Source organism: Panthera onca, chromosome D3 (assembly GCF_046562875.1).
Source record: "Panthera onca isolate mPanOnc1 chromosome D3, mPanOnc1 haplotype 2, whole genome shotgun sequence".
NCBI lineage: Eukaryota > Metazoa > Chordata > Mammalia > Carnivora > Felidae > Panthera > Panthera onca.
In genome coordinates this window covers 75,396,565-75,684,922 of record NC_138350.1, presented here as the reverse complement: position 1 = coordinate 75,684,922, position 288,358 = coordinate 75,396,565, and the positions used below count along the sequence as shown (strand labels likewise).

The following is a 288,358-nucleotide window of genomic DNA, read 5'->3' as shown; positions in this document are numbered from 1 at the left end:
GGGCACCTGGGTGACTCAGTCGGTTAAGCATCTGACCTCAGCTCAAGTCACGATCTCACAGTTTGTCCCACATTGGGTGAGCTCGTGCCCTGCTTTGGGTGAGCCCTGGTTCTCTCCCCGCTCCCCACGACTGCCCTCGCTCACTTGCGCCCTCTCTCTCTGTCAGAAAAGAAAAAACAGTTGCTCAGTCTTTGATTCTGTACTGCCCCATTGATGAGTATGTTGGCCATTTTCGTTGTTTTCATGGTTACAAACTGCCCTGTAATTCACATTCTTGTACATACATCTTCGCACATTTGCGCAAATGTTTCTGTACAATAAGTCCCTGAAGGAGGTTTGCTGGATCAAAAGGAATGCGTTCCTAAAGTTTTAAAATCAGGTTTGCTGAGATATAATTTACATACAATAAGCTGACCCGTTTAAAATGTTCAATTTAATGAGTTTTAACAAATTATACACACACACACACACACACACACACACACACACACACACACCTGTGAAGATCTGTATCTGTGAAACCACTAGCATAATGAATATACAGAATATTTCCTTCACCCCAAATTTTCCTCTTTCCTGTTTGCAATCTGTGACTCCATCCGCTGTCTGCTCCAGGCAAGCACTGATCTGCTTTCTGTCACTATAGATTGGCCTACATTTTCCACATTTTTTAAAAAGTGGAATTATACAGTGTTTGACTTTCTTTGAGATTTATCCGTGTTGTTGTACATATTAGTAACTCCTTTTTACCGATAAGTAGTATTCCAGTGGATGGAAAGAGTGGTATGGGCATGCCACAGTATTTTTATATTTCTATCTGTTGGTAGATGTTTGGGTTGTTTCCAGTTTTAAGCTATAATGAGTAAAGCTGCTACAAATATTTTTGTACATGATATTGTGTGGACACATGTTTTCATGTTTCTTGGAGTGTAACGTGGGGTCATATGGTAGATGGATGGTGTTTCTTTTGTGTTTTTGGTTTTTTTTTGTTTTGTTTGTTTATTTGTTTCAAAGAGAGAAAGAGAGTGGGGAGGGAGGCAGAGGGAAGAGAGGGAATCTTAAGCAGGCTTCTTGCTCAGTGCGCAGCCCGACCCCGGTCTTGATCTCACAACCCTGGGATCATGACCGGAGCCGGAATCAAGAGTTGAATGCTCAACTGACAGAGCCACCCAGGCACCTGATGTACGTTTAATCGCATAAGAAAGTAGCCACTTACCAAGGTGGTTGTACCATTTTCTCATTCCTACCAGCAGTGTATCGTTAAATTTCTGATAGTTATTACCAAGTTCTTCTCCAAGGTAACTTTACTAACACTCTCCAACAGTAAATAAGAGGGCCTATTTTCTACGCTCTCACCAACATTGTTGATCATCAATCTTTTTCATCTTTGGCAATCTGCTAATTAAACATGATGATTCATGCATTTATATAATTAGATGAGAATTCCAGCATCTCTCCGTACCTGTATTTGCCATGGCACCTTGCCCTTGTTGAATTATTTTCATATCCTTTGTCCATATTTCAAATGTGTCATTCATGCTTTTCTGGAGGTTTTTTGTCTTGTTTTGTTTTTTACATTAGGGCTATTACTAATATTATTTATATTTAGATCTTTGGTCTGGCTGGAAGATGTTCTGAAATAAGGAGCAAGGTGGGAATCTATAGGAAGACTCGTTAGACAGGCCTGAGGTCTGGTCCTGCCAGAGAATAATCACATCTCTAAAGCCTGGGAAATTGATCTTTAATTTACCTTGTCTTGCCGTGAACAATCAGGAAAATCCAAGAGCCATTTTGAACAAGTTACTTAGACTTGGTGAACACTAGGCACAGACTCAGAATTTCCAGAACAGTCAGCAAAATTCGGGGGCGGGGGGCATAAAGACTCCCCAAGAGCAAGAGGGTGTGTGCTTTTGGGACCAGGACAGTGGTATCATAGGCATCTGTATCTTCTCACGGGTAGCATGTGGGCCTGGAAGGCCTCCATCTGGGACCATGCTGCCCTGAATTCCACATGGTGTGGCCCTGCTTTTTTCAGACACATTTCAGTATTACTCACCTTTAGAGAACATTCATACCTTTGGTTACGTTTGTTGGCATCTTTCCATCAAGTACATCAGGCTCTTACATTGGAGCCTGCTGAATTTTCTTCCCAAATGGCTGGCTGATCGTCCACCGATATATACCACTTACGGCATCATGCATTTTTCCCTCCTGATGCTGGCTCTCATTTTGCAAGCTGTATGCCATTGGCCTGTTTATTACTGATACCCCTATTTTTCACATTAGTTTGCTTTCTTAGCTATTACGATTGCCGATAGAGCAAGTCCCTTCTTTCAGAAAATTCCCAAACATCCCACTCTTGCACATTTGTTCTTCCAGATATACCCTGTCATAGAACCAATTCTTGGAGAACCTTTTCTGGTAGAACACTGATGAAGCATCTATAATCAGTTGGTAATAAACTCATAAGTGCTTGGCCACAGAGGATTCTTTGGTTTTTGCTGCCATACCAGGCTTGGGCAAAAGCAGGTTGGTGCCATCAGGAAGGTCAAGCCTGGCTTGAAGGTGGGGCATACTTAGTAGAAGGGGATTAAATTCGGAGAAATCCTCAATGGCTAGAAAGAAAAGAATGTGTATGGTCAAAGTGCTGGGAGCCAGCAACAGAATTAGGAAGCTAAGTTTTTAGAAGTACAGAGGCCAGGGTTCTTGGTGAAGGATGTGGGCACAGATGTGTCACAAAGCTTAAGACATAGATTAGATTTTTCTCTTCTAAAGGCTAAATCTCAAAATGCGATCTGTGTAAAAGTTATTAAAGCAGGAGTAACAAACGACATTTTGTACTTATAAAAGGCATTGAAGCCCAAACTTCCAGCTCACAAATAGGCTGTGTTTATGCTGGATTATGATCCTTCACAAGGGGCTGTGGGGCCCATTTTATTTCCCCATAAAACAGATTTAACAGGAAATGGAGGGAGTCCTAATCAATGCCCGATGCTTGATTATAATTTTTTTAAATGTTTACGTGTTTTTGAGAGAGAGAGGGACAGAGACAGAGCATGAGTGGGGGAAGGGCAGACAGACAGACAGACACACACACACACACACACACACACACACACACAGAATCTGAAACAGGCTCCAGACTCTGAGCTGTCAGCACAGAGCCCAATGCAGGGCTGGAACCCATGAACTGCGAGATCATGACCTGAGCCGAAGTTGGATGCTTAATGACTGAGCCGCCCAGGTGCCCCTAACCGATGCTTGATTTTCCAAAGGAATTATTGTAAACACCGTTATTGGCAAGTGTGACCGTCTGAGTTCCTTGATGACAGCAGACGGAAGTCGACTCTGGAAAACTTAAGTGGGAAAAGCAGCGCACTGAAAGGATCGCAGGTAGTGTGTGGAATTCATGGGAATCCAGGGGGATAAGCTTGGGAAGTGGGTTGGAACTAAAAGCCCCAGCAGCTGGGAACACTGCCAACATCTGAGAGGGACTGTCTGCTTCGGACACTGCCGCTGCCATATGGGCCCCCGCGTCTGGACATTCACCACAGGCTGCTGGATCCCTTACTGCCCTGGCCGGTGGTCATCTCTCACTGTAGTTTTGCTTCACTCCTTACGGGTCAGAGGCCCAGCTCCCAGAGCACGATTGGCGAAGCGTGGACTAAACACCCACGCTCTTGTCACTGGCAGGAGCAATTAGAGGCCGTCTCTGTCGTTCTCTGTCTCCCTAAACAGGGAGCGGGAGCTTCTGGCCTCATATTGTAGCACTGCTGCTGGCCAGGATGGGTATTCAGATACAACACGCCAAGAAACAATCGAAGGAACAATGGAAATTTCACTGCAACTGAAAAAAAAAATCTGTCCATTACTGGATAGGATCATGCTTCTAAAGTTTTCCTAAGCCGATTAAAGAAGGCAAAACGGTACTCACTGACATTGTACTTGGCATCGGCATTTTCAAACTGCGCTGAGCAAATCATATTACGCACATCAACCCAGTCACGTCTCCTGCAGGTTTCCTTAAAAGTGAGGGTAAGCAGAACATCCTGCTTCCTTCCTCTTCTTCTTTTTTTTTTTTTAATTTATTTTTTGGATGCTGGAGACAAACATCTTTATTAAAGATACTACCAAAATTTTGGCAAACATTTCAAAACAGATTTGTAAACATAATGCTTCCCTTTTCAACTGGCAGCACTTTGAAAAGACAATACGAGAAGACAACACAACTTGCATCAACATTAGTTCAAAATCCTTATGTTTTTGACCACATAACTTACGTTCCCACATGATAAAACAAATGATAGTTTAAATCAACGTCAACAGATAAACTCCATGAAATGAAAGTTTGTGCTGTTTGATGAATCACAGTATGTTATGGTTAAATATATCTGTTCTTTCTTATATTCCTGGCTCCCAGGATGAAAAAAATCTTTAAATACACATTGCATGTAGGTAATAGCTTCTTTGCATATCTCTCTTCAAAAAAATACTTTATAGCAGTATATAAATAGCTCACCTACATGTTTAATTTTATAATTTTGCCCCCAAGCTATAGATGTTTCTTTTTCATAACATACTGATTTTGCCCAACATTAATAAAGCTGACAAACTTTTGAAATGGAAATGCTTTTGTCTTCCATGATAGAAGTAGCAATTTGACAGGAAAAAACAAACAAACCCCTACAGTAACACTTACCTGTTGTTTAATCTGAGCGTTTGTCCTACTTCCTGCTTTCTTCTTGTACCGAGCATCTTAGATTATGAACTGCAGATGTGGTGGTAGAGTGCTAAGACAGGTTTTTAAAAATACGTATATCAGGGGGCGCCTGGGTGGCTCAGTCGGTTAAGCATCCGACTTCGGCCCAGGTCGTGATCTCATGGTTCGTGAGTTTGAGCCCCACGTCGGGCTCTGTACTGATGGCTCAGAACCTGGAACCTGCTTCGGATTCTGTGTTTCCCTCTCTCTGCCCCTCCCCCACTCATGCTCTGTCTCTCTCTCCTTCAAAAATAAACGTTAAAAAAAAAAAAATACACGTATCAGACTTGCTACATTCAAATGTCTGTGGTTTCCGTTTCAGACAGCCATCTTTGTGGAGCTCTTATTCCAACAATTCAGGGTATTATTCAACACTCTGCTCCTACACATGTGTTGAAAGAATCACCTATGACATTGACCACAATTTTAAAAAAATGTTTAATACCAGTGTTGACAAAGTGAAGATAAGCTCCTGGCCGGTATCACACAGCCACGAACAAGAATGCCCCACAGCAACACATTGTGGCATGAATGGACCACAAAAATGTCATGTTGACATAGTAAGCAAGCTACAAAAGAACACAAAAAATATAATGCCAGTCACAAAGAGGACAAAATCATGTACATCCAGATGATACAGAGTTTAGTCAGATATGCATACATGGTAAAATTATGGAGAAGACTAGAGGAATATTCACAGTAATGGTTTTCCTGAGGGGTGGGAGTGGGGGGAGGAATGTGAGCAGAGAGAGGCCCAAAGAGGCTTTCTAAATAATATAAATGCTATTCTATCACTGATGTAAGATTTAAGCTGAGAGGTGACAGTATGGGCGTTCGTTTTAGGACGGTCCCTTGAGCCCACATATGTGTTTATATACTCTTTTGCATGTGGGTCAGCAAAAAGATAAATAGATATATCTAAAGATACCCATCCCCTGCTAAGAAGAAAGAAAAAGATAAGGTCAGAAACTGTTTTATATTGAGGTGATGGTGAAAGAATCCTCACCACAATATTATTGATAAATTGGAAAAAAAAAATCAGAAAACAAAATCTGTTAAATTACTGTCCACATGTTGGATAATGACAGCTGCTGTTCAGAAGTCTTCCAGAAACCTTTACTAACGTGGGAAAATAGTAATTTAATATTATTGTTACGTGAAGCAAGCTGTATGTCATCTCAGTTTTGACAGAGGGACATGTATAAGGCAAATAAAAGACTAAAAAGAAACAACATAATATTTACAGAGCGTTGCTACATAGCGGCGAATTTTATTTTCTTTGCTCTACAAATATTTTGCAAAATGCAAATGAACGTGAGTTAGTTTTACAATGAGGGCAAACATCATTTACAGGGAAAATCAGTAATCAGTTAAACACTCTTAAAGATATGTTTATGGTCCCAGGACACTTTCTCTTTCCTCCCGGCTGCCTTCCTTTGTTTTGTCGGGCATGGCTCTACCCCTCTCCTCCTGGTGCGACCGTCAGAGCAGGCCCCGCTGCCAGCTGAGGAAGCGGGTCTGTGACCAGACGGGCACGGTGTGGACACGGGGCTCAGGCTGAAGCAGCACTGGAACATTCTGGGAGCTTGGTGCTGACAGCATGGTTCCCATGGAACCTCCTCCCTCCACTTCTTGGGAGAAGGGAAAGCACCCCCGTGGGAGAGGAAAGACAAGCCCCTAGCCCTGGTGGGAACCCCGCATGCCCCAGGAGCCTGCCTGTCATGGGGTCGTGGCCTCTCCTCCCCTAGCCCCACAGATGGGGGGTGGGGGGCGGCTGGGTACTGGGGTCAGGGAGGTGATGGTGCCCACTGCACAACATCCTCCTAAGCTTGGTGAGCACATATCTGGCGGAATGCTGGCTTTCTTCTTTTGAATGTGAGTGTGTAATTTTCCTGTGGCTGCTGTACTAAATCACCACAAACTCAATGGCTTAAAATAACAGGACTGTATTCCCTTATAGAGCAGGGCTGGGTTCTCTTCTGGAGGCTCTGAAAGAGTCTATTTCCTTGTCTTTTCCAGCTTCATGAGGCCACCCATATTCCTTGGCTCGTGAACCCCCTTCCCCTACCTTCAATGCCAATGATGTTGGAGCTCTTTGATGGTCTTCCGTAGTCACATGACCTCAACAAGGAAAGCCTCTCTTAACCTTGATAACCTCTTAACTCTCGATTACCAACTGGGTAATCAACTAAAATCTCCCCATCTCAAGGTCTTTATCCTTAATCATACCTGCAAAGTCCCTTTTCCATGGTAGGTAAACATTCACACATTCTGGAGATTAGGATGCGAACACCTTTGGAGGACCATTATTCTGCCTATCGTAGTGGGTTTACTTGTACCTTCTTTTTTTTTTTTTTTTCTGTAGGTTTCAACCTTAGTCATGACTCTAGAGCCACAGAAAAAGTCCCACTCAGCATCATACATTCTTCCTGCAGTACAAGAAATTTTCTAATCGATGATATCTCTTCCGTGGGGTTGGCATGCGGGATACAGGGGATGATGCACGTTGCCTGGCACACAGTAAGGGCTCAGCAAGTGGTGTCATCATCGCCAGTTACCATCCTTACATAGAAAGATCGTCAGGGCCGGCTTCATGGGTGTGCAGCCTGTCACACAGGCTACTCTCGGAAGAGCTCTGTCCTTGGCTTAATGCTCTGCTGTCACCATTTTGAAGTTCTTAGTACTTTTTCAGCACAGCACCTCACATCTTCATGTTGCGCTGGGCTCCATAAATTACAAAGCTGGTCCTGAAGATTATTCATCATTGGAAATCCACTTACAGGCTATTTCCTGAATCCCCAGCTCTTGCGGAGCTTCTCATAAAGCTCTTTTCTTGTTAAGCATGGTCTTCATTTGAGTTCCTCAAAAAGAAAATCCAGAAATAAGGATTTGAGGACAAATAGTTTACTTGGGAGATAATCTCAGAAAGCACAATGAAGGGGGGAGTAGGGCAGGGAGAAAGGGTAGGAGGAAAGCAAATAAAGGGCATATTAATAAGAGGGTCACTGTAGGCGGGGGGGGGGGGGGGGGGAGACGCGTGGGTGCACCTAGGACGCAGTCCTGCTGAGGGACCTCGGAGCCCCAGGCAACAGGTATCTCAGAATTGTTCTTTCAAGGAAGTGGTGAGGAACCAGGGCTATTCATCCACCCATTCCCATCCCTGGGTGGTTAAGTGTTGTTCCTGAGGAATTAATCCCCCAGCTCTCCTAGTCTGCCCCAGGCACGGGTCTAAAGCCCTCCAGCAAAGAAATAGGACTTGAGATAGGAAGCCATTGATGTATGTGGGAAGTGAGCCCCATGCCTGTTTGGTCCTGGGTGTAGCCTTTCACTTCAGAATACACTGATTGTTGAAATGTCATGGTCTGAGTAGCTCTGAACGAAAAGGTAGGATCCTCGAATCTTAGTTCTGATTCTGCTGCGTGGGCAAGCCAACTCCCCCATTTCCCTAGGCCTTTTGCGCCATCTGTGACAAGAGTTGGATGGCATCTAAATTCCTTCTATTCCCAATGTCCTATTCTAAGTTGTCTCTGTAACCAAGAATGTTGGGCTTGGGGGAGGAAAAATGCCAATCCACTAAACAAGTAACTCATTAAAATAGAAGAGTCTCATTAATTTTTTTTTTTTTTCTGGAGAACTGAATTCTTAAAAATAGGGAGGCATATTGAATAAGAGAGCAGGAGCAGCTGTTCTGTTTTTCTCTGAGGATAGAATGAGAGGGACTGGACTTAAATGTTGCCAAAAGGGATTTATTTAAATTAGACATTTAACAAGTTGTGAGACAATGCCACGTGTTACCCGAGGAGATTTTGGAAGCTGCTATCTAGAGAAATGTTTAAAAGCATGCGTTTTATTTTTATTCTTTGAAGCGTACATATATGTTTCCATCTAGGCTTTTGTATGCATACTACACCTCCTCATAAAATGAGAAAGGATAGCGAGGTCTTTCTAGGAGAAAATGGCAAACAGGAGGCACTTATCCTCACACACACCCCACTGTGGCCATGGCAGACATTACTAATCAAGCATTGCTCTTTTCCTATCCAAGCCCAGGCAAGTCCTCATAATTTATCTCAGCACTGTGATCTAGGCAGCCACTACTAATCAATCACAGTTGATGAGTGAGTAGAAACCTATCTGCCCTCTCAGGTCTTCCATGATTCTGGGGTCTCGTCCCATGGTGATGGTTACAACGATTTCACTTGCCTTCATGGGTGACTCAGAACACTTTGTGCAACATCCTATGAAAATATAGTGTTCCTGAGCTTCCTCAAATATGCCATCCATGATGCTCCTGCCGGAGAACTTCAACACTTAAGAATGATCTCTTTTGGGGTGCCTGGGTGGCTCAGTATGTTAAGCATCAGACTCCAGCTCAGGTCATGATCGCATGGTCTGTGGGTTCAAGCCCTGGGTCAGGCTCTCTGCTGTCAGCATGGAGCCCACATCGGATCATCTGTCTCCTTCTCTCTGCCCATTACCCACTAGTTCTCTCTCTCTCTCAAAAAAAAGACAAAAAACATTAAAAATTATCTCTTTTTATTAAAATACAAATTCTAGGACCCCTTCCTCAGAAATGTTTACTATTAAGGGAAGAGGTCAAGATCCTGCATTTTACCAGGTGATTCTGATGCAGCAAATCACATGATTACTCTCTGGGAGCCATTGCCCCAGAAGGTGGGAGGCAAGTCATAGGCTCACAGCACTGGTTCAGGAAGCTTTGTGGGAAATAAATGCTCTATATTTGCATGCTCAGTTCTGGGTTGTTCCTCTTTGGTCCCATCTAGAGTTCTACTTCCAGGCCTGGGCTGGGCTCTGCCTTCTCTTTCTTGCACAGAAACAAGCTCTTTCTGGTGGCTTCCCTAGGCTGTTTCTCTATTTGGAATTCAGATCAAACTGAAACTCCAAAAAAGCCTTTTATCAAGTTGATTGATACCTGCTCAGTGAAACTTGCTGTTTACTTTCCTGTGGCTTTCCTCTTAATTGTCCCTAATATTTCAGACTTGTATCATTGATCTATCCCTGGAATTTCCTTGTATGTGGTTTTCCTTGACTCGCACTTGATTTTCTTACAGGTGAGCATCAGTTTCACACATTTTTGAGCTCACTCGCTGTCAGTTTCAGCCTCCTACGAACTCAGTTTTGCTGATCACCTTAACAAAGAAGGTTGAAAACAGGGGCGATATTCAGAATATTTGACAACTGGTCAGCATCAAAGTACAGTCCGAATGTAAACGACTGGCAGAGACCCCGCCAGTCAGAGGAGACTCTAGCTCTAATCAGCCAGAGGAGCCATACGTGTCACACCTCTTATGGTAGGCTGAATAGCAGCGACCCAGAGAAGTCCCTGTCCTAATACCCAGAACCTGTGAATGTTACCTTACAATAAAATGGGATTGTACAGATGTGGTTAAGCTGAGGATCTTGAGATAGATTGTATTGGACTGTCTGGGTGGGCCCTAAATGTAATCACAAGGGGTATTAAGAGGGAGCACGGGCAGATTTGGCCCTAGAAGCGAGAAGGTGGTGTTATCACTGGGGCTAAAAGGGCACAGGAGGCGACGGATGTAGGCCACACTAGAAGCAGAAAAGGCAAGGAGACAGATTTTCCCCAGGAGGAACCAGCCCTACCAACCCTTTAATTTTAGTCCAGTGAAACCAGCTTTGGATTTCTGACCTCTAGAACCGTAAGGAAATAACTTTGCATTGTTTTCAACCACTAAGTTGGTGCTAATTTATTACAGCGGCAACAAGAAGCAAAATATACCTAAAAATATCGGTTCGAAAATGGCCCAAGCTGTGAGAAGAGCCATATTCTGGCCGGGCTGGACTGTGGACTACAGTGTAATATGGCTTCAGGGAGGGGCTGGACCTGAGAGCCTAAGACCCGCTGGAAAAAGAGGAGGGAGAACGTGTGAGGAGTGGCACGAATCCAGATAGGTCTTTGGTGGCCAAAGTCAAAGCAGCACTTCGTCCACCCCTACACGCATCCTGTATGCAACTGGAATACCCCTCCATACTGTTTAGGGTGCAGCCAATGTACCCAAGCTGGGCGCAAATGCTTGCTTGCCTCCTTTTTTTTTGGGGGGGGGGGTAAGGGGAACACAAAACAAAGTCAATCCATTCCCCTCCAAGTCTCCAATCCCTTTCCCATAATGCACCCAGAAATCTTCTTCTAATAGTTGCTAGAGTCTAGAAATGCTATAAAAGAAAGCTGGTTTCATGCTCTCTGAGACTCTCCCTGTGGGGTTCTTGGTGGATTCCCGTTGCTAACAACCTTTCTGCTGATGCCCTCTTGCCTCTTGCCTCTGTTTGCACTCTTCACAGTTGGTAATGGCATAGACATTTAGATCAGTGGACCAGAAGTGAGAGGCTAGAAGTAATACCCTTACATTGATAGTTCACTTGTTTTTGATCAGGTTGCAAAGACGATTCAGCGGAGGAAAAAAACAGCCTTTTCAACAAATGGCCCTGGCAGAACTAGATAGTCATAAGTCAAAGAATGAATTTTGACCCCAGTCTCACACCATTTACAAAAAATTAACTAAAAAATGGACCATAGGCCTGAGTGTGAAAGATAAAACCGTTACACTCTTAGAAGAAATCATGGTATCTTTGTGACCTTAGATGAGGCAGTCGTTTCTTAGATAGGACACCTAAAGCACAAGCAATCAAAGAAAAAATTAATACATTAGAATGTATCAAAATTAAAAGTGTGTGTTTCGAAGGATACTATCAAGAAAGCGAAAAGATAACCCGGAAAATGGGAGTAAGTATTTGCAAGTCATGTATCTGAGAAGGGACTTGTATCAAGAATATATATAGAAACCTCTCAACAATAAAAAAATGATAACCCAACTTAAATATGGGCAACGAATTTGAACAGACGCGTCTCTAAAAAAAGGTATACAAATGGCCAATAAGCACGTGAAAAGGTACCCATTAGTCATTAGGGAGCTGCAAACAAGACCGACAAGTTCACCCTCGTTAGGATGGATAAAATAAAAAGAAAACCTGTTAGCGAGGAAGTGGAGCTGTCAGAGCTCTTATCCATTGCTAGTGGGAAAGTAAAATAGTGCGGCCACTATGGAAACGGTTTGGCAGGTTCTCTGCTAAATACACAGTTACCATGTGATTCTGCAATTGCACTTCTAGGTATATACATTGAAAATGTATATCCACACAAAGATTTGCGCATTTGTACTCCTAGAACCGTAATTTATAATAGCAAAAAAGTGAAAATAACCGGAATGCCCATCGATGGATGGATGGATAAACAGATTGTGATATTTCCATACAACAGAAAGCATTTGGTCATCAAGTATGAATCTGTGTTATCACATGATGAACCTTGAAAACACCGCGCTAACTGAAAGAAGCCAGACGCAAAAGGCCACATAATGTACGATTCTATTTATGTGAAATGTCCAGAATAGGTAAATTCATGGAGACGGAAAGCAGATTAGGGGTTGTCAAGGGCTGTGGGGAGGGGGAGATGGGGAGTAACCGCTCATGGGTATGAAGTGTGCGGGGGAGATGATTAAAATTGTCTCCAACTGGATAGTTTTGATGAGTGCACAACTCTGAAAGTACTCTCAAGACCACCAAATTGTATTGCTTAAAAGAATGAATGTTATGGTATGTAAAGTTCATCTCAATATAGCTATTTTACTTTTTTTTTAATGCTTATTTACTTATTTATTTGAGAGAGAGATAGACTGAGAGAGACAGAGCGTGAGCGGGGGGAGGGGCAGAGAGAGAGGGAGACACAGAATCCGAAGCGGGCTCCAGGCTCCGAGCTGTCAGCGCAGAGCCCGACGCGGGGCTCGAACCCACGGACCGTGAGATCATGACCTGAGCCGAAGTCGGACGCTTAACCGACTGAGCCACCCAGGTGCCCCTCAATGTAGCTATTTGTAAGGACAGAGAAATTGGATGGTTCATGGAATTATGGAAGGGCTGGAGAGCGATGCTCAGGGTGAAATAGCTAGGAACGCGCCCTAGAATCTGCTGCAGAATTGGTCTGCCAAGCCCATTCTGTCTTGGTCACTGCATCCTAGAGGCCACACGAGCCGTGCCTTGAGCACACTGTTGGCCCAGGAAGTCAAACTTGCTGCCGCTCCAAGAGTGTTCCCCATTCAGTCTTGGGTGGAGTATCCAATTGGAAGATTCTAGGTCACGTGCTTATGCCCAGTGGCAAAGCAGACTGGAAAAGTGAATATCTGTAACTTCCATGACGGATATTAGACCACCAAACACGTAAGTGAAGAACCCCAAACACAAAAAGATGCGTCAGCTGCTAAGCCACCAGAAAAGAATGGCAGATGACTCTTACAGCATCACATTTATTTTTTAGCTTCTCCTGAACTTCTGCAGACTAGAACAAAACAACCTTAATCATAGTTTCTCTCCTTTTTCCTGATTATGACTTCCTTGCCCCTCAGCTGTCTCCTGATAATTGTCTATCCCCAATCTCCATTTGCTGCCAGCCTGTATTTCAGCTGGCATAGCCAAGACATTAGCTCTTAGGGTTTCATACTGTTCCAGAGTATTTAATTTTAATAGAAAACGATTGAGAACTAAAAAGCTTTTATGATGGCCAAATCTCAACAGCACAGTGGGAAAAGAACAGGCTTTGGAATAGGTCTTGAATAAGAATTTCAACTCTGATCTCCAGTGAGTTTTTTGCTTCCTGGGTCTTAGTTTCTCCATCTGAAAATGGGAATACTGTTTCCCTTCTGGGGTCAGCATGAGTACTAAAGGCGGTCATGTTCGTAAAGTCCCCAGTACTCTGGCCAGCACCTAGTAGATGCTCAGTAAATAGCTGCTGACATAGTAGCCCATCGGTGATACTAAGGTACCTTGAGAACAGATGCATGCTTGAATCTGCTTGATCACTGCCTGAAGCAGGCACCTTAGGAATGGTTAGGTCCAGCCGTCCCTACCAGAGCATGGAGACCAGGAGAGAGGAAAGGACATCCCGTGTGTTCCTGAGGTCGTTTCTGACGATGGTTATGCTGAGTGTGAAGGCTCTTGCCCAATCTGTCTTTTTAGGCTCAGAATCAAGCCAGTGCCTCTGAACTGTCCAGTTTTCAAGACCCTATTCGGTTATTCCAATTCGGTTAACTTTGTTAGAAAATAGTGTGGGATTCTGTGAAGGCAGTCAAAGCATGTGCGTTTCACAGTGGCCCAGAGGGAGGGAGGAGTCAATAGATTCTATCTCAAGAAACAGAGGACTTGGGATATTGTAAAAATAAAGCTATAAAGATGGTCTTTCAGAGAATGAAAGCCTACTACTAAATGCTCTTAAATCATGTGTTTATCCATTCCAATTCATATTGAATGGGGTTGAAACTACCTTCCCCCTTGCTTCATGTTTCCACGCGGGCAGATGCTGGGGCTCAGGCCACAGTATCCCAATATGGCACCTTGGCATATTGAATATCTCAAGCTGAAGGAATTTGAGAAATGGGAGGGGCAGGAAAGACTCTCTGACCTTCCTCTGAGGCAGGTCATAGACCTCATGTGAGGGGCTCCCTCCCGGGATATACCTGGAGGAAAGGTGCACCCTTATTTCCCAAGACAGAGCAACACCCAAAAGAAGCTGAACACGTCTTCCTGGGTTTCCCCCCTTTCCCTACACTGGCCTGACACTCCTTGTCTTTTCATGTTCCACCAGTTTTCACGTCCAATCTTCATCAAAGCTAGCATAAAAACAGTCGGTTTAACCATTTCTTCGAGTCTTTGTCTCCTTATGAAGGCTCCCATGTCACATGGAAGCCATACCCAATAAGTTTGTACGCGTTTCTCCTATCAACCTATCTTCATCATTTATTTTATTTTTTTTTTTTTAATTTTTTTTAACATTTTATTTTATTTTTGAGACAGAGAGAGACAGAGCATGAACGGGGGAGGAGCAGAGAGAGAGGGAAACACAGAATCTGAAACAGGCTCCAGGCTCTGAGCTGTCAGCACAGAGCCCGACGCGGGGCTCGAACTCACAGACCGTGAGATCATGACCTGAGCTGAAGTCGGAAGCTTAACCGACCAAGCCACCCAGGCGCCCCTCTTCATCATTTAAATGTGCAGACCCAGTCCAGGCTCTGAGAGGGTCAGGGAAAACTCTTCTCCTCCCCAGAGACAACCATGGGTGTAACACTCGGACTCCTTGCATCTTTCTGGTCACGTTTCCTTAGGAGATACAGATGCATGCACACACGCATGCATAGAAATACATGCATACGTACATATACATGTGCTCACACAGACACGTATACACATACATACATATACATGCACACATACATACGTAACCGAGACAGAGAGGAACTTGAGCTCGGGATGGAAGTTTTTCTCCCTGTGTACCAGGGGGCTTACCTCTCCAGCTGTGGGAATGAACTTGGCCTAAGCAGGAGTAGTAGATTTTTTAATTTATTAAAAAAAAAATTAAGTTCCTGTATTTAGAGAGAGAGAAACAGAGCACATGAGAGAAAGGGAGAGGGAGAGAGAGAGAGAGAGAGAGAGAGAGAGAGAGAGAGAGAGAGAGAATCCCAAGCATGCTCCGTGCTATCAGTGTGGAGCCCGATGTGGGGCTTGAACCCACAAACTGTGAGATGGTGACCTGAGCCGAAGTCAAGAACTGGACACTGAACCAACTGAGCCACCCAGGAACCCCTGTAATCTTTTTTTAAGCAGGCTCCATGTCCAACATGGGGCTTGAACGCACTATCCTGAGCTCAAGACTAGCAGGCTCTACTGACTGAGCCAGCCAGGCGCCCCTGAGGAGAAGAGGAATTATAATGGAAGACTGAAAGGGGAAAATACAGAAGGCTTCCTAATGGCTGCCTCCCTAGGCCTACTTTCTGACCAGGCACCCGCTTTCCACCCACAGGCCTCCCTGGGTTGGGACCGAATGCTGTTCTTTCTGGAATGACCGAGGACTTCCTCTCAGAAGCAGAGACGCTTCCTGTCTCCTTGGCCACATTTCTGCTCTGAGAGCAGGGTGCTCCTGTCTGTGCCTTCTCACCACCACCACGTCAGCTTTCAGGCCTGCGGACCCTTCTTCTGTCCCGTCCTCTGGCCCCAGCATCTCAGAGCCCACCTTCCCCACTGGATCCCAGCCCCTGCTTCCCACTAATGCCTTTGAGCCTGCCGGCTGTGGGTCCTCCCTGCTTACTGCTTCCTGCGAGGTTCTGCCTTGGCAGCCTTGGTCCTGGTTTCTCCCCATCCCCCTCCTCTCTAAAGTCCTGGCAGACGAAACTAGAACAAAGGGACCAAAGGGAAGGGGTAAGAACTCTGGAAGAGGCACCTGCTGTCATCTGCCTTCTCCTCTGGGCTCTGGCCTCTTTGAAGAGCTGTAACCATACACTGCACTGTTAACATTCACCCGCTGATCCGTAGCACACGGCCTTCCCTTCCCCACCATCTGTGCGCCAACATAACTGCCTGGCTATGCACACTGCAGACTGTAAATAAACCAGTAGTCTCAACTTCGGAGGGAAAACCAAAGCACAGAAATTATGTTAATTCCGTTCCTAACCCATTTACATGCATACATTAATATGAATCATGTTCTGCTCCAGCTGTTTCATTGTTACAAATCATCTTTGGTGATAAAACCATTAAGTATAAAAAACCAAACATCTCCCCTTCCAGCCGCACCCTTCTACAACTGCCAACACAATCTTGCTCAACTACAGTAAAAATTCTGGTAGAGCGATCGGGAATTTAGAGCACACTCCCCCCACCCCATGATGCAATTGCCCTAAAATGGATGTTAACCATGATGTTCCAAAGAAAACGTCAGGAATGACGGGCTATGGTGTGTGGACCGAGCTGGGGGTTATTTTAGAAGAGCCTGAATCCCAAGCATTCAAGTTCCTACGCTCATTAAGATCAACACACATCACATGCTATTGAGTGTTGGATTTTACATAATTGTTGAGCAGATGGGCTGTAGCCATGATTTCATGCAAATGTAAATTATCTTCGAGATGAAATGTGCTTGAGAAAGATACACCAAGCTCAAATTTCCAAACAGAGGGGAAACAACGGCTCACCAAAGTCCCATTATTTACTCAGCTGCTTTTGAATGCAATTCTCCTAGCCAATGTTTTGAAAAACCTATCCCACAGTCTCAGGAACAGGGAGAGGTAAAGTATGCGGCCTGGGCTCCTCTCCCTTTCCCAGGCCTCGACAGCCAGCCAGCTGCAGAGACAGGAACTGTGCTTTTCCTTGGGCCTAATCCAGGGACGTGAATATTCTAATTCTTTCTTTTTCTTTAACATATTTTATATTGAGGTATAACTACATACAATGAAATGCATGGCTCTCAGGCGTTCAGATGGATGAATTTTGACAATTGTTTATGCACGTGTAATGAACACCCAAAACAAGATACAGAACGTTTCCATCACACCAGAGAATTTCCATCCCTATCCTCAACCGGGCAACCGTTGACTAGTCTTTTGTCACTGTAGCATTAGTTCTGTCTGTTCTAGAAGGTCATATAAGTAAACTCCTACAGTAATAACCTTCTTTGCATGTAGCTTCTTTCACTCAACACAACATCTTTGAATAATTCATTCAGGTCATTGCATGTAGTCATACCTCTTTTTTTTATTGCCAACTTAATGGGGAAAGGAAAATATTTTTAATAATATTGCTAGGGCGGCCGGATGTATGTGTGGAAAACAAATTGAATGTTGATCCCGATCTCACTCCATATACAAATGCTAATTCAAAATCAAGCATAGGCACAAAACTGCTAGAATGAAGCATAACAACTTAATGACCTTGGGATGGGCAAAGAGTCCTTGAACAGAATACAAAAAGCACTAACCATTAAAAATAAGTTAGACTTCACCAAAATTAAAAATTTCAGCTCAGGAAAAGATACCATTAAAAAAAATGAATAGACAAATTAGACTGGGAAAAATATTCTCTGACAAAGTTCTCATTTCCAGAATATATAAACAATGCTTACAAAGACAACCTAACTAAAAATGGTCAAAGACTTGGACAGATACTTCACAAACGATGCATGAATGGCCAATAAAGCCACAAGAAAAGTGCTCAAAATCTTTAATCATTCAATTTTTGAAATTCTTGCATGAAATTCATCTGGTCAGTCATTCAAGGCTTTTTTTTCATTCCCTCTTTTACACGGGAAGGACCAGACAGAAAATGCTAAATGGAAGCAGATTTTGCAGTTGAAGACTTAGTCTTCCAGCCCTCTCAGTCTACATGCTTTCTGCTTGCCAATTACAAGGCATTTTCTAGAACTGCTGAGGTGAACATGCCTGAAGCTGTCAGAGCACTCTGCACAAGGGACAAATTCAGAGAGCTCGCAGCCTTGGCCCCACCTGGGAAAAGAGGCAGGTGGCAGGTGGGCTGCAGGGAAAGCAGGTCTGCGTAGGAGGGAAAGTGGTGACAAGTGCGTGGGCACTTTAGCACAGGGCTAAATTCTGCCCTGTGCGAAGTTCAAGTTTGGTGCAGCTTTTTTTTTTTTTTTTAATTTTTTTTTCTAATGTTTATTTATTTTTGAGACAGAGAGAGACAGAGCATGAGCGGAGGAGGGGCAGAGAGAGAGGGAGACACAGAATCCGAAGCAGGCCCCAGGCTCTGAGCTGTCAGCACAGAGCCCGATGTGGGGCTGGAACTTGTCAACTGCAAGATCATGACATGAGCCGAAGTCAGATGCTCAACCGACTGAACCCACTCAGGCGCCCCTGGTGCAGCTTTTAAAAGCAGAATGAAATCAAGATCTCCAAAGGGCTACCTTTTCATTACTAACCATTTAAAAGTGAAAACACTGGGGTGCCTGGGTGGCTCAGTCAGTTTAGCGTCGGACTCCTAGGCTCAGGTCATGATCTCTCAGCTTCATGAGTTTGAGCCCCACATTGGGCTCTGTGTGGACCCTTCAGAGCCTGCTTGGGATTCTCTCTCACTTTCTCTCTCTCTCTCCCTCCCCTGCTCATGCACTCTCTGTCTCTCTCAGATACAATAAACTTAAAAAACATTGAAAGCGAAAACATTATAGCCTCAGTGTTTCTTTCATGTGAGTGGACTTTAGCTTTTTGAAAGAGTAACATTCGTAATTTATCAATGCAACGACTAACTGAGCACCTACTAAGTGTCGGGCACTGTTATAAGCATGGTAAAAGAACAACTGCCTGGCACACATCATCGGGAAGGTTGAAAGATGCGCAATAGGCTGTTTTCACGGAGAAGGAGTTCCCACTGTATGAGGAAACTGAATAGTGAAGGAAGCTGTCCCTGGCTCCACGGCATTTAAAACAGATAGAAATCTGCTGTTCAGTATGTGTTTTGTGTAGCGCTTTGAGTTTGGGGAAATGCTGAGATAAAGGACATTTTACATGGATCTTAACTGGAATCAAAATTAGATTAAATTCAGGTGAAAATAGTCTCTGCCTTTTAGCTCCATTTTAAGGAACGTGGCAAAGTGGAAGAGGAAGAGATACACTAAGAAGGAGGGGGGGCTGGGGGGCCCGGTGGTTGCACTGATAGGGCTGACAGGGCAGAGCCTGCTTGGGATTTTCTCTCTGCCCCTCCCCTGCTCACACTCTCTCAAAAAAAAAAGGAGGAGGAGGAGCCGGGGGGGGGGGGGGGGGGGGCTCCTGAGAACGGTGTTCATTGGACAGCATGGAATTTAAAGGGGCACAATGACATCTAATTCCACATCATTCTGGTGCGTGGGTTCCCACATAGATAAAGCGATCAGAGAACTGATTAAAAGCCAGTGAAAATGGTTAATAATGTATTTTTGTGTGTAACCCAATATACCCAGGATATTCAACATGGTATCAGTATGAAACTCATTAAGGAGGTATTTTACATGCCTTTTTTTTTTTTTTTTTTTGGACCAAGCGCTTTAAATTAGGTGTGTACCTGTCCTTTGCTGCCAAGACCATGGAGAGCTCACTGCTATTAACACACCTCTGCCCTCTGCTGGTGGCCCCTGATTCTAGCGCCTCCCTGGCCACTTTTGCTGCTCCATTTCACAGCGGGACCCTCCTTCCCTATTCTCCCCCAAAGCACTGCAGGAGCCCAATGGTCATTTGCAACCAGACTTCCCTGAAGTGTTGAGGAGACAGAAAAAAGAAAATGCAACCAAAGAGCAGCCGATAACTTCACGCAGTTGTGGCTTTAGGCGGAGCTTCCAGCCCAGACCCACCCTTGGAGTTGCTAAGCATGCTTGGTTCTCAACCTACTTCCCAGTGTAAGTGTCACCGCCCCCATTGCTGTGCATGAAGGTCAGAGAAACTGATGTGAAATTGCAGAGAAAAAAAAAGGGGCATTTCTTCCTCCTCCCTCTGTCTAAAGTTCACCTCTCCAGGGTCTCATTTCCTGATCTAGTGTCCCATTGCTAGGATTGACAGCAGGACCGGCCGCAGAGCTCTTCCTCCACAAGAGCTTGTATTATGGCCTTGAGTGGGACAAATGAAATTATACCAGACAGTGGTCACCCAACATCTCTGTGTTCTGAAGTATTCAGACTTCAATGACCCTGCATCCACGATATGCCCACTTCCTTTGCATAGTCTTTCCTTTCATGCGAGGTCAAGTTCAAGTCTGCAAAAACCCTCCTGTTCCCATGGAAACTCAGACTTAGATCTCCTGCTTGTTCAAGAACGCATAACCCTCAAGAATAGGCAATATCTTACAGACACAGAGCAATAGAACTCCCTGCTGAGAAAAATAAAATCGCCTCTAAGAAAATCACAAATCTCTGCTGAAAAAAAGAGAGGAGGAGGAGGAGGAGGAAGAAGGATAAGGAAGAAGAAGGAGAAGGAGGAGGAGAAGGAGAAGGAGAAAAAGAAAGAAGAAAGAAAGCGTCAGTTTAGGAAACAAGAAAAAAGCTTGACTTCTCAGTCTGAGAAATCTGTTTTTGGACCGCGTTACCCAGCCCAGGTTTTCTCCCCAAAGAGGTCCGTGGCTAGCTCCACGTTTGCTTTATGCTCAGCAAGGGGCTTTTTCTGAGAGAGGGACAGCCTGCCCCAGTGGGAAATTTAACGTCCACCTCTTAGGAAGCAGAAACCACTTCTAACTTGAAAGGGATGCTTTTACCAGCTACCAAACCCATCAACGCTTCAAACACCGGAACGTGGTTCTAGTCGGCGCAGCCTGTTTTGTTGGGGTGTGACTCAAACCCAGTGGTGTGCCCTGAATTATTGTGCCCCCTCCGTGGGATGACTCAGCCATCGTTATGAACAGGAATTACTGTGCTGTTCTAATACGACGCCTTCAGGGAAACGAGGCCGGGCGGGTCACTTTGCCCTGCTATGACATGGCCCCAGACAATTTTCCCCGGGGTTCTGTCTCCTGCTCTGTAGGGTTTACATTTCTTCCTTTGGCTTTTCAGTCGTATTTTTTCTTCTCGCCGCTCTTGGTCCATCTGCTCCCAAGAGCATGCATTTCCCCTCCTCATCCTCGTTGTGGGCTGAGAATCCCGACAGCAGAGCTTAGGAAAGCTATTTCTAAATTAAGAGGGTGTCTATTCTGAGTAAGGAGCTCAGGGTCTCCCGTCTGAGTAGAAAACACGTTTAGCCTCTTAATTTGTTTCTCTTTTTCTCACTCCTGTTGTTGTTATTCACCCATCTATTTATTCAACGCATATGGATGAAGTGGTTGGGGGTTAGGCACTAACACAATGGTTCCTATCCTTGGCTGCGCATCGGAATCACCTAGAGAACTTCCGAAGCTCCCAATGCCAGGCTTCCACTGCCAGAACATTCTGAGGTAACTGGTCCCGGGTATGGTTTGGGCGTCAGCTTGCCAAGTGATTCTAGTGTGCAGCTGGGCTAAAGGACCCCTGCTCCAAAGGCTAAGTGACTTTTTTCAGTGGTCTTCTGTGTCAACACCCTGTGTGAACCCATCATCGTCCTCTCTCCATGGAACCTGACAGCCGTGCCCGCCTCCAGGATTGAATAGTGTATAGAACACATGATGAGAAAGACGAAGCCCTTGGACCCGAAAAATCCGATATCATTGTGGACAAGAAACTGTAATTGGCCATTGACTTGTAATCAGATCTTAATGTTTAAGAAATCTGAGTTTCTTCATAGCGCAGAATTTCATCCTGAGCTACGGAAGGCGCACTTGTTCTGACCACCATTTTCTCCTTCCTCTTCAGCACAGAGGTCTGATCTAAAAGTCCAAAAACGAGACTTGTAGTTCTAGTGTGCCATTGCTTACTGTGCGACCTCGAGTAAGTCACTTAGCCATTCTGGGCTCTAGATGCCTCATTTTTAAGCTTTCCCAATACATGCCATACACTTCATTTTATAATCACAGGGTTGTTGTGGCTACTAATTAAGAAGGATGGTCAATGCATGTTTTTTCTGAAAAAAAATTCAACAGCATTATCACGAGGGAACATATCTACCGGGAGTTGGTGTCAGCCCTTTGCCGCTGTTCTCTTTGCCACGAGTTTAACTTTAGTTTCGGTCTTTAAAATCAGATACAGAGATTATTAAGACTTATCTTGGAGTCTCTCATTAGGCACAAATGGTATGATATGGGGTAGATTTCTTTTGCATGAAATCTATTTTGGATTAAGATTGGGAAAGTGGGAAAAGACACTGAAAAAAAATTTTTTTTTAAGGGAAGCAAAGCCCAGGCTTCTGAATGGAAGATAAAGGTTTCCAGGAGCCGCTGAGGGTCTAGACAGTCCACCCCATGGCACCTGCTACATCTAAGGGAGACACACCCAGCAGTGAGCACAGCACTCCCCCAGACTGCATTGCCAGAACACAGCTTTGTAATGCGACTCAGGTTGGGGATGATACAGTCTATCAGAAACATGCTGTCCCGAAGTTCCACCTGTAGGAGGACATAGCTCTCACGGGCCTGGGGAGGCTAGTGGCAGATTAACATGCACAGTGCCAGAGGACCAGTCCATTTTTTGATATCTAAAACAAGACAAAACATAACAAACATCAGGAAGAGCCCTGTTGCCTCAAGAGCATCCCATTTTCCTTCCTCCACTCTTCGATCCTCAGGCCCCAGGCTTCTCTCCCCGGTCCACACAGCAGCCGGGACTTCTGCCCCAGGGTGGAGCCTGGTTTCCATGACACAAATGGGGACTGGAGTGGGGCGAGCGACATGGCTGGGGAGAGGCTTCCTGGGATGTGAAAGAGAGGCGATATCGAAGGACCCACACAGGGTGGGGTGGGGGGCTGAACGCAATGGGAGGAAAGAAGTGGACCCGTGAGGGGACCCCATGGCGGCCACCCGTGGACGCTGCTCCCATCTCCCTGTATCTTCTGACCTACCGCAGCCCTCCCGCTGGGCCCCCTCCCACCCCTCCCACCACCCTCCCCCTGCGGCTGCCAGCCAGTGAACACTACCAGGGAGTCAAGCCCGACACCAGGCTCCTCATCTGCCTGGCTGTGACCCGTCCTCCCTGATCCTCCTCCCTTCCCCCTCTCCTTTCACAGGCGCCAGATCAGAATCCTTCTCTAAAGGCTCTCCCTGCCTCCTCCCGCTCCTTGTCCCCGTTAGCATTCACACACATGTCCCTGGTAAATCTCTTGCACGTCTTGGCATCTGCTTCCTGAAGGGCCCAAAGTGACACAGATCCTCAGGGATGGCCAAGCAACTGTCTATGGAAGGCTATCCCCTGTGCGTAGGACGAGGGGTCCTTTCCCGTCTGCCCACTCATCATCACCCCTTTCCAGTTGCACAAAATAAAGAGATACCTCTCACCCACACGGAATCTTACTACAAACACTGCCCCGGGGTATTAAAAAGGCCCCAGCCATCAAATGAGGGACGAATTTGAAATAACAGCGTTGGCTTCCTTCACTCAAGATACTCCTGGAGGGGAGGCCAAGGTTTTCCTTGACTCCTTCAGGGTCCCTGGCTGATCTAAAAATTAAACTGATGAAGCCAAATGAACAGGAGAAGAGCGTACATGTGTATTTAATGCAAGTTTGAGGTGACTTGGGAGCTTTCATAAGGATACAGAGACCCGAAGAAATGGTTAAACCTGAGAGTTTTTATGCTGGGTTTGAAAAAAAGCGCACAGTCGTGGAAAGATAGGACAGGACAGAGCATGACACAGTGTAAGAAGCTGGGGAAGGTTAGTGAGGCCTGTTTGTTCTGATTCCTCTGCTCGCTCCCTCTTGAAGATAAGGACGCTCCTTTCCTCCGGGTATGTACAGAGAGGGCATCTCTCACATGAGGGTCCATGGCCTGCTTCGGGGGGAAAGTCAGAGAATCTTTCCTGCTCCTGCCACTTGTCAAACTCCTCCAGCTTAAAATATCCACTGTGTCAAGGTGCCTTGTCCTGAACCCCATCACTATGAACGCGCGATCGGTCCAGTCTTAGGTATATTGCTGTTAGGGGCCAAACCATAGAATAAGAAATGGAATGTTCTGGCCCATGCCATCATGTTCTTGTTTCATATTTATTAAAGACTGGGGCAGCAGAAGTAATAACAATTTTTATTTAAGTCTTTCCCGGAGTGGCCATGAGTAGGCACCTCACAGACCTGCAACTCCAGATTGCTCAGTTGATTAAGGGTTCTGGGAGGTTACCGCTCCAAAGCCATTGCCACACTGCCCATGGGCTGCCCTCCACCACCCACTGGGTATGGCCAGGGTACCGAGGCAAACCTGGTCCCGGAAGACCCAGCTTTGGCTCCAGAACTCTCTGATGTCCTTGCTGATCTCTTATTAAGAGTGCCTGGCCACCTAGAACATTTCCACCCTCTCTCTCCTTCATGTGGCCTCACACTTACGTTGCGGTCTGAAAGGTCTCTCTGCTTTCTCCAGAGCACCCCCGGCCTCCACTTGCAGTCATCCTGGTTTCCTCTAATAAAGTTTTCGCATCTTTGAGCCCATCTTGCCACCTGCGTCTTGGAGAAACCATATGACGCACCTCGCTTCTTCCACCATAACCCACCCTGACCCTGTTTGCCAAAGATGTACTCCTCCATAGATGGAAGCCCAGGATGGAACCCTTGGTTTCACCCAGGCACCCTGTTCTTGGGCTCCGTGCCTGAACTCCCCATCTCTCTCACATCTAGGAATCAGAAACGCAAGGTTGCCCTCATGGAGGACACAAGTTAACAGGATGATGTGAATTAAAAAATAAAGTCGGGGGGCACCTGGGTGGCTCAGTTGGTTAAGCGTCTGACTTTGGCTCAGGTCATGAGCTCGCGGTTCATGAGTTCGAGCCCTGCATCGGGCTCTGGGCTGACAGCTCGGAGCCTGGAGCCTGCTTCGGATTCTGTGTCTCCCTCTCTCCGCTCATGCTCTGTCTCTCTCCCCTTCAAAAATAAATAAACTTCAAAAAAAATAAAATAAAAAATAAAACATACACACTAGCACACAGCACAATATAAGCACCTAATAAAAAAAAATTATGTATTTTACTTACACTGATAAGCGAGAATTGAAAGTAACGGTATTCCTGGTTTTCCAACATTTTCTGAGCATATTAGGAATGAAAATATGCTTCCAAAGTGAGAGTAATTGGCGTCAGAGCAACTTGGTAAATCCTGGTTAACCTTTTTTGGTATACTTCCCAGAGAGCGAGAAAAATGAATGACTCTGAGGACCGGGTAACAAATCTTTCTGCAAGTCAAAAGGCTTTCAATTCTCTGCCTTGAGCGAAATTGGAGTACTTGACTGTCAACTGATAGATGAAGAATATGATTTTAGGCATCTATGCCTTAGAAGGTGCTCAAGGAATTGGGTGCTACCATTCTACGAGAAATCCTGTGCTCCTACCTACTTATTTGTGTAAGCCAGCATTTGCCAGCACTGGAAAATCCATACAGTGAAAGATAAGAACACAGTTTTTGCTAAACCCCGCGCGAATGAGTCCGTTGGAAAACAAACACACACACGCCTTCACCTGTCTCGCTGAGAGAGACATTTCAAGTACAGGTTTCCTTTTCCTGTTTCATTCCAATCCCTGCCTCCCTCTTCGTATCGTCTTCTCCTTTGCGTGTGTCCAGTCTAGTCTCCCTCTGCCTCCCTTTATCAGAATCACTGCGAATGCCTATAGGGCACAGATAATCCAGGATAATCTTCCCATCTCAAGATCCCTGACACAATCACATCCGCAAGGACATCTTTTCCAAAGAGTGTCACATTTACAGGTTTTGGAGATCAGGACCTCCTGTCTTTGGAAGCCATTATGCAGTGAGGTGACGTTAACCTGGCTGCAATAAGCTGTCCGTTAGTGACTGCGGCTTATCCACTGTGTGGCCCCTTGTGCTCGGTCTCTGGGTTCCTAAATGTGTTGTGCTACCTCCAACTACCAACAGCACTCCACTTGATGGCTCCTCAAACTCCAGGTGTCTGCCCAAGATAGGAATCTGGAGGAAAACGTTCCAGCTACTTGTTATTAGAGGGAGGTGTGGATGGAAATAGGATGATGTTTTCCAGAACTTGGTCTGCGAAGGGATGCTGTGGGTCCATAAGGGGAGAAAGGGGAGGACTCCTCCATCAAATACTCTCTATGCCAGGTGTGGCATTTTCTAATAGCAACGAGGGGTTCTTGGGAGCCCAGAGGGTGTCTATGTAGAGGTGCAACAATTTTCTGGGCCATGGGACAGCTCTTAAAGGGGCCCAGTTGGGCAAGACAATCTGGCGAAAAAAGAGGGAAGAAGGGGACAGAGAGAAGCAGAGGGGAACATGAGCTCCTGCTTGTTTTTTGAATGCTGTTGGAGAAGAAAGCCAAATAATGAGATAGGTTGCAAAATCTTGGCGGAGAACAGATGCTCCCTGAAGGAGCATCTGTGTGGTGCTTCTGACCAGCAGATCCGAGGTGCAGTTATTTGATGCAATGGTGTAGTTATTTATTCAGTGTCTACACAGGGCAGCCACAAAAATGGGCTGCTATTTTTGGAAACTTCTCTGTGAGTACCCTGCGCGTGGTAAGCCCCCATTAAATATTTGTTAACGCGTTGGTGTTTCCATTCGGGAAAGAAGGACTTCAGCCACATAAGGCATTTTTAACTTTGGGTAGTTGGTTGATTCCAGATTTTACTCTGTCCTGGCATTGGCTATGCTAAGAACTCTGTGGCTCTAATTCGGGCAACTTCCCATCGTAGTTAGATTAGCACTGACCTCTTTTGAACCAACGCCGATGGTGGATAAAGGGTTTTCTTTGGGTTTAAGAGCATCATCTGCATCTATTTGGGGTGTCTAGTCCATTCTGAGGCAGTCGATTCAAACAAATGACTCTGTCCTTTTCTTCCTTGTTCATCTTTTTTACTTATTTTCTCAACCCTTCTAAGCCATTTCGGCTTTTCCTGTTATCCATTCTTCACCCCCACGTCCCCTCCCCATATCCATATATACACACAAGCACAGAGGGTGCTGTCCTCATAAATTGGTGCCGGCTGCAAAATGGCTAATAGGCAATTATAGTTTCTTCTTGAGAGTCAACGGAATATTAAATATTAAGAGTCGGATTGGGGACATGTGTCTGGGTAATGATTTTGATCATGTCAGACCTGGAAAAACAGCGACCTACTGTAATGTCAGGAATGTCACGTCTTTCCTGCCCCTGAGTGGAGTGTGTAGATGTCCCTGCTACATCCCCCAGGCCCTTATCATTTATATCCACCAGCCCGCTCATTTATTCATTTATCTGAGTACCTAATGTGGAAGGCAGTGTGCCGCTGCTGGGAGTGTGGTGCGGAAAGAAGGACGCAGACCCTCGTGGAGTCGGGAGTGGATCAAGGAACAGACACACAACAATGCCACCCTCCGTAGAGTTCAACCATGACAAGCGTACTGGAGGAAAGGAGTGGGGCATAATGAAAAATTCCCTGCGGCCATAACAGTCTGACCCCAGACCTTGGGTCCCACCTGAAGGAGTGGGATCCCTGTAACCATACTTGCCCAGGTGCCACGGCTTTTGCTCTAACCCTTTTAATTTTTTAATTTAAATTTTAGTTAGTTAGCATACAGTGCAATATTGGTTTCGGGAGTAGACATCAGTGATTCATCGCTTACAATGCAACACCCAGTGCTCATCCCAGCAAGTGCCCTCCTCAATGCCCATCACCCATCTAGCCCATCCCCCCACCCCCACCCCCCCCATCAGTCCTCATTTTGTTGTCTATCTTTAGGAGTCTTTTGTGGTTTATTTCCCTCTCACCTCTTTTTTTCCCCTTCCCATATATTCATCTCTTTTGTTTCTTAAATTCCACATATGAATGAAATCACATGGTATTTGTCTTTCTCTGATTGACATATTTCACTTAGTATAATGCATTCCAGCTCTATCCATGCTCTGACCCTTTTATGAAACACTAGGTATGAGACCTACTGGGTGCCAGCACGTGATGCGTCTCTTCTCCTGACCCTGAGCCTCGCCAATCCTAGATGTGTCTAGCCTGTGCCGGGCATGGCCTTTGCGTTGGGATCTGGCCCTTCTGGGAGTTCAGGAGATTTCTCGACAGGGTTTAGCGGGCATAATGAGGTCAGTTACTGCGAGCAGGCTGTGGTGGGTAATTAAGGACTGCACTTTGAAGCAAGAACAGGAAGCCAGCTATCGAGAAGGGCCTAGTGTGAACGTAAATTTTGCTGGGTTCTTAGTTTCTTTCAATGAATACTGCAAAGATGGCGGCCAGTGGCCCTGCCTGTGCTCTGCACCTCGACCCTTGACCACAGCTAATAGAACTGCAGCTGAGAGACAAAGTAAACACCTGAAAGACCAAGGTGGGCCAGGGGAAATCAGTGTTCCGGCCACTGGGTTGGGCCAGAAGGGGTACCCATCCTGAGGTGGACCAATCAAAATGTTTCTCCGCGGTTTTCCAAATTGGAGCTAAGGAGACGATCCAGCAGTCAGGCCCCGGCCCTACGGAGGAAACTGATCTGCAGGAGGAGAAAGTAAGAGAGAAGAACTTGTGAAGAATCACAGATAAAGTGGGGGGGCGGGGGGGAGAGAGAGAGAGAGAGAGAGAGCGCAATTATTCCCAGTGTTATTTAAATCCCTAGTTCTAGGTGTTTCTGAGGCCCATGGGAGCCCCTACTCTTTTTAAAAAAAAATTTAAAAAAAAAAAAATTTTTTTTTTTTTAACGTTTTATTTATTTTTGAGACAGAGAGAGACAGAGCATGAACGGGGGAGGGGCAGAGAGAGAGGGAGACACAGAATCAGAAGCAGGCTCCAGGCTCTGAGCCATCAGGCCAGAGCCCGACGCGGGGCTCGAACTCACGGACCGCGAGATCGTGACCCGAGCTGAAGTCGGCCGCTCAACCGACTGAGCCACCCAGGCGCCCCCCAAAATTTTTTTTTTTAATGTTTATTTATTTTTGAGACAGAGAGAGACAGCATGAACAGGGGAGGGTCAGAGAGAGAGAGAGGGAGACACAGAATCCGAAACAGGCTCCAGGCTCTGAGCTGTCAGCACAGAGCCCGACGCGGGGCTTGAACTCACGGACCGTGAGATCGTGACCTGAGCCGAAGTCAGACGCTTAACCGACTGAGCCACCCAGGCGCCCCGGGAGCCCCTACTCTTAATATGACTTCTTCAATTCCTTAAAAAAAAAAAGTTTCTTTTTCACTAAATTGAATTGAGTGAGTTTTTTGTCACTTAACATCCCAAACAGCCCAGCCGGGCATGGGTTATCTACTGCAGGGCTAGAGGTAAGGCCAGGACCCCCACATAGCTCCAGGCAGCTACACCAAAAGACTTGGGGACACAATTCAGCAGTCTCCCCATGTCAGTAATTAGTAGTTCAGAGAAACAATGAGAAGGTATTATTTTGAACAAATGAACAGCTCACAAATATCCCAAGTTGACCTTCACATTTTTATTGTAATGCTAATGCAACACAATTTAGCAAATATTTCTTTTGCAAATTTTTATTTGTTTTTGAGAGACAGAGTGTGAGCAGGGGAGGGGTAGAGGAAAGAGGGAGACACAGAATCCGAAGCAGGCTCTAGGTTCTGAGCTGACAGCACAGAGTCCGACACAGGGCTCGAACTCACGGACCACGAGATCGTGACCTGAGCTGAAGTCGGATGCTTCACCAACGGCGCCACCCAGGCGCCCCTCGCAAATATTTCTTAAGCATCTGTTAAGCATCTAGAACATAATCCTGTTCTAGGATCCCTAGAGAAGGCAATGGCAAAAAAAAGAAAAAAAAGACAAAAATCTCTATCCCTCATTCTGGTTGGGGATAAATGAACTTGAACATGTATAAGCACATATCTAATCTAATTTAATTTAGATGAAATAAATTATATTCCTTTTAGCTCTTATATAAACTGTATGTAACCTATAAAGCCAAAATGCATTTACAAATTTTTTTATAAATATTTTTAATGTTTATTTATTTTTGAGAGAGAGACAGAGTGCGAGTGGGGGAGGGCAGAGAGAGAGACACACACACACACAGATTTCGAAGCAGGCTCCAGGCTCTGAGCAGTCAGCACAGAGTCCGACGTGGGGCTCGAACTCATGAACTGTGAGATCATGACCTGAGCCGAAGTCGGACGCCCAACTGACTGAGCCACCCAGGCGCCCCTGCATTTACAAATTTTTTAAAAAGCTATAAAACTGATCAAATTCAAATGAACAACACAACTCCATGTGGCAAGTTACATTATTGTGCTAAAATTAAATGGACTTCACTGGGTTTAAATACGGAAAGATATAGTCTGGAGTCTGGTTCTTTATTTAATCTTTTCCTGTGTTTTAACCTCAGTAATGCTGATGATTAAATGTATTATGAAGAATTGCGTATCTATATTCAAAAGTTTGCTGGTTTAAGATTTAAGACTTCACACTTCCACAAGTATCTTGCAAGCCGACTTCAAACGCCAGTTTTAGTCAGGGCTCGCCTGTAAGAGTGAGAGAGAGAGAGAGAGTACGCATATGCACGTGTGGGAGGGGCCGAGCGAGAAAGAGAGAGAAACTCAAGCAGGCTCCACACTCAGCGTGGAGCCAGATGCAGGGCTCGATCCCAGAACCCTGAGATCATGACCTGAGCCAAAATCAGGAGCCAGATGCTCAACGGACTGAGCCACCCAGGCGCCCCACTCTGTAAAACTAGCTTATCCATCCGAAGATAAAACTAGCCAGCTTGAGTTATTTTTTTTTTTTTTCAACGTTTTTTTAAATTTATTTTTGGGACAGAGAGAGACAGAGCATGAACGGGGGAGGGGCAGAGAGAGAGGGAGACACAGAATCGGAAACAGGCTCCAGGCTCCGAGCCATCAGCCCAGAGCCTGACGCGGGGCTCGAACTCACGGACCGCGAGATCGTGACCTGGCTGAAGTCGGACGCTTAACCGACTGCGCCACCCAGGCGCCCCCAGCTTGAGTTATTAAACTCAGCATTGAATGGGTAGCTGGTCCGTATATTGCTGGTACTAAGAATAGTTACTATCACAGTTATTCCTAATGAACTCTTTTGACAATAAATATGCATAAAAAAGTACAATAAGCGTCTTAGGCTGTGATTGACAGTTGTTAATACGTAGTAAGTACCAGGAGCTGTTCTGAATGAGCTCATCGACTCAGCCAAGCCTCCAATAACCCTTCAAAACAGGTACAGTCTCATTTTACAGATGGAGGGAAAATGAGACACAGGAAGTTCAGGTAACTTGCCCAGGATCGGACATTAGAGTACGTGACACAGAGCTGGGGGTTTGAACCCGGACAAGTCTGGCTCCAGAGGCTACAGTCTAAATCCCTCCATGACACTGCCATTAACCGTGGTGCCATTAACTGCCACAAGGTAGGTTCTTCATAATCTGGTCTGATGATTATACTCGGCGCCCCGTCATGACTCCATTCCCTCACCGATTTTCTCTCTCGGAGCAACTGAGAAGTGTCCATTTACCCATCAAAACTTTTGGCCGTTTGGCTTTCACTGGGCTAGAGTAGATAAATAATGCAATTGCACATTTTGCACTGAAATCACATAGATCAGGGACCAGCAAAGGATGACCCGTTGGCCAAACCTGGCCTGTTGCCTGCTTTTGTATCAAAAGCTTGATTGGAATACAGCTCTATCCATTCATTTAGGTCATTAGTATACTGTCACTGGCTGCCTTTGCACTACAGGCTGGGGTATGTACTTGCAGAGAAACCACATGGCCTCCAAAGCCTGAAATATTTACTATCTGGCCCTTTACATAAAAAGCTCGATGGCTTTTAATTTAGATGAAATAAATTATATTCGGGTTATTTTTATCAGCTGTCCTCAAAATGAGAGTGTATAATTTCTCATGGAAAATGCAGAGGACTTGGATGCCAGTTTGAGAGACATCTTTAATGTTATTTATAGGAAATGTAGGCTTTGAGTATTGTAGTGGCTCTGAAAGGCCAAGCAAAGGGAAGCATTTCTTTCTCTTTGGAGGAATTTGTAAACTGAATGCACTCACCAGCTTGGAGGGTGAGTAGCTCTCCACACAGAGTGGCCACATATCCCCATTTGGACAAGGACCTGTGCACTCTTGTAATACCACCTCCCAACACATGTAGGACAACATTTCCTACTCCCTCCTCAACATTGTGGTTGAAGGGGGCCACGTGACTCCTTCTGACCAGAGAGTGGTGAGCCTGAGTGGTGGGTGCCGTTCTGAGCCAGAACATTTAGTTGCCAAAACCCTCCTGAGCTCTCTTCCTACCACAACAATGTCACAACGATATCTCTTGTGACATTCCAGATGGTGGATACCCCATCAGCCCTGGTTCCTGAGCGACCATATCCCCAGTGGATACTTATCAGCGTGAGCAGATAATAAGCCACCTAGGTGCCCCTGAAGCCTTTATTCTTTCAAGGTATGGAGATCTGCAGGCTGTCTGTTACCACAGCATAACTCAGACTATCTTGACTGATACAAAGAAACAATCACATGGTGACTAAAAATGAGAATTATCTATGCATACTTATGGCCCTCTTAAAAACCACACCACAGGGCGCCTGGGTGGCTCAGTCGGTTGAGCGACCGACTTTGGCTCAGGTCATGGTTTCGCTGTCCGTGGGTTCGAGCCCCGTGTCCGGCTCTGTGCTGATAGCTAGGAGCCTGGAGCCTGCTTCAGATTCTGTGTCTCCCTCTCTCTCTGCCCCTTCGCCCACGCTCACTCTCTCTCTGAAATAAACAAACATTAAAAAAATAAAATAAAAAATAGGGGCATCTGGGTGGCTCAGATGGTTAAGTGTCTGACTCTTGGTTTTGGCTCAGGTCATGATCTCAGTTGCATGGGTTTGAGCCCCACATCAGGTTCTGCACTGACAGTGCAGAGCCTGTGTGGGATTCTCTCTCTCCTTCTCTCTCTCTGCCCCTTCCCCACATGTGCTGCCTCTGTCTCTGTCCCTCTGGAAATAAATAAATAAACTTAACATATATATATTTTAAAAAAAAGCTTACATGTATGGCAGCCATGGACAGAATAGCCCACAGCAGTTTTCTGAGAGCTGGAACATCATTATTTTTTTCCCACTTCAGAAAGCTGAAGACCAGAGAAGATAAATGCCTTTTTCCGGCCAACAGGAAAGTCCCAGATCCAGGATGACTCCCAGTCACGTGCACATTCCAGCCAGCCTGGCCACCTTCCTGCCTCCCTGGGATCCAAGATAGCAGCACCAGTCACCCTGGCAACTTTTCTTCCCCTCAGGCCAGACCTGTCAGTGACTCCCCAGAGCCTGTCAGGCCTTAATGATTATGAACTTGGGATGCCTCTCGCTCACCTAGATGTTATCACCTGACTGGTGACAGATTAATTCCCCAATCATCTGTGTGAGTTTTTTCACTTAATAGTAAACCTCTCACCCTAGTTCCTCATGGCGGTGAGACTGTCAGAGAGCTGAGAGGTGGTTTATTTCCTCTCCAGGGCAGATCCTTCAGACTCTGAGAGGAGTTCCTTGGGGAGGGAACATGCCCTCTGTAGTAATGTCCTTGGCTGCTATCACAAACTGTCACACACTTGGTGACTTAACACGAAAGAAATGTATTTCCTCATAGTTCTGGAGGCCACGGGTCAGTAAATCGAAGCGTCAGCAGGGCCTCTGGGAGTTCTCTGGGAGTTCTGGGGGCGAATCCTTCCTTGCCTCTTCCCGTCCTGGTGGCTCTCGGCATTCCCTGGCTACCTTGGCTCTGCCTTGTCTTCACATGGCCTTCTCTGGAGTCTCAAATCTCCCTGATGCTTGTCATTGGATTTGGGGTCCATCTAGACAATGCAGGATGATCTCATCCCAGGATCCTCAGCGTTTTTACATCTGCAAAGACCCTTTTTCCGAATAAGGTCATACCCACAACTTGCAGGGATTCAGAGGGGGCCAGCGTTCAGTTCCCTCCACTCATTCCATGGAGTGTCGTGAAAACTTCTTCCCAAGACGAGCGTGGAACGTAAATGAAGTTTGTTTTCTGCCCGTTTGCCCCTTTCTTCCCGGTTTGTCTCCTCCTGCTTCTGCCTACTCTCCACACCCAAGGACACTCGTGCTCACTGACTAATTCGGTGTAAGGTTTTAGGGGATTAGTATGTGCTTCCTCCACAGAGATTTGCAGTTTAAATTTGAATAATAGAGGGGACAATGCCGGCACCAGTGTGAAATTTTTCCCCTTGTAAAATGTTGGATGTTGGTGAGGGGTATATTTCTGGATGGGAAGAGGGAAACGGGGTGGCCAAGTTCCTTCCAATGGTTGCAATGGTTGCACTCTGCAGATTCTATCAGATTCCATCGTGACGTTAATTTCTGAGGTAGACTCAGTACACAGGTCAAATGTGGGCTTGGGTTGAAGTTGGGAGGTTGTGTGTGTGTGTGTGTGTGTGTGGATAGGACAGAATTACTACCCAACCTCAACAAGCCAAAATGCTGAAATCAGGAAAACTAAACCTAACAGGGATAATACCAATATTGCTAATAAAATACCATCACTTAGTTAGTGTTTACAACTGTGCACGGTAATAGTTTCTTATTCATTTTCCCCATTTGATTTCCAAAATCAGGTATACGTGTTCAGGATGGGGACAACTTGTATAAAAGTGGTTTTCACGGGGCACCAGCCTGACTCAGTTGGTAGAACACATGACTCCCTATATATATATATATATATATATATATATATATATATATATATAATTTATTGTCAAGTTAGCTAAAATCCAGTGTAGTCTTGGCTTCAGGAGTAGATTCCCGTGACTCCTCACTTACATACAACACCCAGTGCTCATCCCAACAAGTGCCCATCCCCCATTTTCCCCACCCCCCCAACTCCCCACCCCCATCAATTCTCAGTTTGTTCTCTGTATTTAAGAGCCTCTTATGGTTTGCCTCCCTCTCTGTTTGTAACTATTCTTTTTCTTTCCCTTCCCCATGGTCTTCTGTTAAGTTTCTCAAATTCCACACATGAGTGAAAACATACGATATCTGTCTTTCTCTGATTGACTTATTTCACTTAGCGTAATACCCTCCAGTTCCATCTACATTGTTGTAAATGGAAAGATTTCATTCTTTTTCATTGCTAAGTATCATGTATATATATACACACACCACATCTTTTTTATCCATTCATCAGTTGATGGACATTTGGGCTTTTTCCCTAATTTGACTATTGTTGATAGTGCTGCTATAAACATTGGGGTACATGTGCCCCTATGAGTCAGCATTCCTGTATCCTTTGGATAAATTCCTAGTAGTGCTATTGCTGGGTTGTAGGGTAATTCTATTTTGAATTTTGTGAGGACCCTCCATACTGGTTTCCAGAGTGGCCGCACCCGTTTGCATTCCCACCAACAGCGCAAGACAGTTCCCATAGAACATGTGACTCTTTTTTTTTTTTTTTAATTTTTTTTTCAACGTTTTTTATTTATTTTTGGGACAGAGAGAGACAGAGCATGAACGGGGGAGGGGCAGAGAGAGAGGGAGACACAGAATCGGAAACAGGCTCCAGGCTCTGAGCCATCAGCCCAGAGCCTGACGCGGGGCTCGAACTCACGGACCGCGAGATCGTGACCTGGCTGAAGTCGGACGCTTAACCGACTGCGCCACCCAGGCGCCCCTAGAACATGTGACTCTTGATTTTAGGGTTGTGAGTTCGAGCCCCACGTTGGGTGTAGAGATTACTTAAAAATAAAATCTTAAAAAAATAAAAGTGGTTCTCATGAAAAAATGTAAAGGTTTCAGTCGCCCACAAGCTTAGTCAATGAGTCACTATGTGTGGCTGCAAAAGGGAGACACTAAATTAAGGTTGTTTTCATGACATTGTAGTGACCATATTGAGGGTGCTAAATAGCAGTTTAGCAAGAATCTCTCTCTTATACCCCATTAACTGAGTTCAGGGTCTTCAGGGACACAAGATGAAGGAAGTAGCTTCCAATGTTACAGTCACGTATTTGTGGACAGAATGTCTTCACTGAATCCTGGAAGAGGCTTAAACATTCTGCAAGCGAAGCTCGAATCTCTCTCCCTTTAGCTCTCTCTCCCTCCATACACCACGACCCTGGAGTGGCCACCTCTGCCTTGACCCCTAACCTTGACTTCCTCCTGGGCACCCGGAAGGCCTCCTGCCACCAGTATGGCCTAGCCCCCGAAGTTATAATTCTTGTACTCCTACTCCAGAGCAGCTGTCTCCTTCTTGCTTGCATCTGTCTTTATCCTCCAGGATGAGAACCAATGGAGAATGGGCAAATGGAGGAAGAAATAAAGCCTGTAGGTCAGCGTTTGAAGAGAGGAAACCAGAATGGGGGCAGGAGCTGACCCCTCGGCCAGGTGGAAACAGCTGGTGGAGATGGAGATATTTAACTTAGAGAAGACTTTGGGGGTCCCGAGAGCAGAACCCAAACAATGATAACCATACCATCTACTGGATAAACTACTCGGTTCCAGACTCTATTCTCCATGCTTTATCGACATGGTGCTTACTTACTTTAACCTTCACAGGAACCTTCTGAAAACTCAGTGCCCCTCTTTAAAGATGAAGCAAATCAAGGCAATGAGAGTTTAAGTAACTTACGTGAGGTCCAATAACTAAGTTAATGTCAAGGCCAGCATTCCACCCGGGGAGGTCTAACTCCACTGCAGCACCATCAAGAGAGAGAAGAAAGCAAAGAGATCTATTATGTTTCACACCAGAAGATAAATGCAGGGACGAAGGGCCAACATTCCAGGGAGGCAGATTTTTGGCTCAGTCTAGGGAAGGATTCTGTGTAACAGTTCAGGCTGCCCGGGGAATGAGTGGGAGGCCCTGCGGCTCCCTGCGGCTCCCACCAAGGAGCATCCAGGCAGGAGCTGGGCGACCATCTGCCGTGGATATAATAAGGAATTCCGCTCTGGAGTGAAGGTTGGGCTGGGGGAATTTGATAAGAGGATATATGTGCACTAACTGATTCAAGACAGCTTTAAAAAAGCCTGACATTCTGTGCTTCCCCAAACCTGACAAACTTTTTTGCAATAGCAAATCCACAGCAGTCCACCTCTTCTGCATCTTGCCATCCAAACCAGAGAAGAACAGTATTTGCCCGGGTTCATTTCCTGAGCTGCTTCTCATCTTCTCTCTCTCAATTAGGATTAATTTTATACTCGTTGTATTTTCTTTTCCTTTACCATACACTGAAGAAAAATAGAATGCTTAAACTCCCATTAGAGCATTCCTGAGACATGAATACATCCCGAATTCTCCATCCCGGGATGAATTATTTCATGTGTGCCAAATATCAATTCATACAACTGTATTCTACAATAAGCTTTTGGTTTCTCAGGCTGTGTGTTCAGAAATCTGGTAGAGGAACTTCTGGCATCCTCTGCTTCATTATGATTCCCCATTTTTCGTCATTTTAATATCCTCGTTCTGAAGGCCTACGAACGCTGACACGGGGAAAAATGCAATCTGAATCCAACGGTAACGATACGACAACTTCTAACGCTTCCCTAGTACTTACTGTGTGCCAGGCCCCCGGCTGGGGCATTTGCAATATACTAACTGATTTCAGATTCCTAACTGCCCTGTGAGGTAGGTACTATTCTAACTACCCCCCCCCCCCCCCATCTTAAAGATGAGGGAGTAGAGGCATGGGGAAGTTAAGTGATTTGCAAGGAGTGGGGCTAGGATTCAAATCAGGGCAGTTGGGTCCTATTACCCCCACCCTTAATCCACACTATCCTGCCTCCAGGTGTGGACCCGTGGACACCTGAAGGACCCCGGGTGAGTTGTCCACTCCCTGAGCTGTGGCTTCCTTGTCTGTGGGACACAGCAGTGTTCAGGTGCTTGGCAGTCTCCAGCTCTGAGGTCCTAGGAAGCTGCATTTCTAGGTTGCAACACTGTCCTCATGAGGCTCTATATCTACCCTTGAGCCAGCCAAGAACCCTCAATTCGCCTTATAGGGGAGACTCTATAGTCTGTTTTCAGAGTGCTCCAGGCATAAAAATGACCTTATTTGACTCGGGAATCTATTCCATGGTGTGGCGGTCTTTTTCTGTGTACCAGCTATAATTCATTTCTCTCATTCTTATATTCCCTCATTCGGCATGTATCAAAATACCCCCTATATCCTTCTGGAAAACAGTGTGGAGGGTCGTCAAAAAATTCTAAATAGAATTACCCTACAACCCAGCAATAGCACTACTAGGAATTTATCCAAAGGGTACAGGAGTGCTGATGCATAGGGGCACATGTACCCCAATGTTTATAGCAGCACTATCAGCAATAGTCAAATTATGGGAACAGCTCAAATGTCCATCAATTGATAGAGGGATAAAGAAGATGTGATACACACACACACACACACACACACACGCACAATGAATACTACTCAGCGGTGAAGAAGAATGAAATCTTGCCATTTGCAACAATGTGGATGAAACTGGAGGGTATTATGCTCAGAGAAACAAGGCAGAGAAAGACAGATATCATATGTTTTCACTCATGTGGAATTTGGGAAACTTAACAAAACATGGAGGAAGGGAAGGAAAAAAAGAGTTACAGAGAGGGAGGCAAAATGTAAGAGGCTCTTAAATACAGAGAACAAACTGAGGGTTGATGGAGGTAGGGGGTTGGCGGGTGCAGGGAAAATGGGTGATGGGCACTGAGGAGGGCACTTGTTGGGATAAGCACTGGGTGTTGTATGTAAGCGATGAATCATGGGAATCTACTCCCGAAGCCAAGAGCACACTGTATACGCCATATGTTGGCTAACCTGACAGTAAATCATATTTAAAAAAACAAAAAACAAAACACTCTCCACATCCTAAAAGCTGTTTATTAGCATTTGCTAACTTCCATTCAACAAAGTATGCCGTTAATCGGACACCTTAGATTCATTTATTCATCTACCCAATACACACGTACGTAGTGCCTACAGTGTGCCCATCAGTGTGATGGGCTCTGTGTTTACATATATAGAAACCGGATTTTGTCAGCTATCTTAGGGTTGTGCTAGCTGCTGAAACAGATGACACCTCTCTCTGTTTTAGCAGCTTAACCGATACAAGTTGATTTCTGGTTCAGATAAAATGTAGAACCGGTTCTGACCCAGGTTCTTTCCCTCTTGTGGATCCACCTTCCCCTGGGGCACGAGAGTCATTGACCCTCAGCTGCCTGATAGGAAATGAGCCAGAGTAGGGAAGGCACTCCTTTCTCCTAGTCACCTTTGCCCAGAAGGTGACTTATCTCCTCTATCTACACTGGTGAAGAGGTAGCCGTGAGGTTGGGGTGGGTAGACAGGGGTGGGGACTGAGAAATGTCACCGTCGTCTGGCAGCCTCTTCCCAGAGGGCGGCTGTTCTGATGGGTGGCAGCCAGCATGGCCAGTCGGGGGCAAGAACCACAGGATGCGGCCAGCAGGGACGGCGAGGCTCGGCCGTGGAATTTCCCCAGGCAGGTATGCCCTGTGTCAGTGATGCTGACATTGATCTACCGGTCTTTGGCAACACTTCTTTGGGAATTACTTTGAAAGCAATTTGGGAACAAAAGATCTCTCTTTGTAAATCCTTAGGTGGTGGTGGCAACGTGCGTTCTTTGTGGGCTGATTTAATTCTTGCAAATTAGCCATGAGTCATTCAGAGTCAAGTCTGGAGCATAAAGCAGAGGCTTCGTAATGCTGTTTTGAATCAAAGTCAAAATGTATCGATAAAGTGAAGAGATTGATTCTCCTGAGGGCTGGCTGAGTTGGCCCTGAAAGCAATTCCCTGAGAGGAGCTGAGCTCCCAGAGCATCTCCAGCGAAGGTAGGGCCGTTCGATCAGGGCACGAAGAGCAAGACAGCCTTTCTTCTTCACGTCAGAGGATCTGAATAGTAAATGCGTAACTCGGGATGAGACTCGGGACTCTGAGTTTCCTCATCTATGAACTGAGAAATGGGGGGAGTGAATTAGATCACCCCTCACCTTCTTTGAGGGGCCGACATTTGAGATTCTAAGGATAAAGCTTTCAAATAGTGCCTTTCATCTGCATAGGTCAGTGTCAGAGAGGTTGTTTTAAATACTGCCTCATTATTGCTAAAACTTGGCCTGTGTTTCTGGTTATTGACACATTGTATGTTCTAGAATCAGAGAAACCCAGCCGGGAAGACCAGCCATCAAGGTGCCTGTGGGTTACATGTGACACTGGACAGGCCTTGGAACCTCCGTTTCCTCCAATATGCACTGGAAAGATAATAGCCCCCTCCCTGTGGGAATAGTGTGAGCTTGAAAATAAGGGAATGCAGAAGCTTACTTAGCACAATGTACTTTCTGGCACCAGAAAGTGCCGGTCAATGCTCCTGCTGGGACAGGGTCATTTTGACGGTAACTGTCAGCCTTTCCACTTGCAGAACCTCTCTGTGACATCCCTGCCAGTAATCTGCTGGAGGGACCTGTCAGCATATCCCTCAAAAGAGCACTCACTGCTTCCCTGGGCAGCACCCCTCTTTGGACTGGGCTGGTTTTAAACATTTATTTCATAAAAAGTAGTAATAATAGTGCTACTTTTTGTAATGTTTATTTATTTTTGAGAGAGAGAGAGACAGAGCGTGAGACAGGCAGAGAGAGAGGGAGATAACAGAATCCAAAGCAGCCTTCAGGCTCCGAGGGGCTTGAACTCGAGAACCGCAAGATCATGCCCTGAGCCAGAGTCAGGCGCTTAACCAACTGAGCCACCCAGGTGTCCCAGTAGCTGCTACTTCTAGTCCTTGTTCCCAGTTCTCCTTCCCAGGGCCTGCGATACAAAGAAGTCTCTGGGTACCTGGGTGGCTCAGTCGGTTAAACATCCGACTTCGGCTCAGGTCATGATCTTGAGCTCTGGGGGTTTGAGCCCCGGGTCCGGCCTTGTGCTAACAGCTAGAAGCCTGGAGCCTGGAGTTCTGCATCTCCCTCTCTCTCTGCCCCTCCCCGCTTGCCCTTTCTCTCTCTCTCTCTCTCAAATGTAAATAAACATTGAAACTTTTTTTTTAAATAAAAAATAAAATTGACTTTTAGCTTCAAAAAAAAAAAAAAAAAAGAAAAATAAAAAAAGAAAAAACCAAAGAAGTCTCTTCCATGAGAAAGCTCTCAGATGCTGAAAGCCAGCTCTAAACTCTGCCCCTCCCCTCTCTCCAGTGTCCTCCTGTTTGCACTTTCTCAGTTGTTCCTCTTATAAAAATGAATTGTTCCTTCACAATTCTGACCCCCCCTTGAATAGGAACTGGCTTGTCTTTGTTTCCCTTAAGTGGGACACACGGATGTAACAGTAGGTGTGTTTGGGCCTGAGCCCAGCAGCACAGGAATGTCTCAGGGGCTCAGCCTGGCCTGCACGCTGGAATTGGCTGAGAGCTTTTAAGAAATCACATCCCAGACCATTTACGTTAGCTTCCTCGAGAATTGGACATCAATATGTTTTAAAGCTTCTAAGTGATTCTAATACGTAGCCAAGACTTAGAAGCAACGTTCTAGATGCTTGTTCCTGTTAATGTTACAATATACAGGAACAATTATTACAATCTATTTTGTAGATTACAAACATTACAATATTTGTAATCTTGTATATTACAAGATTACAATCTATTGTACATTACAATATTACAATCTGTTTTTGCTAGGCTCATTCATCACAATGTTGAGTCATGTAGGCTACTGTTAAGAATTGCCACATCTTTTTCAACTAAGTCAAGGATTCCCCAGTTCTTTACCGCGTACTCGATTTTTTTTATTACTCAAGTGCAAATACTTTATACAGATGAAACCTTTTCCGGTTACATTTGTCTCTTTTGCATAACCCAGAAGTTAGCGAATTTTATGTTATGTTTTACCACAATTAAAAAAAAAAACACAAAAAAAACTAAAGTCTGGCTCTAAAGACCTTCCTCCAGTTATCATCAAATGCCTGAGTCAGGACGCTTCCGATATGAACTATTCAGGCCGCAGCATAGAGAAGGTGGTGGAAAATTGTGAATAAAAATAAGTAAATGAACCTGATGCCAATCTCCCATGTGCATCATCATTTTCCTCTGATCGACCAGATCATAAGAGATCTCATCAGTGCCTTAGTCTGCTAGGATATTAGTATATCTATTAATCTATCAGCTTAGTTGCCTATCTAGGAAGGAACTGAGGTTGGCTTTTCATTTTGAAAAAACACAGCAGGAGGAAGGCGTCAGGACCGGGCTGCCCGCCGCCGGGTGTGTTCAAGAGCTCCGCCTGGGGTCGGCAGCAGCCTCCAGACGGGAACAGACACCTGGAAGGGTGTGCCGGGTCCCTCATGACAGGTGTACAAATGGAACGAGGCATTCTTCGCTTATTTCCGTGCAGTTGATGTAAAACACCCAAAGAGAGCCGGACCATTACAGTAGGCGATTCTGACAGTTGAAGGAAGCCGGCTCTGCGGTGTGGAGCTCCCTCTAGTGTTTGCTGGGGTTCCCTTCTCGGGTCAGAGAAACAGGCTGTGAAAACTGTAGTTTGCATCTCTGTAACACAATTACGTTTGTCATGCAATTTCCAGCAGCTGAACCTGTAACATTCTACTGAAACCGTCCACGTGTTAATATGAAAACATCTAGGATTACTTAGATGAACCATCTACCAAAAAAAAAAAAAAAAAAAAAAAAAAAGGAAAAGAAAAGAAAAAAAGAAAAAGAAAAGAAAGAAAGAAAATAGAAACTACGATGCTTTTTTTTGTTTGTTTTTAGTTTTCAGCTTCCCAAGCCAGTGTTCGGTGGAGATAAAAAGGCTCTTATGGGACGCCTGGGTGGCTCAGTCAGTTAAGCTTCCAACTCTTGATTTTGGCTCAAGTCAGGATCTCTCTGTTCCTGAGATCGAGGTCCCTGTCAGGCTCAGCACTGACAGCAAGGAGCCTGCTTGGGATTCTCTGTCTCCCTCTCTCTCTGCCTCTCCTCTGCTTGTGCGTGCTCTCTCTCTCTCTCAAAATAAATAAATAAACTTTTTAAAAAGCCTCTTATAAATCCTCTTATGACATAGGATTTATGAAGGCGAAAAATCGGTTCCCTTCGTTCCATAAACCATCCCTCTCTCATTACCATTCCGTAGAATCCATAATATTCCCTATATCACCACAGAGCTAGACAGAGAGGTCTTCCTTACCTAAAGGTGGAGAAGTATAGCAACACATCTGCTCGGATGGCAAAGTTTTCACAGGCCAGATATTTACTCTCTAAAATCTGGTTAGAATACTTTTGAAAAGAAGTGGCTTACTCTTGATATATATATGTTTTTTTTTAATTGATTAATTAATTTTTTTTTGAAGTCACTAACTCTTGAGAAATAGTGCAAACTATGGGCCCAACTCCCTTCTCTGCCCTTCAAATGCTCACTCACACAAAGTACACAAACAACTCCAGGAGATTCAGTCTCCCTAAAGGCCATTCACGGACCCTGAATTCCAGGTTAAGAATCCAAAAGGGGCCCAACATGGCGCCCCTGTAGGTGGGGCGGCGCCCACGTAGGTCGCAGCTTGCTGCTCTCCTCAGGTGTGTGTCGCCAAAGTGAGGTTGAGCACTGTGCGTATTAGAGCAGCTTACTGTTTTCACAGTAGCTCCAGAGCGTTTTCTCCTGACTCCTGCCAACCCTCTTGTAAGATCGGTAGCACCACTCAATGTAGGGCGACAGCCACTGAGGGAAATATGGGTACAATGCAGATAGATTATCATAGTCAAATCTTTATAAAATATTTGCCCCTCTTCTCCTTACCCACGAAGCTATTTGCTCGTGGCCACAGTGAAGGGACACAAGGGTGGGGATTGTCTTATAATGCCACGGGAAGGCGACATCCATGGAGGCTGTGCTCATTCAGTGGAGGAGCTGAGCTACACTTACCCAGGCATTTGTGGGGAACCCTAAGAGGCTGGCAACTGAACACCAGGCGTGTCACTAAGCCAATGGCGGCATTTTCAGCTGGTGGGATATCCACCCTACCAAAAGTGCCATCCTCCCCTCCACCTCGAAGGATGCCCAAGTCAACTCCAGGGTGGCCGGGACTGCCCTGGTGCTGTCCTGCAATGATCAGCTATGAATCTTCATCTCTCACTGATCTCACATAATAAGTTCAAACTCAACTCAGGAACCATCACCTTCTGTGTTGGTCTAGGTCCTCCAAGAAGCAGATGCCAAAATGGGATTAAACGTGAAAGGATTTTAACAGGGGAAGTGCCTGTGTGAGGAAAAAATCGGGAGTTGGACAAGGCTGTAGGACGTGATACAAATCTAAGACGAGTGAAGAAGAACAGGAGAGAAGGTTGGGTGGAAAGTTCTTGGATCGTCATGCCATCTAAGGAAGGTTCATCAAAGCTGAGGTGGGGAGATCCTCTAGCTGAAGTCAGCCTTCTAAGGAGTGTGTGCCCCCTGAATGGTCCAGCCTTAGTATCCTTGCCACACTCATCTGGTGGTGAGAACATCCCATGGTAAGTGTGGTCTGGGGGCAAACACAAGGCCATTGGTCACTTACACTCCCTGTAGTTGAAGGTCTATGAGTATGGTCTCATGGCCACCACACCTTCTATCCCACCAGCTCATTTCAATTCTCCAGCCTCCTTGGCTCTTAAGTTTGCTAACTTCACTTTCCCACTATCCATCATTCCTCTGTGTCCTCATTTCCCTTCTCAAGCAATTTAGATTTCAGGGCCCATCCTTGGAATCACTCTCTTATAAATACTCCTAAGCCTCCTAACCTGGTCTCACTCTGAGAAGCTCGTCTGGTCCAGTAGACACTAGTAGATCTCTATTCCCCACAGCCTTCTTCCTAGCAGAACCCCCATCTTATTCATGGAGTTCACCACACTATCCTAAGCCAGTGGTTCTCAAACTTTGCTGTGCCTCAGAGTCACCTGAAAGGCTTGTTAAAGCACAGATTGCTGGGGTGCCTGGATGGCTCAGTTGGTTAGGCATCCGACTCTTGATTTTGGCTCAGGTCCCGACCTCAGGGTCACGGGATCAAGCCCCGGATAGGGCCCTGCACTCAGCGCAGAGCCTGCTTGGGATTCCCTCTCTCCCTCTGTCTCTTTCCCCTGCTCGTGTGCTCTAATAAAAAATAATTTTTTTAAAAAGGGAAGATTGCTGGGCTTCCATACCTATTCTGCTTTAACAGGCCTTCAAAGAGGCTCAAGAATTTACTTTATAAATAAGTTCTCAGGAGATGCTAATGCTGCTGGTCCAAAAATCCCACTTTGAGAACCACAGATTTAAATCCGTCCTAGTAATCCCATGCCCCCCCCCCCTCACTGTAATTGTCAGAATTTGAAGAAAACGCCCTGTGCTCTTTGGCTGGTGAAAGCTATTCCTTCTCTCCTGCTCTACATGAACAAGGAAGCAAGTGGACCCTAACTGCCAGCAGCTGTCATGTCACAACTGCAAGGCACGAGCCATAAGAAGGGACCGATATGTGAACAGCAGAGAAGAGAAAAAAGAACCTGGATCCCTGAAGAAATCAATGGGGCACGGAATCAACCATCCCTGGAGCTTGACCTACCTTTGAACCTTCCTTTTAGTTAAATAATTCATTTTCTTATTGTTTAAGCTGCCTTGAGAAAGGTTTTCTGTTACTGGCAAACAAAAACATCCTAGCTGGTACACCCAGGAAAAACCAAACCCTGAGCTCACCCAACTGAGTTTTGAGTGTATACCCACACCTACACAGCTGAATACTTAAAAAATTTTTTTGTCTCAAACCAAGTTGAATTGATTTATTTGAAAACAACTGTCGTGTGGCACCTAGGAACGCCCACCAATCTCCCTGGAACATTCCCTTCTTTACTTTCTGTAGCAGTTGTTTCATACTTTCTTCTGTCTTTTCAAATCACCCTCCCTCGCCCAACTCCTCAGTCAACGGTGTTTGCCCAGTAAGGGTGGAGGCAGTTAGAAAAGACCTACTCTGTCTCTACCACCCAGTCTATCAACGGACCTGCGTTTGTTCCTTCATATTCCACCTGCCCTCCTGTTAGAGATGAGGAAGGTCCCTGCTTTCACTGGAGGCCAACCGCTCTACTCGTGCTTTGGATTTCAATGCCTTCCTGTTTCCAAGGACTCTGGTCCTGCAATCATCCCCTTCTCTCCTACCATGTTGATTTGTCCCATTGACAAACAAATATGGTGGGATCACACGTCTTTCAAAAAATGTTCTCTCCTGACTACTCTGAGTCCCACTCCAGCTACTCCCTCTTTTGCCTGCTCCCTTTCCCACCTCTCATTAGGTCTCAAACCTGCTCCATTTGGGCTTTTTCAATGTCTTCCATTCTAATAAAATGGCACTCCCCAAGATCATTCTCCTGTCTCGCGGTGACCTGTATCAAAGGCAATAGTCTGTTCTCAATCTTCACCTACCTAGATCTTTTAGCAACGATTGACACAAGTAACTTCTCCTTCATTTTCAAACATGCCATGACTCTCCTCCACTGCACTGGCCTTTCGTCCTTAACTGGTGTCTCCTCAGCTGCCCAACTTCTAAGTATTGATGATCTTAAGAACATCTGTCTTCATCTCCCTTTCTCTATACCTACAATCCCTAAGGGTTCTCTTCTGGTCCCAGGGCTGTATATATAAATAAATTAATTTGATTGCTGTCAACCTCATACCCCCTGTCCCACAAGCACCAGACTCACACCCAACTGTCTACCTGATATCACCACTTGGATGTCTCCCGGACTCCTCAAACCTGGAGGTATACACATGAAGGAATTAAAAGACCCAAACAAGCCAACAATCATTGCAAATAATATGTAATAGTGACGCACATTGCCTGTAAAAATATATGGTTATCAGGCTATTAGGCCAGCTCTACATACTGTGTGGCTGTTGAGCAGAACTTTACTTACCTTAGTGTGTTTTCTTATGTACGTACACGTTAGGCATAATGCTTACATATTTGCAGGAAGCAAAAGGTCCTCCTTTGGCTTTGGTCTGATGATACGCTGTATATCTCACTTCTCACCGGCAGCAGGGGCACCTGCTTTTCACACTGTTGAGTGAGTGTCGAGTGTCGAGCTGTTGAGTGTCGAGCTCAGCCCTGTGGCCTAACTGGCCGCCATTACCACATTGATAAAATATACACAACATGAAATTCACCATTGTAACCATTTTTAAGTGGACAGTTCAGCGGCATCAAGTTCATTCACAGCTTGTATTAGTCTGCTCAAGGAGCCATGACAAAATACCACAGACTGAGCGGCTTCAACAGTAGACATTGATTTCTCACAGTTCTGGAAGCTGGAAGTCCAAGATCAAGATCTGGCAGGGATCCATTTCTGATGAGGGCCCTCTTCCTGGCTTACAGATGGCTGCTTTCTCCCTGTGTCCTCACATGGCCTTTTGTTCTACGTCTGCCCAGAGGGTTGGGGGGGGGGGGGGTTGATGAGGGAGTTGGGGAGAGAGAGACGTTGAATGATACAGCATAGGATTTAGACCCAGGGCTCTTTCCTCGTCCTCCCCCAGGGGTAGATTTCTTCTTCTTCTTCCCTTTCCCCCAGAAGCTATAGGCCCTTATCTAGGTCTTGGAGGTAGAGGTTTGTTGCCCTTTCCCCAGCAGCTTAAAACTTTTGCTCGGTACACAAAGAGTCCAGGCAGGGAAGTTTCATGCCGTAGGATCGTAGTGGCCAAACCCCTCCCATAGGCCCACACCAGTGAGGTTACCTCTCTCTAGTCTCCCACCCTGCCTCCAAAGTTCTTGTGAGCACCCAGTGGAAACCTCTGGAAAAGAGCTGCAAATGAGTGCCTACTTCCCTCGTGTTTGGGTTTCTCAGAGGTCCTATACTGTCATGCTAGGACACCCTCTACCCTTAGCGATCTGCTACAATTTTAGCTGATTTCTTCTTTTTTTTTCAAAGATTTTAAGCAACCTCTATGTCCAGTGCAGAGCTCAAAGTCACAGCCCTGAGATCAAGAGTGGCCCGTTCCACCGACTGAGCCAGCCAGGTGCCCCCTTAGCGATTTCTTCCGACCTGCTTCTAGGGTGACTAGTGCCCCTTCCTCCTGTGCTCTGCCACGCGTGGGACAGCCCATGCATCCATCCTTCCTCGGGGGTCCTTTCCCTCCTTGGGGTTCCCGCGACTTAGTTGCCTTGCAACATTTGCTGTGTGAAGCACTCAAAGAACGTTCTCGTGTCGATTACTCGGCTTTCTCCTAGCATCAGGGCAAGAATGACGTCCTTACCAGCGCTCAGCATCCTCAGTGAGAGAAGAGCCGTCACACAGAGGTGTGTTGAGGTCCAAACGAAGGCATGTAAGTGTGGCCACTTGATAGCGTCTATCATCTTCATAAAAATTACAGTTATTAGACTTACACGAGGGCAGCAGGCAAGATCTATAGGCATGCACCACGATCCGTAATAGCAAACAAGCAAGCAATGGGAACGATCCTCGTTTCTATTGTCGGTAGAGTCGATGGACAGAGAGATACCCATAACGGAATGCTACGTGGCGATCAACACACTACTGTGTTCGACCACGCTAAAATAATCGAAGCAACACGTCGAGCTAGGGAAGCCAGACGCAAAAGAGCACGTACGCTGTGATTCCACTTGTAGAAAGTTCAAAAACATGCAAAAAACTAAAACATATATGCTCAGGTATATCATCGAAGATAAAGCTACGAGGAAAAGCAAAAGAATGATTAGCATAAGCTTCAGAATAGCGGCTACCATTTTTTGAAGTAATGAGTTGGTAAAAGGCCAGTACAATTTAGGATTTCCATTTCCCCACGACAATTGTTCTCATTGCCTTAAAGGACTTTCAGGAAGGTCAGATGTAATAACCGCTGACGTATCGGTCTGATTAAACATTAATTTTCTAGTTCCAGAGGTGGAGCCCGAATTAGGTTCTTTTCCCCGTGGATGTGAGGACTTTACTCAGCAACACTGACTCGCAGAATATGTGAGCTTCATTGCCACATATTCTTGTCATGTTGGCACCCGGGGCATTAGATATGGAGCCTCTCCAGTAAAGGAGGGCATTAAGGACTCAAATTTCTCCTGAATTGAGCACCAGTTAGTACGAGCTGAGTGCAGAAAAGGGGGTGTGTGATCTCATATGACAGCTTAAGTGTCCTCCAAGAAAGCTGGATCCCATCCTGTCTCATGAGAAGAAGACCAGCCCCTGGGTCAGGAGGTCTTAATGGGTAGAAAAGCAGTGGACCGTCCAGGGACCCAATAAAGAAAGTCATGTTTCAAAACAGCGTGTGTTTTGACAGGGTCTAATCCACCATTCCTCTAAGAGATACCAGGAACCCCTCATCAAGACAGGTGGAAAGTACTTTGAAAAGAATCTAGTAAATCACTTACCCAGCATCTACTGAGTGCTTACTAAATGTCAGTCGCTCACTGCTCTAGGCTCTTTATAAATATTAGCCCATTTAATCCTCCTAATAATGGTAGGAGGTAGGTAATGTTATTACCCCGTTTTACAGAGAAGAAAACTTGCCCAAGGGAGTACTGAGTAAACAGGGGCTGGAATATGGGCTCCGGGGTCCAGTTCCAAAGCCCAGGCTCTTAACCACCACCCGGGGCTGCCTCAGGGTCTCCAGCAGCCCTCACAGTGCCTTCTGACTGTTCTATGGCTCAGGAGTTCTAAGGTCACCTGTTTCACTGGGCAGAGGAAGGGTCTTGCTCAACTTTCTCAGACAGTAGATGTTGGCTTGTTTTCATAGAATTTAACTACTGGCCTGGAGTCAGCAGCTGAATTTGCACAGTCCAGTGACCAGCCCCAAGCAAATGCCACTTGTGGCCCTCAGAGCTAGGAGGATTGTCCCTCCACCCTGGTACAGACTTTCTTACAACAGCCCCAGGGACAGAATCACAAGAAAGTACCAGAGACGGGATTAAAATCTGCATTAAAACGATCAGTCGAATCCAGCAGAGGACCAAAGGTCAGCAAGAAACGGTTCTCAGCCTTGAGTATTTGTGGACAACTCCTTCCAGGCCCCCACCTGTGAAATGAAAAGTGATGCCTCCGTATCCCTTAGAGAGCTTTGGAAACAATAGAGTCTTCTCCTCCCAACCCCCCCAAATTCCGATTCAGTACAGAAAGCTAGGGACAAATCGGTCTTGAATGATTCAAGATTATCGGGTTTTAGCATATACCAGCCTCAGAGGAAAGACAGAGTTCCGCACTACTGTGAGATTTGCATTAATGACACAATTAAAAAAAAAAATCCTACCAAATGTCCACATTTTTATAGAAGTTGTTGTAACCGTTGGTTAGGGGCAAACAGAAGGTTAGATCCCCTTCTCTTATAAAAAGATATGGTTTTAAGTTGTGGATGGCCAGGAAAAGGAGTTCTTTTTTCTCTCTCGCGTCATGGCTCACGTGTCAGATAAACGCCAGGCACCAAGTCCTCTTAAGGGGAACTCCTCCGATGACGGATGTTCTGTCATCCCCACTTTACAGGTGAAAAGTGAGATTGGGGGAATAAATGAATATTTTGCCAATGATCACAAAGCTCTGAAGGTCTGTCAGACACTAGATAAATACATTTCCATAGACACTTCCCAAATTTTTCCACTTATTCATTCACGCGTCTGCAGGTGCAGACTACGTACATCCATCCACTCATTCAACAAATATTGACTGAGCCATTTGTTTTTCCAACTACTGAGAACATAAATAAGTGTCAAGTATCCTCACGCACAAGGTTTTTTCCTGCTTGATTTGAAGCCCATTTTAAAATATCCCCCGTTTTTTCTTTTTAAAAATTTTTTACTTATTTTTGAAAGAGACACAGAGCATGAGTGGGGGAGGGGCAGAGGGAGAGAGAGAGAGAGGGAGACACAGAATCCGAAGCAGGTTCCAGGCTCTGAGCTGTCAGCGCAGAGCCCGAGATGGGGCTCGAACCCACGAACTGTGAGATCATGACGTGAGTCAAAGTCGGACACTTAACTGACTGAGCCACCCAGTTTTTTCAAAATTAGGGACCTTGGGGAGAATGGAAGGATGCAAACTCTTTGCAAATGAACTTGGGCAAATCCTGACTCGTAACTAATAAAAAAACAATTCTGCGCTTCTGAGCATCTGTCTTCATTCTACAATCAATACAATTTTTCCTTGACAATTTTTAAAGAATATTAATAGGAATATTAATATTAAAAGAAATCTTGAGAAAGGAACATTGTTACAAGCAAAATTCAGCTTTAAAGAAAGACAGAGAGGGGTGCCTGGGTGGCTCAGTCGGTTAAGCGTCCGACTTTGGCTCTGGTCATGATGTGGCAGTCTGTGAGTTCGAGCCCCGTGTCAGGCTCTGCACTGACAGCTCAGAGCCTGGAGCCTGCTTCGGGTTCTGTGTCTCCCCCTCTCTCTACCCCTCCCCTGCTCTCTCTCTCTCTCTCTCTAAGAAATAAACATTAAATTTTTTTTTCTTTTAAAAACAGAGAGGGATGCCTGGGTGGCTCAGTCAGTGAAGTGTCTAACTCTTGATCTCGACTCAGGTCATGATTGCGGGGTCGTGGGATTGGGCGCCGAGTGAGGCTCTGCACTGAGTGTAGAGCCTGCTTGGTATTCTCTCTCTATCCCATTCTGACCCTCCCTGCCCCATCCCATGCTCGCGTGCACATGCGTGCACCCTCTCTCAGGTTTAAAAAAAAAACAAGATTGAAAAAGAGAAGAATTAGAATAGATATCCATGTTTCAAAACCCTTTTTCTCAAACAGTATTGATGAGAGTGGGCTCCAGTCGTAGTTAATGAGTAACAGAAATGTACATCACTCAGTCCCTCCCCTCCCCTTACATATCCAGAAAAAACTGGTGTAACGTTGTCCATCTAAACCGCTATCATTTTAATTGGTTTAAACATTTATTATTAAAACAACTTTCAGAACAAGTTACATAATTCAGATTGTCTTCACCCGCCCTTTATTGCCCGATGCAAAAACTTTTCATAGCTGCGTGTACCTTTAGCATTTCGAATGGGAATACGTAAGTTTCTATGACTGTCCTCAGTCTATGTGCAGTTCGGTGATACTTCAAATTTCACATATTTTTCCCAAGTCCCTTTCAAAGGTGTGGCTGAATATACAAGGGCTTTGTTTTGGATAGCTGCACAATATTACCAGACGCCATCATTTAAAAACAAAAATGAAAACAAAAAAACACTGACCCGTGGAGTTTAGCTCTCGAAGTTTCCTTGGAAGGCATTTGGGCCAAATGTCCTATTGTACACCTGGTAAAGCTTAAGTCCAGAACCGGCTCACTCCTTTGCCCATGGCTCCCTCCCAGCATGCTGCTTTCAGAGCTCTCCTTGAGAACCGTGTCCCTCTGGCTTCCCCGGCCAGGGACTGAAGCCAGGAGAGGGAGGAGGGGAGCGGTAATGAGCAAGCCATCTGAGATCATCCATGCTGGGCCTCTGCAGCATGGTGGTATAGATTGGGGTAGGAGTTGGGGAAAAGAGGCCACACACACACACACACACACACGAACGCATGCCTGTATGCACCCACTCTTGCCACAGGATCCCAGTTTACTTAGACAAGAAAACAAGGGGTTAGACAAAGTGAGGCACGTATATACACAGGGGCAGGCTCTATGCAGAGGCAGCATACCCCTGGGCAGCTTTTCCTGGGTTCCCTTCAGGGCGTGTAGCCGTTGTTAGCTGAAAAGAAAAGTCGAGAACTTCATTCTCTCAGACTCTCAGGTATATGTGACAGACCCATAACGTCATGGAATTATAGTTGGGAGCATGCTGGAATCATGGCTGGAGAGGCATAGAGCTGCATGGCTGCCAAGAAACAGTGTACAGAATAAGAAGGCAGGTCATGGGTAGAGTCCCAGAATCTGGAGTCTAACTTTGAAAAGCCCTTTAAATGGTTCTGACGGGCATGCTGATTTGGGAAACACCGATGTGGCTCGCCTCCTTCCAGGGGTGGGACTCACTTCTTATGCACCCAGGAGCTTGACTTGAATGGCAGGGAGGTAGGGAATTAATTCTTATCTTCAATTTTGTTCAAGTTTATGTAATAAACATGGCTGGGGTAACAGGAATTATATAATAAACGGTTTGTTAAACTTTCCATTGGCTCAGTGTGGCCTTCTAGACATACCTTGTTGGGAAGGATCCAAGCTCTGTCAACAACTAGCTTCCTCCTGAAACTCACATCTTACTCTTCAAACTAGCTGACACACTACCTTTCCTGCTTTCCTCTGGGTTTCTGAGGGGAGTGCCCTCAACCACCCCCATTTCCTTTCTGTATTTCCCGCTATTCTTTCAAGACTAAGTTCTGGTGCCATTGTTTCCGGAAAACCTCCCCTTACCCCTGTGGCCTGGGTTAGGGGCCACTCCGTGGCTCCACAACAGCCTATGCTCACCTCTAATGCTGGAGGAGGAATAGATTTGGGGAAGTAGAATCAAGACCTCAGTTTTGTACACGTTACATTGGAGCCTTGGAGCACTCCAGCATTTGGAGGTCTAGAAGAAGGCAAAGACCAGTAAAGGATGTTGGGGAAGAATGACCCAACGCTGTCCATAACTGTTTCCGTCTCAAGCTTGTACATCTCATTCACGCCACGTCCACAGCAGTCTTCCTGACTGGCATCAGAGGGACCCCACTGCACACGGTGATTCAGGAACCCAGCTGACAGAGGCTTTGTCACCTGCCACGGTGACTTTCAAAGTCCCCCTGGGCATCCATCCATCCAGAGCCAGATGGAGAATGGCAAGGTAAAGAAGGACCTCCGTAACACTCTTAGCCTGGGACAGACACTTGTCACTTCTGTTCATATTCAATTGCAGGAACTAGTTTGTGCCCTGACCTCGGTGACAAAAGGGTCTGGAAAATGTAGTGCCTCGCTGAGCAACTGCCTCCCAGAAACATGCTTCTTTATGGGAAAGGAAGCATGAGTCATGGGTGGACATCCATCCGACTGTGAAACGGGCATCACAAGAGCTAACAGAAGCCAGCAGCTCAGGAAGCAGTGAATACTCCCGTCACTTAGATGAGGGCTGAAGGTTTCCTGATGGTTGATGGAGCGCTCTGGGGGGAGTGATGGAGTCAGGCATGGGAAGGGAGTAAATGTGTATACCCCCTCACAAATCAAAGTGCAAAAAGCATGATTTTTATGTATTTCCCCCCTGGAAGATTGGTGGATTTTGTTAAATTTATCCAGGATTTTGGGTTGCAGTGATGTATCTGATTCTGGTCTCTCTATACCATTAAAACGAGCAACAAGCAATCAGAGCCTTCCCAAGCTAATGCCGAGAGGGCCAGACAATTTTCTGATCTCAACTATTTCCACAGTTCAGATCTTGCCACAGACCCAAGGATTTAATTCTCCTAGCTACCAGCTCCCTCTTCATGAAAGCCATTATCTTCAGTTGCCTTCTCTGATCCCTTTGTAGGAAAATCCCCACTTGTCGGTATGGTGGCCATTAGCAATTTGAAAATTTACCCCTGAGAGTGTTGCTTCTACAGAGAGGAGCCATTCGCAGCCCATTTATGTACCCTTTGTTATTAAAAAAAAAAAAAAATTAGGTCATTGGCCCCTGTCTTTACTGCTGAAAGTGGATTGACCATTAGCAGGAAAATATTAGGGGCTAAGTGGAATCAGTTGTAGACCATTCTCAAAGACCATTAGCTTTGCATTGGGTGGGGGAGGGGCAGTTGGTGTTGACTATTTATTGTGTAGTTCAATTGCCTGCATCTTTCCCCTAGAGGTTGTAAAACCTTTGAAAGCAATGAGGGTAAGTTTTAGAAGACGCATGAAAATATACAAGCAAGATGGAGATAAGGTTAGCTAATAGGAGGAAGAGTTGATAGCAAGGGCTTTATTTTACTCCTGATCAGGCTGATTTAACTGCCTTCTGACTCCGTATGTTATTTCCCTTCCTCTGAGCTTTAGAGTTAATCATAAATAATGTGCATCCATTCATTTCGCCCTAAACGCAAATATCAGTCCTGGAACAAATATTTAAATAGCACCAATCAGAACCTTTTATGTTCTTTTATCAAACCCCAAAGTAAATACAGCTTCAGAAAATACTTTCTTTTCTGCAAATGTCATTCTGAAATCTAGCTCACAGGCTATACGGGGTTTTAACTTAGCCTCTGGCTTTCCCACGGAGGAAACAGAGGCTAGGGCAGTTGGGATGGGTTCAGTTGGGATGGAGGTACCATTGGAAATAAAACCCAGGTCCCTCAACTGCTGGCCTTGTGCTCCGCTCCCCTCCCTCCCTAAGTGCACCCATTCATTTCTTGCGGCGGGGGGGGGGGGGGGGGGGGGGGGGGGGAAGTTTACAGTAAAAGCCGAATCCACAAGACTGGCTCCTGTCCCTCTCCTGGTTTGACAGGGAGAGGGGACATTAAAGGAAAACAGCCATCTCCTCTCATTGCCACAGAGGGGAAGATAGCAACCTGTCCATTCCTGGCTTGGAAGGAAGGGACAAAATCCATTGCTTCCTAAGAATTGGGCAGAGTGGGAGTCCCTTTTCGCTTGAATGCTATGAGGAAGGATGGGGTGGGGAAGAAGAGGGAGAGGAGGAAGAGGAAAAATCCCTTCTTACAGGAGAATGGATAGGGACACTCATTCTCTACTAGAACCTGAATTTATCTGTCCCCCAAACCCCGATCTGTCCCCTTCTCTGCAGCACCGCTAGCCCTAGTCCAGACCACCATCACTTGGCATCTGGCCTGGGGCAACAGACTTTCAAATTGACTTCCCTCTTGGCTTGCCTCCCCCAATCCAGCAACCACACCGCAGCCCCGCTGAACTTTGCAAAATGGGGGTCTGATGACTCCCTGTGGGAAATCTCCACCGGAGCAGGAAGAAGCCCACACTTTACCACATGACTCCCGAGGTGGTTGGTGATCTTACTTGGGCGCTCCTTCAGCCTTATCTCTTGTCACCCCTCAATGGAACTTCCCAACAGGCACTCTCTGGCCCCTAGACCTCGGCCTTGGCTGGTCCTGCAGACTGGAGCATTCTCTCTCCCACCTACTCTCGGCATACTTGTTTCACGTTTGTCTCCCCCGATACCTCGTAAGCACCACGAGGGCAGAGTCACATCTTTCTCTGCCGTTGTTGTACTCCTAGCTTTAGCATAATGCCTTGGACTTCGAAGGTCCTCTGTAAACGTACAAAAATTAAATGAACAAGCAAGTGACGCTCTACCTGTCTTGCAAAGCTCACAACGGAAGTTTCTTCCACCAGGGAGCTTTCTCGTGATTCCCAAAGTATAGAAGGTGCCAACCCATGTGCCCCCACATACCTTACGCCACCACGGCACCTCTCACACTAAGGTGTCATCGCCCAGCTTCTCTGTCTCTCCCTCCCGCCCCCCACCGGGCCAGGTGCTGAGCTCTGGGGGCACAGAGAACATGTCCGTCTCGCCCACTGGGCTATGGCACCACCTACCTGAGGGCCTGGCAACGCATTCATACCCAACGTTTGTCAAGTGGGTGGTTATACGCCTAACTCTTCTGATTCCCAAGTTGGAGCCAATGTGTCTGCTTTCAAGAAGAGTGGGAAACATAGTGTCCCCATCACTGTCCTCCACTTACTGTTCATTTCAGGTTGGGCTCTGTGAGAAGCACTCCACACACGTCATCAGGTAGGTCCATGTCCTGCCAGCTTGTGAACACGGCTGAGGATGCTTGTCTCCTTATTTCCCAAATCATCATGATTTTTTTTTAACGTCTATTCGTTTTTGAGACAGAGAGACAGAGCATGAACGGGGGAGGGGCAGAGAGAGAGGGAGACACAGAATCGGAAGCAGGCTCCAGGCTCCGAGCCGTCAGCCCAGAGCCCGACGCGGGGCTCGAACTCACGGACCGCGAGATCGTGACCTGAGTCGAAGTCGGACGCTTAACCGACTGCGCCACCCAGGCGCCCCCAAAGTATCGTGATTTTGATAATCACTTCCTCCAAGTACCAATGTCTGTCCAACTGTCTTCCTCTGTTTGCAGGAGCTCTTGCCCTTTCTGGTGTGTGAATCTTTACCTCTCTCTCTCTCTCATATGTTCTCTGCTTCTTTATGTAAAGCTAACATAAATTATTATTTGGCTTTGGGTCAATTATTCAACTCTCTTTTCCTTCCGTCACTATACATTGGAGGGAATACTACTACCTCAGAGGATTATTGTGAGAATTAAAGAACCTCATACATATACAACACAGAGAACCACGTATTAAGTTCTGATGCTGGTGCTGCTGGTGCTGTTGCTGTGCGGACCAGCCTTCCTTGCCCCAGCTCAGTCTCACGGGAAGCTTCCTCCCCCGGAAGCAGTCAGCAAAGAGAGCCAGCATCTCTGCCTGCGTCCAAACTCCCAGGAGATCCAGCGCAGGGCAGGCGTTCAATTGGCTACGGTAGGGGTCTGGGGCAGGGGGTAGAGATAAAGTGCAGGACTATATTACCTGTTATGAGCTAAATTGTGTCCTCACTTACCCCCAATTCACAGGTTCAAGCCCCAGCCCCCAAGGTGATTGAAAAGGGCCTTTGTGGGGGCGCCTGGGTGGCGCAGTCGGTTAAGCGTCCGACTTCAGCCAGGTCACGATCTCGCGGTCCGTGAGTTCGAGCCCCGCATCAGGCTCTGGGCTGATGGCTCGGAGCCTGGAGCCTGTTTCTGATTCTGTGCGTCCCTCTCTCTCTGCCCCTCCCCCGTTCATGCTCTGTCTCTCTCTGTCCCAAAAATAAATAAAAAAAAAAAAAAAAAAAAAAGAAAAGGGCCTTTGTGGAGGTAACTAAGGTTAAATGAGGTTGTCTGGGTGGGGCTCTCACCCAACAGGACTGGGGTCCTTACACGAAGAGGAAAAGACACCATGGTCGAGCACCCACAAGAAAGACCGTGTGAGGACACGGGCAGAAGGAGGCCCTCTGAGAGCCGAAGAGAGGTGTCAGGAGAAAACAAACCTGAAGACACCTCGATAGCAGACTTCCGGCCTCAAACGGGGAGAAATCAACTTCTGGTATGTAAGCCCCCGCTGCGGGCAGTATTCCGCCGGGCGGTTCTAGCAAAGTCCTACACGACCCCAGGACAGTTGTTGGCTCTCATCTGTTTTGTGGGTTTCGGAGTGTGATTCTCACGATCTTAGACCGACAGAAAGAAGTTTCCTTCTAAAAATAGCGCCTGGGAGGAGGTAAGTGAACTGCAAATGACAGCTGTCATTTTGCCGCTGCTGTTGTTTCTGTTGCTGGCGGTGGTCACGTCGTCACAGTTAGGCTCCTGGCGGAGATGAAGGGGTTGCTCAGACGGCTCTATAGCATAGAAGGTCAGACACCCTCAAAAGAAAGCCAGAACTATGTGTCCTCCACACACAAAATTTGTGTTTGAGGTATAATTGGTATATGACATTGTATTAGTTTCAGATGCGCAACCTAATGATTTGATATTTGTGGCTACTGCAAAATGGTCACCATAATAAGTCTTGTAACACCCGTCATTATGCACGGTTGCAGAAATTTTCTTTTGAGAACTTTTAAGATCTACTCTCTTTGCAACTTCAAATATATAATATTGTTAACTATACTCGCCATGCTATATGCTACATCCCCAGGATTTCTTTTATAACTGGAAGTTTATGCCTTTGACCCTCTCCACCCATTCTCCTGCCCCCCACCACCTCTGGCAACCATCAATCTATTCTCTGTTTCTATGGGCTCTTTTTTTGTTATTGTTTTTCTTTCCATTAAAAAAAATTTTTTTTTAACATTTTATTTATTTTTGAGACAGAGAGAGACAGCATGAACGGGGCAGGGGCAGAGAGAGAGGGAGACACAGAATCAGAAGCAGGCTCCAGGCTCTGAGCCATCAGCCCAGAGCCCGACGCAGGGCTCGAACTCACAGACCGTGAGATCGTGACCTGAGCCGAAGTCGGACGCCCAACCGACTGAGCCACCCAGGCGCCCCTCTTTCCATTTTTATATTCTATTTTTGAGAGACAGAGACAGAGAACAGGCAGGGGAGAGGCAGAGAGAGAGGGAGACACAGAATCTGAAGCAGGCTCCAGGCTCTGAGCTGCCAGCACAGAGCCCAACTCAGGGCTCAAACTCATGAACTGCAAGATCATGACCTGAGCCGAAGTCAGGCACTCAACCGACTGAGCCACCCAGGCACCCCCTCATTTTTATATTCTACATAGGGGTGAAATCATATGGTATTTGTCTTTCTCCGGCTTATTTCTCTTAGTATAATGCCCTCAAGGTTCATCCATGTTGTTACAAGTTGCAGGATTTCCATATTTTTTATGGCTAAATAATATTCTATTCTATATCTGTATCTGTATCTATATATCTATATCTATAATAGATATATTATATCTAGATATATATCTCAGTGGACTCTTCCATTGTTTCCATCTTTTGGCTCTTATAAACAATGCTTCCATGGACGTGGAGGCGCATATGCTTTTTTGAATTAGCGTTTAATTTTATTCAGATAAATACCAGCAGTGGAATTGCTAAATCACATGGTAGTTCTTTTCAATTTCTGGAGGCGCCTCCATGCGGCTTTCCATAATTGCACCAATTTACATTCCCACCCACAGTGTCAAAGCTTCTCTTTTTCTTCGTATCCCCGTCAACACTTATTTTTCGTCTTTTGGAGAATAGCCATTCATTCTAACAGGTGTGAGGAGTTATCTCCTTGTGGGCTTTTTTAATTGAAGTGTAATTCACATAAAATGTTATGTTAGTTTCAGGTGTGCAACATGGCGATTCAACAACTGTATACATTACTTAGTGCTTGCCACAGTAAGTGTTCTCACCGTCTGTCACTATATAGCAATAGCACAATATTATTGACTGTATTCCCTATGCTGTACTTGTCATCTCCGTGACCTATTTATTTTATAACTGGAAGTCTGTACTTAATCCCTCACCTGTTTCACCTTTCCCCATCACCTCCCTTCCTCCCTCCCCCACCCGCAACCATCAATTTGTTCTCCGTATCTAAAAGTCTGTTCGATGTGGTTTTGATCTGTATTTTCCGGGTGATCGGTGATATCGAGCACCTTTTCAGGTTCCTGTTGGCCATCTGGATGTCTTCTTTGGGAAAATGTCTATTCAGATCCTCTGCCCAGTTTTTAACCGATTGTTTGTTGTTTTGCTAATGAGTTGTCTGAATTCTTCATGTCTTTTGGATAATAGCCCCTTATCAGATGTAGGATTTGCAAATGGTTTCTCCCATGCAGTAGGTTCTCTTTGCATTTTGTCGGTGACTTCCTTTGCTGCGCAGAGCTTCTCAGTTTGATGTGGTCCCACACAAGAATTTTTCGATCTTGAAATTCCATGGGAAATTGAAAATGATTTGTTTGAATTCAAAGTTAGGGCTGATGAGAATGAAGACAGTAAAAATGGGGAAAGCGTTTAGAAATGAAAGCCCGATAGTAATGGTGAGCAAGGGTGAGAGGAAAAGACTTAAAGGTGAAAGTTTTGGAGCAAATAAGAAGGAATAAAATCACCTTAGGTAAATAATTGATAGAAGTTTATTCACTGATAGAAACATCCTGTATATTTCTCATATCAGTGTAACAAAATACTTTCTGTATAAATTTTTTTTTTTTTTAGGCAAACAAAAGGTCTACTCTCTTCCCTTTTTCATTGTAACAAAGCACTGCTGGCCTTGTGAGTCACTGTGAATTATGTCGACCTTCTGTTTGCCTCAGAATCTTGCCATCATTTCTATGTTGTTCTATGAGAAAAGTATGCTTGCATTCCAAATGCGTTTGGGATCATAGCATGTCTATAAATTGGGACAGCTGATTTCCAGTTTTAATAAGAGGCCGTGGTTCCTGCCAACACTCAGAGGCTGGTGTATCATGTCCCGTAATTAGGAAAAAATAAACTATCCGGTCACAGCTGAGTTGAAATTCATTCTCTGCCTCGTAAATGTGTTCTACATGCGGAAGGCTAACTTCACCCCTGTTAAACTCTGTTAAACTCTGATTAGTGAGCTTTCCTCTTTAGTTTTTGCGTATTCCAAAGTTCCTACAACAATCTCTATCTCATTCTTGCGATCAGAAAAGCAATATAACAAATACTTTTTAAAAAGAGGGACTCTGGAGTTTTCTTTCATGTGATTGAAACGTAAATAAATCCATCTGGCACTGAGAAGATTTCATTTATTCCTACCTCTCTGGAGCAATGCCACAAACTTCATTTGTAATGTACCAAGTTTATCTTTGGATGGAGAATTGCGGAACAATGGGGAGGGCAGGTGTCCTTTATTTGCGCATAATCTCATAAACTTCAACTTATTCTGTGCCCTGTTATCACCAACACCTGCATGACGGGCTGGGGCAAACAAAAGAGGCTTTCAGGGGCAGAAAACTATCCTTATAAAACTCCAAAGTCAAAGTTGCGTCTTTGTTGAGTGCACTCAGCTAGCTGTGGATTTCTTTTCTCAATCATAAATAATTCACACAGTTCATGAACTTAAGAATGTGAAACACTTTGCAGTGAAAACTTTTTGGGTCCTTCATCTGTACGCTTTTCATCTCGGAGCCCTCACCGGTCGCTAATTGCTTTTTTCAGTTTCAGGGACATTCTTCCAGAATTTCTTTAGGCATGTATGAGCATATAAGATCTCGTGTATATTTTAAGCTGTGGATAATCTAAGGAACACTAGTAGAAATGATCTTCTTCCAGGAGTTTTTCCTTTTGCGTGTAGGAAAAGTTATTATAGTGAACCTTATATGGTTTTAATTTTCTAGCAATAGTAGAGACAGCCGTGCCTACTAATTAGTGCTTAGCTAGGCATCAATAGATCTGCGTTTAGTTTAAAATATGACTCTGGGGCACCTGGGTGGCTCAGTCGGTTAAGCATCCGACTCTTGGTTTCAGCTGAGGTTATGATCGCGTGGTTCACGAGACCAGGCTCCACATTGACTCTGAATCAGGCTCCACTCGACCCCTTCCCTTCTCTCTTTCTTTCTCTCTCTCTCAAAAATAAATAAACTTAAAGGGGCGCCTGGGTGACTCAGTTAGTTAAGCATCCGACTTCAGCTCAGGTCATGATCTCAATGGTTCGTGAGTTCGAGCCCCGCTTCGGGCTCTGTGCTAACAGCTCAGAGCCTGGAGCCTGCTTCAGATTCTGTGTCTCCCTCTCTCTCTGCCCCTCCATGCTCGTGCTCTGTCTTAAAACTAAATAAAACATTAAAAAGGGGGGGGTGCCTTGGTGGCTCAGTCGGTTAAGCGTCCGACTTTAGCTCAGGTCATGATCTCGTGGCTTGTGAGGTAAAGCCCTGAGTTGGGCTCTGGGCTGACAGCTCAGAGCCTGGAGCCTGTTTCAGATTCTGTGTCTCCCTCTCTCTGTCTCTCCCCTGCTTGCACTCTGTCTCCTTCTCTCTCAAAAATAAACATTTCAAAAAGTTTTTAATAAATAAACTTTAAAAAGTAAAAAACAAATAAAATATGACTCTGAGCTATAGTTCTTTGGGCTTCAGCTGAGAAAAAGAATGTGCATCTATTACTATGAAATGGGGGTAGATGTGCCCGTGCCCTGAGAAGTACAAGCTCCCAGACAAAGAGAAGGAATCGGTGATTACCTTTGCGTGGACTATGGTGTCTTCTAATCTTCTTTAATAATAAATGAACAGCCTTAAATTGTGGCTCAAGACTATTAAACTAAGTTTGCAAAGCAGGACACAGCTATCAGGTATAATCTGTATAATGAACTCATTAACCAACCTTCTTTTATTGCTTGCAAATGTCACTACCATTAGCCAAAGTTTATTGAACCTCCGTAATGTGCTTTCTACCATCCAAAGTGAGATGACTGACTTGGGAGAGATCTCTGGACATCTAGGATGTCTGAAAAGGCCATTGGTAACCAGCCATAGAAGAGATAAATGGGAATTTGCTACAGAGGCAATGGTGGCGTGCCCTCTTTCTCTCAATATATCTGAGGATGCTCATTTAATTCAATAGAATTTCACAGCCTTGTTTTGCATAAATCAATATTAATTTATAGGTTATATTTTAAAAGCCTTGTCCAGTATCTTTGATCAATGTAGTCTGTCGAAAGCATTTGCCTCATTTGCTTTATTATGTATTTGTCTAACTTTATCATATATAATATACATTCCATGATATATAAATATTATAAATGTATTTACATTTATAAATGTATAAGCATATGGTAACTTTATAGATACATATTTCTAAACATTTAAAACTAAGTTGCAGAATCAGGCTCTAATCCTTAAAGATTAAGTATGATTATTTCCTAAGAACAAGGACATTCATTTAAGTAATCATAATATAATTACTAAAATCAAAACTATAATCTTGAAATAATTCCATTATCTTGTTTGTGGATCTTATTCAGATTTCACCAATGGTCTCAAAAATGTCCTCCTGTAGAGTAATTTTTATTTTTCTAGGATGGAATCTAATCCAGGGTCACTCAAAGCATGTGGCTTTCATGTCCCCTTAGTTTTCTTTTCTTTTGGTTTTTAACTAATTTTATTTTATTTTAAGTAATTTCTTTACCCAACGTGGGGCTCAAACTTACAACCCTGAGATCAAGAGTTGCTCTCTCTACCCACTGACCCAGTGAGGCCCCCCTCCCCTTTCTTTTCGTTAAAATGGAACCATTCCTCAGCTATTGTCTTTCATGATATTGGCATTGTTGAAAAATGTACTTATTCTGTAGAACGTCCCCCAGTTGGTGTTTGTCTAGTGTTTCTTTACGATTAGGTTCAGGTTATAAAAACCGAGAAGAATATGATACAACTGATGCTATTATCCTCTTAGTCCTTTTAATTTCAGTCTTTCTGGTGCGTGTAGTGTCATTTTACATCGCAGTTGTTGTTGTTGTTGTTGTTTTCCTTGGAGACTCTATTTTCAAATAATCTCTACACCCGACATGTGGCTCGAACCCACAACCCTGAGATCAAAAGTCTTGTGCTCTTCCAACTGAGACAGCCAGGCACCTCTACGTTGTAGTTTTATTTTATTTTATTTTATTTTATTTTATTATGTTTATTTATTTGTTTTGAGAGAGACAGACAGAGGCACGTGAACAAGTAGGGCAGGGGTAGAGGGAGAGAGACAGAATCCCAGCAGGCTCTGTACTGTCAGCACAGAGCCCGATGTGTGGCTCGATCCTACAAACTGTGAAATCATGACCCGAGACGAAATCAAGAGTCAGATGCTTAACCAACTGAGCCACCCAGGTGCCCCTACATTGTGGTTTTAGTTGGCATGTCCCTCATGACTAGTGAGGTTGTACATATTTTCATGCTTCTTAGCTATTTGGATATCCCTTCCTTTGCCCAATTTCCCCCTTATTGTCTCTTTCTTGTTGAATTGTATGGGTGTTCGGCATATATTCCCAATATACGTTCTTCTTGGTCTGTGTGTCACAAATATTTTCTCCCACTTTGTGGCTTGCTTTTCACGCTCAAGGAAATTTATTAAACCTTTTATGTTTAAAACATTGTGTTCTGCTGTAAAAATCCTTCCCTATTGTTAATATTATCTTCTACAAACACTGTTGTTTAGCCTTGCACGATCTATGATCCACCTGTTATTAACTTTTGCATATGGTGTAAGGTAAGATCAAGTTTCATTTTCTTTATATGAAGGTCCAATTGCCCAGCACTGTTTATTGAAAAGGCCATCCTCTATTGCTCTGAAGTGCTGTCCTTGGCCTAAATCCATTGTCCATGTTGCATGGTCTTTCCTGGAGTCTCGGTCTCTTCCATTAGTCTCTATCCATTGTTACCCCAACACCATCCTACCTCATTGCTATAGTTTCCTAAGTCTTGATATTTAGTGAAGTATGGCCTCCATCTAATTTTTCAATAATACCTTGTCTATTCTTAGTCCTTTGCATTTTGATAAAATATTTAGAATTGGTTTGTTAAATTCTGTGATGAAAGAAAGAAAAACACTGGGAGTTTTGATCAGAATTGCATCACTGGAGAGAATTGACATTTTTACGATATTGATTTACCAATATATGAGTATGGTTTATCTCTCCGTATACTTAGTGGTGTGTGTGTGTGTGTGTGTGTGTGTGTGTGTGTGTGTGTTTCTCTCAATAATGTATTACAGTTCACTGTGTAAAAACATCATTTGTTCATTTGCACATCTTTTGTAATTGTATTCCTACATATTTGATTCTTAGGTTATTAGGATGTGGGAATGCAATTAACTTTTCTTTTTTTTTATTTTTTTAAAAGTTTCTTTATTTATTTTGAGAGAGAGAGAGCGTGCACGTACACAGGAGGGGCAGAGAGAGACAGAGAGAGAGAAACCCAAGCAGGCTCTGCACTGTCAGCATGGAGCCCAGTACAGGGCTCAAACCCACAAACTGTGAGATTATGACCTTAACTGATGCCAAGAGTCAGACGCTCAACTGACTGAGCCACCCAGGTGCCCCTGCAGTTCAGTTTTATTTTATTTTTTTTTATTTTTTTTTTTCAACGTTTTTTATTTATTTTTGGGACAGAGAGAGACAGAGCATGAACGGGGGAGGGGCAGAGAGAGAGGGAGACACAGAATCGGAAACAGGCTCCAGGCTCCGAGCCATCAGCCCAGAGCCTGACGCGGGGCTCGAACTCACGGACCGCGAGATCGTGACCTGGCTGAAGTCGGACGCTTACCGACTGCGCCACCCAGGCGCCCCTGCAGTTCAGTTTTAAAATAGACATTGTACATGGGTCACCTTGGTGGCTCAGTTGGTTAAATGTCTGGCTCTTGATTTCAGCTCAAGTCGTGATGTCACAGTTCCTGGGATCAAGCCCTGCATCGGGCTCAGGGCTCACAGCATGGAGCCTGCTTGAGATTCTCTGTCTCCTTTTCTCTCTGCCCCTCCCCTGCATGCATTCTGTCTCTCCCTCAAAATAAATAAATAAGCATTGAAAAATAAAATAAAATAGACATTGTATGTAGCACACTTGCTGAACTCAATTAGTCTAAATATTTACTTGTATATTCCTTTGGCATTTGCAATTGATAGAATCTTCGAATAATGTCAGTGTTATTTCTTCTTTCCTAAAATTTTTTTCCTATTTCCCTATTCTTTATGGCCTGCCTGGGGCCTCTAGCACAGTGTTGAACAGACTTGGTCACACTGGAAATCCTTGTGGCACCATGGAGCTATGCCTCTGAGATCCCCCTTCAGAAATGAGCCTGATGTTGGGAGTGTGGTTAGCTCACAGCCTCCGACTGCAGACGGCTTCAGGATCTCCTCCAGCTTCTGAGCTGGGGCCAAGCAGTTCCAGAGTGGCTTCCAGCCAACAAGTGAGCATGGCAGTGGTGGAAGGGGTCACTTATTTGGGCAGCCTGGGGTTCCCCTATGGGAAATCTTTGAGACACAGCTCCCCATTGGGTTGGTGAAGATATCCCCAGAGCTGCACTGCGATCGATTGGAGGCTGCTCCCGTCTCTTGTTCGTCCCTCCCCTCTCCTACCACATGCGTCAGAGCCACACTGAAGCCTGCGGCTTTCTCTGCCCAATCCTGCTCCCTCTCGATCTTTCACACGCGTCACCTCCAACAAGTACTTTGCACTTCGAGATCCATCTTGGCGTCTGCTTCTCAGAGATTAGTCAACACACTTTGCCTTATTCTCAAAACCAAAAGAAAAAAAGTTTTAACATTTAATGATTAATTATGGTGTTTAGTATAAGCTTTTTGTGAATGCTTATGATCAGATTAAGGAAGTTCACTTCCTGGATTGCTAGAAGCTTTCTTTTTAACCATAAGTGGGTGAACTTAAGCAAAACCCTCTCTACGCCTGTTGAGGTGATTACGCAAATAGTTTTTCTCCTCTGTTCAGTGAATATAGAGAATTACAGCGGTTGATTTTTGACTGTGAAGCACATCTTGCTTTCCTGGGGGGAAAAGTAAGTTGATCATTATGTATATTGGCCTTTTGCGTATGGCTGCAATCTGTAAATATTTTGTATAGGATTTTTACATCTAATGTTCCTGAGTGAAATTAGCCTGGAATTATCCTTTCTCATAATGTCTTGTCCAATGTTAATATCAAATTTATACCAGGCTCATAAAATGAGGTGGGGAGTGTCCTCTCCCCCAGCATAAATAGTTTATTGTGAACATTCTAATGTCGCACTAGGGGACTCGAGTGTTCACTCAGGAGTACTCTGCATGGGGGGGCCAGGAGTGTACTGAAAATATAGCGTGTGAAAATATGGGTTGCTGAGGAGCAGACTTCATGCCATAGCCTTGGTCAGCTAAGCTACGTTGGGCAGGAACAAACTAGGCCAGGCCAAGAACGCTTAGTTCTCCTTTGGCCAGCCCACACCTGGTTTCTTGTCCTTCCTCATGCTTCCTCATTCATGATCTTGTTGGGGAGAGGGAGGTACGAGGAGGCAAGAAGCTCTTTAGCTGCCAGCCAGATGCTACCAGCTGAACATTGGGTTCCCAGTCTGGTCTTTGGCTGGGAAGGCGTCCAAGGACTTGGACCTTCATTGTAGTATCTTCAGACTGGTTGGCAAGACAGACATGGCCCTGCCCTGGGGCTGCCCTCCCTCTGCGGCGTCCAAGAGTTGCTGCGTGTAGCAGAAGGTGCAAGCAGCATGTGGCCTATGGCCTGCATGCCACAGAGGGGCCAGTAAAGAGCTTCCTTCATGATGCACTTGACCCCGTAGAAGTGCATATCATAGGAAATGGAGTACGTCCCATCATGAGTTGCCTTCACTCTCAAACAACCAACGAAGTCCTGTGGGTTAATTTTGTACCGGTCAAAGGTTTTGCAGGCCACTTTGATCTTCTTGGCAGTCTTATGGGAGGGGGAAATTAGTACCCAGTCCCTTGCATCAAGACAAGCATGGGGTTGGCACCTCTCAAGGGTTTCTCCCAGGCTTTCAGTGTTCTCCCCCCTGCACGTGGGACCTCAGCTGCTCTGATGGGGACTGCTATTTCTGTCCCTTCTGGAGGACCACGGACGCTGTCTTGTCTGTCAGGGTTTGGAACTACTCTTCTGTCTTTACTCTGCCGTCTTCCTCCAGCACCAAGAAGAGGGTTTGTCTGCCAGCATCAGGGTGTCCCTGACCTGGAAGGAGATCTTCAAGGTGTCACAAAGCCCTTCTGCCTGCTCTGGTCGGCACTGCCGACTCTGCAGGGCCCCAGACTGGGCTCCAGCAGCAGCTACAGGGTCACCACCCATGTGTCACTGCCACACATCTGCTGAGGGACTCGAAGTAGAAAAAGTTGAGGAACTTCGTGGCATATTCCAACCTCATCAGCCAGACTGGGTTGGGCCACCCCCCACAGCCTCGTCACCTCCCCACCATAATGCCTTTGGGAAGTGTTTCCTCTTATTAAAGTCTGGAAGAGATTGTGTAAGCCCAGAGGAGGAGGAAAAGGAGAAAAAGAAGAACACATGAAGTAGGGTTCCATTTATTAGCATTTTTAAAACAGGCAAAAGTAACCTATCCTGCCCAGTAATGCATACGTTGCTGAGAAAGCTGTAAAGAGAAGCAAGATGTCCATCGCAAGTGTCAGAACGGTGGTCGTGTCTTTAAGGAAGTGAGGAATTATTATCTAGGATGGGCAGACAGAAACTTCTCCAGTGTTAGCTGTATTATTGACCTGGGTGGTAGTTATGCAGAACTTTGCTTTAAAATTCTTTGGACCAGGGATAATAAGTCTTCTTTAAGCCATAGTCTTTCAACGATGACCTACGGGCCAAATGCAGCCTGCTGCCTGTTTTTATAATAAAATTTACTGGAACACGACCACATTCATTATGTGCTTTAGTGCTGCAAACAGACCAGAGAAGTTCTGGCAAAGACTGTATGCCCTGCAAAGTGAAAAATATTTACTACCTGGCCCAGAGGAATTCATAAAACACGAGCATAGTTTCAACCAGAGGTGGTTTTAACCTTATATAGAAATTGTATGCACTCTTCTGTACAGATGGCCTATTTCACAGTTTTTTAAAGGAGCAGAAAAAGAGAAGAAAAGAAAGAATGGGATTGGTGCCTAATATGGTTAATATTTATTCATTAGTTTATATAATCTTTATTTTGAAGACCCACTCGGAGAATATGATTCAAGGATTATTTAGTGTCATTAACTAAAACCCATTTATGCTAGTTCACGTAAAGGGAGATTTATTATATAGAAACAGGACCCCCAGGAACCCAACTGAGCTTCGAGATTGAGAATAGCAACTCCAGGCAGTTTCTCTCCCTCTCTCTCTCTCTCTCTCTCTCTCTCTCTCTCTCTCTCTCCTGGTCACCACCACCTCCCTGGCCTCTCATCTTTGCTACTGTCCCCAAGTGGTGATTTCACCCTACGATTTGTTGGCATTCTAGTTGGTCCTTTGCAGACCATTCTCTCAATCCCTATATCCAAATTCAGAAGAGACAAGCTTCCTGCCCAACTCCAAATTCTTGGAGCAAGTGGAATGTCTTCCAATTTAGCAAGTGGAATGTGAACTGGACCCTGGTCACATGGGTCCAGTTCACAGTGATGGGCAGGTAGGGGTAGCTTGTCTGGCCTGTGGAAACAGAAGCATTTCTAAGAAGGGATGGGTGGGGAGCAATCATTCACACATGTAACAAAATAAGACAGGAACAAGGATGGGCATTGCATGGGGGGGGGGGGCAATAAACAGTAGGGGGTGAGTGATAGATGCTGAAAGGTATTGCAGGATCCTTTTAAAGTGTGTACAAGGATTCGTTTGCACTTGGTATTGAGAGTCTTTATAAATACTTTTAAGCCCTTGAAATAGAAGGCCAAATTTGGGGGCAGGGTGGAAGAGAATAGTGGATTTGTTAGCAAAAAAAAACAAAAACAAAAAACAGTTGAAAAGGAAAGGCAAAAGCTAACCCTGGAAGAAAAGCCTTTGAATAAGACTGATTTGCAAAGGAGCACAGGGGAGTATACGCACTTAAATGGTTCTTACTTCAGAATAGTAGTCCTAGGAGCTGTGCGTTTGCGATCAACATAGTGGAAATCAGAACTGTGGAACTCTTAACTGCAGTACTCGTGCTGGGCTCTTTACACATGCAAAGGAGAAGTCGGCTAACCCACCTTGTACTTAGAGATGCAAATGAAACTAACTGGAACCCTAGCCCTTCACAGTGGGGTGGCTGTGGTGCCAGTTTCCCAACCTCCTCTAGCCCACGATCTGCAGCAGGGTTTAATGGTTTCCTCGGATGGCTCTGCCACGACTCCCCAGGTGAGAACAGAAGTCACCTGATAGTCAATTGGAGGGTGGAATATATTTCATAGGCAATGGACTAGGTATCCATTAGATATCTATGGCATCGGGCCTCACTTTGAGTACACTTTAAAATATAAGATTGTGAGAAGTGAGGAAGAAGATTCATCTTCAGAAATACCAGAATGAAAGTTGTAGTGTCTCTAGTTAACAAGAGGTTTATAACCTATCGGAAATATACACGACCCCCCCCTTCCCCCCACCCACCAACAATGGAGTCACAAACCCTTAGACACTTCACTACCTGGTTCTTCTTCCCTTTTGTCTTGCAGGCTTATTTTCACCAGCTTTGCGATGAGCATGTGCCAAAGAACAAAGGGAGGAGGGACTGAAAGTCTGCATCACCTCAGGGAATGTACATTTGTTCTAATCAGATTACTTAATGCTTTACGTGGGTACAAATGATGTCTGGTAAGGCTGTACCCCCTCTGTGGCACTCAGCCAATGGGGAACCAGGGGAGGGGCTTGCACGCTAGGAAATAAATTGTCAGCTGTAACTGCCCCGAGTATGCCTGTCAGACACCTGCTCTTGCAAGAACATTGATTCAAGCCTCGCTTCACTGTGGCTCCGCATGCTTCCTTCCTTTGACTGGGTCAGTGGGCTTATTTCTTACAGGATACATGCCCAGGAAAGGAATGCCTCCTTAAAATGTTTGAACATTTCTAAATGGCTTGGACACGTATATTGCCGAATTGCTTTCCAAAGGTTTGTAGTGAGTCATACTGTCCCTGGCAGTGCAGAGGGTTGCTGTTCCTCAGTATTCTTGCTGGTACTGGGATTGAATGTCTATAAGCCGGCAAGTAAAAATAACGACCTTGTTTTAATTTGTGCTGAATTCCTTTTGATGAGAGATCTAGGTAGGTAGGTAGATAAATAAGGTTCTAAACTTTAGAAGGTGAAAATTTTCCACAACTGAGTGCAGTCAAAAGAATATGCTGCAAAGTGTCCCCACCCGCCCCCCCCCCCCCAAAAAAAAACCCAGAGGAGAGTTTCAACAGTGCTGTGAGCAAGAATAGTATTGCTGGAATAACAATGTTCATGGACTATTTATTCAGGCAAGTAACTTCTCATGTTTCTGTTTTAAGAAAGGAAGAAAGTGTATTTTTAATTGCATTAATAGGAGTCCTAAATGAGATAATATATGCAAAAAAGTGGCACCTAATAGATCAGAATGGTATTGTGTGCTTTTAAAAAGTCAGGTAATTTTGGGGCGCCTGGGTGGCTCAGTCAGTTAAGCGTCTGACTTCAGCTCAGGTCATGATCTCGCAGTTTGAGTTGGAGCCCCCTGTCGGGCTCTGTGCTGACAGCTCGGAGCCTGGAGCCTGCTTCAGGTTCTGTGTCACCGCCTCTCTCTGCCCCTCCCATGCGCATGCTCTGTCTCTCTCCGTCTCTCAATAATAAATAAACGTTAAAAAAAATGTTTTAAAAAGTCAGGTGATTTTGGGGTGCCTGAGTGGCTCAGTCGGTTAAGCATCCGAATTTGATTCAGGTCATGATCTCATGGTTTGTGGGTTTGAGCCCTGCATCGGGCTCTGTGCTGATGGCTCAGAGCCTAGAGCCTGCTTTGGATTCTGTGTCTTCCTCTCTCTCTGCCCCTCCCCCACTGGCTCTTGTGTGCATGTGCACGACGTGCTCTCTCTCGCTCTCTCTCTCTCTCTTAAAAATAAGCATTAAAAAAATAAATTAAATAAAAAGTCAGGTAATATTAAAGACATACTTCAAGTATATCGTGTAGTAGCAAATATGGAAAGTGTAATAAAGGTCAAGTTCAGGAAGTGATAGTTATGAAAAATACCCATAACCCTCCAACCCCCCAAGACTGAGCAGGTTTACTGCCATCGTGGGGAAACACAGAATCTGTATGTGCTCTAACAGGATCTGCCATGAGATGTTTACAAAAGTAACCACGTTCATTCAAACAAGTTGATCCACTTACTGCCCACATATCATTTCTAGATACCGCTCGCAAAAATCTAGAAAGTCCTAGAACAGTCCATACTGTCCTACCAAAAATGCTCTTTAACACTATGTTTAGCAGAACAGAACAGGGTGCCGAATAGCAGGACAGATTTACAAGTAGATGCACTTACCAAAGCAAATTAGCATTAGGTGCAAAATAAGAGTTCTTAAAACGTATATATCCCGAGGTAATTCCAAACTAAAAAATTGTTTTATGCCCAAGGGTAGTTTTTTAAGAAATATTTTTTTTTTTTATTTTGAAATAGTGATAGATTCACAAGAGGTTGCAGAAAAAAAAAAAAAAAAACCAACCCACAACACTGGAAAGTCCAGTGAACTTTGTCCAGCCTCTTCCAGTTGGTAACATCTAAAGTACCATATCAAAACCAGGAAACGGACACTGATACAATCCACGGGATCCACAGCACTTATTCAGATGTTACCAGTTTTATAAGGGCTCCTGTGTGTGTGTCTGTCGATGCAATTTTATCACAAGTCTAGCTCCATGTACAATTAAGATACAGACCTGTTCCACCACCACACGGCTGCCTCATGTTTCCCTTTTATATCCTCCCAACTCCCATCCCTGAACCCCTGGCAATCACTAGTATGTTCTTATCTATAATTTTGTTCTTTCAAGAATGCTCTATACATGAAATCATACAGTACATAACCTTTGAGATTGGCTTTTATCGTTCGGACTAATTCCCATGCTCTGAGTTGCAGGGTGTTATCAACAGTTCATTCCTCGTTATTGCTGGGTAGTGTTCCATGATATGGATGCCCCACAGTTTGTGCAAGCCACTGAAGGGCATCTGGGCTATTTCCAGTTTGGGGTTCTCATGAATAAAGCCGCTACACGCCCTCGGGTACTGGTTTTGCATGAACTTAAGTTTTTATCTCTTGGGATGAATGTCAAAGAGTGCAATTGCTGGCCCATGCAGCAAGTGCATGTTTTGTTTTGTTTTGTTTTGTTTTTTTTCAGAAACTGACCAAGTATTTTCAAGCATGGCTGATCCATTTTACATTCCTATTCGATGATTCTATATCCTTGCCAGCATTTCGTGTTATCACTATTTTTTATTTTAGCGATTCTGAGAAGTTTGACATGGTCTCTCATTGTGGTTTTAACTTGCATTTCCATCGCAGCTAATAATGTCGAACAGCTTTGTCATGTGTGTATGCTTTCCAGTGAAATGCCTGCTCATTTTCTAATCGGATTGTTTGGATGTTTAAACAATTTGTCATTTTGTATATGCTTTCCAGCGAAATCTCTGTTTATTTTCTAACTGGGTTATTTGGGCTTTTAAACAATTTGTCGTTTGTATAAGCTTTCCAGTGAAACATCTGTTTATTTTTTAACTGGATTGTTTGGATTTTTTTTGAGAACTTCTTAGATATCCTGGATATAAGTCCTTTGTCAGAGACATATGTGGTTTGCAAACATTTTCTCCCAATCCATACTTTGCTTTCTTACCTCTTTCACAAAGCAAAAATTCTTAATTTGGTAAGGTCCAAGTCATCCGTATTTCCTTTTATGGATTGGCTCTCAATGTCAACTCTGAAAACTCTTCACCTAGTCTTAGATTCAACAGACCTCCTATGGGTTTTTTCCCTAATACTTTTTAGATTCACACTGTACATTTAAGCTCAGACTCCTTAGCACCATATATATATATATATATACATATACAAAGCCCACCACTGTCCAGCCGGCCACCTCTCCAGCCACACACCCCTCATCCCTGGTATTGAAACGCTGCCATTTGTGAAACAGAGGAAGAGGCAGATGTGCTGAGGGCTGCTGGCTCCTGGGGTGGATAACTGACTATGTGCTTAAGGCTCCAAAAGTAGCTTGAAATAAATAGTCACTGTTTCAAAGTTCTAAACATGAGGGTCTGCCCAGGGTTCACTGGTAGAATTTTTGCTTTTGAACTTGCTCCTCTTGCAATAGGAAGCAAGAACATCTTGCAGTTGGAGATCTTGCAAAACAAGAGAATGTTAGAGGATGGGGTATATACACCTCCTCCCTAATCAACCAAAATAAACCAAATTTCAACTCCGAAAGGAAAGCATGAGTGCCCTTGCCAGTGTGACTCAGGAACCCATCTATTTTTATTGCCATTTTTTTTAAGTTTATTTATTTATTTTGAGAGAGAGAGGGTGCATGTGTGCATGCACGTGAGGGGAAGAAGCAGAGGGGGAGAGAAAGAGAGAGAGCGAGAGAGAGAGAGCGAGAGAGAGAGCATTCCAAGCAGGCTCTGTGCTGCCAGTGCAGATTCCCACACGGAGCTTGATCCCATGAACCACGAGATCATGACCTGAGCCGAAATCAAGAGTCAGTCGCTTAACCAACTGAGCCATCAAGGTTCCCCAGGAACCCCATCTATTTTGAAAACACTGGAATTCTGAGAGAGCAGCAGAATTGATATTCTTGCCAACAGTTGCATCAAAAACTAGCATAAAAATTTAGTATGACTTGAGGACAGGCAAAGGGAAAATTGTTATTATTATTTTATTTGAGAGAGAGAAAGGGAAAGAGTGAGAGAGAGAAGAGGGGCAGAGAGAGAGGAGAGAAAGAGAGAACTCCCAAGCAGGATCCACACTCTTGAGGAGCCCGATGTGGGGTTCAATCCCAAACCCCAGGATCATGACCTGAGCTGAAATCAAGAGTCGGACACTCAACTGACTGAGCTACCCAGGTGCCCTGGAAATTATTATTTTTGACTGAAATATTCTTTTTTTAAATTATTTTTTATTTTTTATTTATTTTTATGTTTTTAATATGAAATTTATTGTCAGATTGGTTTCCATACAACACCCAGTGCTCATCCCAACAGGTGCCCTCCTCCATACCCATCACCCACTTTTCCCTCCCTCCCATCCCCCCCCCATCAACCCTCAGTTTATTCTCCATTTTTAAGAGTCTCTTATGGTTTGCCTCCTTCCCTTTTTCAACTGAAATACTCTTTTTTTTTTTTTTAACGTTTATTTATTTATTTATTTTGAGACAGAGACAGAGCATGAACGGGGGAGGGTCAGAGAGAGGCAGACACAGGATCTGAAGCAGGTCCCAGGCTCCCAGCCGTCAGCACAGAGCCCGACGCGGGGCTCGAACCCACAGACCGTGAGATAATGACCTGAGCCGAAGTTGGACGCCCAACCGACTGAGCCACCCAGGCGCCCCTCGACCGAAATATTCTTGAGAACAAACGTGATGCCAGGCTCCAGCAGATGGTCCTCTGACACGTTAGTGGCTGGAAGCAGACCTCACCGGTTCCTCATCTACCTCAGCACACACCTCAGTGTCACCACAGGGCAACAGGCCGGAGCACAAGCACAAACACGGCTGCACCCGGCCTCTGTGGCGGGGGACCTTGCCCAGAGCAAGGGCCAACCTCCACCCACCCGGGTAGGGGGAGGGTCTTGTGGTCCCTGGTCCGCCTAGGAGTCAGCTGACGAAAACACACACGTGGAGGTTTCTAAAAGAATTTCATTGGGACAACTTGTGTAGCCTTTGTGAGAGTGAAGGGTTAAACAGGCCGAATTATAAAAGCGCCCAATCATTCATGTGGTCACTCGCGGGTTCATTCATTTATTCAGCAGGTGCACCCCCTGTGCACCTCCTGGTACCTTTGCCGTTCTAGACATTGGGTTTCCGGTGATGAATAAGGCAGACGAGGCCCCAGTCCGCAAAAAGCTTTGTCTAGAGGAGGGCTGACCAGGAGAAACATAATGTGAGCCAGAAATGTGACACACGTGTTTTTATTTTATTTTATTTTATTTTATTTTATTTTATTTTTATGGTTAGTTTTACTTTTTTTTAGAGAGAGAGAGAGTGCGTGCGCGTGTGGGGGGGAGCAGAGGGAGAGAAAGAATCTTCAGCAGCCTGGGTGCTCAGTGCAGAGCCCGACGCAGGGCTCAGTCCCACGACCCCGGGATCATGACCTGAGCTGAACTCAAGAGTCGGGCCCTCAACCAACTGAGCCACCCAGGTGCCCCTGTAATTTGAAATTTTCTAGTAGCCACATTAAAAATATTTATTTATTTACTTTTGAAAGAGAGAGAGCACACAGGCAGGGGAGGGGCAGAGAGAGGGGAACAGAGGATCTGAAGCGGGCTCCGTGCTGACAGCAGTAAGCCCAATGTGGGGCTCGAATTCATGAATGGCAAGATCGTGACCTGAGCCCGAGCTGGACGCTCAACCGACCGAGCCACGCAGGTGCCCCTCTAGGAGCCACATTTTAAAGTAAAAAGAGGGGCGCCTGAATGGCTCAGTCGCTTAAGTGTCCAAACTCTGGATTTTGGCTCAGGTCGTGATCTCACAGTTTGTGGCTTCAAGGCCTGCATCAGGCTCTAAGCTGACCGCGTGGATTCTCTCTTTCCCTCTCTCTGCCCCTCCCCCACTTGTTCTCTCTCTCTCTCTCTCAAAATAAATAAACTTAACAAAATAAAAATAGGAGAAATTGATTATAATATTATATTTTATTTGGTCCACTATATCCAAGAGTTTATCAATATAAAAACTATTGATAAGATATTTTACTTGCCTTTTCGTATATATCTTTTCTTCACTGTCTGGTGTCTATTTCACAGCCACATCCTATCTCGGTTTAGACTCGGTAGATTTCAAGTGTTCAGTAACTACATGTGGCTTGTGTGGCTGCTACTGTCTACAACAGTGCAGCTCGAGAAGAAACAGTTCCAGTTCCACAACTTACACTGTGTACGAAGAAGCTTACTTTTATTTTATTTACTTATCTATTTATTTAAAGTTGATTTATTTATTTTGGGAGAGACGGAGACAGCGCGAGTGGGGCAGGGGCAGAGCGAGAGGGAGACACAGAATCCCAAGCAGGCTCTGCACTCTCAGCATGGAGCCCGATGTGGGGCTCAAACTCACAAAACCGTGAGATCATCATGCCCTGAGCCGAAACCAAGAGTCAGACACTTGACTGACTGAGCCACCGAGGCGCCCCCAGAAACTTATTTTTAAAAGACATGTTTATATGCATACCCACAGGAGAATGGGTATACATTTTTTTAAGTGTTTTTTTTTTTAATTTTTTTTAACGTTTATTTATTTTTGAGACAGAGAGAGACAGAGCATGAATGGGGGAGGGTCAGAGAGAGAGGGAGACACAGAATCTGAAACAGGCTCCAGGCTCTGAGCCATCAGCACAGAGCCTGACGCGGGGCTCGAACTCATAGACCGCGAGATCATGACCTGAGCCGGAGTCGGACGCTTAACCGACTGAGCCACCCAGGCGCCCCTGGGTATACATTTTTAAATAGCAGTGAAACTTAATGAACTAGAGGTACATGTATCAATTGATAGACCTCTCCATGTTGAACAGACAGAGCAGTTGCAGTAGAATATATATTCTATTCTATTTATATTCAAAAAATACAAAATTAAATAACATATTGTTTAGAAATATATACAGATCTATTAAAAACATAATATAAAGAAGTGCCTGGGCATGATACATTCCAAATTAAGAGTAAACTAAAGAAATAGAAATGGCAACAATATTTTATTATGTCAGCTGAGTGGAGGCAGCGTGCTTATTTGCTATAGCTCCCTTCACGTCTTTACCAATGTCTTAAATGTTCCACGGCAAATTTCTTAGGAATGTGAAAAAACACCCTATGTTGATGCTACTGTTACGATTGTTATTTTGACAATTGCTTATAAAGCCAATTGAGCTAAGGACTATAGGAGGAAAGCTGCAAGAAATAAAAGAAGGGTGGAGATAGGAGGCTTATACATAAAAAAAAAGTCAAAGTGTGTGTCCTCAAAGTGTTTAAGATCCAGACTTGAACCTACAGCTCCTTCTACCCACCCGTTAAGAAAGGACTGACACTTTGTAGAATCCTTCCCTTCTGAGAGCTTAGAATAGAGCGGGGAGGAAGGCAGTAGCTGCCATTTCCCTACTTCCGGACAGCAGACCAAGGGGAGATGGGAGGATACAGGCTGTGCTCTAAGATGAAAGGCGGGTCTTTAAACCACCTTGTCAAAAATCACGTCTGATTACTCAACCTGCACTGTGGCCTGTCGTGCCACGTGGAATGCAAACTGCAATCAGATAAGGTCTTGGTCCTTCGCCTTCAACTCAGCCACGATGTGAAACTGAAGGGTCACGGGTGGAAAAGCTTGCCCTACCCACAAGGCTTACCTGCTTCGTAAGATGGTCAGACTGCAGACTTAGGGAATTCATTCGGAGATGAGAATTCGGTAACTGTAGCCGTTGAGCCTGTGAAACCACTGGCCATGTGTCTACCCTTCGGTAGAGACCACGGGACAAGATGGCCGAAGGTTAACCCGAGAGCTGAGGTCACCGACTTGAGTTGGATATCAGTATGTGGATCTGAATCTTTACCGATCCGCAAGGGAAGAAATGAAAGCAAAGGTATTTGCCACTTGAGGAATTTTATTTCTCTGTATGAATTATAGTTAGCTATTACGTTCTCCCATATATTCAAAATTATTTTTGAGCCAACCTGTGAAGTGAGTAAACTGACTTTGGTTCCTCCATCCTTCATTCCCTCCCACTCCTCATCCTATTATTTTCTTCTGATGGTGAAATTAGTTAGGAGACCAGGTCCACTGCTATAATAGAAAGGGCCCCCGTAATACTGGCTTCAGTAAGAAAGAGGTTTATTTCTCTGACGCATAAAAGTCCAAGCTAGTAAGGCAACCCCCGCCATACAAGCGATCACTTTCTTGCCTAGATTACTCTGGAATCTTTGACATGTGGTGGTTAATCTTCTCATGATCCAACCTCGCTGCTCCTGACCCTGCTGACTCATCTGTATTCGGTTCTGGAGAAAGAATCAAGGAGCAAGGTGTATTCCCTGAACGTCGTGTCTATCTGTGGTGGGTGGAATACTGGCCCTCAAGGATATTCATGGTCCGATCCCCACAACTGTGAAATAGCAGAAGGGACTCTGCAGATGTGATTAAGTTAAGGATCTTGGTGTGGGAGAACGATTCCTTAACTCGAATTTATCGATGGTAAGATAAGCTCACTGGACTATTTTTGTCAAAAGGAAGGACACGCTTTTCCCCATAGTGGCAGTGGTAAGAAACCAAATGATGAAAACAAGTTATTTCAAAGAAAGGAAGCCTGAAATAATAATACTAATTTTGCTCAGATACGTTGGTATATTGATTTTGATTTTGTAGGCATCATTGGTGGCAAAACGCTGAAATTATAGGCCATGATCTCACGGTTCGTAAGTTCATGCTCTGAGTCGGGCTCTGTGCCTCGAGTACAGTGCCTGCTTGGGATTCTCTCCGTCCCTCTCTCTCTGCCCCTCCCCCACTTGCATGCACGCACACACCCGTGTGCTCTCTCTCTGTCTCCCTTAAAAGAAATAAATAAACGTAAAAAAAAAAAAAAGAAGATTCTCTACATTCTCCAAGTGTGCCTATTCACACCCTTTCAAGGAGCAATTGTAATCCTTTTCCTTATGCTACATTCTGATTTTATTTATGAAAATATTTTCTGTTTGACCCTAATAAGATATTTGAGCTTGTGCTTTAAATGTCTTTGGTTTTCCCACTTTTAATTTTTCTAGGAATTGATCTTTATTGCACTTTTTATTTTTATTTTTATTTTTTTTTTTTATTTATTTTTTTTTTTTTTTTTTTTTTTAATTTATTTTTGGGACAGAGAGAGACAGAGCATGAACGGGGGAGGGTCGGAGAGAGAGGGAGACACAGAATCGGAAACAGGCTCCAGGCTCCGAGCCATCAGCCCAGAGCCCGACGCGGGGCTCGAACTCACGGACCGCGAGATCGTGACCTGGCTGAAGTCGGACGCTTAACCGACTGCGCCACCCAGGCGCCCCTGCACTTTTTATTTTATTAAAAAATTTTTTCGATGTTTTTATTTATTTTTGAGACAGAAAGAAGGCACAACAATTTTCTATTAATCAGTATCGTTTACACAGCTCTGTGTTAGCATTTGCCCTGATTTTCAGAGCCTTAGGAATGCTAATAGTGAAAAACCACAACCCGGAAATGTTGAAAGAGACCTGCACAGAGCCACAAATAAGTAAATAAGCGAAAATAATTGAATCAGGGAAACATGCGTTCATTTAGAAATACTTACATACAAAGATTTAAACTCTTTAAAAAAAAAATTGTCACAAAGGGGTAAGTTTCGGTTGTCCAGAGCACCGAACAATATAAAATCTGTCCTGCCCTACTGGTAAGTCCAATGAGACGAGAGGTCACAAGGTGTCTCTGCCATATGAATTTAGATCGTGAAAAAACCCAGATGCTGAGAGTCTTCAAACAGAACTTCACAGTCTTCTGATCAGAAATGATGTCCCAGAGCTGAGGTGAGAAAATCACCACCATGCTGACCTGCCAAGTCTTGGGAGATAGCCTGGATGCAAAATAGAATTCCCAGGCGAGCAGTGGCAAATCCTGATATCTGGCCACAGTCCACAATGAAATCAGGAGTTTTACGCTCCCCAGGTGACTCCAGCGTGCCGTCTAGCCTGAGTGTTACAACAGCACTTCTCAAAAACCCACAGATCTCGTGAAATGCAAATTCCAGTGCAGTAGGTCTGGGGGGGAGCCTAGCTCCCAGCAAAGGTGATGGGGCTGGTCCCAGGACTGCACTTCGAGAGACAAGGCTCAAGGCGGTGGGTGGCATGCAATTAATGAACAATGAAGGACAGCAGGCAAGACTTTAAAGAATTTTTTTCAGCCACCTTGTTTTTGCAGTAAAATATACAGAACATGAAATTTATCATTTTTAAGAGTTTATTTATTTTGAGAGAAAGAGAGAGAGCACGCACATGTGTGCACATAAGGCAGGGGAGGGGCAGAGAAAGAGAGGGGGAGAGAGAGAGAGAGAGAGAGAGAGAGAGAGAGAGAGAGACAGGAGAGAGAATCCCAAGCAGGCTTTGCGCTGTCAGCGTAGAGCCCAACGTGGGGCTCAAACTCATGAACCGAGAGATCATGAGTTGAGCCGAAATCAAGAATCAGATGCTCAACCAACTGAGCCACCCAGATGCCCCTCATTTTTATCATTTTTAAGTGCACAGTTGAATGACATTAAGTACATTCACATTGTTGTGCAACCATCACACCATCCATCACTAGAACTTCATCTTCCTAAACTGAAAATCTGTACCCGTTAAACACCGACTTCCCATTTCCCCTCCTCCCCTTAGTCTCAGGCAACTACCATTCTATTTTCTGTTTCTGTGAATTGGACAACTCTGGGAACCTCTATAAGTGGAACTATAGAATATTTGCTCCTTTTTTTTTATTTGGAGTAAACTCTACCCCCAACCTGGGGCTCGAACTCACAACCCTGAGGTCAAGAGTCTCACACTACACTGAACCGGCCAGGCGCCCCCAGTAGTTGTACTTGTGTGACCAGTGTATTTCACTGATCATGTCCTCGAGGTACACCCATGTTGTAGCATGCGTCAGAATTTCCTTCCTTTTTAAGGCTGAATGATATTTTTTAGTAAATTTGTCTCTGTTGGAAACAGACAGCAGTTTCGATTGCAGAAGAACATACCCAGAACATGCCTCAGAGCAAAAGGAATCTATTACACCGGGCAAAAGTCACTCCCTTAATCGGGCTGTCCCTTGTAATCTGAAGATGGCCCACTGCCAGGGGCCCTGACTTACCATCCTCTTCCCGTTTAACATTAATTGGGAAATTCCTGGCCTGAAAGAATTATTAAGGACATAACTATGTTAGCAAGAAGTCAGCCACTCGCCTTGTGATGACATAGTTTGTAGCTGCTGGGCCAGGTCCAGAGGGGTGAGGTCACTGATGAGCCTTGGCTCACGTGCTCTGAAGCACCCTCAAAATGACAGAGAACCTTTACCCGGTGATGCCTCCCTGACGGCCGTGCAAAGGCAGCCGACCTCCTCCGGGGCTGGCTGCGGTAACCAGTTCTTCTGGTGAAGGTAATACGCTTCCCTAGAAAAAGAAAGAAAGAAAAAAATCCCCCGAAGGAAATGAACAGTTCAGTTCTTTGCAGGACTAAAATGAGAACGGTTGACACCCAAAAATAAAACAATGTAAGAAAATTCCAAAGGAAATACTCTGTCTCCATTTAGAAATGTGAGAACAGACTTCCAGCAAGCCAATGAGAACAAAACTGGCAGCGGTAGGGAGGTTCTTTTTACGAGTCTCAAGAATCAGGAAGCTTTCCCCCTGAAGGCCCGGAGATAATCTCGGCTGTGATCTCAGCAGCCTTTGGTTGATGCTTTCCTTGCAGGATACATTTTGCCCTGTTGCTCTCATTTGGTGTTTCACTGGCATTTGTGAACCGGGGCTTATCTAATGATTCTTGAACGGAAGGGATTTGTAGTCTTGATTCCAGAAACAGCCTGGTATTAGTGCAAAGATCTTAGAACTGAAAATTCCTCAGGCCCAGGAGAGGATCGTCCCTGCCACTTACCAGCTTTTAGAGGAGCCGTTGGATACAGGTTATTTATTTATACTGTCTTAGTTTCACTGATCTCATTGGTAAAACAAAGCTAACGATACCTTCCACATAATCCTAATCCTAATCCTTAGGATTAGTGTAAGGATACATAACATGGAGTTGGTAAAAGTGTCTGTTTATAGGGGGCGCTCTGTAAATATTGGTACCTACATCCTTTCCTGTTGATAATCCAGCCGCTGTTAGGTAACAGGGATTCAGGGTGAGCAAAACGAGACAATGACCCACCCTCAAAGAACTTAAAGGCGAGAGGGGAGGCAGGTCATAACCAATCGCAAATGTCCAGTTGAACAATGGGTTAAGCTCTGTGACAAAGGAAAGATACAGAACGCTAGCAGAATGAATTATGAGGGTGTGCATGTGACTTCTCTTGGAAGGGATGAGTGGCCTGGGAACTGAAGAATGAGCAGGCATTGGGCAGGAGAAGCCTGTTCCAGGGAGAGGCCTCCAGATGGAGGGTCCCTGGCAAATAAGAGGGTTTGAGGGAAGATAGGACAGCTGGAACCCACAGGAAGAAGCTGAAATAGCAGTGGGGGAGCCCGGGGCGGGGGGGAGGTGGTTCTGGGTCACACACAGGAGACTGGCCTGTATTCTGAGACCAGGGGAAGTCATTGAGGGCGAAGAGGCCACTGTTGAAGGCTAACCTTTCACTCTGGGGAAGTCCCCTGGTCCAGGAGGCACATGGTGGTAGACTGGGACGGTGGTGATGAAGATGGCAACAAGGAGAGGGATTGGAAACCTTCTGGGGACATAAAAGCCTAGGCGTCACAGGGCATTTTCTCTGTGTGTGTCTGTAGAACAAACCAATGAGTCAGTGGCATTTTTTGCATACGACTGATGACTGGCCCCGATGCCGGTCTGAGGCACCTGAAACCCGATGCGTGTGTATGATTTGGCTGTAAAAGGAGTGAGGTGCCACAGCACAGGTGAACCTTGAAAAGTCTGCTGAGGGCAAAGTGCACAAGCCGGTCACAAGAGACCACATACTGCGTGTTTCCATTGACATGGAACGTTTCAGACATCAAGCACGGCAAAAGCTGGGGCACCTGGCCGGCTCAGCCACAGACCTTGCGACTCCTGACCCAAGGGTCATGAGTTTGAGCCCCACGTTGGGTGTAGAGATTACTTAAGTGAATACATAAGTAGAAACCTTAAAAAAATGAAAAGGCTTTGGGGACCCACCTGGCTGGAGCTCTTTGTCTTTATCGCCAGCCACAACAGCTCCTCTAAAAAAAAAAGAAAAGAAAAAGAAAGAAAAAGAAAAGAAAAAGACAGGATAGCAAAAACTATAGAGACGAAGTTGTCAGTGGCTGCCCGGGGCTGAGAGAGATGGGGGGCGGGGGGGGACCGAGGGGTAACAGCTAAAGGTTCAGGGTTTCTTGCTGAGGTGTTGAAATGTTCTACAATTACGGAGGTGGTTGAACACTCTGAGTGCACCAGAACCCATGAAACCATACGCTTTTAAGTGGTTTGTAAATTATATCTCAATAAAGCTGTTACATATACATACACAGACACATATATATGTGAATATATATTATATTACGTTTTATATTTATTTTATTTATATCATATTTATATATGAATATATATGTTACATACACACACATATATTTATGTGGATATTTATACATGAATATATATTCACACAAATATATTTATATTTACATATAATCTATATTCATGTAAATATACATTTATATATTCACACATATGTAAACTATATACACACACACATATATATAGTTATACACACACACACACACACACACACACACACATACGTGGGAGTGAGAGGGGGCAGAAGAAGGTCCAAGTCATAAACACTGCTGCCCATTGCCAGAATAGTCCAATGGGCATGATCTCCAAGGTGCTAAGGGTGGTGCTTCCTGACCCAGTGTTCTCAGGGGAGGAAAGCATCCCTGGTCCTTAGCTCCACTCTTGCCCTGGCTTCTGGCTCCTTCCAGAGCAAATGAAACGGTATTGTTTGCAGACCTCAAGGAAAGAAAGAGAGAGGGCATTTTATTTTTCTAGCCACCTCCCTGCTACCTACTCTGCTCTATAGATCTGGAGTGAAGGACTGTCACATGACAGCAGGTGTCACTGAACAGTGATTAAGGGGAGGACAGAAACTCCTACTCATCCTCTGCGTCTCTATTTAGGTGTCACCTTCTCCAAGAAGCCTTCTGCGACTTCCAAGAATGAATCAGGGCCACTCCTGCCTCCCTCCCACCCTTCCCTTGAGGGCATTTACCTTCAGGCTTATGAGTGCTTGCTTCTTTACCTATGTTCCCATTGAGCAGTCACCTGACGGCTTATCCGCTAGATAAGCAGGCAAGGGGCTTATCCGCTAGATGTACCCCCAGCTCAGCTATAGGGGCTTGTGCGTAGGATGTGCTCAGTGAGTCCTCAGGGCATAAATGCAACAGACGCAGCCCTGAGCCCATTCACAAAGAAGATGAAAACCCAGCTTTCTAAGATGGTTCAACGAAGTCTTAGTGCAGGAAGATTTTGCAGCCACGGCAGCTGAAACAGATTTGTCTGCGGGAAGGTGCTGGGGAGCCAGAATCCTCGGGAGCAAGAGAATACGAATCAGAGAGAATATGAATCAGCGCGTGCAGATGATCTCATGCTTCCCCAGGGCAGCGATCCCTTTCGCATTGCTCAAGCTTTGGGAATCTCTCTTCCTTCCCAAACAATCCCAGGTTGTACGTAACAGGTGACACTTGACTGGACTGACCAACTTCTCATCTTCCACCCTGGGGGGGAGGACCAATAACCCACTGATACTGATACAAAGGTGTTTCCACTTTTTTTTTCTTTTACTTTCAATACATAGTCTGCAGTTCTGGGATTCAAGGTTTAAATTCATGTCTCCTTGAGTGAGTCCCCATGAGACATTACCCAGGAAAATGGATATATACTAACCTATTTTTGTTTCTTTAAAGCTACAAATGTTCAAGATGCCCACCATCTTTTTTTTTTTAATTTTTTTAAGTTTATTTATTTATTTTGAGAGAGTGCAAGCAGGGGAGGGACAGAGAGAAAGGGAGAGAGAGAGAGAATACTGTATCAGCACAGAGCCCGATGCAGGGCTTGAACCCATGAACCCTGAGATCATGACCTGAGCTGAAATCAAGAGTCGGCAGCTTAACCGACTGAGCCACCATGTCGCCCCAAAATGCCCACCATCTTCAACAAAGTATCAGTTGGCTTTAGAGTAGCTAAAAAGCAGTTACATTTAATTGGGACGAGTTGCACCTACCTCTGCTTTAAAAGGTCAGTCAAGCTGTTCTGGGGCCATTGAAAGTTAATTTGGCTTGGCTCTGCCCTGCCCTCTCCTTGGGGCCTCAGTTTCCCACTGCATAAAATGGCTGGTTGGTTGAAAGTTTTAAGGTTGTTTCTATTTCCCATAGAACACGTTCTATCTTAGCTTTTGCTGACTTCTTTCTTAAACACTTGGAAATTTTTGACTTCCCATTTAGTCTTGCCTCACCACAGAGAGGAATTGTATTCATCTATGAGTGACAGAGAACTGAAAAACAATGGCTTAAACACACAAAGTTTTGTTTTCTCGCATAAAAAATACTCCAGAGGAAGGCAGTTTGGGCTGGTGGAGTGGTACCGAGATGTCATCAGAGACCCAGGCTCCTTGTATCTTTCTCTCAGCAAATGGCTTTCATCTTCAAATTCCTCTTGGATACAAGACGGCAACTGGCTCAGTGATGATCATGATCATGACCAGCCTGCAGATAAGAAAACTAAGAAAAATGAAGGGTTTGCTTTTAGAGCCTTCCCGGAAATCCCATCCAACATCCTGCCTGCCCCTCATTGGCAGGAGCTTAGTCGCACGGCCACATCTAGCTGAAAGGAGCCTGGGATATGTGGTCCTTTTGCCAAACACATTGCTGCACCAAATAATGTCAGGGTTTGTGACTAAGGAGAAGGTGGAGAGTGGATGCTGGGCTCAGCAAGTGAAGTCTCTCCCACATTACCGTTCAACCCAACAATTCTGTTAGCGTGAATGACATTCTAAGAGAGAGAAATCGATCCTTGTATTCATGTCGACAGGACTCTTGTGTCTTCAACCTGGGTTGGTCTCTTGCTTCCAGAACAATGGGCAGTGGCCCCTGTGACTTGACAGGTTCTGAAGGAATGCCTGCTCCAAGAGCTCACGAAGAATCTCTTCTCCTCAGACTTGGATGTGGCTGCACCTAAAATTTCACCACTAAAGAGTTATGTCATTGAGACAAAACATTAATTTCTATTTAAAATGAAGAAACCCTTGCAAGGGTTAGTACACATGGCTATAAGCTGTCCTTTATCTCTTTCAACTGACATCTAGCAGGAGAAGCTATAGTGAATCGTAGGGAGAAGAGCCGTCCCATCAGGATCACTGACGACCTTGCTTGCAGAAAGTGGGCCTGGGCAGGGCCTGGGCAGGGCCTGGGCAGAGCCTGGGCAGAGTCCAGGATGTTAGAGGTTTGGGATGAGGTTTCCCAGCTCCTCAAGGAAGGACAAGCCTGGAAATGAAAGCCTGTGGGAGACAATATATGGGGATTTGGGATCAAAAAACTTTTAGTTTGGGGGCGCCTGGGTGGCCCAGTCAGTTGAGTGGCCAACTCTTGATTTCGGCTCAGGTCATGATCTCACACTGCGTGGGTTCAAGCCCCAGGTTGGGCTCTGTGCTGCTGACAAAGCAGAGCCTGCTTGGGATCGTCTCTCTCCTTCTATCTGTCCCTCCCCTGCTTGCACGCGCGCTCTCTCTGTCAAAATAAATAAATAAACTTTTAAAAAGTATGAAAAAAACCCTTAGTTTTGAAAGGGACCTTGATGATCATCTGGTCACACATACCCATTTAACCTTTTCTCACACCAGTCTGAGAAAGGTCAGGTGACCTGAATGAGGCATACAAATGGCCTGTGGCAGGCACAGACCCCTGACCCTCTCTCCTGATGTGTAGTCCAGAATTGTACCACCTTACAAGTTTTTTTTTATTTTATTTTTTAAAAATATTTTTATGTTTATTTCAATTTTGAGAGAAAGACAGAGCGTGAGTGGGGGAGAGGCAGAGAGTGAGGGAGACACGGAATCCGAAGCAGGCTCCAGGCTCTGAGCTGTCAGTGCAGAGCCCGACATGGGGCTCGAACCCACGAACCATGAGATCATAACCTGAGCCGAAGTTAGTGCTCAACTGACTGAGCCACCCAGGCACCCCCAAGTTGTTTTTTATTTTGTTCTCCAGAGGTTTGGGGTTCCATGGGGGGGGGGGCTGAAGAGGAGAGGGAAAGGGACGAGGGTCTAGGGCTTGCCCAAGAGTGGGATCAGGTTTTTGTGGGGCTGAAGTTTACACAGTGGGCGGAGGGGTGGGCTCTATTAAAAATAAAAACATAGGGGCACCTGGGTGGCTCAGTCGGCTAAGCATCCGGCTTCGGCTCAGGTCACGATCTCATGGTCTGTGAGTTCGAGCCCCGCGTCGGCTCTGGGCTGACGGCTCAGAGCCTGGAGCCTGCTTTGGATTCTGTGTCTCCCTCTCTCTGACCCTCCCCCGTTCATGCTCTGTCTCTCTCTGTCTCAAAAATAAATAAATGTTAAAAAAAAAAATTAAAATAAAATAAAATAAAATAAAATAAAACAATAAAAACATAAACTACAAAATTAGGCACAAGGCCTTTGAGGGTCCCTGAAGTGTAAGTGCCCTTGGCTTCATGGTAGATCTGCCACATTGATTCCAAAGGGTCAGCTCCTCCCACGACATTCCTGCTTTAAGCTATTACGGTGTAAGAAAAAGAAAACTTTGCAAAGACAAGTTTGAAAATCACTGCTCTGTACTTGCTGTCCCTGGGCATTGCTTAAGACCAGCCGGCGTCGCAGGCCTAATCACCTGCCAACATTTAATTTTTGAGAAATTCAGTGATTTTAAGTGAGTCATAAGACACACACTTACATAGGACTTAAGTGCTGCGACGCAAAGGAGCACTGTAACGTTTGACTCACGAGATGGAATCTGAGTAATGTTTTTACCACGTGCCCTACCACTCAAATGTCATAGATTATTTCGATTTTAATACACAGAGGTTGAAAAATTACTTTGAAGTGAAGCATCCCTTAAAAAGCCATATATACGTATCGTAGCGTGTGTTCTAAATACTGGCATTGATTTTCATTAGTGCCTGGGGGAAGGGAAGTCAGCCAGAGTTCTCAGAACATGAGAATGCGAGGAGCATCTTGGGAAGGTCGTCATCCCAAGGAAAGAGGTTGGAACAGGCTTCGTGTACTATCAAGTCCCTAATGATGTAGAGGATGAAGTTGTCCTGAGGGCAGTAAGGGTTTTATTATTTAACTCTATCCCTTGTCCTAATGGATTGTTCTGGGGTTCTAAAAACGCTGTTAGCGGGGCGCCCGGGTGGCTCGGTCAGTTAAGTGCCCGACTTCGGCCCAGGTCATGATCTCAGGGCTCATGGGTTCAAGCCCGGCGTCAGGCTCTGTGCTGACAGCTCAGAGCCTGGAGCCCACTTTAGATTCTATGTCTCTGTCTCTCTCTGCCCCTCCCCCACTCTCATTCTCAAAAACAAACATTAAAAACAATTCAAAATGCTATTAGAAAAATAATAATAATTTGGGGCGCCTGGGTGGCGCAGTCGGTTAAGCGTCCGACTTCAGCCAGGTCACGATCTCGCGGTCCGTGAGTTCGAGCCCCGCGTCAGGCTCTGGGCTGATGGCTTGGAGCCTGGAGCCTGCTTCCGATTCTGTGTCTCCCTCTCTCTCTGCCCCTCCCCCGTTCATGCTCTGTCTCTCTCTGTCCCAAAAATAAATAAATAAATAAATAAATAAATAAATAAATAAAAAGAAAATAATAATAATTTAAAAATAATAAAAATGCCGTTAGATATCGGAGTCCACAAGTCAGTGCTCCAACAGGGATGACGTTTCTCCTTCGCTTTCTAGAGACGCAGGGACAGGTTTCTTTGCTGTGAAACTCCAGGGTGTTGGGGGTGACAGTGCCTCTGACAGAAGACCGTGGTTCTTGGCAGATACCATATTATTTCCAGCCCATGGTGACAGCAGGAAAGAAATGGGGGGGGTGGTGTTCTTGGTACTTCGCTTGATCTATGAGGTCTCATGAGCTGACCTCTGGTTCTAGGAGGAATCTGTGGAATTCTGCACTCACAGGTGAGGGTCACACTGGGGAAACACAGGCTTGATGATTTTTCTGTCACCTCAGGTGCCATTTCCACGGCACTAGTCAAATCCTGTTCCGCCAGGAAACATGAAATGCCACCACAAAACCAAAGCTCTAGTCCTGTGCTAATCAGGAGACAGAGCTCTGCGGAGTGATTTCGGTGAGCAGTTCCTGGTACCCCCAGTAAGTTTGGGTGTTAAAGCTGCAGGGTGTATTGGGGGCATCAGAGTATAAGTAAATGTGAAGAGTACGACAAACTCTGGCCGCTGTTGGTACAGTGAGAAAAAGAATGTGTTTTGTGTCACCCCCGTGTGTAGTGTCTTTGAATAAAGGTGTGTAACGTATTTCAACCCAATCTTGGTACCCAACTTAAAAAATAAAAATAAAAAAGAGGGGAAATATGTGTTAGTTGACCTCATGGTGGTAAACAATTCCAACACGTATGTGTATCGAATCATCACGTTGTACACCTGAAATTTATGCAATGTTATATGTCAGTTGTATCTTCAAAAGGCTTGGGTGGGGGGGAAGTAAAGCAGAGCTCTGAGACAGGACAGGCTCCAACAGATATGAGATAACACTAGAAAGGCTTTCTAATTCCCACAGTGTGGTGCTGGTACACGGAGGCCAACAGGGCAACAGAAGAGAGACAGATGCAACTGTCTGATTAGTATTTGCTAAAAGTGTCATTTCAAATCATTGAGGCAAATGTTGGCTTTTAAATTTTTTTTTAACGTTTTATTTATTTTTGAGACAGAGAGAGACAGAGCATGAACGGGGGAGGGGCAGAGAGAGAGGGAGACACAGAATTGGAAGCAGGCTCCAGGCTCTGAGCCGTCAGCCCAGAGCCCGACGCGGGGCTCGAACTCACGGACCGCGAGATCGTGACCTGAGCTGAAGTCGGATGTTTAACCAACTGAGCCACCCAGGCGCCCCAAATGTTGGCTTTTAAATAAATGATGCTGGGCTGTCTGGTTAGCCATTTGAAAAAATAAGATTGGAGTAATACTTTATGTCATACACGAGACATAAATTCCAAATGCATCAGGGATCTAAATGTGAAAGAAAGAAAGAAAGAAAGAAAGAAAGAAAGAGGAAAGAAGGAAGGAAGAAAGAAAAAGAAAGGAAGAAAAGAAAAGAAAAAGAAAGAAAGGAAGGAAGGAAGGAAGAAGTTGATTAGGAAACATGATTTGATGAATAAAAAAATGAACTCTTTTTAAAGTTTATTTATCTTGAGAGAGAGAGTACAAACACACAAGCATGCATGTGAGTGGGGGAGGGGCAGAGAGAATCCCAAGCAGGCTATGAACTGTCAGCACAGAGCCCAACGATGTGCTTTACCTCATGAACTGTGAAGCCATGACCCAGATCAAGAGTCGGATGCTTAACTGGCTGAGCCACCCAGACACCCCCCAAAATATGAACATCATAATCATCAATTATTATTCTGAAATGCCCACCTTTTACCCATTCGTTTGGGATGAAAATACTGAAAACCATGAAGGCCTATATGTTTGGTATAAGGAAAGCTCATTACAGTGTTTCAAGTTCCTGACACCTCTCTGTGAATTCATTTATAACGTTACCCACTCTGGTTGTAAAAGGTGAGCATTGGTTCTAGGTCAGTTTTGCATATGAATAACAGGCAATGGGGACAGGCTGGGGTGAGGTACTGGAGGCTGAGAGACTGAGTTTGGGGTTCCATACTAACACACCTTCCAGTGAAAGTTTGGAACCACAGAAAAAACTTTCCCAAATGTAGAAAGCTGATCACCTGCAAAGAAGTGGGACTCAGAATAACATCAAACATCCAAAGTGCAACCGTGGAATCTATACTCTAATGAAACATCATCTTCAACATCCTAAGAAAAAATGCTTTCCAACCTCGAATTCTATACCCAGTTAAACTATGAAAGTAGAATAAAGACATTTCCAGCTGTGGAAATGTATGGTCCCTGTGGGTTGCCTGTGCATTGGCTACCCCCGCAAGCCTCCATCCCTACTGACAGAGACCAGTTCCCACAACAGGTGCTGAGAATGCCATATATTCATTCTCCCAGCCTTCAGCAGAGTTAGGATCGGCCATGTGACCACTTGCGGGCAAATGAAGAGAGCCAGCTGCTGTAGACACCACTACGATGAAAGCAGAGCAGAAGAGGGGCACCTGAGTGGCTCAGTCGGTTAAGCATCTGACTTTGGCTCAGGTCATGATCTCGTGGTTTGTGAGTTCCAGCCCCGCATCGGGGTCTGTGCTGATGGCTCAGAGCCTGGAGCCTGATTCGGATTCTGTGTCCCCCTCTCTCTCTGCCCCTCCCCAGCTCATGTTCTGTCTCTCTTAAAAATAAATAAACTTAAAAAAAAAAAAAAAAGAAGAAAGCAGAGCAGAAGAATGAGAAGTACCTGGGCTCTGATGGAATCACTGAGCCACTAATCAAACCTCTACTTCCAGAGACTTAGATGTTTGACGATGCTGATAATGATAAAACAACGCATTTGTATTCCAGAACATTGAGGCCATCCTGACATGGTAAGCCTCAAAACATTCCTCTCTCGTGTTTCCTTTTTTCAGATACGTTCCAGCAGAAATGGCGAGTTCAACAAAGAAGAAAATGTGAAGGAGCAGGAAGTGTCTGGAGGACAATCTATTCACACTGGAACAGGGGACAGAAGGCTCCAGCAGGGGGTGTCCCAAGGAGGAAGAATGTAAACTGGTAAGTCATGTGTTGGTCTATTCTGAGAGGAGCTTTGTGGTTATGTGAGCAATTTGGGGACTGTATTAATGGTAGGAAAAAGGTGCAGGGTAGAAAAGCTGGGAGGGGGGGGGGGAAGGGAGGCAATAATTAACCCAGGTCAAAACCAAAAACGTTATGAGAAAGGAAATGAAATCATAGAATTGGATCTAACCATGTGGCTTAGCTGCAAACAATTTTTCCATAGTCAATAATGTATCCACTGAACGTGATTCAATTATAAATGGCGATCTAATTATTTATGGTGGGAGAGAGGGTGAGCGGATGTGTGGGCGTGTAGTTGTGCTGAGAATAGGGTGGATGACAGTTAATTCTTCCTCCCCTATAGCAGGAAGTCCGTAGATGATGTCTAAGACAGAAATGGCAGTATAAGCATGTTATTGGTATGATGAAAGTAAATGCAAGAACCAACAAAAAGTTTACAATGATTATCTTTGGAGAACAGCATTTGAGCATTAGAAATGGTGGGATAGGGGCATTATTGCCTTTCATTTGTAGTACTGCTTCTGTTTTTAAACTATAGATATTTATTGGGCGCCTGGGTGGCTCAGTCCGTTAGGCATCCGACTTTGGCTCAGGTCATGATCTCACAGTTTGTGGGATCGAGCCCCACGTCGGACTCTGTGCTGACAGCTCAGAGCCTGGAGACTGCTTTGGATTCTGTCTCCCTCTCTCTCTGCCCCTCCTCCACTTGCACTCTGTCTCTCTCTCAGGAATGAATAAACATTAAAAAAAAATTTAAACTGTAGGTATTTATTATTATACAGGACCATAGTAAAAAAAAATCAACTGTACAAAGACATTTGTGAAAACTTAGTCTCCTCCATTGAGATGAGCACTGTTAACCATTTCTTATGCATCCTTCAAGGTTACCTCTCTATGTCCATGTATCTATCACACATATATAGAATACACATGAGTACTTTTACTCTGTTGCACAAATGGAGACAACCTATAAACATCACACTATATATTTTATTTATACACACATACTCTTCTGTACCTTGCGTCTTCCTGTAACAATATATTTTGGAGATATTCCAAACAGCAACACCAGTAGTTCTCCCTAATTAAAAAAATTTTTTTAAATGTTTATTTATTTTTGAGAGAGAGAGAGAGAGAGAGAGAGAGAGAAAGCACGCATGAGCACACACGGGGAAGGGGCAGAGAGAGAGAGGCAGACAGAGGATCCGAAGCAGGCTCTGCACTGACAGCAGAGAGTCTGATGCAGGGCTCAGACTCACAAACTGAGATCATGACCTGAGCTGAAGTCAAATGCTTAGTCGACGGAGCCACCCAGGTGCCCCTAGATCTCCCTGATTTGTTAAAAAGAAGTCTGATTACTATCCCGTTGTATGGATATAATCTCTCTTAACGGACATTGAGGCCACCTCTGGTCTTCTGCAGTGAAAAACATGCTGCAATGAATATTTATGTATGCTTACCTTTGTGTAAATGCTCAACTATATCTCTGGGATAAACTCCTAGACGTGAGTTCTTAGGGCGCAAGGCACGTATGTTTTGTTATGTGTTTCTGAATTTCCTCCCAAACAAGTTGCACCTTGTGCACAACCACCGACAGCTTTCGAATGCCTGTTTCCCCATAAACACTGTCAGCGCAGTGCAATTCCAGACTTTTTTTTTTTTGTCTTTGCCAGTGTGATCCGTGAAAAATTGTTCCTTACCGTTTTCTTTTTGCATTTAATTAACTTTTCTTTCATTGGAAGGGGCAATCATTCATGCTGGCTGGAAATTTAGGGTAGTGCAAAACGCAGTACTGATACACAGCATAGGCTGCTATAACTTTATGGAAGAATTGGAACACCCTTCTTTTTATTGCTCCAGTGGTGGCCACAAAGGCTTAATCATGTCCTAGTTCTAGTAAAAGACAAACTTTTCTTGTACTGGAGGCACACCATTTCTGGATGTAAGTAAAGGAGAGCAAATCACAACCCGCTAAGTAGTAAGAACCAGAGAGAAGTAAGTTGTTTAGAAGACTTTAAAATAGTGGTGGGTTGTAGTTGGTCAGATTTTTCTGGAAGCCAATCTCCAGATAATAAATATCCAACAGGAGCAATGATTAAATAAATCAGCAGCAGAAGAAAATACAACTGTTGGGAATGATGACTATGCAGACCATCCCACAAGAACTAATAGGCACATAGGGTGCCAGGGCAATGTTCTATGCCAAGGGAGACCACAAAGAGTAGGGCCCATTCTTGGGTATCAAAGGGCTCACAGTGCTGCTGGGAATGATTACAGGTAAATGGTTAACATACAAGGGCTAAAGGCTTCCTTATGCTATGGAAACTATTGTCTGGGGATGTGTGGGGCAAGGTCTACCCAGAGGAAGTTACTCTGGGGATGGAGACAAGATAGATGAATGAGGAAGACTTTTTTTTTTTTTTTTTTAAGGTGGTCTCCATACCCAGCGCAGGGCTTGAACTCACAACCCTGAGATCAAGACCTGAGTTGAGATCAAGAGTTGGACGCTCAACCGACGGAGTCAACCAGGCTCCCTGAGGAGGACATTTCAAGCAGAGGCAACATGAAGTGCTAACTAGAATTCAGTGAACTGCAAGCAACTCGCAGTAGAGGGAGTTTAGGTCACAAGGGATGAGGGTTGAATTTGGGAATGTGAACTGCTTTCGCGACACCACGGTAAATGACGAACACAGCATAAGACAATACATACAAACTTCTTACGATCACATAAAACCATGGCTACCTATACTAACAATGGCCCCAAGGCAATTTGGGAAATGGTTGGTTCATCATATGAATTCAGTTTAACTGGTGTTATCAACTCAGTTCAATGGGATGTTCATTAATCACATTTTCATATAGAGAGATCGTAGGTAATTGAACTCTTTGTAGAAAAAAATAACTGTGGACTAATGCTTTATATTTATATACTCATGAATATGAAAGAAAGAGAAATGAACTTTAATAACGTGCTGAGGAATAATACGTCCCCTAACACCTCTTGCACGCTGAGCATGGGTAGTAAGAAAATAACTGAGAGACACTTAGTTACCTTGATGGTCAAGATTTCTTTTGCAATCATATTTTTTTATTTAAAGTGTTGGTCCGAAGAAAGAAGGCAATAAGTAGTAAAGGGGGTGGAAAGCCTATAAATCAGAAGGAATTTGGAAAATTATTTGTGCAGAAACTACAGATTATATCATCTCTATCTGTTGTTTTAAATACCCGTTAAAAGAAAGTGGGGCAGATTATTTGAAGCTTCTAATTTGGCATGTTGCAAAGAGAGATTCACCTAATAGATACCTTCTTATCATGTTTAAAATTCTGGAGCTCATCTGGAAGATGGCTGGGAAGAATTTATCTTCCAAATGCATTAAACTGGACTGTCCAGCATGGGTTACAATAGCATCTAGTGCAGCATGAATACCTTTCCACTGGCATTAAATGCTTTAGCTTAAATGACCACCGAGCTTAGTAAAGAACTGAATACAGGCAGCATCACCTGTTTTTATTCTTTAGCTCATATCTTGTAGAACAAAAAATTCTAGGACATGAATTTTCAGTAAAATTGAGCTAGATCTTTTGGTAACCTCCCCAGCCTTCCTACCCACATCATGGAAATGCATAGGAGTGTTGCCAAGAAAGGAAAAAAGAGAAAAGAAAAAAAAAAAGAAACAAAAAGAAATAAAGGAGATTGCGAACTACAAAATCTGAAAAGCAACGTCATCTTTATTTAGAAATGACTGTTTCGGTTCATTACTTTCCCAAGTGTGGTATTATTTCCCCCTTGCAAGGTAAAGGTGTTGGTTGCTGAATGGGAGTGGCTTCTAAATAAAACCAGAATGCAGGGCGCCTTGGTGGCTCAGTCGGTCCAGCATCTGACTTCAACTCAGGTCATGATCCTGTGGTTTGTGGGTCTGAGCCCCACATCAGGCTCTGTGCTGACAGCTCAGAGCCTGGAGCCTGCTTCAGATTCTGTGTCTCTCTCTCTGCCTGTCCCCTGCTCGCACTCTATCTCTCTCTTAAAAATAAATAAACATTAAAACAGTAAAAAATAAACCAGGATACTATTCAATCCCATTGGGGTTCACTGAGAAACAATCACAGAGGCTGGTGAAGTCAGGGCTGCCGCTAAGACAAAGAGGTGACTCATGTAAGACACATTTCAAAATCAATCCTTGTTGCATGCATGAAACACTTCCAGGGATTGACCTGACAAGGCACCCTGAAATTTGGCATGGATCTTTCAGAGATCCAGAGAGGACAAAAGTCAGGACTTTGAGTTGAGCTACTTCCTTTATCAGCAACAGCAGCAGACATGCTCTGAGAGTCGCCTTTTCAATGACCCGGAAGGCATTATGGGAGGGAAACTCAGTAGGACGAGGTTTGAACATGCCTTTGTCTGGTGGGTTCCAGGTGAAATGAGTTTCCAAAGAATTTCTCTCACCTGGGATGAAACTCTTTCGCCTTCTTACAAGTCTTCTTCAAATCCAAATCTCTTCATGAAGCCTACCCTGGTCATTTGTTTAAATCTGCAATTTGTTTAAAATTGCAATTCATTCTCCCACTCCTAATCTCTTCGCCCTGCTCTATTTGTATTATTTTTTAAGGTACAAATCTTTTTTTTCCTATTTTTTTTTTAAATCTTTATTTTTGAGAGAGAGAGAGAGACAGACAGAGTGTGGGGGGCGGGTACATACAGAAAGAGGGAGACACAGAATCAGAAGCAGCCTCCAGGCTCTGAGCTGTCAGCACAGAGCCCGACACGGGGCTTGAACTCACAAACCATGAGATCACGAAGGTACAAATCTTAAGAATGAACGAATCTTTGAAACATTCCCCGTGATGTCCCTTTATCCACACCTCTCTCCACTCTCCACTCCACTGAGAAACAAACTAGCTTCAAATCTTCAGTGTCTACACAGGAATATTAAATGCAGCCATAGCAGTGTTATTTATCTGATCTGAGAGCAGGGGTGGATTGGATGTGTCTTAGGGTAGTCTCTCTTCTGCGCCACGTTTTCTTAGACTGAGCACCTTCTTGTAGACCTTCAAGAAGGAAAGGATCCTTCCTTTAACCTAGAGTCGTGTCCGGATTCTTGGGTTTATTGGCATTTCTCCCAGTAGGGCAGAGCCCTCCTCCTGACTCCGTTGCCCCTACTGATGCCAGCCGCTGGTCTGGAGAACTTGGCTCACCTTCGTGCCTCTGTCTGCCACTCAGTTGCAGATTCTGGCCACTCTGTACCCTGTCACTTCTCCTGCTGCCGTCCCTGAGAGTTCCTCCTTCTTTCCTTCCACGGGCAACTCCTTCGGGCCCGCCTTTTGTTGCTTTACTAGCTTCCTAAGTGGTGCCCCCATTTGAGTCGTCTTCCAAGCTAGTCCCATTGCTTTCCCTAAGACACAACCTGGATGTCACAGCTGTGATCACCAACTTTCAATGCTTTGCAGGTGCTGGCAAAAGGAAGCCGAAACTCCTTAACCTGCCTTCAAAGGCTTCTAGGCCCTGATTCCGTCTCCTGCCTTATGTATTACTACCACACCGTCAGCCAACTGGTCTTCCCCATCGAAACTAACTGGGCCCTATGTTTTCTAGCTTCTTCTTCTTCTTTTTTTTATTTTTATTTATTTTTTAATTTTTTTTAATGTTTATTTACTTTTGAGAGACAGGGAAGAGCACGAGCAGGGGAGGGGCAGAGAGAGAGAGACACAGAATCCACAGCAGGCTCCAGGCTCTGAGCTGTCGGCGCAGGGCTCTACGTGGGGCTCGAACTCACCAACCGTGAGATCATGACCTGAGCCGAAGCCGGACGCTCAACTGACTGAGCCACCCAGGCGCCCCTTCTTCTTTTTTTTTAATGTTTATTTATTTTTGCGAAAGAGAGAGAGAGGGAGACAGACGATCCAAAGCAGGCTCTGCACTGACAGCAGAGAGCTGGATGTGGGGCTCCAGTTCACAAACCGTGAGATCATGACCTGAGCTAAAGTCAGATGTTTAATTGAGCCATCCAGGCACGCCTGTGTTTCCTGGCTTCTGTACCTTTGCTCTGGTGTTGGGCTCAGAAACTGGAAGGAACCATTTGAGATAATCTGGTCCGGTCTCACTTATAGATGAGAAAACTGAGGCCCAGAGAGAGAGTGAATGACTGACCAGCCAACCCAGGCAAAAGTCAAGTGTGTAGGGGCACTGGGCTGGCTCACCTGGTAGAGGGAGAGACCCTTGGTCTGGGGGTTCTGAGTTGGAGCTTCACATTAGGTGTAGAGATTTTTTTTTTTTTTAATCAAGTGTGACTAATGAAAAAGAAATACAGGGTAGTTTATGGTTTAACAATATCAGTTGACTCATGCACCTGGAGATCAAATTGAGTGGACTACTCTTTGTGTCTCCGTGTAAGTCTGATCCCTAAAAGTGTGGACCTCCGAGGCCCATCTTAAGCATAGGCTCCTCAGAGAAGACACCCAACTGGGAGCCTCCTTAAGCCCCTAGTTGAGTGTCTGAACGCTCAGGCTCATGACCTGAACCTCTCTGATCTGCAGGTAACTAGATATTCACTTAGGAGTTCTATCTCCCCCACTACATGTTAAGCAAACCTTTTCATTCATCTTTGACTTTCCTCCATTCTCCTAGTGGGTGAGCAGTAAAATTCCGCGGAGTGGAGTTTCCGACGTGGAGTGTGATATATATACTGTCAAGGAGGCATGAATGCAAGCCCAGACCCCAGCTAGCAACCACGCACGCGAGCCAAATTTTCCAGCTACTCCGTGCCATTCACCTGCTGCACCTTGGCTGCTTTTGACCCCAAACCCCTAAAGGCAGAGGAGCTAGGTCTCCGCACAAAGCCTGCTTGCTGCGACTACAGGTAAGTTTCTCCAAGTCTTTTGGCGCCGGCCCCTTCCCCACCCTCTGCGCAGCGAACCGCGACGCGCGTTCGGTGACCAGTCCTGGAACGTGACTTGGCGGCGTCGAGAGGGTACAGCTGCCCTTACCGAGGGGGGGGGGGGGCAGGTCCCAGGCGAGCCGCGGCCCGGCCAGCTTTCCGGGCTGGGGAGATCACCGACCCCGGGCGGCGGCCAGGCCAGCCGAGGGCGGCGGGAAAGTGACGCGAAGCTGGTGGGGCGGGGTGGCGAGCGCGGCCCCCCGGGAGGCGGGAGCGCCAAAGGAGCCGACAGCGATCGCAGCTGCCAAGTGGCAGGTCGGGCGAGGCAGGGGACGAGCTCGGGTCACCGCCTGGGTGCCCACCTGCCGCCAGGGCGCACGGAGGGCGCGGGGCTGGACCTGGGCCGCGTGTGCCCGCCCTGGGGCTCGCCGTCCAGCCCCTCTCCGCCCCCGGGAGGGACAAAGGGAGGGCAGACGGCCGGGCCCGCCCCTAGCCCCAGCCGCGGCTGCCAGTGAGAGACTGGAGGCACCACCCCGGAGCGGAGAAACCAGTTTGGCCGGTCCCGGGGAGCGGAGGGAAAAGGGCGGCCGCCGAGGACTGGCGCTCGGACGCGGGGCGGGGGAAGGCGGGGAGCCATTGGCGAGAGGCGAGAGCCGGAGGAGCCGCCGCCAACTGGACACGCTTCCCGGGGCCCCGGGCCAGCCCCGTGCGCCATGAAGCGCTAGCGCGGCGGCCAGGGCTGGGGCCGGGCGGTGGCGGCGACTACGGCCAGGTGCGCAGCGAGCGCGCGGAGGGGCGCGCACCCGACGGATGTCCCAGCAGGGGCCAGCGAGCGCCAGGTAAGGAGGGGCGCGGCGCCGGGCCCCCAACTTTCCCCACCCAACCGGCCCCCCAGTGTCCCACAGGTCCCCTGGCCGCCCCGGAGCGGGCGGACTCCCAGGATCGGGGATGCGGTGGCAGCAGCTGTCCGCGCCCTCGGGCTCCGGAGCCCGCACCGGTGGGACTTAGGCGGGGGTCCCGGGAGCCTTCTCGGCCTCGGGGATGGGTAGGCAGCGCTGTGGAGACGTCCGTGCGGGTTTCACCTGCTGGGAGGCGAGGGAACTCGCAGGTGGCGTTTGGATCGTTTGGGTTTGCCACGCACATGTCCGGGGTTAAGCTTTGAGGGGCGAGCCTGGCAGGACTTGCGGGTCCTTGGGGAGTGCCGCTGGCTTCCCTGCGGTGTCTGCCGCCCCTCTGGAAGTCTCCCTGGCCGGGTTGTGCTGGGGCCCCCTTTGGGAGCCGATGCCAACGAGTCTGAAAAAGACCTTAGGACCTCGGGTACCCTGGCGCACCTGCGGGGAGGGATGGAGGGCGAGACCGCCTCCGCCGCGGCGCCTGCAGGACCAGGCGCCCTCCTGACATCTACCGCGAGCTTTAACTCAGGTTGGGAGGTGATGCGGAAGAGGGACGTTTTCCCCGGTGACCGTAGGGTCGTATCCGCCAGCTCCCGCGGCGCGGCCCCAGGCCATCTCCTTCCCTCCCCGGTGTGATACCCAGCGCTGCGGCTTCGCTGGTGTGCGTGCAGAGGGGCAACGTGTTGGGGCGGGGAGGGTGGCAGAGAGTGGCAAGTGTTGTAAACCACCCCCCCCCCCCCCACGTCCTCACACCTCCCCAAGCGAAAGAAAAGCCTTCCGTTGTCAGCCCGACTTCTCCGAGGGGGGTGTGCGCGCCTGGTCCTGGAACACGGCTTCGAACTCGCATTGGCGACGGCTGTGGGGGATGCGGAACGGGGGAGGGGAGTTGACACCAAAAGTAAGGGGCGGGTGGGCCCCATTTCCGCCCGGTGAGTCCCGCTCAACCCCACCTGACCCCTTCGGCCTGCCCGCGGCGCCCCCGGCGGGCTCCAAGTCCTTCTTGGGTAGCTCCGGACGCTGCCGAGTTCCCCTCCCGGAAACTGCCCGCCCTGTCGGCCTGAGAAAAGATTCTCTCCCATCTTCCTGGTTGCATTGTCTGCAGATTTCTGTCTCTGCTCCTTGAGAATTAAATGAGACAACACAGGCCGAGTGCTTGAAGATCACCGCGCGCACAGTAGGTTATGGAGGAAGGCTGACTGCTTTTAGGAACAAAAACTATAAAACATGTGTGATAAAATCTCCAGCGATAGTACATGCAAGCGCATATGAAAAAGAGGAAACACAGACTGTGCAGTAAAAGTTCTAATTCTCATTGTCTCACGGGTACTTTTGTGTTTGATCTAAAATGCCATTCATTAATCCTGGGCCTATCGGTGAAGGCCTCATCTGAGCCTATTATAAATGGTTATGCAAAAGATATTCAATGTTTATTAGCCGATTACTTTCTTGGGGGTGGGGGAGTCTGCCTGCAATTACTCTCTGAATGAAAATTCAGACTTAATGACTTTCATTACGTCCTTGTGCTCATTTTAGGTAAGAACGCTTAACCATTTTCTTCATTCCTTATGTCCTGGTGGCTGCGCTTTGGTAATCCTTGGTGATTCTCTGTGTCTGTTACCCAGGGCCAAACGAGACTCGTGTGGCTTAATACTGGTGAACACAAACGCCGTCTGAGCCAGGACAGCTCTGGCTACCTTCAAACTTCCCTTCTGGTTTTTATTTTAAGGAAAATGCATGCCGATGTGCACTTGATCTTGACCGTGACAGAGCTAGGAGATTTTTTTTTTTAATTTTGTTTTTATTTAGTTAAAACATTTTTTAATAGGTATTTATTTTTGAGAGAGAGAGAGAGAGACACACACACACACAGAACCCGAAGCAGGCTTCAGGCTTTGAGCCGCCCAGGCATTCCCCCCATTTATTTAGTTTTTTAAAGTTTATTTATTTATTTTGAGAGATGGGGGGGGGGGGAGAGACAGAGACAATCCCAAGTAGGCCCCATGCTGTCAGCACAGAGCCTGATGCAGGGCTTAAACCCACAAACCATGAAATCGTGACCTGAGCCGAAATCAAGAGTCAGTCACTTAACCAACTGGGCCACCCAGGAGCCCCTAATTTTCAGTTTTTAAATTGAGGCTTTAAAATAATAATTTGGTAAAGCAAATGGCTTAACAAAAAGAAGTCTGTGCGATAAGGCAGGCTTAGTACTGGTCCCATGTTTCATTTGGATTTCAGTCTCTGAGACGTTAGCATTCATGGCATTGACCAGATCTGGCTATTGGTTTCTTTCCCCCCTGTCTGCCTGCCTTCCTTTCTTCTTTCCTTTCTTTTTCTTCCTTCTAAAGCAAGGAGTAGTGGATTTAGATTCCCACAAGTTTCTGTTATTTTACTTATTTTAAATTGTATTTGATTTTTAGAATTTATTTTTGTTATATTTACTTTTTTTTTTTTAAAGTTTTGAGAGAGCAAATGCACATAGGAGCTGGAGGAGGGGCAGAGAGAGAGGGAGAGAGGGAGAGGGAGAGGGAGAGAGAGAGAGAGAGAGAGAGAGAGAGAGAGAGAGAGAATATCCCAAGTAGGTTCCTCACTATCACTGCAGAGCCCAGACCCGGACATAGGGCTCAAGAACCGTGAGATCGTGACCTGAGCTGAGATCTAGAGTTGGATGCTTAACTGACTGCACCACCCAGATACCCAATATGTACTTACTTTTTCAATTGTCTAACTTTAGATGAATTCCTGAATTTTCTGAACCTCAATTTATTTAAAAAAAAAAAAGATGTTATCAACTTCCTTTGGTTGTTGAGAGAATTAAATGGCAGAACAGGTGACTGTCCCTCATACACAGTAGGTGTTCTTATGTTGTTTTATTTTCTTCATTAAACTGATATTTTAAAAATAGTATAATGCCCAGATGTTTAGTGTGTTTTTAATATTGCCTTGCTAGTTTGAATTCCTTTTTAGTTTTTCATAAACGACATTCATGAAATCCAGGTGATCCTTATAACTCTAGAGAGATTTGAATCTCCTACTTACCTTTGCTCTTTAGTTTCATCATTGTAAAGGAAGTCTGTGCTCTTATGAATGCAGAGGAACTTGCTTTCTAGTTACCAGAACAAGTTTTGTGGGGTCCCTTCGTGTCACATATGTCTAAAGAAAACTGCTTTTAAAGTCTCTTAAGCACTGAATTTTAGATCTGTTTCTATATTTGCTCCTCGATTTGTCTCCTGGCAAGTTTCTTTGTGTGTGTGTGTGTGTGTGTGTGTGTGTGTGTGTGTGTGTGTGTGTGTGGTGGAGGGTGGGGGAGAGGAGACCCCCCCCCCCCCCCCGGGTTGTGAGTTTTCAGGTTTTTGTTAGCATCATCAATTAGATTAATTGTATTCATAACATCTGTAAGTGCTTTGTTACTTATTGAGATCAGTAAAAATTAATTTGCTGCCATAGAGTTTTAATAACACAAAAAGAAGGTGGTTTATCCTTTATTTTGTTAACCAAGTTACTCCTGAATCCCCATCCCTATGCCTGGTTAAAGAGAACTCCCAGTCTAAGATCTTTTAAGGTCCTGGGTTATTGAACACCTGGCAGGATGGAGGAAGAGTCTAGAAAGCATGGGTATATAAAACAGTCTTGTTTCTGGTACTTATTCATAGAAAACAGAGGAATTATCATCTGATCAGCTAGGAATACATTAGTACTTTTCCTAATACTTTGAAATGTATCGTACTTTTAAATAAATTGTTTCCAGGGACACCTGGGTGGTTCAGTCAGTTAAGTATCCAACTTCAGCTCAGGTCATGGTCTTGCGGTTCATGGTTTCAAGCCCCACGTCAGGCTCTGTGCTGACAGCCCAGAGCCTGGAGGCTGCTTTGGATTCTGTGTCTCCTTCTCTCTCTCTCTTTCTCTCTCCCCGTTCCTTGCTCACGCTCCATCTGTCTCTCTCTCTCTCTCTCTGAAAAATACACATTAAAAAGAATTTTTTTTAAATAAATTGTTTCCAAAACATGCCCCATGGGAAGTATGTTTGATAACTGGTTCCCGGGGAGTACGGAGCCCAGAGGCAGCAGTAAAATAGAGGTTGGTGACACATGCTTTGGAGTCCTTTGACCTAGCTTGGAATCCAGGCCTTACTGCTTTCTTAGCTGTGTAACCTAGGGCAAGTTACTTAATCCTTTTAGCTTACAGGTTTTTTTTTTATCTGGAATATGGAATAATAATAACAGTACCTCACAGGGTTGTGTGATGAGTTCCAAATGAGAGAACTGAACGAACTTTAGCTTGGCCCAGCCTTCGGTGAAAAGTAGTCGTTAATATTCCTGTTGTCATTGATACAGCTCAGTAAATATTTATTGTTCATCCAGCAATTGCCTTTCTCTTAGACGGTGTAGGGAGCAGGACTCACTCTGCGTGTTTGTATTTATTTAGCAAACATAGGTCCCCGTTTGCACTGGGCACTGGTGAGAAAGTGTTTGCTAAGATAGGGGAGAGATTCTAAACCTCCCCATGCAGGGCTTGAGTTCCGGACCACAGGTGTCCAGGGACAGACAGCGTGGTGTTTGAGGGTCCTCTGTGACCCGGGGACATGCCTGCGCAGTCACAGCCACAAGTTGCTGGGTGTTCCTTCTGCACAGCGGAGGCCCTTGGAACGTCAGAGCACTTCTGTGTCGACTTTACCCCCCACTTCCTATCTCTTTCCTCTCCCTTAGCCTCTAGATTTCCCCCAATATAAATAAATAAAAAATCAATTACTTTTCCCTGTTCAGCACTCAACACTCACGAGCCGAAGCCTGAATCTTCCTTAAAGGATCGGTGCTCTCCACAAATGGTTCTCATTTGGGGTGTCTAGTAAGCGTCACTAATCACAGAGACCCTTGGGACAGTCCTGTGCATTCCTTCATTGTAAAAATGCCTGTCTTCCCCCGGTGCTGTCCTGGGGATTACCTCCTGGCTTCATTGAAGCCCGTTAGGTTGCAGAGGGCCCGAGTTGGGGGTTTTAGTTTTTCTTTCCTTCCTTGGTAAGAAAGCAGACCCGGTGTTTTCTTTCTCTCTGCTCTGGACACTGCCCCTCCTTGCAAGGAGGGACGGTTGCCTAAGACCCTGGAGGATGGCCCGGCTCACTTCCTGCTTGAAAGCTCTGTGTCCATGATTGGTCTCCAAGCTAGTGAATTTGCAGAGCGGGGCCTGGAAGCTGGCTCTCCGTCTGGGAAAGGGCACTGACTCCTTGGGCGGCTGAGGTCACCCTTGTCCTGGGACAGCCTTTCAGTGTCAATGGCCACCTCCCCTTAGTGTGACTGAGAATCCTGTCGCTTCTGCATTGAGTACGTGTGTAGCCTGACCTTTGGCTAGTAGCTTTGGTCTTTATTTACAGGGCCTTCGTCGATGGCTTTGTCTCTTTGCTGAGTGGCTTTTGTTCCACCAGACTTGAGGTTTGTTTGATTTAGAACAGGCAGTGTTTGAAATCAGTTTGCTCACCTTTTCTCAAGTTGAGCCGGAATATCTTCCTTGGAGCTCCTCAGGCACCAAATATTGTTCCTACATAGCCTCCAACTGTCCGTTCTTGCTGTTAAGGAATTTCCCATGCATTGGATGCATTTTTTTATTTTACAAAGTGTGATGTGACTTGTACACAGGTTCTTACTCTGTCTTCTTGGGATGCAAGAGAGTATGGAGACTACTCTCTGAGATGTGTGTATATGATCTCTGGATCCAAAAGAAACATTGAATGTTCTCTATAAGAAAATAGATAACCGGGGTGCCTGGGTGGCTCAGTCGGTTAAGCGTCCAACTTCGGCTCAGGTCATGATCTCACGGTCTGTGAGTTCGAGCCCCGCGTCGGGCTCTCTGCTGACAGCTCAGAGCCTGGAGCCTGCTTCGGGTTCTGTGTCTCCCTCTCTCTCTCTGTGTCTCTCCTGCTCACGCTCTGTCTCTCTACTTCAAAACTAAATAAACATTAAAAAGAAAAGAAAAGAAAATAGACAACCATTTGTCTTGGATGGTTTGAATATTCACGTTCGTGAGATGATGGGTTGGATTTTGTACGTTTCATGCCGGAAAATATTGGCCTTACTGCCATATTGGGAATAAATTTGTGGGCTTCTAAGCCAAGCACTAGCAAATGCTATATCAGAAATTCTGGAGGCTTATGACACAAGCAAAGTGACTGTGTGGGGTTCATCAGACAGAAGAGATTGTAAGGATTATGTGAAAATCTGTATTCTGTTATGTGCACCAGAACTACACGATCTCACCTTCGTGCAGAAGTTTACTTCATGGGCGTTTTGCTTTAACTGTGGCACAATATTCATAAAATTTACCAGTTTTAAAAGTGAATTCAGTGGCATTAAGCACATTTGTGCTGTCAGGCTACTATCACCACTGTCCATCTCCAGAATTTTTCCATCATCCCATTTTGAAATATTATACCTGTTAAACAGTATATATCCCCATTTCTTCCTCCCCCCAGCCCCCAATAATCTCTCTACCTATTTGTCTCCGTGAATTTGGCCAAGTTCCTCATGTAAGTGCAATCATGCAATATTTGTCCTTTTCTTACTGGCTTATTTCACACAGCATAATATCCTCATGGTTCATCCGTGTGGTAGCAGATGTCAGAATTTCCTTCTACTTCCTTTTCATTGCATCTTTTCATTGCATCTTATCCTATTGTGAATAATGTCACTGTGAATATGGGCAAGTGGCTGTCTGTCTGTTCATAGGAGTTTTTGAGATCTTGTTTGGTTTTGGGAGATTTATCTTTCACAGAAAGTGGCTTAAGGGGTGCCTGGGCGGCTCAGTCGGTTAAGTGTCTGACTTCCGCTCGGGTCACGATCTCATAGTTTCTAAGTTTGAGCCTCTCATCAGGCTCTGTTGTGATGGCTCAGAGCCTGGAGCCTGCTTTGGATTTTGTATCTCCCTCTGTCTTTGCCCCATCCCCACTCACCCTCTGTCTCTCTCAAAAAGAAATATACATTAAAAAAAGAAAAAAGAAAAAAAGAAAGTGGCTTAAGATGGGCAGGCATGATTTCTTCCAAATCACCTTTCTCTTCAACAGCCTGTCGATGAGAGCACGTGGGACTGCTGGAGGCTGGATGCATGGAGGGCATGTGAAGGGCATGACACATTTCTCCTTTTCACCTGCAGCTGCCCTTACCAAGCTGGTCCATGATGTGGCTGACACTCTGCCCTGTGCCCAGGAGACCCGGCTTCACAATCTGGAGACTTCTGCAGAGCACAGATGTCTTCCGGGGAGGACGTTGTGTAGTAGACAGGAAAAATCCTTAACTTTCCTTCAGAATTGACTTGGATTAAAATAAATGTATTTTTTGGTGGAAGGAGGGTTAGAATGTGATATTTACATGCTTGAAAAATTGAATACCTGAGAGACTGATTTCTACCTTGGGATAGAATCCATGGTTTTCAATAGAAGCTTCAAGGCCAAAGGTCAATTATAGACTGTAGAATGGAGGAATGATCTCATGTTGCTTATACATGTAGCGGGATAAAAACCAGAAGGCTTTCTCAAATGATTAGATGTCCGTCTATTAGGTTAAAGATATCTTTTTTTTTTTTTTTAAGTTTATTTATTAGAGAGAGGGAGAGAGGGAGAGGCAGAAAGAGGGACAGAGAGAGAATCCCAAGCAAGGCTCCACACCGTCAGCGAGGAGCCCGATGCAGGACTCGAGTTCACGAGTCCTGAGATCATGACCTGCGCCAAAATCTAGAGTCAGATGTTCACCTGACTGAGCCACCCAGGTGCCCCTAGGTTAAAGATATCTTCATCTATATTTTCTAAAGAACAGCGGACTCTCATGAGTTTATGTTCATACTGGGCCCTAAAAATTAGCCAAAATAAGCATTTGCATATTTTATTTTATTTTTTATTATTTAAAAAAAAATTTTTTTTTAACGTTTATTTATTTTTGAGACAGAGAGAGACACAGCATGAACAGGGGAGGGGCAGAGAGAGGGAGACACAGAATCGGAAGCAGGCTCCAGGCTCCGAGCCATCAGCCCAGAGCCCGACGCGGGGCTCGAACTCGCGGACCGCAAGATCGTGACCTGAGCCGAAGTCAGAGGCTTAACCGACTGAGCCACCCAGGCGCCCCGCATTTGCATATTTTAAAAACAGAGGTTTTTTTATAAGCAGAGTTAAAAAAATCTTCAAACTAAGCCCAAATGCCACATCCTTGGGTGTATTCCATCTTCCTATCCTATCACAGCCACTAAAAGGAGATTGGGGCTGCCATGGCTCATCCCTCAGAGGTTTGAGACTTCATCTAGTTCCACTTCATGGAAGATGGCTTAGAATTCTTTTTTATCAGTCTTTAGCATGGAGAAACATGGCGACAGTTGTCAAAGGTCATTCGGAGAACCTCCGACTGTGTGGGGGGTGAATAAATGGCATCCTGGCTCTTTGAGATCACTTGGACCGACACTCTTTTTAAAGCCGCACCTTGGTTAGCTCTTGGTCTCCCTTCCCGAGTTCCAGGGTCAAACAAATACGCTCTGGGTGTCTCCTAGGGAACTTCCTATCGCCCCAGTCATTCCACAGACTGGACCCCCCTCCTCCTTAGCCCTACGGTCTGAAACAGAGGCCTCCTTTATCCATGCTGCCGGCCACCCAACGGGTGTTAAGCACATCCTGTGTGCTGGGCACTTGACATCTGCCAGTGAACCAAGTAGATGAAGAGCCCTGCTCTCATGGAGCTCACGTTCTAGAGGAGGGGGGAGACCGTAGATAATAAAGGTAGCAAAGGGGTAAATGATACGGTATGGCTGGAATAAGTAAAAGGGGGGATAAAAAGAGAAAGCCGAACAGGGGAGGGGGGAGAGGGTCAAGGGAACAGGTTGTATTTGTAGCGTGGAGAAGGTGACATTTGAGAGAGGATGTCTCCCTCAATGTTCTCTCTCTCAGCAGAGAGAAGGGGAACCTTGAAGACCTGGGAGCGGAGTGGCCTAGGCAGAGGGGACTGAAGGCTCGGTGCAGAGGCCCTCATGGGCAGGTGCTCGGCTCCCGATTCTTCTGATGAAGTCAACAAACAGGTGGTTGGCTCTTTCTCAACCCTGTGAGCATGGAGGGGGCTGGGAGAAGATGAGCGGGTAGGGGAGCCCCACCATGAAGGGCTTCCTAGGTGTATAAGGATCTTGGGTTTGACTTTGTGTGCAGGATGCGGGGGGCAGCCGGTGCAGGATGTTCCCCATTGGAGTAGCGTCATCTGTGGTCTGGTTGCATTTTAAAAGGGTCATTCTGGTCATGGTGGTCCTAGGCAGGAAGACCAGGTAGGAGGCTGACCCAGGTGAGCCATGATGGAGGCTTGGACCTGGGTAAGCTGAGAAAGTTGTGAAGAGGCTCTTCAGAAATGTGCATATTTGTGTCAAGTTTTGGTCCAGAGAACTTTACCTTTGTTTATCTTCAGGGCCTGTCTTCCTGCTTTTGGAACGGGGGTGGGGGAGAGGGCCGGTGTTAGAAAAAGAAAATGATTTGCATAAAGCGGAGGCCTTTACTGTACTGGAAGGAAGATGGTCTGTAATCCACAGGGTTTGTGGGGCAAGGAGGCCTTCGGTGCCGGAGAAAGCCGGCTGCCCCTCCAGGGCTGCTGCCCCGGATGCCGCCTCCTTGCCGGGCATTGCCTACTTGGGAAGGCAAGGTTTTCCCAGCCCTCAGGTGCAGGCAGGCCACCTACATCTCCATCCACATATGCTCTCTTTTTTGAAACTGCTTTATGGAGCTATAATTCACGTGCCATACCGTTTATCCTTTCAAAGTGTCCAATCCAGTGGTTGTTAGGAGTTTACAGAATTGTGCAACCATCACCCTACTCCATTTTAGAACCTTTTCATCGCCCAAGAAAAGAGACCCTGTACCTGTTAGCGGTCCCTCCTATTCTTTCCTCCCCTCAGCTCCTGCTGACCTCCAACCTGCTTCCCGGCTCTATGTATTTGCCTATCTGGACGTTTTGCATAAATGGAATCATACAACATCTGTTCTTTTGTGACTGACTCCTTTTACTTAGCAGAATGTTTTACCTAGGATTCTCATCCCTGCGGTAGTGTTGATCAGTACTTAGTTCCTTTTCCTTGCTGAACACACAAGTTACTTTTGCACATGATGCATTCTTGAAAAAAAAAAAAAAACACAGGAAATGTGTGTTAATCACAAACAACATTAACTTTCATGTTACAAAGGGAATTGTTTGTGCCCGGAGAGCCGTGTGTGTGTGTGTGTGTGTGTGTGTGTGTGTGTGTGCATGCATATGCATGCTTGCATGAATTTGTTCCCTTTCACAGTTGAATACAAAGTGCATGAAATCTGTGAGCGCATCTGAAGACCACTGGCTTTCTGGTGTCTTAATGATTTTCTTTCATTCAGTGATTCAACAATTACCTATCAAATCCCCACTACCCTCCAGGGCCTGAGCCAGGTAATGGTGGTTAATAGAAGGATGAACAAAACAATGTCCTCCTCTTCATGGAGCTTACAAGGGTCATTTGGGGTGGGGAGGCAGGAGTAGATAATTAAGATATTGAACAAAGGAGATATGAAACCAACTGATATTAGAATTACAATCTATGATAAACACTCGAAGATAAGACCCTATTAAGAGAGTAACGAGAGTCTGCTTGAAAATGGCACTAAGGAACCCAGGCCGCTGTCGATGTAAACTGATCTGGTGTATCCATACATTGGAATGTGATTCAGTCTTAAAAAGTAAGGACATTCTAATACATGCTATAATGTGGGTGAAACTCGAAGACATTATGCTCGGTGAAATGAGCCAGACACAAAAGGGCAAAACAAATATTGTATGATCCCACTCTATGAGGTTCTTAGAATAGTTAAGTTCATAGAGACAGAAAGTGGAACAGTGCTTACCAGGGCCTGGGGGGAGAGGGAAAGGGAATTCTTGTTTAATGAGCCTTTCAGTTTGGGATGGTAAATCCTGGAGATGAGTGGTGGTGGTGATGGCGGGACAACCGTGTGAGTTGCTGAACAGTGTGAATTGCTGAGCCATACTCTTAAAAATGGTTGAAAGAGTACATTTTTGTTTTTGTATATTTTACCACAATAAAAAAAGTTAGCCCAGGAGGGTCTTTTGGAAGAGATTATACTTGACAGCTGAAGGATGAGAAGGCACCAGTCAAGGCTTCCCCTGGTCCAGTCGATGGGAACGGCACGTGCAAAGACCATGTGGTGAGAACTTGGTCTGTGTTCTAGGAGCTGCCAGAAGGCCAGAATAGCTGGGGGAAGTCATGTAGGACCAGGAAGCATGGGACGAGGTAACTCAGACTATGATGCGCAGAATGGGTTTGGGGGGGCAGGAAACCAGTTAGGGGGCTCCTGCAGTGTTTGTGAGAGAGGTGATGGGGGCTCGGAGGGGGGGCCCGGATGATGGGAATGGAGACGAGGTGTGGAGAGTAACAGTTGGGTTTGAGAGGTGGAATCTTGGTCTTGGTGTGGATCAGATTTGTGGACCTCATAGAAGGGAAGTGTCAGGTGATTCTTGGATTTCAAACGTAAGCGACTAAAGACATTGGGGTCAGCGGCAGAGGGGCAGGTTGGAAGGGGAAGCATTCAGCTTTGGCCCAGGTCCAGTTGCTGGGACACCCAGGAGTGGCTAGAGGTCAAGTTTCCAGAGGTTCAGAAGTCTCGGTGAGAGACACAGAATTTGGGAACTTGGCCGTGTGGAGGTAGGTTTCCAGAGATCCACAAGGATATGGGAAAACTCATGAAACCAGTTTCTATCCTTAGGGTCAGCCTTTTAATTTTGATAAATTTTTGTGAAATTATACATTCAACTTTTTTTTTTTTTTGAGCAATAAACCATTTACATATGAGTGCAAAAAGCCCTTGTGCAAATACGCAGGCTCTGCTTTATGGATGGCGAGGACAGGGAAGGTTGATGCAGTATTGTCTAACAGGCAGGACAGCCACACACATCGAAATGCTTATCAGACGCAGGAAGTGGCCAGTGTGTTTTGAACAGGAACTTGACAAAGTCCGGGGATTTCTCATGGACACCAGGGCATTGAAATTGTGTGGTATGTGTATTGACTGGCCCCTTTGTGTAAGGGAAGGAATTGTAACCTGCCTGAGATCTCAGAAACCAGAAATCGAACTCCGTTTTCTCAACTCCCAAGGTGAGAGTTCCTTCCAGAACCTCCTAGCTGAGAGTTGGAAAAGCAGTACAGACGACTCAGAAATTGGTTAGCAAATAAAAATACAGGACACACAGTTAAATTTGAACCTCAGATAAAGAGTGGGACATGCCGTGTTTGGGACATACTTATACCAAAAAAATTACATTGTTTTATCTAAAATTTGAATGTAACTTCATGTCCTGTGTTTCATTTGGAAAAATTACCCAGAATTGAACTTTTGGAACATAAAGATATTTGCGATTTGAGGACTACTGGGATATTCCACTTGATGACTTCTGGATTTTTCTATACATGTTTTTAAAATTTGGGGAGCGAGTGGGAGGGGGATTGATTTTCCTAGTCAAAATGGCTGTGTTGTGTTATTTGCCTGGTGTTTGATGAATATTCATTACTTGTAATAAACAGCGGCCTGGTGTTGGGGAACAGGTCGTGGGCTCAGGAGATGTCAGGTCTGGCCAAGTCACCGACCAGTTCTTTGACCTTAACTAGCAATAACATACTTGATGTTTTTAGGCCACTTCATGGCTTTAAAGTCTTCTCATTTGGCAGTTATTAGGACAGATGGTATCCCCACGGGCCAGATGAGCAACACAAGAGAAATCAAGGTCTAGGTGGGTGGCCCCTGGCTAGAGCCGGGCTCCAGCCTTCTTCCTAACTTTCAGTTCAGTGGCATCAGTTAATTTTCAAAGCTCCCATTTCTTTGTGCTCCTGCCACACCCCTATGTTTTATTGGATATCCTCCCGATGTATTTCCAGGACTCTTGCACAGTCTCCTACGCCCTAAGATTCCAGTTTTTAAAGTTGACATGGTGGAAATAACTTCAAGTTGTAGGTTAATGGGCAGACTCCCTGTATGTTGCTGTCTGATGTCGTCAGTAGTATTGGACAAGCATAAGGGGCAAGTCTGGTTTCTTACGTGAGGCATTGTCATAATAACAGTGACGCTTATGGGGATTTTTGAAATCCTGATGCTTAACATGTACGAGGTGGATAGTACATATTCTCTATTTTACGGAGTTCTTCCTGCGTTTCTCTCGGCATATACGTTTGCCGTGTGCAGCCAGTGCTAACCTCGGTTTTTGGCACACAGTAGGAAGTCAACAAGTATGTGTTGAGTGAGTGATTATAACAGAACCTATCCTTGATGACAGCTTCGGAGGTCGTTGATTTCACTTTTAATTTTTTTAACTTTATTCATTTATTTTGAGAGAGCGAGCAGGGGAGGGGCAGAGAGAGAGGGAATGAGAGAGAACGCCAAGCAGGCTCTGTGCCGGCAACGTGGAGCCTGACGCGGGACTCGAACCCATGAACTGTGAGATCATGACCTGAGCCAAAACCAAGAGTTGATGCTTAACCGACTGAACCAGCCAGGCGCCCCTAAAACATTTTTTCAAAAAGTTAAAAATCAGTAAAGCCATGCAATCAGGGAGGCACTAACCCAGTTTTGAGAAAGCAGCTCCCAACATGGACCAAGCCAGGGTAACTAACGGAAATCTGCGGGGTGTCCTGCCCTACCAAGCATCAGTTGTTCTGGTCTTTATGCTTATTTTTTATCAGACGAAGTTGTGTCTTACATATAGGTTCCTTTGCACGTGTCATAAGGAAATCAGTAAGCATAATATGACTTTAATTGCACCTGGCAGAGGACTAATGGAGCATACGTTTTGGTGACCATTGCAAGAACTAAAGTGCATTTGATTAAAGTAAAATTTTGTTTGCTACATTGTCAGGAATGGTATAATGATTTTCTGTCCAGAGTACCCTTAGAATTTATTAATATCACACAGTTCATTGTCTTGAGATTTTATATTTGAATACTTCAAACCTTTTAAATCTTCTTATTCCAACATCCTGCTGGCCAGTCCTTGTAAACTTCAGAATTTGTCTAAGCTCGAAGTTGTTAGGAATCATTTTTCCGTCCCAAAGTGTTCAGAGTCAACGTTACCTCCCATACTTGGCTGTATTTTTACTCTCTGACTAGACAAAGATAATATTATCTCTCCTTTGTATTCAAGCAAATCTTGATTTTTTTAAAAAAAACTTCCTGTAACGTTTTTTGGGGTTCCCGGTTTTCATGAACCTTTAGATGACCACATTTATGATTGAAACGAAGACTCTTAGATTAGAAGACACCCAGCGAAACTCCCAGCTCTAGATCGCCCTTTATGTTAAACTTACTGGATCTTTCCCTCCCCTACCTCTGCCCCCATTGGTCTCCACTTAATAGGTCATCCTGAGATTTTTATTTTATTTCTTTGCCTGTTTCCTGGACTGGCAGTTACCATCATTGCACCGACTCTGAGCATCCTATGTTTGCTCCTATCCTTGGTAGTGATATTCAAATGGCAGAGTTATTAGTATTTCATCATAAAGCACTGTGGTAGACTCTTTTTTTTTTTTTAAAGACTTTTATTTTTAAGTAATCTCTACACCTAGTGTGGGGTTTGAACTCACAGCCCTGAGATCAAGAGTCGCAGGCTCCACTGACTGAGCCAGCCAGGCACCGCTGTGATAGACTCTGATAAAGCCCAGGCTATTGCTTAAGGAGGAAAGCATTTAATACAAAAAGAAAAAGAATGACAATGACATATTTGATCATTAAAATGCTTTCCACAGGAAAAAGAACAGGAAAAGAACTTTTCTTTTAGAGGGAGTTGCCTCCACTAACTTTACCTGATATGAAATGTCGTTGAATTCTAATGCAACAGAACACAGTGCTCTGTCTCGGGGTCTCTTCCTGCCCTGCGTTCTTTGCCTGTGACTCCCCTCTCCCCCACTGCCTGCTGACCAGGTGCTATTTCCTCCTTGAAGACTTCCTGATTCTTCACCCTCCCAGGTCAAAGCGAGGGGCCCCTCCTCTGTTCTGGTCACTCTCTGTACATTCCTGACCCAGATCTCACCATCTCAGAGATGGTAACTAGCTTTTACCAACTCGGCTTGATTTAGCGGTAGTTACCTAGACACTGGTTTTCTTTTTTTTTTTTTTTTTTAACCTTTATTTATTTTTGAGACAGAGAGAGACAGAGCATGAACGGGGGAGGGTCAGAGAGAGGGAGACACAGAATCCGAAACAGGCTCCAGGCTCTGAGCTGTCAGCACAGAGCCTGACGCGGGGCTCGAACTCACGGACCGCGAGATCACAACCTGAGCCGAAGTCGGACGCTAGCCGACTGAGCCACCCAGGCGCCCCTAGACACTGGTTTTCAAAGGACAGTCCCCAGAGCCACAGCAGCAGCAGACTTACTGAATCAGACACTTGGGAAGTAGGACCCAACTGGTTCTGAACGAAACTCTCAGATGATTCTGATGCCTGCTCCAGGTTGAGGTCCGCTGGCCCAGAAACTTTCAGTGAGTAGGATTCTGAGGCCACGTCCAGCCATGGCAGGGAAGGGTGTATCAGGATTCCTTGGTGATATCACCTTGCGCAGGCGAGAAGCAGGACAGATGTGGACCCGGGGCTGTGCCGCCTCTGAACTATATTGTAGTCGCTGGTCTACTTCTCTCTGCACTAGGCTGTCACCTCAGTGAGAAGAGGGCCTGTTTGGGGCTCACTGTGGCAGCCCAGCCCCCCAGCACAGTGCTTACATCATAGTAGCTGTTCTACAATGACGTGGTAAGCAGTGCAGTCAGATGCCTTTTTCTACACGTACAGTCACTGGAACTAGCTGCCATTATTAGAAAATGTCCTCTGAGAAAAGGGGTTCGAGGCTGGTTATTGTGTAGTGACCCCAGGATAAAAAGAACCAACCGTAGTCTGATCAAGTGAACTTTATGGTTTCATTCCTTTGGTAAGATGCCAGAGGATAGTAACCGCGTTCTTGGACCTTATTGCTTCTTAAAATAGTCACACACACAAATTGATATTTTAAGATTTTTTTTTTTTTTTTTTTTAGCATCAGCTTCTGGTCCATATGGCCATCCTTTGCAAATGCCACAAAACACCAGGGATTACTTTTAGTTAGCTCCTACTTGGGAAAAGCAGACTCTTGTGACATCTTGGTCTGGGTAAGAGGTCTTTTTCCTACTGATACTCAGAAACTTCTCGACCATTTGATAACTCTGAGCTATAAAATATTTGCGGGCAAGGGAAAAACAGCTAGCACCAATCTCCACTCACTGTTTCGGTTTGGGTCTATGTTTGTTATCAAAAGACTGAATAAAGACAAAGAGTCTTCAAGATCGTTAAGACTGTAGTGGGGTTAGTACCACTACACGTGTTTCTTGTTAGATAGAGCAAGGTCAAGTTTAACACGGGGCCTGGTTTTATTCAATCAATTCTAGTTAGTTGCTTGTCCACAAAGCCAGAACATGAGGAAGTTGAAGGGATTTGTGGGGCTCTTACCCTAGGCTGGTTGTGAACTTTCAGGACCAAAGTCAGACAGCAGCTTTATTAAAGGCTTTGTAAAAGCATCCCTAACCTCATCAACCAGAGGCGATTTGGGGTCGTAGGGGACATTTTAGGGTGTCACAACTCAGGGGGTGCTGCTAGTGTTTAGGACACCCCACGAATGCCTTCAGCACGCAGGGCCCCTCCCACAACGAAGTGTCCCCGCCCACAGTGTGCAGTGCGGGGGTTCAGAAGTCCTTCCTGACACCATGGACGGGAGTCTTCTTAAAATGCCAGTTCCCCAGGCGCGCTTCTCCTTCCGTTAGGTAATTTCCATTTCGGTACCCTTGACAGTCGGGTTCCTGGTGGGTTTCCGCAGCAGCCAGCTTTTTCTCCTTGCCAGCCTGTAGTCTCCACTCGTGTATCTCCAGGGCAGTGCGGTCACAGTGCATCCAGTGCTGACCCCCCAATCGGAGACCCCTGGACTCGAACCACGACCCCTTTTCTCCCCCAGATCGCACCACCCGGACCTCCATTTCCAATCTGTCTCTCAGATCTGCTATATCTACCTCCACGAGATCTCGAGTTCACCTGGTCAGCTCCGTGGCCATCCCCTTATTCAAGCCGCCACCATCGCCACCCTCCTGAATGCCCCTCCCCCCAGGGCCCCCCTCACTGATGTCTCCATTCCCAGCCCAGAGCAGCCACTCAGGTACTGGTGCACATCGGTGCCCGGCTGCAGACTTTTTTGTAGCTCACCACTGCACCGATAACACTTCCCTCCTTCCCGTGGCTCCCCAGGCCCAGCCCGCTTCCCCCACCCTCCCCTCCCATTTCATTCTTGTCCTATTTCAGCCTCTGGAGCATGACGAGCCCCTTCCCTCTCCCGGGACCTGCTCATTTGTTGTTTTCTCACCTGAAACCCTCTTCCCCTCCTTATCTTTTTTGCTTTTGGGCTCATGTATCATTTCCTCAGAGCATTCTCTGACCACCCCCATTAAGGTAGGTCTCTCCCAGGGCATGCCCCTTGCCCTCTTTCTTGTTCCTTTATTTACTTGTGGGATTTTTGGTGTGCTGCCCCCGGAGTCTGGAAGCTTCCTGAGAAGGGACCACATGTGTCCCGCCCTCCACAGCTCAGTGGCTGACAGAATGGCTGAAGCTTGTTCTTGGATTACTATTTGTGGGACGTTAGTGGGAGTGGTTGCTGCCTGGGTGGCCTGGTGAGTGAAGGAAGGGAAATTAGCTTGCAGGGGTGAGGGAAGGAGGGAAGTAGGAAATGTCAGGCCACGGGAGCACCGAGAAGGGAGTTATTAACTCAGGTCATGGGTATTCAGGAAGCTTCCCAAGAAGCCGGAGGACAACCTTGAAGAACGATTGGGGGTTCCCCAGGTTTAGGAAATGATAAAAAAAAATTCAGCTGGGGTGGGGGAAACCCTTGGAATTAAATGGAGCCTAAAGAAATTTTGGCCTCTGATATGCTCACACGTGGATGCGATGGACCATCCAGAAAGTGGCTTCTTCCACCTTGTAGACCATTGCCTTCTCAAGCATCAATGTGCATATGGATCTCCTGGGGAATCTTGTTAAAATGTAGACTCGGGATTTGGTGGAAGGTGAAGTCCTGCAATTCTCACGATCTCACCTAGAAGATGCGCGAGCTGCGGGTCTGTAGGACCCGGAGGATGGGGCACACCGGCCCTATTGAAAGAACAACAGTTCTGTCATCATGTGCCCTTTGGTAAATGGTAGAACACATGGCTTCCGTGTTTTCGCCAAGATTTAACTTTCTTCCCGACTTTCTCGTGAAACGCAGGAGGCATATGACGGCTTCGTTTTAGGCAGCATCTCCCAGGTGTGTTTGATAACCTTAAAGTCCTTATTTTACACAGGCCTTTCGATGTTATCAAAGGAAATAGAACATAGAGTTGTTGGTGAGCCCCTTGCATCTACCCTCTTACATGTCTGTTGTCAAAGGACCACAGCAGGCATGTTAGGACTTCGTTAAATATAAACCCATTTACATATCCCTCCAGGTGCATCGTCCTGTAATCTGCACATTGTCTCTTTTATGGTTTCTCTGAAGCACGTTTGTAGCTCGGACAGTCTGTTCTGTGACACCTGTCATACTTCTGGCACCCCCCCCCCCCCCCCCCCCCCCCCCGCCTCCCCTATAAGCCAGCGTATCTTTAGAAAAGACAAACTAGTATTAATCCAGGCCAGTCATCATTCAGGGGGCAAAGCTGTTTTCCTAAAAGAACCGCATCACAGTCCAGACTCAAACAAATGATTTCACATTGTCTGGAGTCTTTCTTAAGATGTATAAACCAGAAATGACTGAGAATTGTCTGTGTGGGGGAGTGTTCGCTCTTTTTGGCCTTGCAATAAATGAGGTTCTCAAACTTGGCTGCACATTGGGGTCACCTGGGGAGCATCAACCACACTGATGCCCGAGTCCCCTGTGGGGGGAATGCTGGGGAGGGGGAGTCTCCCAAGCAGGGGAGTTCCGGGGTGGGGGGGGTGGATTCTAATGCATTGTCGAGGCTGAGAATTGCCTGGAGCGTAGATGCCACAGGAGTCTATGGGATGTCTTTTAGTGTGTCAAAAATTCACCCAGGTTTATGGAAATGTCTGAGGATCAGCATAGGGGGGAAGTGATTGAAATAAAGGAGCAGCGTAACTCAGACACCAGACTGGGTTCTGTAACGCATTAGCGGTGGGTGGTCTTGATCGAGTCCGTGACCTCGTAGCTCACATCTGCGTAGTGATTTGCTGATGACAAAGCACCTTCACGTGCAATATCTTAGTTTCACCAGAATTCTAAAGCGAGGGCCGAGCACCCGTTTCCCCTCTGCCCTTTCTTCAAGGAGCACGATTCTTTATCGGTTAAGATTCAGCTTCAGTGTTCTTCTGGCCTGGAGCCCCCCCCAGGCACTTCCCAGGCTAGGGACTAGTCTCCACGTGTGGTCCTCTCCTGGTACTTAGGGTATTGAACTGTCGTAATCTATTACGGTTTCTGTCCCCTTGAGGGCATATCCTATGCCTAGTAGACATTCAGCAACTGATGATTTAATTCATCCACCCATCATTACTTGCCAGGTGGGGGGGCCCTGGGCCCCGGGAGATGAATTACAGTTCAGTGCTCACCACCACCCCCCAACCTTTCTGAGACCCAGATTCCTCTTGTAAAAAGGAAGAGTTTGGAAATTTTCTCTAATATCCCTTATAGCTCCAAAATGGGTGGTTCTATCTTACAATTTTACCTATTTGTTGCAAAACCTCAACAAAGCTCTCCGGTCTCAAGAATAACGAGGAAAGGTAAGATGAAGGCGACTCACCAGTTGGCAGGAATTGGAAATTCATGTTTCACTTCAACCTGGACCGGTGACCCGGTCCTGACTGTCGTGCACCCGAATCACCTCGGGAGGTTGAGGATGTAGAAAGTACCGTGTTGCGCCCCTTTTGGTGACGTTCCCCAAGTGATTTTGAAGTAGACCAAGCAGTGTTTAAGGGCCGCTGTTTGCTGTCCTGGAGATTGCTCCCATCTGAGCCGCGGTGGTTTTATGAATGAAATTTGAGCCCGTTTTTGTGAATTCTAAACCCAGAGTGGCCCCGTTGGTGCAGCCAGCGTCGGCCAGCTGCATTCACTGCACACGTATTGCCGAGACCAGGAAGGGGACTTCGGTCCAGAAGGGGATGGAGTCGGGGACGCGGCTTACTGAGACCCGGCTCTTGACCACTTAGGAATCACTTCCTAATCGGGGTGAGGAGGGGGCGGGCAAACAGAGAAGGAAATGTGGAACCATATCTTCCTCCTCGAGGGTAACACTCTTCGCGGAAAAAATAAGTTGTTCACATAGTGTGTGCCGTCTTATTTGCATCAGGCAACCCCTTTGGCTGAAGCCAATTAAGAGATTTTGAGGGTTGTAAAATGGAAGGGCCAGCCAAGGATATCTGAGCCCTTTTTCGTTTAAAAGGCATGTGTGGCCTTTTGAGATCTAGTCTCATAAGATCTCATTCCACTGCATTCTTTTGGCCAAAGCAGGTCACAAGGCCAGTCCAACTTCAAGGGGCCAGGCGGCAGATTTTCATATAGGAATGAGTGAAGAAGGGGGCTATTATTTTAATCAGTTTACCACAGTGATTATTATCATCATGATTAGTAAGTGGTTATCAAACGAACTTAAAATTGTATTAATTGTATTCGTCTGTTTCCCAGTGAAGATTAAAATGAATAATTTTGTAACGTGAGCATAATAATGTTGGTATTTATTTAAATTTCTCAGTTTTTTTTGGAGTTATGGGCATATAATTCTGGCTTCCTTTTGCTTGGTTCATGCTGCTTTCTATTTCTGCATTTAACTCCACTTAAAAGTGTTAATAGAGTTTTCCTCTTTTATTTGAAACTACCCACAGAAAAATAATGGTTAAATATACAATCAAGAAAGCAATCATCAACCCCACTCTTGGTCGCCACCTCCAAAAATGCACCCATATAATAAAAAGACTTGACTAAATGAGTAAAAAAAAAAAAAGAAAGAAAGAAAAGAAAATCCACATTGTCAATGTAATTGTACTTTCCCTGCCCTGACAAACACCTTCCGAGAAGTTTTCTTTTTCTAGGTCTTTCCCCCCACCCCCAACCCAGCTCTGATTGGAAGCCAGCCTACCGTCGCTCAGCAGTATGATAAGATCTGACTCCTAATTGTTAAATTCCCGAAGCTGTTAATGTATGTCAACATGCAACAGGATGTTCCTTACAGCTGCACATCTTGACTTGGGAGCCAGGCCAAAGGGAGCCATTTATGGAGTAAATTCTGTAAAACCTTCGGTTAGGTTTACAGTCATTGTGAACTCAGGCATTTTCATTGTAAAAGGTCTTTTTCAAGAAGTTGACAACTTAAATATTTTTCAATCCTTTCAAGGGTTTACCGAAGTGAGTAAAAGATTAAAATGCCTTGTTTAAATTACAACTTCAGATTAAAAAAAAATTCTCTGTATTTATTGGCTTCTCCAAGATAGTTGCACATATACAGACAAACTTGTGAATATGAGATTCATGATATTCAAATAGGAGGATCTGCAACGTGGACTTAAAGGTCAGTTGATTTATCTGACTTTTGAACTCGGGTATTTATATCTGCAGCGATTTGCAGTGGGCTCAGCAAAAAGAGAATGTTTATATGATTACCTGGGTGTTTTGTTTCTCTTTTATCGCATAACACAGGTTAACAGGTGACCATCATTCCCCCCAAATAAGATATAAACACTACATTCAGTGTTGCTAAAATAAAAAAGCAAATGTATCAGACCAGGGCTGATACCACTTTGATTTTATTTACTTATTTTGTTTACATTTATTTATTTTTGAGAAACAGTGAGACAAAGTGTGAGCGGGGGGAGGGACAGAGAGCGAGGGAGACACAGAATCTGAAGCAGGCTCCAGGCTCTGAGCTGTCAGCACAGAGCCCGACGTGGGGCTCGAACCCATAAACTGTGAGATCATGACCTGAGCCGAAGTCGGACGCTCAACCGACTGAGCCACCCACGTGCCCCAATTTTTTTTTTTTTTTAACATTTATTTATTTTTGAGAGACGGAGACAGAGTGCGAGTGGGGGGAGGGGCAGAGAGAGAGGGAGACACAGAAGCAGAAGCATGATTTTTAAAGCTAATTTTGACTTTTGTTTTTGCCTCCTCTGGAGCCTTCCAGCCCTGTGAATACTCATGGTGCTTCACATCTACCGCTGCTCTTTGGAGGGAAGTCGTGGCTCCTGGCTTTCATTTTACTGCTAGACCTCCTCTCATGCTTGCTCCATGTGAGCTGTCTCAAGGGACTTTTTTTTTTTTTTTAACCAAATTTGGGGCCCTGCTAAAATGCTTCAGGATTCTCCTCCGTGCGGTCTGTGGCTTCTGCTGTGGGTGGGTGGCCTCGCTCCTTGGGTGGGAGCTGGACCTGGTGATGCACTTGAAATGAACAGAATACGGGAAACGTCCTGGGAGGTCACTTCCAAAGCTAGCGTGCAAAGCAAGACCCTCCTCTGACCTGCTCTTAGAGAAGCCAGCCGCCCTGTGGAGACACGTGTGTGGCCCGGAACCAAGGGCAGCCTCCAGCCGGCAGCCCACGAGGAGCAGAATCCTGCCAGCAGGCAGAGCTGGGAAGCGGAGGTTAATCAGTGCTGAGCCCACTTGTCCCTCCAGGTGGCCAAAGCCCTGGCGGGCGCCGTGGTAGTTGCCTTAGGTCAGGCCCAAGATCCTGAGCTACTGAAGCTGAGATAATACTTGTGTTTTATTTATTTATTTATTTATTTATTTATTTATTTATTTATTCATTCATTCATTCATTCTGTGTATTTGGTTTTGAGAGAGAGAGAGTGCGGGAAGGGCAGAGAGAGAGGGGGACAGAGGATCCAAAGTGGGCTCCGTGCCAACAGTAGAGAGCCCGATGTGGAGCTCGAACTCCCAAACCGTGAGATCATGATCTGAGCCGAAGTCAGATGCTCAACGGACTGAGTCACCCAGGCGCCCCAAAACTTGCGTTTTAAACTGTTAAGTTTGGGAGCCGTTTGTTATGCAGCAATAAATAACAAACGCAAGGACAGAGGTTTAAGGTGCAATTAAAACGTGCCCTGCCTTTGGGGCGCTCACCATCTATGTAGTTAGTAAGCTCTGTATTCGCAAAGCATCATGGGTAAACCAAGATGTGACACCATCATTGTCATTTTCTGATGGAGGACTCCAACAAAAATAATTTCCAAGCTTCAGTTTTGTTGCACGTATTTTCCAGTTTAATATCGTGAATAAGTAATACACGCGAATGATGCAATCTTCAAAAGGTACAAAAGGGTACAAAGTGTAAAGACAATCTTCCCCCTTTCGTGTCAGTGCCCATTTCCCTTCCCACGGTCAACAGCTATTACCAGCTTATCAGTTAACTTTCTAGAGATAGTCTTTGCATTTACAAATGTGTGCATTACCAATGTGTACAGACCTATCCCGCCCCCACAAAAAAAACTCAGATGGCCGTGGAATTTGACTTTCAACTTGGACTTGAAATCAGGAGTACAGTTGATACACAACAGATTGAAGACTTAATGTAATTTCTGCCACTGGATTCTGCTCTGAACTTAACAGATAAGAAATTAACTTAAGGAAACCGTTGAAAACCTTTGAGAGAAAGAAAGATAACGAGTTGTGTAATGATTGGGCTGAGAGAAACCATCTGGTTTGCCCACTTGGCCTTGGGCAGGATAGTTTTTTTGTGTGTGTGTATTAAAAAAATTTTTTTTTAATGTTTATTTTTGAGAGAGACAGAGTGTGAGTGGGGGAGGAGCAGAGAGAGAGGGAGACACAGAATCCGAAGCAGGCTCCAGGCTCTGAGCTGTCAGCACAGAGCCCGATGCAGGGCTTGAACCCACGAACTGTGAGATCGTGACCGGAGGCGAAGTCGGATGCTTAACTGACTGAGCCACCCAGGCGCCCCAAATGTTTATTTATTTTTGAGAGCAAGACAGAGTGCAAGTGGGGGAGGGGCAGACAGAGAGGGAGACACAGAATCCAAAGCAGGCTCCAGGCTCCGAGTTGTCAGCACAGAGCCCGATGCAGGGCACAGAGCCCGACGCGGGGCCTGAACTCACAAACTGTGAGATCATGACCTGAGCTGAAGTCGGACACTTAATGGACTGAGCCACCCAGCCGCCCCAGGCAGGATAGTATTTAAAGCATCCAGATGAGCTTCTCTGGAGAGTGTTCCATAATGAAATATCTTCTTGATCCTCAGGGAAAGGGGGAGATGAAAATAACTCTCCGTATCAGGAAATGTCCCCACAGTTGTTCCAGTCTTTTCTCCCTAAGAACCCTTCATATTGTGAAAAATTAGGGGTGTGTGTGTGTGTGTGTGTGTGTGTGTGTGTGTGTGAGGTGGGGGGTTGGTTTGCTTCTGGGACCAAATCACCTTTGGGGAAGTAAGATGCCTCCCGATTAGCTGTGGAGTGAGTCCCGAGAGCAGATGTGAAGAGAAGGGCTTGCTCTCTGTTCTTCTTTTTACTGCCTCAGTGGTAGAGACTCTGAGTAACTGTTGTTAATGGTGTGGGTGGTGTCCCGGGCTGTGGAACAAGTGAACTCCTTCCTCCACTGGCCTTGCGACCTTTGCAACACATCTTAACCTGTTCTTGTCTCCGTTTCCTTTCTGCAAGGTGAAGGTAACAAAGCCTCAGCTTTAAAGGACGGAAGCCTAATTAACATGGTCTGGGAAGACCAATAAATGCCTTGGAAGAAAGGTGCCTTATGAATTTGAGGTGGTTATTATCACTACAGTCATTACATTTAAAATTATAGGCGGCATGCCAAACGAGTCACGACAGAGGTGAAAGAATAATTGGACAGAATTCAGCTGAACACAGATGTTAGTTTTGTTTCCTTAGTGTATAGTATCGGGTTTGAATGGAATTGGATCATAAAGGATGCTCACCAGATAGGTCGATGCATTACATTTATTGTTCGGAGAATGGTCGGGGAGAGCACCTTACAAGTAACAAGGATTGTGGTTATTCAGCAACTCACGGTTCCTTTGACTAGAGTCCAATGTATGGTCTGTTCCTTGTTCTGGCATCGTTAGTAGAAATTTCTTCTTTTTTTTTTTATATTTCCTTATTTATTTTTGAGAGAGAGCAAGAGAGAGAGAGAGTGGGACAGAAGCAGAGACAGAGACAAAGGATCCTAAGCAGATTCTGCACGGAGAGTGAAGAGCCCGACGTGGGGCTCGAACTCACGAACCGTGAGATCATGACCCTGAGCTGAAGTCAGACGCTCAACCAACGGAGCCACCCAGGCGCCCCAGTAGATACTTCTTTTTTATTCTCAAGCAACACATGAATGGATAGATTTCAAGTGAACGCTTGCTTATTTCACTGCTCTCTGACAAGACCTCTTTCTATATGTAGAAGTCTGTGAACCAGTTAATATTCCTTTATTTTAGGCCACTTCTCTGTGACCCCGATGCTTTGGAGTGAGAATTCCTTCTTCCTTCCTGCCTCCTTTCTCCATCTCCTTCTTTCCTTCTTTCCTTCTTTCCTTCCTTCCTTCCTTCCTTCCTTCCACCAAACATTTGAGTACCTGCTATGTGCCAGGCACTGTTCTAGATGTTCTGAATTCATCAGACAAAAAGAGATCATGTCCCTGCCCTCAAGGAGCTTCCGTTCTCATGTGGAGAGACAGAGAATAAGCACGCTAACAGGTGTTTGCGGGCTGGTGATAAATACAACGGGGGGAAAATAATTTGGGACAAGGGGGTACAGAGTGACCATGAAGGTTTACTGTTCTGCATGGGTGACTAGGGAGGCCACAAGGTGAGCGTTTGTCCACAAACATCTATGAGATATCTACTGTGCTCTCGGTGCCCAGTTACCACGGCATTTAAACTGTGCAGCCTCACCTGCCCGGTGCCCCTGGTTCTCCTTTACATCGTTTTCCATATCACTTCCCACGTTCTAACAGACTTGAACATGTACTTCTGTTCTGTCCGTCTCTCCCACCGGAACGTCCACTCCCTGAGGGAAGGGAGTTTTGTTTCTTTTGTTCAGATGTGTGCCCAGCATCTAGTGAAAGCAGCCGCCTCTCTGGCTGAAAGGTTTTCCGCGAGCCTTGTGCCTGCGCTGCCTTCGCTTTGCCTCTGTCTTGATCATCTGCAACCCAGAGGACTGTAGGAACTTCCTACAATCTTGTTCGGCCACAGATTGACATCATCTCTCCTAGGAGTCCCTGGTCAGGGTTATCATTTCTAAACTGCATATCTGATTAGGCCAGTTCCTGTAGAAGAGGCCCCAGGCTCTTTACACAGACAGTTTCCCTCCTTCCATGCTCTGCTCATGCTTTAAACCCCAGAGCCATCCTCACTTGTCCTGGGACGTCCCTGCCCCTTCCCACATCTCCATGTCCTCGCTGTCCCCGATACCTCTCTGTCACAGTGTAGCTCCTTCTGTGGACCCCTATTCCTGTCTGTCTCCCCCGAGACTGAACCTTCAGAAGGACGGGAGCCGTGACTTCCCCACCAGCAGCTGACTGAGTACGTGTTGGAAGGCTTGGAGACGTTTGTCCAAAGCACGAGAAGCTTCTCATGGCCTCTGCTTGCTTAGCCTACAAATTCCAAATGCCTGTCACCTGCAAGGCCTTCCCAGCCTTGCCTCAGTCTACCTCTCCAGCCTCCTCTTCCAACCATCTTTTTCCAACCCCCACCTACACTGTAGGTGTAATCCTGCCTCCCATGGTTTCATCTCCTGAAATGCCTCTCTTCTCTCACTTCCCTGATCACCACCCAACTTGACCTTAAGGGCCTGACTCAAATAACTTCCCTCCTCTCTCCATCCTTTCTTGGAGTCCCTGCTCTCTTCTGTGGCTTCTTCTTTTAGCACCTGTCACACCGAATTATGGTGAGATGTGTATTTGTCCCTGTTGCTGCATAGACTGCAAGCATATGAAGATAAAGCTCCTATTTCACATGTCACTATATACTTTAGATACCTCTATATATTTCGTATTTATATATGTATCTTTATGTGTCTGCAGATATCATTAAAAATTTTTTTAATGTTTATTTTTGAGAGAGAGAGCATAAGCAGGGGGAGACACACAAAGAGAGAGAGGGAAACACAGAATCCGAAGCAGGCTCCAGGCTCTGAGCCGTCAGCACAGAGCCTGACGCGGGGCTTGAACCCACGAACTGTGAGATCATGACCTGAGCCGAAGTCGGACACTTAACCGACTGAGTCACTCAGGCGCCCCTGCAGGTATCTTTAATATACTTCGTATATATTTCTAATTTGTTGATCACATGATTTGGGGGTTCATAGAAGAAATGGTGGAATTTTACAATTTTGGAGGCCTGCTCCCTATGTCTGTAACTCACCGATGTTAACAGAATTACAGGTTTGACCGCCGTGCAGGAAGGTTTCCTGTGGTGGGAATTCGTGGCTTTACAGTGTGGCTTGTTTGTCTCAAAGCCAAAGGGAGAGCCTGCCTGTTTCTTCTCAGGGATTTTTCATGAGTTTCTGGGCCTCAGGCTGTGCTTCTTCTTGAATGTGGTTTTCCTGCTTCATTCAAGAAAAATGTGGAGGGTGCCCCTTGACGTTACTGAAAAACTAAATTCTCTTGTTTGACACTACTCGGATCTTTGGAAACTGGATGGGACCTGATCAGATCATTGGTCTCCAGCATCGGGGACTGTAGGAAAATTTAGACCTGAGACAGCACCGCAGAGCTGCTGTGCGTGTGGCCTGAGTGACCGACTCCTGAGGCTGGTCACTTATCACAAAGGAAACACTGTGACAGACTTAAAGTGCAGGTGCCTAAAAATGTCTACTCAGCCTGATTTTTAGAAGCTTAGGGAAACCTGGTAACCTCAGATCACTTAGGAATTAGGAAGAAGGTGAATTGAAGGGTCAGAAGCACAGCAGAAGAGTTGAATTGTCTTGCAATATGAGATGCCCAAAGCCCACTCCTGGGGGGGGGGGGGGCTCTATGAGGCTCACTAAAGCCATCTGTGTGTGCAAAGGACTACTAACCTATCCAGTAAAGTAGGGGGCTTGTCCCCAAGAGAAATGGCTCTTTTGTGAGTTTATGAAGTGGTTGGGGGGGGGGGGGCAGAAATGACCATCTTAATTTTTCCATCAGCTGTACTGGAACTGAATCCAAATTTCCTCCTGATAAAAATTAAAGTCCATATCTCTACTAGAGAGGGGACATTAGATAACCCTTGTCTGACTGTCCCTTTTCTGTTCTTCCAGCTCTCTTTACCAGTAGGGCATGCTGAGGGGCACCTGGGTGGCTCAGTCGGTTGAGCGTCCGACTTCAGCTCAGGTCATGATCTCGGGGTTTGTGATTTCGAGCCCCATAGCGAGCTCTGTGCTGTTAGCTCAGAACCTGGAGCCTGCTTCGGATTCTGTATCTCCCTCTCTCCCTGACCCTCCCTTGCTTGTGATCTGTCTCTCAATTTCTCTCTCTCAAAAACAAACATTAACACACACACACACACACACACACACACACATACAGCAGGGCATGCTGAGATGTTTTCACTTTTAGGTGTATCTTCATGCACTTGAAATCTGCCTCAGTAGGCAGGCACCAGTATACCTGACCTTGTTATGTGATTTGCCCCACGGACAAGCCACTCTGCTGGCTGGCTCGAGGTCCCCGTCCCACCTGTTCTTCTCTCCAGGCCTTTGCCCCCCGCCCCCTTGAAGCTTTTGTCTCACAGTGGGTTCCAGGGAGTTCCGCGGTGAGTCCCAGTGGGCCGGAACTAGTACAAGGAGCTTTGTGTCTCATGCAGGCCACAGAGTGAACCAGATGAAGAGTGGGGAGAGGGCTTCTGCCAGTCCACTCTGAACAGAAAGAAACATTATTGCAATGGTGACTAAATCCCATGGTACCATTTTGTGTAGAACACCGGCCTCTCAAGGCAAAGGAGCATTTTGTGGACGACTCTGGAAAGAGATCCCTTCTGATCGTCACATAGCAAACTCAAATCTTTGAATCTCTGGGTGAGATTCAAGAAAAAGGAGTTCCGGGCATGACGGGTTGTGAGCAGGATGCTGGGACTAGAGTGATTAGATTTGAATCCGGGCTCTACAACATGCTGGTTGTGGGATCCCGGGAGAGTTTCTAGGCCTCAGTGTCTTCATCTGTAAAATGGGAACGACAGAATCTAATCTCACCGGGCCCTCGTGAGCGTCAGATGCATTTGCTTGTGTTAAGTGCTTGGGAGAGTCCCTGGCACACAGTATCAGCTCGAAAACTGCTGGCTAGTGTTATCAACACATTAAATCAGAATACCAAGTAAACAGTTCTTGGAGACTCTGTGTCATTTGCTGTGTGTCTGGAATGCTCCTGGCATGGCCCTTCCGATGAACCAGCTCTCCAAGCCCCGTCTCCATTTTTCCGGGGTCCTCTTTGGTGTTTCCTGCCACTTGAGGTAATCCACAGGCTAACTACTTCCTGCTTTACTTTGCCACCCAAGGGGCCTAACGCAGAGTTTCTTGCCAGTCATTGCTGATTTTAACCAAACCAGGAACTGGTGAATAAATGGCCTTCCACTTGTGGTGGTTTGGAGTGGAAAGGCCACGGACGTCCCTGAAAGGGCTCTAGAGAAACTGGTTTTAACCTGAGGAAGGGTTCTAATCAGAGCATGGAGGAGGGAGCCAATTAGAGCTTCATTTCCAGCCCTGCAGGGCAGATCTGGGCAGAAAACAGGGCTGGGGCAGTGATGGCTGGACTCGCGTGGTTTTGAGCAGTGCAGACACTCGGCTCTTGTTTCTTTCTGAGATGCCTCTCCCCTTAACATGCCTGGGCGGGGCGAATGTTGAACAAAGAGGCGACATGTGGTCTGCCTCTGCACTCTTCCCAAAGCCCCCTGGCCCTTGGCATCAGGACCTTGCTCAGATAACCTGGGAGGACCTGTCTCCTCGCTGGGAGCTTGCCCACCAGATCCTTCGAGGGGGAGGCGGAGGGTGGGAACTTGGGTGTTGCCTCCCTATTCAGGCTCATCAGTTACTTTCTGCACAGCTGGGAAAAGAAAAACATATCTGGATTTTTACTTGTAGCCGTCCTCACCCACTTCTGGCTTCTTGGCTTTTTAACTAGCTAAATAACGATGGCTGGTATGGTCAGCACAAGGGTTAAGCTTCCCGCCTGGGCGTGTGTTTCATTTTACAGCATAACTCATTTCCTCCCTGCATCAGTTTCCAGTTGTCCTTGCTGGGCGTTTGTTACCAGCTTGGCATGAGATGTCTCTTGCCCTTTATTTTTAGAACTTAGAGTAAGGATTAGCAATGTAATATTATGAATCCTGTGTATTGAATTGGGTAGAATACACAATAGAGAAAAAGCCTTCAAAGCTTAGCTGTTTTTGGCAGGTAAGCAGTAATATGGCCTTGTAGAATTTTAATCTAGGGTGTTTTATCCTCCCTCAGTTCCCCTGGCTGGTTACTTTGAGGATTTAGAAGTGGCTTTGGAGAGTGATTCTAGGATTCTTCTCAGTGGCTTGGAAAAAATATTCTTCCTCTGTCCTTATACAAGCATATGATGTCTGTCTAGGGTATTTATAGCGCGGACATACATTGTGAGAAACTGCCAATTGTCTAGGTTTTTACTCTGTAATTAAAAAAAAATTCAATTTAGAGCTCCCTGTGTGTTTTGATTCACGAAGGCTCAGTTACATGCTGGTTTAATGCTATAAAACCGAGATGCCTGGCAAGTCTTTTTTTTTTTTTTTTTTTTTTTTTTTTTTTAATATTTATTTTGAGGGGAGGGAGAGACAGAGAGAGAGAGGGAGACGGATGATTTAAAGTGGGCTCTGCACCGACAGCACAGAGCCCGATGCGGGGCTCAAACTCATGAACCATGAGATCATGACCTGAGCCGAAGTTGGACACTTAACCGACTGAGCCACCCAGGCGCCCCGCCTGGCGGGTCTTAAAGCCAGTCTTGGTTTCTGTCTCAGGATCTAGAGCTGGATCAGGTGGGATAAACCTAGAATCAGAGAGACATGTGCCACTGTCTTCTCCCTAACCCCCAGGCAATGTCTGTGCTGGACTTGAGTCCTCCCAGAGAGGTAATGATCTGCCCTTAGTTCTTAGAGTTAGAGCCTTTAATGCTGGAAGCCCTTCCTGAGGCTCCATGTTGCCTTGAGGAAAAACTCTAAGGTCCTTAATGCTGTTGATACTCTGCTTACCTCTCACACCCTCCCGTTCACTTTCCCTTTCACCCTCCCACTTCCCAGCCCAGGGAAAGTCTTGGGTTCCAAGAATAGGCTATATGCCTTCTTCCCTCTAGACCTTTGCAAATACTGTGCCTTCTGCCTGGAGCGCCCTTTCCCTTCCAGTCACCTGCCTCTCTCCTGCGTGTCCCCTGGGTCAGTTTAGATGTTCATTCCTACAGCACCTCCTCTAGGAAAGGCTTTCTTGGTCCCTCCTAGGACCGATAGGTGCCCCTGCTGGTAGGCATCCTGGGTGGATCTCCATCATAGCCCCTACCACATGGGATTGAAATCGCTTATTTACCTATGGGTCTCTACCCTTATACTAGAGCTTCTCAATGTGTGGTCCCTGGACCGCAGTATTAGCATCACCGAGGAGCTTGCTAGAAGTGCGGATTCTCAGCCCTTGGCTCTGACCTCCTGCATCAGAAATTCTGAGAGTTGGGCCTACTAATTTGCAATTAACAAGCCCTCCGGGGAAGTCTGATGCCAGGCAGGACTTGAGAACCTGCTGAGCTGAACCGTAGGCCCTGTGAAGGTGGGGATCTATTACTTTCTATGTGCCACTGTGTCCCTAGCCTGTAGCACGCTGCCTGGCCCAGAGTAGTAGATCCTTAAGAAATACCTCCAGAAATAATCAGTTATTCTTTGGACAACTTGTCCGGTCCAGAAATTTTTAGCCAAAATCGATTTAAATCTCTTTGTTCTCTAGAGGAGGTAAAGAACAACTGAGTACTTTTTGTTGTTGTTGGGGTAAAATTGAAACAAAATACCAAAACTTGCCATTTTGACCATTTTTAACTGTACATTTCAGTGGCATTAAGTAAATCTTTTTTTTTTTTAATGTTTATTTTTGAGAGAGAGAGAGAGAGAAAAAACGCAGAGTGGGGGAGGGGCAGAGAGAGAGGGAGGCACAGAATCCGAAGCAAGCTCCAGGCTCCGAGCTGTCAGCACAGAGCCCGACGCGGGGCTCGAACTCACAAGCTGTGAGATCATGACCTGAGCCGAAGTCGGACGCCTAACTGACCGAGCCACCCAGGCGCCCCGAAGTCAATCTTTATTGTCGTACAGCCATCACCACCGTCCATCTCAAGAACTTCATCTTCCCAAACTGAAACTCTTCCCGTTAAACAGGAGTGCCCATCTCCGTGTACACCCAGTCCCTGATAACACTGGTCTACTTCCTGTCTCTATGAATTTGACTGTCTCTAGATACCTCATATAAGTGGGATCATAGTGTGTTTGTCCTTTGGGGACTGGCTCATTTTACTCGGCATCATAGCTTCAAGGTTGTAGCATGTGTCAGAATTTCCTTTTTAAGGCAGAATTCTATTCCATTCTATGGCTATACCACACTTTGTTCACCCATTCATCAGTTGATGGCCATCTGAGTTGTTTCTACCTCTTGGCTATGATGACTAAGGTTGCTGTGAACACACGTGTACAAATACCTACTCAAGTTCCTGCTTCCGTTTATCTGGGGATATACCCAGAGGTGGAATTGCTACAGGATATGGTAATTCCGTGTTTAATTTTTTTTATTATTTATTTTTATTATTTTTCTATGCTTGATTTTTTTTTTATTTGAGAGAGAGACAATGCAAGTCGGGGAGAGGGACAGAGGGAGAAACAATCTCAAGGAGGCTCCACACTCAGTGCAGAACCCAATGTGGGGCTCGATCCCACGACCCTGGCATCGTGACCTGAGCTGAAATCAATAGTCGGACGCTCAACTGACTGAGCCACTCAGGCACCCTGGTATGTTTGAGGTTTTAAAGGAAACACCAACCATAATGTTTTCCAAGGTGGCATCACTTTATATCCCACCAGCAATGAACAAGGATTCCAACTTCTCCACATCTTTACCAACACTTGTTATTTTCTGGTTTTTGACAGCCAAGAACTTAAAAGAGAAAAGCTTACTTGAGGATAATGTCAGAGAAAGTGCTCTGAACTTCCTTAAATGTATTTCTTTGATCACTTAAAACCTATACGCTGAGGACTTATTGTATAATAAGTTGTTGAATTAAAAGAAAATCGTTAGAGGGGCACCTGAGTGGCTCAGTCAGTTAAGCGTCCGACTCTTGACTTCAGCTCAGGTCGTGATCTTGTGGTTCAGGAGATCAAGCCCCATGGCGGGCTCTGTGCTGACAGCATGGAGCCTGCTTGGGATTCTCTCTCTCCCTCTCTCTCTGCCCATCCCCTGCTCATACTCGCTCTCAAAAATAAAAGAAACATTTAAAAAAATGTTAAAAAAAAAAAAAACGAAAATTGAAAATTCCAGTTGACCCATGGAAAGGTTTGTTGGAATTTGAAAAACAAAAAACCATATGAAACTTTACATAGTGAAATGTTACTGGTTCCTGATGCAGTCTGTGGAAACAACTCCAACTTTGGGGACTAGTTTTTTGACAGCCATTCTATACTTGGAATTTATCCTAAGGAAATCACTGAATAACTGCAAGAGTGTATGTTCAAGAAGTTTCATTTCCCCTAAGATTCTCATTTTAGCCCCCGAATTTCATAGAATTGCAGATGTCAGTTATCTTTGGATCAAGGGAAGTAATTTCTTTTTTTTTTTTTTTTCCAAGGGAAGTAATTTCTATCAACATCTGGTTGTCATCTCTTAGAGTTCTTAAAAAAAAAAAAAAAGTTTAAGGCTCTAAAGTCATTGTGATGTATCATATCTGGGAAGCACACTACATATCCGGAAATACCTATGGGTTTGGTAGTTTAAGTGATAGAGATACATCTCATTGGCAAGACATCATAAGTGCTCAAAGGGAAAAGTGGAAGAGCAAGAAAGTAGACTTCTGTGTTTATGTTGTATGTATGGACCTTATACCAATGTTCCATGTACATATCTTTGATTTGCCCTAACTTCAGGATCAGCACTAAAGCTAGTCCTACTTGAGGAGGTATTTAAACTAGGAAACCTATATGTCATCGTACATTTGCCAAGCCCCATACAATGGACAACACAGAGACCGAACCCTAATGTAAACTGCAGACTTTAGTTAATAGTTAATTATAATGTGTCAATATTGGCTCCTCGCTTGGAACAAATGTATCATACTAATACAAAATATTCATCACAGCTTCAAGACCAAGGGCTAAGGGGCTGGATTGGGAATTTTCTGTACTTCTTGCTGAATTTTTCTGTAAACCTAAAACTATTTTTGAAAAAGTCTAATTGGAAAAAAACATTTTTTTTTAAGCTGATGAATTTAAGAAACTTCGTGCCAGAAGGGATCTCAGACATCTTCTAGAAAAGCCTTAGGACCTGTTCCCCGGTCTAGTTTCAGGTATGGATTAGCAGTCTATTGTTTTGAAAAGCATTCCGTGGGATTCTTGCGTGCGGTCAGGTTTTAGAACCAGTGATCTGGTCAGGAACCTTCGCTGACAGATGAGAATCTGAGTCCAGGTGGGGATGTGGCCTGCCTAAGGCCATACAGCGAATGCCTGCTGTGCTGGACCAAAGTGTAGGTCTCTCTCCACTACTCTGTGCTATCTCGAGGACCTCCAGAAAGGCCACTGCATTTTATCCTAACAGTTACTTGCAGTGTAGATGGCACAATTTCTCTGGTCTCTTTAAAAAGAAAAAAGGAGGGGGCGGGAAATGATTCCGCTGGCCCCTTGGCTGGACAAATCCAAGTTTCTCTTGTTCTAAGAAAATCTTTTTGGTGAAGATATTTTGGATGACTTCTTTCACTTTTAGTAATAAAAATTCTCAGTGATTACTGATTCTAGAACATGTTATTCCAGTTAGACATTCTGATCTTTTCAAATGCTTTTTTCTCTGGGACAGAAGCCATTTTTTTTTTTTTTTTTTTTTTTAACTGTAGAGGTGCAATTTAATTAGAATCCATTAAATACAGATTTGAGGCGTGTGAATTATATCTATTTATGTTAGCCGTATTTCTCTGAAACAACTTTCGGGCTTTACGGTTTTGTTTCTGCAACGTCCTGGTGAACGTCCAGGGTGATCATATTTTCTTGTCAGAGTTTCACGAAGGGGAAAAGCTGTCACAGGAGGTCTGGGAATAAACTCCAGGCCGTGCATTACTCATGTGCTGTATCTTGTGGGAGCCACTGGCTTCTCTTTCCCTCAAGGGAGACCGGTTTTCAGTTTGGCAAAGGCGGGAGGGAAAAGTGAAGGTAGGGATGGGCTGGCTCTGGGAGGGGGTCCTCGGGCATTTCTGGAACTGGCTCTGCTCTGCACGCCCTGTTCCCAGCCTTTGGGGTCTTGGGGACAGGACTTTCCCCTCGGGTGGACCTAGGACAGAGGCTCATGAGATGTTCCATCCACCCAGGCCTTCTCCCACAGCGACTGTTTTTAAAATGTGAATCCCCTGAGACTATTAATTATGTTACTACACTGAATTCATCTGTGGCTTTCTGCCATTTATATTTCTGTGTGCTCATTAAAATCACTGATCACTTTTAGTCATTCTCTTTTCCCCCTTGTACCCGGGAGTGATGGGCAAACCTGGAGAAGTCCCGTACCATGGCACGACCCCCTTCCTGTTGGTGCGCGGAGAGCTTGGCGTGCTGGCTCTCTCCGGCGCCTTTGAGTTTGGGCGCTGGCGACAAAGTGGAAGGATCTCCTAGTGGCTCTCCTTCGTGGTGGGAAGGACGGGAGGGTGTCAGCAACACCGGTCGGAGAGAATTAGCGTTGAGGTGCAGTTGACTTGCCAAGGCTCAGGACTGGCGGTGGGTTTCCCAACAGTGGTAATGGATTTGTTTCGGGTCATCCTAACTTAAAAAAAATTTTTTTTCCCTGGTTCCTTTTGACATGAGGTGTCAGAGACCTGTCAGGGATGAAAGGTTCACAAAGCACCTTTCTTTTTTGTTCCCTTGCCATATTTAGCTTGCTACCATTGGGGCCGCCATTTTAGATGGAAATGTGGCCTGGGGAAAGTCCCTGGAAGTCGTAAGTATCTTGCCTGGATGTTAATAATAAAGTCACTGTGGTAATACAATAGCCCTGGTAAAGTTGAGTTCCTGGAGGCGAGCTTGACCCTAGACCGACCACCCACTCTGGAGTGCTGGATGAGGAATTCTGTCTTCACAGAACGAGGAGAGGGAGCAAAGCATGGTGGGATCTGTGGAGTTTTCTAAAAAGTCTCCCAAGGAAATGATGTATACACACACATAAATGGCTTTCTACTTGTAAACAGGGCCTAAAGAGTGACTTCTAGTGATTTCCGGGAGATATTAAGTGAAAGAAGCAAATGCAAAGGGGCATATATGTTGCACTTCTGTATATGAAAGATAAAAAGTGGGCAATACATATATCTGCTTATCTTTTTGAAAAGAAACGCAGGGAGAAGAAGCAAAAATTAGTGAAGTTAATTACCAACAAGGAGTGGGTGGCAAAAAGAAGGGGACGTGTGAGAGAGAGCCACTTGGCTAAGTATACCTTTTTGCAATGTTTTTGTTTTGACTTTTGGGAGCACGTTCATGTTCTACATATTCAAAAACGAAATTTAAACCAATGAGGAAGGAAGGAAAAACCCTAAGGTGGAAAGCAAAATGAAATGAATGAACCCAGTTGCTTTTCAAGATTTTTTCTTAATGTTTATTTAGTTTTGTGAGAGAGAGAACAGACAGAACGTGAGCTGGGAGAGCCACAGAGAGAGGGAGACATAGAATCTGAATCAGGCTCCAGGCTCTGAGCTGTCAGCACAGAGCCCAACGCGGGGCTCAAACTCGTGAATCACAAGATCATGACCTGGGCCGACGTCAGATGCCCAACTGACGGAGCCACCCAGGTGGCCCCCAATTGCTTTTCAAATGAATAGCACAACCACAAAGAAGAGGCAGGGAGAAAGAGAATGAATCCAAGGAACTATGAACACAGTATTTTACTGTCAATACTCAGTCTTCGACAATGTGTGGGACAAAGGCAAAAAACATCCTCAACTGGTTTTATCTAGTGATTTTGGCAAAGCGATTCTGAGGCAGTTGTATGTTAACATTGTATGTTAACATTGATCAAATGAATAAGTGTATGGCTTGGGGAGCCAAGCTTCTCACTGAGGAAGAAGGAACATACAATAGTTGTAGTTGTGGGGATCAGTTAGAATTGGAGGTTTTGTCATGAGCTCAATTTCTGAAATGTGTATGCAGAAGCATTCCCGTATAACATGTATGTGTTTGTATGTGCGAGTGTATCTGTATGTACGTGCGTATATTCTGTCCACCAAAGGGCCAAAAAGCAAAGACACCCCAGCAGCAATGAGTGCATCTAGTGCCCAGACCTTGGTCTCTAATGCCCTTCCCCACCCAAAGGAGTGGGCTGCGGTAGGACAGGTGCAGTGAACCCGGAACATCTTGTTCCTTTCCAAAGTAGGGTTCCTTCCCAAACCCTACGCCAAAGTATGGAAATACTCAAAGAATGATGAGGGCCCACTACAGGACATATGTGCCAGCTTGATGGGACTCCCACCAGTCCCAGCTGGGGCAATTTGAACACTAAAGTAACTGTGGGCAGTAAGGAGTTATAAACCGTTAGGGAAAGTAGAATTTAGGCTTCCATATTGATAACTGGTTGGTAAATAGACAAATAACTGGGAAGAAGGGAGACCCTGCTTCCAGTGGAATGCTCAGGCCGGCTGATGCATACTGGAGCTGGGAGTCCTGTTCTGGGCGCCATGATAGCCAAGACTGGATGGGGCAAGATTCCCCAGGGGATGCCACAACCAGGAGGAAATTTTGATTAGGAGCAGGACATTGCCATTGTCTTCGAGTGTCTCTCCACAGATTACAAGTTAACAAAAATACAGTGGAGAAATCAGACAACACCTTGACCAAGTGGTGAGAGTTAAATCAGCAATGAGGGGCGGAGGACAGACACTATGTGCCTCTGGCTGTGGGGTCCCGAGGAGGACACAGCATCACCTATGGCATGTTGCAGCAAAGGTGCATAGCTTGGATTCAGTGGTGAGCAAACATCAAAGCCCAAATGAGGAATGCTCTGTTGAAAAGGAAAGGAGAGGAGAGGAGAGGAGAGGAGAGGAGAGGAAAAGGTGGGGTGGAGACTGTATTCTTTAAAATCCTCAGTGTATCGGGGCGCCTGGGTGGCGCAGTCGGTTAAGCGTCCGACTTCAGCCAGGTCACGATCTCGCGGTCCGTGAGTTCGAGCCCCGCGTCGGGCTCTGGGCTGATGGCTCAGAGCCTGGAGCCTGTTTCCGATTCTGTGTCTCCCTCTCTCTGCCCCTCCCCCGTTCATGCTCTGTCTGTCTCTCTCTGTCCCAAAAATAAATAAAAAACGTTGAAAAAAAAAAAAAATTAAAATCCTCAGTGTATCAATGACCAAAAAAAAAAAAAAAAAAGAAAAGAAAAGAAAAAAAACCATTCCAGATTAAAGGACTTGGCCATTTGAAGTAATCACTGATTCTAGTTTGGATCTCATCCTGGAGGAAAAACACTAAAGACATTATTGAGTCAATGATAAAATAAGAATATTAGATAATGTATTAATGTTGAGTTGTGTAAAGGTGATAGCTACATTATGATTAAGGGGATGGAAGAGACTACCCTGGAAGTAGTTAGGGGTACAGGGATGTGGTGTCACTTACCCTCAAAAGGTTCTGGCGTGGGCGCGCGCACACACATACACACACACGCCACACACACGTGAAGAGTGAGCTAAGTGTAAAGCAATTGGTGTAAGATGTTAATGGATGAATGTGGGTCAGCAACAACAAAGATTGCTAATCTGGAAATGGTCTGTGGTTCGGCAGATGATTTTTCTTTTCTTTCGCTTTTCTAGGAAGTTTTTGGCAAATTTGTGGCTCTCTTATGGATCCTAATTCAGAGCGGCCTGGGTGGATTAACTTCAGAGAACGCTTTCTCCTTTGCAGATAGAGAATTTGAAAATTACCCAGACATGGCTTTGACGTGCTAATTCCTTTGCTAAAAGGGAAGGAGGGAACAGCAGAGCCAGCATGGTCCTTAAAAACACCAGTTCTGGAGTGACACGGACCATGATTGGAATTCCAGCTTGCCACTTAACTAATTGTATGACATTGAGGAAATCCCTAACCTCCAAACCTCAGTTTTCTTATCTGTAAAATGGGAACAGTAATGGTATGTGATTCTCACAAATCCAATTCCTGCAGGGGCAGGGGAGGGTCCGGCTGGGCTGGCCGGGTGGGGACAAGTGGGGCACAGGACACATCACTCAAAAGAAGAGCTGCTACCCCACCCCCATTGATGGTTGTCTTGTCCAAATGTTTTCAACCCAAGAAAATTGGGAAATCTGGATTTTATCCAAAATCAACAGATTTTTAAAAATGAGACTAATTAAAATGTAAATAAACCAGAAACCCTCACAGAGCCAGATAACACAGGCCGCAATTCACGTTCAACTGCCAGGGGGTAGTTTCTGCTCTAACTCCAGTGGGGTCGGGAGGCGGTCTGGGCGCTTGGGAATCTAATGTCTGTGCCCAGAAAGGCTGCCCCCATGTTCCGCTCTACAGGGTTCATAAGAGAATATGGGAGGATTTTCTGTAGTTAAGGCCTGGAAAGATTAGGATATTGACTACTTCTGTCTATTCTGGAAACAGTTAAAAGTTACAAACTCCCTCTGGGAGCTTGCCTGTGTCAACAGTTGAGGCTGAGCAGCTGACCAGGGAGGGAGCCCAGCCTGGGATCCACAAATAGTGAAGAAACCAGTCATTAAACACGCAAATAATCAAGGATTAACTGGATTAAGCCGTCGATGTGAAATTGCCAAAACCATAAGAAATTTCCTCGAGCATTTTTTTGTCTTGGTAGGCAAAAAAAAAAAAAAAAAAAAATGAGAAGATTCGGTGTCTTATAATCTTTCCCTTTCCAAATGTTGACGTGGTTCTATGATCCATGAGTTGTACTGCTCAACCGGGAGGCTATCCTAGGAGCAGTTTCATAAAGCAGTTCTGATGCGAGTGTAATATGTGAACGCAAGAATACGTTCGGCTTGGGGCTCTCCAATGTACAACTACACATTGTTGATAAACAACGAAGACTATTTTTGGCTGGCAGGTATCGCGTGTCTCTTGTTGGCAAGTTCTGCACCGTATATTGTGGCAAAGGTGTCAGATGGAAAGACGGCTCCTGTTTCTGAAAGCAACACTTTCTCTTTCTTAAAAGAAAAGAAATACCCACTTTTATCCATCAGGCAAAAATATGGACTGGAAGATGTTACGTTCATCTTCTACTTTCAATTGCAGAGTTTGAGTTTTGTGACCTGTTTCCTCTTGACTCAGGAGATCTGAAAAAGGAGTAATGGATACACCCCCAGGCTGCTTTGTTGTGGGGCAGCTGGGAAAGTAAAATATCTAGTGTCTCTCTCACCACTAGGGTGACACAGCAGGTTACGAGCTAGGTATTCCCCTGGCTATTAATGATTCACAGGAAGGTAAATTTGAGCCCAGGCATGGGCCGTTGTAGCTTCTCAGCTGTTCCCGAAGTGTCAGTTTGGTCCCACAATTCTTAGTGTTTCAACCTCTCACGTGGGATTCACAACGACTGGTGTTTATTGTGCCTTCCCTTTGAGCCTGGCTCTATTTATCCCGGGAGCTGTCTATACATCAGCTCATTTCATGCTCAGGGCAACCCGAAGAGGCAGACACTATTATTTTACCCATTTTGCAGACAAGCAGGCTGAGGAGCAGCAATGTTACTTAACGAACTTTCCGCACAGCTGGCAGGAAGCCGTGGCTCCAGAACCCATACTCTTTTCCACTGTGCCGGAATGAACTGTAGGCAGACTGGGGATGCTGTAACCGGGCACAGTGAAATGACCTTGGCAACTGGACAATTCGGACTTGGCTGTAGTTTCATCCCTTATGGCAACGAGCTGTGTGACCTTGAGCACTCCATGTAAACTTTCTCGGCCTCAGTTTGCTCATCCATGAAATGGGGGTAATAATATTTTATCACATGCCGGAGGAGAAAATAATATGATGAAAGATGGGGACAGTGTTTGAGCTAAAAATTATTCTTTTTAAAAAAATTTTTTTAAGTTTATTTTTTTTTAACATTTATTTATTTTTGAGAGAGGCAGAGACAGAGTGTGAGCGGGGGAGGGGCAGAGAGAGAGGGAGACACTGAATCTGAAACAGGCTCCAGGCTCTGAGCTGTCAGCACAGAGCCCGATGCGGGGCTCGAACTCATGAACCGCGAGATCATGACCTGAGCTGAAGTCGGATGTTCAACCAACAGAGCCATCCAAGTGCCCCAAAAGTTTATTTATTTTTGAGAGACAGAGTGTGAGTGAGGGAAGGGCAGAGAGAGAGAGAGGGAGACACAGAATTTGAAGCAGGCTCCAGGCTCCAAGCTAGCATCACAGAGTCCTGATGTGGGGCTCGAACCCACGAACTGTGAGATCATGACCTGAGCCGAAGCCTGACACTTAACTGACTGAACCACCCAGGAGCCCCCAGATTATTCCTCTTTTTAATGTTTATTTTTGAGAGCGTGCACTTGTGCATGAGAGCGGAGGGGGCACACGACAGGGGGGAGGGGCAGAGAGAGAGGGGGACAGAGGATCCAAATCAGGCTCTGCGCTGACAGCAGACAGACCAGTGAGGGGCTCAAACTCACGAGCCGAACTGTGAGATCATGACCTGAGCTGAAGTCAGATGCTTCACCAACTGAGCCACCCAGGTGCCCCAAGCTAAAAATTGTTCTTAAAGGCAGTTATAACGCACAAAATGAGGTAAATGCTAAATGTGCACAGTGATCGAAAGAGCAAATATGCCTCCTCTGGTTCGGATGGCACAGCCCTAAGTTACAAAGCGTTTCTGTTTTCTATGCCCTTTCCATTTTAGGAACTATTCAGTGAAATTCACTCTTTACTTTGTGAAATAGTTCCATTTCGTTTAAAAATACTCTTTTTTTTACCCATGAAGAGACTTATTATTTAATATCTTGGTTATGTCATATCTGAGTTCTCAAGATGGGCCGGTGGTTGCTCAAAGCCTGTGGTGCCTCAGAGCCTGTGTTATGAATTGGGACGCATGTGCTTCAAATGATAGGGACCTAAGTAAAGACCTTAGTTTCTTCTAAATCTAGTTTATCGTTTCAATTTTTTTTAACTGGGGAAGATTTCAAACATATAAAATAGAAGCGATCATATAAGGAAGCCCCCCCCGCCCCACTTGTTCACGGCCATGGCCAGTGAATGGTCTTCCATTTATACTCTACTTCCTTCCCCATAGTATTTCAAGGCAAACTCAACCAGTGCATCTTTCCATTAACATTAAACCTGGCTTTGAAATTTAAGTTTGTCTTACTTGTTCATTCCACGATAAAGAGTGTTTGCTATGCAAACTTGGAGGAAAACAAAAATCTGCGTTTGAGTGGTTAGATTACCAACTCTCACTCTTCTCTAGATGATACCAGAATGATAGTTTTGCTTGTTTTCCTCGGGGTCCACTTTTTTTTTTTTTTTTTCCTTTTTTTTTTTTTTTCAACGTTTTTTTTTTTTATTTTTTATTTTTGGGACAGAGAGAGACAGAGCATGAACGGGGGAGGGGCAGAGAGAGAGGGAGACACAGAATCGGAAACAGGCTCCAGGCTCCGAGCCATCAGCCCAGAGCCTGACGCGGGGCTCGAACTCACGGACCGCGAGATCGTGACCTGGCTGAAGTCGGACGCTTAACCGACTGCGCCACCCAGGCGCCCCCCTCGGGGTCCACTTTTTAAGGGGTCTTGGAGTTATTTATAATCTAGAAAATATATGATGCCTTACACAGTCCTAGTTCCCTGAAACCTTACCCCAGTGGCTAGAGAAAGGGTGATGGAAGGGAAAGGAGGTAGGATTTGGATTCAGATGATAACCCCTCGTTCTGGCCCTCTGGCCCTCTGAAGCCTAACTTCAGTTCTCAGGCTTTGTAGGCTTATTATAGTTTTTAATAAACTTTTATTGAGAAAAATATTATTCGTGCTATCCTGTTTATGCTGTCTTGTTGCATTTTCTGACGAATGGATCACTGAAATTGTTCACTCTGTAGATGCTTGAGTCCCAGGTACCATACGCCCTGCTGAGGGTTTTACATGAGATTAAGGTTGAGGACTGTGTAAAGTAGGCCTTATCTTCATTTTGTAAATGGAGGAGGCTTATTGAGGATATTGTCCCCAAGGTCCCCCCGGGTCATAAGTGGTAAGGGATTCCGCCTCACTTGGGACACAAGAGACATAGGGTTTGGTCCTGAGCCTTTGGAATTTTCTATTAGAAACAAGACCAACCACGATACAAGGTAGAGTATAAAGAATGGGTTGGGCAGTCAGTAAGTTCACGTGCAGATGAAAAAGCCATTACATCAGGATATGAGGATGTGGGAACAAAGTGCCTGTTGGCCTTGGCGAGCAATATGTGAATGTGTCCCTGCGAGTGGGTGGGAGACAGAGCAGAGAGGTGCCTGCCATGGGGCGTGGGCAACAGGTAGACCAGGCTAATTTCTAAAGCTGTGTGACACTAATAACTTCCACAGAGGCACGTGACTCAGACGATCTGTCAATAGCTTGTGAAGACACCTGGAATAATCCCAGAGATTTCTCATCTGACCTACCACAGCCATTTCTTGAGAGCTGTTAACTCAGATTTCAGAATGCGTTGAACACTAACTGCGTTTTGTATTTGGTCTAGACAGCAAAATGTCAGTCTCATTCAAAGGAGTCCTCTCTTATAGATAGCCTAAGAGTTTAAACAGGGACCAGCCTCTGTAATATGTAAATCTCATGTGATACAGGCAAACATATACAAATTAGCTGCATCAGGGATGGGGCAGCATTCCTTTCTGGGCACGGGGTTTTCGACTTTGGAAAGCGAAGATGCAAATTCGTTACAGCCAGAGCTCCAAGGTGAAAAGGAGGAAAAGGGAGGGTGGAGCCTCTGAGTTTGGGTTGGGGTGGGACAGACCTGTTAGGCAGGTCTGGCTGAAGAGTGCTCAGAGGTGGCCTCTTTTGTGGCCAAGAAATTAACATTGGGCCTTGAGTGTAGTTTGGCTTTTCATTGACTATATGATGACAAAGCATGTGTCACAACTATGAAATACTGAGGGACGGCCTTAGGTAAACCCAGAGCACAACTGATTTCAGAGTGCTTTTAAAACATGCTTCGAAAAGATTTTTAACTAGTTCCAAATGCTCGAAGTTCAAATCTATGTGGTATTCAAAGGCTTTAAGTAGTTTTTTTTTCCCCCTTGGGTTATGTATCTGACTTTGGCTCAGGTCATGATCTCGCGGTTTGTGAGTTCGAGCCCCGTGTCGCGCTCTGTGCTGACAGCTCAGAGCCTGGAGCCTGCTTCAGATTCTATGTCTCTCGATCTCTCGGCCCCTGCCCTGCTCATGCTCTGTGTCTCTCTGTCTCTCAATAATAAATAAACGTTAAAAAAAAAAAAAAAAAGCCCTTGGGAGAGATGGGGGTTGAACTCTGGATCTATGGAGGAGGGGGGGCTGTAAAAGAGCAAAAATATTCAAATGTATCTTGGTTGGCTGCTTTACATTTTGTTTCACTTAAGAGTTTAAATGAAAGCTCTTCCTGTATCACGTGGCATTGCAAGTGGAGGTTGGGAGTGGGGTAGGTGTTGCTAAGTCAAACCCAAGCCCTCACCACCGAGCTACTGTTCCCAAAAGGGAAGCAAATGTTGACAAAGAAGAGAAAATATCACCATAGAATGTTCTGGAATGAACTGGCATTTTTGGGGGGTCATGATTTTTTAAGAGATGGAGTAGGAAGCTTATTTAATTGGCATTCTGTAAAAACCTCAAAACATTTTGATGTTTTAATCAGTATTAGATACCTCTATGGGTTTATGTTTTCTCTTAAAATGCAGATCAGAATAGATGTTTGTGCAAGGCCTGCATTAATCATACCTACCTGAGCGGGCTGTCCTTATTTGCATTAAATACCAGTTTCTTCTGGGTATTCCCTGCAAATAATTCTTAAAACCTAGTTAAGTGGTAAAACATAGCATGTTTATCTTTGGGTAATTGGAAGAGAGAAAAGAAAATATGGTCACTTATGTTTTAATTATACAAGTTGTTAACAAAAGCTACCCACAGTTTTCCCCTGTAGGTACACAGTCATGGTAGGGAGGTGAATTCTGAATTTATAGACAGAATAAGCAATATCTGACTTTTAACATCCCTTGTAGGGGGGTGGGGGATGCTGTGTACCAGAAGTATTCAGAATTAGCTTCCATAGAATCCAGTGTTTATTATAGGATAAGTCTTTTTCTTTTTTTTGGGGGGGGGGAGGGATAAGTCCTTTTTTAAAGTGCTTATTTGGGGGGCATTTGTGTGGCCGAGTCAGTTAAATGTCCGACTCTTGATTTCAGTTCAGGTCACGATCTCATGGTTTGAGAGTTTGAGCCCCGCCTCAGGCTCTGAGCTGATGGTGCGGAGCCTGCTTGGGATTTTCTCTCCCGCCTTTTTCTCTGCCCCTCCTGCAGCGTTCTCTCTCAAAAGAAACTTAAAAAAAAAAAAAAAAAAAATTAAAGTGCTTATATGACACTTAACGTTACCAAAATGTTGCAGTAAAACAAAAACAAAAACAAAACTGAGCGGTAATGATAGCAAAAAAGATTTTTGAGAGGAGTATTTTATCACTGACCTTCTCCATTCATGGTGATAATAAAGTAACACAAATTATGACTTTTTAGTTGGTTTTGCCACCATTTTTTGAATCCTCTACAGGGGATGTGCTTTCTTAGTACCGGCAAGCTGGACCAATGAACTCCTCCTCCCCCTGGTCGGTCCCTGCAGGGACAGCCTGTCCCTGAGTGGCTGCGGGAATTGGCATCCATCGCGTTAAGGATTCTGCACCCAATCCCCATTGTGTGTGGTTTTTCCACACCACTGAGCTATTCTCTGACACCAGCTGGGTGTCCTACAATTCTGCACAATTCTGACCCTGTCTACCTGGAGATAACATCAGGGCTCAGTTCCACAACACTGCCTTCTCCCTGACTTCGGACGCCCACTGCCAGTCTAGATTGTCACCTGCTGCTTATGACGGACAGGCTCTAGTTGGCCGGTTCCAACGACCCCCTTTTTGGGTAGACTTAATTCGCTAGAGCAGCTCGCAGAACTCAGAAGCATTTTACTTACTAGATCACTGGTTTGTTACAAAAGGAGATGACTCACAAACAGCCAGATGGCAGAGGAGCACAGGGCAACGCATGAGGAAAGGTGCAGAGCTTGTGTGTCTTCTCCAGGAGGATCATTCTCCCCGAATCTTCGCGTGTTCACCAACCCCGAAACCCCAAACCCCCTCCTTTGGGGTTTTTATGGAGACTTCATTACATGGGCATGACTGATGAAATCAGTGGCCATTGGTGACTGAATTCCTCTCCCGCCCCTGTCGGTCCCCTCTCTTTAGGTTACCTAGGTACTTTCCAAAAGCCACCTCATTAACATAACAAAAGAAGTTTATCGCTCCCATCACTTGGGAAATTCCAAGGGTTTTAGGAGCTCTGTGCCAGGGATGGGAAGAAAACCAAATACAAATTTTTCATTCGAAATCACAATATCACGCACCTCTCTCATTCTTAGTTCCTTGGGAAAATGGGCTAAGGCAGGAGTCATCGTATCCTTTTATTTATTTTATTTTTGAAAGCCCTAATTCCTTAAATAAAAATTCTCTAGTATTCTGTTGTCAGATTTGAAAGAGATGGAAGGGGCGCCTGGGTGGCTCATTTGGTTGAGCGTCAGACTCTTGATTTGGGCTCAGGTCATGATCTCAAGGTCGTGGGATCCAGCCCCACGTTGGGCTCCACACTGAGTGTTGAGCCTGCTTAAGATTTAAGATTCATTCTCTCTCTCTCTCTCTCTCTCTCTCTCTCTCCCTCTCTCTCCCTCTCTCTCTCCCTCTCTCTCCTCCCCTCCCCTCCCCCGCCATCCCCCGCACATATGCGCTCACGCTCTCTCTTAAATTAAAAAATAAATAAAAAGAGACATCAGACGAACTGCTGTTCTAGAATCTGTGCAGAGGAGCCGTGTGCAGGGGCACCTGGAAAACCACCTGAGCAGTCCGCGTGGGGAGTGTGCAGAGTAGAGGCCAGGGGGACACTGGGTAGCTGGAGGGACTGCTTCCCTCCATGTAGGCAGAAGGCATTTCATACAAAGTCAGAGACCTGGATTCTAGGTAACAGCAGAGAAAATCTCTTCCAAGGGTGGACACACACTTGCTAGAAGGGTTCTCCGGTTTATGCCCCTCCCTCTTTCTCATTTTCCACACATGCCAGCCCCGGAGTTTCGCAGTCAAGAGGATGATGCTGGGATGGCTGGACACCCACCCATTCTAGCTCCAACGTAAATTTAACTGTATGTCTTGTAGTTATTTGTCTCTTCAGGTTAAAGTGGATTAACTAGCTTTTCTCCACTTTGTGCCACGGAGATATTAATAGGTACAATTAAGTACCGAGTGTTGTGACTAAGAGCATAGACTGTTGACCGGGAGTTTTATCCCAGTTAACCACCTATACGTGCTTGGGCAAAGAACTTAATCTCTGAATCCATTTCCTCATCTGTAAAATGGGGAGAGTAATTTGACTCTTGACAAATGATACTAAGTTAACGTATATCAAGCCATCAGCCCTGTGCTTGGTACATAGAATATGTGTCTGCTCTCTTGGAAACACTCACCAGCATCATCCCGCGAAAACCCTGAGCGCTTCGGAAGCTGTTTAAGTGTTATTACAAATTCTGAGAACCATCGGGTATGTGGACACCGAGGCACCCCTGTTCCTTTACCTGGTCCAAAATCCGAAAGCCAGAACAGATAGTTAGAACTGTGTCTGTCAGAAGCTCTGGGGATGGTCCAAGCCAAATGTAAGTGTTTCCAGAGGACATATAAAATATTAACCACATGTTTGCAACATGGTCTTGGTCCAAACCTTCGGGTGTGAATTCAGCTGTCTGGGAAGGGTTTGTAATCTAAGTTGAATCCCCTGGGCTGACTTTAGACCCAGCAGAGGAGACAGTGACCAAATATAAGATGTGGCCCTCATCCCTTGGACTTCTGGCACCCAGAATCTGTGAAGGTGTTAACTTTCAAATGGAACGCGAAGTTCTGTTGACCAGACTCAGATATTCATGAAACCAGGGCAGTGCCTAGAAAAATATCTGGTAAGCGTCCCAATCCTACTTGATGTGTCAGCCATACGTGATATCCGTTTAAACCTTGGTGCATAGTTATAGGTGAATATCTGGCAAACGTGAAGCCTACTTACGTATAGAAAGGGTGCAAGGAGGGAGTTCTAAGACTGCTTGTATTTGCAGTGGTGGAGGCCACAGAGCTTTACAATGCAGATGACGAGGGATGAGGAGCTAACTTTTCAAATCACTCTGTTACTGGACCTGTGTCCAGGGCTCTTGAGGGCTGTTGTCCTTGGCGCATGAAGGTCACTGGGTTGGGGTCTCCATCCGTATAGAGTTTAGGTCAGCGAGGACTCTCTCTCTCTCTCTTTTTTTTTAATGTTTATTTATTTATTTGGAGAGAGAGAGCAAGCCTGTGAGCATGGGGGAGGGGGAGAGAGAGGGAGGGAGAGACAGAATCTGTTACTAATAGCCCAACGTGGGGCCAGATCTCACTAACCGTGAGACCATGACCTGAGCCAAAACCAAGAATGAGATGCTTAACCAACTGAGTCACCCAGGCACCCAGCAAGGGCTCTTCGAGGGAAAAAACAGACACAGACTAGATTTCATGGCATCTTAGGATGGTTAGGAGAGAACTGGAATCTTAGCGTTTACTAAGGCTCTGGGAAGGTGCAGTGATACAAAGGAGTAAACGCGGTAGGTTTCACCTTTCCTGCCCCAACACGGAAGCCCTCGCTTCTCTGAGCTCAGACACCGCCTCTGGATGACATCAGCCTGCTCTAGTGCGGCTGTTTTTGGTTTTTCAGTCATTTGCAAAGAGAGAGGCTGATAGTAAAGAAAGCGTGGGTGGGCATAGTCCTCATACCCTGAGGCAATTTTTCTGCCTCTGTGACAGATCTTAAGAAATGTGGGGGCAGATCGATCTGGTTGAAACCTCATCGTATGACCCTGGAGAAGTCACCTAACCTGTACTAAAGCCTTCAAAGCGAGGATGATAGTTTCTTTGGGGGTATGTTGTAAGGATTTCATGAAGCGAGCCCAGGACGCAACTGACAGCTTGGTAGTCTTTGGCTACAAGGGGTAGGTAGGGGTTATCAATTGGTGATTATTTTGGAAAGAGAAACACACACTGTAAGTCTCTTCTTTCAGAGCAAAAAATTATTTTCTAAAATGTGCCTGTGTATTATTTACAAAGCTGCAGCATTAGGACACAATTCTGATTTCTGACTTCCCCTTTTAATGTTGTATTGAAAACACTCCCTACGTTTCTCTGGCTGCCATTTTTAGTGGCTACCCTAAAGTCATCATTTATAGAACCATTATCCTCTTGGACTTTCAGGTGGTTTCTGTTCCTGCTTTTTATTTATTTTTTTTTTTTTTTCAACGTTTATTTATTTTTGGGACAGAGAGAGACAGAGCATGAACGGGAGAGGGGCAGAGAGAGAGGGAGACACAGAATCTGAAACAGGCTCCAGGCTCTGAGCCATCAGCCCAGAGCCTGATGCGGGGCTCGAACTCACGGACCGTGAGATCGTGACCTGGCTGAAGTCGGACGCTTAACCGACTGCGCCACCCAGGCGCCCCTGTTCCTGCTTTTTATAGCTAACCATGACAATCAAACCTTTTGTGTGAATAGTTATTTTACTTGTTTGTTTATATTGGCAGACCTTCTATAGATGAGATCATTGGGTCAAATGTTATTAATATCTTTCGTGTTCTTGGTGCGTAAAATGTTGTTATATTGTTTTCATACATAAGGAATGTACCACTTTCAATGCTAGCAGCAGTGTGTGTGTTTGTGTGTGTGTGTGTGTGTGAGAGAGAGAGAGAGAGAGAGAGAGAGAGAGAGAGAGAGAGAGATATGAGAGAAGGAATTCATTCATTCAGCTAAACCCAGGCAGCATGAGATGTAGTCATCGAATATTAACTTAATAGGCATAAATGGTGTCTTGGTTTTCATCCATGTGCCTTCTTTGATTGCTAGAAAGAGTAACTTTATTATTCCAGTTACTTACACGTCTGTGTGTTTCTTATTTGTGTCTATTAGTCCAATTACTTACACATCTGCATCTTCTCTTTCCCCTTCTATTCAAACAAGCAGTCCTATTGACTCTGAATGGGGAATATAAGCTGTCCCTTTGTAGATGTCAAATGTTAAGGTTTATTATAGTTAGTTCTGGAAAACTATGCTGACTCTTATGTCTTTCTGTAGTGTAGTCTTTATGTTAAATGCATCCCTTTCTCAACAGGTTGGTGACTCTTCAAACATGAAAGTAAATAACTCGACAGATTTATTTTTCATTTTTCCTTGGAGGTTTGCTCTCGGGCAGTTATGAGTTGTAAAGCCCCAATGGTTTTACAGTACGTAAGCATGAATATAATTCAAAAACCTAATCATAGAGGCAATCGCAACAAAGTCAAAACGAGGCCATTGTCACTGACAAGTGACTATGGAGCTTGACTGCAAAAACAACAGTGCTTTTTTCCTGGTAACTTTCGGTATTTATCATAAAAATACATTGTGGATTGAGGCTGAGTCTCTAAAGTAAACATTTGGGGGAATTCTGTCATTATTATCCTATGGGAACCGGTTCTAGTCTTTTGTTTACTTTTGTTTTTTTTTTCCCCATAGTTTTCCAGACAAAAGCATGGCAGCCCCACCCGGCCTTAATTTGAAACCCATTTTTCCAGTTTGCCACCACCCTAATTCAGGCCTTTATTCCTCCTTGCTTCAGTGACATTCACACAAGGAGTGTTGTTTCTGAATGTGGCTGCGGAGGTAACCCGACTCGAACTGCTTGGTTTTACAGATGACGAAACCATGACGGACGATGCTCGGTGTTCAGGGTGACCTCTGGCCAGTGTCCCTGCCTGGCTCTCACCTTCCGGGCCACCCACACTCCCTCCTCTATCAGATTAATCTTCCCGAAGCACCGTGTGGGTCATGTTCCTTTCCTTGCAGACGCCTCTGCTGGCTCCTCTGGCTCTCTGGAACAGAGCCTGGCCAAGCCCTCATGGACCAGGGAAGGGGACTCCAGACAGCCCTTCCCCAGCTCTTCTCTTTGTACCCCTAAACCTCTCAGGTGGGCAGGTGCCTCACACTGGATGCTGCCCAGCCTTCCCCCCGGCTCTTTCTTCCTCCTCCCTGAAAACCTCTCCCCCGTCCACCCTGAGTGCTGGCTCGCCTATACGACTCCCATATTCCCAGCTCAAAACACCTAGGAGAGAGAGTTCTTGATTTAAGTACACGCCTACGTGATAGAAACTGGGGAGCGTTTAACATTTTCCCACCCATTGGTGTAGGAGAGATCACAAAGTTTGCTTTCTTTCTCTTGTCAGTGTCTCCATTTCTGTCGCTTAGGTTTTTCTCGTGACTGATGAGGCGCCCAGTTGGTGTGTGGCCGGAGAAAGCAGCGGCTGCTTGAAATAGGGGATCAGGCTCAGGAGTTTCCTGGACAGAACTTGAATTCCAGTCTGCAGCCACCTGTGTTGACCGAACCGCACGGTCTGTATGGCACAGACTTGGCTGTGCAGGCAGAGGGCTTGACTCTCATCTGATGTCACCGAGCCGAACACCCCCGGGCTTCACCACTCTCTTTGGTAAAAGGGCAACAAATGCGCCTGGCCGCACATCTCAGAATAAGTCCGTGATGACCGTGGGAGGCGCGGGGTGTGAAACTTACTTGGGGAGCTGTAAGAGGGCGCCTCATCTTAACAGGAAGTAGTCGTCCTTGCTGGAGGACACCAGCCAGCTCATGACAGAGTTGGGACAATATCACCAAGAAATCCTGTTAAGTTGCACCAGGAAAAAGAAAAAAAACTGCCTTTCTCTGAGAAGTCAGAGTTCTTAGGTTTCCCCTGCACCTTTTGCGACGGTAGCCAGCAGAGCCGTGCATATGCGATGGTGGTCAGCTCCTTTGTGGCAAAGCGCTCCGCAGTGGACTTTCAGAGGAACCGAGAGCTTGACGCTGCGGACCTAGAGAAGCTTTGTCTTCTTCTTTCTTTTCTTTTTTAAGTAAAAAAAAAAAAAAAAAAAAAAGTTTGTTTATTTTTGAGCGAGATTGAGACAGAGCACGAGTAGGGGAGGGTCAGAGAGAGGGCTTGAACTCACAAACCGAGAGATCATGACCTGAGCTGAAGTCTGGTGCTTAACCGACTGAGCCACCCAGGTGCCCTCAGAAGCCTCTTCTATCCCGAGTAAAGGTCTTGGCTGATTGCCCCCCACAGTAGTGACATCAATGGTCCCTTAGTTTTATGATAGTTATTCGAGGCTTCCAGGCTTTCTAGGTTTTGGTTTAGGAAGAAATAAAAAAAAAGTTATATATATGTGTGTGTGTGCGTATATATGTGTGTGTGTGTGTGTACACACACACACACACACACACACACACACACACACACACACATATATATATATATATATATATATATATATATATATATATAAAACCCCGTTTGTCCCAGGGACAGTAGAGTCCTGTTGCTTCGGTAACTGTATAAAGTTTAAGTTTAATCTAGATCTTAGATAAACTTTATTATTATTGCTTCAAGAGATCGCCTAATTATATGTCATCAAGCTTCTCGGATTTTACTCTCAAGAGTATTGGGCAGATTCCAAGTAGGGTGGGCAGGTGTCTGGTGCCAACTAGGATAATAGAGAAGGTTTCTGCCGCCCTCCTGGATTGGGCTCTTCTTCAGGATAACTGGGAAATAATCATGGCCGTATTCATTACTTACCCGGAATCATTATTATTTGCGATCAAGGATATGCGTGTTAGTTCTCTCTTGTTCCAAAGTACTCCAAAACTTGGCAGCTTAAAGCAACACCCTTTTGTTAGCTCCCAGTTTTTGTGGATGAGGAATCCAGCACCACTTAGTGGGGTCCTTTGTTCCAGGGTCTCTCTCACAAGGGCGCAATTAAGGCGTCAGTCCAGGCTGGGGTCTCATCTGAAGGCTAGAGTGAGGCAGGATCCACCTCCAAGTTCACGTGATTGTTGGCAAAATTCATTTCCATCCCCCACCCTGAAAAAAAACTTTTTTTGCAGTTTTATTGAGGTATAATTGCCGTATAACCTTGTTTTAGTTTAAGGTATACCACATAACGCTTTGATATAGGTATATACAACTATAAACTTAGTTAATATTCATCACCCTCATATGCTTAGAATTTGTTCTTGTGATAACTTTTAAGATCTACTCTATTCATAACTTCCGAATATACAATACATATGGCCAGCTGCGGTCCCCTTGTTGTACGTATTCATTTCAGTGGGGTTGTTGGTCTGAAGAGTCCAGCTCCTTGCTGGCTATTGGCTGGAGGGTCACTCAGTTTCTTGCCATGTGAGCCCCTCCATAGGACAGCTGCTTCATTAAAGCCAGGAAGGGGAGAGAGCTGGCTGGCAAGAAGAAGTCATAGTCTCTTGTAACCTAATCATGACTAAAACATCCCATTACCTGTGTTATATTAGGTTGGTTGAAAGCAAGGCGCTACGTCCAGCCCACGCTCATGAGGAGGGGGTTACGTGAGAGCGTGAACGCCAGGCGGTGGCATCATGGGAGGCATCACAGTATCTGCCTGCCAGAGTTGTAATTTATTATATTTAGTTTAGAACATATAATAAAAACACACAGAGTATAGAAGACATAAAAATCTAACGCACAAATTTATTATATCATGATCTACATTATGTTAAATACTTTGCATTATCATTAATAATATTAATTAAATTAATACATTAATTTAATTTTATATTTAATATAGTATATTAAATCAATATGAATTAAATATAATTAAGACACATCTTAGAAATACCCTTTCTTCTTGAGGCTTTAAGAGCCATAAAAAAAAGATGATGTAGAATGAACAAAAATGAATTTTGTGACTCTTACTGTCTAATTGGACAGGAATCCAGTCCTATGACAAAGCTGTCATTGACCAGGCACACTTGGCCTTCCCCGGCCTCTGAGCCCCTTGCGTATGCACACAGATCATACCCTAGCCATGACAAAACTCAACTTTTTGTTCCTACTTCTCCTCCCTTTAAATCGAGAAACCTTGTGATAGCAGCAAAAGGTTGTGTTTTCGTTCCTGCTGACTTAAAGCTTTTATTGCAAAGCAGGAAGGTCATTCTTTTTGCCTGGGTTCTCTTTTTCTCACTCCTTTGGCGCCTCCTCTCCCACAAAGGAATAAGGATTTCATTCATTCATTCATTCACTTGGCGGGGAGCTCGTAGCCAAGTATATAAAGGTGACAAGTGATGGGGTGTTAGGATCCAGGTTTGGAAACTCTGTCCTTCACCCCTTTTGTCCTTGGGGGTTTATGACCAAGAGGGCTGAACACAACAGAAGGCAGGATGGAAAATGAAGTGCCACTTTATTAAGAGCTGGAAAAGACCCAAATCGAGCTCTGGTATAAATGATGCCTCTTGGTCCCTCTCCTCCCCCACCATCTCCTCTACCCTGTGCTCTTTTTTAGGCAGGCTTGCAGAAAAGTCTGGAGTCTGCTAACTGGACAGGGACAGAACAGGGAGAGAGGAGGATGGTTGCCAGGAGGCACAGCCCATCCTTGCGTGTTGCTGTCATGGAGATGGCAAGGTGGGAAGCAACCCACACACTACCTGACTTTAAAATCAGGTAATGGGATCACATGACCCCCCCCGCCCCCCCCCCGTGCCCCCCCCCCCCCCACTTAGGGCTGCAGGCTCTGATCGGTACTTGTATCAAGGCCCCTTTCTTGGGAAGGAGCAAGTGGAGGGGACGGACGAGGAGTTGTCTCCTGTGGCAGGTGGATGTTAAGTCTTTGTTTTGCACCTCCATCTCTCAAGGAGTCTGAAAAGAACCTGATGGAAACTAGCCTGTATATTGTACCTACTCTCTGTGGGCTATCTCTAGGGGCTTTTACAACCTTCAGTTATCAAAAGGAATTCTCACAGTATTTGGAAGGTAGATATCCCCTACCCTTCTTTCTCTGTCTCTGTCTCTCTCTCTCTCTCCTTTTTTTTTTTTACACATGAGAGAAAGGAGCTTCGAAAATGTGAAGGAATCCACCCAAGTTATAAATTAGTGAGTGGTACAGTTGGGAATGGAATCCAGACCCATATTCCTTTCAATAAACCATGCTGCTTTTCAGATTAAGCAGGAGCTGAGTAAGAATAATTTCTAAAGATCATGTGACCAGAACAATCCTTGAATGCTATATGCCTTTGATGAATTAAAAAAAAAATTCTGATAAATCTTTTGCCTACTTGCCCTAACATCTAGTCCCACTAACTTTGGATGCCTTGGTTGATTGTTGTCCCACTAACTTTGGACGCCTCGATTCCAGAGAAGTACCACCCTGCACCGGGTACGGCTGTGTTAGTAGACACACGATCACCACCTGCTCATGCGACGAGGGAGATGATGGTGTGTTGGCTGGGCCAGCGTGTGTCCTCTCCAGTTACACAGCTTGCAATAATTGAGACACTACTATTCCCAATCAATAGGAAAACTGTATTAGGGGCATTTTCCCACCACTGACTCTGGTCGTTTATTTCCTATTCCCAAACCAGGCCCGATTTACCCAGGTCGGTGATGATTTCCTCTGGTTGTGAGCCTTTGATATTAAGCACTTGTTTCGCTGCTGTCTCTTAGTATCTTTTGTTTTAGTCCACAGGTCAACGGACGTTTTCTGTAAAGAGCCAGATAGTAAATATTTTACAGTCTGAGGCCATATGGTGTCCATCACAACCATTCAACTCCGCTATGGTATAAAAGCAGCCATTGACGATACAAGGAGGAATAAGCAAGGACGTGTTTGAATAAAACTTGATTTGCAAAAACAGGTGGTTGGCCGAACCTGGCCTGTAGGCTGTAATTTGCGAACTCCCCTCCGGACTCTAAACCCCCTAAGGGACAGAGGCAGAAGGGCCTCCTGTGTGTTAGACACTTGTCACATGGCAGGTGATAAAAAAGAAAGATCAGGGCTCAACTTCAATACCTTCAGTACCTTCCCACAGGCTGATTTAGTTTTGTGTAGGTAGTAAAATCTTAGGCAATAAGTTCTCAGTGACCTTGATAGAGTGAGACTCCTAAAAATCTCCACTGTGTACAGCTTCCGAACGTAGAAGTTTTTATTCGCTCTTATTGCCGTCAACTTTCCCCCTTCATCCAGTGACTAATTGAACTCTTTTACGGTGTGGTGGGTAGGAGCTATGGAGAGATGGTAAAGATATCTTTGTTTTTGGTAGAAGATTACTCTCTAAATCCTTGAGGGCTTTATCAAAAGTGAATTTGTTCTTTCCCCCAAATCTTTGAGTGGCAACTAGAGGGTAGGCACTGAGTATTCCCAGATGGGACTCTGTTCTTGTAGAGTTTGTAGTCTCGTGGAAGAGGCAGATGACAAGTAAAAGCAAATGTATATTTAAAAATCGTGGTAAGTGCTAGGAAGGAAAGAGAAAAGTAAGTGTTTTGGAGATTGGTGGTGATAGGAAGAAGAGGGCAGGTACCTCTTTAACACCATCAGTGAAAGTGGATATTGAATTTGAGAGCTAAAGACTGAGAAATAATAGCCATGAAGAGAACTGAGAGAAGAGCATTTCAGGCAGTAGGAAGGGCATGTGCAAAGGCCCTGAGGCAGGAAAGATTTCACTTGCTTAAGCTGAAAGCAGGGCCATGGGGCTGAGGATTAGTGAGGAAGAAAGAAGTTGTAGGAGGGCGCAGAGCTCCCAGAGTTGGGGGAAAGCTTGGATTTAAAGAGTAGTGGGAACCCATAGTATATTGATCTGCTTGGGCTCCCGTAGCAAAATACTACTGAGTAGGTGGCTTAAACCATAGACATTTATTTTCTCATATTTCTGAAAGCTGGAAGTCCAAGATTGAGGTGCCAGTAGGGTTAGTTTCTGGGGAGGCCATCTTCTTAGCTTGTAGGTGGCCGTCATCTTTCTGTGGCCCTTCCTCTGTGCGTGCACAGAAAGAGAGAGAGAGCTCTGTGACGTCTCTCTCTCGTCTTGTAAGGACACCAGACCTGTCGGGTTAGGGTCCCACCCTTATAAAATTATTTACCTCTTTAAAGGCCTGATCTCCCCACACAGTCACATTGGGGGTTAGGGCTTCAGCCTATGATTTTTTGAAGGGGACACAGCTTTGTCCCTAACACATAGGAAGGGTCTAAGCAGGAGAGCGGCAAGAAGTTGATTGGAAGCTGTTCGGAAGTTGATTGTAGGCGTGTAATTAGAGTGTATTTGCAGCATTGCAGCAGAGAGGTGATGGCAGCGCGGATTAGGGTGGTGGCCTTGGAGACAGAGAGGCAGGAATGGACGGGAGGTGTATGTTCAGGCAGAAATGATTAGCCTTGCTGTGTCTCGTGGCTGTCATGTATAGTTTACTTACCTGGATCCCTGAATGACCTGGTAGTCTCCAAAGGGTCTGTTCCCAGTGCCTGGGTGGTAGTCAGCACCTGGCAGGTGCTTCATGAAGGCTGAGCAAGTGCACACAGGGCTGCAGTGTGCTGCAGGGGTGGTAAGGGACACAACAAAGTTTCCAAATCCATGTTCTAGATAGTGCCTGCCTTCTTCACATCATGGCTTAGAGCAGGAAAGTGGCTTACGTCACTCAGGGCTTCAAAGAAAGGATTTCTTCCCAGTTTTTCTTTGGTCGTGCTCTGATGAGAGAGCTAAATGGTTCCCATGTGTGTCTGCATTTTACACACACACACACACACACACACACACACACACACACACGCACACACACACTGCAGAGAACTTCCACTCAGCTCAGAGCTCTGCTTTCCAAGCAGCCCACACAGTCTGGCCTGGGGTGGGTGTTCCAGTGCTGAGCTGGCCGGTTATGCAATGCCTTTGCTCACCCTGGATCCCATCCTCCTGGCTGTTGAATCCACTCCTTTGTTCTGTCTCCTCCCTCAACCTCGAAAGACTGGATCCAGTCTTAATGTGGGAAATAAGCACGGAGACACTTGGCCGTAATAATGATGAGGGAACCGATCACGTACAAAATGTTTCTAGAATGCGCTTAACGCCCCTGACCTGGACACCTAAAAATGGTTAAAGTGGTTAAGTTTATGTTATGTACTACGATAAAAGAAAAATTGTTTCTATAATGGTGCTTTCAGACTCATTAATGTCGCACATGTCCCTATAACGGAGACATGAGATCCTAACTTACGCCACTTAGCAGCTGACCCTCAGTGTCCTTATCTGTAAGATGGGACAATATTATCTATCTCATGGGGTGGTCCTGCTTGAACCACTTCCATTATTTTTGTTCTGAAAGATTGTTGGCAAAAGTTTTGCCCTTAAGAGCTTGGGAATTTTAAAGAGAGTGTATTAAATTTAAATAGCAGCTAAAGCATGGGTGGCAGTATATTACAAAACCACAAATGAGACATGTATGAAACCCCGAGATAGAGTCATTTACTAGCGCACAGAAAATTGGGAGAGCAGGAAAATGTTTCATTCTGCAATCAAAAGGTTTTTAAACGGAATCCGCCTGTGCTTAAGTGTAGTTCTATAATAAATAGTCTAATATGTTACCTCCTGGTGAGAGGCAGATACAGTTTAGAAGTGATTTCAGGAGATGGAAATGCATGAAGGGATAAATCCCCACACCGTTTCATTTGTTATTATAAAGGACATTTTTTCTAGTTCTGGAAAGAATTGAAAATCACGAAATCACGTTTGTGTACTTTCTGTCGTGTTAGCACTGTATTGGGTATTTACCGTATGCTGGGTACTGAATCGAGCACTTGACATGTGTCATTTCACGTAAAGGATGCGTGGCAATTGTTGACATTTTGGACAGTGAATAAATGTCTGAGTAACTGGGACTGTTCTATACATACGGATTGTTAACCCACCTTTCAACTCAACATGTTTGGACTTTTCCAGAGTCATTAAAAACGCTTTGGATCGGGGCGCCTGGGTGGCTCAGTCGGTTGAGCGTCCGACTTCGGCTCAGGTCACGATCTCGCGGTCTGTGAGTTCGAGCCCCGCGTCGGGCTCTGGGCTGATGGCTCAGAGCCTGGAGCCTGCTTCCGATTCTGTGTCTCCCTCTCTCTCTCTGACCCTCCCCCGTTCATGCTCTGTCTCTCTCTGTCTCAAAAATAAATAAAAAGTTAAAAAAATAAAAATAAAAAAAAAAAACGCTTCGGATCATGATCTAAATTGTCTCATAGTGTGACGATATCACAATTTATTTACACAGTTACCAAGCATTGGACACCCAAGTTGCTTCTGGGTTTTATGGTTGTAAATAATATTGTACAAAATATATCTATATTATAAATATATAATATATGATACATATTAATAATAGATAATATAAATATTTAAACATTTCATACATGTTCAGTTATGGCTATAAAACTTCACAGGTCCAAGATGCTAGATTTGGTACAAAGCATGCAATCAGCTAAGTAGTTCCACTCACGGCAACTAACCCTTGATGAAAACGAATAAGACGCTGTAACAGAAGAGTAGAATATAGAAGATCCCTCCTTGGAAAGCAATTGTTTTGCTGCAAAATTTTTTTTAAGTAAGCTATACACCCATCATGGGGCTTGAACTCATGACCCCGAGATCAAAAGTTGCATGGTCTACTGATTCAGCCAGCCAGGCGCCCCTTTGTGGCACGTTTTTAATAATTATTGTGCAAGCTATTCAGAGAGTTGTGGTTTTCTCCTCTGTAGAGTTGGAATAACAATAGTACCCTCACCAGGGTCGTGTGGGAAGTTTCAAGGAGCCAATGTCGGTGAAGCAGTTCATGCAGGGCCTGGAGTCCAGTTAACGCTATATAAATGTGAGCCGCTGTTATTAACAACGTCAGGTACATGGCAATATGATGCTTATATAAATAACGCCAGGCTGCATGGCTATCTTCATGTGACCCATGGTAGTTGTGTAAATATTTTCCTAATCTGACTACAGTTGTGCTTATCACTTGTGCATTCACTTTAAACAGCAGCATACACACAAGCACAAATTCCAGATACAGGGTGTCGGTGGGGGTAGTTAGGAAGAGAGGTGAGGGAGTGCTCCCAGGAAGTAAAGGTGAGGATCTAAGCCTTAAATGTATCACAGAGTATGGGGCGCCTGGGTGGCTCAGTCGGTTAGGCATCTGACTTCGGCTCAGGTCACGATCTCGCGGTTTGAGAGTTCGACCCCCCCCACCCCCACGTCGGGCTCTGTGCTGACAGCCTGGAGCCTGCTTCGGATTCTGTGTCTCCCCCTCTCTCCGCCCCTCCCCTGCTCATGCTCTGTGCCTCTCATTAATAAATAAACGTTAAAAAAATTTTTTTTAATGTATCACAGAGTAAAAGCTCAGAATATTAGCATTAGGGGAAACCAGATGTCTTAGGGCACTGTGTCTCAAACTTTGCCAGCAACCCGCAGTAAGAAATGCAATTGCATTAAGACCTACAATGCAAATAAATGTGTGTGTGTTTCGTCAGACGGTTTCATCCAACAGTACTGACTCTTACGACGCCTGCTGTGCCCCGATGCTTTATTAGCTGTTTCATTTTATTTTAATGTTGGTTATGACTTAAATTTATTTTGCTCGGTAGAGACCCGCAATTTGAAATACTACCTTAAAGCTTGTATACGCTTAAAAACAAAAAGTTTGCAGCTACATTTTTGTTCTTAATTCTTGCTCAAGCATGCAATCACTAATGAATGGTTTTGTTCTTTTTTATTTTTTAAAAAGTATAATTTATTGTCAAGTTAGCTAACATACAGCGTATTCAATGTGCTCTTGGCTTCAGGAGTAGATTCCCACGATTCATCGCTTACATACAACATCCAGTGCTCATTCCAACATTAATTTTTTTAATGTTCATTATATTTGAGAGAGAGAGAGAGAGACAGAGAGACAGAGAATGAGCAGGGGAGGGGCAGAGAGAGAGGGAGACACAGAATCTAAAGCAGGCTCCAGTCTCTGAGCTCAGAGCCCATCGCGGGGCTTGAACCCACAAACTGTGAGATCATGACCTGAGCTGAAGTCAGATGCTTAAGCAACTGAGCCACCCAGGTACCCCGTGAATGGTTTTGTTCTTATTTGCTTGGTAATTTGAACTTTGGGGTCATTGTTCAGACACACTTGCACGTTCATTTAAATTATGTTCCGTTAAAAGGGCATTGCTACTGGGCGCAGGCAGAAACTGGGCGCGAGTCATAACTCACTCTGGTTTCTCTTTCTTTTAAACCAGGTAGTTCCAGTTTGCCAGCAGGATGAGTTCTGAAAGAGACTCAGAAACGACATTCGAGGAGGATTCTCAGCCGAATGATGAAGTGGTTCCCTATAGTGACGATGAAACAGAAGATGAGCTCGAAGACCAGGGAGCTGCGGTTGAACCAGAACAGAATCGAGTCAACAGAGAAGCAGAGGAAAACCGGGAGACATTCCGAAAAGGTAACCTCACTGGGACCGGAGACTGGGTCCCATCCTTGTCTGTCCTCACTGGGCAGTGACCACAGGTGCACAGGATGGCCAGCCCGTGTTAGGTTGGCCAGGAGGTATCTTCCTCCTCTTCGGATACAGCTGGGAGAACGGGGGCAATGGGCTTGGACGACAATGGGTTTGGACGCTTCGTCCCCAGCACGCAGGGCTGGTCGACCCACCTGACACGTTCTGTCCAGAAAATGGAAGGTGTTGGTTGGTGTCTACTTTTAGGAGGGACTTGTATGCGGAGGAGTTTGCTTGTTACTGCACCAGGAAGCTTGGAGTTGGCACACCTTTGGTTCAGCCGTTTGTGAATATGATGCGGTGTGGGCTGCTTGCTATGAGGGGCAACGGCAAACAGCCCTACCTGCCCAGAATCAGGGCAACTTCGAGGCCCGGTCTGGACCAGGGGTCAGGGCCAGACAGTAACTGTTTTAGGCTCTGTGTGCCACACGGGCTCTGTCACAACGACTCAGCTGTACCAATAGTGCTTAAAAATAGCCGTAGACTGTCAGTCCTTGAGGCCACAGTGGAGTGTACCTTACTTTTATGAGGATGCTTTTCCCCGCTGTGGCTTTTCTATTTCGTTTTCTGCTGGTTCTCCCACCCTGGCAAGAAAATGTGGTCTCTTCCTGTGGCGGTTGTGCTCCATGAGGAAGCTGAACCTTTTCTCTCCGGGCCCCAGATTTGCTCCAGGTTTCAGGTCCAAAATATTTCTTCCATGGTCTCTCAAATTCCAGCTGAATAACTTTAGATTCTCATTTCTAGGAATCTCCACGAAATTACAGTTTCTGACTCTCTGGATGCTGTCTCCACAGCCTCAGTCAGAATAACCTCTGGTTCTATCTGGCTTCCCCAAAGTCTCCGTCACTGCCCTTACTTTGTGTCACTCCTTGCTCCCCTCGTTTTTGCTGCCGGGTTCTGCTCCCTAATCAGCTTGGGGTTTTTTGTTTTGTTTTGTTTTGTTTTTCAAACTGTTTCACCGGTAGAAAGAGCAACATGCATGAAATGAGACTTTGGGGATGATTCCTCCTGCTCTGGTCAGAGGCTGCCTCTCTCCAGCTCTCCCATGTAGGGAGGATCTCCATGGGGGAGAACATAAGTCCAAATGGGTCCCGTCCTAACCTGGGCCCCAAAACCGGGCAGGCCATTGATCTATGTATACTGTTTGCCGTCCTTAGTTTTCTGCATCAAACATTTAGAACGATCAGAACTTACTGTAGATTTCCGGCTATCATTTTAAGCTGTCAAATGTTAAGCTTAAGCGCTTTTCTGCCTTGAAGCAGAAGGTATGAAAATCACGGTAGCTGAGCTAAATTAAAATGGAATCACTGCCAATCTGAACAGGAAATGTGGCCTCTGTATAACAGGTCCAGACTGGATGTTCGAATGGGGATAAAGCTGAAGGAGCCTGACAAATTAGCGGGGAGTTCTAGCTGACTGCCTCACGTCATGAATACGGTGTTTCTTCCTCATTCTTTCCCCCGCTGAACTTCTAAGTTGCCTGTCACAGTCTTGGAATCGCTATCAGATGTGGATATCTGATGAGCTGGCAGAGAACCGGCTCCGTGGGGTTCAAGGTGAACTTTGCTGTTGGTGCTTGGTGCCACGCTATCAGCTGTGTGGTCCGGGACGTAACAAAGGACCGGGGTTGGGTGCCTGCAGAAATGTCAGAGAAGCACGTACTCGGTGGGAACTCTCACCTCTGGTTTTTTTCCAACTCTACCTTCACATCCAGGTTCTCAGGGCCCTTTCCTGATCGCTCAGTCTGTAGGTCATCCCTCTTGTAGATTTCTACTGTTGGAATGCAGGTCGCCAGGGAGGCCAGACTTGATCTTGGCTCTTCATGGTCTCTTCCAGTGGTGGCTTATATTTCTCGGGGAATCTGGTGGGTCTCATTTCTTTTTCTTTTCTTTTCTTTTCTTTTTGAAGATTTTATTTTTACGTAATCTCTACATCCAATGTGGGGCTCGAACTCACAGCCCCACGATCAAGAGTTGCACGCTCTATGGACAGAGCCAGCCAGGTGCCCCTGCTCGTTCTCATTTCATAAAACTCCTGTCAAACAACCTTGCTTGTGACTTTTAGAAACACACCTCTACCTGCCCTTCCCCAAAGCACAGAAGACATTCAGTAAGTGCCAGACCTCTCTCCTGTATTCCTTCTCCTGCCCTGCACGCCCCCAACAGGTCTGCTTCCTCCTCTCCTCCCTCCTTCTGTCCTTTCCTTTTCCCTCTGCACCCCTCCTTCTCCCTTCTTAATTGTGTTTCATATTTTCGGTCATTTTCCCACTTAAGGTCAGCGTCGCTCCTCTTTAAATGACTCTCTGTCTGTCTTGACATTTTCCATGAAGGATAGTTTTCTTCAAGGAATTAATTCTTTAGAAACCAGAGCATGAGTCACTCTGTGACGTCCTGTCAGGCTGAGGAACACCAGAGGCCAGTGCGCTCTGTAGCAGAACAGGGCCTGGAAGTGCATGAATCACGTTCATCTCTTCAACAGCATCCTCTTAGGGCAGAAAGTTGGTTTTTTAAAGATGCCCTAGCCCAGCTGAGTTAAGCAAGCGTTCTGAGAGCTCCATTATGAATGCTTTTCAGTTGAAGGACGTTTGTTGTGAGCTGTGAGGCTCCAGAACAAGGGTAAGTAAACACGCTGTTAGAAAGCGCCACAGAGGAAGAGAGAAACCCACCGATTTTACCGGAGTAATTTTACCCTGAGTTTACTTTGAGCAAGGATTGGGAAGAATAAGTGGGAATGTTTCCCATGCTACGGGATGAACCCTCGTTTCCTGATGAGCACATTGGAGCAGTATTTCCCAGTGTGCATCCTGGGAAACCCTTCTTTTGCAGATCTCCAAGGGCACAAAGATTCTCTAGCCCCTGAGACCGGAAGCTCCGAATTCTTTAACCTCTTCTTGGAGTTTAAGGTTGTCCATTAGCTGAAAAGGATCCAAGAAATTCAGGCACGAAAGAAACCAGTTCACGGGCGCCTCGGTGGCTCACTCAGTTCAGCGTCCAACTCTTGGCTCGGGTCGCGGTTCATGGGACCGAGCCCCGCATCAGGCTCTGTGCGGACAGCATGGAGCCTGGCTTGGGATTCTCTCTCCCTCCCTCTGCCCCTCCCCCGGCTCGTGCACTTGGACATACTCTGTCTCGCTCTCTCTCTCAAAGTAAATAAAGATTAAAAAATAATAATAAGCCAGTTTAATTTTATTCAGCCACAGGTTCCTAAAATCCCTTGACTCTAGAATGCTGTGGAGTTTTTTAATTTGCCTTTTTTTTTTTTTTTTAAACCGTCCCACCCATCCTGGTGTCCGCTAGGTCAACTCAATTCTGTGCCAGCCAGGAACCAGCTTAGAGATGAAGCCCTTGGGAATAAATAAATGCTCGGGATAGCACTGGATCAGTGCAGACTGGCCCTTTCTTCTGAGCCTGGGGATGAATGAGAAGGCTGTCTCCTGCCTCCCAGGGAGCACTGCTTTCTAACCTCTCCCATCTTCCTGCTCTGCTGGCTCACAAATCACGGATGTGCTCACAGCTTCCCTGTCCTACCACAAATTCTTGCCTGAATCCCGCCTTCTGCCACAGTTGGTGTCCTGTCTCCTGTTCTCTTGGCCAAGCTTCTGGAAACCCATTTCTCTCGTACTGCATCCTCTTGGGCCCCTGGATTCCTCCCGTCCATTGGCTGCCCTCTGCCCTCCGCGTAATGCTGTCTTAAGAGTCACCAAGAACCCCAGTGCCAAGGCCAGTGAGCTTTCTGTAGGCCATCAACCTGTTTTCCCCGAAGTGCTTGACCTTTGTAACAGTCTCTCCTTGGAGAGTGCTGACCTTGGCAGGAGACAACACCCTTTGCCCAGCACCCCTCCTGTTTTCTTGTTCCTTTTGGAGAATGTTCACAACCCTCCTTCGTACTCCATTCTCTATCTACAAGGCTTCCTTGAGCAAGCTAACTCCTTTTAACCTGCTCACCTACCACATCTCTGCATCACTCTGAGAGGCAAGGTGCATGGTGAGGAAGAGGGAGGACGCTGGACTGCTTTCTAGCTGTGTGACCTTGAGGAAAGGACTTCTCTCTGTGCCTCAGTGTCTCCATCCATGAAATGGGCATAATGTAGTTGTGAAGATTAAATCAGAAAATAAAATGGGGCACGTGGGTGGCTCAGTTGGTTGAGCGTCCGACTTCAGCTCAGGTCATGATCTCCCGGTTCGTGAGTTCAAGCCCCGCATCGGGCTCTGTGCTGACAGCTCAGAACCTGGAGCCTGCTTCAGATTCTGTGTCTCCCTCCCTCTGCCCCTCCCCTGCTTGTGCGCGCATGTGCTCTCTCTCAAAGAATAAATAAAGATTAAAAAACAGTTTAAAAAATCAGAAAACAAATGTAAAGGATTTAGCACAGCTTCAGGCACACAGTAAATGCTCAATAAATAGTAGCTCTTGTTCTCCACTACCCCCTCTGGTCAGTTCCTCCCTTAATGTCTTCCATATCAAAGTGAAAGTGTCTACCCTGCCCTATCATCTCCTCTCATCTGTCCATCATCGAACCTTCTTCTCGACCCCTCTACTTTCTTTTGGGGCACTCAGATTCTCCTGGACCCCCAAGGTTAAAGCTGTGGACTCCTTCTTTTAAACAGCTCCTTCTGTCCCCACACCCAAGGATGATGAATGGTCGGAGAGGTGGCTGGGATAAAGAACAGTTCATTTTCCCACAGTGAATTTGCCCGCATATTGAGGAAATTTGGGGTGATTTAGGGTCAGTCACCCCTGCCTCTGCCATCTTCTAAGCCTTTCCCATGAACACAGCCTTCTCCAGTCTTTTTGTTCACGGACCTGTGGACTCTCATGCCACTCCCACGTCTGCTCTCCTGGGCCCCAGTGGTTTCTCAGGTGAAGCTGTGGGTCTGGGCTGAAGTAGGGCAGTCTACCTGCAGGAGGTCAAGGCACAAGTCTCTCGACACAGAGAAGGCAGAAAACTGTGGGAAAGTTAACCCCTGCACACGTACAGCTGCAGGGACAAAGCTAAACCTTGCAGAAAGAGCCTCACTCATGCAATGACTTGCTCTCCTAATGGATGGACCTGTGGTTCTGCTCCAAGGGCTGGGACACAGGAGCCTGCCCTGCTTCCTTGTGAAAAAGGTTGCCTGGCCTGCCAAGTGAGAGATGAGGAGGAGCTCATCAGGGGAAGGGAGAGGGGAGGCAGGATGGTCCTGAGTAGGGGACCACATACAGAGGCTCCACGGCAGGAGGAAGGCGGTACACCTACCACACGCAGAGGAACTAAAAGCCTGGGGAACAAGGTGGTTATGACAAGAGGAGGTCACTGTGGGCTTCCCCACCAGCTTTTCAGCACCTCTCTCAGTGAGACTTAAAAACTGAGTGACTGGGGCGCCTGGGTGGCTCAGTCACTTAAGCGTCTGACTTGGGCCTAGGTCATGATCTCGCTGGTCCCGAGTTCAAGCCCCGCGTCAGGCTCTGTGCTGACAACTTAGAGCCTGGAGCCTGTTTCAGATTCTGTGTCTCCCTCCCTTTCTCTCTGCTCCTCCCCCACTCACACTCTGTCTCTCTCTCTCTCTCTCTCTCTCTCTCTCTCTCAAAAATAAATAAACATTAAAAAAAATTTAAAAATTGAGTGACTATGATAGAGAACAAATGGAGGATTGATCAGGGGAAGAGGGTGGGGGGATGGGCTAAATGGGTGATGGGCATTCAGGAGGGCAGTTGCTGGGACGAGCACTGGGTGTTGCATATAAGTGATGAATCACTAAATTCTACACCTGAAACCAGTATTACACTACATGTTAATGAACTAGAATTTAAATTGAAACTTGGAAGAAAAGGTACAGTTTGTAGACACCCTGCCCACCAAAAAAAAATCAAAAGCTGAGTGACTCGTTGTCTATTGCCCATCTTCCAGCTAAGCTGTAAGTGCTACAGGGCCCGGGGGCTAATCTGTCCTGTGCCCCGTTGGGGTCAGGGCACTGGGCTCCGTGCCTGGTGCATTGGAGAGGCTCAGTGGGCATTTGTGATTGAACATGTCAGAGAGCTTCACAGGTATGACTAGGGAACCAGGTGAGCACTTCAGCGGCCTTCCCTGGTCAGGGAAGGCTTCCTGGAGGTGACAATGCCTGAGCTGAGTCCGCAGGAAGTATGAGAGGTAAATCAACCCCAGGGGTGTCAGGAGCGTGGTGTTCCAGGCTGAGTCACCTTGAAGGGAGGCTCCAAGGAGCTGAGCATTCAGGGAACAGAGAGTCAGTTTTGGAACCTAGATGATGGGTCATGCTGGAGTTTGGACATGCTGAAAATAACATGGCTAGATGTGCAGTAGCCGCCTCCCACCGCAGCTTCTCCATAGTCATGCTTGCTCCTCCCAGTCTGGCCTTCATGGGGGACAAAGACTTCACTGCACGTGGGATCTGATGCCAGCTCCTTCCATGTGGCTGACGACTCCTCCCCCTTCGGCTCTCGGTGTTGTCTCACTTCCTTAGAGAAGCCTTCTCTGAGCCCCAGCCTGGAGCAGACCCCCTGTAGTATGAGCCCCTTGTGCTTTCCTTCATACCCATGAGGGCACTTATGATTATGTCCTTGAATGACCGTGTGACTCTCTCCCACTAGACTGTTGACTTCATGACAATTGGGGCCATGTTTATTCCATGCAAAGCACATAATAGTCACCCAATAAATATAGTGGGTACATGGATTTATTTTAGAAATCCCATGTTGGCAAGAGCAGGGAGAAGGGAGTAGACAATAGTCCAAGAAAAACTGGTGAGGACCTAAACCAAGATGGCCGGGATAGAGAGAAGGAGACAGATCATGATGAATGTTAGGGATTTGTGGGCACGTGGGTGGCTCAGTCACTTAAGTGCCCAACTCTTGATCTTGGCTCAGGTCATGATCTCCCAGGTGGTGAGATTGAGCCCCATGTCTGGCTCTGTGCTGTCAGCACTACTTGGGATTTTCTCTCTCCCTCTCTCTCTGCATTGCCCCCATTCACACACACGTGCTCACTCCCAATCAATCACTCAATCAATAAAATTAAGAAAATGTTAAGGATTTGACATTCACAAGTCCCATTAGATCTGAGGGTCAAGAGAAAAGGAGGCCTGAGGAATAACTTCTGGCTTAGGTGCCCTAGGGGATATTCCAAGCTATCTACTGCTGCAGGAAAAACCACTCCAAACTTACTGGCATAAAATCCTCCTCATGATGTTCATAGATTCTGTGAGTCCGGAATTCAGACAGGACATGGTGAGTGGTTTGTTTCTGCTCTAGGATGTCTGGGCCCTCAGCTGTGAAGGCTTGAACAACTGACGTGATTTGAATCATTTGGGGCCCGGAATCGTTTGGAATCGTCTTCACTCATGTCTGACACCTGAGCTGGGTAACTCAAAGGCTCAGCCGGGTCTGTAGATGGGAGCGTCTCTGCATGGTTTGGGCATCTCTATGGCACTGGGCTGCCATGGAGGGTCCCATGATGGGGGCCACCTGAAGAACGAGCATCCGGAAAGGTCAAGATCAAAGCAGAAGCTGGTTGCAGAATTCAGGCAGCCTCACTTGTGCTGAGCACCTCTTGGTGACGAGAGAGTCACTGAGGCTAGGTCTGATTCAAGGGAAGGGAAATTAGATGCCGTTTGTTGATGAGGTGTAAGAAGGTTACGTTGCAGGTTGGAAGATATTGTTGCAATGGCCTTCGGAAGTGCTTTCTGTGAAGGTGGATAACAGAGCCGTTTGTAGGGATGAGTAATGCAGGGGGAGGGCCCATCGTAGGTCAAAGAGAGAGCTGTTGTTTTGAGCCTCACTAGTTTGGGATATCGGTGAGACATCCGCTTGTGTTGCTGGGTACCTGGCAGTGAAAAATATTTGATGAAGTGGTAAGAAATGACTTAGAATGGAGCAGCCTTGTTGCTGGGAAGTGATAGCATTTCAAATCCTTAACCGCGCGGTGATAGACAGCACTGAGCTTCGGTTCCCAGACTGCCATCCCAGTGAGAGTAGTTAATTGACTCCTGGAGTTTGCTGTGCCCATGTAAGTGGCACGGAGGGGACCGAGCGACTGCAGGTAATGGCTGTAGAGTCTCTCCAGTGAGGACATGCCCCTCACCCCTTCCACAAGCACACGTGCACACTCCCACCCAGCACAGCCAGCCGCCAGCACCCCCCGGGCTCCTGGGGTGTTCACTTGCCTGGTTTGCATACCTTCTCGTGCTTGAGGTTAGCAAAGACACGGGACTACTGCGTATTAGAAGTAATTCTGATTCTACCGCTTTGGAATTAGGGCCGATTCAAACAGAGGCTCCAATGTCATTTGTCTTTGATTTTCGGTTAAAGCTGAAAATAGCATTGTGAACAACATCATGCAGGGAATGCTAAGCCGCTCCCAGAGCATCTTCTAGGCACCTCTGAGGCGTGTGCCTGGGAGAAGCTGGTTCATTCACATCCAGCTGTTCGTTCCAGGCAGTCCCAAAGACCTTTCTTCCCGGCTGGGTCGGGTGGCTCTCTGTGCTTGAAAATATACAACTGCCTCTCTTTCTCTTTTTCTTTGAAGTCAGCTCTAGGCCCAATGTGGGGCTTGAACTCACAGCCCCAAGATCAAGTGTTGTATGTCTACCAACTGAGCCAACCAGGCACCGCAGAATTGCATTTCTTTAAAACTCTCTTCCAACTCAGAATGCTGCCTCAACATTCCGCTCAGGGGCGAAGTGATCGGCGGTTAAGATGGCAAGTTCAATTGTTGAGGTTTAAAGGTATCACTGCGTGCACATCAAGACATACAGAGGAAAAGAAGTTGTCCTTGGTATGATTTCAGATCGGATGTGGCGTCGACAAAACAAAGACACCGTCTCCCTGATAGAAGGGCTATCTTCCAAGAAGAATCTGGAAGTAAGGCTGTGGCTCTCTAGAGCACCTATGAATTAATTTTCACCTGGGATCAAAAAACAGATTAGCCCACTGAAATATGTAAATCATAGAAGATCCATGAAACATGCTGGGGGGGAGAGCTCTGTTCTCCACTCAAGTGGATGCATTGTGAATTTTCGACCATGGGGAAATTCCACGCTGGCTACTTCTTTTTTTGTCCCTAAGAAGCTGTGGCCTGCCTTCTACCGCCTTAGCTTTATGGTTACCATAGCAACTGTCAGCTTATAAAACGAAGGGTGTGTGTTCCTGGCCGAGTGACGTGTGATGGGGAAAGGAGTGATGAGACTGTCCTATCTCATTTTATAGAACTTGCTTGGGAGTAACGTCATTCACGACCGAACCTTGACCAGGAAGCTCTTACTCATGGAGACCAACTTGGCTGTTGTTTTTCTTAGTGCCCGTTTGAAACCCGAGTCTCTAAAGCAGATTTTTAATGATAGGAGTGTCACCTTAGGAAGACACTCACTCTAAGGCGGTGGTGGTCGAGGGGTGGGTCTCAATCCCTCGGATGCCACAGAATCTTGGGTGGAGCGTTTAAACTCCACAGGTGCCTGGAATTTCATTTTAAAACGAATCCCACCGGGTTCAACATCACATCGGTATAATAGTCTGACGCATCCCCTAGAGCACCTGCTCCTGAGAGCGAGGTCTATTAGCTAGCCTCTCCTGGGTGCTAATTAAATGCAGAACATTGGGTTCCTCTCAGACCAGCCAATCAGAGTCTATTAACAAGATGACTAGTATGCGCATCAAGTTGGGAAAGCACCACGAGAATAAAGATTCTCTGAGGGAGAGAGAGATGTTAATTTCAAAAGTTAATTTCAAAAGGCAGTCGAAAATTTGAAGTCCTGCCTTGCTCAAACCCTGTGGTATGTTGCTTCCGTGACAAGGGAGGGCTGTCGGGAGGACTGGTGTCCCTCAGGTGGGAGGGAAGAAGGAGAAAGACTGAGAAAAAACCCTGCTCCTGAGCAGTGGATGGCAACCTCGCTTGCAAATTAGGATCGCTTGGGACCTTCTCTGGGCTCAGCCCGGACTAAAGCAAAAATCCCTGGGGCTGGAGCCCTGGGCATCAGGATGTGATAAAAGCCCCTCTCGGGGATTCCCAGTTGAAAGAAACTCATCCCGCCGAGTGCATAGGAGTCCATCTGGGATCTTGTTAAATTGCCATTCTGGTGCGTGGGTCTGGGGTGTGTGGCCTGAGGTTCTGCATTTCTAACCGGGTCCAACTTGTCCACACTTTATGTAGCAAGTGCCAAGAACAAGGAGCAAAGTTGTGTGTGTGTGTGTGTGTGTGTGTGTGTGTGTGTGCGCGCGCGCGTGTGTGCGCGCTCATAAACAAGCCGCAGCATCTGGCCTTTTGCTTTCATTCTCTCGGTGTTTGAGCTCATTGCTTTTCTTTTTTGGGGAGATGGGGTGGCGTAAGGGAGCAACAGAGCTGAATGCTATGAATACACACAAACCAGCAGATAAACATCATTTCTTGACTCGTCGCTCTTGCCTGCCCATGGCTAATGCCTTTCTCGCCTTCACAAGAGCTGTTCAAACCATCAGTGCTCTCCCGAGGGCACCCTCTTTGAGCCACCTCCTCTCCATGTGAGAAACTCAAGGCTGTGCAAACTCACGCATCCTTCTGCGCCCCTCCCCTGGGGTGGCCTCCTGTGTCCCCGCTTTTCCTGTGTCATTACCCTCTCTGTCCTGGCTCCTTCAGTCTCCCTCCTAAAACCACCTCCATACTCACTTCCGATGTGATCCATTCACGCTCAGGGTTTCAACCCGAATCTGCATATCCAGTACCTTCCAATCTGTATCTCTGCCCTCAACCTCAGCTTGGAGTCCAGATCTGTTTTTGTGGCTCCTGGATGGTTTCCTTCCCCATCCCCCCCCCCCCCCCCCCCCCCCCGCCCCATGCATCCTGGAGGTTCTTCAGTTCACCAGCCTCCCAACTAGACTTCCACCTCTGTGTTCTCTAGCTCGCTCTTGGCATCTCTGTCCATCCAGTCACCCAGGCTGGGATCCTGAGGTCACCTTTTTCTCATTTCAAGTTCTCATTCTTTCTTGCCCACATTCAGACAGTTGTCCTATAAGTTCTTGAATCTGTCTGCTATTTCCAGTCCCTTAGTTCTGGCTTGGGCTCACATCAATGACTGCAATGGTCTTCTGCCCTGACACTTGTTCCCTTCAAATACATCCCGCTCACTGCTGCTAGTGTGACGAGGGCAAACCGACAACTGACTGTGGCATTGCCGTCCTGAAGCCCTGTGGCTTGGCTGGGCATCAGAAGCCATGACCACATAGACTTCCATCCTTTCCTGTATTCTTCCCTCTTGATTTATCCCCACTCACCATTCCACTGCCTTTTAGAAAAATATTTTTTTAAATAGTAAATAGAATGGTATAATGACCATAAGAAATCAAGCAACATAAACACTGGCTTTATATGTAAACCTATAGAGGGAAGGAATTGAACTGCAAACGTACTGTTTTGAAAGGTAGTACATGCATTTGGAGATAATTATTGAAGGCAGTGGTGAAAATGAAGTCTCCTTCCGTGCCTCCTCTGTCCCTCAGCCATGCAGTTTTATTTCCCAGAAAGAAGCTGATGTTGTCAGTGTCTCAAATGTCCTTTTGGAAATATACATACACTTGTAAGTGCAAAGAAGACTTACAGACACGTGCCCTTGCATACCCATAGATCCATAAACACACGCGTGCCAGAATGTGTACGTGCGTGCATCCCTACTGTGCGTCAATTCTGTGTGTCACATGGCTGAAAGCACAGTATGGTACACACCCCCTGCTTTTGTTGCTTAGCGTAATTTGGAGATCTTTCCTCTGAGTCCGTAGAAAGCCGCCTTATTCTTTTCTTTTCTTTTCTTTTCTTTTTCTTTTCTTTTTCTTTTTTCTTTCTTTCTTTCTTTCTTTCTTTCTTTATTTCTTTTTTGCAGACTGCTTAGACTTTTGTCATGTCGATGTTTAACCGGCTGCTCGTGGTGACATTTGGGCTGTTTCTAATCTTTCTGATAAATAGGGCTGCACTGAAGAACACCGAGCCGCATCATTTCTCCCATGTGTGAATATATACATGGGGGATCGATTCCTAGAAGTGGGATCGCTCCTTCAGTCCGTGCATGTGTGTGTTAAAATCTGGTAGATATGGGCAAATCGCTGTCCACAGAGACCACCTAAGAGCGCCTGACCCTCCACTCTCTTTTCAACCCAGTGTGTCCTCACATTCCTTACTCTTGCCAACATTTTGCCATTATGAGATAAAAAATTGGTACTTCCCTGAAGAATTACGCTTCTTTTCTACTGAACTTGAGTAGCTTTTCACGTATTGAAGAGCCATTTGAATTTCTCTTTGTAGGAGAGGTCTATTCATGTCCTTTACCCAATTTTCTCTTCTGTTGTTTGTTGCTTTTTCTTTTTGATGTTAAGCTTTTGATCTTTTTCCTCTGCTGGCTGACTGCAGTCCGTACCCACCCATGTAGCTATTTGGTTACTGGTGTCTAAGCAAGAATTCAGAACCAGCAGTAAGGATGAGGGACCAGGTGAAGTTTACTTCCTTTTCCAAATGGCAGCAATCAAAGGTTTTGGTGACCGTAGGAACACTCTGAATATCATGTAGTAACATTTAGACGTATCGAATACACATTTACCAAATTCGGGGATGGTTTTGAGCCACAGCTGGTTGATGTTAAATGCATCTCTGGACACATGCATTGATGGCTTTACACAACGTTGTTAGTTGATATCTTCCTAGCTTTTTCCCAAGGGGACACACGTGCATTTTTTGCCTGTAAATTTATTATTTCTTCTCTTTTCTTCATCAATATTTTCATTCTAGAAAATGGGACAAGATATCTTCTTTTTTAAAGTAATTTAAAAAATTTTTTAAATATTTTATTTTATTTTGAGAGAGAGCGAGAGAGTGCTAGCACGAGCAGGGGAGAAGCAGAGAGATGGAGGGAGAGAGAATTCCAAACAGGCTCTGCACCATAGTGCAGAGCCTGACATGGGACTCGAACTCATGAACCGTGAGGTCATGACCTGAGCCAAAACCAAGAGTTGGATGTTAACTGACTGAGACACCCAGGCACCCCATGGTACAAGATATATTCTTTTTCTGTAAATTAGCCTTGTGGTCCAAATGTTTTGTAAAGTTCTCTGTTCCAAGTGAGTAATTAGTTAATGTTTGATCAAAAAGACAAATATTTCCGAATGTTATTTTGCTACCCTTCCTAAAGGTATACGCTTTAGCAGAGCATTTCTCAAACCATATTAGTAGGTGTTCAGTAATTTTAACAAAATGTGCCTGTGGTCACATTGATTTTGAAAAGACTGAATTAAATAAAATTTTAAAAATGCCTTCTTAGAGCCTTTAATATATTACTGGGTCCGTTGAATATCCAAAGGGGAAAAAAAAATAAAGGATGCAGTATTTTATGCTGTCTTTTGCAAATGTATTTGACCACAGACACAGCTTTTGCTTTTTTTTATGGCCTCTGCTTGAAATATTCCTCAAGCAATTAGCATAAAACTCAGGGGAGGATTAAGAGAAGGCATCAATTTATTTGCCCTCCGATTTGTCTGAATTATGCCAGACAAGAAACCTTGTTGGAAATGGGGTTATTGACTATTTGACTACAATCAGATTTCTAAAATTAACTGGAAAACTCCTGCGGTTAAGCTCAGTATGTTGCAGATGAAGATAACGTGGCTACTTTCTCTGGTCTCCCTAAGATGTTATCAAAAGCATAACATTAAGAAACCGAGGTCATTTCCAGTAAACCCTTCACGGGTCCTGCTTGAGGCCAAATGCTACTTTGCGTCAGAGGCATCCACATCAAAATGTCTGGGGATGAGGTGTAGTGCTGGGACAGACAGAGGAGCCACTAGCTGGGGGGTTTAATGATGAGGGGAAAAGAGCCGTGAGGGGGACCAAAGAATCCAGCTCATTACAAGGGCGGCTTATTCTTTCCTGTTGAGTTTTTCTGAGATCGATTTTTATCCCTTCCCTTTGGCCTTTTCTTGATTCTTGGGGAATCCTGTCAACGTTTTTTTTCCCAGCCTTCCTGAATTTTGGAACAGCGGCTCAGTGAAGTTCTGGAACACTGGTGCCTGGAGGTGTGTCTTAAGTCATCAGCAAGCCAAAGTAAACCACTAAAAGCACATGCATTTTCAAATTTCCGTGACATAGAATAGATTCAGGATTATCCCATAAAATATCCATTTTACCTACTTTTATTTAGGTGTCCTATTTGAGTGGAAAAGAAATGCTCTGATTGCATACGTTATATTCTGATTGCATAGTAGGTAATGCACATTGCAGTAGAGCTTATGAGTTGTCTTCCGGTTCCAGTTTAATCGTCCCATTTCATAAAATTGCGCTTTAGCTACAGAGGTGCTGGGAGCTTCTGCGTTTGCAATGACACGATCATTATGATTGCCCGATGAAGGGCAGCCAAAATGATGCAAGAGGAGTTTTCGGTAATGGTATTGTGGTGTTTAAAGAAGTAACAAGGTTAATTATTTGCATTCTTCAGCAGTCCACGCTTGTCCCTTTTGCAAAATTATCTGTACTTCCTATGAGGGAGAAGTCTAGAAAGTGAATCATTTGAAAAAATGTAACACATTATTTTTAAAAGTCTATCTTTATTGTGATAATTATATAAGATGGATACTTTTAGAATTCTTTACTTGAAAATTTTTTTAATATCTTCCCATCTCCAAAACTAGTTGAGTCGCGTTAGTTGTTAATTTCCCTCCCTTACCAGTTTGCAGGGGAGGAGGGGTTCATCAAAACTGGGCTCACCCACACATGTGTATCCCACGGTCGGGGGGCGGGGTTCGTCCAGCGTGCACGTTCAAACACAAGTCACTGGAGAACCTAATGCCAAAGAGGTGCTTCCTCGACTTTTCTTCGCGATTGATAGCATCCGGTCTTGAGCCTTCATAGCAGTGGATGCTTATGCCTCTGCCTTCCCGTTAGGAAACCAAGCACAACCTGATGTTTGACTTCCACCTTTCCTGGTGGAAAAGTCAACCCTATGCTCATAAGCAACCATCTGACGTCAGCTCGTGGGCAGAGTTCTCAGGGTGGTTTGGAGCATAGGTCACAAGAGAAGGCCCAGTCAGGACAGCAAAGTGGACAGAGTAGCCGGACTACTTGGCCCCATGCCTGTCACACGCTAAGCACTGAACATGTGTTAGCCACCGACCTATGCATGATGGGACCGAAGAAGTCAGGAGTAGATGGGCAAAGACAAGCCAGGTGGGTGGAAATATTTTTCCTCTGCGGAGGTAGCCTGACTGCCAGGTTCATCATCTCTATGTTAGAAAGGCCCCTTGAGCTGAAATCTCCATGAGGTGCTGGGCTCCATCAACAGGTGATCCACTGAGATAAAAAGGACTTGAGCCAGAGATAAACTAGACCTCATCTTGTGAGCTGTGCCTTTCCTATTCATTCGGAAGGTCTGCAAGCATATCCTCCGTGGGGACTTTCAGCGTGTCATGGGAGGCCGTGGCCTGTCCCCAGAGAGCTGCCCAGTGTGGTGGTTGCAGGCCCAGAGACTACCTGCGAACCTGCTGCCCAAGCAGCTAAACATGCAGTAGTGGGACCCTTATTTCAGCTCTGCACAGAGAAGGCTCCATAAGTGGACAGGTTGGAAGCCAAGGAGTCTCCCAGCCCAGTGCTAACGCTCGGAAGGAAAGAAGGGAGGACCAAACCCAGTAGGAGGAGCTCCTTTCACCACGGGGTAGGTGACAATGCTATAAGATAGGGGTGACAGGTCAACTCAGAAACCCACCTCCAATGAGTCTTCAGCCAGCTATGGAGCCACTAGAAAGGACAAAAAGAAAGAAGTCTGGATCAGCCCAGGAAGCAGCAGCTGCAACCCCACCACAAAGGACCCCAGGATATTTCACAAACCAGGGAGGAGCCCATCTCCTGCTGATTCTGGAAGAGAGCCACGGGGTTGGCTCTCCATTGAGCGACATCAAAGCCAGCTCTAGCACAAAACAGTGGTCCCACCGTGAGACAGAGAGGTGGGTGTTGGTTCCGAGGCTGTGGAGGGAGGAACATGGAGACCGCCATGGAGACAGCAGAGGGTAGCCAGGGGCTGGGTTTGGGGAGCAAGGGGGCCCGTAAACTTGGAGTCTCATTAAAAAGGAGACAGAGGGGCAAGCTACTGTGGGGGCCCAGGCTCGGAGAAGAGTTGCTGGGGACCATGCCAGCTTTCCTTTCTGCAGGTTAAACAGAGAGACCATCTCAGGATGGAACAGATCTTCTGTTGGAATCTCTATGTCCCACAGGCAGCGGCAATTTCACAGTGGGCTGATGGTGCGATGTCACCATGGTGTAGCTTGAGTCCCCTGTCTCCGGTCAGAAGACCCCAACCTCACGTTCATGCTCCTTAGAGCCAGTGTGAGGATGCTGCCTTGCTTCACGCATTCCCGACTGGTTCCCCAATGCTGTAGCTGAAGTCCTACCATCACCACCTGCCTCTCCTCTCCTTCCTTCTCTCCCCACCGCCACCCCCTCCCCCACCAAGGGGTCCTCAACATAGACTGGACTCCTGTCCTCTCAAGGGACAGTCAAGAGAAGGAGGAGGGGTGCAGGAAGTTTATGGGCAAGTAAAAGAGGAAAGTCATCACCCAGACTTCCCACTCCTAAGTAGATACCTGGGGGAAAAAAAACATCTTATGAGTTCCAGAGAATGTTTATTATTATAGCAAAATGATTCATAACAATAGCAAGACGCTAGAAACACCCAAACTATTCGCCAACAGAAGAATTGATCAATTTTGGCATATGCATGATGCTAGAAAACAGCAGCAATGAATAGTATATTTTATACTACACCACATTAGTGTAGATGAAAGTTACATAGTATTGCGAGTGGAAAAGCAATTCACAGAAGAATACAAGTGATACAGCTCAAAACCAGCCTGAGCAACTTATTTTGGGGGATACATACCTGATAAACCTATACGGAAAAATAAGAGGGCAAAGATAAGCACATCTGATAAGCACAGATGTTAGAAATGTCGTCGGCTGTAGGCGGGGAAGTAGGAAGGACGTGATCTCAGAGTTGGGAATTGCCCTGTTGAACCAGTAGACAACATCTGCCAGTAAGTGTGGAGAAAACTACCCCCAAGAAGAATCAGGTCAGAAAGAGTGTGGGGAGGGGTGGGGGGGGTGGATTGGGAGAAGTGTTTTATGAGACACCTGTTGGGTGAGGAATGTTCCCCCCGGCAGTAGAGATGCTATGGACTTTCTCAGATGCCTTGGAATTTAGACATGCCGATTGAATGGACCGAGTCTGCTCAGTACTGTGTCTGTGACGCGAAGCACATGAGGTAAAGCAGCACATGCCGATCTGCGCGCAAGACTCAAAAGTGTTGGATTAGTTGGGTGATGTCCTTTTTCGTTGATTTTTTTCATTCCCTCGATACTCGGTTACCGATTTTATAAACCAAGTGCATGAATCTGGAAAAAATAATTTGACTTAATTTAGCTGTGACCTTCCGGGGGCTCTGGGATTTTGTTCGGGCCATGTTTAAATGAGGATTACTCTTGTAGAACTCCAATGTTCCATGAACATTCTATGAGTCACAGCATGTCCGTTCGTTGGCTTAGGGCTGCCGTCACAGTGGCACAAGCTGGGTAGCTTCAACCGCAGAAACTTACTGTCTCACAGATTCGGAGACTATAAATCTGAGGTCAAGGTGTGGGTACAGTTGGTTCCTACTGAGGCTGTGAGGGAAGGGTCTGTTCCAGGCTTTAGTCCTTGGCTTGTAGGTGGCCATGTTTTCCCACCAGCTCCCAACTGTGCATATCTGTGTGCAAATTCGCTTTTTTTTTTTTTTTTAAGAAGGCCATCGCCTTATTGGGTTGGGGTCAACTCTAATGACCTCACTTTAACGCGATCACATCTGCAATCACCCTATTTCCAAACAGTCATGCTCTGAGGCCTGGAGGGGGAGTTTGGACTTTACCAGATGAACCTGGGAAGCTCACGGTTCAGCCCACAACAATACGCTAATTTTATGCTTGATGGACTACTTTTCTCTTTCTTTTTAAAAGATTGTACATGGCAAGTCAAGGCAAATGATCGAAGCTTCCATGAACAGCCTCAATTTATGAACACAAAGTTCTTTTGTATTAAGGAGAGCAAATATGCGGTAAGTGGATATTAACTTTCTAAATTAAAAAAAAGTGTTTGTTAATGTTACTATTTATTTTGGGGAGTGGGGGGTGGGAGGGAGAGCGAGATCGAGAGCAAGCAGGGGAGGGGCAGAGAGAGGGAGATACAGAATCTGAAGCAGGCTCCAAGCTCCGAGCTGTCAGCACAGAGTGACGTGAGGCTTGAACCCAGGAACCATGAGATCATGACCCGAGCCGAAGCCTGACGCTTAACTGACTGAGCCACCCAGGCGCCCCATGGATTTTAACTTCCTAGCTCATCTTCGCTAAGAGCCAGTTTTTTCCAATAGCCATTATGCTTAGCAACTTCATGGGACACCTGCCTTCCAGATAATCCCTGGCCTGATAATCCCTGATTATCATTGTCCGTCGTATAGAATATCATTTTTATTCATCACTTTGAATTTAATAAAGGTGAGTAGGGGTGGCTTGACACGACCCAAAACAAAATTATGCAGATTGAAAAGTTCCCTGTGTGCGTGCAGAGCTCTCTTAATGTTTTATAGAAGAATATACAACAGTGTCACAGAAACGTTATGTTTGAAAGTAATAAGAATTTGAAAGGAATCTTAAGAACCTATTTCCCCCTTTTCTGCCTGTGATAGATTTAGAGACCAAAGATCTTTTCACCCCAGAAGTCCTTATTACCTTTAAAATACGATCGGGGCACCTGGGTGGCTCAGTCGGCCGAGTGTTTGACTTCGGTTCAGGTCATGATCTCACGGCTCGTGAGTCTGAGCCCCGCATTGGGCTTGGTGCTGACCGTGCAGTGCCTGCTTTGTATCCTCTTGTCGCCTTCTCTCTGCCCCTCCCCTGCTTGCTCTCTCTCTCACTCTCGAAAATAAACATTAAAGCAATTATTAAAAAATAATCTAATATGATCAAGGGTCCCCCGTCAGGTGCGTGCTTACACGTCGTAACGTGTCTTTTAGTCGCTAGGACAGCTGTAGCAGAGCCACAGACGGGCTGGTTTAAGACAACAGAAATGTATTTTCTTACAGTTTAGGGACCATGAGTCCAAAATCAAGGTGTCGGTCCGGTTGGTTCCTTCCGGAGGGTCTGAGGCAGCGTCTGTTCCAGGCTTCTGTCCTGGCTTCTGGAGGTTGCCGACAATCCTTGGCCTTCCTTGGCTTGTAGACGCATCCCTCCACTCCCCGGCTCTGTCTCCACACAGCCTTGTCCCTGTGTGTCCCTATGTCTGTGTCCACTTGTCCTCTCCTTCTTCTTCTAAGGGCGGCAGACATTGGATGAGGGCCCACCTTCATCCAGCATGACTTCACTGTAACTTGATTACAGCTGCAAAGACCCCATTCCCAAATAAGATGACAGTCACGGCTATTGGAGTTAGGACGGGAGCATATCTTTTAAAAGGGGCACACGATTCAACACACAACAGCGTCTTTTACTTTACACGGTAGACTTCATCCCCCTTCAGTAAAAGAGTGTTCCTTTTCCAGCGTCGTCGTTCGGGCTGACGTCTCCCTTTGCCTTGTTTTCTTTTTTTTTATTGTTGTTGTTGTTGTTTTTAATGTTTGCTTATTTTTGAGAGAGAGAGAGACAGAGCATGAGCGGGGTAGGGGCAGAGAGAGAGAGGAAGACACAGAATCCAAAGCAGGCTCCAGGCTCTGAGCCGTCAGCATAGAACCTGACGGGGGGCTCGAGCTCACGAACCATGAGATCATGACCTGAGCTGAAGTCGGACGCTTCACCGACGGAGCCGCCCCGGCGCGCCTGCCCTGTTTTCTAAGAGGCTCTGAGGAGTCAGGAATCTGCCAGCCGTGTCCATTTGCTCAGTCAGATTTGCCACAGAGACCTTTGAAGTGAAATGTCTGCTTCTTGTTGCTGTCTCTGACCTAAGCCTCCAAGGAGTCATTCTGAGGCCTGATTAGAATTAAAAGCGTAAAGGAAATCTCGGTGTCTTCCTGGCCCATGTCCCTGTGTCCCTGTAGACCACCAGGCTTTAGTGATTTTCACAGGGGTGTATACATTAGGATAAAAGCTCGGCCCCATGTAGAATGACCCTTTCATTTTTTTTTTTTTTTCCCAACAGAATAATGCAATTAAAACGTACAAGTATAATGCCTTTACCTTCCTACCAATGAATTTGTTTGAGCAGTTTAAGAGAGCAGCCAATTTCTATTTCCTGGTCCTTCTTATCTTACAGGTAATGCCCTTTGATATCTTAAATCTGTTTTGAGTTATGATGACTCAGTAACATTTAAGTTGTGGACACATGTAATCTTAAAAGTTGTTGTATTAACATCAGGCTTTTTGCACACAAGGAAACAGTGCCTCATGCAGAACCGGCTCGACAATGTTAAGTAAACAGGGAAAGGAAGCAAATGGAAAGAGTTTAATTCTATATTTAAAAAAAAAAAAAATCAGTCGCGTACTAATGTGAATGTTAAAACTGGTTTCCCTGAAGTGAATACAGTTAAAACCTTCACATTGTACAATTATGTGTACCCTAAAATTCTATTTATTGTGTGCCTGCCCTTTGTTTTTCATGTAGGTGCTTAATTTCGTCAAGAATATTATTTATTTGTACCAATGTTTGGGTCATAATTCTCGATAGATTATTTTTGTGAATTGGTTTTTGTGTTGACAAAAGGCCTATTCCTTTCCTGAGGCTGTTTTTTTTTTCCTTGATTGTGGCAAAGGACCCACTTATCTAGAGAGTGTTAATTTTACCTATCTAGAAATCGTTGTTATAATCGAGGGAACTCTACACCCTCTAGTTACCAGACTATCAACCTTTAGCACTTGACAACAAGCCTTGGATTTGGAAAACCGTCTCATCTGCTGGGATTTACCGAAGAGGGTTTCATGCAAATGGGAACATGTGTGTGTCCGGGTGGGGAAGGGGGAAGCAGGGAGCGGCGAGGAAGCAGGAGGGAGAACCGGATCCCCAACAGATTTAGTAGGATATGAGATCTACTGGCTTGACAGTATAGAATGTTCCTGTTACCAAGAGGGACCTTTGAAACCAGCCCACGTGGAGACAAACACTAAAATTTGAAGGTACTGCTATGTCATAAGTGGGCCAGTCTTCCCTTCTTTCCTTCTAGCAAGGAAAAGGGGGCGTTACATTGATAATACTGTGGCAAATGATCGTTCTCTCTTTCGACCAACCCCCAATCATCTTCTCTTAAGATCTAGCAATTTAAGTTAAAGTGATAGTAATAGCTTTAGACAGCCCTTCGCTGGTTACTTCACTTAATTCTTGTACTCTGTGATGTAAATGCTATCATAACCTCCGTTTTCAGAGAAACTGAGGCCCGTGAGGCACCGGAGCTTGTTCAAAGTCCCAAAGCCCTAAGCGAGAGACTGGGGCGGGACTTGGATCCAGGAACTTCACCGCAAAGCCTGTCATTTTATTGTTTTTATTTATTATTTTTTTTTTATTTATTATTATTTTTTTTTAATTTTTTTTTTTAACGTTTATTCATTTTTGAGACAGAGAGAGAGCATGAATGGGGGAAGGTCAGAGAGAGAGGGAGACACAGAATCTGAAACAGGCTCCAGGCTCCGAGCTGTCAGCACAGAGCCCGACGCGGGGCTCGAACTCACGGACCGTGAGATCATGACCTGAGCCGAAGTTGGACGCCCAACCGACTGAGCCACCCAGGTGTCCCCAGCCTGTCGTTTTAATGACTACGTCATGTGACCTGATGATCCGTAGGATGGTTACAAGAGATCTTTACTAAACTCGCTTCCCAATCTTTTGTTCCAACTTCAAGGCCGTCTTAATGGAGGCAAGGCTTCCTCCGAGGCCCAGCACAATCACTGGCTTTCAGAGGCAGCTGCGACCTGTTGCCGTCCTTGCCTCCATCGTGAGGCCCTCAGAGACCACTGGCTAAGCAACCAGCAGGGGACATCCTGCTACATGGATTCCCTATAAAAGCTGAAGGACTACTTGTCCCAGCTCCCCACACGGCCCTCCCTGCCGTTAGTTATGATTTTCACAAAGAGTTTGGAGCAGTTCTCTTTTAGTGCCCCTGGTGTCCAGTTAAGGTGGCAATGAGACAATTTCAGGAGCCACTGTTCTCTGGGGCCTGTTCCAGGAGGCCATAAGCTAGAGAGGGCGGCAAGAAGGTGGTCAGCTGGAGGCTTCGGTGACTTTCCTACCTGCCCTACAGGACGTAGGCTTGGAGGTTCGAATCAGCAGTTACCTGTAGATGCCGTGCCTTCGTGGGCACACACGTCTAATTGTATTTCTTTCAGGCAATTCCTCAAATCACGACCCTGGCATGGTACACCACCCTGGTGCCCTTGCTCCTGGTGCTGGGCATCACGGCCATCAAAGACCTGGTGGACGACGTGGTAAGGATTTCTGGGGCAACTTTCTCCTCCCTGCTGTGAGCTTATTTTAGTTTGGCGTTAATATCTCACGTTTGGAGAATATTCAAATAACCTTTCCCCTCCTCTCTTCTAAAGGCTCGCCATAAAATGGATAATGAAATCAACAATAGGACGTGTGAAGTCATTAAGGACGGCAGGTACTGTGTCTTCCTTAACTTAGTTACAAGAACAGAACGGATAAGTATGTCTAGAAACATACTCAGAGATAACCATTCCAAACTTGGAAGGCTTTTGGCATAGCAGCCTTTTCGTTGTAAGAGTCTCTCTTAACTTACTAAGACTTGGTACCCTCCTTGCAACCCAGGGGCTGCAGCCAAACTGGGTTGTGGGCACTCGTCCTTTGAGCCCCGTGGCATCAGCACTCGTGTGTTTTCATGGCTCCTTCAGCCTGGAGCTCCCATCTCTGCTGTTCCCAACTTAGGTGTTCGGGACTTTGCTCGAATGTCTTGACCCCCCCCTTTCCTGGTTCTCCCTTCACGGTGCAATCAAGACCTTGTCGCTCTCATCTTTCTTATCAGAATTATTTGTTGGGGGGCGGGGTGCCTGGGTGGCGCAGTCGGTGAAGTGTCTGACTTCAGCTCAGGTCACGATCTCACAGTCTGTGAGTTCGAGCCCCGCGTCGGGCTCTGTGCTGACAGCTCGGAGCCTGGAGCCTGCTTCGGATTCTGTGTCTCCCCCTCTTTCTCTGTTCCTCCCCTGCTTGTGCTCTATCTCTGTGTTTCTCAAAAATAAATAAATGTTAAAAAAAATTAAAAAAAAAAAAGAGAGAGAATTATCCGTGTAGGTGTCTTCTCTTCTGTCCTGAGCTATAAGTTCCTCAAGGGGACTGTCTTGATGGTAACTGGTTGTTTTTTGTCCATCAGAGTCTCCAACACACAGAAAGGGCTCAATGAATGTTAAATAAATATTGTCCACTGTGACCGATGTGCCAACTCAGAGACCAGTAATGAGTTGTTTTTTGAGCAAGCGCCTAGAGGCAGAACCACAAAGTCAAGTGCTAAAAATAGCGACTAAGAAAATGTCGAGTCGCTATGATGTCCACCTGAAACTGTAGGGCATTGTATGTCAATTATACTTCCCTAAAAAGAAAAAAAAATAGTGATGAAGGCCCAGTTCAAAGACTTTTTTTGTGTCAACACTGAGAAAAATAAGGTGATTTGCAGGCACTGTTCCACTGTGTCTAATTTGGAGATAGACTGCAGCAGCCTATAAATCTGTTGGGATGGCTTTTTTCCCCTCCCAAATAAATGGATTCTGCTCTGAAGGGTACCTTTCGAATCACTTAGAATTGCTCTGATGAAGAGAGCAGTAGGTTCTTAGCCAGCCCGCACAACTGTGGCCATGGCTCACAACCTGGCTGACTCCACTGGTAAAGAGTAGCTCTGAGTGGCCTTGAATTTGGGGGTCAGAGTGCATATCTGATAGGGCCGCGGCTCCAGCTCCCCCTAGAGGAGGGTCAAGCCTGTGTGGGGACTTGGGCATTGTGGGGCAGGGCAGCGGGACCTCCCGAGGGGAAACCAGATGTCACAGTGGAAAGGCTCAACACAGTTGCCACTCACACCCCCAAAGAGCTGTGGCAGGAAGGTTCTTAACTTGCTCGTTTATAATTTGACACCCATTTGCCAATTCTAATTTACAGTTTTAGAGATGCTGAAATGTAAACTAACTACGACTTAATTTATTGAAAGATAAGCCAAATTCTTTTTTTTAAATCCTGAGATGGAGAAGTGTGTGTTCGATTCTAATAAAATTGGTCATGCTGGGGTATAAGCGTATATTTAAAGTGTATTTTAAATGAAAAGACACTGTCTCAAAAATAAATAAAAACATTTAAAAATTTTTTTTAAAAAGTCGGGAGGGGGGCACCTGAGTGGCTCAGTCGGTTAAGCGTCCGACTTCAGCTCAAGTCATGATCTCACAGTCTGTGAGTTCGAGCCCCGTGTCGGGCTCAGTGCTGACAGCTCAGAGCCTGGAGGCTGCTTCAGATTCTGTGTCTCCCTCTCTCTCTGCCCCTCCCCTGCTCATGCTCTGTCTCTCTCTGTCTCAAAAATAAATAAAAACATTAAAAAAATTTTTTTTAATGAATGAAAAAACAAAACTGTAGTTTCAATCTCCAGGTCTCTCTTATCCATGAATTAATGGGAGGACAAACATAGTAATTGGAGTTCTGCCTCCGAAAATACTAAGTTTATTAGTTGTGATAGATTCATAATCTCTGTTATGGGTATCTTTTCTATGTGTGAAAAGTTTTCACACAGACCACTGTATTTTAAAACTTTTTAACATGTTGATTTGTTAGACATTTAAATGGCTCTTTCCTGTGAAACTTAAGACAGAAAAATAGTCATCTGTTTAATTTTATTTTGCATTTGATCAGTGTCCTTATTAGGCTTATGAGAAAGGCAATGCGTGCTCATTGAAAAGGTAACTTAATAGGGAGGAGGCATGCTCTAAAGTTCCCTGAGGATTCCAGGTGGCCCGTGCAGGAGCCAGAATGTGTTCCTGTCCTGGGACCACCTGGGTCCCGCGTCCTGAGCAGGTGGTTGACAACCCAGAGGCAAGAGAACAGGAGGCTGGAAGCACAGGATGTGAGCAAAAATATAGGAGCCCAGTAGCTCCTTGCCACACGTTTGAGTAGCCCCATCGAGCCTTCCTGCCATGACGCCACATGGAAAGAACACATCAAAGTCATTACCATCATCACCGCTCCCTTCAGAGGATACTGTGATTCACGTGACCACTTCATGGGGTTTCATCATGAAATTGGCCGAAGTTTCAGGAAACCTTTTTTCTGTGCTCTTCACGTTTCCCCAGAAATCATTGGCTCCTAGAGAGAATAATTCCAAATCCTTTGCCAGTAACTTTTGAAAGGCCGGTAAACTCTCATTCCTTTTGACATTTAGGTTCAAGATTGCCAAGTGGAAAGAGATTCAAGTTGGAGACGTCATTCGGTTGAAAAAGAATGATTTTATTCCCGTAAGTGAAGAAGCCCCGCGTCCCTCATCTATTATCCTCCCGTCTTCCGCAGGCGCTCAGTTTGGCCCTGGGGATGTCTGTATCGTTGATGTGTCTTGTTTTGCACAGGCCGACACGCTGCTCCTGTCCAGCTCCGAGCCCAACAGCCTCTGCTATGTCGAAACAGCTGAACTGGATGGGTAAGCGGGTCTTGGCTGGGCCCGTTTTCAGGCCGACCGTTAAAGGGGCATTCGTTCCATCGAAAATTGTATCAGAAGAGAAGCCCCGAGATCTAGCCTTGCCTCTACCCCTTGCTGGCTGTCCCACGGTGTCCCTAGCAGACCAACCTCTCTTTTTTCAATTCTGTCTATAAAGTGGGGTTCTCAAGCCTGCCCTTCCCCCCACTTGTAGGGAGGGTTGAAAGGGATGGACACCTGAGCCCTTTGAGTACAGCTGAGCAGCGTCCAGACACGTATGAAGGACGATCACAGTAATGAATTTCCGAGAAAACAGATTTTTTAAAGTGCTTGTCAATGGACAACTCTGAGTTTTCCCTTTGTTGGTTTTGGTTAGCATAGGAGCCCTTACGGGAATCACGTTCTGTTTTTGACCAGTTTTGAATACATTCATTCATTGAGTGCCTGCTAAGTTGCATTAGCTTCATGTGTTAGCTCACTTAATCTTCTCAGCGACACGATGAGATTATTATCTTGACGTTGCCCTTGAGGAAAGTGAGACACAAGGAGGTGAAGTAGCCAGCCCGAGGTCACTTAGTAAGTGGCAGGGCTGGGACGGTGCTCGCCTGTGCTGGCTGCCCAGGTTAGTGTCTGCATCGCCCCCTCTGATACGAACACCCTTCCTCATACCCTCGATGCGCGTAACTTGTTTGTGGAGCGCTGAGATCATCTCGGTGCAACCAGGTCTGTCTTTGGTCTATAAATTAGTCAGGTGATCAGTCATACCTATAAAACAGCTATTATCCCCATGAGTGAGAGACTCGGAAGCTTTCCGAAGGTAGCAAATCCTACGTGCCGTGTCGGAACAAACAGAATGGGGAGGTCGAGGGCCACAGTCAACTTCTGAATATATGGAAACCCCCAAGTCCATCTTCGTGGAGGCTGCAGAAGGATGTCTGTCATGTGCAGACAGCATCGCCGCCCCGATGCCCAGCCTGACTCTCTGTGTCCCCGAGCACACACCTTCCCTGCTCTGTGGGTGGGACATGCCAAGTATTGGAGGGTAAGGTTCCCACCTCCTTTCCTAATTTTCTAGATAGAAGTATCTTTCAAAAATAGGGGATCCAGTTGTTCACTCTGGAAAATAATAGGTTGATAGAGTCCAGGCACTTTCCGTAACAAATACGTCTTGTAGAATCATCTTAATGTGAAGAAGCTAAATTTTTTTTAAGTGTATTTATTTTGAGAGAGAGAGAGCAAGAGAGAGGGTGCACCAGCACATGAATGGTGGAGGGGCGAGAGAGAGAGGGGGAGAGAGAATCCCAATGTGCTGAGCCTGATGTGGGGCTCAATCTCACAACCTTGAGATCATGACCTGAGCTGAAATCAAGAGTCAGAGGCTTAACCCACTGAGCCACTCAGGCACCCCTAGAAGCTAAGTTTTTAAATAGCGGTGTGGTAGTTAAGTCTAGACTGACGGTAAGAGGTTAGTAAGAAGGAGGACAGGAAGCTTGTAAATGCCTCCGTCCCATTCATAGTGCTCCACAAAAACAAACAGCAAAGGGGACCAGCATCTTCTAAGTCAGGAGTTTTTCTGTAGTTCAGGAAATAACCTCACTAAACTCCAAGTTCCAAGGCAAACTGGGCATTCGAAAATAGGAAAAGCTAATGATCTGGCTTTTGCTTCCAGGTATACCTAACGTTACTTTGCACAATTTTTCTTATGTGCCTTTTTGAGATCCTGAATTTGTTCCTTCAATTCCTTTTCTCCCTCTCCCTTTAGAGAAACCAATCTGAAGTTCAAAATGGCGCTGGAAATCACACACCAGTGTCTCCAGAGAGAAAATTCACTGGCAGCATTTGACGGTTTGTGCAGACGTGCCTTACTTTGTTTTCAAGTTTAGTTGCTCAACTCAGTCCCAATTAATTAAAACCAGAAAATCTTTCATGTGTGAAAACTTATGTGAATCATATTTTTCTGAAGGTTTCGTTGAATGTGAAGAACCCAATAACCGGCTGGATAAGTTTACAGGAACACTGTTTTGGAGAAACACAAGTTTTCCTTTGGATGCTGATAAAATTTTATTACGTGGCTGTGTAATTAGGAACACCGACTTCTGCCATGGATTGGTCATTTTTGCAGGTAATTTCAGAGTTTCTTGGGAAATTGATGTGATACGTGCCTTTAAGATTTTTTTTAATGTTTATTTTATTTTTGGGAGTGAGAAACAGAGCACGAGCAGGGGAGGGGCAGAGAGAGAGGGAGACACAGAATGCGAAGCAGGCTGCAGGCTCTGAGCTGTCAGCACAGAGCCCGATGTGGGGCTTGAACTCACAAACCGTGAGTTCATGACCTGAGCTGAAGTCGGACGCTTAACCAGGCGCCCCTGATATGTGCTTTTAAGATTCAAAGGAGGGGATTGCTCTTCTGTTCATTCTCCATCGAAATGAAAGGAAGCATTGATTTTCCCAACTATTGATTGTATTGAATTTTCCATTTTTAGGTGCTGACACGAAAATAATGAAAAATAGTGGGAAAACCAGATTCAAAAGAACTAAAATTGATTACTTGATGAACTACATGGTTTATACGGTATTTATTTTCCGTTTCAGTAGATGAGAGGCTAGACTACTATCTTTTACTCTAATTTTGTTGTATGTTTTTCTTATGTAGAGAAATCTTAACCTCTGCAGGCCAGGTAGAAAAATGCGTGAGGCATTCCAAGAGAGAGAACTCTCTTACTTTTCCTCAGAAACGCCATATTCTAATCGGAGAATCCTTTTGGGAACCGAGGTTCCACTTGTAGGGTCCCCTGAATGGTTGAGTATTTTGTCAACTGGAGTGACCAGTTGGAAAACCAGGGAGCCTGAGATAAGTTAGTGGGGCCGGGCTCCTGTCAACATAAGGTTGATTTTACTGCTATTAGTTTCCCATAGGGGTAGTTCTCTTAAAAGCAAACTTTCCTCCCCAGCATGTAGTGTACAAGTCTAAATATAAGGCAAGGCTAAATATAAAGTGTGTTGAGGGCCCCCAAGACCACCCCCAGGTTTGGTGATTCACTGGAAGGACTCACAGAATAAAACATCTAGTTGCCCTCATAGCTATGACTTATTGTGACTTATTTACAAAGCAAGATCAGCAAAGGCAAAAGGCTCATGAGGCAAAGTCTGGAGGAAGCCAGGTGCAAGCTTCCAAGAGTCTTCTCTTGTCACAGGGTCACATGGCAAGACACCCTCCATTTCCCTAGCAACAACTTGTGACAGCCCATGTGAAATGTTGTCTCTACCAGGGAAGCTCATTGGAGACTCAGTGCCTGGGGTTTTATTGGGATCTGGTCACACAGGCCCCATCTGCCAGGGATGTACCAAAATTCCAGATTCCCTGAAGGAATGTAGGGGATCAGCATAAACCATATTGTTTTACACAAACAGGCACCATGAGCCGTTCTTATCAGGGAATAAGAAATAAGGAGAGGAAGGGGGAGGAAGAGAGGAAACCCTTCCAAAATCTAAGTTCCTAGATGCCGGCCAAAGGCCAACCTTGCAAGCAGGACAGCGTCTCAGGCCCAGCCCCAAGATGTTGGGCAGTGCTCCAATTTCCCAGTGAGAATTAATTTTTTTCCCAAGTATTTAGCTTAATTTGAATGCGTAAGTTTTTAGAGACGTCAAATACTTACCATACTTTAATTACATACACACATTTAAAGTCGTATAAAAGTAATACATTAAAGAAACAGCTCTTTTTTTCTCTCATCTCCCATTTCGTGAAAACTTTTCATGTGCATCTTCCGTGTCATCGTCCCGGTTATGGCCAGAGTACTCACGACGAGTTCCTCTCTCATCCTGAGCCCTGTGGTTTTGAGATATAGCACTTTTGGAATCTGTGGCCAGAAATTTCAATCTGTCCTTGGAAATCGTCTTCCTACCACAATTATCCGAATACCACTGGGATGGTCGACTTTTGCATTCATCCCAGAAGTATACACTCGTCATTTCCGTAACAGAATACTCACTGTACCGCTTCAGAAATGGTCTAAACCTTAAGTGGTAATGAAGTCTTCAGGGATAATTACCTGAATCAGGGTGAAATTCCCTTATGTTCTCTTTTAAAAATTATTTCCATCAACTATTTTCTATAAACGTCCCAGTTCAGCGTTATCTGAAATTATGTCATCCTACGGTATCTTCCCCCAACAGTATGGTATTATTCAAAGTAAAAGTAATTGATAGGATGCCCTGTAATGTGAGAATGTTTAAGGATTTGAATACAAGACACCAACCTTCTCTTTCGAACAATAGTTTTGGGAAGAAAACTGCACCTATATGTATTATGTAGGCTAAATCAACCAACCGTAGAACTCAAATAGGCTTTCAAAGCCTCCGTAGGCGCTGTTTTTCCTTTAAGTGTGTTGTGTTTACAGACTACTAAGTTATCATAAATGTGCTGGAGTATTGAGTGAGGTTAATTAGCATCTATGAGATTCTGGGGGTTGGGGGTTGGCGATCCATCTTCCAAATACACTTCAGTGTGTTATGTCTTCCAGATCTTTGTTGTTCTCATTCTGCTTTCTGCTGGTCTGGCCATCGGCCATGCTTACTGGGAAGCTCAAGTTGGCAATTATTCTTGGTACCTCTATGATGGAGAAGACTTTACACCCTCCTACCGTGGATTCCTGAATTTCTGGGGCTACATCATTGTTCTAAACACCATGGTGCCCATCTCTCTCTATGTCAGGTAAGGCTGTCCTCTCTTCGGCCTTTTGCTTTAAGGAAGAATGCAGTACATTTTCCCAACTTTGCCCCTTCATCTCTATCAATAAATGTTTCAAAGGCCATACGGAACAAGTAAGAAAATAGCTTCATTTCAGAATTGGGGGTAATATAGGGCGAGGAAATTAACTTTGGAGCTTCTGTTCTGTGCCAGGCACAGCACTTTGTATCTTGACCAGTTTATAGATAAAGACAACCGGGGTTCAGAAGTCACTCACTTGGTAAGATTGCTTCTCAGTGGACTCAAAGCCCAGGCTTCAGAAAGGGCCTTGGGAGAAAGCTGGAGATTTAGACTGACATGGGAAAACTTAGTTGTTTTTCTTTTTAGGAGCCTTCCTAATCTCCTCTCTGTGTCTTCCTTATTACCACCTGGTACATCCATTGCCTGTAAAACGCTTGCTGGGAATGCCTCTCTCCCTGCCCTCATTCAGCCTCTCAAAATGTTCTGTTTCTTATCTTAATCTGAACCATAATAAAGGAGTCAGGGTCATATCTGTGACAAACAGTGATCACCTTGCTGAGTGAGATTTCTTCTTCTTCTTCTTCTTCTTCTTCTTCTTCTTCTTCTTCTTCTTTTTTTTTTTTACTTTTTTCTTTCTTTACTGTCAAAGTTCGCTGTCAGTCATCGATTGGATTTTAGACCATTGGAAGAGGAGTTGTGCCTTGGAATATCCCCAGCAGCCAGAGTCTACCTTGACCTCCAATTAAGTAACAGCCCAGAGACATACAGGATCACATACACTTCTGTAATTAGGAGCACTTAGCTTATTTTAATTTTATTACATGTGCATTTGTTTTATTTTTAATCTTATTACATGTCGTTAACATTGCTCGTTCACTAGTAAGTAGAGCCCTGGGGAGCCATGTGTTTGCAGTCGCTTTAAAAAAGGAGAAACAACCACAGAAACCTGAGATAAGATTTACCTTTGTGGAGGGAGCTATTAAACAGATTATTTTGTCTAAAACCATGAATGCATGTTATAAAATAAACTGTGTATGTCGTTTTTGGTTTTAGAAAGTCATGTCATGTAACTAACATGGTTTCCTTCTTTCTCTTAGAAATAAAGGTCCTTCTACAGCACAAGGTGGATCAGGTCGTTCTGCTTTGTTTTCCACCCTTTGTTTCCATTTCATTCAGGATAAACTCATTATGGAGGCCACACTGTGACCCACGAGGCCCAGCATGGTCTTGTGCTGTTCATCCCGTCGTTCCTACAACCTCTTATACGTCCACTTCCTCCTTGGTCTCCCCCAACTTTAGCCTCCCTGATAGTCCTCACGGGTGCCAGTACCTGCCACAGAGCCTTTGCACCTGCTCTGGTCTCTGTCTGGAACGTTCTTCCCTCTTATCTACATAGTTGCTCTTTCATTTGCCTCAGGTCTCTGCTCAAACACCACTCCGTCTTAAATATCACGCTATCCCTTATTCTGTTCTCACCCTGCTTTGATTTTCTGTGGGGGATTTTCACCACATGATAGAGGTACAGGTTTGTGGATTTGTCCCCATTAGAAGGCAGAGGTTTTGTTGGGTTTGTTTCCCTGGGGAGCCCCCCCCCCCGTACCTAGAATGCTGTCTGTACATAGTAGGCACTCAGGAAATATTAGCAGGGGAAGGGAGGGAGTTCTTTTTCCACCTCTTTAACTTATTAGAAAGACCTCTTTTGCCCAGTTAACAGTTGCTGGATATGTAAACAGCTTCCTTCTAACTGAGATATATTTAATCCTTTAGAGTTTTCAAATTGTGATGATTCCTTTAGACTGTCTTATTTGGGACAGTCTGTAACTTCATAAGATTTTAGGGGGAGAAAACACTATGTTTTTTCAAGGTGTGGAATCACAACGTAGGGGTCATTTGCCAAAAGCACACCGATTCTGTAACCTAGTGGAACCTCATCGACAACCGGGGGCAGAGGTAGACATGGGAATGACGGGGACAGGGGTGAGCACGGCCATTGCAGGTGTCCCGAGTGTGATGGGAATGAGAGAAAAGAGAGTAGAGATTGCCACATCGTCACCATGTCCCTGGTCCCACAGGGCTGTGTTCTGAGCGTGGGGTGCTGTGGCCAGATGTTGTCAGGAATGAGTGGGAAATCGCACCAAACGAGGTGCGTTGACCCTGAAGCTCGAGAAGGAGGTGTCTGGTCGGGAGAACCCAGAGGCTTGGCCCACGGGCCACCACGTGGCTTGTCTCTTGGCAGATGAGCAGCTCGCCGTGGTGCGCACAAGTCGAGACAAAGCTCGCCGCCTGCCTCTCGTGTCGGAGAGCACCGTCCACGCTAATGTGTTGTCTTGCCTTCCTAGCGTGGAGGTGATCCGTCTGGGACAGAGTTACTTCATAAACTGGGACCTGCAGATGTACTATCCTGAGAAGGACACGCCCGCCAAGGCGAGAACCACCACGCTGAATGAGCAGCTTGGGCAGATCCATTACATCTTCTCTGATAAGACAGGGACGCTCACGCAAAACATCATGACTTTTAAGAAGTGCTGCATCAATGGGCAAATATATGGTGAGTGGAAGCCATCGCTCCATCCCTGAGCACGCGTGACCAGCACCTGCCGTCCCAGAATTGCTGGTGCCGTCCGGGCGCACGGCCCCGGTGGCCACTTGGGGCCGAGTCCTGAAGTGGCTTCGCTGGCGGCACTGGGAACGCACGCGTGGGAGAGGTCAGAGGTCAGAAACAGGCACACACTCCTCAAGAAATCAGACACAAAATTACCATGTGATCTGGCTTCGGAGGGGATCCCGAAAACACCAAAAGCAGGGACCGGAAGAGATCTTCGCACAACTACGGTCATACGAGCATTATTCACAGTAGCTAAAGTGTGGAAGCAACCCAAGTGTGAGTCAGTGGATGAGCGGATAAACGAAATGTGGTCCCACATACAACGGAACCTGGTGTAGCCTTAAAAAGGAAACCATTCTGGGGCGCCTGCTTGGCTCGGTCAGTTGAGCGTCCGACTTCGGCTCAGGTCAAGATGTCACGGCTCACGGGTTTGAGTGCCATCAGCACAGAGCCCGCTTCGGATGCTCTGTCCCTCTCACCCTCTGACCACCCCCCCCCCCCACTCATGCTCTGTCTCTCACTCTCTAAAAAATAAACCTTTTTAAAAAATTATTAATACAGTGTTTTACATTCTTTCGCCACAGTACTTAAAAAAAAATTTTTTTTAATGTTTATTTTTGAGAGAGCGTGAGCAGGGTAGGAGCAGAGAGAGAAGGAGACACAAAATCCAAAGCAGGCTCCAGGCTCTGAGCCGTCAGCACAGAGCCCGACACGGGGCTCAAACTCACGGACCACGAGATCACGATCGAAGCCAAAGTCGGACGCTTAACTGACTGAGTCACCCAGGCGCCCCTGAAAAATAGACATTTGAAAACAAATTTTTTTTAAGAAAGGAAAACATTCTGACACACGCTGTAGTGTGGATAAACCTTGAGGACCCAGTGCTCAGTGAAATAAGCCAGTCACACAAGGGCGCAGTTAGTGTGATTCCACTTATATGAGGCCTTAGAACAGTCAAATTTATAGAGACAGGAAGTAGAATGGGTGGTTGCCAGGGGCCGGGGGCAAGAGAGGATGCGAAGTTATTGTTTAATGAGTACAGAGTTGCAACTTTACCAGATGAAACAGCTATGGAGTGATTGTATCTAGTGTCACTGAACTACAGACTTCAAAATGGCTAAGGTCTGGGGCGCCTGGGTGGCTCAGTCGATTGAGCGACCGACTTCGGCTCAGGTCATGATCTGACGGTTCGTGAGTTTGAGCGCCGCGTCGAGCTCTGTGCTGACGGCTCGGAGCCTGGAGCCCGCTTCGGATTCTGTGTCTCCCTGTCTCTCTGCCCCTTCCCCGCTCATGCTCTGTCTCTCTCTGTCTCAGAAATAAATAAACACTAAAACAAAAATGGCTAAGGTCAGGGTGCCTGGGTAGCTTAGTTGGTTAAGCATCCAACTCTTGATCTCAGCTCAGGTCATGATCTCAAAGTTCGTGAGATCAAGCCCTGCATCGGGCTCTGTGCTGGCAGCATGGAGCCTGCTTGGGCTTCTCTCTTTCCCTCTCTCTTTCTGCCCCTCCCCTGCTCACAGACTCTCTCTCTCTCTCTCTCTCTCTCTCTCTCTCTCAAAATAAATAAACTTAAAAAAGATGGTTAGGGTGATAATTTTATGTTATATGTATGTCACCCGATTATTTTGAAAAAGGTGATTTCCATTCTAATATTCTGAAACATGCTGTATATTAACAAAAATATTCAGGCTAATACTGTATTCAATTCGAATGCTCTAACTTTTAAATAAAGACTTAATACAATTTTTTAATAACTACAGGAACACTGTGCTTTCTCCTTGTAGAAAACTATACTATGAATATGTTTTCACAGAAGGGGCATCTTAGATGTGGGAGCCCATGAAGAAGGTGGGACACTGGGGAATTAAGGAAGTGGTTCTCACGTACATGGTGACAGTCCCTTTCTAGCTGGGGGATAGATAAAGCACTTCAGAGGACAGGGGTCTGGCCCCAGAGGAGGATGCGGTATGGAACAAGAGAAGCACCAGTGTGTGAACCTCTAGACCAGGGGTCTGCAAACTCCTTCTGTAGAGAGCCCAATAGGAAATATTCTAGCCATTGCAAGCCAAAGGTGGTTCATATCAGACTTTCTTCTTTGTTATGTTCTGTTTGGTTTTTACAACTCTTGAAAAATGTGAAAATCATTCTAAACTTGAAAGCTGTCCCCAATAGGCCGGGGCCCTTAGAACCAAAGCAAGGGGAGGAGGAGGGACCTCTGCACACAGGGGAAGACTCCATTTATCTTGTCCTGTTTGTTTCTCAGGAGACCATCGGGACGCTTCTCAAAACAATCACAGCAAGACAGAGGTGAGTCCTTTAACTGAAGGGAGGGTTTGGGGGTGTATTAGTTGCCTATGGCTGCTGTAATGAACTACCACAAAAAGGGTGGCTTAGAACAACAGAAATTCATTCTCTCACAGCTCTGGAGACTAGAAGTCTGAAATGAAGGTATCAGCAGGGCCATGCTCACTCTGAGGTTCTAGGGAAGAATCTTCCGTGGCCTCTTCCTAGCTTCTGGTGCTTGCCTGCAACCCTTGGCGTTCCTTGGCTTACAGACCCAACACTTAGATGTCTGCTTCCATTGTCACATGGTGCTCTCCCTGGGTATCTGTGTCTGTGTCCAGATTTCCCTCCTCTTATAAAGACACCAGACATTGGATTAGTGCCCCCCATCCTCCAGTGTGACCTCATCTTAACTTGGTGATATCTCCAAAGACCTTATTTCCAAATAAGGTCATAGTCACAGCCACCGGGAGTTGGGATTTCAACATATCTTTGGGGGGTGGAGGGAACACAATTCAACCCACAACAGGATGTCTCTTTGTTTTAAGACAAGGGTGAGCCTCTTGACACATTAAAAAGTACGTTATAATCCTAAGAAAATTTTTCCATAAAGACTTGGCTTCCAAGAGAAGCTTCTATCATTTGCTAAGCCCACACTGTTATTTTTAAAATCACATTTGCTCGTCCTCCCCCACCTCTTTCAGCAAGTGGATTTCAGCTGGAACACGTTTGCTGACGGGAAGCTTGCGTTTTACGACCACTATCTTATCGAGCAAATCCAGTCGGGGAAAGAGTCGGAAGTTCGGCAGTTTTTCTTCTTGCTTGCAGTCTGCCACACGGTCATGGTGGACAGAATTGATGGTGAGTGTTTCCCTGGCATCTCAGACATGGGGGCCCAGGTTTTTAGTTTCCAGGTAACTCGTGCCCGGCGCCCAAATGCACGTTGAGTAGTATGCACGACACGTCTGGGTGAGCACCCACCCTGATGGTCTACGAGGCAGCAAAGCGTGAGACAAGCCCCCAGTCTATGAAAATGCACATCTTCTTCGCAGGGATAGCTCCCAATGCGTTTATCACTTTGCAAGTGAAATCTTATCGTTAAAAGAAACGACTGACTCTTGCATTATGCGAGAAGAATCACAATCTTCCCGCCCTGTTATTACTTGACATTAATTGAGCGTGAAGAGTCAAGTCTTATCTGGATCGTGGCTGGACTTCGAACTTGAACAATCTTTACTGCAAAATAATTTCAGAGAGAATTTATTTTCTAGATTCAGATATGTTTGGGGTTTGAAATAATACCCGCCAGAGCCTCGGCTTCCTTAAGGTGCCTTTTTCATTGGAAGGAGCATAATTAACGTGTATTTGCATGGGAACCAGCAAAGCTGACGTGTAGATTCTTTTTTTAAAAAAATGTTTATTTATATATTTTGAGAGACACAGAGAGTGAGCAAGGGAGGGGCAGAGAGAGAGGGAGAGGGAGAATCCCAAGCAGGCTCCGTGCTAGCAGCACGGAGCCTGATGTGGGGCTTGATCTCATGAATTGTGAGATCATGACCTGAGCTGAAATCGAGAGTTGGAAGCTTAACCAACTGAGCCACCCAGGTGCCCCTCCTTTGCAGAGTTCTTAAACGCAGCTCGTGCCAGCTTTGTTATAGCGAATTTGTCCAATGTCAGTGAAAGCCATTTTTTCACATATGGACATTACACTAAGTTACACACCTGTGCGTTATAGAAAGAGGAAATGGAACCCTTTTGGCATTTCTGCGGGGAAGCGCAGGCTGCCTGCCCCTCCTGCACTTGAGTGAGTGCAGCACAGGAAGGTGTCTTTCTGTTTTCTGACCCTGAGCTTTTGTGTGTGGCAAGTACGAAATCTCCAGAGGGGGGATACGCAGAAAAACTGAATGTGTAAAACCTCTATGTGCTATCTTTCAGCAAATTTCAAAGAAATCCATTTCAAGCATGGGCATAATGGTCCAATAAAGCAAGATGACAGCGGAATTCAAATTGGGGCAGATACGTGGAAGGTTATTAGCAGCCAAAGTGGAGGAAGACAGACATGGCAGGTCATGAATAACTCATGTAGAGGTCAAAGTCTGTTTTCTAGACAACCACGTTTTACTGATACAGTAAGAATCAAGCATGATCTTTCTGAGCAACTTGGTTATTTTAGGTCTTGACTCATTAGTGAAATTATTCATCCTTTTGTGTATGTGTGTGTGTGGGGGGGTGGCATTTTGAGAGCTAACCAGCCAACTTGGGCAACTATAATTCTATGGTCTCTATTTTCTCTTCTTTTCACTGGGATATTATGGGAAGAGCCCTGTTCGGCTGGAGATGGGCCAGCCCAGCTTTGGTTCCTACCGGAGCACCCAGTGTAGACCAGTATCTTCGGTCCAAGCATCAACTTCCTCAGTGTTGTGAGCAGAAGGTTGGAATTCACGGTTCCTTTCAACCTCACATTGTGCTGGTGTCTGTCCCACTGTCTGCTGAGGCAGAGAATTGTACCTCCTGAGGAAACTTCTCTCTCTCACACAGCATATGATGGGCCATTGCTCTAGCCACTATGAATGGAGAACAGCTTGATCTCTAGTGGCAGGAGGTTAAAAGAGAAATTGGTTTTGATTGGTCTTTACCTTGGGAACCCCTCCTCCAGGTATGATAGATGAGGACATTCAGACCCAGAAGGCACAAGGACCTGTGTGACTCAGACAGCAGGTCAGAATCCCTTCTGGTGGGATCCCTTTGCAATCCCTGGGGTGGGGCGCCTTGCTCCTGTGTTTTCTCTCTCTTTGTAAGACTAACGGAGACTGGTCAGTCTTCTATTATGCATAACATTGACAGGAGAAGGGAGGAAATCCTTTCATATCTGTTGCCATACACATCTGCCTAGTTGAGCAGACAGTGTGTGTGGCCCGAGTGTTGAGTCCCCGTGGAGGCCCATGGGGGCAAAGTGTGGAGAGGAGACATCGGGTTTCTGTTGAATTTCCACAATTGTAATGAATTTCCACAACTCAGTAGCTGAAGACACCCATTCTTTAGCTCATAGTTCCCTAGGTCAGAAGCCTGGGCACGCATGACAGGGTTCTCTGCGCAAGATCTCCCCAAAATCAAGGTCGGTCACATTCTCATCTGGAGCTCGGCGTCCTCCTCCAAGCTCATGTGGGAGCGCAGGATTCGGTTCTCTGCAGCTGAAGGACCGAGGCCTCCCTTCTTCCTGGCCACGTGGCCCCCTCCATCTTCAAAGCCAGCAAGAGAGAATCCCTCTTCCGTGGAACCCCTTATATGCTTTGAAGCTCTCTCCCTAGGAAAAGCCCTGTGTCTTTAAGGACTCACCTAATTAGGTTGCGAACACTCAGATAATCACCCTATCTTGAGGTCAACTGATTTGGGCCTTCATTACATCTGCAAGATCCCTTCCCAGCAGTACCTAGACTAGCATTTTGAATAACTGGAAGGAGGTGCTGTTATACTGGGGGTGAGGGGGGGAGGGAGGGAAGGGTCCTTGGGGCCCTCTTTGATTCCTACCTCCTGCAGAGGCTGTGTGAGAGCAGGGTGTGGAAGGCTTGGGGACCTCTTCTTCACCTGCAGGTCATTAAGGCAGGATGTGCTGTGATTAGAGGTGGCGTTTGAGGAGGCGGGAGCCTGGAGACACGGGAGACTGGGTTGGAAGCTGAGGGTCTGGATTATGGTGGGGTCTTTGGGAAGGATGAGGAAGCCATAGATGGGGGGGTGGGGAGGGCATTCAGCGCGTGACTTGAAGGGGGTGAGATTGTTGAGGGGAAGGAGTGGTCTGAGAGGTAACTTGTTTCAGGGCAGGTGACCATGGGGTGGGCTCGTATCTGCCAGAGGAAGCTACGGTGTCAGAATCACCAGAGACGGGATTTGCGGTTTGAGCATCTTTTTTTCATTGGCGCCCTTTTCCTGCTCCGCAAATTAGTTTATGAAAGAAAACAATGCCTCTCTGGTTGCCTCTGAGTGTAAAGTAAATAAAAGAGTTCTCGCCAGAAATGACTGCAGAGGATTATTTTTTAGTCCTGGTTTCTTCCTGCAAACATCAAGTTGGAGTTTGGACCAGCTCTCTCAATTTCTTCCTGTCTCCATTAGCCTGCAATTCTGTGACTCTATTACTCGAACCAAGTGGAAGGGTTTTTTGTGTGTTTTTTTTGGTCATGATAACAATATCAGTGTTTGCTCCAGATATGATTGTCTCAGTCATGGGAACTTTACCACCTTTTATCATTTCGTTGCTCTTTTTCTGTTGGAAGTAAGCTTGCCGTCAGCATGACGCGGGGAGTTCACTGTGCCAGCTACACTTGCTGAAGTGGTTGTGTCCCCACTGCTGCTTGTTCAGCTCCCGTTAAGTATTTTGCCCTCCCGGGGCTCCTGGGCAGCTCAGTCGGTTGAGCGTCCTACTCTTGATTTCGGCTCAGGTCGTGGTCTCGAGCTCATGGGATCGAGCCCTGAGTTGGAGCCTTCTTGGGACTCTCTCTCTCAGCCTTTCCTCCACTTGCACTCTCCCTCCCTCCCTCCCTCCCTCTCTCTCTCTCTCTCTCTCTCTCTCTCTCTCAAAATAAAGATTAAAAAAATAGTTTGCCCTCTGGCAGCCGTGTGTGCTTGAGGAAATGGATGGATGTGGCGTGTACATTCGTAACTTCTGATGTATGACTTTCTGGGTGAGCAGAAAACAACCTAAAGTGTCCTCTTTAATTACTAATTGGGAATTGATTGATACTGACTTGGAGTGAGCCATCTGAGCAGGCGTGCGGGGGTACAGCCCTCCCTATAGCTGATTCCCCCAGGAGCATCCTCTCCTGTGTAGCCTGATGTTTTCAAAAGCTGCCCATCCATCCATGGTCTGCATCCTGCTCAAACCATGGTGGAAAAGGAAATGCCTTTTTTCTGTAAACATTCACCTGACCATGGAAGTACTTTTCCTTCTGCTTTGAAGCAGAATAACGAAAGTAGAAAAACGGAAAATCTTTTTCAACTTTTTACTGGAGTACAACAGGTGCACGGAGCCCAGCTTGTAGCTCAGGAGGTTTTCACAAACTGAATCCTCCCGTGTCACGAGCACCCAGATTTTAAAAAACCGACCGTTATGAATCCCCCAGAAGTCCCCTGGTGTTCCCTTCTAGTCATTGCCCCTCGAGGGACACTAGTCCTGACCTGGAATAGCACAGGGACGCTTCGTCGGTTTCGTGGTCTGTATAGATGGAATCACGCAGTGTGGACTTGCGTGTCTGGCTTCTTTCACTCAACATTGTGACATTTATTCCAGTTGTTGAAGCGTCCCTGTGAAGAGAAGGCAGCTTCCCATTAACTGACTTTAAATTTTTTTTTTTTTTAACGTTTATTTATTTTTGAGACAGAGAGAGACAGAGCATGAACGGGGAGGGTCAGAGAGAGGGAGACACAGAATCTGAAACAGGCTCCAGGCTCTGAGCTGTCAGCACAGAGCCCGACGCGGGGCTCGAACTCACGGACCGTGAGATCATGACCTGAGCCGAAGTCGGCCGCTTAACCGACTGAGCCACCCAGGCGCCCCACCCATTAATTGACTTTAAACATCAAGAGGTTGAACAGACTGATGAATTGAGGTGTTATTTTAATATGACTATGCTGAAGAAAGTACACTCTTCCAGAGCAAAGATAAAGTATACGACCCTTTTGGAAAACAAATGACTGATATATGCCAATAGACTTGAAAAAATCAGTATTCTCTCTCTTTATGTTTACTTATTTAAGTAATCTCTATGCCCAATGTGGGGCTCGAACTCTCGACCTCAAGATCAAGAGTCACTTGCTTTTCCGACTGAGCCAGTCAGGTGCCCCCAAAAATTACCAGTTTTCTTTAGCTCAGTGTTATCACTCTAGGAAGCTATCCTTAGAAAACAGTCAGTCAGGGGCGCCTGGGTGGCTCAGTCGGTTAAGGGGTCGACTTCGGCTCAGGTCATGATCTCCCAGTCCGTGGGTTCGAGCCCTGCGTCGGGCCCTGTGCTGACAGCTCAGAGCCTGGAGCTTGTTTCAGATTCTGTGTCTCCCTCTCTCTGACCCTCCCCCGTTCATGCTCTGTCTCTCTCTGTCTCAAAAATAAATAAACACTAAAAAAAAAAATTAAAAAAAAGAAAACAGTCAGTCAAACCTTTATACATACACCTGCAAAATGGTCGCTACAATGTTATTTTTGAGAGCAGAAAATTGGGAAATAGCCTAAGTGCGTATAATTGGAAAAATGGGGACGTGTTTACATTCATTAAAATAATGTTTAGAAAGAATTTTTAAAGTTATGTCAACATGCTCAGAATATTGGGTCAAAATAACAAGAATGTAAACGTATGATAGAAACTATTACCAAATTCGGCATTTTCGAAAAGACCGGAAAGAATGATAAGAGCATGCCAGTGGCTCTGTGTTTCCTCTGGATGGTGGCAGTCTGGGAATTTGTTTTCCTATTCCTGGACACTTGTCTTCTTTTCCTCTGGTTTATATTACTGTTTGTAATTAGAAATAAAACCATAAAGTTTGAAAAGTGTTGGGGCGCCCGGGTGGTTCATTTGGTTAAGCGTCCAACTTCTCCCCAGGTCGTGATCTCGCTGTTCATGGGTTCCAGCCCCGTGTCAGGCTCTGTGCTGACAGCTCGGAGCCTGGAGCCTGCTTCACATTCTGTGTCTCCCTCTCTCTCTCTCTCTCTGCCCCTTCCCTGCTCGCACTCTGTCTCTCTCTCTCTCTCTCAAAAATAAATAAACGTTAAAACAAAGAGAAAAAGAAAAGTGTTAATGTTGGCATACTCTTTAAGAATCAATGATTTGTTTTCTTGGGGATGTGTTGGGCTTTGTGAGACATCCTTGCCCCCCATGTGAGCCTCAACAGTGAGCCCTCCGTCTGGTTTTTACAGATTTTCTGGTTTTCTCTCCTGCCTCCTTTGTTAGGTCAGCTCAACTACCAGGCGGCCTCTCCTGACGAAGGCGCTCTGGTGAGCGCTGCCAGGAACTTTGGATTTGCCTTCCTCGCCAGGACCCAGAACACGATCACCATCAGTGAATTGGGGACCGAGAGGACCTACAGTGTTCTTGCCATTTTGGACTTCAACAGTGACCGGAAGCGAATGTCTATAATTGGTAGGTTTCCCTCAAGAGTGTGTCTGCGAATCGCTCATTGAGAGGTTGCCTTTTATGCATTTGATTTCATGGCACCAGAATAAAACAGGCGATGGAGGGACCACTCAGCTCCTGGGAGATTTCCATGGACTTCTTGAAACACGTTTTTTCCCTTTATTCTGCATGGGGTCCATCGCTCACGGGGACAATGGCAGTTTATCTTGAGTCTTGCAAATGTTGACATTCTTCAGCAATGTGAGCTGCGGCTGCAGGCTGCAGAACCTTCGGTGGTAACAGTGGAACAGTGGAACAGTGGTGGGTCCAGAACACGTGCTTTTGTTTTGTGAGGCCGTCCGAGCCTGTCTGACCTACACTTGGCGGCAGGGAAGGGAGAAGCAGCAGGACAGGGGTTCAGAGGAAAGCAAGGCTGTGCTTATGGAGCAGAAGTGAATCTCCAGGGCAGGCTGCCATTCACTGTGGCTTCCCAATATTGAAATTTTTAAGTTCACAATTAGAAACAATTTCAAATTTACAGAAAAAATGCAAAAATGGTTTAGAGAACTCTTGTATTCTCTAACTCGACTGTTGGCATTGGCCACGTGTTGTCATTTTCGTCATATACAGATTCTTGTTTCCTGAACCATCTGAGAGTAAATTGCAGAGCTAAGGCTCCTTTCCCCTAAATACCTAAGTAGGTATTTCCTATGAACAAGAACATTCACTTATATGTAAATACGATGATCAGAATCAGAAAATTCAGTGTGAGACAATATTATTATCTAACCTGCAGGATGTTTTCAGATTTTACCAGAAATTTTCTTTTCCCTGCCTCCCTCCCTCCCTTTCTTTCTTTCTTCCTTCTTGGTTCAAGACCCAAGATTGCATACTGCTGTAGGTGATTGTTAACTTTGGTCTGCATATGGAGAAACTGTTATATATATATATATATATATATATATATATATATATATAGAGAGAGAGAGAGAGAGAGAGAGAGAGAGAGAGAGAAATGGATCTGTCCGATATTCCCTCATGACTGAATTCAAGTTACGCATCGTTGGCAGGAAGTGTGCATGGATTGGTGCTGTGTCCTCCCAGCATATCACATCTGGAAGCACAGGGTTATTCGTGATGTTAGGTTTGATTGCTCGGAAAGTGTTCATGAGATTTCTCCACTATGAGATTGAGTTTTTCACCAAGAAAAATATACAAGTTCAACTGTCTACTGAACTCTGATTAGGCACATTTTACTGAGTGCTTTCTGTGTGCCTAGCACTGATCTAGGCTGATTATCATGTCTGGCATTTACCTTGAACTCAAAATCAAGTTAGCTCTGAGGCACGTACTATCATCAAATTATCTCACAGATCCAAAAATCCAAGAAAATGGTCACAAGGAGTCATGTTCTGATCTGAGTATTAAAGGCAATAAGCGTCCCAGGTTTATAGGTAAGAAAGATTCCTACAGCATGGACAAAGAAGGCATTATAGAAGATATTAGCACAGGGCATGGCACATAGTAGGGAATCAGTCAATATTTGCTGAGAGAATAAGTAAGGATAGGAAAAGCTGAGCTGACTACAGCATTCTTTTCATATTTATTTCACTATATTTCATTGTATGTAGATAGTGGCTTACTGACTTTGCTGAGAGGGAAGTTTTTCTAGGTGCATTTATGATTTTAAACTAATGGTGAATTATTAGCAGAGTCACCCTTCAAATCAACTTTATAAATGTAGTTTTCTATTAACAAATCAAAGCTAACTTTATGATTTGCTTTTCCTTCTCTTACTACTAGTAAGAACCCCAGAAGGCAACATCAGGCTTTATTGCAAAGGCGCTGACACAGTGATTTATGAACGGTTACATCAGATGAATCCAACAAAACAAGAGACACAGGATGCCCTGGATGTAAGTCCCACTGTCACCCTTTCTGCCGCAGATTGCAAACTTCCTTTCTGATACTGTCTTGTGAGCTGAAATGAAAGCTCTGTGTGAACTGTTGACCCTTCTGTTGTCTTGGTGCAGTTGTGTGGAAAGAGCACCAATGTAGGAAAATGGCAGCCGTGTTCTGGTTCTGCCCCTGCTGCTGACTTCCTAGGGCATGACCATGGTGTTCTTTCCCGGCATCCCGGTTGGCAGCATCTGTAGGACGGGCCCGGGGGAATGACTGGTCTGTCTTCCAGTGACCTTGAGCAAGCCACATAACTATAGTGAGCTGTAGCCTTAGTATCTGTGTGGCCTCCAAGAATCCCACCAACCTCTTAAGGGACAATGAAGGAAAGAAAGCATTCATGTAGGATGGGGTGTGACAAAGCAATGCGTCGGATAACTGAGTTCGACCTTTGTTAGTAAATCAGTTTGGTCTTCGTTACTTCAAATTTGTTATCTAAGGGGAATGTGAACTTAGTCCAATGATACTGCAGTTATTCAGAATGCTTCTGGAAATTTCTCTCTTGGAAATGCTTACCAATCCTCACATGGTTTTGGTTCTATTAATGATGGCAATGAAGTATGGAGGATACCCATCAGACCTGGTATCCCAGTTCTGCCTCTTCGCCTGTTTTGTATCCTTGCGGGAAACAGTTGATGCCTCACTGAAGCATTGATGACCCGTGTGAAAGAGGAAGAGGGTAATTCCTACCAAAGAGAGTCCTTGCAAGGGAAAGATCTTGCACAGTTCCCAGGATTTAGTAAGTGCTTAGTAAAGGGTGATTTCTTCCCTGGGTCTGGTCGAGTTTGGGGCCAGTCAAAGGTCCTTGAGGAAGAAGCCTGTATATGTTGTTTACTTACGGGGGTCTCGTTTTAAGATTGATAGGTTGTTGGGGCGCCTGGGTGGCTTGGTCGGTTGAGCGTCCGACTTCAGCTCAGGTCGTGATCTCACGGTCCTGAGTTCGAGCCCCGCGTCAGGCTCTGTGCTGACAGCTCAGAGCCTGGAGCCTGTTTCGGATTCTGTGTCTCCCTCTCTCTCTGCCCCTCCCCTGTTCATGCTCTGTCTCTCTCTGTCTCAAAAATAAATAAACGTTAAAAAAATTAAAAAGAAAAAAAAAAGATTGATAGGTTGTTGAAGCAGTTGCGATAGATCATTTCTCATGAGGATATGAACACTGGCAATTTAATCAAACAGATGCAGAACCTTCCAAAGAATCTTTGAAAGCAAACACTTAGTTGGGTGATGTGTTGGAACAAGATGTGACTGAAGTACTAAAAACATTTTTACTGGCTCATATTTAAGCTGTTTCAAATAGCTTAGGGGCGCCTGGGTGGCTCAGCAGGTTAAGCGTCTGACTCTTGATTTTGGCTCACGTCATGATCTCCCAGTTCATGAGATCCAGCCCTGAGTCGGGCTCTGCCCTGATGGCATGGAGACTACTTGGGATTCTCTCTCTCCTTCTCTCTGCCTCTCACCCATTTGCACTCTCTCTCTCTCTCTCAGAATAAATAAACATTAAAAAAAATAAAATAGCTTAAATCTGTTCACCATGATTAAAATTTCCAGCCACTCTTTTTCATTAAAATGTTTTACCACAGCTTTAACGGTGGCTCAGGTATTTCCGAACTGGTTTGAGGATATAATGCTTGGTTGAGAGTCCACAGTTGATTGGGCTTGTAACAGTTTGTGGGAACAAATTATAAAGTTGTCAGGCCTGTGTTTACAACATCATCACACCCCAAGGCAGCTCCCTTGTCTGTTATTTTCTGTGTGGTTACGAGAAAGAGTTTTCTTCTCTCTAGTGACTTGATTTAGAGGAAATGTATACCTTTCTCTTTAACTAACTTGGGAACTACAAATGGACCCTGAGAATACTTAAAGTGAAAAACAAAGTATTTGTTTAATCTCCTCTACAGAATGTATTTATTCAGAGTCCATTATCTTTCATGACCTCTTTTTAAACGCTCGTACTGTTTTACTTCAAAGAAAGATTTCAAACTGGATCTTGAGTTACATAAAATTAACTCGTCTTTGTTGGATGGCTGATCTTTTAAATAGATCTTTGCAAGTGAGACTCTTAGGACTCTGTGCCTTTGCTACAAGGAAATTGAAGAAAAAGAATTTGAAGAATGGAATAAAAAGTTTATGGCTGCAAGTATAGCCTCAACCAACCGGGATGAAGCTCTGGATAAAGTGTATGAGGAGATTGAAAAGGACTTAATTGTGAGTTTTAACCTTCATGACTTGCTATTCTAAACAGAACTGGACGTTTTACTAAGTTCTGTCATATTTTTAATCTCATGCTTGAAAGATAATTCTAACTTCAGCATTTCAAATTGGTACAAAGGAACTAGGTCACTTGAATTTCTTCTGTCCAGTGAGCGAGACAGAAGTTGCCACTATGAGAAAACAAAGGAAAGAAAACGTTGAGCTTCTAATCTGATTCTGGTATTTTTTATCTCGCTTAGTATAATTCATTATGATTTTTACACGATGACAAATCATATGTTTTATTACACTTGGAGAATTACTGAACTGATTTGTATCTTGTAAAACCTCGAAACAAGAAAATGATACCATTTGTAAATGAAATTTCTCAAAGTTTAATACCTATCGCCTGTAGAATTTAGATTAGAAGGAAATAGCTAGTATTGACCTTCAGGGAGAGGAAGTGGCTTGTGTCCACGTAAAATAGCCTGTATGTAACGAAAGTATATTTTTAACATCCTTGATTTTGTACTTACATCTTTACCTTGGTAAACTACTTTAAGCGAAAAGGGCTTGAATGTTTTATTTTTCGGCATGAACCGCAGCCACCCCTGGTGTTATTACTGGCCACCAGCCCCAGCAGAGCGCCAATCAGGGTATATAATTAGCCATTCTGCTTATTATAGGCTGGCAAACTGCAATTACAGAACATTTTGAGCTTATTTTGCTAATTCCTTTTTTTTTTGAAATGTACATTCCAGCTACTGGGAGCCACAGCTATTGAAGACAAGTTACAGGATGGAGTCCCAGAAACCATTTCAAAACTTGCAAAAGCTGACATCAAGATCTGGGTGCTCACTGGAGACAAAAAGGGTAATTCAGTTTGCGGGGAGGCGTATCTGTTAATTCATTAAGCGTTCGTAGTTCCTGTGTCCCTTGCCGAAGATGATTTTCTCAGACTTTCCATCCTGCACAAATACGGTCCATTCCTTTGAGACAGAGATGCTTTCTTTAAGAAACCCTTCTCCATTATTCAGCTTACACTGACAGCATCCTTCCAGAAACTCCCTCGGTAGCAGAGTTTTATTTCTTATACTTGAGCTCCTGGTCAGGCCATTTTAACTGTGTGATCAGTCTGATCTTTCCAGCCAGATGTGAACTCCTCTCGTGAAAGGACCATCCCTTTGGTCCCTTTGTCATTTGTTGGGCACAGAGCAGAACATAATACAAACTGCTGAGTAATAACTTTTGCTTTTTTTACCCATTTTATTGCCTGAAAACTATAATTAAAATTTTACACCCAAGGGATGATTTGAATTTTTAAATTTAGAGCTCAACAAGGCATTATTTGGCATTGATACCCTTCTACAAGCCTCTCATGGAAACCAGATAATCTCTCTTACTCTGACATTGTTTGTGAGTTACACACTCTGATAAGCTAAGGGAAGTCCTGACCTTAAACAAATAACAGTGGGTGGTGATGGAAAAAGGGGAAAATTCTCCAGTAGGGGCCCCATGTGAGGGTTTATGGAAATAATTATCTTTTTTTTCCATAACAGAATGATTAAGCCACATGAACTGAATGTGCTTAGTAATTCAATGAACTTTGATTTGTTAATCAGTTTGTATATTTATATATTTGATAATAGAGTACATTTTATAATTGAAAACTTCTCAAACCAGACTTTGAGTTCTACTTATTTTATCACAGAAAAAAGGCTTTTCCCCCCTTTTGTGTATATACATTGCTACTGAAAAAAAAAAAAAACATATCTGATTGAATCTGGCTGTTACTTGAAAAAAAAATGCTTATTACTAGATAGTCAACTATTCATCAATAGGCACAACACTTAGTTTTGTTTTTTTTTTTTAAGTTTATTTTAAGAGAGAGCACATGTTAGTGGGAGAAGGACAGAGAGAGAGAGAGAGAGAGAGAGAGAGAGAGAGAATGAGAATCCCAAGCAGGCTCTGCGCTGTCAGCACAGAGCCTGATGTGGGGCTCGAACCCAAGAACCAAGAGATCATGACCTAAGCTGCACCCCAACACCTAGTTTGTTTGTTTGTTTTTTCTTTCTGTTGTAGAAACTGCTGAAAATATAGGATTTGCTTGTGAACTCCTGACGGAAGACATGACTATCTGCTATGGGGAAGATATCAAGTAAGTAAAGACAAAACTAGATGTGGTAGCAAATATGGAGAAATGGGAGCTAGAACGTCAATTCAGACAGTTTCCCTCACATTTAAATAAGGTAGTTCCAGGTTATCATGGCTGGATCTCCTTTTGAGCAAGTTTTAGTGTTAGGGGAACTTGAGGCCCTTATTCACCCTTTCAGGGGCCATTTCTCTCCATTTCTTACAAGTCCTCAGTGCTTGCCTGCTGATAAAAAAAAAAAAAAAAAAAAAAAAAAGTGAGCCTGAGACATCACCAGCCAACTGATGCTGGAGTGCTGCCTTTTCAAGGAATTGTAATTTTGTAAGAAACAAACAGAAGGAAAGAAACCGCACAATTTTGCTTGGAAGGAAACGGGTGGATGGGACACACCTCTAGTCTCGTCTGGATGGGGCAGGGTATTTCGAAGCGTAGCCTGTCCTGAAACACTTGAGAGCCCAGAGTCATAGGAGACCTGGAAACGTGTAAGGAGAAGCCCCGCCTGGTGGTAAAGCCAGAAACGTGCGGCAGAAGTTACCTGGTGGTGCTATCTTGACAGTTTTATTTATTCCTCAAGTCCTTGCCTTACGACCCCTCCCCCGGGCTGTCATGAGGCCAAAAGCTGTGAACTTGCCTCATTTGGTAAGAGGCTGGAGGGAGTCGATGGAGGTCGTTAGTCTTCTTTCCAATGATGGTGACAGAGCTTTCGAGAGTTGTTCCAGTATATTGGGCACTCGGGCTAAATTAGACACACAAAATCAGCGGCTCTAAAATCTACATCCATCAGTTCTGTTTGAATGCATAAACCATGCCTCTTGGTGCTTTTAGCTTTTAAAAAATAGCAACAAATAAATAGTAACATGTTTACTTAAGTAGTTTCTTGGTTTCAAATACTTTGGTTAATTGCCAGGTTTTATTTCTTGTAGATGGGGGCCCTAATAGATTTCTGGTCTCTCTTTCTAAAGTGTTGAAAATTGGGCCCTGAGCTAAATTAGAAGATAAAATTTATGCAAGTAGCAAATTTTACGATCATGCTCTTAGCTAAGTTAACCTTTCTAGAGGGCTGAACCATCTATCTCTCTAGGTGGTTCCTAAAAGGATGATTCCTATAGAATGGTTTGAATGGGTAACTTCATGCTTTTTTTCTTTCAGTGATTTGTTTTCATCACTCCTTATTTTCAACTTGAAAATGAGAAGTTAATGTGGAAAAAAGAATAAAAAATACCTAATCCTCTAGTGTAGTGGTTCTCAACTGGGGGTGGTTTTGCCTTGCAGGGAAATGTGGCAGTCTGACAGTTGACACTGAGCTTAGCCTGAAAGACTCAACAGGAGGCTCCTTTTCCGTACTTAGCCCCTCTATTCAATTCCACATTACAACTTTTTCCACTTGACGGTATAAATTTCCTTGCTCTGTGAAAACGACGACCCTAATCTGTTCTATTATGTGATTATCTTGTCGGGAGTTAATGATCTTGCTATTTCTACTTTGCACTCAGTGCCCCTGCTTTAATTATGCCGAGATATTAACATTCTGGTGCAGCCATTTCTCAATGTTTCCAGACATCATGAATCTTTGGTTGTTTTAATATGGAAGGAAGGAGAGGTACTACTGGCTTCTAATAGGTAGAGACCAGGGACGCTGCTGAATATCCTACAGGGCGATAGTCGGCCACATACAACAAAGTATTCCCTGGCCCAAGACATCAATAGTGCTAAGGTTGAGAAACTTGGCTCTTGAAGGTGGAGAATGGTGGCTGTGTGTAACAAGGAAAGCTGGGGCTGAGAGTAAGGAGACCTGAGTCTTCACTCCCTTTGCCTATCAACTTACTCCAGGTGAATCGCATCCTCTCTCATGGGCTTGCACTTCCTTATGTGTAACATGAAGAGTTTGGATAAGATGTTCATGGAGCCTTCCACTCTAAAATTCCGTGACTAATTTTTCTATCACATGAATGTGTTACATGTGGTCTTCTCAATTACTTTTTGATACAAAGCACTGAGAATTTCTCAAAAGCAAACATAACTTTATGTGGAAGTAAGCTTCTTTTTGCCAAATAGCAGCCACTGTTTATAATACACTGTATTATAAATTATAATACACTATATACCCGGGTATAATAATTCAGATCAAGATTGCCTTCCTTCTGTTGGTCCTGAGCATATTTTCAATTGTATCTTCCTTTAGCTGTCTTTGGCAAATAACGGAACACCAAGAATAGGGTGCCCCGTGGGGGAGGAATTAGGACTTAAATAAGATTATGTCACCTGATTTAAAAATGGGCTAAGGATTTGAATAGACTTTTCTCCAAAGAGGATATACCAATGGCCAACAAGCATATCAAATGACGCTCACTCATACGCTCAAGCATATGAAATGATGCTCAGACATTAAGGAACTGCAAGTTAAAACCAGAATAAATTATCACCTCACACCCTTTCAGGATGGCTTCTATCAAACAAACAAAACCAGAAAATAACAAGTATGGGCAAGCATGTGAAAACTGGAGTCCTTGTGCACTGTTGGTGGGAAAGAAAATGGTGTAGCTGCTATGGAAACCAGTACGGTGGCTCCTCAAAATAGTTAAAAAGAGAATTACCATATGATCCAGCAATCCCACTTGTGGGTATATATCCCAAAGCATTGAAAGCCAGAACTCAAAAGAGATATTTGCACACCCACGTCCATAGCAGCACTATTCACAATAGCCAAGCAGCAGAAGCAACCCAAACGTCCAATGATGGATGCATGGACAAACAAAATGTAGTATATCCGTATGCTGGAATATTATTAAAGAGGAAGGAAATTCTGACATGTGCTATAATAGGAAATGAATCTCGAGGACAGGGAGATAAGCCAATCGCAAAAAAAAAAAAAAAAAAAAAAAAAAAAAACAAGTACTGTGTGATTCCACTTGTAGGAGTTCTCTTATAGTGTTCAAATTTGTAGAAACAGAAAATAAAGCAGTAGTTACCAGGGACTAGGGGAAGGGGGTCACTTAACTGGTATAGAGTTTCAGTTTGGAAAGATGAAAAAGTTCTGGAGATTGGTTACAAAGCAGTGTGAATATACTTAATACTACTGAACTGTAGAAATAGGTGAGATGATAAATTTTATGTGGGTTTTTTTTTAAGGGGAAAGATTTATACGATTTGAAGAGAAACCAGAGTATGTGGGTTTTTTTTTTTAAAACACAAATAAAAATAGAGATTATATGTCAAAGGTACTTCACAGTCAAGGGCCCATTTATAGTCTTGTGCTCTTAAACACTTAAATTTCTTTTCCCCCCAGTGCTCTTCTTCACACAAGGATGGAAAACCAGAGGAACAGAGGTGGAGTCTATGCAAAGTTTGTACCCCCCGTGCACGAACCTTTTTTTCCACCTGGTGAAAGTCGTGCTTTAATAATCACTGGTTCTTGGTTGGTGCGTATCTTTACTGTATCTGTGTGTGCCTTTGCCTTAAACTACAGCAGTTCATTGTGGACTGATTTGAGATGGTTTCTCATACAAACTGACAGCCTAAAAATCTCTTGGCCTATGAATGAGCGGCAATTTCCCAAGTGTGAGACTTCCTATATGATACATGAAAGGAAATCCATCAGACCGGTAATGGTGGATAGCCCTGGTTTATCAATCAATGAATAATTGTAATTTTTTTTTTCTTTGTACATTTGTGTTTTGTAAATTTCCACGGTAAGTAGGTTTTATAATCAGAACAGTTATCATCCATGAGATAACCCAAGAACCATCCTCCACACGATTAAAGTCTTGGAAATGGTACCCTCGAGATAAAAACTAAGACGGTTGTAATCCTCTCCCTCTCTAATCTCACAGAATGAAATTCTTCTGGAGAAAAAGACCAAGAGAAGTAAGATTCTGAAGCTGAAGTTCCCGAGGACGGAAGAAGAAAGACGGATGCGGACGCAGAGTAAAAGGCGTCTGGAAGCCAGGAAAGAGCAGAGGCAGAAGAACTTTGTAGACCTGGCCTGTGAGTGCAATGCAGTCATCTGCTGCCGGGTCACCCCCAAGCAGAAGGCAATGGTGGTGGACCTGGTGAAGAGGTACAAGAAAGCCATCACGCTGGCGATTGGAGATGGGGCCAATGATGTAAACATGATCAAAAGTGAGTCTCACCCAGGGCCGATGCCGCCTGAACTGCTTTAGAGAAGGAATGGCAGGAATGTTTCTGAGGGTAGTAGTTCCAAATCCCATAGCTCAGGCTCCTGAGAAAGCAGCTGATAAAGGCATGTAACCACGATGATGACACCTGTGACCCTGCCCCGAGGATGCTCAGTCTACCCCAGTAGGAGAGAGCAGGTAGGATAGTGCCGCTCAGAGGATGCCAAAGAGAAGACGAGCTCCACATGAGTGAATTTGGCCTCCTCTGTTTCCCTCTTTTACACACATGTGGATTTGTTTTCCCTTGCTTACTGCTTCTCCTCCTCTATTTCCTTAAGGCTTATTAGAATCCTATTTAGTAACCTTGGTGAAAATTTCTGCTGAGCGCGGAGTAAATTGTTGAATTCTCTTTAGTATTTGAGAGTATTTTGCTTTCTTATCTCAGCATCTTTTTTTTCTGGGGCTTTCTTCTTGCCTTTGGGAAATTGGGTGACCTCGTATGAGCCCAAGGGAGCACACGTGGCATTGAAACACAACTCTAACATGGCCTTGTCATCCTCCTGACCTTCCTAGGAGACTGCCAAGGGTCGTTTCGCTGGTGGGAGGGCTTTACGTCTTCACAAATTGAAGAACTGAGCCCTGTCATGCAGAAATCCATTGTGCCATTGTTAGAGCACGCAGAACCGAAGCTTCATCAACACGCCTGAGTCCTGGGTGGTTTTTCCTCCCTGTGTTACTGTCAGGGAGCATCTTCTAATGAAAACGCCCCAACTAGTGAGCTGTGAATGCTGGTTTTCATTCCACCGACATGCCGTGGTGCCTTGGGCTTATGCTCCGGCCTCAATTTTCTCATCTGAAAACTATGATTTCTGAGGTCACTTCCAGTTTTGTGATATTATTAGTTCAGAGGAACTATGACATAACCACGTATGTTCTACTAGAGAGCTAAAATGCATTATGTACAACTAGACTTTTAATTCAAGCCTGTTTTGTAATTCATGTGTCTCTTTCTTTTCTTAGAGTCTCTTCCTCCTCCTCGATCTATACTAAGAATATTCCAACTTTATCTTCCTCGGCAGGAGTCAGCTATATGATGTATGTCTTCTTGCTTCTTTATCACGTGTCTGTCTGTGGCCACTGCTGGTTTAATTTCTTCTCCAGGGTGTTTTGCATGTGCCAATCCTACTGTACGACTGGCATTTCTTGCCCCAAATTACATCAGTCTCTTTCCTCTATAGCCAGTTCTAGGTTATTTTCCATTGTGTACCCTTAGCATAAATAGCTGTGCCAAAAGGGCAAGTAACTCAAACATTAGTTTTACTCAGTTACAATGGAGACTTCTAGATGTTGGAGAGAGGGTTACCTTGCAAATTTACCATCTGACTATGTGACTTAGACTTGAAATTTTTTTTGTTCCAAGGAGTTTACCAATTGATAGCAAAAGGGATCACAAAGTCAACATAAGTAACCTTATAGAGACTTATTTTCTTAAGTTGTTCTAAGAATTTTATTAAGCTCTGTTATATGGTCGGTGCTTTTATATATAACAGGGAACATCCATCTGGGGTGCAAATCAAAGAAACTCAGGTGTCCCTGGAAGTCCATAGCTTTACCCAAGTATTGATAGTGCCTTTTGTATTTTAGAAAAACTGGCATTGCTTTCACCTGTATAAAATACAATATACAGAAATTATATTTGTCTATAAAGAAATACAGTAAAATTTAAGTGTCAGAAAAACTTGGCCATTTGTTAGCATGTTCCACATTTAGTAGAAGTGGAGGGAACTGCAACCCCCCGCCCCCCATGTTTTTGCCTCTAGCAAGGATGCAAGGACTCTCATGGGCTCCCCTGTCTCCCTCTCTTGGGCCTGAAGATGTCTGCTGGCTGGTGGGTGGTGTTTTTTCTTGGTCTAAGACCCTAAGAATAAGCAAGAAGCACGAGAGGGGAGACAGAGCCACCAAGGCTTGAGGAAATGATGAGTCTGTTAAGGAACTATGAAGGAGCCTACCAGTGAGGCATCCGAAACCACATTTTTGAAACTTCAGGAAAATCTAGGTGTCTATATTTAGATTATAGGGAAAAAAACATGCAGCCCTATAAAGTACATCTCCTCGGTTGCCTTGAATCCCCTGTGAACCGTGGCTGTGTTCTTTCACACACTGTCCTTGGTGTGCTCAACGAAAAGGCTGGGCTGGACATCAGGGGCTCCTTCTCCTTGGCTCCGAGAGAACTTCAACATCTCCCTTTGTTGCTTGATCGGAAAAGCAGCCCATAGTTCGGCAGGAAAGCACAGTTTGGCAACCACGACTAGTCATAAGAATTATTTATGTGTTTAAAAAGAAGTCATAAATATTGAATGAGACATGCAATTCATTCTGTTTTTTAGAATTGCAAAGTGTTACTGAAAACATAGGTTTGGCCAAGTCACTGTGTCACTTTGAATTTGCCAGACCCTGTACTCTGCCACTAAGGCAGGATTTTTGGAGCCGCTTTCAGTTGGAAACCCTGCTGAGTTGGCAGTCACTTCTCTGGGTCTGAGTAATAACAGGTTGTGTTCTCCAACACACATTCTCTAGCAGATCTCAGTATGTCTTTAGTTCCATGCCTCTTAAGACCTATATAAAATTCGTAATTCGCTAAGTTGAAACTGTGACTAAGTGACTACTGGAAGGATGGACAGAATTGTCACTTTCATTTTTATCCATTCTGGAAACCTTCTGCAGCAAAAAAAAAAAAAAAAAAAAAAAAAAATTGTGTCTCTTAAGGTCATGGTGGGCCATGACTAAATGCTGAAGTTTAATATCTTAGTTAACTAAGTATACTATAGTTATCAGATACTATATAAACTAGTGTCTTAGTTAAAACACTTTTGATTGTAAATATTAAAGAACAGCTAACGCAAGCTTAAGACAAAAATTTATTTTAAAAGATCTAAAGATGTTTCATGCCTCCCAAAAAGCCAGACCTCAGGAAGATGCTGGAACCAGGAACCCAGCTTCTGTTCAATCCTCCTTCTAGACCACTTTACTTCTGCCTCTCAGAACCCCTTGGAAATAAATATATCTGTCCCACAACTCAAGAATTTAGAAGTTAAAATTACAAACACAAACCCAAATCTTAGTTCCAAAATGTGAAAGAGACACGGATTGGTCCAGCTTGGGTTCTGTGCCAAGGATAGTATAAGAAACAGACCCCACCGGGTACTTTAAGCAGGAAGTGATTAATGTAAGGGACCAAGTGCTCACAAAAGCGCTGGAAAGACTGAAGAAGCAGGTGCCAGGCTGAGCCTCGAATGTCTTAGTCACGCACCAGAGGAGCTTCTAACTTTGAGGCTTCTGTGAAGGGCTTTTCAGCTGAAAAACTTTTGTCGGTCAACCTCCAGGCAGCTGGAGAGAGGATATGAACTCTACTACAGAAATGCCACAAAGGGAAGGGCCGCTGAGCTCCAGGTGGCTCGCTATGATGGAACCCAATTCACAAATAGAACCTTGCTGCAAGGAAGTCAGAGCGGTGTTAGGTTTTTATTTGCTTTCCCACCTTTCCAATAAACAAGGGTGACATGAAGGTTGGGAGAGCCAATGTGTATATGCTACCGATGACCTACCAGCCCAGAGCTGACTCAGCTGTGGCCAGGGAGGCAGGGACACACAGTATGCATGGATTCCTTGGGTTCCCTCCGTGGGTGGGAAGGATGGCTTATGAGCTGGGCAGAAAACCCAAATGGAATTTACCGCCCACCTGAGATCCTTCCACAAATACTCCTCAGAGCCCTTGCCATGTGCTTTTTTTAGCCACTTGTATCTCTGACATAAAGTTGAGTTCAGAAGCTGGGGTGGGGCTGATGAGCAAGACTTTTCATTGCTCCAAGAATGTCTGTTTCTTTGTTTTGCTGTGGAAACATTTTTATCATCTCCATGTTTTGCTTTAAAATTAGCTTATGATTCACATATCTTCTCCCTCCGCCCCACAGCTGCCCACATTGGTGTTGGAATAAGTGGACAAGAAGGCATGCAAGCTGTCATGTCAAGTGACTACTCCTTTGCCCAGTTCAGATACTTGCAGAGATTGCTGTTGGTACACGGCCGGTGGTCTTACATAAGGATGTGCAAGTTCCTTCGATATTTCTTTTACAAAAACTTCGCATTTACGTTGGTTCATTTCTGGTACTCCTTCTTCAATGGGTACTCTGCACAGGTAATATAAGAATTATTATTATCTGACGAATAGAACTCTTACGTAAATAAAACTACTTCTGAAAAAAACCTTTCCCCTCCATATTTGCAGTTTTGATGCTCTCCTAATAGTTGAGGCACAGATTGAGTTTACAGATGATGTTTCTTTAAAAAAAATTTTTTTTATGTTTTATTTATTTTTGAGAGAGAGAGAGAAAGAGAGACAGCGTGAGCAGGGGAAGGACAGAGAGAGGGGGAGACGCAGAATCCAAAGACAGGCTCCAGGCTCTGAGCTGTCAGCATAGAGCCCGATGCAGGGCTCAGACTCACGGACCGCGAGATCATGACCTGAGCCGAAGTCAGACACTTTATCGACTGAGCCACCCAGGCACCCCGATGATGTTTCTAAAATGTTTCTGGTGCTTTAAAAACACTTTAGTTTGCCTTTGAAAAGTTGGGATTTGTTCCTGGCTTTTGCTTATGTGTTTTGCCTTCAGCTGAGATTTTTTATAAGTCACCTTGCCATTAAGAACAACAATAAGGGGCACCTGGGTGGCTCAGTTGGTTAAGTGTCTGACTCTTGGCTTAGGTTCAGGTCATGATCTCACAGTTTATGAGTTCAAGTTTGGTGTCAGGCTTTGTGCTGACAGCACAGAGCCCACTTGGGATTCTCTCTCTCCCCCTCTCTCTGTCCCTCCCGTGCTCGCTTGCTCTCTCAAAATAAATAAACTTAAAGAATAATGATAAATTATTCAACTTTGATAGCAAATCAACAATGCTATTGTGATCAAGGCTAAAGGGATTATCTAAATTTTGGATGATCACAGATCTGTTCACAATCTTTTTTTTTTTTTTTTTTAAGTTATGGCTGAAATGGGAGTGGGGGTCATATATGTTAAAACGGTGATACGGCAGAAAAGCATCACTAGTAAAATTGAACCTGTCAGCGCCGGTGGTTGTCCAAACTTTTGATGGTGTGCCTCAGACAAATGGTATCAGAGGAGCCTTGGGAACCGTGGGTCAGAAGCAACCTTGAACACACGAGGGCCTTTTTCCTGCTCCCATGCAGGACCACCACCACTGGTGGTGACCAGCAGGCCTGTTTCCTCTCTGCCACCCTGAGGATGTGTGTGCGCAAACCCTGTGCATCCTTTTCAGAAGCGTATTTTTTTTAAACGTTTATTTTTGAGAGAGAGCAAACCGGGAGGGGCAGAGAGAGAAGGGGGAACAGAGGATCCAAAGCAGGTTCTGCACTGACAGCACAGAGCCTGACGCGGGGCTCGAACTCACAGCCTGTGAGATCATGACCCGAGCCGAAGTCAGACGCCTAACCGACGGAGCCACCCAGGCGCCTGTTTTTAAAATTCAAATTCTGCTTCACAAAATGTTTAAATAGAAATGCTGGACTTGCAAAGTAAAAGTAAAGAACATTCGAATGATACCTTATGTGCTTCTTGGGCCGGTCTGTGGGTTTACGTATTCCGAATTTGTTAACAAAGGGATACAGAAAGGATCGGCACCAACGTATTTTCCAGCATTCTTCACATAGAATGGACGGACTCCTTTCCCAAAAAATGTTTTGGTGTATGTTCTCCCATTCATTTTAGAAGGAAGGTCTGTTCTGCGGAGTGTGGATTCTGCCCATTCCGTTGAACCCAACTCACACCTTCTGCAGATGCAGAGGAGTGGGGTTTACTCTGGCAGAAGCCCCCACGCATGCTGGGGGCCTCCCAGTTGAGAAAGAATGCGTGTGCATTGACTAGGCCAGCAGCAGGTCTTGGTTGGTGACGCAGACTCTAACCTCCCCACAGACGGCGTACGAGGACTGGTTCATCACGCTCTACAACGTGCTCTACTCCAGCCTGCCCGTGCTCCTCATGGGGCTGCTTGACCAGGTAGGACCCTCGTGCTCACAGGGACACGTCAGGGCAGACCGAGCACCTGTTCGAGAAGCAAAAAGCAAATATTATTTCACTGCATTCTTTTGGTTTCCCCTTCTTCCTGAGAAAACCCTATGGCTGTCCTGTTGCCAGGCAACAAGAGCAACTGTGCTTCCTGTTTTATAGTAAGAAACGAGGATTTCTGTGCCTGGGTTGAATTCATTGACAAAAAAGTGTATTATCTTCCTTTTGGACACGAACAGTTTCTTGTTAAGACACCCGACAGTATAGTATGTCTCTATAACCTACTGTAAACATCAACTATTTTAATACTTCTCTAAACTTAGGTGTTTAATTCCCAAACTGGTTCACATTCTATCTGGTAGTGATTCTTGGTACTTAAAGTACTTTAATGAATAAAAAGAATAATTTGGAATTAACCCATCAACTTGTATGTGAAAATACTTTCCCAAAGAATTAATCAGAATCTGTTTTCCCAGGAGGTAAAAATAGCCTCCCTCCTTTTTTTTTTTTTTTTTTGAAATTACTAGTTTGCTTTCTATGAACAGCAAAATAATAAATTTCTACCTATCCTTATCTTAATTAAATATCAAGTAATGGTGAACTAAAGTAAAGAGGTTGGCCTCTGCACACTGCCAACTCATCAGGACTTACCTTGTCGAGTTTTTGCCTTCCTAAAACTGAGTAAGTTGACACTCTTTGCGAGGATGGATCTCGGAGTTCTTCGATTCCTGGTGGATACGCGGCTAATGGTGTTTTCCCTTTAAGGATGTGAGTGACAAACTGAGCCTCCGCTTCCCTGGGCTGTACATAGTAGGACAAAGAGACTTACTTTTCAACTATAAGAGATTCTTCGTAAGCTTGGTGCACGGAATTTTAACATCGATGGTCCTCTTCTTCATACCTCTTGGAGCTTATCTGCAAACTGTGGGGCAGGATGGAGAGGCACCTTCGGACTACCAGTCTTTTGCTGTGACGATTGCTTCTGCTCTTATAATAACAGTCAACTTCCAGGTACATGGCTTTGGTCAAGTGTTCTCTGTATCTGTGAGTTACCAGGATTTCTGTACATAGACCAGTGCGTATAGCCATCTGGCTGTCACTCTCCCTCCAGCTAAGCCTCTGCCATTTTACAAAACATGAACGCTATCGTCACCCCTTACACCAAGCACATTTCCTACTTCTCACCTGAGCCGAGGGTAGTTTCTGTTTGTTTAGTATTCAAGCCAGATCATGCTTAAGTTGCTGAATTCTGTTTTCAGAATCCTTAGATCCTTTATTTCTTGGTGACTCCCCAAAATGAGTGCTCTGTCTTTCTCTGGTTTCCCAACAGATTGGCTTGGATACTTCTTACTGGACCTTTGTGAATGCTTTTTCAATTTTTGGAAGCATTGCACTTTATTTTGGCATCATGTTTGACTTTCACAGTGCTGGGATACATGTTCTCTTTCCATCTGCATTTCAATTTACAGGTTGGTATTTTCTAAATTCCAAACATAAAGGTGTAAAGAAATGTTATTTGTTTAGATTCTGACATAACTTCTAAGTAAAACACAAGGTGTAAAATTATTGCTAGTGAAAATTAATGTCCTGACTGGCAAATGAATAACAGAGGTGGGCTGGAAGTGTGGTAATGTGACAGTAAGAAAGCAAAATTAAAAAGTTTTAAGATACAATTGTGCATCTGTTCAGTTTTTATCCCCACCCCCCCACCCCCAATCTAATATTGGTAGGTAATGGGAAATTGAGTATGCATGTAAACTATTAATATAATTTAATTTTTTCAAAGCACTATCTGGAAATATGTCACGTCCTATAAAACTTCTCATACATTTTGACCTAGTATTTCCAATTGGAGAAAACACCTTAAGATAAAACATACCAATTTTTGGAAAGGCTAATTTGTACAAAGATTATACCACCACCACGATTCCAATTATTTTTAAAAAGTAGAAATAATTCAAAGACCTAATAAAAATAGTATATTAGCTAATCAAGCTATGAATCATGTATGAGGAAATTCTAGAATTCAAAAGTGGAAAACTGTCACATCATTAGAAAAATGAATGCAGAGCAGTAAGTAAATTTTTGGAAATTAAATACTTTATAGCCGTATAAAATAGGACAAATGATAAATGCTAGAATGAATGTGAATTGCTATTTCACACATATTTTAAAATTTATAATGTCATGAATCAGAATTTACAAATTTCTTAAATAGAGTAGCTTTGAGTTCACAATGGAAAAAATAAATCCCCATGAACTAGTTTCCCTGTAAAAGATGAGTTTGTATTTTTTTTTTTTTTTTATGACCAGTTGTAAAAAGACCATTGCTATGGTAACCCTTTTCTTGGGATTAAGCTCTTTTTTTTTTTTTTTTTTTTGCGATTGTTTTTGGTTGCATTGTTTTGTGTTTTAAAAAACTTAGTGCCCTGTTAGAATATTCCCAAAGGGAATGTTTTTAAACACATTTTTAGCAGTATAACAACACATTTTTTCAAAAAAGGCATTTTTATAAACTTACAGTGTAAGTAACAGAAAACACTGTGACAAATTTGGCTCTAGGGGATGTTAATTATAGCTTTAAATTGGGTAGTAATATGATTACCTGGTTGTATGATAGAATTGTTCCTTCCTCTGCCATAAACGAGCAGCGAACTGCAGTGGAAAAAGTATGGCTCTAGTCCAATGGATATGGGTTTTAGTTTAGAAGTGGCCATTGGTAGTTTTGTTACCCTGGGCGAATCTTTTTACTTCTCCACAATTTTCTTATGAGGCAAAGAGGAAACTTATTTATCCCTCAGAGCTGACTAAATGGCATGACTCAAATAAAACACCTAGTGTTAAGACCTGTCATACAAACGGCAGTGCTAATTGTTATTGTTATCTGGAGTTTCAAACTATAAACTTTGAAAAATAAATTCCTGGAAAAATTGAGAAGTATAATAGATTGCCTAATTTTGCGTTTTTACCTAATACGATGTCAACAAACATACTTTTTATTTTTCGCTTAGTCATTTGCTGATGTACATTTGCCTTCCTGATTTTGTTTTGTTTAGTCCTAATTTATTAAAATTTTTTTTTTAACGTTTATTTATTTTTCAGACAGAGAGAGAGCATGAACGGGGGAGGGTCAGAGAGAGAGGGAGACACAGAATCTGAAACAGGCTCCAGGCTTTGAGCAGTCAGCACAGAGCCCGACGCGGGGCTCGAACTCACGGACCGTGAGATCATGACCTCAGCCGAATTCGGACCCTTAACCGACTGAGCCACCCAGGCGCCCCTGCTTGGTCCTATTTTAAAATGTGCATTCCTTCAGCAGTGATGGAATGTTCTGGGGAGGCCAATCTGACTGTAAAATTTTACCATAGACAATGCATGTAAGGGTTACGGAATATTAACTATGTTCTTCAGATAAAGGACCTCTGTGATTCATCCTCCACATTTTTGCAGGCACAGCATCAAATGCCTTGAGACAGCCATACATTTGGTTGACCATCATTCTGACCATTGCAGTGTGCTTACTGCCCGTCGTTGCCATACGCTTCTTGTCAATGACCATTTGGCCATCAGAAAGTGATAAGGTATAGAAAAACCAGTATTCTCCTCATTCTGAGCACCCCTCAGAGAAATCAGAGCGTGTCCCCACAGCAGCTTTCCTGCAGAATTCTAAACTCATGGGAAGTTTGGTATGGAGGTTTATTTAATACTACTTCTCTTTAACTCCATCTTGCAAAGAAGTCCTTTGGGACAGGGATTTTTGTTTTCATGCTTTTTATTTTAAACATTATCAAAGGGAGAATAGTATAATGAACCCCCACATGTCTATCCCCTAATTTAACAATTACAATATTAACATTTTGCCCTGCAAATAGGTTGGGGTATGTACTTACGTATAGAAAATGCCACCTCTTCTGGTGGAATGTCTGAGCCACAAGTTGTTCAAACAATGTATCACTTCAATTCACATAATCAGCAGCAGGCTTCAGGCTCTGGTTACTGAGCACCTAAACGTCTGTCAAAAGCACTGGGGTTCTTTCCATCTCTCCCCTCTGCTATCCTCATTATGAGCTTCACCTTGAAGTTGGGGGGATGGCTACCGCAGTTCCAGGCACCTCCTTCTGACACACCCCTGTCCAGATGAAGACAGGAGACTGCTCCATAGCTTTCTCTTAGCAGCCCGAGAGTTGTGCCTGGGAGGGCCCAGGCCACATCATGCAGATCTCCTTAGCCAGATGAGGTCACACGGCCATCGCCGGACTCGTGCGGAGCAAGGGAAGTCAATCAGCCCTGCTCCTGGGAGCAGTCTCCACAGCCCAAGAGGGTTGGGACTGTATGCAGGAAAGGTGTTCTTGACTCTACTCCTTCTTCATCAGGAAGGAGAAAGAAGATGCTAGGCAAGCAACCTTCAGTGCCCCCTAGATATTCTCCCATGTCTGTTGACCACAAGATGCAGTAGCAACAAGGGGAAGAGAACGACGGAATTTTCTCTCGAACCTGTCCCAGTCTAATTTGTCAGTGGCAAAGAGCAGTAGCGGAGGCGAGTGGGAATTTCGGCTCCCCGTTTTCTAGAAGGTCCGAGACCTTGAAAGTGTTACGTAACCGCTCGGCGTGCCATCCCCTGTAAAAGGAGCACGGCGATGCCGCCTTAAACAAGACAGCCTTCAGGAGGGACCCCACCCCCTGGGCGTTAGTGCCCGTCCACCTCCGCCACCACAGCCCTTCCATTTCATTGTCGGCCTCGCCCCCTCCCCCACCCGCAGATCCAGAAGCACCGCAAGCGGTTGAAAGCGGAAGAGCAGTGGAAGCGGCGGCAGCACGTGTTCCGCCGGGGCGTGTCCTCGCGGCGCTCCGCCTACGCCTTCTCGCACCAGCGCGGCTACGCCGACCTCATCTCCTCCGGGCGCAGCATCCGCAAGAAGCGCTCCCCGCTGGACGCGATCATAGCCGAGGGCACCGCGGAGTACCGGCGGACTGTGGAGAGCTGACGCGGCGGCGAAGCCGGCACACACACACACACACACACACACGCACACAGATGTCTATTTTTGTATGAAAAACTCTCAGGACTTTTTAAAAAACCAAAAACTGAATTTGTCACGAGGATGTTAAAGACAACAACTTTTGTAACAAACCACTTGGGCTGGACTATTGCAACGGCGAAGCCAAGAATACCTTTTCAAAAGTCCTCTTGTTCAACTGCTTGTGTTCATTAGGCTTCAGAGGGGATGTCGTAATCCAGTCTCGATCTGGGACAGCAGAATTAGAAACTGGCTTATATTTCAGTGCAAATGGTACCGCATTATAAAATTACAATGAGATCATTCCTGCCTGGGATCTTCAACATACATAACCAGAGGTTACTTTTTTTTTTTTGCCCCATTGGGTACCTTCTTAACAAAGACCGTTTATTTATAATGGCCACGACAGAAAAAATGCTGAATGTTCATCACCTGGAAGATAATGAGCTGCATGGTTTCATGTTCTCCTGTTGGTTCAGTCAAGGAAAATCACTTCACATTTCATAAGTACAAGGTTTCAGTCTGCTTCGGTTTACTACCAGGTTAAAAGTGTGCATCACCTACGTTTACTCTTACTACTACATATTTTAGCCACTTCCTTCCCTCCATTTTGAAAAGATGCATTTAAATATTTATGGACTTTTTTTTTTAAAGTTCTTAAAAACTAAGGGTAGCCGTGATAAATTGTGACTTTGTAACGCTTTCTTTTGAAAAGCAAACTTTGTGTCTGCCTACATGTGTTTTATAAGGGATTTGAACAGAGACCTCACTTTTTCACTTGTCTTCAGAGAAAAAAAGGCTGTTGGCAGCCACATTTCTAACAGAGTATCCTTTAAAATTGAAAATGATTTTAAGCAATTATGGAAACTATCCTCAAAGAGGCAAAAGTTATTTTTCTCGAGGCTTTTCACACGCTAGTTTTTCACATGCTAGTTCCCATATTCTAGTGAAGATACAGAAGTGTTTTCAATAATTCTGTTCTTTACCATTAGGCTGTGAATGTTCACAATACCTGTCCCTTTGAATTCCTATGAGGAAATCACAACATGTATAATCATTCATATTCCAGGAATGATAAAAGAATGTATGGCTCTTTATTCTATGGAAGTAAAGTTCTGGAAGTTTACAACTTTTGTACATAAACTGTAAATTGTTCTTCTTTCTTTCTTTGGTAAAGAAAAGTTTGCTTGTATTCTTCGTTTCCTCTCCTGTTTTGTGAATTGTGGGAAAGGTCGACAACGCAAATGTGTCAAAGACTTACACTGCTGGGTGCAATATTAACAATTGTAAAATGCAAATTGCTTTGGATAAATTATTTCTATATTCTGTAAATCAGATTTAATGTATATTTTTGTTTAAAAAATAAATGCTTTAGTAAAATCTTTGGAAAGGATATTTCAAGTAGGGTATGTGACAGAAGAATCTAGGTCTGCAAGGTTTCTAAAGAAACGCAGGGGTCCTTTGGTGAGAAATACAAGTTAGGGGCAGGGTATTGAGTATTAGGGGAGAAGCTACTGAGAGAAAGCCATTAGACCTGAAAGGTGGTGGGTATGGATTTATATTTGGCCAGACCAATTGTTTCAAGGGAGGGTGGATCTTAGCATACTTAGATGAGGCACGATTTTTTAAAATGACCTAGGTTCTGAAACCAGAATGAAAACATAGGTAACTTTCCACCTATGGGGCTGGGAAGTGAGCAAATGATCAAAGGGGAATCAGGATGCTGAAGGGCAGGAGAGCAGAGGAGGCAGACCTGAGGCTTGAGTCTGGGAGGGCTGAATGGGCTGAGCCAGCTGCAGTACAGGCAGGCAGCTCCCGGACAGTGACCCCACTAAGGAAATGGGACTGTGACACAGAGAAGGAGGTTCTCTGCAGAAAGACATCGGTGGGGGGCTTCTTTGGGAGGCACAATTGCCAGCAGATGACAGTTTCAGCCTAGGGGTGCTTTATATGGTGCGAGATCAGGACCTACCTCTTTCCTGTTCCACAACTGACAGTCTCCTGGAGGAGATCTTCATGTCCGGATCTTTGGAAATGGGGTAAAAGGAGATGGGACAGATTAGACCCTGCAACAGAAATTGTATGAGAAAAAGTTCTGGGCAGACCTGGGAGATAATCCCTCAAAAAAAGGAAAAAGAAAAAAAAAAAAAAGGCCACTTTTCTTCCTAGGATGTCCTACTGTATTTATATTGGTTGAGGAGTATACTGTTTTAATCAAAGAGTGCCACCTAAGGGTTCATACTGATGATCAGTACCAGAAACTCCAATAACGATATCCAGTGGGGATAAAATGGCTCTAAAGAGGCTCCAAGGTGATAGCAAAACATACCTCAATGGAGTCTGTATTTTAAGTTGTTGCCTTCACGTGATGTGGATGAAGCTTAGTAAAACCGTAAGACGGTTTCTCAAAGTCTTATCAGAATCTGCTTGAAAGTTATAGCTACAATAAAACTTCTGGTGCATTTATAATTACAAAAAGGCCTATGAAAACACTGTAAAAATTGACTGTCTTCACTTAAATAGGCATTTCTTCAAAGAGGATATATACACGGCCAACAAGGGTATAAAAACGTCCTCAACATTAGTCATTGGGGAAATGCGAATCAAAGCCACAGTGAAATACCATTTCACACCCACTAGGATAACTATAAAAAAAAGGAAGGGCACCTGGCTGGCTCAGTCAGTAGAGCGTGCGACTCTTGATCTCAGGGTTGTGAGTTCAAGCCCCAAGCTGGGCTTGGAACTTACTTAAAAAAAAGAAAAAAAAAAGTGTTGGCAAAGATGCAGGGAAACCGGATCCCTTGCCCACCGCCGGTGGGAACGTGAAGCGTTGCACCCACTGTTGGCACAGTTTGGCAGTTCTACAACAGGAACGGGATTACCACAGAAACAGCAATTGTCCCAAGTAGGTATATATAGACCCCAAAACCTTGAAAATAAGCACTCAGATACCTGTACGTGAATGTTCACAGCAGCACTTACAACAGCCAGAAAGGAGAAACAACCTAAACGTCCATCGACAGATGACTGGATACACAAGGGATTTACATATAATGGAATATCATTTAGTCAGAAAAAGGAATAAGGCTCCTTCAAGATGGAGACATAGAAAGATCCCGAACTCCTCTCCTCCCACAGACACGCCAGATGTACAGCTACAAATGAACAATTTCCTCTGAAAACAAAAGCTCAGGGACTCCTTACATCGGGCAAACAACTCGCACTGAAGTGTTTAGGAAAGGCAGAGATGCAATCTTGCCGAAAACCCCACCCCCAGCATTGGAAATCCAGAGCTTCTCAGGGAGGAGTGAAGGGTTTGAACCCTACGTCGGGAACCCCGACTTCTAAGACCTACCGCTGAGAGATAAGCCCCTGAAACTTACAGCTTTGAAAGCCCACAGGGTTTGCATCCCTGAGACCCAAAAGGCTATCGTGCAAACTGAGAAATGGCTGTTGAAGGGCTCAGGCCCCTGGACTCACTGGCACCAGGCCCAGTGCAGAAGCGGCCAGACTTTACGTGAAAGCAGCTTCTTTACCTATCTTAAAGCATCGGCCTGAGAGGCAGGCATCTAATTCAGCACACATCTAGGGGCCTGCCAGCATACTCTCCAAGGATGGAGGCCAGTAGACACTTTAAAAAAAATTCTTTTTAATCCAGGCTCCTTCTTTTTTTCCCCCAGCAGGCATCATCTTTATGCCCTCCCTCCGCTGCCCTCCAGAGCACCAGTATCTCCCAGAGGGGAGCTGTTACATGCACCTGGTATTGGTTTTATACCGGGTGTCTCCGTTTTTGCTACTGCCACCCAGTGTGAACGCCCCTTGGGTCACCTGGCTCTGGGGGCCAGCAGCGCCTGCATTCTGGGGACCCACAAGACTGTAACAATTGGAGAGACAGTTCATGGCCAGCTAACACCACGGCAATATCTGCCCAGTCTTCCTGTGATAAAGGACTGTTGTGGTTGTCCTGGAGCTTCGGCCTGAGGGGCAGGCTTCTGGCTTGGCACACGTCCGGAGGCCCACTGACGGACTCTCGGGGAAGGGAGCCTGGTGGACATCACGCTTGCCCTCTTTCTCTGCCTCACTCCGGCTTGTCAGTATCTCCCAGAAAGGAATTCAGACCCTCATCGGGTGCCCCGATTCTTGCAGGTGCTGCAAGGTGACATCTCTAGACCGCCTGGCCGTGGTGGCCGACCGGCTAATGAGTCACACAGGACTGTCACCAACAGAGAAAGAGTTTTTGACTGTCTACCATTTCCAGAGCAAAGCAAGAGGCAACGGTCCAAAGAGCCCAAACTTTCTGTGAAAGAGGCCTATTAGCTAATCTCCATGGCTACGTCTGAGGGATAGACTTGCAATCAAACACACATCTAAGGGCCGACTGCAAACCTTTCCGGAGACCTCAGACGGCTATCTTTCTGTTCTCTTTCTGCCGTGCTCCAGTATCTCCCACAGGGGAGCTTATACAACGTCTGGTGCCCCGTTTTTACGTCTGCTGCCTTGTTTTCTGCAGCTACCACCTCACGGATGCCCCTTAGCTGCTCCGCTCTGGTGGCCAGCAGGGTCGGCATCCCTGTATCCCGTGCAACTGACTGCCACAAATGGGCAGACAGTCTCTGGACTGCTGCAAACCCCAGGGCACAATACAGACTGAAACACACCCCCCTTCTTCCTGTGAGAAGGGACTATTTGCGTGTCCTGGAGCTTTCGACCGAAGGGGCTGGCTTTTGGTTTGACATACGTCTAGAGACCTACTAAGATGCTGTACTTAGCCGGTAAGTCAGTAGATTCCGCCCTGTGCCCTCCATCTGCCTTGCCTCAGATAGCTGGTGTGTCCCAGAAAGGAGCTCCTATAGTTGCCTGGCACCCTAATGTTTGTGACTGACGCTCAGGGTGCCCAGCCTAGGTAGCTGGCAGGACCTAATGCTTGCAGTCCTATAGGACTATATATATTTGTATACTTTAAAAGCTGCTGCCTGACAGTCTGATTTACGTACAATCAGCCTGAATCTAGGTGCTGACTTAGGTCCTCCTCCAAGGGACAGCTCAAGAATACAATAAATGAACTGAAAAATAACCGGAGGGGTTCAACAGTAAACTGGATGAAGAAGAAGAAAGGACGTGAAAACTCAAATACAGGGCAGACAGAACTCAGCCAATCAGAGCAGCAAAAATAAGAAGAAGAAAAAAAAAAAACCAACAATGTAGAAAAGAGAACTTATAGGACTTATGAAATAACATCAAACAGACCAATATTTGTATTAAAAGGTTCCAGAAGAAGGAGAAAAGAGAAAGGGGCAGAAAACTCATCTGAAGAAAGAACAGCTACCTGAAAATTTCTCTAAGCTGGGGACAGAAACAGAAATCCAGATCCAGGAAACCCTGAGAGTTCCAAATACAAAGCTGAAGAGACTCAAACGCATTATAATTACAATGTCAAAAGTTAAATACAAGGAAAGAATTTTAAAAGCGTCAAAAGAAAACCAATTTCTTACGTAAGAGGGATTTTCCTCCGTAAGATCAGATTTTTCAGAATTTTGGTGACCAGAAGGGAGTGTTATTCAAAGTGCTGAAAGAAAAAAAACTTCCAGCCAAGAATACCTACTGTACCTGACAATGTTTTCATTCAGAATTTAAGGAGAGATAAAGAGTCTTCCAGACAAGCAAAAAGAAGTTCATCAACACTATACTAGCTTTAGAAGAAATTTAATTTTCTTTTTGAGAGAGAGAGAACCAGAGAGGAAGGGGCAGAGAAAGAAGGGAACAGAAGATCTGAAGTGGGCTCCATGCTGAGAGCAGAGAGCCTGATGTAGGGCTCAAACTCACTAACCGTGAGATCATGACCTGAGCCAAAGTTGGACACTCAACCAAACGAGCTACGCAGTCGCCCTGCCTTAGAAAAAATTTTAAAGAGATTTCTTGAAGCTAAAATGAAGGGTGCTAATTAGTAACGAGAAAATACAAAAGTATAAATCTCACTGGTGAAGGTAAATACATAGTAAAATTCAGAGTCTAATGTTGTAAAGGTGGTGGGTTAATCACTTACAAAGCTTGTATGAAAGCTGAAACATGAAGTAGCAAAGATAGCTATAACTACGATAATTTATTAAGGGATACACAAAATAAAAAGACTTAAATTGTGAACAAAAACGTAAAACGGGTGGGTGGGGGTTAAAAATGTAGAGCTTTAGAAGATGTTCAAACTTAAGTTCTTATCAACTTAAACCACACTGTTATAAGTTGTTACATGTAAGCTTCACAATAACCAGGAAGCGGAAACCTACAGTAGATACACAAAAGATAGAAAAAGAATCAAACATACCATTATAGAAAATCACCAAATCACAAGGGAGGAGAATAAGGGAAAAAGAAAAGAACTACAAAACAGCCAGAGGACAATTGACAAGGTGACAATTAAGTATATACATATCAAGAACTACTTTAAACATAAAAGAACTAAATTCTTTAATCAAAAGACACAGAGGGGTGCCTGGGTGGCTCAGTCGGTTAAGCATCCAACTTCGGCTCAGGTCATGATCTCGCAGTTTGTGAGTTCGAGCCCCACATCAGGCTCTGTGCTGACAGCTCAGGGCCGGGAGCCTGCTTCGGATTCTGTGTCTCCTCCTCTCTCTGCCCCTCCCCTGCTCATGTTCTGTCTTTCTCTGTCTCTCAATAATAAATAAACGTTTAAAAAAAAAAGCCAAATGTACAAAAGACACAGAGTGGCTGAATAGATAAAAGACCCATCTATATGCTGCTTACAACAGATTCACTTCAGATGGAAGGACACACACAGACTAAAAGTGAAGAGATGGAAAAACATAGCCCATGCAAAAGGAAACCTTAAAAAGAAAGCTGGGGTGGCCATAGTTTCAACAAAGATTGTAATAAGAGACAAAGAAGGTCATTATATAATAAAAGGGTCACCCACCAAGAGGATATAGCATTTGTAAATATTTATGCACCCCAGAATGGTAAAATATAGAAAGCAAATATTAACAGACATAATGAGAGAAATAACCAGTAATACAATAATACTATAGTACTTTAACATTCCAATTTCATCAGTGGATAGATCGTCCAGATAGAAAATCGATAAGGAAACACTGGCTTTAAAAAATACATTAGGCCAGATGGATGTAACAAACATATACAGAACATTCCATCCAAAAACCAAGTCTCAAGCGCACAAAGAACATTCTCCAGGACAGATCACATATTAGGCCACGAAACAAGCCTTAATAAATTTAAGAAAATTTAAATCATATCAAGTGTTCTTTTTCTTACTATAATGGATGAAACAAGAAATCGGTTACAAGAAGAAAACTGGAAAATTCACAAATACATGCACATCATACAACATGCCACTGAACAACCCATGAGCAAAAAAATACCAAACAGAAATAAAAAAGTGTTTTGCCGAAGATGAAAATACAACATACCAAAACTTATAGGATGCAGAAAAAGCAGTTCTAGGAGGGAAGTTCACAGCAATAAATGCTTACCCCAAGAAACAAGAAAAAATCCAAAAAGGCAAAACCTAACTTTACACACCAAAGAACAAGAAAAAGAGGAGCAGGGCCCAAACTTAGTAGAAGAAAAAAATAACAAAGATCAAAGCAAAGATAAGTGAAATAAAGACTAAAAAAGCAACAGAAAAAGATAAATGAAAGTAAGCTAGTTTTTGAAACGATAAACAAAATGTGTAAATCTTTAGCTAGACACACCAAGAAAAGATTGGTGCCACAGAAATACAAAGGATCATGACTGACCACTGGGAAAATTATACTCTAAACTGAACAACCCAGAAGAAATGGGAAAAATTCCTGTAAACCTACAATCTATAAGACTGGATCATGAAGAAACAGAAAATCTAAACAGACCAATTTTACTAAACTAGTAAGGAGACTGAAGCAATAATCAAAAACCTCCCAACAAACAAAAGTCCAGGACCAGAGAAGTTCACTGGTGAATTTTACCAAATAATGCCAATCCTTTCTTTTAGAACTCTCCCAAAAAACAGAAGAGGAAAGAGTACTTCCCAATTCATTTTATGAGGCCAGCATTATCCTGATATATACCACAAGAAAATCACAGGCCAATATACTTGATGAACATAGATGCAAAAATCCTCCATAAAATATAGGTAAACAAAATTCAACGACACATTAAAAGGACCATATGCTTAGATCAAGTGGGATTTATTCTAGGGATGCAAAGATGGTTCAACATCCACAAATTAATGTAATATAACACACTAACAAAATAAATGATGAGAATCACAAAATCATCTCAAAAGATGAAAAAAAAAAAAAGCATTTGACAAAATTCAACATCCACTGATAAAAACTCTCAACAATGTGGGTATAGAGGGAATGTACCTCAACATAATAGAGACCATATATGACAAGCCTGCAAGTAACATGATATTTAAAGGTAAAAAGCTGGAAGTTTTCCCTCTATCATCAAGAACTAGACATGGATACCCACTCTCCCCACTTTTATTCAATAAAGTATTGAAATGCTAGCCAGAGAAATTAGGCAAGAAAAAGAAATAAAAGGCCCACAAACCAGAAATGAAGAGGCGAAACTGTAACTATTTGTCAATGACATGATATTATGTATAGCAAATTCTAAAGACACGACCAAATAATCTGTTAAAACTAAAAAACTCAGTGGAATTACAGGATACAAAATCAGTATAGAAAAATCTGTTGCATTTCAATATGGTAATAACAAAGTAGCAGAAAGAATAATTAAAACAATTGTACTTACAACTGCGTCACAAAGAATACCTGGGAATAAATTTAACCAAGGAGGTGAGAGAACTGTACGCTAAAAAATATAAAATATTGATAAAAGCAATTGAAGATGACATAAATAAATGGAAAGAAATTCTGTGCTCATGGAATACAAGAATTAGTATTGTTTAAATGCCCATACTATCCAAAGCAATTTATAGATTTAATGAAATCCTGGTCAAAATTTCAATGGTATTTTTCACAGAAATAGAACAAACAACCCTAAAATTTGTAGGTAACCACAAAAGACCATGATTATCCAAAGAAGTCTTCAGAAGTAAAAACAAAGCTAGTGGAATCATACTCCCTGATTTCAGACTATGTTACAAAACTCCAGCAATCAAAACAGGGTGGTATCAGCATAAAAACAGACACACAGATCAACGCAACAGAATAGAGAGATAAACCCACACACATATAGTCAATTAATTTACAAAAAAAGAGCCAAGAATATACAATGGGGAAAGAACAGCCTCTTCAATAAATGGCGCTGGGAAAATTGGACATCCACACGCAAAAGAATGAAGCTGGGCCAGTATCTTACACAATCCACAAAAATACACTCCAGGGAAGATGGTGGAGGAGGATCCTAGGTTAACCTTGTCCACAGATACACCACCCACACTCGTGTAACTGACCCAGAAAATGACCCAAGGACTGGCAGAACGGCTCTTCAGAGGTAACTGTAGAAAGGAGGCTACATCCAAAATGGTAGGAAGGGCAGAGCCGGTTAAAAAGCAAACCAACCTACGAGACTAATCACAAATGGGAGGGACACACTGTGTGCACAAAGGGAAAGGAACAGATCCCACACCAGGCACTCTGGACACAGGGGACCTACACTGAGAAGACAAATCCCCATAACATGTAGCTTTGAGGACCAGAGGGGCTTAACTTCGAGTTTGTACAATTAGTGGGGCTTAACGCCAGAACTTTAAAAATCAGTGGGTTGTCTCTGGGAAAGCCGGAAAGCAAGGGCATAGGAAACGGTCCCTGCCATATACAGTGTATATATACAGTGTATGTGTGTGTGTGTGTGTATATATATACATATATATATATATATATACAGTGTATATATACAGCGTATATATACATACAGTGGAATAGTACTCAGTAATGAAAAAGAATGAAATCTTGCCACGTGCAACAACGTGGATGGAACCGGAGGGTATTACGCTACGTGAAATAAGTCCGAGAAAGTCATAAAGGTTTTCACTCATATGTGGAATTTGAGAAACTTAACAGAACACCACAGGGGAAGGGAAGGAAAAATAAGTTACAGAGAGGGAGGCAAATCAGAATAATCTTAAATACAGTGAACAAACTGAGGGCTGATGGGGGTGGGGGTTTGAGGGGCAGGGGAAATGGGTGATGGGCACTGAGGAGGGCACTTGTTGGGATGAGCACTGGGTGTTGTATGTAAGTGACGAATCACAGTAATCTACTCCTGAAGCCAAGACTACATTGTGTATTAGCTAACTTGACAATAAATTATTAAAAAAAAAACCACACCACCAACAAAAGATAATATAAAACAAACAAAAAACGAAATAAAAAAATCCCCCCCAAAGAAGCAGCAGTTTGAAAAGTGCCTGGGGTACACGGGAAGGAGATTTATTTACTAACCTCAACACATGCACCGGAGTGGCAGAGATCTTTGGGAACTTCTCCAAGAACCAAAGAGCTGGTGGGCACTATCTGCCCTCACCCCAGCCTAGACACACAGCCAGCTGTGGGACCAACGTGAACCCTCACCACCTAGCTTGCTAACACCACAGCCCCTGCATTCTCCTGTGGACTACCCGATCCGACCGCCCCGCTCAGCGGGAGTCCATGCAAAGCGACACCACAAGCTTCTCCTTGTGCAAGCGGCTCCCTACCAGCCACTCCAAAGTGACTCCTGCCCTGGGGACAGGGGAAAGTAACCGGCAAGAGGCTGGGTGCAGACATCTGATCTGACCGCTGGCCCTGCCTATGAACAAAAGCCTCACAAGGAGCAGTACAAAGAGAGAGCCCAGTAGTTCCGGGTCACCACAACCCCAGCAGACTGACTGGGGACAGATGTCAGGTCTGACTGCGGGCCCCGCCCATCAGTAAAAGCCTCTCAGGGGGCAACACAGGGAGAGCGCCCTGAAGTTCAGTGTGACCAGTTCTGGCGGATGGGCTGAGGGCAGGCATCTGGTCTGACCCAACTCAAGCCCAGGGCAGCCCCACACTGGCCCCTTAAGAGCGCTGGGGACCAAACTCTGCCCTCAACAGGCAAAGAGGGCCACTGCAGACACCTGGACTGAAGGCAAACACGGCTCAACCACAACAGCAGGGCACACGCTTCTCGAGCCTCTGTCCCCATCTGTGGGAGGAGGAACAGTGTGGGCTTCTCTGTGGCCTCGCTGCTAGAATTTATTGCCTACTTAGATATCATCGTTGCCTCTGTGAAGACCCCCTAAATAATACGTGGGCTCCCAGGAAAGCATTACTTTAACATTTATCAGGGACAAAATGATTCAACCAAATCTCAAAGCATGGGACCTCTCCCTGCCCTGAGCCCACATTGTACATCTGCTTTATTTTTTTAAAAAATCACCAAAAAGCATTCCAAACGTAAAGATAAAAAACCTTCCTGGTTCCCATAATATTAAAAAGTCATTCAGCCTTGGGGCACCAGGCTGGCTCAGTTGGTTAAGCGTCCGACTTCGGCTCAGGTCACGATCTCGCGGTTTGTGAGTTCGAGCCCCGCGTCAGGCTCTGTGCTGACAGCTCGGAGCCTGGAGCCTGGAGCCTGGAGCCTGTCTCCCTCTCTCTCTGCCCCTTCCCCAGCTCACACTCTCTCACTGTCTCAAAAAGAAATAAACATTAAAAAAAAAATTTTTTTTTAAAGTCATTCAGCCTTGCACATACTAAAACCATGAGAGAAAGTCTAGAATTTTCTAGAATGCTCTTTGTCATAATAATTTGTAATCTTTATGTGAAAAAAACCATATAACCCTGCACCAAATGTTCCTTCCCCAGAGCACTCTCTTCTTTGTGAAGACTGTGTATCCTGGACAGCCGTACTAGCTTGGGCTCAACTCACTCTTTTCCTTTTTAAAAATTTTAAAAAGGTTTGTTCATTTTGCATTAACATTTCCCGGCACAGCTGGCAGGACATCAGAGCAACTCACCTGAGAACACCTGGGGGTCGCCTGGACCCCGGCTGCTCCGTGCCAGCACCGGCCCCTTGTGCCACTGCGGTTTCTCAGCACCTCACAGGTGTATCGGGGGACTTCTCCTGATACCCGGACCTCCTCAATTTGAGTTGATGATCCTGACTTCGATTCCAGCTGTTGATGGTTACTGGTAGTGTTCTCCAGGTGGGAATAACCTAAAGGAGTTGATGGATTATTTGTTTTAATTCGGCATTACACAAATTGATGTTTTAATAGAAGGCTTGTGTAAATTTTCTGGCTAATAATATGAGAGTCTAAATCATTCAGCTCCAAAGAGAACTGAGTGGGAACAGACTCTGTACCTCTCTCCTCAAAGAAGGGAGACCTGAGACGGACCTCGTCTGTTTCTGTAGCCTGCATAAGGGTGGGAGGATTTAGTTTCCACACATCTCAGCCTGCTGGGGCGAATTCTGTCTGATAGGCACACTTACAGTTGTGATCCTGTATCTAAAGGGAAAATCTGTTTTATCGTGACACTGCTGAGCCTATGTATGTTTTGAGCTCAGTAACAAGATGGCCACTAAATGGATCGTTAAATCATCACACCGTCTCGCAACCGGAGTTACTCTGTCAGAGATCAAATACACGAGATGAGATTCCCTACATTCAGGCTTTTAAGATCCCCCATGATAAAGATGCTTCATTGCATCGTTATTGCTCCCCAAGCAGGGGAGCTCAGGCCCCGGGCTTCCACCTGTGCACAGAGGGGCCGCACCCCAGATCCTATACCCTGAGCCTGGGGCACTGTGACCACTTCTAAAAATACTTTTTTTAAAATTAAAAAAAGAAAAATAAAGATGCTTCAGGGGAAGTGACCCGACTGACGGACCAGAGAGACAAGTGTGGACAAAAATCTAATAAGACACCTGACCCCCTTCCCAAAAAGTCGGAATGAGAAAGAGGAGGAGGGAGACAGGCAGACACTGGACATCCTAAATCCACCGCCCCAAGCCCAGGCACCAGAACCAAAGTCCAACCCACAGCCTGCTCCTCCAGCTCCTCGAAAGGGATGAAAAGCAACCAGGGGAAATGCCTGTTTCGCAGGAGGGAGAGATAGGAAACAGATGGAAAAGGGTTAGTCCAAACTTTGAATCTGCCTCTGGCCTTGCCGGGGGGTGCCCCTGCCACCTCTGCCTCTACCTCCCCCCTCCTCCTGTTCCTGTACCTCCACCTGGGCTACTCCTATATGATCCTCAGGCCGTCAACACCAGCAGCTCCTGCTCCCCCCACCCTCACTATCAAGGAGCAAAAAGCACCCCAAGCTGTCGGGCTACTTCCTTATGAGGTTCAAACTGAAGCACCTCCCAAATCAGCGTGAAGGGGCCCAAAGACTCCCCTGGACTCCAACGGCCCACTTCAGATTTCCCCACTGGAGCTGCAGATAAAATTGACAGTGGGGAAGGAATTGACTTTTTTTTTTTTTTTTTTTAAGGTTTTATTCTCAAGTAATCTCTACACCCAATATGGGGCTCGAACTTGCAACACTGACGTCAAGAGTCCCATGCTCCACCCACTGAGCCAGCCAGGTGCCCCAATCAACTTTTTGGTAGACACAGGTGCAACATATTCAATATTAAAGCTACTTCAAGGTTGTTGGTTTCATTAAAATAGACATGAGTTTTAGAGTTATCAAGATCAAATATAATACAGATATCAGCTTTTACTCTACCTGAATTTATGAGCTAAATTTGTGTTGTATCTGTTGCAATGTCTCAACAATGACTTAAAATGATTGATTTTGTCACATGCAGTTCACATGGGTAATTGTAAGAACAAGTGGGTTAAACATATAAAAAGGTTTATAGCTTTCAAAATCTTTAGTAGCCTTGAAGTTTTGCTAGGTAATTAAATGATAAATTGGTTCAAACTCATTGGATATCTAAGCCTTTTCCAAATAAGATAAAATGAAACATTAAATACTAAACACAGGTTTACCTACACTGTCTTATTATAAGAAAACTAAAAGATCAATTTGGGTTTGTTAATAAATACGTTTTATGCTTTATTAAAAGACTGTACTATGAAGAAATATGGTTTTAGAAATTATGAAATATATTCATAAATGTGCCAATCTATGGAACACGGCGGGGGGGGGGGGGTACCTGGGTGGCTTATTTGGTTGAGTGTCTGACTCTTGATTTCAGTTCAGGATCTCACTGTTCATGGGTTGGAGCTCACATTGGGCTCTGTTCTGACAGTGTGGAGCCTGCTTGAGATTCTCTCTCTCTCTCCCTCTCTCTCTCTGCCCCTCTCCCACTCATACATACACACTCTCTCTGCCCTGCCCCTGCTTGTGCACTCTCTCTCTCTCTCAAAATAAATAAATAAATGGTAAAAAAAATCTTTAAAGAATACTAGTATAACAGTTCACAATTGCTTACTACTCAGTTTCTACTAGAAATTAAGGTTTCTAAGCATGAAAAATACCGATAAATGTAATTGAGACTACTAGAAATAATAAAACATCTCTGTACTCAATCAAGGGATGTTAGAGATATGTTTTTGGTAAGATAAAGTATGGAGAATAAAAATACATTTTTGTTGAGGGAAAAGAAAGTCATTATGTCCTGAAATGAGACTGGTTAGAGACAAAAAAAAAAAAAAAAACTTAGGGCAAAATCTGAATGAAAAAGAAAAGTTGTAGGTTTGTAAAAGGGAATCTCTGGAAAAAAATTTATGAATGTTCAGAACAAAAACTGGGATGGAAGAGTCTTAAAAGTACACTAATATAAGATTGAAATTTGGTTTTTCCCTCTATGAAAAAAGCAAAGTTTTCCTGGATTGTTGGTCTGCTCTTGATAAATTATAAACAAAGTTTTTTGTTTTCCTTTATCTGCCCAGAAAAAAAACAAGATTTCTATATTTGGTTTTATCAGGGCCTTGATTACTTAAGAAAACTAAATCCTCTCAACATTAAAAGAGCTAACTTTCAGGGTGCCTGTGTGGCTCAGTCAGTTAAGCACCCAACTTCGGCTCAGGTCATGATCTCACGGTTCATGGGTTCAAGTCGTGTGTTGGGCTCTGCACTGACAGTATGCAGCCTGCTTGGTATTCTCTCTAGCTCTCTCTTTGCCCCTCCCCGATTCATGCTTTCTCTCTCTCTCAAAATAAAGTTAAAAAAAAAAAAAAAAAGGAGCTAACTTTTGCTAACAACTATATAACCCTATATATTTGCCTTTGTAATCTTCTGTTGCCACCTTTGTTGAATAATTAAATATTGTTTTATAATAATCTATGATCCTATTTAGGTATGTTCTTTAGAACCTTCTGAGGTTTATAGCAAACTTCCCCAAAATGCAAATTCTAAATTAAAGGCTTTTTAACTAATTAGGCTTGTCTATTTGGTGTGTTGTTACACGAGAAGTTTGCACAAACGGTGATAAATCTGAGGCTCTATTGTGTGAGTGAATGCTGTTTATTGTGTGAGTAAATGCTGTGAGTAAATGTTCCAGAAAGTATATAAGATTCCTAAAATTTTAATATGTTCTGGAACAACGTTATCACTTAAAATCCTAATTATTAAAGTGCTGTGCATCACAAAAATAACCAAATTTTCTTGTCAACTGTTTTATAAGGGACTCTCATTGGATTTTTAACCGTGCCCATTTTTGAGTTCTGCCATTTACAGTTACATTCTGATGCTCTTGCAAATGTGTTCCAGCTTCAAGAAGATTCATAAAAAGAACTTTTTACAAATACAAATTTGTGGTATCTTCAAGATCATAAAGCTAAACTGGGTAAGAATTTCTGGAACTAAGGGAAAAGCTGCATTCACACAAAATAGGAATTAATAACATGGGACTAAGTGAACTGAAAAATATTACAGTTATTATGACTTATTGGAAACACTGCTCATTATCTAATGTTTGCTCTTTCAGATTTAAGCAAAATTTTTCTCTTATGACATCTATTACTTACAGATATTTGATAAAATATTCCTTTGTAAACAAACTGAAACATTTATCTTTTCTCTCTACCTGAACCCTCCAGAATTCATAAGCTCTCAGTGAGTATTCTTTCTTACGTGGCAATTATAATTATTTACATAAGTTCAATAAGAATCTGTTCTCCTTGTAACAGGGCACGATTGGAAACACTGGTTATACAACCAAGGCTTTGACTGGAATGTCATTATTTGAGAGAGACATTCACAGACTCAGATGTGACCAGACAGCTGTAAGGAATGAAGGTAGACTTTATGGAGCCAATAAAGCCCCTTGGAAATGTTAGCCTGACACCTTGCTTCCAGAGTTCCCAGCAGCTTTACCAGGTGAGTAAAGTGCAAGTGCAGGAACCTCAGATTTTGGAGACCTTGAGAAAAGCAACTCACCCAAATCTACACGTATTGAAGGCAAATGTGACAGCACGTATTTGGACTGGTTTCTGGCCTTGAAAGCCTATTAAAAGTTTAATTGGAAATTCCTTATAAGAAATTCCAGCAAACAAAATATACATATTATATGTATGTATGTATATATATATATATATATATATATATATATATATATAAGCAAACTTACATAGTCAATCAGTATTCTTACTATGCTTATGTAAATAATCAGGCCAAGTTTATTAGGACTGAACTTATTTTTCAAATAGGTTAATCTTTATTTGGCTATCTTTGATGGAAATGAGAGTGGCTTTAGAGAGAAAAAATTATGTTTCAATAACACCTTTGTGGAAGTTAGATTCTAGTTCTAACTCTCTTTTAATGTTTGTTGTTGGCCTAAGCTAGACAACTTGAGGTAAGATTCAGAGAAACTGTCACAATAGCTCATGTATAGACAGCCTTAGCACCTGTTACTCTGTGGGGATGATGAAAGGACCCCAAGGGCATATGATTATTTGAACAGCTGGACGAAGGGATGGACTCCCTGACAACTATGTAATTCATCTGTCACCAAAAAGGTCCAGACAAACAGTAGGTCTACTGATTACCAAATTAATCACCTTGGTTGGTTCCTGGATAGGACTAGCTGGGGAAATAATTTCCAACAAAGTCACAGCCACCGTGTCCATAGTGGTGGCTGAAACAGGACAGGGGTTTTAAACTCATACAAAAATCATTAGACTCTGACTTCAAGCATCTTAGATCACAAATTAGCCTTGGATTATGTCCCAGCTGAACAAGGAGGAATAGGTGCTGTTGTAGATACATCTTGTTTCATTAATGTTTCTTGACAGGTGGAACAGAAGGCTGACATCATCCTCCAACAGGCAACATAATTTTAACAACCCCACTGCCCAAACCACCTGGGACTCGATTAAAGGGGACCTCCCAAATGTTGACTTGGTTCTTGCCTTTTCTTGGGCCTTTAGTGGCCATTTTATTGCTGTCACTTTGTGGGTCCTGTGTTTTTAACCTCCTGGTTGACTTTGTGTCTTCTAGGCTTCAACAATTCCAAGTCAAGCTAATGGTGGTGGAAGGGTTCCAACCTGCACCAGTAGAGGGGGATCCCAGTCCTTATAAATCATTAGAACAGTCAGCAAGACACCTCCAGGGCAGGACAGGGACAAGAGCCCCCACTCAGCAGGAAGCAGTTTCTGACGATGAGACCTTTGGCCCCTTTTCCATAAGAATAAGGAGGTCACAACACCTGAAGTGGGGATTGAGATGGAGGAGGGACTGGACTTGGGTCCCCTCAACCCTGACTGCTAAATCTGGGGTTCTTTGGTTGCCTCCATAAGGAAGGAAAAAAAAAAGAAAAGCTAAAACTCTGTGCCTCTTGAGTAGTACATCTTGCAGGAATGCGGAGGGGAGATGCTTACTGAAAGGAAGATGCTTACTACAAAGACTGGCAAAGAATGAGTCAAACCAGTCTGTGCCATGATGGACCTCACTGCTGACCTTTCACCAAGTTTCTCCCTCATTATAATACTAAAAATCACACCCAGGGTGGAGATTTAACATCCTAAATACACATACGACTCATAAAAATACATGATCTTTAAGTGCACACGTGTCAAGAAATTCCCCACCTTGGGGCACCTGGGTGGCTCAGTCGGTTAAGCGCCCAAGTCTTGATCCTGGCTCGGGTCATGATCTTGCAGTTCGTAAGTTTGAGCCCTGCACTGGGCTCTGTGCTGTTGGTGCACAGCCTGCTTGGGATTCTATCTCTCCTCTCTGCCCCTTCCCCCACTTGTGCATGCTCTCTCTTCTCTCCCAAAATAAGTAAACATAAAAAATTTTTTTAAAAAGAAGGAAAAAAAGAAATCCCCATCTCTACATGCTTATATGTCACCCTTTTCCCATCGAAGTTTCTTTAAAACTCTTTCTGACCTCTCCTCAAGCCAGCCTGAAGGCTCTTCCCTTTGTGGTGTCTCCCTTGTGCTAGAGCATAAGCCCCAATAAAGGCTTGCCTGGAACTCCTGTTCAGCCTCTTGTCAAATTCTGTTGTTTAGAGAGCCCAAGAGCCAGGATGGTAACAGCACTATAAGACCATTTCTTCATAAGGCTATTACTTTCAAGACCAGGAGGTGTAGATGACTTTCTTAACACACAGAAACAGACACAGAGAGTTTGATAAAATGAAGCAACAAAGGATTATCTCCCAAACGAAAGGACAAAAATCACAGCAAAAGTGCTAAATGAAACAGAGATAAGCAATATGCCTGATTATCTGATTACTTTGAGAATTCAAAGTAATGGTCATAAAGATACTTACTAAACTTGAGAATAGATTACAGGATTTCACTGAGACCTTCAACAAAGAAGTAGAAAATACTTTTCAGGGGCGCCTGGGTGGTGCAGTCGGTTAAGCGTCCGACTTCAGCCAGGTCACGATCTCGCGGTCTGTGAGTTCGAGCCCCGCATCAGGCTCTGGGCTGATGGCTCGGAGCCTGGAGCCTGTTTCCGATTCTGTGTCTCCCTCTCTCTCTGCCCCTCCCCCGTTCATGCTCTGTCTCTCTCTGTCCCAAAAATAAATTTAAAAAGTTGAAAAAAAAAAATTAAAAAAAAAAAAAAAAAAGAAAATACTTTTCAAAGAATAATCAGACATGAAGAACTCAGTAACTGAAATTAAAAATATACTATAGGGAATAAATAGTAGACTACAGAAAGCAGGAGAATAAATCAGTGAGCTGGAAGACAAAGTAATGGAATCCAACCAAACGGAACAGTTAAAAAATAATAATAAATGAAAATAGGTTAAGGGAACTCAGTGACAGCATCAAGTGTAATAACATTCATATTACAGGGATCCCAGATGGAGAAGAGAGAGGAAAAGGGGCAGAAAATTTATTTGAAGAAATAACAGCTGAAGATTTTCCTAAAGTGGAAAAAGAAACAGAAATCCAGATCCAGAAGGCACAAAGAGCCTACAACAAAATCAACCTGAGGAAGTCTGCAACAAGATGCATAATAATTAAAATGGCAAAAAGTGAGAATTTTAAGAACAGCAAGAGAAAGGAAAACAGTTACATGCAAAGGAAACTCCATAAGGCTATCAGCTGATTTTTCAGCAGAAACTTTGCACACCAGAAGGGAGTGCTCATTTGTGCTGAAAGGAAAAAACCTCAAACCAAGAATATTCTATCCAGCAAGACTATCATTCAGAATAAAGAGATAAAGAGTTTCTCAAACAAAACCTAAAGGAATTCATCACCACTAAACAAGTCTTACAAGAAACGTTAGAGGGAATTCTCTGAGTGGAAAGGAAAGGCCTCAATCAGGAGCAAGAAAACTAGTAAAGGAAAAGATTTCACAGCTACAAACAAACATAATAAAAGTAGTACATTAATCATTTATGAAACCAGTATGGAGGTTAAAGCACAAAAACAGTAAAATTAATTATATCTATAAAAATCAGTTGAGGGATCCACAAAATAAAAGGATGTAAAGTATAGTGACACCATATGCATAAAATGGTGGGGAGAGGGGAGTCCAAATTTAGCACTTTTAGAATGGGTTTGAACTTAAATGACCATCAACCTAATATAGACTGCTTTATGCATAGTATTTTACATATAAACCTAAATTTGAACAGATAAATTACTAGCAATAAAACTGAATCAATAATCCCCAAATTCTCAACCAGTAAAGTCCAGGACCAGATGATTTCACAGGTAAGTTCTACCAAACACTTAGAGTTAATACCCATTCTTCTCAAACTATTCCAAAAAAAACAAAACAAAACAAAACAAAAACCAGAAGAGGAAGGAAAGCTTCCAAATTCAGTCTATGAGACCAGCATTGTCCTGATACCAAAAGACATAAAGACATTATTTAAAAAATCAAACTACAAACAAATATATCTGATCAACACAGATGCAAAATTCCTCAACAAGATATTAGCAAACCAAATGCAACCATACATTAAAAAAATCACCACAATCAAGTGAGATTGACTCCTGGGTTACAAGGATGGTTCAGCATTTGCAAATCAATAAATATGATAGATCACTTGAATCAGAGAAAGGATAAAAACCATATGATCATTTCAATAAATGCAGAAAAAGCATTTGACAAAGAACAACATCTATTCATGATAAAAAAAAAAAAAACCCTCAACAAAGTAGGCTTACAAGGAACATACCTCAACATGATAAAGGCCATATGTGAAAAATCCACAGCTAATGTCATAATAAATGGTGAAAACCTGAGAGTTCTTCCCTTAAGATCGGGAATAAGACAAAGATGTCCACTCTCACCACTTTTATTCAACGTATTATTGGAAGTCGTAGCCACAGCAATCAGACAAGAAAAAGGAATAAAAGCCATTTAAATTGGTAAGGAGAAAGTAAAACTGTCATTCTTTGCAAATGACATGATACTACATATAGAAAGCCCTAAAGACTCCACCAAAAAACTACTAAAACTGATAAATGAATTCAGTAAGGTTGCAGGATACACACACACACATACACACACACACGAATATTACTCAGCCATAAAAAAGAATTGCCATTTGCAATAACATGGATGGAACTAGAGGGTATAATGCTAAGTGAAATAAGTCCGAGAAAGACAAATACCATATGATTTCACTCATGTGGAATTGAAGAAACAAAGTGAAGAACAAAGAGACAAACCAAAAAAATGTAAATATAGAGAACAGGGGAGGTAGGTGAGTTAGATGGGTAAAATAGGTGAAGAGTAAGAGTTCACTTACAGTGATGAGCACTGAGTACAGAATTGCTGAATCACTGTATTATACACCTGAAATTAATATAACTGTATGTTAATTATACTTAAATTAAGAAACTAATTTTAAAAACTTCAAAATGGAATAAAGACCTAACTGTAAGACCTGAAACTATAAAGGTCCTAAAAGAAAACATAGGCAGTAAACTCTGGGACACTGTCCTTAGCAACATTTTTCTGGGTATGTCTCCTCAGGCAAGGGAAACGAAAGCCAAAATAAACCATCAGTACTATATCAAACTAAAAAGCTTTTGCACAGTAAAGAAAATCATCAGCAAAACAAAAAGGCAACCTACTGAATAAAAGATATTTGCAAATTATGTATCTGATAAGAGGTTAATATCAAAAATATATAAAGAATTCATACAACTCAATAACAACAAAAACAAGAATCCAATTTAAAAATAGGCAGAATTGGGGCACCTGGGTGGCTCAGTCGGTCGAGTGTCTGACTCTTGATTTCGGCTCAGGTCATGATCCCAGGGTTGGGAGATCGAGCCCTGCACTGGGCTCTGCACTGACAGGACAGAGTCTTGGGATTCTCTCTCTGTCTCTGTCCCCCTTCCCCCACACCTCATTTATGCATGTGTGCACACACACACACACACACACACACACACTCACACACTCTCTCTCTCTCAAAATAAATAAGCATTTTTAAAAAACTAAGTAAAAATAAAAAAGAATGGAGTGCTACTACATATGCCGCATGGGGGGAAAACCTCCAACACATTACGCTAAATGAAAGATGCCAGGTTCAAGTTTACATATTTATCATTCTATTTATATGAAATACCCAGAATAGTTAAATATATGGAGACAGCTGATATGTGGTTGTTAGGGGTTATGCGTAAAAGGGAATTGTAGTATAAGCCCTGACAGTTTTGTTGTTGTTGTTGTCTGTAATGCAAGTGCCTGACTTGAGCCTTGATTGCCCAGGCATCCACTTCAAAAGGGGATCTCGAAAAAACACATGGCCGGCAACAACTAAATAAAAAGCTAGGCTGTCTACTCCCGCTTAGGCTCCTTTGTTTTAGAGATCGTGGTTGATTTTGATAACTGACCATTTGGGCCACTTGCCTTTTCTCTTTCCACACTTTGACTTCATGCTCTTCTGTTTTAAGTTTGCCAATAGAGTGAGCCTATGAAACCACAGACTCCACTCCCCACCCCCAATAAAAGCAGAACCCCTTGCAGTGTAGCCCCAGGCATGCTGTGTCATTTCTAGGTCCTGTAGGTAATAAACTTATTTTTTCAGGTTCCTGATGGGCATCTTGCAATGATAATAAGAACAAGGGTGGGTCCAACCATGACATTGGTTATTGACAGGCTGACACCAGCACACAACAGAAATAGGGATTGAATTTAATGGGTGTATTAGTCAAGGTTCCCCAGGGGAGAAACAGTATCCAAAGGAAGGATGTATGTATGTATGTATGTATGTATGTATGTATGTATGTATGTATATGTATATGGAGGGGAGAAGAGCTAGGGTGGGGAAGAAACTGACTGGCTGATTTTAAGGAACTGCCAAGTTTGAAATGTGCAAGGGCAGCAGGCCGACAGGCTGAAATTCCAACAGGGGTGGATGTTGCATTTTTGAGTCTAAATGATGGAAACTGAGGCAGAAATTTTATGGTGCAGTGTGGAGGCCAAATTCCTTCTTCTTTGGGGAACCTCGGCCTTTTCTCTTAAGGCCTTCTACTCATTGGATGAGACCCATCCACATTATGGAGGGTAACCTGCTTTACTCGAAGTCTCTTGATTCAAATGTTAATAATATCTTCATAGCAGCACCTGGATTTGTATTTGACCAAACAACTGGCACTATAGCCTACCCAAGTTGACACATAAAATTAACCATCACAATGGGTATTCGGTTTTTTTTTTTTTTTGGGGGGGGGGTAAAGGGGGAGATAAAAATGTTTGGAATTAGATAGACATGATGGTTCCACAACGTTATGAATGTGTTAATGCCACTGAGTTGTACACTTTAAAATGGTTAAATTTATGTTACATGAATTACTGGAAAACTTGATTTTCTCTTTATACAAACAACAACAACAAAGCAAAACCACCTTAGCCTTCAAGATGATATAATTTCTTTGGGATCAATACAAAGATCTTCCTTTACTCTTGCATACAAAGAAGAAATAATATCTCCAATAAATATGAGTAGATAACTCACTGCCCATTCCTAACCTCCTTCTTCCTTGCCTACCTCCACTACAGAGACTGGAAGTGTAAATACCCGCTTTCCCAAACTCCCTTGTAGCTAAGAATAGCTATGTGACCTACTTCTAGTCAATGAGACAAAAGGAGAGTGTGATGGAAGATTCATTTTACTTGTCTCTCACCTCACTTCTTCCTACTTTGAATATGATTAAGATGCCCAGAGCTCTGGCAGCCATGTTGTGATCACCAGGCAACAAGCCAACATGTTAAGAGGGCAGAGAAAAATATCAGGTTACTGATATGGCTGAACTACTGACTTCCTACCTCCAGACTACTTCCGTGTGAGAAAAATAAAGCCTTATTTGTGTAAACTGTTAGGTTTCCTGTTATTTGTGGCTGGAAGCAATTCCAAATGATACAATCCATGAAAGAACAGCAAACCCAAGGAAAAGAGAGGGAAAATAATTTGAAAACAATTAGACAAAAAAAAAAAAAAAAAAAAAAAAAAGAAAGAAAGAAAGAAAGAAAGAGAAAACCTCCAAAACCAAATAAATTAGAGAGAGAAAATTTTCAAGGAAGGAAACAAATCTATCATTTTTGAAGGGGGTATGGTGGTATTCTTGGAAAATCCAAGAGATTCAACTAAAAAAAAAAAACTATGATAATTCAACAAGATAGTAGAAACAAAATACAAAGGTAACTTCCATTTTTACAAACAACTAATAGAAGATGTAATAGAGAAAAGATCATTTTTGTGATTGCTATTAAAAAGACAAAATACATGGGAATAAACTTTAGAAGTAAGACCTAAAATGAACAATGTCAAAACACCAGTGTATTCAGAAGAACTGAGCAAGTGAAAGGCATGTCATGTTCTTGGCTAAGACATAACACCATAAAGAGTCGATTCTCTCTAACTTATACATGGCATATCATCCCCATGAAAATGACAAGTTTTCTTTAATAGGCTGATTTTAAGTGTGTATGGAAAAATTAGTGAGAGCCAGAAAACTGAAAGAGACAACGAGGACAGACTACTGCTATCAGATAACAAATCATAATTTAGAAAGTAATTTAAAGTGTGATTCTGATGCATAATTACACAATCCATGGGACAGAACAGAAAACCCAGAAATGGACTCAAACACACAGAAACTAACCATACATCAAGATGGCATCAGAGATCAGTAGGGTAAAGACAGGCTTACCTCTCACCTCACATTCCATTTCATTTTTCATTTCCTTTTATTTCTTTTCATTTTATTTCATTTCATTTTCTTTTAGAGAGGTCCAGAGAACATATGAGCAGGGGAAAGGGGCAGGAGATGAGACAGAGATTGAGAGGATGAGAGAGAGAGAATCCCAAGCAGGCTGCATGCTCAGCACAGAGCCCGCCGTGCGGCTCGGTCCCACGACCCTGGGATCATGACCAGAGTCGGATCAAAACCAAGAGTCAGATGTTCAACCAACCGAGGCACCTGACAGGTTTTTAAATTAAGGGTGTTGGAACAACAAGAAAACAAACTGGATACCACACATTTTAGTAGACTAAAGTCCATATACAAGATATAACTGTAAAAATAAAAAAACAACTCATAAGGGTACTACAAGAAAAACATGAGGGGGCACCTAGGTGGCTCAGTCGGTTAAGCAGCCAACTTTAGCTCAGGTCATGATCTTGTGGTTCGTGAGTTCGAGCTTGCGTCGTGCTCTGTGCTGACAGCCCAGAGCCTGGAGCCTGCTTCAGATTCTGTGTCCCCCTCTCTCTGCCCCTCCCCTGCTCGTGCTCTTTCTCTCCCAAAAATAAACAGTAAAAAAAAAAATTTTTTTTAAAGAAAAACATGAGAAAATTCAACTAGAGACTAAGAGTAGAGAAAGCCTTTCTAATTAAAATTAAAAATCCAAGCCTCTAAGGAGAGGCTAATGAGTTCAAATGCGTAAGGAGGAAAGCCTTCTTTATAGAAGAAAAAAAAATGGTATAAGCAAAGTCAACGGCAAAGTGGGAAAAATATTTACAACTCATATCACACAAAGGGCTAATCTAATACACAAAGACTTCCTTGGAACTGAAAGATTCTGACAGTCCAACAGAAAAAAAAAATGGGCAAAGTACATGGATTAAAAAAAAAAAAATCACAAAAAGAAGAAATACAAATAGCTCTTAAAAAAGACCTGTCAGGGGCACCTGGCTGGCTCAGTTGGTAGAGAATGTGACTCTTGACCTCATGGTCATGAGCTCAAGCCCTATATTGGGCACAGAGCTTACTTAAAAAATAAAAAAATAAACTTACCTGTACTAAAGAAATGCAAACCAAAATGAGTTTGATAGACCATCCACACCTATCAACCTGACAAAAAAGGAAAGGTCTGGTAACACTGTTGAGACCATGGGAAAACAGGCTTTCTAACTTATTATTAGCAGGAATATAAATTGATGAAACTCTAGGGAGGGCAACTCAACAAAATCCATTAAAATTTCAAAGGCACATACACTTTGATTTAGCAATCACAATTCTCAAATTTATCTTGCAGTTCTATTTGCCCACAGAGGGGGGAAAAAAAAAAAAAACACATGTATAATTATTGTACTGCAGCACTATTTATAAGAGCAAAACATTGGAGATGAGCAAGAAATCCATCATAAGGGACCAAAAGAATTTAACAAATACATCCCGACAACAGAACACAATAAAACTAAAATGGAGACTGAGGGAGAAGATCACCATGATTCACTAGGAAGTGAGAAGAGCCAAATGCAGAAAAGGCTGCACAGTAGCCTTTTCTGTAAAAAAAAAAAAAAAAAAAAAAAAAAAACAAAAAAAAAAAAACCAAAAAAAAATGGAGGGAAAGAGGATGAACTGATCTGTAGAATTAATGCAATCCCAATCAAAATCCCACAAGATTTTTTGATGAAAATTGCCAAGCTGATTCAATTTCAATTCAGTTGACAAGCTAAAATTCAAATGGAAATGCAAAGAACCTAAAATAACCAAAATAAGAAAGAAAAATAAAGTTGGAAGGCTAATGCTACTTGATCACAAGAATTACTATAAAGCTATTATAATCAGAACAGCCTAAAGGCTGGTATCAGCCTAAAGGCAGCAAACAGATCAATGGAACAAAATTAAAAGTCCAGAAATAAACCCACACACATATATGGACGATCAATTTTTTACAAAGGTACAAAGACAATGGAGAAAGAACAGACTTGTCAAAAGGTGATGCTGGAACATTTGGATATTCATATGCAAAAAAAACCCCTAAACAAATAAAACCTCCCACAAAACTTAGATCCATACAGGCAAAAGATCTGAACAGGCACTTCAACAAAGAAGATACACAGGAGTGATGTCACCAAGATGCCAACATAGTCTGTTCCTGACTCTACTCCTCCTCACCAGGAGTTCGACAACTAATCATAAACAAGACACCACTGAGAGAATCCTAGAACATAGGCTGAAGCACCCCTTGCATCATAGAAACCAAAAAAGACCTCAATAGAAGGGTAAAAGGAACAGTTATACATTGACCTCATTGCCTCTCCCCAAGGCTGACACAGCAATGTGCTGAAAGGTCTCCCGGAGCCTATAGTTCCTCCAGTGGAAAGAGAGAGAGCCCAGGGTGGACATCCAGCTTCCCCAGCATTGTGGGTTGTCTCTTGGGAGCCTCTAGTTGGACTAACCCCCAGGGATTGTGGAGGAATCTAGAGGGCTCAACTACTAGAGACCTGATTGCAATAGAAAATGGGGAACGACACCAAGAACCAGCATTCAAATCTTGCTAAACCAAATTCCTACCTGCAGCACCCACGGAGCAGTTCCAGCCAGCAGTTTTGCCTGTGCAGAGCCAAGCCAATAGCACAGTCTGATGAGGGAACTCAGCAGGATACAGGTTTGCCTGACGGTGGGGTCCTCAAACAAAGAGCTTTGTAAGCCCTGTGAACGGGCCTGCCCCACACAGGCAGAGGTGAGTCACAGCCTGGCACATGGCTGACTGTAACTCCCAGTCCTTCCAGATCAGAAAGCCTGATCTGGTTCACCTATGAGGCTGCTTGAAACTAGCCTGGGCAGAAGTCATAGACCTGCCCATTGCTGAATACAGCCTTCAGCCCACTCAATCAGAGAACCTAACCACTGCACACAGGAACTCGCACAGTCCATCCAACAGCCCTGCTTACAGCAGCTCTTGAACAGAGAGCACAGCCTGTGGCTTCCCCCTTCTGCAGAGCAAAACCAGTGGCCCCTTCTGGCCAGGGAATTCAGTGCACAGTCTTGCCTGATTCAGGTTCACAAACAATGAGCTGCACAGCTCCTGGGGCCCATCCTGCTGCCCCACCAGGGAAGAATATTCACAGTGCCATCTATTGCTGAGTATAGTACTCAGTCCTGACCGTCTAGTAAGCCTGACCAGAGAACCCAGGCAAATGCAGAGCCTATCCTACAGCCTCACTTGGGCAGGGAACCAAGCCAGCAGTCCTAAGTGTTCTCAGGCAGCAGTATCTGCACCCCCCTAGCCTCAAACCTGGGCAGTGGCCTCCACAGCAGGTCACCTCTGCCCAAGGATGTTATCAGCAGACATGTCCAATAACCTACACTGAGCTGACTGGTCTCTGCCAAAGTGAGTCTAAAAGTCTAAAAGAGGAAACTGCTCACTCAAATGCACAGATACCAATATAAGGAATCAAGGATGATAAAATATCAGGTAAACATGACACCACCAAAGGAAACTAATAAAGCTCTGATGACTGATCCTAAAGAAATGGAAATCTGTAAGCTGTCAAATAATTCAGGATAGTCCTCTTAAAGTTCAGTGAGCTAAAAGAACATACAGAAAGAACATACATATAACTAAACATAATTAGGAAAACAATGCATGAAGTTCAATAAAGAGAAACACACACACACAAACACACACACACACACACACACACACACACACACACAAACCCCACAACAACATAAATCCTAGAGCTGAAAAATGCAATGACTGACAAATTCAACAGAGAGCTTCAAAAGTAGACTCAACCTAATGAAATGCAAAACAATCACTGATTTAGAAAATATGACATCTAGGGGCGCCTGGGTGGCTCAGTTGGTTGAGCGTTCGACTTCAGCTCAGGTTATGATCTCACAGTTCATGGGTTTGAGTCCCATGTCAGGCTCTGTGCTGACAGCGTGAAGCCTGGAGCCTGCTTTGGATTCTGTGTCTCCCTCTCTCTCTTCCCCTCCCCTGCTCATGCTCTGTCTCTCTCTCCCTCTCTCTCTCTGTCTCTCTCAAAAATAAATAAACATTAAAAAAAAAAAAAAGAAAATATGACATCTGAAATCAGAGGAGCTAAAGGAAAAAAGAATGAAAAAAAGTGAAGAAAGCCTACGGTACTTATAGAATATAATCAAAAGAAACAATATCTGCATTACTGAAATGCCAGAAGAGAAAAAGAAAGGGACAGAAAACATATTTAAAGCAATAATAGCTAAAAACTTTCCAAACTTCAGGAGAGAAATGGACATCCAGATCCATGAGGTCCAAAGAATCCCAAATAAACTGAACATGAATAGGGCTACCCCAAGACACATTATAACTGTCAAAAGTCAAAGACACAAAAAGAATTCTGAAGGCACCAGGAAAACATGGAAGTTTCATATAAGAAAACCTCCATAAGACTATTGGTGGATTTATCAACAGAAACTTTTCAGGCTAGGAAAGAATGGTTTGATATACTAAAAAATGTTGAAAGAAAAAAAAAAATCTGTAAACCAAGAATTTTATACCCAGCAAAGCTTTCCTTCAGAAATGAAGGAAAGATAATGATTCTCCTTAACAAAAGCTGAGGAAGTTCATCCACCACTGTACCTGTGTTACAAGAACTATTAAAGGGAGTTCTCTGAGTAGAAGTAAAAGGGCACTAATAAAAATTAGTTACATAAAACTCATGGTATTGGTAAATATATATAGTCAAAGTTAGATTCTGTAATATGGTAATGTGGTATGTAATTCACTTACAACTCTAGATTAAAAGTTAAAAAACAGGGGTGCCTGGGTGGCTCAGTCAGTTGAGCATCCGACTTCAGCTCAGGTCATGATCTCGCGGTTCGTGAGTTCAAGCCCTGCATTGGGCTCTGTGCTGACAGCTCAAAGCCTGGATCCTGCTTCAGATTCTGTGTCCCCCTCTCTCTCCGCCCCACCCCTGCTTGTGCCCTGTCTCTCTCCGTCTTTCAAAAATTAATAAACATAAAAAAATGTTAGTTAAAAAACAAACATAGTTAATATCCTTAACTACAATAATCTGTTATTGACTACACAATATCAAAAAATGTGTGAACCTTAGCATCCTAACTTTAATAGTGAGGGGGAGGAGAAGTAAAAGTTTAAAGTTTAGGAATGCTGTTGAAGTCCTTTTCAACTTAAAAAAAGGGTGTTATAGGGGCGCTTGGGTGACTTGGTCGGTTAAGCGTCCGACTTTGGCTCAGGTCATGATCTCACGGTCCATGAGTTCGAGCCCCGCGTCGGGCTCTGTGCTGACAGCTCGGAGCCTGGAGCCTGTTTCAGATTCTGTGTCTCCCTCTCTCTGTGCCCCTCCCCGTTCATGCTCTGTCTCTCTCTGTCTCAAAAATACATAAATGTTAAAAAAAATTTTTTTTTTACAAAGGGTGTTATAGTTTTAAGATAATTTATTTAAGCCTCAAGGTAACCTCAAGGAAAGAACCTGTAGTAATTACACAAAAGAACATGATAAAGAAGTCAAAGCCTACTGATACCAAAAGACATCAAACACAAAAAGACAGAGGATAAGAAACAAAGAACAATGGATCTATAAAACAGTCAGAAAACAATGAACAAAATGGCAATAGTCTTTACTTGTCAATAATTACCTTAATGTAAATGGATTAAATTTTCCAAATAAAAGACATAGATGGCTGAATCTATTTAAAAAACAAAAACAGAAAACAAGACCCAATAATATGTTGCCTACAAGAGACTCACCTTAACCTTAAAGATATGCACAGACTGGAAGTGCAGGGATAAAAAACAGTATTTCAAGAAAATAGTAACCAAAACAAAACAACACCCCAAAAAAGGAGTAGCTATGTTTGTATCGGGCAAAATAAACTCCAAACTAAAAACTGTAAAAGGAGGGGCACCTAGGTGACTCAGTCGGTTGAGCGTCTGACTCAAAATATTAAGGGGCGCCTGGGTGGCTTAGTCGGTTGGGCATCCGACTTTGGCTCAGGTCATGATCTCACGGTCCGTGAGTTCGAGCCCCGCGTCGGGCTCTGTGCTGACAGCTCAGAGCCTGGAGCCTGTTTCAGATTCTGTGTCTCCCTCTCTCTGACCCTCCCCCGTTCATGCTCTGTCTCTCTCTGTCTCAAAAAAATAAATAAATAAACGTTAAAAAAAATATATTAAAAGTAGAACTACCATATGATCCAGCAATCCCATTTCTGAGTACATATCTGAAGAAAACAAAATGCACTATGTTGAAGAGATATCCGTGCTGGCATGTTCACAACAGCATTATTCACAATAGCCAAGACGGAGAGAGAATCTAAGTGTCCATTGATGGATGGATAAACAAGTTGTGGTGTATTGTGTGTGTTTACATACCTGTATAAATACATATACACAATGGAATATTATTCATCCATAAAAAATGTGGAAAATGTAAACATTGTCTTTGACCTCAGAAGAGTCTGAGTAAAATCTTAAGGACACGTCAAATAAGTAAAAGCTCTAACAGAATTTAAAAGAATGTTTCAGATTAAAAGACAGGTATATAGAGCATATATAATAATTTGAAGCTAAATAAATACGGCTTGTATATTTAAAACCTATATTTATCAAAGACCAGTGTAGATTTGCCTCTATGCTGTCCAATCATCAGCTAAGATGATCTCAGTAAACAAGATGCTTAGGAAGAAATAACTCTCATGGTTATTCAATCATTAGAAATTTGGCCCCAAAACTTGAACAAAATTAGAATACAGCTGTTTACAATAAATATGAGAGGAAGAGGATCTAACACGGAGAGAAATCCAAACCTCTGACCATGCTTTCTGGTTAAAAACCCACGGCGTGCCTGCCAAATACAGGATATCAGTCACTCACTCCAGGTAACTTGTTTATCATCTCCAGCTGGGAGTGGTCAATGCTCCTTTGGCCTCTGATGCTATTAAACAACAGCAGCCATTCTGGAAGTGCTGTCATAGCCCTGGAATGCCTCCTTGTTTCTTTTTCACCATAGGATGAAAGATACTGGATCTGACTTGTGAAGCCAACCTGGGAGGGTTCTTAAGCAATTATCAGCAATCAATTCTCCCAGATGCTGAGAATCGACCGGTAAAACCAGAGGCCTGATACCAAAGGCCCTTGGGCTTAATAAACAATAGAAATTGACCAGAAGCCAATCCCAATCGGGAGTTCCAAGCAAGGTTTTACTGGGGCTGATGCTCCAGCACAAGGGAGACAGCACAGAGGAAAGAGCTCTCGGGCTAGCTCCCTGAAGACAGGTCCGGGAGAGCTTTTAAAGAGACTTCGGTGGGAAAAGGGTGACATCTGCACACAGAGAGGTGGGGAATTTTCAGCTCTGGTTTCCTTAAAGGTCCTGCTTCTTTGTGCATTACATGTCTAATCAGCATGTTGAAGCTCTACCCTTGGGCAGGATTTTTATTATAATAAGGGAGAAAGTCAGCACTGGGGTCCATCGTGGCACTGACTGGTTTGGCTCAGTCTTTGCAGTAAGCATCTGCCCTCGGCCATTCCTGCAAGATGTACTACTCAAGAGGCACAGAGTTTTAGTTTTTTGGTTTTTGTTTTTTTTCCTCCTCCTGGAGGCAGCCAAGGAACCCTGGATTTAGCAGTCAGGGTTGAGGGGACTTCCTCCATCTTAATCCCCACTCCAAGTATTGTGACTGTCCTTATTCCTATGGAGAAGGGACCAAAGGTCTCATCTTCAGAAACTGCTTCCTGCTGAGTGGGGGCTCTTGTCCCTCTCCTGCCCTGGAAGTGTCTAGCTGACTGTTCTAATGATTTATAAGGACTGGGATCCCCCTCTACTGGTGCAGGTTGGAACCCTTCCACCACCATTAGCTTGACTTCGAATTGTTGAAGCCTAGAAGACACAGTCTACCAGGAGGTTAAAAACACAGGACCCAAAGGGGCGCCTGGGTGGCGCAGTCGGTTAAGCATCCGACTTCAGCCAGGTCACGATCTCGCGGTCCGTGAGTTCGAGCCCCGCGTCAGGCTCTGGGCTGATGGCTCGGAGCCTGGAGCCTGTTTCCGATTTTGTGTCTCCCTCTCTCTCTGCCCCTCCCCCGTTCATGCTCTGTCTCTCTCTGTCCCAAAAATAAATTTAAAAGTTGAAAAAAAAAATTTAAAAAAAAAACACAGGACCCACAAAGTGACAGCAATAACATGGCCACTAAAGGCCCAAGAAAAGGCAAGAACCAAGTCAACATTTGGGAGGTCCCCTTTAATGGAGTCCCAGGTGGTTTGGGCAGTGGGGTTGTTAAATTATGTAGCCATGTTGCCTGCTGGAGGATGACGTCAGCCTTCTGTTCCACCTGTCAAGAAACATTAATGAAGCAACAAGATGTATCTACAACAGCACCTATTCCTCCTTGTTCAGCTGGGACATAATCCAAGGTTAATTGGAGATCTGAGACCATAGAAACCAGAGAATCCAAGGACTTTTTTTTTTTCTTTAGAATCTAGTGATTTTTGTATGAGTTTAAAACCCTGTCCTGTTTCAGCCACTACCAGGGACACAGCATATGACAGAGCTGTTTTAAATTATCTCCCCAGCTACTTCTATCAAGGAACCGGGCAAGGAACTATTCTGGCAATCAGCAGACGTACTGCTCATCTGGTTCTTCATGGTGATAGCTGAGTGCTCCAGGGGTCATGGGAGAATACTTAAATATCCTCGGGGCGAGGGAGGGGTGCAATATACCCCGCAGTCCAATCACCGCTAGTATGGTTGGTATCGAGGTATTGAACTGCTATCCCCTTCCCATCCACCACTCCCAGGAACATGATTCCTTTAGCTAACCATCAGAGTCCTGGGTAGGGGTGGTTCTAAGGGACCCAAGGATGGGTGGTTAGGGGGAAGCCACAAAGAGTACCTGTCACTGTCTCTGTGGTTTTCAGTGTTGGCAGTCCAGGACTCCTGTGACCCCGTGTAACAACCTGAGTAACACCACTACCGGGGCCGTATCTTCTGGATCTCATGCTGTGTCCGAACCGCAGATGGTTGACTGTACATAAAGTGGAACAGGGCTCAGGGGTAGGGCTAACTACCTTTTGGTGGACAGGTGCATTTAACGGTACTGGGCATGTAGGTTTCTCTAGCAGCCTGGCTGCAGGTGGGGGTCCTGCAAAGAGCACAAGAGGTGTCATATGGGGGAAACCTGGGATCTACACTGATACACCAGGTCGCGGCTGGTGGACTCAACATTTTGCTGTCAGGTTAACGGGTGTTGGGTGGACGTGGAAGACTGGGTTTGAATGATTTTACTGGCTCTGTAAATGGGTGTTTTTGGACCTGGAACCATTCCGTGGGGGTATCCCCACCAGACTCTGCCTGTTATTACAGACCTCAAAGGCCTCCTCCACCAAGTTTGACAGGGGAGTCCAAGAACCACCCCCCGACTTCTGTAGTTTTCTCCTAACACCTGGAGCAGACAGGGAAATAAAACCCATGGCAAGCAATGCCCTTCCTTCTGTGCACTCCAGGTGCACAGGTCTGTGTCAGCATGCTTTCTGAATGTCTGTTACCCAGCTCAGAGAGACTGCCAGGTTTTCATCCTTCCCTTGAATGATCTCTAACCTTATCATAATTTACCAGTGTTATTATATACCTTTTCATCCCTCCGGACAAACAAGTGATAGAACGCCTCCTTCTCGTTTGGCCAATATTGTCCAGAGTCTCAGCAGGGGACCTGTTCTGGGACCACTTCACCACATACCCTGCAGACTTAGTGGTGAGGATAAGCGGTTACTAGACTGTCTGCACTCTCTAGCCTTTCTCATAACGTGATCTCTTTCATCAGGGATGCAACAGTGTGCATGATGTGAATGACACCGACGTCCTGCCAGGTCAGTGAGAACATCAGCCCCAGTCTGACAAATTCATCCCTAAACTTATCAGCATTTTCTGAAAATCTATCAAACCTTTCTTTGCATGCCCCTAGAACTCTCACAGAGAAAAGGGACATGTACTCTAGTAATTCCCCCATTCCCAACAACCACCTCCCGAAGGGGATAAAGCCCCTGGGCCTAGTGGTGAGGTTAAGGAAGGAACTAGCCTGGAGCCTTACTAGGGATAGTGCTGGGGGCTCCAGTTTTGGGGGTTCTGGTTCTTTAGGAGCCTGACTAGGGAAGATGGGGCTTAGGGGCTGTTGGAGCAGGAGGCTGAGAGAAGCCAGCTGGGACCTGTAAAGGAGGTTCTGAATGGAGACGGTTTGGCAGTGGCTGGAAGGTAAGATCATGAGCAAATCTGGCTCTCAATCCTCTGGAGGTGGGGTAAAAATGGAGGCCAACACATACATCCTGCAAGTCCTGCCAGCCTGGGTCTTGGCACAGTTTCATACAGGTCTGTACATAAAGGATCTCTCCCCACTTTTGAGAACATTTACAAAACAGATCCAATTGTAAAATAGAATTTATTTTTTTTACAGTTTATTTATTTTTGAGAGAGAGAGCGCGTGAGCAGGGGAGGGGCAGAGAGAGAATCCCCAAAAGGCTCTGCGCTGGCAGCAGAGATCTATGACTTGGGGCTCGATCCCACCAACTGTGAGATCCTGACCTGAGCTGAAATCAAGAGTTGGACGCCTAACTGACTGAGCCACCCAGGTACCTGGTAGCCATTTCTTTCGATCATCCAAAGTATACTGGGGCCAGGCTGAGTTACAAAGAAAACTAATTTCTTTTTCTTCAAGGCATCTAATTAGAACTGGTTGCAATCATTAAGAACGCAACCCAAGGGAAAGTCTTTGGGAATCTGCCGAGCATTTCCCATATTTACAAATAAATTTGGTGTCCTGCTTTCCTTAGTCCATCAGAGAGAGCCAGGTTCAACCAAAGTCTGCAAAGTGCGTGTACAGCGCGAGGCAGGCCTCTCCCGCCTCTGCTGGCTAGTTACTGGCCAGAAAAAACACGCTCTCACAGGCTGAGAGGAGCTAAGCCGAAGCTGTCTGGTAGCCACCCTACAGAGAAGGAGGGGAAAGAGCAGCGAAAAGAAGAGGAAGGTTAAAGGAGGAGGGAAGGGAACTGGGAAGGAAGGGAAAAGGGAACTGCATTGTCTGAATGAAAGTAGGCAGAACCCCCGACGCTGGAGACAGACTTACTCAGCGCAGTGACACTGACGCAGCCATGAAGGGATTGCGTCCAGCTGCTCTAATGGGTCCCAGACCCTCTCCCAGAGTGGGAGAAAGATCCCCTGGGATTCCTTCATGGTCCCCAAAGAAGTATGATACTGAATCAGGCTCTTGTGCTCTCTATGCAATAGAAGTTGACAAGAGGCCAAATGGGAGTCCCTGCTCTGTCCCAAGTGGGACTCATCTTGTGGTTTCATCACAAAATGGTTCTGCTGAGCCAACTGTATAATAAATAAGCCAGTCTACGGAAATTCTGTAAGAGGTTTCCAGTTACCATCAGCCTTGAGACTCCTACCTACCTTCAGTTTCCTTATTTAAATTTCTGTGAACAACACAAAAATTTAATGCTTACTCGAGAGTTCGATAAAGTAGTATTTCTAAAGGGAGAGTTTTGGTTCAAGTTTCTGGAAAACTTGCACCAAGATGTCATCACGGCAAACATCTTCAGTAAATGTGAACCCAGAAGAGCCCCCCCCCCTTTTTTTTTTTGAAGTTTATTCATTTATTTTGACAAAGCACACGGTGCACACGAGTGAGGGAGCAGGGGAGGGGATAGAGAGAATCCTAAGCAGGCTCTGCACCAACTCAGGAGACCAACTCTGAGACCAACTCAGGAGGGGATTGAGACCTGAGCTGAAATCTAGAGTCGAACACTCGACCAACTGAGATACCCAGGAGCCCTGTCCCCCAGAAGAGCTTTTTGAAAATTGACTGGATTTGTCTAAGACTTGGATATTTCTCAGGATTTTGTGGCTTGGGGTGAAAATACTTTCATGACCTGTTCCCATAGTAAAAAATAAAAAGCCTGACAAGCTCAGAAATCATCAGCTGGGCCAGAGACCCCTGGAGACTCACTAGGGCCTCTCCTGTCAAACGGACAAAGTGATTGCTCTGCAAACTAACCTAGAGGTTAGTTCTTCCTCACAGCTTTGAGAGAACACCATTCTGCTTTGAAAGCTTCCCAACTCCTCCATTTCACTCTGTCTTCACCTTTCTTAAGGGCTCTTCCAAATCCCACATCATACTCAAGACAACTCAGTGAAAAAAACTAGCCTAAACTGATGTTAATTATGCTTTTAGGAAGAAATGGTAGGCTAGAGCACAGCCTGGGGAGTCTATAGGGGCACTGGGGTGGATCCTGAGAGCAAAGGGAAATCATGGAAGGTTGACAAGTGGAGAAAAAATGTTTTTTTGTTTTAAGTGTTCTCCAGGGCTTGAATGGAGAGCTGTGAGGCTTCAGGAGACAGGCAGAGGGGTTGGCAGGAGAGAGGATACTACTTGGATTGTACTAGAAGGAAAGCATAGGTGTTGGAGAGGAAAGTTTGAGGGCTGTTAAGGGAGGACTATCAGGCAGCTACTACTTAATAGCTTGAAGCAAAAAACAGGTCATTTGCTGAGAGCTGGGGCAGTGAGAAGGGTCTGTAGATTCGGAGACACGCTGGGATACTGAATTCCTGAGACGTTCAGCAAGGGAAGAGCTGAGTGGGGGAGGGTGCAAATGAGGCAGGTCCTTCAGCAGTTTGGTTGAAGGCTTGAAGATGTGATTCGTGCAGAATCGTGAAACAAGAAATTAATGATGTTTTTTTTTTTTTTTTTAAATTTTTTTTTTTTCAACGTTTTTAATTTATTTTTGGGACAGAGAGAGACAGAGCATGAACGGGGGAGGGGCAGAGAGAGAGGGAGACACAGAATCGGAAACAGGCTCCAGGCTCCGAGCCATCAGCCCAGAGCCTGACGCGGGGCTCGAACTCACGGACCGCGAGATCGTGACCTGGCTGAAGTCGGACGCTTAACCGACTGCGCCACCCAGGCGCCCCAATGATGTTTTTTTAATACCATTTCTAGTCTATCTTAGGAGGCTTACTGTATGCCAAGCACATACGAGGCATATTTGTATACTTGATCTCCAATAAACTCACAACAGCCTTTCCAGAAGATTCTCATTTTACAATGGAAAAATCTGCGCCTCACACTGGTGACGGAACCTGGCCGGCGTCAGGGAGGCAGAAGATAGAGAATCCTGAATCCTATGTATGTAGCTGGCTTCAGCGCCCCAGCTGCAGAGTTATCATTATTCACCATCCTTACAGGGTAAGCATCCAGCAGGGTTTTAAAATGATTTCGCTCTTTAAAAAAAAAAAAAAAAAAAAAAAACTTGTTTTAGAAAGAGATTATAGATTAGGTGCTTATGAACGAGTTCACAAACATCAAGGAGCCTGGAAAGCGCAGAAATTAACGAACAAACCTAAGTGCTTAAACTTTACAACGAGAAGGTAAGTTACAATCCTGAAGCTAACAGTTTCATCGTCACGGTAACTCCTACGTTTTGTTTGCAGTTTCAGGCAGGTTTTAAGTAGGACGGGGATTTTTGGACTGCTTGCCATCTCGCTAATTAATTGGACACTGGGCCTCCCCTCCCTCCACCCGTCCCCGTTCCCGGCCTGGGGATGGGTAAAGGAGCCTTAGAGGTGCTTACAGTGTAGTTCGCATCTTCTCTCTCCGGAGACTGTCTCGAGGAGCACATCGCTAGGTGCAGGAGCGAACTCTATAGACGTCTGCGGGATTGCTCCGAGACAGCGCGGGAAAGGCAGGGCTTCCGCGACGAGCGCGAGCCCGGGAGCTTCCACGCACACCTGGAGGTGCTGCGCGGAGCCGAAAGGCAGGACCAGGTGAGGTAAAAGCGGAAGCGGCCGGAGACAACATGGCGGCGCTGGCATCGCGCGCCCTGAGTTCAAGCAGGCGGTCCGCTACGGTGGCCCGTGAGAGCCATTACAGAATTAGGTCAACGACTCGCATCCCGCGCCTGGTGGAGGGAAGTGTAAATCAGCCCTGACTGGGATGACCCTGAGCCCTGAGTGGCCGCAAAGGCGGGCCCTCGAGGACCACGAGAAGGGGGCGCCCCCAGCTGGCCTGAGTCGTATTAGGAGACAGAGGAACAGTGCATTTCATTTATTTCATTTCATTTCATTTCATTCATTCAGTTTTGTTCTTGGAAGTGACCCTTTCAGCGATACTGTAGGGAAAGTTCCTGCGATACTGTAGGGAAAGTTTCGGAGGGAGGTCGGACTAAGAGACTGGTCGGCCAAACATTTAGTGCACGAAGGGCAGTCCAGATGACAATTTCTTAGAGCCACCTGTCAGGAGTTAGATGCAGCCAGCCTGCAGCGAGGGAGCTGGGGGAATACCCCAACCTCACTCTCCTCCCTCTGCTCTCCTGCCTGTGCTCCTGGCTAGCTGTATCTCAACAGAAGCCAGAGAGCCTGTTGATGTGTTCCCCATTAGTCAGCCTCTGGGACCCAGAGCAAAGTGAAGAGGAGAAATTCATCTGGCTGGGCTGTGACGGGCAGCCCCTGGGACGGTTCCCACTGAGCTTCGCCTCCTGGTATTCACCCCCTCGTGTAATCCTCTCCCGTGCTGTACTACGTTGGTTTGTGTGACCTGTAGAAGTAGAAATGATGAAACGGGATGAAATGTTACCCCACTAATCAGATTACAAAAGGCACTTTAGCTTGGGATTTGGTCACTGTGGGAGGCAGCTTTCCAAGATGGCCCCCTTGATCCTCACCTCCTAATAGTCATGCCTGGTGTAAAACCCTGTGTTTGAGTGTAGGCTGGACCAAGTGACTGGATTCTAACAAGCAGAATATGGTGAATGTTAAGGATGTCACTTCTGGGAGTAGGCTGCAAAAGACTGTGCCTTTCATCTTGTTTGCTTGCTGTGATGTTTGCCCATTGGAGGGCCCATATGGCAAAGAAATGAGGCCAACAGACCACGAGGAACTGAACCCCGCCAACACTTACCTGAGTGTGGAAAAAAATTCACCCCAGGTGAGACTTAAGCATCTTAAAGTATGATGACCGCAGCCCCAGCTGACACCTTGATTGCAGCCTTTTGAGAGACCTAAGCCAGAGTCCCCAGCCAAGCCTTGCCCAGATTCCTGGTCCACAGACATGAGAAGCCAAATGTTGCCAGTTTGAGGGTAATTTATCATATACAACGACAGGTAATTAACACAGCTTCTCTCTCTCTGATCACTTGCTTTGGGGGAAGTCAGCTGTCCTGTCATTAAAAGCACTATGGGGAACCCAGCTGGACAAGAAGGCAAGTAGGCCTTCTGCCCACAGCCATACGAGTGAGCTCCGTAGCAGATCCTCCCCTAGCCAAACTTCAGAAGACTGCAGCCCCTGCCCACAGCTTGATTCAGGAGACCCAGAGCCCCAACCCCCAGCGAAGCCACTCCTGGAATTCCTGGCTCTCAGAAACTGTGTGTTTGTTGTTTTAAGCGCCCAAGGTTTGAGGTAATTTGCTTTGCAGCAACAGATCACTAATACTTGTGTGGACAAACAGAAAAAGTGAGCAAAGAGGGAAAGGGAAAGTCCGTGAAATTAGCTGAAGTACTCTTGAAGAGAAGTATTTGGTTCCTATTCTCCATAGAGTCTGAACCTATGCACGTTGTTATTTTTAGTTTCTTTCATAACAAAAATAAGTTTTCCTTTGACTCAAGGACAAACTCTGGTATTCCACTCAACAGAGAATGATGACCAATGATGACCTTAGCTACCTTTTTTTTTTTTTTTTTTTTTAGTATCTATTATGCACTGGGCAGTGTACTTGTATCATACTTCCCAAATAGGGAAATTGAAACATAGACAGGTTAGGGAATTTATCCCAAGGCAGTTAGTAAAAGGCAGAACCAGAATTTCAGCCAGGTTTGAAGCCTTAGTTCTTTCCGCATTATTATGGCCTAAGAGTGATCCTTACAACTTTATATAAAAATATTCATAATCCAAATCATAAATACGTAAGTGCTGTACGTTCATCCATTTACGTTAGAAAGTTAAAGCATCTTCCTATGTCACAACAGGCAACCCATGTGAGGGCCTCTTCTGTCCCTCACCCTCATCCCCACCTCGTGGCTAGCTCTCAATATATTTGATGATATTAATTCCACAAGCATTCCAACATTTGGGGATACGGAGCGAAACTTCTGGTCTGATTTCCAAAAGGGCCCCAGCGCACCTACAGCTGGGGGCAGAATTCAGCAGGGAAAACAGGCAGGTGGAGACCGTAGGGAAAGGATTGTAGCCCCTCCCCCGGCTCCCGGGTCTAAGCCTCCTGGGAGTTCCCAAGGGAACAGTGCCGGAGAGCCCCTCAGCGCGCGGGGGCGGGGCGTCGGACCCGGAAGTTGTCTCTGCCCGACCCAAAGATGGCGGCTGCAGTGACGCCCGCCCTCATGTCGTATCTTCCTGTACCCAATGCGCCTTGACGCTCGGGTGATTCGCCGGGGCGGCCTATGCGCGTCGTTCTGATGCAACGTCCGAGTCGAGGAATCCTCCGGTGCACGTTGGGGTGACAAGGCAGCAGTGCGTTGCAGGCGATGTCCTTGGAGGTGACCGGGCCGACCGCAGGGATGGTACTAGGTGAGCGGGGATCGGGGACTCCGGAGTGTGTAAGTGGAGCGATGCCCCTGCGTGGGGCAGGAAGCTAGTTGCAGTGGATTGCCTGGTCCCGAGTGGGTGGTCCACCGCTATTTATTCGTGAAAGATGGGAGCGAGGGAGGGGCCTGGACCCCAGCTGGGTCCCGACTCGCGGAGCGGGGCCCGGTTCCCCGGGAACCCCCAACGTCCGGGGACTGCGATGGCGGCAGCCCCGGACCCTGCCCCACGGCGAACCGTCTCGTGATTCAGCTGAGACTTGGGCACTGCGAGGCACTGTGAGACATCAGAGTAATCCCCAAATATGTAAGCTCTTCCAAGAGATCATCCCGAAAGGACTTGAGAATGCTAATTCGCTTTCACACATCCTCATTTATATTGAGATTTCCGGGGGACCATATGGTGCAGTAGAAAAAGGAAAACAGAGACCTGGATTGATGTCACTGTTCACACTCAACTAGTTATAAGGCCTTCTGCAGTTTGTTTAAGCTCAGAGCTTCGGTATCCTTTAAAGATCAGACGGAGGTGGTATTTATTTGACATCTGTGCACTGTCACTGGGATATCTGTTTTGTATGTGTTATTTCGTCCTCCGTGCGGCCGATCAAGATGGGTATCATGTTTTCCCTCATTTCATAGACAAATAAGCTCAGAAAGGTTAAGTGAATTCCTGAGGATCACCTGGCTTTTAAAGCACAACATCCAAGATTCCAGTCTGGTCTGGCCAACTCCAAAGCCTTTTTTTTTGTTTTGTTTTAATTGTTTTGGACTCCAATAGATACAGAAGCAGTCTCACAAATTAGAATCATCAAAGTTCATTTTGAAAAGCCAAATTTGTAACTAGTGTGTTTTTATGTAATGTCACTGAAATAAGGGAGTAGGAAAGTAATTATGATATTTCTTTTGGACTGTGGTAATTTTTGCTAATCAGTTGCTTGTTCTGTTCACAAAGGTAAAGAATGGATGAAGTAGTTACAGTATGAGGTGACTAATAATTATTGGCCAAGTGAGTAACTTAACTCTCCTTTTGTAAAACAGAGCTCTATGTCTCGGATCGAGAGGGAAATGATGCTACAGGTGATGGAACCAAGGAGAAACCTTTTAAAACAGGTCTAAAGGTAACGTCTCATTAGGAAAATGGCTTTGTGTTTATTAATGACTTATGTCTATTGCTCTGTGAGTTGTCAATGATTTTATTTCAGGAAGTAGATTGTTTTTTAATTTTTTTTATGTTTATTCATTTTTGAAAGACAGAGACAGAGCACAAGCAGGGGTGGGGTGGAGAGAGAGGGGGACACAGAATCCAAAGCAGGCTCCAGGCTCCGAGCTGTCAGCACAGAGCCCGACGCGCGGCTCAAACTCACTAACCTCGAGATCGTGACCTGAGCCGAAGTCGGATGCTCAACCGACTGAGCCACCCAGGCACCCCAAGAAGTAGATTTGAAGAGAATTTTCAGGAAAGAGAAAATGAGGAATGTATACAGCTGTGTAGCTTTAAGAGTATTGGATGAAGAAGGTTTTAAACTTAATTTGAACATTTTGAAGAGGTGTCTTCTTTTTCTTTCTTATCACCCTGAGAGAGAACATGCGAAACTCACTAGAGGATTTTTATTTTTATTTTTTAATTTTTTTTAATGTTTATTTATTTTTGAGACAGAGACACAGCATGAGCAGGGAAGGGGCAGAGAGAGAGGGAGACACAGAATGTGAAGCAGGCTCCAGGCTCTGAGCTGTCAGCACAGAGCCCGACGCAGGGCTCGAACTCACGAACTGTGAGATCATGACCTGAGCCGAAGTTGGACGCTTAACCGACTGAGCCACCCAGGCGCCCCAAGGGTTTTTAGATCATGAGAAATAATAGTACGTTAGTAAATTAGCATTCTGTCTTCACTCTACAGACTACTGAATCACTGAGTGTCTGTTCTGAGACACGGGTCCATTCTTAGTGTACTAATATAAATTAGATTCTTTGAGTCTCAAGACTCGGGATCATGTCTAGATTCTAGTGGTAAATTCACTAAGAGGCCTCTTGGGAGATTAGAAGAAATCTGGGCATGAATTTCATGTGAGGGAGGCTGAGTCATAACTTTTAGAGGGAAATCTTTCATTTCCGGTTGTTTTGGGGTGATTCCTATGGCTCCCCAAAATTGACAACAGTGTTTAGGTGAATGTTTGCAGAATGTCACTATTAGCAAAAGTGTGCCATTCTAATTTGGGGAATTAAAGTTTGGGTCTTTCAATTTCAGTGATAAAAGAAGAGCCATCAGTAGAGAGTATCAGGTAGCAAATTCCTAATGATTTACAAACATCTCTACAAAGTCTGATTATTAAAAAGAATTCCTCCTCTTGGATGTTATTAAAAGATCCAGGTTCCCTCCTTTGCGATGATCATTGAGTTGGGGTTAGCGTTAAGACAAGATGAAAATTATTTTCCAGGTTTGGAAACTAGACCTTTAGTTTTTGTAAGCTGCAGATCCTATACCTGGAGAGACTAATTTGTTACATTTCGTGGTTGACTGAATCAAGTAATATAAACTATGAAATATAAATGACACGGCAACACCTGATATGTCTTCATATTTATGAAAAGAGGTGTTCTACATGGAGGAATTTTTCAAATTAAATGAGGCTTACTTAGCCTTAATGTTCTCAACCATTGTTTTTGTTTCTGAAAGAGTTTCAGAAACAACTTCCCTGATTTCTTAATGAAGATTAACCATTTAGGCGTAATCTGTGACTGTCTTTTATCGTTAGCTCTTTCTCCTCTGTCGTTCTCAGTATACTTCCTGCTGGTCCCCACAGCCCCTTAAAATCTTTCTTCCAGGCTGCTTATACTGGGAAACTGTATACAGTTGATCCTTGAACAATACACCCCCGCAGAGTCAAATCTGTATATAGCTTTTGACTTCCCTAAAACTTAACTACTAATAGCTTCCCGTTAAGCAGAAGTTTTACCAATCACATAAACAGTCAACACATATTTTGAATGGTATATGTATTATATATTGTATTTTTTAAAAAAGTAAACTAGAAGAAAAAACACGTTAAAATCATAAGGAAGAGGGGCACCTAGATGGCTCAGTCATTTGAGTGTCCTACTTTGGCTCAGGTCAGGATCTCACAGTTATAAGTTCAAGACCCACATCAGGCTCTCTGCTGTCAGCATGGAGCCCGCTTCAGATCTTCTGTCCCCCCCTCTCTCTCTCTGCCCCTCCATTGCTTGCACTCTTTCTCTCAAAAATAAAAATAAACCTTAAAAAAAAATAAAATAAGGAAGAGAAAATGTACTTACAGTACTATACCGTATCTGTGGGAAAAAATCTGCATAAGTGGACCCACTCAGTTAAAAAAAAATTTTTTTTAATGTTTATTCATTTTTGAGAGGCAGACTGTGAGCAGGGGAGGGGCAGAGAGAGAGGAAGACACAGAATCCAAAGCAGGCTCCAGACTCTCAGCTATCAGCACAGAGCCCGACGCGGGGCTTGAACTCACAAACTGTGAGATCATGACCTGAGCCAAAGTCAGACATTCAACCAGCTGAGCCACCCAGGAGCCCCTGGACCCACTCAGTTTAAACCCGTGTTCAGGGGTCAACTGTAATGTGCAACTGAACTTGCTAGAATTTTTGTGAAAGGACCTGAGCACTTCTACTTTAAGCAAAGTGTCTTTAGTACATCTGACCAGTCATTCTATGAACATTGACTTTTGGCTCTTGGGGCCTGTATGCTTTTCTTCCTGGCTCTTGATTATGTCCTAGATAGCTGAAGTTGCCTCATAATTAGGATGTTATTTTGATTTCAAATATTGTACAACGTTAAAGCAATTTTCTTTTTCTCCCTTCCCACCCAAGGCTTTGATGACAGTAGGAAAAGAGCCCTTCCCCACCATTTACATAGATTCACAAAAGGAAAATGAGGTAGGTGAGCTAAAAAACTCAACAGAATTACATTTTATGAATAAATTTGCATCAGAACATGGAGGTCTTGAAAAAATATGTTTTTCTCTCTAGAGGTGGGATGTTATTTCTAAATCACAGATGAAGAACATTAAAAAAATGTGGCATAGGGAACAAATGAAGAGTGAATCCCGGGAAAAGAAAGAGGTGAGTCATGACTTTGCGACTGTGAACGGTTTTTGGGTTAGAATACTAGAAACCGTGTTAACAGATTGCTTTGTTGTTAAAATTAGGCAGAAGACAATTTGCGAAGAGAAAAGAACCTGGAAGAAGCAAAGAAGATTACCATCAAAAACGATCCAAGTCTCCCAGAGCCAAAATGTGTGAGTGTGACACATGTTGTCCCAAATATTGTGGACTTCCCACGCCAGACTGTCAGCTCTGTGTCTGAGGGGCGTGCCCCATGGTCCGTTCCTTTGCACCATTTACCCTTCCTTGCCTTTTAGAAGGCGTAGAGGGAAATTACATTTTCGAGTTACGAGGCTGGTTCTTCTGGGGTTCGTTTTATTATAAAGTTTAGTAATTAGGTGTTGAATGGTTCCTGCCCTGCCTAAAAGCTGCCTAAGTGTCCTCCCTCCCTACCTGTCCATTTCCTCACCATAAAATAAGGGGTCAAAATCCATGATTTTCATTATTACTTTTTTTAATAGTGATGTTTCTTTTTTAATATTTATTTATTTTTGAAGGAGAGAGAGAGAGAGACAGAGCATGAGCGGGGGAGGGGCAGAGAGAGAGAGGAAGACACAGAATCCAAAGCAGGCTCCAGGCTCCGAGCTGTCAGCACAGAGCCTGATGTGGGGCTCAGACTCACAAGCTGTGAGATCATGACCCGAGTTGAAGTTGGACACTTAACCGACTGAGCCACCCAGGCACCCCTGTTTTCATGACTTTTTTAAACAGATGAAACATTTTGTGATTTTGTGAATTGTATGCCTCTGTATTTTCTCTAGAACAGATGCTGGGCTGTGAGTGGACATACTTAAATGTCAAGTCGTTCTTGCTCCTGATGAATTCTCCTATTTTTCCTGTGTCCTTAACGATGAGCTGTCTTGGCTGCATTCACGCTCCCCTTCCTGTGCTCCTCTCTCCTTACCCCTCCAAAGCAAAAGCTGGCCTTGCTTAGCTTCCACCTTTCGATGTCAGGAGGGACTATGAGGGCAGGAGAGGGCTCTGTGTGGACTGGTTGTTGCTGCTATTATGAGTTCATTTCATCATTGCTTATATATCAGTATCTGAGATTCCCGATGTTTCTCAGGGTCAGTTTTACACTAAGAGAAGACTTGGATTTTTTTTTTTTTTTTAACCACTCCAATATGGTGAAACTTTTTGGTTCTGACCTGCTGTAGAATGACTGTAGTTTTGTACCATTTGTGAATCTTTAACACTTTTACTGTCATCCATCTAATAGCAGTGGAGAAGTTGATATGTGGTAAATTACACAGTTGGTCAAATGTTATTGATTTCAATTTGACAGGTGAAGATTCATGCACTGGAAGGATACAGAGGCCAAAGAGTAAAGGTATTTGGCTGGGTCCACAGGCTGCGTAGGCAAGGTAAATGGTATAGCTTTGCTTTTCTCGCTTCAATTTTAAACATCCCTGGTCTTAGGTGAAGGAGAACATTAAAGACCTTTTCTTGGGGAGAGGGGTGACATTTTTGGTATCGGAAGCTAGGTTTTAAAAGATGTAAACCATGGCCTTACTTTGTTCTTCTGTAATATGACTATTACAGGTTTAAAAATTACTTAAATGCTGGGGCACCTGGGTGGCTCAGTCGGTTAAGCGTCTGACTCTTGATTTCGGCTCAGGTCATGATCTCATGGTTTGTGACTTTGAGCCCCTCATCAGGCTCTGCGCTGACAGTGCAGAGCCTGCTTGAGATCCTCTCTCTCTTTCTCTCTCTGCTCCCTGCCCCCTCAAAAATAAATTAATAAATAAGCATTTAAGATACAAGTTATTTAAAGATTATTTAAATGCTATTTAACAGTAAGCAACCACAGAGATCAGAAGTATCCAGTAAATATTTGTCTACTTGAATTTAATTATTTAATGAAAAGCAGGGGATGTATTACAGGAAGTACAAAGCCAGATCTGAAATTTATTTATGGCAGTAGTGTTGACTCTTATAATTAGTGTATCTGCATTTTGCTTCTCCCTCGGCTCTGACTTTTTGCTTTCTCTTATTTTTATTTTTTTTAAATGTTTGTTTATTTTAAGAGAGAGTCGGGCACAAGTGGGGGAGTGGCAGAGAGAAAGGGAAAGAGAGAATCCTAAGCAGGCTCCTCACCATCAGTGCAGAGCCCAGCATGGGGCTCAATCCCACGGAACCGCGAGATCAAGTCTGAGCTAAAATCGGGAGTCAGACACTTAACCGACTGAGCCACCCAGGCACCCCTCGTATTATTATTTTTATTACATGTATTTTATTGTAAGTAGTTATCACATCCTTTGGAAATAAGATGGGGCATAAATAAAAAGAGTGATTCTGTGCAGCAATGTTTATGCCCCTCCCACTGAGCACACAGCACCATGTTATTACAGGGGATGCAGGGGTGAATAAGACCTAATCCCTCATCTCACGTGGCTTACTGTCTTGCTTTCCCATGGTCGCGTGGATCATGAGGCTCACATAGGCTTTGGGAACAGAGTGCAGAAAGTAAAGAACTTTACAAATACTGAGTAGTGATGTTACCAGTGGCCGCTTCGGAGGAAGGGGGCCACAAGGGAGGTTTGACCTTTTAACACTTAACCATGGAGTTTCCTTTTTTAATATCAAATTATGAGAAAGTACTTTTACGTGTCTTGAGAACATTCTGGCTAAATTTTTCTTTCTCACGTTTAGGAAAGAATTTAATGTTCCTAGTGTTGCGGGATGGTACGGGTTATCTTCAATGTGTCTTGTCGGATGACTTGGTAAGTGTTTTTTCTTCCTTATAGCTGAAAATCTGATTATTTTCAGTAAGTTCCTTTACTGTTAGTTTTGGGAATTTTAGGAGCGGTTTATGTATTTTAAACTGTTATGGAAAATTTCCAACACATAAAAATAGGAAACAGTACAGTTGACCCTCGAACAACATGGGTTTGAACTGCACAAGTCCGCTTTGCACATGGGTTTTTTTTACAGTATCGTAAGTGTATTTTCTCCTTTATGACCTTGTTCACGACGTCTCCCTTTCTCTAGTTTCCTTTAAGAATACAGTTTATAATGCGCATAACATGTAAAATATGTTAATTGATTTTATGTTATTGGTAAGGCTTCTGGTCAACCTTAGGCTGTTAGTTAAGTTTTGGGGGAATCAAGTGATAAGTGTATTTTTGACGGTGCAGGGGGTCAGCACCCCTAACTCCCAAATTGTTCCAGGGCAGCTGTATGAGGAAACCTCAGGGGCTCATCACCTAGCTTCGGTAACATCTTCGTCAGTTTCAGCTGCTATAATAAAGTACCATAGATTGGGTGGCTTACAAACAGAAACTTATTTCTCACAGTTCTAGAGGCCGATTGTGTTCTGGTGAGGGCCCTCTTCCTGGTTGCAGACTGCCAACTTCCTGTTGCATTTTCACATGGCAGAGAGCAGAGGAGGGGGGCAAACCCTGGTAACTCTTAAAAGGGCGCTAACCCCGTGACCCACCCTCATGACCTCATCTCATCCTCATCACCTCTGCGGAGCCTCACTTCCTCACCCCGTGCATTGGGGTGCAGGATTTCAACATACAAATTTTAGGGGGACAAAAACATTAAGTCATTAAGTAATAACTAATGTGTGGCCAGTTCTGGTTTTCTACACCCCCCCCCCACTTTTACTCCCCAGACATTGTACCATTTCATATAAATATACTTGAATTTGCATCTCCAAGAAAAAAAAATTTTTAAGTGTATTTATTTTTGAGAGATAGAGACAGAGCATGAGCAGGGAGGGACAGAGAGAGAAGGAGACACAGAATCCGAAGCAGGATCCAGGCTCCACACTGTCAGCACAGAGCCTGACACGGGGCTCGAACTCACGAACTGTGAGATCATGACCTGAGCTGAAGTCCGAGGCTTAACCAACTGAGCCACTCAGGTGCCCCCCCAAAAAATATTTCTAAGATAACCATGCTAATGTTATCACAACTTCCTAAAATGAAGACCACTCCTAATTGGTTGGTTTGAATGAGAACCCAAACCAGATCTATGTATTCCTTTGAGTTGATGTGGGTCTGAAATCTGAGTCTGTAACCATTCTTCCTTTTTCTTTTCTACCTCCATCCTCACTCCCTCCACCCGCCCCCCCACAACCAGCCCTTGCTGTTTATTTGTTTGAAAAAACCTAGTTGGTTGTCTTGTGGAACTTGTCCATTCTAGATTTGGTTGGTTGCATCCTGAGATGTCATTTAACATGTTCCTCTATCCTCTGTATTTCTTATAAGCTTATCAGATTCAGGTTTTTGGGTTTTTCTGTTTGGTCTGGTTTAGTTTGGTTTTGTTTGTTTGTTTGTTTGTTTGTTTGTTTGTTTTTGGCACAGCTACTTCCTGGGCGAGGCTCTGCTCTTTCAATCGCATCACATCACAAAACACATAAAGACACATGTTGTCTTTTTTTTTATGATTTGATGATAGTGAGTTGAAGTGTTGATAGCCTGACCCCTCCCTTATAAAGGTACTTGTCACTTTTGTCCTAATGATTTTAGTAGTATCGACGATCAAAGTCTAGGTGGACTGTTTATTATTTCAACAGTCTGAATTTTAAAGAAAAAAAATGGACTGTTCAGATATTTTTAAGAGATGTGGGCTACTGTCATTTCTGCATATATATGTGTATAAAGTGTCTATTTACTTCTATATGTTTATCTGTAAATAGATGAATCCTTCCCCCACAAAAATAGCTATTAATAGTAGATATTAGTACTAAATACTAATGGCTGTATTATTTTACCGGTTTTAGACCAGGTAACTTCTATGTCAGTAATCCCCTTAGCTTTCTGTGCATTGGAACATATATTTTGACGTAAATATGAGTCAGTAAATTTGAGCTTTAATCTTTTTACAGTGTCAGTGTTACAATGGAGTAGTCTTGGCCACCGAGAGTAGCGTTGCAGTCTATGGAATGCTGAATCTGACCCCAAAGGGCAAGCAGGTGAGTAGATTGAATTCCTCACTGGATGAATAGGTGGTGGTTTGTTCTCCAATGCTTTCTATTTGTACTTTCTGTATTTGGGAAATAAACCCGCTACTGTGATGTCCTTGCTAAATTTAACATCCCTTTACCTTTTCCAGTGAAATATGTACACTGTACATCTCACATGATACAACAAACTCAGGGATTTCCAGTTTTACAGATTTTTTAAATAACCCTCAGGGGCCATAGTAAAGCCACTTTGCTACGGATGTGTGAATAATTTTTCAGCAAGGTGGAAGTAAGAGCCATCTCCCCAAAAAATTTTATGAGAGGACAGTAACCTGAATCTGAAATTTTATGAACAGAATTTGAAAGTCTCTTTTAGAAAAATTTAACTGTAATTCTGCTAGAGAGTTGTTTGTTCTCCAGCCAACAGGCCCATAACCCACACCAGTTACAGCTACTTGTTGGTAATTATCGTTCAGGTAATTACTGTGGTTCTGCTTGTTGGCTGGGAAAGAAAACGAACCAATGTGGCATATTAACCACCAGAGGGAGCCCCTAGAGTCTTCCTGATAGACTAGAAATACTGATAAAAGAGGGTCTCCCAGACTTCATGTAAAAGAACCTACATTAAGAATAAATATCTGATTCAAGTTCACTGACGTAATGTCATTTGCAAAATGGAGTAGTCGTTACGATGTGTTACTTGCTCTCCAGGGTTTGGCACCAAGATAATTACATATATTCCATGATGCCTGGCTTCTAAAATGAATTGCTATTCATGGAATTATTAGGGAGAATTTGAATTTCTGTCATATATCTGTTCCAAAGAGAAACAGCTTTTGGCAAAATCTTTGCATTTAAGGAGTTTTTTTTTTTTTTTTTTTTTTTTTTTTTAATTTTTTTTTTCAACGTTTTTTATTTATTTTTGGGACAGAGAGAGAGACAGAGCATGAACGGGGGAGGGGCAGAGAGAGAGAGGGAGACACAGAATCGGAAACAGGCTCCAGGCTCCGAGCCATCAGCCCAGAGCCTGACGCGGGGCTCGAACTCACGGACCGCGAGATCGTGACCTGGCTGAAGTCGGACGCTTAACCGACTGCGCCACCCAGGCGCCCCTTAAGGAGTTTTTTAATATAAGTAAAGTGTTATTTTAAATTATCGGGCAAAGGTGAGAAGATACGCCGGCTGGTAATGGTGGTTAGTACTTACTCCAAGTTGCAAGATTATCATTTATTTTCTAGTTAGTGCTTTTCTATTTTGTTTTTAAATTGCATATTTACTCTGAGAGGAATATTAAAAATATCAATATAAAATTGAATTATTGGGTCTTTGTGATTGGAAAAGTAGGCTAATACTGATGAGGTCTTAGAAATACCAGGTTACCAAAAATTTTGACATGCGTTAAAATCCTCAATAATGTTAGTTTTTTGTCTTCTCCTCTCTCTCCTTTCTCCCCACCCCTCTTTCTGAAATGTAGGCTCCCGGTGGCCATGAACTGAGCTGTGACTTCTGGGAACTGATCGGGTTGGCCCCTGCCGGAGGAGCTGATAACCTGATCAACGAGGAGTCGGATGTTGACGTCCAGCTCAACAACCGACACATGATGATCCGGGGAGAAAACATGTCCAAGATCCTGAAAGCACGTTCCGTGGTCACTAGGTGCTTTCGAGATCACTTCTTTGATAGGGGATACCATGAAGTAAGTGTGTGTTCATCTTTTGTAAAACAAACGATACCTTCTGCCATTTTTACACTTGAATGGTGGCACTCACTAGCCTTTGTTTACGCCTTTCCATTGGAACAGGTTACTCCTCCAACGTTAGTGCAAACACAGGTGGAAGGTGGTGCTACGCTCTTCAAGCTGGACTATTTTGGGGAAGAGGCATTTTTGACTCAGTCCTCTCAGTTGTACCTCGAGACCTGCATTCCGGCCCTGGGAGATGTGTTTTGTATTGCACAGTCATACCGGGCAGAACAGTCCAGAACACGAAGGCACCTGGCTGAGTACAGAATTGTCTTTTTATTGTTATTTAAAAAGAATAGTTTTAAGAACGTATGTTTAGAGAAGCAATCTTTATGTAGGAAAATGATGTCTATGTAAAAAAAAAAAAAAATTGACCTATTAAAAGGGTATGTGGAAGGCAGTTCAACAAATTAATGGAAGTCATGTATGGTTTTGCCTCCTAGGCCAGAGCTAGCTTTGGGCTCTTCTTTGACTTGGCCTTGATCCTTTATAAGGGATAAACAAATCACTATTCACAGGGGAAAGAAAGGGGCCCTAAAACTAAGTTGCTGAGTTGGGAGTTGGTCAGTGGTGCTGGAATTGCACATTTCTGGGCAGTTTTGCAATGTTAATGTCCTTGCTTGGGAGAAACTTGGCAGAAAAGAAGAGCGGCCCCCAGCTAGTGTCTTGTTCTTCAGATACACACACGTGGAAGCAGAGTGCCCTTTCCTGACCTTTGAGGAGCTCCTGAATCGATTGGAGGACTTGGTTTGTGATGTGGTGGACAGAGTCTTGAAATCACCTGCAGCAAGCATAGTTCGTGACCTCAACCCGGTAGGAGTACTGTTTTATGGACATGCAAAATCAGAATTTTTTTTCGGAAAGTAATGAAGTCTTCACCATCAGTTTTTCTAGATTTAATGATGTGAGCTCTGAAATAACTCACTTTTATGTGTATATACACACACACACACACATATATACATATATATACATATATATGTATCTATACATATACATACATATGTGTGTGTGTGTGTATACATATATATACATATATATATATTTTTAAGCATATGATTGGGACATAGCTTTATTATTAGTTTCAGGTGTACAGCATAATGTTTTGATATACAATTTGTTCTTACGATGCAACCTTCTAAGATCTATTCTCTTAGCAACTTTCAAATTTATAAATCGAGTATTGTTAGATATAGTCCCCTTGTTGCACATTATATCCTCAGGACTGACTTATTTTATAACTGGAAGTTTGTACCTTTTGGCCACGTTCCCGCATTTCTGTACTTATATTTTTAAGAGAAACTTTGATTCCATTGGTAGGAATGTCCTCGTTGTTTGCTAGTCGGAAATAACATTTTGCAATAACGACGAACAGTTTTTCTTAAAATGGAGCTCTCAGTGTTACCGCTTCTTCACATACACTGTATTTTTTCTTTCCGTTATAGAACTTCAAGCCCCCCAAACGGCCTTTTAAGCGAATGAACTATTCAGATGCTATCGTGTGGCTGAAAGAACACGACATAAAGAAAGAAGATGGAACTTTCTATGAATTTGGAGAGGTATGTATTGCTTTCTAATTGTTGTTTCAAAGGTGTCATTGTGAGCCAGTGGACCGCTACTCTGGTTATTTAACCAGTAATGCAGGAGGCATCTGCTTCTGGTCAAATAAATGGTAACAACAGACCCACCTCCTCCCTGGGGTTGTTAGGATTCAGAATCCGCAAGTGTAGAGTAAGCCTTACAACGGTACATCTCTGTAGCGTTCAGTAAATAGCTGTCACATCTTTTGCCTCTTTCCTCTTCTTCCATGATCAATCCGTGGTCTTGATTTACTCTAGTGGTAATTCTCAAGACTAGTGGGAGGCTTCAGATAGGTCAGAAAGGTGTAAACTTTAAAATTACATGCAGGGGGCGCCTGGGTGGTTCGGTCCTTTAAGTGTCCAACACTTGATTTTGGCTCAGGTCATGATCTCACAGTTCGTGAGTTCGAGCTCCACATTGGGCTCTGCACTGATAGTGTGGAGCCTGCTAGGGATATTCTCTCTCTCTCTCTCTCTCTCTCTCTCTCTCTCTCTCTCTCTCCCCCTCTCCCCCTCTCCCCCCCTCCCCCTCTCTCCCCCTCTCTCCCCCTCTCTCCCCCTCTCTCCCCCTCTCTCCCCCTCTCTCCCCCTCTCTCCCCCTCTCCCCCCCTCTCCCCCTCTCTCCCCCTCTCCCCCTCTCCCTCCCTCTGTATCTGCCCCTCCCTCACTCATGCTCACTCTCCCTCAAAATAAATTAATTAATTAAAAAAAATGAATTACATACAAAATATTGGTTGTTTATGTTCGTTTTATTTGTCTGGAGAAAGTAACCTGGCTCTTTCAAAGAGGATTCCTCTCCCAAAAGAGTATATTAAAACTTTTTCAGGTGGAGAAGAGTCAAAGAAAATAGCTGTTGTTTGAAATGCAAACCAAGAGAGCAGGCCTTGATGGGGAAGGTGGTCTAGTGTTTCAGATAAACTGGGAATGTATATTAGAGGTATAGATTGTTAACACTATTAAGCCCTCTTCCCTGTGCATTTAATCATTTCTTACATGGTATTTGAAAATCTGTTTTTATAGATAAAATTTGAGTATTGCTATTTAAAAAAAAAAAAAATATATATATATATATATATATATATATGAGTGGCATATATATATATATATATATATATGAGTGGCATATATATATATATATATGAGTGGCATATATATATATATATATATGAGTAGCATATATATATATATATATATATGAGTAGCATATATATATATATATATATATATGAGTAGCATATATATATATATATATATATATGAGTAGCATATATATATATATATATGAGTAGCATATATATATATATATGAGTAGCATATATATATATATATATGAGTAGCATATATATATATATATATATGAGTAGCATATATATATATATATATATATATATGAGTAGCATATATATATATATATATATATGAGTAGCATATATATATATATATATATATGAGTAGCATATATATATATATATATATATATGAGTAGCATATATATATATATATATATATGAGTAGCATATATATATATATACATATATGAGTAGCATATATATATATGAGCTGCTAACTAAAGTTTTGTTTCATTTTTGGAAGGAATTTACAGAGAGGACAAACAGTATATTAGACCTCTATAAATTACTTCTAGTGTTTCAGTTGGTGGTGTATAATAACAAAATTTGGGGGCCGCCTGGGTGGCTCAGTAGGTTAGGCGTCCAACTTTGGCTGAGGTCATGATCTCGTGATCTGTGAGTTTGAACCCCATGTCAGGCTCTGTGCTGACAGCTCGGAGCCTGGAGCCTGCTTCAGATTCTGTGTCTCCCTCTCTCTCTGCGCTTCTGCCGCTCATGTTCTGTCTCTCTCTCTCCGTCTCTCTCTCCCTCAAAAAATAAAGAAACACTTTAAAAAAATGTTTGTATTGAAGATTTGAGAATTGTTATTACCTAAAACTTAGCAAAGTAGTGTCACAAAGTTGAGTGGAAAGAGCACAATGTTTGGAGTAAGAAGCCCTCCAGGTGGGCTTAGCTCCCACCTGTGTCCTTACTGCTGAGTAATGGGAGGCCAGTGACCCCACCCCCTGGTTCTTTATCTCCACTGTGGAGGTAAGAGCAGCTTTGCCAAGTTGTGAGGACTCCGTGAATTGAATGCTTAGTCGGGTCCGAGGCTCAAAAGGCCCTCGAAGCTTGTCAGCATTTATTGTACGCTGATGTCATCCTGTACACATGAGGAGACCAGAGTACATATGGGGTCCTCCAACTTTTTGGAATGTGCAGTAAGACCATTTCCTCCCGGGGGCGCCTGGTGGCTCAGTCGGTTAAGCATCCAACTTCGGCTCAGGTCATGATCTCACGGCTCGTGAGTTCGAGCCCCGCGTCGGGCTCTGTGCTGACAGCTCAGACCCTGGAGCCTTCTTGGGATTCTGTGTCTCCCTCTCTCTCTGCTCCTCTCCTGCTTGCACTCTGTTTCTCTCTCTGTCTCTCTCTAACATGGATAAACGTTAAATTTTGTTTTTTTTTAATACCATTTCCTCCCAGTTAAGTCTCACTCTAGTAGGTAAAGCAGATGAAAGCTGAGGGACCAGTATTATCCAACTCATCTCCCATTTCCTCTCTTTACTTTAGAGGGCACAGGCCTCCCGGGACTGGGGCTTGGTGACCCCTGTGCCAGGTGATTGCTAAGCTCCATTTTGGCTCTTAGGTTAAACATATCAATGAGTCTTGTCCTGTTCTCTCAGTCAGTTTGTACTGAGACAAGACTTTTCAGTTTTAACTTGAATTTATGTGTGGTTTACCCAGATGATGTTTTGAATGAGAAGCAGACTAGCCCTGTTCTTCATCATCTAACATTTCTCGGCTAACTATTCTACGTGCGGTTACGCTTATGAACTTGACACTGGTTATTTGTCTTATGACTCTTGTCTTCCTACCATTGAAGCCACATAGATTTATTGTAACAGGAAAAGAAGTACAGATGACAGGACAGTTTAAAGATTAGTGTTATTAATAACACTGTGCATAGACCAGTGATATTCTGGAGCATTCACTGATGATCTTATGCCATATGGGACTAAGTGGACCATGTTTGCTTCAGAGCTAGACGAAACTGGCCCCTGAGAAAAGTAACTGAACAGTATCTAGTCACAGTGATAACGACTTGAGTGGTTTGGTTTTCGTCTCTCAAGCAGCATGGCTCTTGAGATGTACTGTAGAAGGAAGCGGATCTTTTTGCAGTTGGTTTAATAACTGCGTGTGAGTTTTTAGAATACCTTGATTGTTTTTGAAAGAAACTGTTGCTTCCACCCATGGGTATGGGTTGTGGATGGGTGTGTATTCTTTACTGTATTGCATTCATGAGATAAGGGCTGCTTCTGGGTGAGAGCTGCCTCTGTCTTGTTGGCTTTCGAGTAGTAAATGTTAATGAAGCCTTATTTCACCGCAGGATATCCCAGAAGCTCCTGAGAGACTGATGACAGACACCATTAATGAGCCCATCTTGCTATGTCGATTTCCCGTAGAGATCAAGTCCTTCTACATGCAGCGATGTCCTGAGGATTCCCGCCTTACAGAATCTGTCAGTTTGTGATTCAGATCATAATTTTGCTCCTTAAGGGGGTGGGGACTGCCACTGGAATAAGATACAGCTCATGGCAAATGCTGCATTATACATCTAGAATGGCAATATTTAAAGAAGTGGGTTTTGTCTTCTGATTGGGTTTAACATTTCTTGTTAAATTACAGGATTTTAATGTTACATCCATAGTGCTCTGTTAGCTGTAAGAGTTTCATTGTGGTTTTCCTTGAAACTAGAGCCGTGTCATGACTGACAGTTTAGTAGTAACTGCATTTTATTTACTTGTTTTTAAAGGTGGATGTGTTGATGCCAAATGTTGGTGAGATTGTGGGAGGCTCAATGCGTATCTGGGATAGTGAAGAAATGCTGGCGGGTTATAAAAGGGAAGGGATTGACCCCACTCCCTACTACTGGTACACAGATCAGGTAAGAACAGTTTTGTTTTGGTTTTTACACTCTTAAATGTTTTCATTATAATAGTTCTGTATAAACTGAAACCTAAAAGGCGAGAAGTCAGTGTGGTACTTTGGTGTTTGAACGAGCTATATTCAGCTTGATGTTCTAATAGCGTGGCATGGGATTATTACTAGTTTTACCTTTGTCCAATAATATGTGCACTTCATTTGAAAAGCTACTAGCTGCTGGCCTTGTCATTGCTACTAAAATTTTAAAAAATTGTTGTTAGATTCTACCAGCGTCTAGGCTAGCTTGCATTTCCCTCTGATAAACAGAGACGTTGACTTAGTTTAAAAGTTTGAAATCTCTTCTTTTCAGGGTGACACTTAACCCCTGGTTTATTTTTCATACCAAATCATTTCTACACACGTGGCCTATGAAAGCAAATAGAATAAGAGTTCAATTCTTGGGGCGCTTGGATGGCTCAGTTGGTTGAGCGTCTGACTTCGGCTCAGGTCATGATCTCACCGTTTGTGAGTTCGAGCCCTGCATTGGGCTGTGTGCTGACAGTGTGGAGCCTGCTTCGGATCCCTCGCCCCTCTCTCTCTGCTTCTCTCTCTCTCTCTCTCTTTCTCTCACAAATAACATTTAAAAAAATTAAAAATAGAGTTGAATTCTTAACCACGATAAGTGAACTCATTTCACAGTAGAAAAATTTTAATATCTTAGACAAAATTTTAAACATCTGTTTTTTTTTTTTAAACAGAGAAAATATGGCACATGTCCTCATGGCGGATATGGCTTGGGCTTGGAACGATTCTTGACCTGGATTCTGAATAGGTATCATATCCGAGACGTATGCTTATACCCACGATTTGTCCAGCGTTGCAAACCATAACTGATTCCTCCAGAAACATTAAGGAAAGAATACAGTTTATGAAAGGAACAGACTGCCTCTTTCAAAAAAAAAGCCAAAATCTTCCCTTTTTTATTCCATTCATGTTTATCTATTTCTTTTTTCTCTACCACCAAAAGCAATTCAAATCATTTGAATATCAAGTAACATCCTATTGTCTTTGGGTTTTTTTGGGTTTTTTTGGTATTGTCATTTAAAAAAACAATATCCATCAGAAAGTTTGGGGGAAACATGTGGCATGTAACACTACAGTTATAACTCCATTTCAGCATTTTTATCTAATTATAGGTTATAATTTTTGCATCATATATGCCGCATATATACTTAAACAGTTTTTAATTATGGACTAAGACATTCCAGTAACTTAATCGTTTCGTCCTGTTAAGTGTAACTGGAATTCTTTAATTTATGTCATTTTATTGTATTCGTGAGTTAGAACATCTTGGGGGAAAATTGACAGTGTGGTGTAAAAATCTGCTAGTGTTAGAACAATGTGATTCGGTAATAGATACTGGAATCAAACAAACACACTTTTGCATTGGTTATTAATCTTTTCTAATTGTGTAGAGCTGCTTCTAATTCTAAAGCATATGAATTGGTGTGGAAGAATTTGTAAAAATGGAATTGCCCTAAACAATTTGAAGTTACAGCAAAAAAATTTTTTTTTTTTGGTTCCTAGCGTTAGGTTAAGCTAAAGAGGCAGTGAGCTTCCCTCTTTCCTGGTAATTTCTAAGTAATTAAGAATGAATAAATTCCGAAAGAATTTGCAGCTGGAATCTTAATGACAATTGTACGTGGCTGTCTGAGTCTTCCCACACTGTGTCTTTAGATCTAATCTGTGTTACCTTATTAACTCCTAGCAGGCTTATTGAATGCCTTCATTTCAGATTTGGTTAATTTCTCTCCCAAAATGCATGTCATGTATTCTCAATAGGCTGTATTCCCAGCAATCAATAAATGGACACACATAAAAACTATTTGCTGGCTTAATTTTTCTTTTTTCTTTTTTTTTTTTTTAATTTTTTTTCAATGGTTTTTATTTATTTTTGGGACAGAGAGAGACAGAGCATGAACGGGGGAGTGGCAGAGAGAGAGGGAGACACAGAATTGGAATCAGGCTCCAGGCTCTGAGCCATCAGCCCAGAGCCTGACGCGGGGCTCGAACTCACGGACCGCGAGATCGTGACCTGGCTGAAGTCGGACGCTTAACCGACTGCGCCACCCAGGCGCCCCATGGCTTAATTTTTCTAAAGCTGAACATCTCAGTCTTACATTAGCTCATGCCTTTTTCATTTTTGTCAATCTTTTTATTTTTCATAATGTGTATATGGGAAGTTAGATATTACCAAATTTAGTAGGTATTATTAAAATTACATAATAGTGAAGAGGAACAAGTTTTAAAAATTAGATGTGGGTTCTAGTTAAGTTTTGTAATCTTTGTTATTTTTGGACACATTAGATTATATCCTATTTTGCAATTAAGTGAAATGACAGATGGAAATGGGGCATTTATAGTATATTTGGCCTGTGGGGCACCTGGCCTGCTCAGTCAGTTGTGTCTGACTCTTGATTTGGGCTCAGCTCATGATCTCACGGTTCATGAGTTTGAGCCCCACATTGGGCCCTGCACTGACAGTGTGGAGCCTGCTTGGGATTTTCTCTCTCTCTCTGTCTACCCTTTCCCCACTCATACACATGCATTCTCTCTCTCTCTCTCTCTCCCCCTCCTCCCCCCCGCCCACCACCCCCTCCAAAATAAATGAATAAACTTAAGATATATCGTATATTTGGCCTGTATCTTTAAGTAGAAAGTACTTGGAAGAAAGTGAATGAGCTCTGACTGGATTCAACGAGGCAGTTCATTTGCTCAGAATTTGAGGACGAGGTTGGACCCAGTTAGTCTAAATTTTAATTGTGTAAATAAATGGAGAATTTTGAATACTGAGAGAGAGCTGTGGGATTAGGTGGGGATAAATGCGTCAAGGTCATGGTGACATCGGGCCAAGAATCTGAGCGTGGCGAGCAGCAAACCTCATGCACGTGGATGTTCTTCCCTTGACCGTGTAGTTGTTACTGCCACCTGGTGTCACAGCCCCATCCTGAGGCCCCACCGTGTGTCCAGCCACAGACACCCAGTTCCGAGTTCCTGTTCCTGCGGGACTGTCCCCTCACGGCTCTTTCCTGACGTGGCTCTTTAAGTTGATTCTTCCCCCTCAACCCCCTTTACCTTTGCTACTTGTGCAACAGGCCTGCTTGAGGTTTTGGGGACGGACGGGAGGCTACTCGGCAATTCAGACGACTTTGGTATTAACTCTCCCTCTTGTGTCTGGCAGCCGCTTGCAGCCACCCAGCTTTTACCTTTTTGCTCAGCGTCTCCCTCCCCGCTCCGCACCTGCTTGCCTCTAGCATTTACTAAAACTTTCTTTAGTGTACAGGGCAGTACGACCCTGTCAGAAGCAACCTTCCTTCCTACGCACTGGAATCACTTGGGGACCTTAAAAATGCCGATGTCTGGGTCTTATCCCAGACTAATTGAATCCAAAGTTCAGGGATGGGTCCTGGATGTCTTTCAGAAGCTACCCAGGTGGGGCTTTTGGACAGCCAGGTTGACCATCACTGAGTAGCTCCCTGCTACTTTTTTTTTTTCTTTTTTTAAGTGTATTTATTTTGAGAGAGAGAGAATCCCAAGCAGGCTCTGCACTGCTAGTGTAGAGCCTGACATGGGTCGCGAACCCACGAACCGTGAGATCATGACCTGAGCCAAGATTAAGAGTCAGATGCTCAACCAACTGAGCCCCACCCCCACAGGCACCCCAGCTCCCTACTGCTTCTAAACACAACCTTAAGCCTCTCTTACTATCACTGTAGGTGATAGTAATTTAATTATTCCTATCATTTAATTATCTCCCATTAGTCACTGTAGTTGAAAGGGGAAAATTTGGGCAAGGCCGAGGCTGTTCAATACCAGCCAATGGCTACAAAAGCACTACATGTGTTTCCATGTAGCATTCAAGGCGTATTGACAAGTTCTCGAAGTTAGGACAACTGCCACCAGTGCTGCAAGTAGGGCTTTATGTCAGGCCACACACTGTCCTGTGCTTCTGTCCTCACGGTAACCTTCGGGTAATTTGTATTAACCGTAAGACAATGGCTGAGAAAGGTTAAGGCACGTGCCCAAAGCTGCATGGTTAGTAAGTGGCAGAATAAAGTTTTAAACTCCCAAATTTGAAGTGTTTTAAAACTTAGAATCAGCACATTTCATTCAACCCTTCTAGAAAAAACAAAAGGTATGTATGTCATCATGTCCAAATACTATAGTCGTATTGGTAATCACTGGTCAATTAAATGGTTTGGTTTCTTATTCTGGAAAGTTTCTTTCTACCTCATGAAATGTTACTAATGTGATTAGTGAAGAACATCAGGTAGTCATAGTTCCATCTTCCCACAGAAGCTTCTGGAGCCTCTGTCTGCTTTAGTCTCAATTATCCACCCTCTGTTCACGGAACACAGTTATCCAGAGTTGTCTTTCACAGTTCCCTTTGCCTTTCCATGTTGGACATCCTATTTCTGTATCGGACATCTTATTTCCAGTGTTTTATGTTCCCCTCCTGGGTTACTTCCTCATTTTGGTGGCACACATTCTCCAGTAGTTTATTGAGGAAGGGTGTGGGGAGAGTAAATTCGTTGAGACCTTGCATATCTGGACACGCTCTTGATCTATCTTTGCACTTGAACCATAGTCTCCATATTAAAATGTGGGCCAACAAGCACGTTTCCTTCAGAATTTTGAAGTCCCGACTTCCCGTGTTGCTACTGAGAATTCCCAAGCATTCTCACACCTGGTCCTTTGCATATGACCTGTCTCTTCTGGAAAACTTGCTCCCAGTGTTCCAAAATTTCATGATATTTCTTGGGACTTTGCATTCATTCCCACTGGATGGTTGACCAGCCCCTTTTACATCCA

The 288,358-nt window shown here is 44.5% G+C and overlaps 3 protein-coding genes and 1 pseudogene across 4 annotated transcripts; 2 read left to right on the top strand and 2 right to left on the bottom strand.

Annotated features, from left to right (window-relative positions):
* Positions 1-67,505: 67,505 nt before the first annotated feature.
* LOC132665020 (lipid transferase CIDEC-like) lies at positions 67,506-68,077 on the bottom strand (annotated as a pseudogene).
* Positions 68,078-99,826: 31,749 nt separating this feature from the next.
* ATP8B1 (ATPase phospholipid transporting 8B1) lies at positions 99,827-226,164 on the top strand. Of its 2 annotated transcripts, none has more exons than XM_078435207.2 (28): positions 99,827-100,354; positions 161,937-162,139; positions 180,168-180,265; positions 182,338-182,451; positions 184,512-184,610; positions 184,725-184,786; positions 187,553-187,625; positions 187,734-187,804; positions 189,564-189,646; positions 189,765-189,923; positions 190,285-190,373; positions 192,325-192,515; positions 194,852-195,060; positions 197,381-197,424; positions 198,105-198,261; positions 204,333-204,521; positions 206,298-206,410; positions 208,491-208,655; positions 209,402-209,513; positions 210,723-210,798; positions 214,079-214,211; positions 214,623-214,911; positions 218,879-219,102; positions 220,892-220,975; positions 221,750-221,995; positions 222,315-222,453; positions 224,435-224,565; positions 225,745-226,164. In XM_078435207.2, exons 2-28 carry the CDS (start codon positions 161,959-161,961, stop codon positions 225,967-225,969), a joined length of 3,756 nt encoding a protein of 1,251 aa, XP_078291333.2. In that variant the 5' UTR covers positions 99,827-100,354; positions 161,937-161,958; the 3' UTR covers positions 225,970-226,164. The 2 variants fall into 2 exon arrangements, with proteins under 2 accessions (XP_078291333.2, XP_078291334.2); XM_078435208.2 differs by lacking the exon at positions 99,827-100,354 and adding an exon at positions 109,320-109,447.
* On the bottom strand, positions 220,868-264,432 carry LOC144613800 (uncharacterized). Its single transcript, XM_081790833.1, has 5 exons — positions 264,177-264,432; positions 237,965-238,164; positions 227,975-228,068; positions 226,158-226,230; positions 220,868-221,023 (listed from the first exon to the last, which is right to left on the bottom strand). The coding sequence occupies exons 1-5, from the start codon at positions 264,415-264,417 to the stop codon at positions 220,933-220,935; spliced, it is 699 nt and encodes a 232-aa protein (XP_081646959.1). The 5' UTR covers positions 264,418-264,432; the 3' UTR covers positions 220,868-220,932.
* A 2,499-nt stretch (positions 264,433-266,931) lies between these two features.
* Positions 266,932-285,371, top strand: NARS1 (asparaginyl-tRNA synthetase 1). Its single transcript, XM_060613956.3, has 15 exons — positions 266,932-267,121; positions 268,174-268,253; positions 270,986-271,051; positions 271,145-271,237; positions 271,324-271,413; positions 272,565-272,643; positions 273,932-274,002; positions 276,117-276,203; positions 277,669-277,890; positions 277,996-278,195; positions 278,613-278,748; positions 279,381-279,494; positions 282,951-283,082; positions 283,377-283,508; positions 284,245-285,371. The coding sequence occupies exons 1-15, from the start codon at positions 267,079-267,081 to the stop codon at positions 284,374-284,376; spliced, it is 1,677 nt and encodes a 558-aa protein (XP_060469939.1). The 5' UTR covers positions 266,932-267,078; the 3' UTR covers positions 284,377-285,371.
* The last annotated feature ends 2,987 nt before the right edge of the window (positions 285,372-288,358 follow it).

What these genes read in the sequence shown, in the direction of transcription:
- ATP8B1 (XM_078435207.2), top strand. Translation starts at nt 161,959, where the DNA reads ATGAGTTCTGAAAGAGACTCAGAAACGACATTCGAGGAGGATTCTCAG. An exon ending in TTCACTGGCAGCATTTGACG is followed by an intron (nt 189,647 to 189,764) that starts GTTTGTGCAGAC and finishes ATTTTTCTGAAG; the next exon opens with GTTTCGTTGAATGTGAAGAA. An exon ending in TAATCACTGGTTCTTGGTTG is followed by an intron (nt 214,212 to 214,622) that starts GTGCGTATCTTT and finishes CTAATCTCACAG; the next exon opens with AATGAAATTCTTCTGGAGAA.
- LOC144613800 (XM_081790833.1), bottom strand. Translation starts at nt 264,417, where the DNA reads ATGCCAGCGCCGCCATGTTGTCTCCGGCCGCTTCCGCTTTTACCTCAC. An exon ending in GAGAAGATGCGAACTACACT is followed by an intron (nt 238,165 to 264,176) that starts GTAAGCACCTCT and finishes CAACTCCTTTAG; the next exon opens with GTTATTCCCACCTGGAGAAC. An exon ending in CGACCCCCAGGTGTTCTCAG is followed by an intron (nt 228,069 to 237,964) that starts GTGAGTTGCTCT and finishes TTTCTGTTGCAG; the next exon opens with GGTCTAATCTGTCCCATCTC.
- NARS1 (XM_060613956.3), top strand. Translation starts at nt 267,079, where the DNA reads ATGTCCTTGGAGGTGACCGGGCCGACCGCAGGGATGGTACTAG. An exon ending in ATTCACAAAAGGAAAATGAG is followed by an intron (nt 271,052 to 271,144) that starts GTAGGTGAGCTA and finishes TTTTCTCTCTAG; the next exon opens with AGGTGGGATGTTATTTCTAA. An exon ending in CCACAGGCTGCGTAGGCAAG is followed by an intron (nt 272,644 to 273,931) that starts GTAAATGGTATA and finishes TCTCACGTTTAG; the next exon opens with GAAAGAATTTAATGTTCCTA.